The sequence below is a fragment of the Dendrobates tinctorius genome, unplaced genomic scaffold (genome assembly GCF_039654945.1).
Source record: "Dendrobates tinctorius isolate UK_male_01 unplaced genomic scaffold, ASM3965494v1 ptg000064l, whole genome shotgun sequence".
Lineage (NCBI taxonomy): Eukaryota > Metazoa > Chordata > Amphibia > Anura > Dendrobatidae > Dendrobates > Dendrobates tinctorius.
In genome coordinates, this window is record NW_027361732.1 from 9,275,040 (window position 1) to 9,563,397 (window position 288,358).

The 288,358-nt window shown below is 44.0% G+C and overlaps 1 long non-coding RNA gene across 3 annotated transcripts; it reads left to right on the forward strand.

Moving 5' to 3' along the window:
- Positions 1–22,547: 22,547 nt before the first annotated feature.
- On the forward strand, positions 22,548–220,824 carry LOC141094602 (uncharacterized). Of its 3 annotated transcripts, none has more exons than XR_012233116.1 (4): positions 22,548–22,798; positions 23,426–23,538; positions 39,303–39,534; positions 219,911–220,824. It is a non-coding gene; the product is annotated as an uncharacterized lncRNA (long non-coding RNA). The 3 variants fall into 3 exon arrangements; XR_012233117.1 differs by lacking the exon at positions 219,911–220,824 and adding an exon at positions 54,701–55,044; XR_012233118.1 differs by lacking the exon at positions 219,911–220,824 and adding an exon at positions 54,242–54,388.
- The last annotated feature ends 67,534 nt before the right edge of the window (positions 220,825–288,358 follow it).

A 288,358-nucleotide genomic window follows, 5' to 3' on the forward strand; every position in this document is an offset into this window, starting at 1 on the left:
TCAAAATTATTAAGAAATGACTCATTTCTTAACTGAATCTGACAACTTTTGAAAATATGTAGAACAAATCAATTGAATGGTGCTGAACTGCAGTACCTGACACCAACCATGTACAAAGGTAGTGCTATTTTTTTGCAATAAAAGCAACTCTTATTTTTGCTAATCTGGAACCTTTTTGAATATTTCTTCATTGTTAATTGTCTATAAAAAGCCACCTAATTATACATGTTTCCATAGCATCCAGAGGTGCACAGTTTTCTGCAACATGAGTCATGATTCATTTCAATAAACCATCTTGGCAATTCCGCCAGCTCATCCATCCCTTATGTACATAGATTATTTTGGGGGAAAAAAGCATTTTGTCAACAGACCATATAATCTTATATGAATGGCGATATGTACGCACAGAGAATGAGTGATGTAAATGCTGTGCGTAGTCAGAAGCAGAAATTTGTTTTCATACTAATTGCTTTTAGTACATGAATGTATGACATTTCCATTAAATTCTACACTTTCATATATCACTCTTGTCTATTGTTTTTCTTTTTTTTAGGTTTTTTTTTTATAAATCAAAGATGAAACCTTTCAATTCAATTTTAGACAATAAAATTCAGAATGTGAGGTTACGTTCCCACGGTGAGTAAATGGTGAGTTTTTGATGTTACAAATTTTTCTACATCATTTCTGCCCCTACATGGTAAATTAGGTTACTGGCAATTTTCAAAGCATTTTTAGGACATTTTTTATTGCATTTGTGACTTTTTTTTTCTCTTTTTAGTGTGTCATATTTTAGATAAAGCTGCTTTCTTTTTGATACTTCCTGGTATATGGCTTTGACAAAACTTTGCATCAATAAGATTTATTTGCCATAGGGATGCAAATTATAGGTGCCCATGTGCAAAAAAAATATAAGTGACAAAGTGGTTGTCACAGTTTGTGATGAGTTTGCCGTCATTAGGGCTTTTATGTTTGGGGATGATTTGGCATTTTCATTTACACCATTTTTTTCACATATGACTTTTTAATAACTTTTTATTCAATTTTTTGTTGTGTGTGTCAGATCGATGTGAAAGAGGCATTTTTGCTGTGTTTTTTAATTTCTTTTATGGCGTTTGCCACATGGAATAAACAACACGACAGTTTCATAGTCTGGGTTGCTCCAGATGTGGCGATACCAATTATGCGTACTTACTGTATTTTTGTTGTAACAGAAAAGCTGCATTTTTAGTGGTGAATCAGCTTTTCGTGATTTATGCATATTGTTTTATGTTGTTTTTTTTTTTACATTTTAACACATTGTGTTTCACTTACTTTTTTCACTTAGTCCCAACTGTGGAGATATTTTTTACTTTGATCTTTGGTCTCATGTAGTGCAGTACTCGAGAACATTAGTGGCTGAGACCTGTCAGTTCTTCACTGCTTGTAGCTGGGTCCAACAGGCAACGGAACCCTGAGGTCATCAGATTACCTTAGGATGATATGGCAACTATCCACAACTACGATTACGATCACGGGGGGGGGGGGGGGGGGGAGACGATGGTACTAAAGGGGATGTTTTAACTCTCTTTTAACCACTTAGATGACTCTGTCATGATTGATTTAAGGGGTTAATTGACTTTGTTTCCAAAACTGGTCAGGGCTGATGCCACAAGTTGTCTACAGCTGTTTCCCCTGGGATTTTTTCTTGCTGGGGAGCACTATACACTTATTCCTCAACGGCATTTTTTTTACACTTTTTGCTCCGATATGCTGCCAATATTATGATGTGCTGTTGACATAGACCATTCATCAGTCTATCTAGAAAGGCTAGTAAATGATTGCCCGTCATTTAATGATTATGATCGGCTGGTGTAAATGGGCCATTTCTCTTTGAATGCTCCCTATGTAATTATGCAGTAGTATTGGGTTGATTTTGCTTTAATTTCTGCACTGTTTCCTTGTCGTACATAAGGATTTGTACATGCAATGTCAAATTAGTGACAATTATGAGATTTGTATTCGTTGACCTGTTTTTTAAAATATGTTGCCCTCACTTACAGTCATGTCCGAAAGTGTTGATACTCTTGAAATTGTTCCAGAGAATGAAGTATTTCTCCCAGAAAATCATTGCAATTACACGTTTTTATATACATGTTTATTTCCTTTGTGTTTATTGGAATAGCACAAAAAAAAATGAGAAAAAAGGCAAATTGGACATAATTTCACAGAAAACTCCATAAATGGTTTGGATAAAATTGTTGGCACCCTCAACTTATTTGGTTGCACTCCCTTTGACATAAATAACTGTAATCTATTTCTTGATGTAACCATTACCAAGATTCTTACACCTCTCAACTGGAATTTTGGACCACTCTTCTTTTGCAAACCGTTCCAGGTCTCTCATATTTGAAGGGTGCCTTCAGCAATGTTAAGATCGCTCCACAGGTGTTCAATGGGATTTAGATTTGGACTCATTGCTGGCCAATGCAGAATTCCCCAGCGCTTTGTTTCTATCTATTTCTGTGTGCTTTTTGATGTATTTTTGGGGTCATTGTCTGGCTGGAAAACCCATGACCAAGGATGCAAACTCTGCTTTTTGACACTGGGAACTACATTGCGAACCAAAATTCTTTGGTAATATTCAGATTTCATGATGCCTTGCACACAGTCAAGTGTTATGATGAGTCACCGAAGGAGGAAAAAAACAAAATACCAGCTAAGGCTGGTTTCACATTAGCGCATTTTCAGCGCGCGCACGGCCGGGGGTAGCTCCGCCCCCGAGCCGGCTCTCTGCCCGGCGTGCCCGCCCCTTCCTTGTAGCGCCGCCTCCTAGTGGACAGCGGCGCCTGCGATCGGCGCACCCTATCTTTAGCATAGGGTGCGCCGATCGTGCGCAGGCCGTGCGCTAGTTGCGCTTTGACCTGCGCTGCGCACTTTTGACGGTGCGCCGTGCGCGCCAAAATCAAACTTTTCGGATTTTGGCGCGCACGGCGCACCGTCAAAAGTGCGCAGCGCAGGTCAAAGCGCAACTAGCGCACGGCCTGCGCACAATCGGCGCACCCTATGCTAAAGATAGGGTGCGCCGATCGCAGGCGCCGCTGTCCGCTAGGAGGCGGCGCTACAAGGAAGGGGCGGGCACGCCGGGCAGAGAGCCGGCTCGGGGGCGGAGCTACCCCCGGCCGTGCGTGCGCTGAAAATGCGCTAATGTGAAACCAGCCTAAGTCCAGAAAAACCAGAGAGGTTGGCAGCTATCGGATTGCAGACCCCTGAACCTATCCACAACAACTAGCAGTACTCGTGGGGGGTTCCTACGGTGCCCTAGACCCCTCGATCACAGCCGGAGAGCTACATAGCCTAAAGACAGAAAGGGGAAAAACTAAACTGCCCCAGAGCAGACCCCAAAGCAATAGGCAGCCCCAACATATAATGACGGTGAAGCAAGATGAAAACACTAACACAGATAGAAAGATAGGTTGAGCAAATGATGGGGCCCAAGCTAACTACATAGGACAGGATAGGAAAGCTGCTGTCTGCCATCCGCAAAAACCCTATCAAAATGAGCCAACCGACTGATAGGAAAAACAGGCCCTGAAGTCGCTAGGCTTCAAAAGACTATATCAGTATCAGCACTCAGGTATATTCTGAAGACAGAGCAAAAGATCAACAGATCAGAGACAAAAATGGAATTCAGCTCACCCCCGGCCGGGGATGGCAGAACTCCCAAAAAACAAGGCAAAACAAAAACAAAACTGAAGAGTACAAAGCAGAGCAGAAAAACTTAGCTTTGAGACGCAGGAATCAGACTGGTCTCCAAGAATCCAGCAGGAAAATCACCAGCCAGGAAGAAGGACGTCGGCAGCCTTATATCCAGTCCTCAATTCCAGCCACCCAGTTATCATCTAGCTGCCCAGGTGTTTGGTAATCAGTCTCACTACCTTCCTTCACCAGAGGAGGGAGTTCATCAGACCTCAATGGTGAAGGGAAAAATGAACTCACAACAGTCAAGGCACCCAGTACCAGAGGCAACAAAACAACCTCAAAGCATCTTTGAAACCTCCATCATATTTGACTGTAGATACTGTGTTCTTTTATTTGCAGGCCTCATTCTATTTTCAGTAAACAATAGAGTGATGTGCTATACCAAAAATCTCTATCTTGGTTTCATCTGTCCACAAGATGCTTTCCCAGAAGCATTTTGGTTTACTCACGTACATTTTGGCAAACTGCAGGATGGCTTTTTTATGTCTCTGTGTCAGCAGTGAGGTCCTCCTGGATCTCCTGCTATAGCATTTCATTTCTTTGGAGGTTGATTGGGACTGCTTATTCACCATCTAGACTTTCCTACATTGCAACCTTTCATTAATTTTTCTATGCTGTCCACGTCCAGGGAGATTAGCTACAGTGCCATGGGTTGTAAACTTGATTATGTTTTGCTAATGGACAAAGGAACGTCAAGATCTCTGGAGATGGACTGGCATTCTTGAGATTGCTGATATTTTTCAAAAAATTTTGATTGTCAAGTCCTCAGACAATTCTCTTCTCCTATTTCTCTTCTCCATGCTTATTGTGAAACACACAGACACACTATGCAAAGACTGAGCAAACTTATTTCCTTTTTATCTGGTTTCTGGTTTGATTTTCATATTGCACACACCTGTTACAGGGGAGATTGTACATACTTGAAACAAAGTTGTTCAGCCAAATTTTTGGAAAGGTGCCAAAAGTTTTGTCCTGCCTATTTGAGGGTTTTGTGTGAAATTATGTCCAATTTGCCTTTTTTTCTCAGTTTTTTTGTGTTGTTCCAATACACACAAAGGAATAAACTTGTTTATAAAAAAAACATGAGTACCGTATATACTCGTGTATAAACTAACAGAGTATAAGCCGAGTCACCTAATTTTGCCACGAAAAACTGGGAAAACTTATTGACTCGAGTATAAGCCGGGTTTGCATTTCCCCTCATCCCTATCCTGGTATGCATGGTTACTCATCCCCATCCTTGTCTGCATGGTTCTTTATTCCCATCCTTGTCTGCATAGCTCCTTATTCCCATCCTTGTCTGCATGGCTTCTTATTCCCATCCTTGTCTGCATGGCTTCTTATTCCCATCCTTGTCTGCATGGCTTTTTATTCCCATCCTTGTCTGCATGGCTTCTTATTCCCATCCTTGTCTGCATGGCTCCTCATCCCGATCCTTGCATGCATGGTTCCTCTTCCCTATCCTTGCATGCATGGTTCCTCATCCTCATCCTTGTATGCATGGCTTCTTACTCCCATCCTTGTCTGCATGGCTCCTTATTTCTATTCTTGCATGCATGGCTCCTCATACCTGTCCTGGTATGCATGATTCCTCATCCCTATCCTTGTATGCATGGCTCCCATGAGAAAAACATAAAAAAAGACTAACACATCCTACTTACTTTCCCTGAGCGGCCCTTTCAGCATCTTATTCCTGTGGCAGCAGCTCCTGCAGCCAGGCGATCACATGTTCCCGCTCAATAACCCCTTTCCGACATTGGACATACATTTACACCGATGTTGGACTCCCTCCCTTTGATGTGGGCCCCGGCGCTAAGCCCACATCTTTCCCGGGACATGGCAGTGATCGGGACCCCACGTCATGCCGCAAGGTTTCCGATCCAAAGGCAGAGGGGCTGTCAGCTATGCAGTGTTTCGGGGGTTAAAGTGCTGGGAGCGGTCTGTGACCGCTCCTGGCACTTGGTGCCGGGTGTCAGCTGTGAGAATCAGCTGACACCTAACCGCGATCAGCCACACTCGCCCGTGAGCATAGCTGATCGCCCATGACGTACTATCTCGTCCATGGGCAGCAAGTCCCTGGGCACATGGACGAGATATTACTTCCACTGTCAGAAAGGGGTTAAAATGCAATAATGGGCGATCAAAAGATTGTATCTGCACCAAAATGGTATCATTAAAAACGTCAACCCAGCACACAAGAAATAATCCCTCACCCAACCCGAGATCATGAAAAATGGAGACGCTACGGGTATGGGAAAATGGCACAATTTTTTTTTTTTGTTAGCAAACTTTGAAATTTTTTTCACAATAGATTAAAAAGAACCTAGACATGTTTGGTGTCTATGAACTCGTAATGACCTGGAGAATCATAATAGAAGGTCATTTTTAGCATTTAGTGAATCTAGTAAAAAAAGCCAAGCAAAAAACAAGTGTGGGATTGCACTTTTTTTTGCAGTTTCACCGCACTTGGAATTTTTTTCCCACTTTTTAGTACACAACATGGTAAAACCAACAGTGTAATTCAAAAGTACAATTCATCCCGCAAAAAATAAGCCCTCACATGGCCATATTAACGGAAAAATAAAAGTTATGGCTCTGGGAAGGAGGGGGGCGAAAAACCAAAACGCAAAACCCAAAAAAGCTCTAGGGGTTAAGGGAATGAATATTCACTCCATGCCAATGTGAGCGGAGAGAGGTGAATATTCATTGCCTTAATGAGCGGGCACCCATGTTAGCCCGGCAGCTGCTGGAAGCTGGCGGCTCCGGCTGTAAATGTGCGCGCTATAAGATAAATGAATATTCATTGCCAGTGCAGTGAATATTAATTTCTGTCTATCAGCAGACAGAATTACAGTTGCAGCCACTGGCTCCTGCCTCCTGTGACCCGCTGCTCTGCAGCACCCCCACCGTCTTCTGTCACAATGACTCCATGTATAAGCCGAGGGGGCGTTTTCAGCACACAAAAATGTGCTGAAAAACTAGGCTTATATTCGAGTGTATACAAGTAATTACACTAATTTTCTGAGAGAAATAATTCATTTTCTGGAACATTTTCAAGGGTGACAACACTTTCAACCAAGACTGTATGGTACAAAAGAACCACATATCTGTATTTCTCAGCTTACCCCTATGGGACTTGGTCTGTGTCTGCTAGCTGTAGCTGAGAATGCTGAACTTTCTTCACATTATCCCAAAGTCTATTTAATCCACCACATTCCCAAAGGTCAATTTCTAGCTTAGCAGGTCAACAGGCCAAAAGGAATATTGAGGAGGATATTGAGTTTGGTATATGACCTTTGCTAATGCTTGTGTATGAGCTGCATTGCATGAATTCCTCACTCAATATGTCAGTGAGGCTTCAACAGCCTCATTATATCTTAGAATAGATTCTTTAAATATAAAGATTATGGTTGGTATTCAGACACCCAAGAAGGTGCAAATGGTTTTATGTGGGAAAATGCAATTTGAGTAATATTGAATAATATTAAATACTATATGACTTCCTTACAATTTTGTGAAAATAAAAAAGAATGGACTGTCTCTATTAAGTAGTGGGAGGGAGAGGTAGTTGATAGGGATGAGGGATGAGCGAGTTCTAAAGTATATTAGTTACTTGAGCCAAGCAATTCTCAGTGCGCGAATGATTGTTTTGCGTAATGAGTATAATGGGAGTCAATGGGAAAACCAAGCATTTTTCTGGCAGACCAGATCGCTGCTGATAATAATGGTGTCACACTTCTACTCCACTTTAAGGACTGACAATGAAACATTCAAAATTGACGAGAAGTTGGAGTTTACAGGAAAAAAAAAAGTTAAGAAACCTTCTTTCCTGTATAATGACTTGTATATAAGGCAAAATTTAAAAAGAATTTAAAAAAAATAATGAAGTAAATGAAAATTGAAATTTTTATTAAAACATTGGAAATATCAGTATAATATATGAAGGAAGCAAGAACTGCCAACATTTTGATGGAAGACGGACTCTGATACACACTGTAATAGACATGAAAGAGGGCCTCATACACATTCTGTTCAAATTATCATGTAGTGGTACTCAGACTCATAAAGGCTATGCACTAAGTACAAAACCTGCCAAATATTACAAGCAGGGTCATCCATACACTCTTAAAGGCACCAACTGTAGTGCCTAATTTAAGTATTGTGAAAAAAGTGTATGTCACGTGCCCTGTCCTGAGTGACGCGGCCAGCAGGCCGGCAACTAATACAACAGGACGCGGCACATGTAAATGTCCTCTGTGACGTGGCCCGTAGGCCGGTAACTAGTACAACAAGACAGGGGAAAAGGGGAAACAGATACAATGGTGGGCCCTGTGATAGGGAATGGGGGCGACCTCCTGCATTCCCCTGAGTCAGTGTCCCTAACGTTCCCTATGCCGGTTCCGCACCGGCCGCCGACCAGGATACCTGTCGCCCTAGCACACCCTACACCAGGGTTTCCCAACTCCAGTCCTCAAGGCACACCAACAGATCATGTTTTCAGGATTTCCTTTGTATTGCACAAGTGAAGCAATTATCACCTGAGCAATACTAAGGAAATCCTGAAAACATGATCTGTTGGTGTGCCTTGAGGACTGGAGTTGGGAAACCCTGCCCTACACCTATCCCTTGCTAGGGAGCTGGGTGGCGCAGGCACTAGCCCCACCGCTGCACTAATACACACCAAGGAAAAACACAAACAGGGAACACAACTTAGCTTTACTCTGTTGCACTTGCTCCTGGCAACAGAGTCCACCATCATAATGTAGCTTTCCTCCTGAAGCTGCCACCAAGCTCTGTCAGAGTGACAAGGAAATCCCCTCTGACCGTGTCCAACACCTGGGTGCCACTTTAGCAACAGCGTCCAGCACTAGACTGCCACCTTGGAGCCACAGAGTCCGGCACCTGAGCGCAGCTTTCCAGCGACAGAGTCCAGCAAACTGAGTGCAGCTCTACACCATAGCTGCCACTCCACCAAGCTTTGCAGGCATTCTTCACTGGAACCATAACTGCCACTCCACCATGCCCTCCAAGAACTCCTTGCTGACACCATAGCTGCCACTCCAGGACTCTCCTCCAGCTCCTTCTTCAACCAGGCTGCTTGGAAAACACTAGCAATATCACCAACAGTGAGCACTACTGATCACACCTTTATTGAGGAAACACACCTGTTAGTGATTCCCGTGCAGTTACACTCACCACCACTGGGTGCAAACTAGAACCAAAAATACAGTGCAATGACCATAATGGCCAACGGGGCAAAAACTATCAAAAACACCAGTGCAATGACCATACTGGCCATCGGGGGCAAAAACTATCTCCAAGCACAGAGAAAAAAAAAGGTTATCAGTGTTTTAACTGGCATGATAGTGTAGTTGTGGTACTCCTACATTCATAAAATCTCTGCACACAGTTCAAAGACTGCCAAAAATTACAAGCAGGGTCATCCATACACCCTTGAAGGAACCAACTGTAGTGCTTCATTCCAATATTAATAAAGTGTAGTTGTGGCACTACTACATTCATAAAGGCTTTGCACACAGTGCAAAGCCAGTAAACAATTATAAGGAGGGTCATCAAGTCATCCATAGACCCTTGAAGGCAACAGGTAGCAGGCCTCATTAAATATTTTGAAAGTGTAGTTGATGTACCCCTACACTAATAAAGGCTTTGCACAAAGTGCAAAGCCATGAGAAAAATATAAGTGGAGTCATCCATAGACATTTGAAGGCAGCTAATGGACCACCCCATTCAAATATTTTGAAAGTGTACTTGATATACTCCTACACTCATAAAGGCTTTGTACAAAGTGCAAAGCTAGGAAACAATTATAAGGATGGTAATACAGTCATCCATAGACTTTTGAAGGCAATAACTTGCAGACCTCATTCAAATATTTTGTAGTTTATGTACTCCTACATTCATAAAATCTTTGCACAAAGTGCAAAGCCAGGAAAAAATATAAGATGGGTAATACAGTCATACATAGACCCTTGAAGGCAATAACTGGAGGGCATTTTCAAATATTTTTAAAGTGTAATTGATGAACTGCTACACTCATAAAGAATACAATTATAAGAGGGTTATCCATGGATCCTTGAAGGCAACAACTAGAGGGCATCATTAAAATATATTGAAAATGTCGTTGATGTACTCCTACATTTAAAAGGGTCTTAACACTGAGAGGGTGTCATAAAATTGGCCCAGACCTTTGAAAGTGTACCCCTGCCTCTGCTGTACCAGGTGTATGTCTCCCTTGCCTCTCCTCCTTGGTTGGGCAAAGAAGCTTTCCCCTTTCACTCAGCATTGTCTGATGGGAATTTTTTTCTACATATTTTCCACAATGGCCTTCTGGTATAGCACCATTTTATTAGACGTTTCTGCCTCAAGAAAGAGAGAGGCAAAGTTCTCCTTGTTTCGTGAGTCTCAGGAGCAGACATACAGTTGGTGCTGCTGCACTGGGGCCCAGAGGTGCAGGAGAATCCTTGCAGGGCAGCTAATAATAAGGGCAATTTGGCCTGTTTCTCTGAGCCCAAGGATTCGGGAAGCCCATTGCCAGATTGCCCTCATCACGTTTAGCTGGTAGTGAGCGATCCCTGGAGCTCCGCCGCCTGCAGGAGAAAATGGCAGCAGAAATCCATCCTTTGCTTCCTACTCTGCTCTGTCTAACACAGATGTGCAAGGCTTGATGAAGTCAGCATGCAGCGCTTGCCTGTGTTAGAGAGAAAGTTGTCAGCGATAACGATACTACGAGGGAGCGGATGGAGAGGTGAGTGTTGTTTTTTTTTACCAATACACAGGGGAGAACAATGATAGGGGTGGGGGAGAACAATGATGGACGTGGGAGAGTACAATGATGGAAGTGGGAGGAGAGAACAATGATAGAGGTGAGGGAGAACAATGATGGGGTGGGGGAGGGAACAATGATGGAAGTCGGGGTGAGGACAATGATGGAGTTTGGGGAAAAGACAATTATGGAGGTGGGGAGAACAATGATGGAGGTGGAAGAGAGGACAATGATGGAGGTGAGGGAGAGCAATGATAGAGGTGGGGGAGCAGAATGATGGAGGTGGGGAGAGAGCAATGGCGGAGGTGGGGAGAGAACAATGATAGGGGTGGGGAGCATAATGGTGCGGGTGGGTGAGAACAATGATGGGCTGGGGGAGAGGACAATGATGGAGGTGGTGGAGAACAATGATGGGGGAGAGAACAATGATGAAGGTGGGGAGAACAATGATGGAGGTGGAAAAGAACAATGATGTAGGTGGGGAGAACAATGATGGAGTTGGAGCGATCAATGATGGAGTTGGAGCGAACAATTATGGAGGTGGGAGAGGACAATGATGGAGGTGGGTGAGGAATGATGGATGTGGGGAAGAACAATGATGGAGGTGGAGAGAACAATGATGGAGGTGGGGGAGAGAACAATATTGAAGGTGGGGAGAACAACGATGGAGGTCAGGGAGGACAATTATGGAGGTGAGGAGAGCAATGAAGGAGGTGGGGGAGAACAATGATGGAGGTGGGGAGAACAATGACGAAAGTGGGAGAGAACAATGATGGAGGTTGGGGAAATGACAATGATGGAGGTGAGGAAGAGGAAAATGATGGAGTAGGGGAGAGCAATGATGGAGGTGTAGAACAACATTGATGGAGGTGGGGTCGAGGACAAAAATGGAGATGGGAGAACAATGATGGAGGTCAGGGAGGACAATGATAGAGGTGGGGATAAGCAATGATGGAGGTGGGGGAGAACAATGATGGAGATCAGAGAGAACAATGATGGAGGTTGGAGAGAGGACAATAATGGAGGTGGGGAGAACAATGATGGTGATCAGGGAGAACAATGATGAAGGTGGGTAGATCAATGGTGGAGGTGAACGAGAGGACAATAATGGAGGTGGGGGAGAGGACAAGGGCGGGGGTGGGGGAGAACAATGATGGATGTGGGGGAGGGGACAGTGATGGGGGTGAGGGAGAAGACAATGAGGTGGGAGGTGAGATGACAATGAGGGATGTAGGAGAGATGATAATGGGGTGGGGGAGATGACAATGAAAGATGTGGAGGTGAGGACAATGAGGGACATGGTGGATAGGACAATGAGGGGAGTAGGGGAGAGGACAATGAGAGGGGTGTATTGGGACAGAAGGAAGTGGAATTATAATGGACTTATGAACAGGGGAGGGAGAGGAGGACTTTAGATATGAGTATTAAATGAATTCTGTGGTGGAGAGGGTTCTAAGTCCCTGATAGTGTCCTACCACATCTCACAGTTCATTATGACACCATCAGGGACTTAAAATTTATTGGGGAGAAGAGGGGGTAAGGTGCATAGGACACTTTAAAATGAATTGAAAAGTGGGAGAAGACACTATCAGGGACTTGTAATGATTTGGGAGGAGGCAGAGGATGCTCAGTACAATGTCTTCTCTCGCCCTCAAATTTATTATGAAGCTGAAAGCATGTTGCGGTATGCAGTGACAGACAGAAGGCAGAGCAAGGATTAATCAATTTAACAATTTTAATTTTAACAGGGGGTTAACACCTCGCAGGAAGATGAAGGATTAAATGGGAGAATAGCAGTCGAATTATAAAGGATATTGTAAGGTAGCGCTGTTATTCAAGTAGGGGATACTCGCTTAGCAGCCACAAAACCAGATCCGGCACAGGTTTTCCATAAACAATCATAGTCCATGCGGTTTATTTAGCATCATAAACCCACAGCAGCAACATAAACTTCATAACATCAATATAGTGTCCATGACAGAGTTCAGCTCTGTAATCCCTGTGGTCACACAGGTTATGCATACACAGGCTCTTCAGCCTCAGTTATCTCACCCACGTCAGGGTTTCCTCATAGTTCCTTCATCACGTTGCAGACGTCCATTCCCTCCAGGGAATCATCAGGCACATGCAGCCATTCAACACAGCGTTCCTTGCTGTCAGGAAGACAGCCCCCATCTCTCCCAGACGGGGCCTTTCAAAACGGACCAACCAGGCCCCTGCATTCACTCCATGTGACCTACCCTGGCCACCTTATATGGTCTGTAGCCACGCCCACCGGGTCACATGGCTATGACCTCATCACAGGTCCTTGAACCATTCTCACACACTTTACAATAGCGTTCTTAACCACACCCCTGGGTGGATTTGTAGGTAACTGGTCCTGACCGACTCTCCAGCTACCTAGAGACTTCCTAACACATTGAAACAGCACCTCAGCAGTATCACTGCTGATCAACACACACATAAGTCTCCATCTCAAGGCCACCCACCTTGAGATACATAATGGTTACTCAGTATTCTGCCATTCATCCCTTCTCCTGGAACATCCATACAGCGCCCCCTAGCGGCCACAGTGGTCGCTACACCACATACCTCCCCCTCTGTTCAAATTTGTGGGGTTGAAAACACAACATTACACCAGGATCTCGAGACCGGACACTCACGACACCTTGCCCCACAGGTCGAGAGAACCGTCTCCATCTGTCATACAGCCTCATTCCTACGTTAGGCCTCCCCCACCCCCAGTGGTCAGAATATCAGCCCTGATCTTTGGCCCTCCAGTCACAGCATGTCTGCGTCATCAGACACTGTTTAGTCACCACATTCCTCTTCCTGTTGGTTCCGTTCCCCTACCAGCTCCCCCTGTCAGTACGGTCATAAGTCTTAGTTAAGCCTACTGTCTGGCCTGAGTCTGACTCAGTGTCTCACAGGAACAACGGTCTTTCAGCTTCGTCCTGCCAATTGAACTACCACTTGCTGACATTCTTCGGCCATCTGCCATGTCACTTATTGGAGGAACCCTTCGGTTCCTTACATCATGGGTTGAAGGCGGCTGCCACCTGGTGTTCCGTACCTCTTTATTGATCCGCCGACGGTCCAGCCTTTTAACTGCTCAATCTCTTGCAGGTACCCCACTCAATACTCCAAGAGCATCTGAAAGTTTCTCAAGCTTTCCACGGAGCCAACCACCAGGACGGGAATCCTACCCTCTTCACTGGATACCTGGTCTTCATCATCAGGAGGGATCCTCACCCTCACCACACCGGAGATATTTACAAGGTCTTGCAATACCTTCTCGAATCTTCCAATGATTCTCCCAATCAGACCTTTGGGAACCGGAACTACATCTTTCTGCAAACCCAGCCGATCCATAGCCTCCCGTGCTAACTCTAGGCGTCGAGCAGCTTTCATATTACTCCACTTAACCAGCTGTTTGTCGTGAAGACATTGCAGATGCATTTCTTTTAGGACAGCTACTCGGTTTGATGTATCTTCTCTGGCTGATATTATCACCAACTGCCGAGTCTCAGGTGCCCAGTGCACCTTACACGCTTTGACCGCCTCTTTGAAAGCCTCATGCAAACCTTCCTCAGCACAGGCTTCTTGCATGTCTTCAGGTACATCAATTACAAACTTGAAGGTTGTGGCCTTGCTCTCTTCCAGGCCAGGAGGCTCTGGCTTTACCACGGACACTTCCCTCACTACAGTTGACCCGACCGGGTGACTGTCTTCTTCAGCTCTTTGCTTCCGCCGAAAACCTCTTACAGTTTCTTTGAGCTCCAAGACTTCTTTCAAGAGCTCCTCGACCCTGTTTTCAGCCAGTTGTCTCACGACTCTTTCCTGTTTAACATGTTCTTCCATCTCTTCCCTAAGCGTTTTATTCACGCTTTGCCACGTTGCCAGGTGACCTCTGAGCTCAGAGACTTCCTTCTCTAGCCCTTCTATTCTGTGCTCCCTTTCTCTCTCAGAGCCACAGTCACCCCAATGTCTGAGACACCCCGGCCTGACGAGTAATCCTTCCAGTTAACCACAAACCGTGTGAATACTTCAGCCGTCTTATCAATCAGGTCACCATCAGTCCTGTTACGAAACGTCAGATCCGTCCATTGGGCTGACTTACTCCTTCATCCGGTCACATCTACCTCTGACCTGTCCACGTCAGGAGCCGTCACCATCTCAATATCTGTTAGCGCAACAGAAGAAACGTCCCCAACCTCCTGCCACACATCATCAAACACAATAAAGTCCCGGCCCATCTCCAAGGCATAGACTAAGTCAAGGGGGTATCCCGCCCCCTTGGCACTCACCACCTTTGGACCCCTCAAACATTACTCTGTCTACCGCATAGTTCAATGTGACCCCATGTTTACAGTGAACCTGGACCATTTTCTCGGTCAGACAGAAAGTGAGAGGAGGTCCTGTCAGAGTCACCTGACACTTTGAGTCCAGCCGACCCGAGACTTATTCTCGGTGCAGCATTACGGTACACACCTGTGGCCCATCATTATCTGGAAAGAATATTCCACATTCAGAAGACAACATACACGAACATTGCTGTTCCTCTTTTGACACACCAGCCCCTTTCTGGACCACCACCCCAATTTGGGTCACCGCCCCCCCTCTGGGACTCCACCCCCTTTTGGGCTACCACCCTGATTTGGGCCACCGCCCCCTTTCGGGATCTCCCCATGTCCGTTATACTGGTCTTCTCAGACCACAGTTCACACCACACAGTTTATGTCTTACGATACCACAGTCCCTGTTGGCACCACCACAGCTCCTGCTGTCACCGATCTTTGACACCACCCGCGGCCGTTCACACACAGCTGCTGGTGTCACCTTCGTAACCCCGCCGAGTTACCAGAAGCCGCTTGTCCCCTTCGTAACCCCGCCGAGTTACAGGAAGCCGCTTGTCACCTTCTTGACTCCCACTGAGCCACCGCAGGCTGAGTTGAGAAAAGAAAAAAAAAACACCACACAAAACTCACGTGTCCTGTCTGTGTGCTATTCAGGATGTTCTGTCTCCGCCTGAGACTGTACAAAAGACAGGGCGCACCGGGTGCTATTCAGGGAGCCGACCCTCCTCCCAGGGTCTCCCAACACTCCGGCCTCACCAGGTCCAGGGGCTCGGCAGGTGCTATTCAGGACATCCGTCTCCGCCTGAGACTATCCAACACTTATGCCTCACCAGGTCCAAGGTCATACCACGTGCTCCAGGGATCCGATTCTTCTCCCAGAACCTCCCAACACTGACCCTCCAGGACATTTCTCACTGAACCCTCCAGGTACACAGTCTCTCACTGACCCGGGGCAGTAAAACACGAACACCTGTCCGTTACCTGTGTCGGCCACACAGGTCCTCGGGTACCTCATATCCGCAGAGGCACCCTAGCAATCACCAGTCTCTTTCTCTGACCTCGGTCAGTACAACACGGCTTTCACGACCGTCACCTGCTGGCCGCGCAGGTTCTCGGACCCCTCTACTGCAGAGGTGTCCTATACGTCTCTTCCACTGACCTGCTGTCAGTATATCACACGGCTTTCACAGCTGTCAGCCCTCCTGGCCCAGCGTTGCCAGCACTGCACCATGTGCTTTTTGGAAACCGTTGACCTTAGCAACCGAATTTTGCTGTCCTCTTCCGTTGCTCCTAGCCACAAGGCTACAATATTGCCCATAGCATTCTCCACCAATTGTAAGGTAGTGCTGTTATTCAAGTAGGGGATACTCACTTAGCAGCCACAAAACCAGATCCGGCACAGGTTTTCCATAAACAATCATAATCCATGCGGTTTATTTAGCATCATAAACCCACAGCAGCAACATAAACTTCATAATGTCAGGATCCTCGCTGCCAGTGGATGCTGCCGGCGTGCAGCATCCACTGAGCAGGGACTCACCCGCACTGTAGGGGGGCCCGGGGTCAGGTACAGCCGGAAAGTACAGATACACAGGACCTGTGGATGCTGAAGCTTAGCAAGCAGTCACAGGACCTACGGTCATGTGACTGCAAGGGGGCGGGGCTTAGCATCCTGCTTTCACAGATGGCAGGATACTATACAGAAATACTCAGTCAGGCAAAACGGAGGTCATACACAGATATCAGTAAAGCACCAGGGATGAGACAGAACGGATAGTCAGGGCCAAGCAGAAGTCAAAACCAAACAGACATAGAAGGTACCAAGCAGAATCCAAAGCAATATCCAGGGAACAGACCGAGTCGCACACAGAGAATCAAGCAACCAGAACACAGCACAAACACACTCGGGTCACCACACAATGCCAAAGGCGAAAGTATAACTGACGGGGATGGGAGCATCCTGAGGCTATAAGAAGCCTCTCCCAGAACCAGGGAGAGGACGCAATCATAGCCCCAGGTGTGCAGGTAAGTCTGCACCGGGATCACAACCTTTAACCCCAGAAATGCCAGTCATCAGCACTAGTTCCAGACATTAACCCCACGTGTGCGAGTCAAACCCGCACTGAAATCATGACACATAACATCAGCATAGCGTCCATGACAGAGTTCAGCTCTGTAATCCCTGTGGTCACACAGGTTATGCATACACAGGTTCTTCAGCCTCAGTTATCTCACCTGTTATGAATGGGTCACCGAGGAGGAAAAAACCTAAAACAAGCTAAGCCCCAGAAAAACCAGAGAGGTTGGTAACTATGCAGATTGCAGATCCCTGATCCTAACCACACAACTAGCAGCAGCCGTGGAGTGTATCTACAATGAACCTAGACGCCTCGTCACGGCCAGAGGACTAAATAAGCCTAAAGCAAGAAATTGGGAAAACTAACTGCCCCAGAGCAGACCCCAAAGGAATAGACAGCCCCCACACATGTATTGACGGTGAAGCAAGATGAAAACATAAACACAGGCAGGAAAATAGGCTGAGCAAATGATGGGGCCCAAACTAACTAGAAAGGAGGGGAAAGGAAAGACACTGCAATCTGCCCAAAACCCTACAAAATAATGTCCAACACTTCTGATTACAAAATTAACCCTGAAATCACTAGACTTCTCCCACTATATCAGCACTCTGAAATATTCTGAGATAGAGCAAAAAGAGGCCAGTCTAATAAGGGACAAAAAGCAAATTGGCAAATACAGATAAATACGAGTGGAAATTCAGCACAGCCCCAAAAAACTGAATAGAACAACAAAATCAAGTGTGAACATTAGCAGAAAAACTTAGCTTGAGATGACTGGAACAGAGCTGAGAACCAAGACCTGACAAGAGAAGGAATCACCAGCACCAAAGTAGGGCGTCGGCTGTCTTAAATCCAATCTGAGATTCCTGAGGTCCAATCGTCATCCTCACTATCAGGTGGCAGATCTCTACTGATTAAATCAGCCTCACTACCTCTTGTTACCACCAGAGGGAGCATGGAAGGAGAACTCACAACTGGTAGACCAGAAAATGAACTCACAACACTCACCCACGTCAGGGTTTCTTCATAGGTCCTTCATCACGCTGCAGATGTCCATTCCCTCCAGGGAATCATCAGGCACGTGCAGCCATTCAACACAGCGTTCCTTGCTGTCAGGAAGACATCTCTCCCAGATGGGGCCTTCCAAAACGGACCAACCAGGTCCCTGCATTTACTCCATGTGACCTACCCTGGCCACCTTATATGGTCCGTAGCCACGCCCACCGGGTCACATGGCTATTACCTCATCACAGGTCCTTGAACCATTCTCACACACTTTACAATAGCATTCTTAACCACACCCCTGGGTGGATTTGTAGGTAACTGGTCACGCCCGACTCTCCAGCTACCTAGAGACTTCCCAACACATTGAAACAGCACCTCAGCAGTATCACCGCTGATCAACACACACATAAGTCTCCATCTCAATGCCACCCACCTTGAGATACATAACGGTTATTCAGTATTCTGCCATTCATCCCCTCTCCTGGGACATCCATACAGTGCCACCTAGCGGCCACAGTGGTCACCACACAACAATATGAAGAGTGAATAAACAAAGTGATAGCAACTCTTTGGTGCACTTATTGTGTCAGGAGTCCTTCAGACTGCAGGTACTACTTGGGGGTTGATAGAACCGGCAACGGCTGGTGCGGTGTTAGTCCAAGGAGATTCTGCTGGCAATGGCGGTCCATCTTCTGGCCTCAGAGGTCAATCTCAGGCACCTTCCGCTGAGCTCCTAGTCCATGAGTCGGAACAAACAAGGCTGCAGAAGTATCAGGGTCCACCGTGGGTGGGCAGGGATATGCCAGTAAAGTGGGCCGCAGACGTCTATCCAGCATCCGGTTCTGTCTCTGGCACGTGCGCTGATGTAACACCGATGCCCGTACCTCTGCGGGGTCCCCGTCGGGGTCTACGCTCTCTGCTACCCGCCGCCCTGCCTCTGGTCTCTCTCCTGCTCCCTGGCACGACCAGCAGATCCCGGGTATGATGCTGACGTCGCGCGCACGCGCGCTCCCGGTCTCTTAAAAAGACAGCACGCTTTTTCAAAATATGCTGTGTTAACCACTGGTGTCCTTGTGTGTGCTACTTCTGGCCCCTCTGCCATAGAGAGGGCACCGGGGCAATAAGTGTTTCCTGTTGCTAGTTTCCGGTTTAGTGTTCTGACGTGCCTGTGATCTGTTGTGCTTTTCCAGTGTCTTGCCAGTACCCAGCTAATCCTGTTTGCCTTCTCAGACTATCAGTGGCTTGCTACTCCATCCCTGGGATTATACCCATGCTGCCTGTGCAAGTTCTATCCTGCTCAGCCGTCCGTCACTCCGTTACCCACTACGACATCAGTACTGCCGGAGCGAACTCAGTCACGTCCAGCCGCTTCCCGCCTGTCAAGTTCTACACTACCTGTTATCCCTGTTTGTGCACCTGTTCTGCTGGCCAGCTTCCACATGTCCGGGGTCTAACTGGAGGTAGCACCTGTGTCCCTCGGACATTCCATTCTGATCCTGTTTGAGGGGTCTTACTACGGGTGACTGGGGTTCGCATACTTACGCCCCCTTCAGAGCCCCCCGGACCGTGGTCCCGTGGTTCCACAAAAATAGCAATAAACGAATGAGCACTTCAACATCTGTGCCTCCGCTTCCATTCGTTACAGCTGAACTCACGCTCGTGACACGCACGGCACCTCGCTCTCTGCCAGTTATCGGCACACTGTGCTTCTCCTTCTGTAATCCCTGCTGGTGTCTGCAAGAGTACCAGGATGCGGGCTAGAGCAGTCCTGTTGCTCAAGGAGTGGAGCACATTTCTCTCTGTGCTGCGCGCTGCCTGCTTCCGCCAATACTGCATGCTTCCGCGCTCGCTGTCCCTGTTCCCCCTTAGCCACGCCCCCTGCTTCTGAGTGCAAAGATCTGTCAGATCCCTTACTCCTTCTCCACGGACAACAGGGGAGACAGCCCCGATAATTCCGGACCCGGCACAGGACAGGTACCCACGGCCTGGTTCTCCTCCTTACAAAGCTATCAAGTTCTTGTAATGAATGGGGGAGGGGACACAGAACAGATACTAAGGCTATGAGTACACGCTCAGGATGTGCAGGAGAAAATTCTGCTGCATATCCTAATGTGTTGGCATTAAGAGTGCTGTGATACAACAAGAAAACACAGAATGACAGGTTTGCAAAAATACTCTGCAATAAAAAAATGGCAGTAATCAGCAAGTGCTGGATAACAAATACAGGGTATTTAGTCGATACGTTTTTTTGCGCTAAAAAATGTACACCAAGCTGCTCCACCACGTCAAGGTAACCCCTATCGAAGCAGTCCCTATCTAATGTATTGAAAACCTGAACATGTGAACAGTGTCTAATATGAACAGGATTCAGACAGGCCGCTCCCTAGTATGGGCTTGTGGTCTGAGACAGCTCTTATGTGCACATCACACCAGAGGGGTGGGGTCTTCCAAACCATGCTAACCAAGGAAAAAAACGGATTAAAAACACACATGTGACATGCACACATGTGAGCATTGTCTGATCGACGTGTTCACACCACCCACTAACTGAGATACAACAAGAAAACACAGAATGACAGATTTGCAAAAATACTCTGCAATAAAAAATGGCAGTAATCAGCAAGTGCTGGATAACAAATACAGGGTATTTAGTCGATACGTTTTTTTGCGCAAAAAAATGTACACCAAGCTGCTCCACCACGTCAAGGTGTGCATGTCACATGTGTGTTTTTAATCGGTTTTTTTCCTTGCTTAGCATGGTCTTGGAGACCCCACCCCTCTCTTGTGTGACGTGCACATAAGAGCTGTCTCAGACCACAAGCCCATACTAGGGAGCGGCCTGTCTGAATCCTGTTCATATTAGACACTGTTCACATGTTCAGGTTTTCAATACATTAGATAGGGACTGCTTCGATAGGGGTTACCTTGACGTGGTGGAACAGCCAGGTGTACATTTTTTTGCGCAAAAAAACGTATCGACTAAATACCCTGTATTTGTTATCCAGCACTTGCTGATTACTGCCATTTTTTATTGCAGAGTATTTTTGCAAATCTGTCATTCGGTGTTTTCTTGTTGTATCTCAGTTAGTGGGTGGTGTGAGCATTGTCTGATCGACGTGTTCACATGTGTGCATGTCACATGGGTGTTTTTTAATTAAGAGTGCTGTGTAAAATATATTTTTTGCCACATTTTGACATGCTTTTGCTGCATATTTTCCCCCACTCAGTAGTATGGGTGAAATACACTGCAAGAATTGACATTATGCAGATTTTAATGTACTGCAAATCTGCAGAGAAAAATAAATAACAAGAAAGGGGAGCTTAAACCCAAAGTGGCAAAAAATGTGATATTGTTATTGTGTAACTAGGAAGGCCAGGTGTGAGATCCAATATAACACACCACACCTAAATGGCAAAATGGCAAAAAAATGATGATGAAACAAAATGGACAATCGGAAACACAACATGTAAGCACCAAAGAAGAAAAACCGACTAAAAGTCCAATTTATATGAAATTGTAAACTTTATTATTAATATAAATATACCAAGTTAAAAAATGATTGTATGCAGTCACAATTCATAAGTATGAGGAGTACGATATGTAGGATTAATCTGTATATTACAGGGAAAAATGAGGCACTATTATCCAGGATATCTAGAATAAATGTGGGAGTATCAATATCTAGCACTGCTAAAAAGTTCATAAAGTGACAAAAAATTGTATACAACAAATATATAACATATATCGTGCATAGAAAAATTAAAAAATTACATTTAATATATAAAGTGCATACGGCAAAAGGATGTATAAAAAATCGTGCATGGAAAAATAAAGTGCTGACTAATGCACTGGCAGGATGCAGCAGAATCCCATTGATAAAGGTTGGGGCAGCACAGGTGCATTCCACTAATGAGGACAGCCAGTAACCAATTGTGGTCTGGCTGCCCAGTGGAAAAACTGCACACAGATGAGGCTTGCATAAGTCACACTGATAAATTATGATGCACAAGTGTCTGAGCAGCCTATTGATCACGCCCATAATATTAGCAGGCGGGCTGCTCTGCACTATATATACATGCATCCCACAAAGGACCAAGCCAACATAAAGGGTTCTAGCTGCATCCTGCTAAAAAGTGCAAAAAAAATATATAGATATGGGGTATTGGTTACTATTTTGGCCAAAGCAGATAAGCTCACAACCCAACGTCAAGGGTCCCCAGATATTCTGAGTCCCTAACACTAAATATAGACAAACACTAATAAGAAAAAAATCATTTGAAAGGTAACTCACCAAACCCTGACTAATGCACTGGCAGGATGCAGCAGAACCCCATTGATAAAGGTTGGGGCAGCATTCCACTAATGAGGACAGCCAGTAATTTTTTGGATTTTTTTCTTATTAGTGTTTGTCTATATTTAGTGTTAGGGACTCAGAATATCTGGGGACCCTTGACGTTGGGTTGTGAGCTTATCTGCTTTGGCCAAAATAGTAACCAATACCCCATATCTATATATTTTTTTACACTTTTTAGCAGGATGCAGCTAGACCCCTTTATGTTGGCTTGGTCCTTTGTGGGATGCATGTATATATAGTGCAGAGCAGCCCGCCTGCTAATATTATGGGCGTGATCAATAGGCTGCTCAGACACTTGTGCATCACATTTATCAGTGTGACTTATGCCTTATGCAAGCCTCATATGTGTGCAGTTTTTCCACTGGGCAGCCAGACCACAATTGGTTACTGGCTGTCCTCATTAGTGGAATGCACCTGTGCTGCCCCAACCTTTATCAATGGGGTTCTGCTGCATCCTGCCAGTGCATTAGTCAGGGTTTGGTGAGTTACCTTTCAAATGATTTTTTTCTTATTAGTGTTTGTCTGGAAAAATAAAGTGCAAATAGTGCAAAAAATACTAGCATGTGCTAAATGTGCCGAAGGTAAAGTTGTTAGCAAAATAGTAAAGTGCTATAACATGAAGGCACCACTAGATGTCGCTTTATCCACATATTGTAACTAATGACCAGGATAGACATACAGGATAGGAAGAAATTGTATGGTCACAATGAAATTAAGTAACTTACACTAACATTGTGTTCCTGGTCTCCTGGAAAGCGCCCACCCCAATGCACGTTTCGGCACGCTGCCTTCTTCAGGGGGTCAAAAATAAGAGATAAGTAAGCAACATGTGCCTGAGATGTCAGGGATCTCATTCACTTTGCTTCTACTCTAAAACTTTGAATATTTTCCCTGTACACATAGCCTTAAAGTTAATTGAGGAGAGTCACAGAGACTGAAAAATTTATATTATTGGACGGCGGAGATTATAGTTAATGGGGGCACAGTACTGCTTATCACCTTATATTTTGATTGGTGCGTGACTAATAGTATATTAATGGTGGGGTACATATCTGTATTCAGGAGCCACATGTATATATACAATATATATGTCCTTGTTTCTTTCAGGGCTGCGACAATCATAATGACAAGACGCGTCATGATTGGAAGATATCGACATGAAAATCTGTCCAGATGGAGAAGAAGCAGCAGAAAATGACTAATCAGATGAGACGGCAGCAGTAAGATCCTCGATGTATATATCATTCTGTATAAGCACTGTATGGCTTGGAGTGATAATGTGATCTGTAAAATCCCTTAGGCTACATTCTCACATTTGTGTGAAACGTCCGTGTGCTGCCAGATTTTGTTATCAGATGGCACACGGACTCATAGAGTTTTATAGCTCCATTCACACATCCATGAAAATCACGGTTCTGAGAATTAGATCCATGAGGGTCAAAGAATGTACTGTTCTGATCCGATTTTGAGGACATGCTCAATGCACCTGTAAAAGCGGCCAGCACTCCGAAACTGCATTCGGAAACAGGAATGTAGCCTTACTATTTATAGCAAAGTCCCTTAGTATATAGTACACTCACTTATGTATAGCACAGTCCCTTAGTATATAGTGTGGTTGCTTAATAAGAATAGTGCTGTCTTTAGTTACATACTGTATATATATGGTGCCGTCCCTTATTATATAGCTTCCTCTGCTGCTCTGTAAATTGCTGACCCTTACATAGTGCATTCTTGTTATTCACAGCACCTTCTTTAATTACATAGTCATCTCTTCTTAGATATAAAATGACTGCTGATGAAGCAGCATCTGACCAGAAGACCAGTTCATCAGCCTCCTCCATTAGAAAAGAAGCTTTCCCATTCTCCATCAGCTGTCATTGCAGTTTATATCTAACAAGAGAGGACGGTATGTAATAAAGGCAGAGGGCCATATAATCTGATATGTACGGTGCTGCAGATAACAAGAGCTAGCACTGTGTAATAAGGAACTGTAATATACATAATAAAGGAGACTGCCAATGACCTTGCCACAAAAAAAAAAATATATATATATATATATATATATATATATATATAATATATATATATATATATATATATATATAATATATATATATATTCTCCCCTCTTCACATGTAAAGCACCATGGAATAAATGGCGCTATATAAATGCATAATAATAATAATAATAAATAGATAGATACAGCTCTGGCAAAAATTAAGAAGCCACTGCAAAATTTTCAGTTTGTCTGATTTTTCTCTTTATAGGTATATTTCTTGAGTAAAATGTAAATTGCCCTTTTATTCTATAAACTACTGACAACATGTCTTTGTCTTCGAATTTCCAAGCACTATATTTTGTATTTATTTTCAGAAAATGAGAAATGGTCAAAATAACTAAAAAATGCAGTGCTTCCAGACTTCAAATAATGCTAAGAAAACAAGTTCATAATCATTTAGAAACAACAATACTAATGTTTTAACGCAGTAAAAGTTTAGAAATCAATATTTTGTGGAATAACCATGATTTTTAATCACAGCTTTCATGCGTCTTGACATGCTTGCCACCAGTCTTTCACACTGCTTTTAGATGACCTTATGCCACTCCTGGTACAAAAATTTAAGCAGTTCTTTGATGGATTGTGACTATCCATCTTCCTCTTGATTACATTCCAGAGGTTTTCAGTGGGGTTCTGGAGATTGGGCTGGCCATGACAGGGATTAGCTGTGTGGCATGGTGTTAGGCATCAGGTTTCTGCATCTGCTCTGCAGGAATCCAGAGCCTCACATTCTGCGGTCTCCTGCTGTCTATCTACCGCAGAGGAGATTACTTTGCAGCAGATCATCCCAGAGACTAAGTCCCTCTGTTCTTCTACTGGGCATGCTCACGAGACGATCTCCCATTGGAGATCATCAGTCATGTGCCCAGGTCCTGCTCCAGATCTCATTGGTCCATCTCGGAGATCTGGAAGCTTCCGGAAGGTCCCGGCTATAAAAAGCGCGCATGACCGTTCGGCCATGCGCTAGTATAGTCTCTAGTTGCTACTGTGTGAATGATGATGGATGTATGAACCTGCAAATGACTCATTAAGATCTCCTCCCTCTGATATTACGAATGTGTACAGGGACTTAGATTAGAGTCAGCGCCAGCGCGTGGCAAGCCTCAAGCCACTACAGCATCATCCACAGTGCTAGCATCCGACATTGCGCCAGCTTCCTTGCTTTGTCGACCAGCAGCAGTGTCCTACGCCGTGCTGCAGTTGCAGCCCTCTTTGGTGTCTGCAGTAGCGACGCCGCACGCACGGTACGTCTAGACGGACTCAGCTCCTCTGTCTTGGGTCCTGCTCCTGTGACCAGATACCGTGTGTGCATTTACCTGAGACCTGTGACACTAACAGGCTCAGCCTTTTGTGTTTACCTCTGCTGACATCTCTGTGAGCAAACAGAGATTGCTTAGCGCACTTGGGTGACGTTCAACCTGCGTGTGCATTTCTGCCATATTGCTCGTCTGTCACTACTTAGCAGCAGTGTTTACATCTACTGCACGCTGGACCCCGAGCGGCGAATGCACTTTATTATTTATTTTTATTTAGTGCGTTCCGCCGTTCCCAACATTATACTAGCGCCAGGGTCTGGCTAGTAATGGCAGATCAGCAGCAACTCCTATAGTACATTCGGCAGCTAGAGGGCTGGTTGGCTACTCTTAAGATTGCTATCTCAGCTGCGAAGTCTACTGAGCTGCTGTACAGGCAATCGCAGAGGCGGTTTCATGTATGTCCACGTCCTCCCCTGCGCCAACAGTTTCCCGCCTCCCGTTGCCCGATAAATTTTCTGGCGATGGTGCCTCCTCTTGGGGATTCGTGAGCCAGTGCTCCATCCAGCTGGAGTTACTGGCTGCGCGATTCCCTACGGAACGGGCTAGGGTGGGGTTTATTGTTTCCCTTCTGTCGGGCAGGGCGTTGGAGTGGGCTATGCCACTATGGGAGCGTGGCGACCCAGAGGTTCGGACCGCTGCTCAGTTCTTAACATCTATCAAGCAGGTCTTCCTGGGACCATGGGTCATGCACGATACCTCTCTTCAGCTACTTGCATTAACTCAGGGATTTCTCTCTGTCAGCCAGTATGCCATTCGTTTTCGGACACTGGCTTCCGAGCTGGAGTGGTCTGATAAAGCCCTCATCCCTGTGTTTTGGAGAGGTTTAGAGGAGCATGTTAAGGATGCTCTGTCTACCAGAGAGGTGCCTGTAAGTCTGGAGGAGCTGATTGCCATTGCCACCCGCATTGATCTCCGTTTTTTGGAGCGCAGGCTGGAGTGGGCTCGAACCAAACGGAAGGTTACTTTGGCTCCCAATCTTTTTGAACCTCCGGAATTACCCGAGCCAGAGTGTTCGCTCCCAGAGCCCATGGAGGTGTCGCGTGCCAGTCTCGAGGCGTGTCCGGCACTAAGCTCCACTCGTGGTTACCATTGTCAGCACTCTGTTCCCCAGGATAACGGGACCCCGCAATGGCCAAACTCTGTGCCGTCGGGCAAGACCTTTGTCCCCCTTCGCCTTCGGCCGAAGGTTCTCGCGTGGGCACACGCGTCCAGGGCAGGTGGTCACTGTGGCTACATGCAGACCACAAAACTCCTGACAGGGTCTTATTGGTGGCCGCACAGGGCTCAGGACACTAAAAAGTATATTTGGGCATGTGCCTCTTGTGCTCGAAATAGCTTCCTTAAACAGAGTGTGATGACGCCCGCCGACACACTGCGGCGTTCCACTTCAACTTCTGCTCCTGGCGATTTTTCCGCTCCCGTTGTCTCCCACGTGTCCCTTCTTAAACCTGGTGATCTTGCCGCCTCTGATACCTTCCACATGTCCCGGTTTTCCATGTCACCTGCCGGGACATCAGACTTGCCTTCGGACGAGTCTGAGGCCTATGCCTCTGATGGGCATAAGGTGGTGGATTGGAAGGCTCGGAGGGGAGGGGGCCCTAGGAGGGGGGGTAATGTTAGGCGTCAGGTTTCTGCATCTGCTCTGCAGGAATCCAGAGCCTCACATTCTGCGGTCTCCTGCTGTATGTACCGCAGAGGAGATTACTTTGCAGCAGATCGCCCCAGAGTCTAAGTCCCTCTGTTCTCCTACTGGGCATGCTCACGAGACGATCTCCCATTCGAGATCATGAGTCATGTGCCCAGGTCCTGCTCCAGATCTCATTGGTCCATCTCGGAGATCTGGAAGCTTCCGGAGGGTCCCGGCTATAAAAAGCGTGCATGACCGTTCGGCCATGCGCTAGTATAGTCTCTAGTTGCTACTGTGTGAAAGATGATGGATGTATGAACCTGCAAATGACTCATTAAGATCCCCTCCCTCTGATATTACGAATGTGTACAGGGACTTAGATTAGAGTCAGCGCCAGCGCGTGGCAAGCCTCAAGCCACTACAGCATCATCCACAGTGCTAGCGTCCGACATTGCGTGAGCTTCTTTGCTTTGTCGACCAGCGGCAGTGTCCTACGCCACGCTGCAGTTGCAGCCCTCTTTGGTGTCCGCAGTAGCGATGCCGCACGCACGGTACGTCTAGACAGATGCAGCTTCTCTGTCTTGGGTCCTGCTCCTGTGACCAGATACCGTGTGTGCATTTACCTGAGACCTGTGACACTAACAGGCTCAGCCTTTTGTGTTTACCTCTGCTGACATCTCTGTGAGCAAACAGAGATTACTTAGCACACTTGGGTGACGTTCAACCCGCGTGCACATTTCTGCCATATTGCTCGTCTGTCACTACTTAGCAGCAGTGTTTACATCTACTGCACAGTGGACCCCGAGCGGCGAACGTACTTTATTATTTATTTTTATTTAGTGCATTCCGCCGTTCCTAACCCATGGCGCATTGTCCTGCTGGAAAAACAGTCCTCAGAGTTGGGGAACATTGCCTGAGCAGAAGGAATCAACTGTTTTTCCAAGATAACCTTGTATGTGGGTTGATTCATACGTCATTCGCAAAGATTAACCTGTCCAATTCCAGCCTTGCTGAAGCATCCCCAGATCTTCACCAATCCTCCACCAAATTTCACAGTGTGTGCAAGGCACTGTAGCTTGTAAGCCTCTCAACGTCTCCGTCTAACTATTAGATGACCAGATGTTGGGCAATGCTGAAAATTAGACTCATCAGAGAAGATTACCTTACTCCAGTCCTCTATAGTCGAATCCTTATGGTCTTTGGCAAACTTCAGCCTGACTCTCCTTTGCTTCACATTGATGAAAAGCTTTTTTCTACCTTTACATGACTTGAACTCTGCCGTTGGGTCGCCCTCCCAGGGCTGTGGGGTACTCGGTACTGGGCCGGTGTCAGCGGGATGTGTCACAGCAGCGGTGACCCGGTCCGTGGCCCTGGGCGCCCAAGTAATAGGGGAGATTGAATGGTGGAATGTAGTTAATGGAATAGAATTGATGAATAGTTCGTGACGCCACCTGTGGTGTTTGGCAAGTGAGGTGTTAAGCCGACGCTGCGTGCAGATCCTCTGGGGCCGGTGGTGTGTTGCAGCCAAGATGGTGAAGCTTCCCACAGATGAAGCTGTAGCCCTAGGGCAGTGCAGATGTAGGGGTAGAAGAGAGGCACGAGCGGTGTAGTAGCTGGTACCCAGATGTAGCAGTGTGTAGGCGCAAGAATCAATGGAGGACACCAGGGCTTGTAGTTCCAACGCTTTACTTACGGTCTGTAGTACACACAGGTGCATGCCTCCGTACTGTGTCGTCCGGGTCAGAGGCTCAATCAGTCTCCAGGTCAGATGGAATGCTCCCTTCCAATGCTCCGCCAACATGTACCTTTCTGAATGTCTCCTCTTATAGCGACTTTAAGTGTGAAGTACTCCTAGTACTGAGTTACACTGGAGTGCCTCCTGACAGATGTTCCCAGGAACTCTACTTGTACGGCAGACAGCTGTAGTCTGCTTCGGGGACTCCTTACTCCTGAGCCCCGGCTCACTATCCAAGTTGCTGTTGTGCCCCCAAGTCTTAGATGGGAGTAGTGCATTTACAGCCCACTACTCCACCGGTGTCTGCTGCAGGACCATTAGCATCCATACAACCTCGGAGACCGGGCCCCGGCCTTGCGCTTAGAACTTCTAGGCAGGGTTCTCTCCTAACCCACGTCCTCTGTTCCCTTTTTCTCCTTCGTTCCGTACTAATCTCTCCTCCTTATGGAAGATCAGGTTTCAGTTCAATGTCTCTCTCCTTCTTTCCTTTCCCGTGCCAGCAGACCCAGGTCACTGAGGTCTGCTGCAGCACCTCCTTCCTCAATATCTCTCTCTCTCTCTCTCTCTCTCTCTCTCTCTCTCTCTCTCTCTCTCTCTCTCTCTCTCTCTCTCTCTCTCTCTCTCTCTCTCTCTCTCTCTCTCTCTCTCTCTCGGATCTCCTTTCCTCACTCCTCTCTGAGTGACTTCCTCTCACAGACTGACCTGTAATCCTACCCTTCCCGCTATTTTATGTATTCTAACTCCACCCGCCTCCCAGCACGTTTCGTGTTCCAAGCAGGAAGCCACCAAAGGTGCTCTGCTACACTCCAAGCAGGGAGCCACAATGCGGCTTTGCTGAACTACTGTGTTGTGTGGGATGCAGGTGTTGGAGCATGGTCAGGAGCCTCCAACTTACCTGGATGGTGGAGCACCACACCTCAGGAGGAGGTGCAGTACCTCTGTGGCGACTGAGCCTCAGGGGCGCCACACCTCTGTGAGCCTGCTATGAACTGTTCTTGCCGTGCACTTCACCCCAGTTGCCATTTGCCATTCCTTTTGTAGGTCGCTTGATGTCATCCTGCAGTTGCTGAGTGACATTCGAATAAGATGACAGTCATCCTGGTCAGTTGAGTGTCGTTTTTGCCCTCTGCCGGTCTGTAGATTTGTTGTCCCCAATGTCTGCTGCTTGATCTTGTTGTAATGGATGCCGTCTTAGAAATGTTAAGGATGGAGGCAACATGACGCTCACTGTATCAATCTGCTAGTAAAACCAGAATTGAGCCCTTCTTTTCCTCATTCAAGACTTTTCTTTTCAACTCATTTGGCAAGCTTAAAAGTTATTTTTTCATTCCTATCACTTTTGGGATATTATTAGCATTTGTTTTGCCATCCAGCTTGTCCTATTGCAAGAGGATTGTGAACACCACTGCAGGGTTTTTTATTCCTTCGTTAAATATGATGTGGTTCAGGTGATCACCTAATCAGAAGCACATTAAGTAGAATGAGGGGTACTCTGGTTGAAATTCAACTGACACTGGATTGGAATGGCTGTCAGACATGTAGAGAAACTGATTTTTATAAAACTGTGCAGTGGTCTCTTAATTTTTGCCAGAGCTGTACATTTCTGTTTTTTTTTTTCAGTCAAAATGGGTTGCAGAGTGTACATTAAGGAGAAAAAAAATGAACTTTTTTGATATTATCAAATGGCTGCAATGAAACAAAGAGTGAAAAATTTAAAGGGGTCTAAATACTTTCCATACCCACTCATTTGGTCTGACGTGCACTGTGAGCTGTGAGGTCTTATATAGGCGGGTGTGTGCCTTTACAAATCAAGTCCTATCAGTATAATTAACACAGCTGGACTCCAATGAAGGCGTAGAACCATCCCAAGGAGGATCACAAGGAAATGGACAGCATGTGACAAATGAGTGTCTGAGCAAAGGATCTGAATACTTATGACCATGTGATATTTCAGTTTTTCTTTTTTAATAAATTTGAAAAAATGTCTACATTTCTGTTTTTTCAGTCAAGATGGGGTTATAACTCTACTGTAGAATGCTTCATCGGATCCCGCTTATTTTAAGAATTTCTCATGACATATTGTACTTTATGATAGTTGTAAAATTTCTTTGATATGACTTGTGTTTATTTGTTAAATAAACGGAAATTTGGCAAAAATTTTGAAAATGTTGCAATTTTCAAAGTTTTAATTTTTATGCCCTTAAAACAGAGAGTCAAATTGCACAAAATAATTAATAAATAACATTTCCCACATGTCTACTTTACATCAGCACAATTTTGGAAACATAATTTTTTTGTTAGGAAGTTATAAGGGTTAAAAGTTGACCAGCAATTTCTCATTTTTACAACAAAATTTGCAAAACAATTTTTTAGGGACCACATCACATTTGAAGTGACTTTGAGGGGCCTATATGACAGAAAATACCCCAAAATGACACCATTCTAAAAACTGCACCCCTCATGGTACTCAAAACCACATTCCAGAAGTTTATTAACCCTTCAGGTGCTTCACAGGAATTTTTGGAATGTAGAAAGAAAAAATAAACATTTACTTTTCCTTCACAAAAATTTTCCTTTAGACCTAATTTTCTTTTTTACTTTTTCAACGGTAAAGCTGTGTGCACACGTCCAAAATTCCCATGGATTTTATTCGTTTTTGCACAAAATAAGCAAGCCATTATATTCAATGGCATTGCGCACATGCTGTGCTAATGCTGTGTATTTTTCCACGGCAAAATCGCATTGTAGAAAAATACACAGCATGTCCATTCTTTGTGCGGAATCGCGGGATTCCGCACACATTGGAAAGCATTGTTCCGCTTACTTTCCGCATGTGGCTATGGCCACCATGAGCAAATTAAGCGGAAAAAGTGCGGATGGTATCCAGAGTCTGGAGGAGAGGAGATTCTCATCCAGGCCCTGGGTACCATATCCCTGTAAAAAAAGAATTAAAATAAAGAAATGGTGATGTTCTCACCTTCCAGTGTCCCACGCAGCGTTCCGTTCCCAGTGATGCCTTGCAACAATGACCTTTGATGAAGTCGCGTCTCACGAAACCGTAGCGGTCTCGCGAGACCGCTACGTTATCAAAGGTCATTGTAGCAAGGCATCGCTGGGAACGGGATTTGCATCGCGAGGATTGGGGATGCTGCGCAGGATGCCGGAAGGTGAGAAAAACACGATTTTTTTATTTATTTTAAATTATTTTTAACTTTATATCTTTTTTGCTACTGAAGCCGCATAGGCAGCCTCAATAGTAAAAAGTTGGTCACACTTGTCAAACACTATGTTTGACGAGTGTGAACAACCTGTCAATCAGTTTTCCAAAACTGAAAAAGATAAATTTCAGCTCACCGCTTGTAAGTTCGTAAGAAATATTTAAAAGCTCTGAGCGCAAACACGTCTCTGCCAGGACGTATAATGACTCCAAGAAAAGGAAGAAAGGTCCAGCTCCAGAAATTTAAAATCCAGGATTTTTATTGTATCAAGTTTAAAATACATTCATGGCTGCTTGTGATCAAGTAACGGTAACAAAGTTCACCGCATGGGGATATTCTCCAGGTCTCTGTACGCGTTTCGAGCACAAATGCTCTTAGACTCAGAGTATAGAGACCTGGAGAATATCCCCATGCGGTGAACTTTGTTACCGTTACTTGATCACAAGCAGCCATGAATGTATTTTAAACTTGATACAATAAAAATCCTGGATTTTAAATTTCTGGAGCTGGACCTTTCTTCCTTTTCTTGGAATCAGTTTTCCAAGCAATGCTACAGATCACTTGGAAAACACTAGCATTCTGCAAGATAATTACGCTTGCAAAACGCTAGTTAAAACGTGGGAAATACGCGGGAATTACACATGCGAAATTTCTGCGGCAATTCCGCAACATGTGCACATAGCCTTACAGGAGAAAATGGACCATACATTTTGTTTTGCAATTTCTCCTGAGCATGCCGATACCGAATATGTGGGGGAAATCTACTGTTTGGGCACATGGCAGGGCTCGGAAGGGAAGGAGCACCACTTTGCTTTTTGAATGTAAAATTTTCTGGAATAATTAGCGGTTGCCATGTCACGTTTGGAGAGCCCCTGATTTGCCTAAACAGAGGAAACCCCCTACAAGTGACACCTGTAATGATCACGTGTGACTGGACACACCGCCTCCAGCAGGGCGAATTTATATGACACACGCGACCCTGGATACACCGCCTCCAGTAGGGCGAATTTAAATAATAAAAGGGAAACACCAGGGAAACAATTACAATGGTGGGCCCTGCGATAGGGAACGGGGACATGGAGACCTCCTGCACTCCCCTGAGCCAGTCTCTACACTCCTAACAGTCCCTATACAGGCTCCGCACCTGTTGCCGAGCTGGAACCTAAGAACCCTAGCTCGCCCTGCACCTATCCCTCACTAGTGAAATGGACAGTGCAGAAACTAATCCCACCACTGCAATGAAACACACAAAAGGAAAGTCACAAAACAGGGGTAACACCACTTAGCTTTGCTCTGTTGCTATTGCTCCAAGCAACAGAGTCCACCACCAGAATTCAGCTTCCACCTGAAGCTACTACACCAGAGCTCTGCCTGAGTTGCCAGGAACTCCTATCAGTTGTTCCTTCCTCCACCAGACTTGGTTGGAATGAGCAATACAACCAACAGTGATTGCACCACCTGACACTCTTTTATAGGTAAGAGTCAGCAATCACACCTGCTTTATAATCATGTGCAATAATGCTCATCACCACCTGGGGCAAACTAGAACAAAAGACAACACTGTGTAATAACCCTAATGGCCTCCGGGGGCAAAACCAAACTTCAGCACACAGTTTAAGGGAAAAAAAAAAGGTTATATGTGCTTTTAACTGTCATCATCCAACCTGGATCATGACAACACCATTTTCTAAACGAGACCCCTTCGGGAACTGATCTAGATGTATATTGAGCACCTTGAACCTCCAGGTGCTTCACAGAAGTTTATAACGTTAAACTGTGAAAAAAAATTGTATTTCTCCCAGATAAATCTTTTTTAGCTCTAAATTTTGCATTTTCATAAGGGTAACAAGAGAAATTGCTCCATACAATTTGTGCAATTTCTACTGAGTTTGTAGATACCCAATATGTGGGGAATACTACTATTTGGGTGCACAGCAGGGCTTGGAAGGGAAGGAGGGCCATTTGACTTTTTGAGTGTAAAATATGCTGGCATAATTATCGGCTGCCATTTTGTGTTTGGAGAGCTGCTAAGTACTGGAAACCCCCCACAAATGACACCATTTTCGAAACTAAACCCCTTAGGGAACTTGCCTAGATGTGTATTGAGCACCTCGAACCCACAGGTGCTTCACAGAAGTTTATAATGTAGAGCTGTGGAAATAAAATCACACTTTTCCAAAATAAATCTTTTTTAGCTCAATATTTTACATTTTCATAAGGGTAACAGGTGAAATTGCTCCATGCAGTTTGTTCTGCAATTTCTCCTGAGTACACCAATACCCCATATGTGGGGGAATACTACCATTTGGGCACATGGCAGAGCTTGGAAAGAAAGGAGCACTATTTGACTTTTTGAATGTAAAATTTACTGGAATAATTAGCGGATGCCATGTCGCATTCGAAGAGCCCCTGATGTGCCTAAATAGTGGAAAAACCCCTCAAGTGACCCCATTTTGGAAATTATAACCCCTTGGGAATTTATCTACAGATGTAGTGAAGATTTTGACTCCATTGGTGTTTTCCAGAAGCAGGCAACAGTTGCTGAGTGAAAATTGCGAACTGCCGTTGTAGTAACCAGTACGTTATTCCCAGCTCATGTTTCTGAAGATTATGCACCTGTAAATTAGGCAGGCTCTCATCACTACAGAAATGCCAAACATGTGGACACTAAATATTGTTTAGGCACAATGGGGCTCAGAAGGGAGGGGGCATTTGGATTTGGGAGCGGAGAATATGCTGAATTTATTTTGTCTGGTGAAGAACCATTTAGCTTTTCCAGAGCCTTTGTGCTTCCAGTAATGTGGAAGTCCCCTACATTTCCGTTAACAGATGACAGATCTGAGTGGGGACTTGCTTTTTTTGTGGATTGAGTTGAAGCTTTTATTGGGAACATTTTACATAACGTTTGATGATTTAGTGAATCCTGCTTTGAACAGGGGCTTGGACCAGATGACCCAGGAGGTCCCTTCCAACTCTACCATTCTATGATTTTATGACATTTATCTGGCGCTCTACGCTAACCACTTACTTTGGGGTTTCCATCTAAATCTCTGAGTGACGTGACAGATGAAACCTCCAAGTGATCCATTCACTATAATGAGGCAGCAAATTTACTCTGGACTCCGTCTGGCCTCTGTTCAGAGGTGTCCTTTTCAGAAGTGCACAAAACTGTGCAATCCTAAAAACACGGACTATGCCGATCACGGGTTATATGGTTTCCACAGGGACTCCATTTGCCTCATTATAGTGAATTTTCCACCAGGGTTTCTGTTTGAATAACATATTTCAGAGATTTACACGGAAACCCCGGTGTAAGCGCTCAGCACAGAGCGCAGGATAAATGTGCGCCAAGCCTTACTGCGATCTTTGGAAGGCAGAATGAAAAAATCAACAGCATGTAAAGAATTGGTTTTATTTACTTTTTATGTCGTTCCTCGTCCAGTATAAGTGATTAGGTGACTTTATTCTTCAGGTCGGTGCGATTACAGCGATACCAGATTTATACCGGGGTTTTTATGTTTGACAGCTGTTACACATTAAAAGACACTTTTTACAGCAAAAACTAGTGTCTGCATCACCGTATTTTGAGAGCTATAATTTTCTCATATTTCAGTCAACAGTCATTTGATGGCTTTTTTTTTCGCGGAACGAGCTCACGTTTTTATTGGTACCATTTTCGTGCACATGATCGCTTTATATTCCGATTTTCAAGGGACAGAATGATCAAAATCCAGCAATTCAGGAATTGCTTTTTTTTTTTTTAATTTATATACCATTCCGTATGTAGTAAAATTGGTAAGGCAGCTTTATTCTTCGAGTCAGTTCGATTACAGCGATAATTATTTTTGCATCGCTTTATTCTGAGAGCTATAACTTTTTTATTTTTCTGCTGATGGAGCTGTTTGGCAGCTTGTTTTTTGCAGGACAAGATAACGTTTTCAGTGGTACCATTTTTATTTACATCCGTCTTTTGATCGGTTTTTATTGCACTTTTTGTTCAGCGGTATGATGAAAAAGCATTGTTTTTTGCCACGTTTTTTATTTTTTATGGTGTTCACTGAAGGGGTTAATTAATAGGATAGCTTTATAGAGCAGGTCGTTATAGATGCAGCGATACCAAATATGTGTACTTTTATTGTTTTTTTATTTACATAAATAAAAGTATTTATTGGGAAAATATTTTTTTTCTTCATTTCGGAATTAAAAAAAATATATTTTTACACATTATAATTTTTTTATCTTTATTACATTGTCCCCGTATGGGACATCATTATATAATGTCAGATCGCTGATCTGACACTTTGCACTGCTTAGTATCAGATCAGATCAGCGATCTGACAGGCATTGATGGAGGCTTGCCGGCGCCTGCTCCCAGCAGGCACTCGCAAGCTACCTCACTGAAGAACCCGGAAGGATGGAGACCCATTGAGACCCTCAGGACAATTGCATCGCGTTGTTCTGATGGAAGCACACAGGGAGCCCCCTTCCTGCATGATGCTTCTCTATGCCGCTGTCTCACTACTGACAGTGGCATCAGAGGGGTTAAATGCCTGCAATCAGTGCTAGCATTGATCGTGGGCATTGCTTCGGGGTGTCAGCTGTCACATACGGCTGACACCCGCACGCGATCGGTCGCGCCTCAGCGTGAGGTCAACCATACTAGTACTGCTGTTTGCGTGAACGCACTTTCCGCAGAGCAGTACTAGTAGGGCGCATGTCGGGAAGGGGTTTAAAAGAGTCTGAGTACTTTCCGTACCCAATATATATATATATATATATATATATAAATAATATATTATACACACACAGCTCTGGCAAAAATTAAGAGACCACTGCACAGTTTTATAAAAATTAGCTTCTCTACATGTCTGACAGCCATTCCATTCCAGTGTTAGTTGAATTCCAGCCTCATTCTACTTAATGTGCTTCTGATTAGTTGATCACCTGAACTAAATCTTATTTAACGAAGGAAAGTATAAAAAAACCCCTGCTGTGGTGTTCACAATCCTCTTGCAATAGGACAAGCTGGATGGCAAAACAAGTACTAGTAATATCCCAAAAGTAGTAGGAATGAAAAAATAATTTGCTAATGGCTTTGAAAAGTCTTGAGTGAGGAAAAGAAAGGCTCAATTCTGGCTTTACTAGCAGAGGGATACAGTGAGCATCATGTTGCCTCCATCCTTAAGATTTCTAAGACGGTAGTCCATTACAACAAGGTCAAGCAGCAGACATTGGGGACAACAAAGCTACAGACCGGCAGAGGGCGAAAACGACTTAACACTGACCAGGATGACTGTCATCTTATTCGAATGTCACCTACAAAAGGAATGGCAAATGGCAGCTGGTGTGAAGTGCACGGCAAGAACAGTTCGTAACAGGCTCCTGGAGGCAGGGCTCAAGTCATGTAAAGCTAGAAGAAAGCCTTTCATCAATGAGAAGCAAAGGAGGGCCAGGCTGAAGACCATAAAGATTGGATCATAGAGGACTAGAGTAAGGTAATCTTTTCTGATGAGTCTAATTTTCAGCTTTGCCCAACCCCTGGTCATCTAATGGTTAGACTGAGACCTTGAGAGGCATACAAGCCACAGTGTCTTGCACCCACTGTGATATTTGGTGGAGGATCGGTGATGATCTGGGGATGCTCCAGCAAGGCTGGAATTGGGCAGGTTAATCTTTGGGAAGAATGTATGAATCAAACCTCATAAAAGGTTATCCTGAAAAACAGTTGATTCCTTCTGCTCAAGCAATGTTCCCCAACTCTGAGGACTGTTTTTTCCAGCAGGACAATGCGCCATGCCACACAGCTAGGTCAATCAATTTGTGGATTAAGGACCACCACATCAAATCCTTGTCATGGCCAGCCCAATCTCCAGACCTGAACCCCATTCAAAACCTCTGGAATGTAATCAAGAGAAAGATGGATAGTCACAATCCATCAAACAAAGAAGAACTGCTTAAAGTTTTGTACTAGGAGTGGCATGAGGTCATCCGAAAGCAGTGTGAAAGACTGGCGTAAAACATGCCAAGACTCATTAAAGCTGTGATTAAAAATCATGGTTATTCCACAAAATATTGACTTCTGAACTCTTCCTGAGTTAAAACATTAGTATTGTTGTTTCTAAATGATTATGAACTTGTTTTCTTTTGAGGTCTGCAAGCACTACATTTTTTTGTTATTTTGACCATTTCTCATTTTCTGAAAATAAATACAAAATTTAGTGCTTGGAAATTCTAAGACGTTGTCAGTAGTTTATAGAATAAAAGAGCAAAAATATAAAATACTCAAAAATATACCAATAAAGAGAAAAACTGACAAAATTTTTCAGTGGTCTCTTAATTTTTGCCAGAGCTTAATATACCGTGTGTGTATGTGTATGTATATGTGTGCGTGTGTGTATGTGTATATATATATATATATATATATATATATATATATATATATATATATATATATATATATAGTATATTGTAACAAAGTCATTGGCAATGTGCTGGAGGGGAGACATGTTTCACTGCGGTTAACGGTTTCAGTGATGCAAAACCCAGAAGTTGTTCTCCAGCATATTAGGGGGTTGGACCAGATGGCCCAGGAGGTCCCTTCCAACTCTACGATTCTATGATTCTATGTGCTGCGAGGGGTTAACAGACAGTTGTGTAAAGGGCTGGGTATTTTGTGGACAACCATAGAGCGGGTGGGAGGTTGTCCACCTTATCGCCACCCCAGGGTATGGTCTGGGGCTTAAATAGCTGGCCTCCAGAGGCAGTGGGTGTTCACTGTCTGGAGGGGAACACTCCATAGAAGTGTTTGTGTCTAATCTATGCTAAAACCTGAACTATGGGTCTTGCTAACCCTGAACGGGCTGATCCTCGCTATCACAAGGACTATGCTTTGTGCTACCATTTTGTTTTGTTCTCCTGGTTTGCTCTTAGGGCTGTTTTTGTTGTTACTTCACCTTGTTTTATGCTGCATCTAATAAACCAAGGACATTCTTAAAGAGACAGTGTTCTTGTGTTTACCTCCGTGTACAGCTGAGTGAGCCGAGCTACCACAGATGGTGTTAGAACTGCGGACAGCATTTCCAGCAAACACGTGACGGATACAAGAGGTACTGCATGTCCTGGGTGAAGGCGGCCACAAGCCAGCATATGACATCAGGCAAAATGGAGGACCTGCTCAAACATCTGGTACAAGCACAGCAGCAACAGTACCAACAGCGTCAGCAGCAGTTACAGGAGCAACAGATGGCACAGCAGGACACAAGTAAGCTGCTTAAACAGATGCAACAGTAGCACCAGCAGTAGATTGACTTGCTCGTGAAAGGTTGGTAGACCCTCCCACCAGTCCAGGTGACTACTGTACACATACCATATTTTTCGATTATAAGATGCACTTTTTTCCCTCAAATTTGGGGGAAAATTGGGGGTGCGTCTTTTAAAGCGGATATACCTTACCGGTCATGGTGGAGCAGGGTTCTGGGGTCGCTGTTGGAGGTGGCAAGAGTTTCTGCAGGCCTCAGGCTTGGATGAGGGAGTGTTCCGATGTGCGCCGCTGCAGGTGTTTGGTGGTGAGGGGGCTCCGCTGATATTTTGTGAAAGCCCAGAGCCCCAGCACTTACATGCATTGCTGTGTGGTGGACTCTGGGAAAATGGCTGCTGGGGAAGGTGCATGTGCAGATAGAGATCTCCTGAGATCTTGGTGCCGAGATTTCCATCTGCGCATGCCTTGCCCCGGCAGCCATTATTCTAGAGTCCACCGCACAGTAAACCATGTAAGTGCTGGGGCTCTGGGCTTTAACAAAATGTCGGCAGAGCCCCCTCACCACCAAACACCTGCAGTGGCACACATCGGAACACCCCTTCATCCCTGCCGGCAGCCTGCAGCAACGCTCCACACTTGCCTCCTCCAGCAGTGACCCTGGGACCCCACTTCACCGCAGCTACCACCCCCGGTAAGCAATAAGATGCATTGATTATAAGAAGCACCACCATTTTATTAAAAAACAGTTTTTTTTTCCTATTTTTCTCCTCAAAATTTGGGGTGCATCTTATAATCCGTTGCATCTTATAATCCGTAAAATATGGTCCATCTGGAAGGCTGTAAGACAAGCGATGCAAAAAATGACTTCGGGTGATGATGTGGAATCATTTTTGACTCTTTTTGAGTGGGTAGCAGAGCGTGAGAAACTACATGCCAGAGCAAAGGGCAGAGGTGCTGGCACCCTATCTAACTGGAGAGCCCCAAAAGGCTTATTATAGTTTGGAGTTACAGGATGCACAGGAGTATGCCAAATTAAAAACTGAAATTTTGGGACCCACTGGAGTGACTATGTCGGTGAGAGCACAAAAGGTTCATGTTATGGTGACAAACCTACTTAACCCCAAATGTTTGATTTACTGCATCTTGCACAAAAATGGTTGCAGCCGGAGTTCTCCACTCCAGCCCAGATGGTCCAGTGGGTTGTCATGGACAGATTTGTTCACTCTCTCCCTAGGCAGCTGCAGACCTGGGTTGCCCAGGGACATCCCCGGAATGCGGATGAACTGATAGGCCAAATGCAATGAGAGGTCCCAATGAAAGTCAGGAAGTGGTACATCTCCATACTAGGGTCCCAAAAGAAGGGCAGTAAAGCCACCACTAGACTTGCTCCGCCGGAGATGTTGCGGTCTGGGACATATACCCGCCCATTGTCCTTTGTCCTCCGAGGAGATGGACTGCAGCCTAGGGAGGCACTGCTTGTACTATGGACTATCATCCTGGCGAGGGGCCACAGGCATGTCCCGTGATAATAAATGGAGTGCTGGTGTCAGGACTCTTGGACTCAGGGAGTTTGGTGATCCTGATAAGGGCTACACTTCACCACCAGTTGATCCCAGGGAAACACGTGGGCATCCTCTGTATCCACAGGGATGTCAAAGACTACCTCGTCGCCAGATTGTTAATAAAAATGAGCCAGGGTACTATGTCCCATGAGGCCGAGGTAGTCAAATACTTGCTACACCCCGTGATAATTGGGTGGGACTTCAACCTTTTCAGGGACTTGTGGTGAAAGGCAGGGAAACCAAGTGATGCAGACAGAAGCCAGCTCAACCCTGATGAAACGCCATCACAGTCAAAGGTGGATGAGTTCCCCTTGTGTGTCCTGGTTGGTCAGGGCTGAGTCCGAGATTCCTGAACTGGGGATTTCTGGGGGAAATTTTGGGACTGTTCAAATAAGAGATCTTACCCTAAAAGTGTCATTTGAAAACGTGTCTGTGATAAATGAGGTTGCCCAAGATCCGAGGGCCAACACCAGGTTCCCCTACTTTGTAGTTAATGAGGAGTTGCTCTATCTGGTCACTAAACAGCGAGAATTAGAGCAGCTGTTAGTCGCAGGACGCTATTAATGTAGGGGACTAGACCTGGCCCATTCTCATATCTTGGGGGGCATCTAGGCATAGATAAAACACAAAAGTGAGTCCTTCTGAGGTTCTACTGGCCTGGGCGTCACAGGTACCATGCTAATTTTGGCCAATACTGCCCTACCTGTCAGCTAACTGCTCCAGTATTCCACTTCCGCAGTCTCCTAGTTCCATTACCCATTACAGTTGTGCTCAAAAGTTTACATACCCCAGCAAAATTTTTGCTTATTTGGCCTTTTTTCAGAGAATGTGAATGATAACACCAAAACTTGTTTTCCACTCATGGTTAGTGGTTGGGTGAAGCCATTTATTGTCAAACTACTGTGTTTTCTCTTTTTAATTCCCAATGATAACCCAAAACATCCAAATGACCCATATCAAAAGTTTACACACCCTGGTGATTTTGTCCTGATAACATGCACAGATGATGACAAAAATGAGTTTGAATGGCTACTAAAGGTAACATCCTCACCTGTGACACATGCCAGGAAATTTGTTCGGGATGCAAAGAAAAACCCACAAATAACATCAACTGAAATACTGGACTTTCTGAAAACTAGCAGTGTGGCTGTTTCAAGATGCATAATAAGGAAACACTTGAAGACAAATGGGCTGCAAAGGTTGACTGGCCAGAAGAAAACCAAATGACCCTCATCAAAACTTCACACACCCCATTTCTTAATACTGTGTATTGCTCCCTCTAACATCAATGACGGCTTGAAGTATTTTGTGGTAGTTGTGGATGAGGTTCTTTATTTTCTCAGATGGTAAAGCTGCCCACTCTTCTTGGCAAAAAGCCTCCAGTTACTGTAAACTCCTGAGCTGTCTAGCATGAACTGTGCCCTTGAGATCTCCCCAGAGTGGCGCAATAATTTTGAGGTCAGGAGACTGAGATGGCCACTCCAGAACTTTCACTTTGTTCTGCTGTAGCCAATGACAGGTCGACTTGGCCTTGTGTTTTGGATCGTTGTCATGTTGGAACATCCAAGTGCGTCCCATGCACAGCTTCCAGGCTGATGATTGCAAATTTGCCTCCAGTATTTGCTGATAATGTGCTGCATTCATCTTTCCTTCAACTTTGACCAAGTTTCCGGTGCCTTTGTAGCTCACACTTCCCCAAAACATCAGCAATTCACCTCCGTGCTTTACAGTAGGAATGGTGTTTATCATAGCCCTTGTTCACTCCTCTCCAAATGTAACGTTTATGGTTGTGGCCAAGAAGTTCAATTTTGGTCTCATCACTCTGAATTACCTTGTTCCAGAAGTTTTGAGGCCTATCTCTGTGCTGTTTTGTGTATTGTAGGCAAGATAATGGCTTTCTTCTGGCGACTCGACCATGCAGCCCATTTTTCTTCAAGTGCCTCCTTGTTGTGCATCTTAAAACAGCCACACCACTAGTTTTCAGAGTCCAGTATTTCAGCTGATGTTATTTGTGGGTTTATCTTTGCACCCCGAACAATTCTCCTGGCATTTGTCACAGGTGAGTATGTTACCTTTAGTAGCCATTCAAACCCATTTGTGTCAACGTCTGTGCATGCTATCCGGACAAAATCACCAGGGTATGTAAACTTTTGATCAGGGTCATTTGGATGTTTTGGGTTGTCATTACGATTTAAAAAGAGAAAACACAGTAGTTTGACATTAAATGGCTTCATCCAACCACTAACCATGAGAGGAGAAAAAGTTTTGGTGTTATCATTCATATTCTCTGAAAAAAGACAAAGCAAAAATTCTGCCGGAGTATGTAAACTTTTGAGAACAACTGTATAGAGGTCCCATTTGACCAGATTGCCATGGACCTTGTAGGACCCCTAGCTAAGGCTACTTTCACACATCAGGTTTTCGGCGTCAGGCGCGATCCGGCGTCGTGCCGGAATGCCGGATCCGGCAAATGTTTTGTAAAACCTGATGTGCCGGATCCGGTTTTCTGCCGGATCCGTCTTGTTCTTGACAGACAAAACCGGATCCGTCTCATCCGGTTCATCCGTTTTTCTATCAGTTTTTCGACGGATTACGCCGGATCCGGTTTTTAAAATTGACCCTTGTGGCCTTCCGAACGGGATTGGCTACTGGAAAACTATATATAGCATGTTCCTACAGCCCTTCTTTGACAGGTTGTAGAGAAGAAAGTGCAGGTTGGAGAGAAGAGCAAGTTACTGGCGAAGATGGATGTTGTCATTGGAAATATTACCACTAGAAGTTCTGTGACGGTTTCAGTAATGAGGGACAATTTTGCACTATACTTTATGTCACCTCAAGGCAGAGTACACTGGCAGGATGACAGAGTGTGAAAGATTTGTGCCCTAACCAAACTTGTGTACCTTCTGGACCAACAGTATATACCTTTGCCAACCAAAGTTGGCTATCTTGTCATGGTCTTACTATTTTTAGCTTTAGGCCACAGGTGTGTACCTGGTTGTGTTTTATGCAAAGTATTTCACCTTTTAACAAAAGTTGTGTACATTGTTAGGAAATCACCAACAATAAACACAACTTTTCAGGTGAAATACTTTGCTTCAAACACAACCAGGAACACAACTGTGGCAAAAAGCTAAAATTTACCCACAGTTATATACCTGGTTTTGAATACCTTTTTACCTTTTAAATACCCTGTATTTAACCTTTTTTTTAAACATATTTCGCCGCAGAAAGAAATGACAGACAACCAGTGTAAACAATAATTTAACTTTTATTTAAAATATTTTTTTTTGTGTAAACTGTTTTTAAAGTTAAAAAAACTTTTTTAATAAAGGTTTGAAACCAACCAAATGGGCATTTTTATTACAAAAAAAACATTATAACTCGGTGTAGTGTGGGGTGGAAATACTGCTGGAGGGGCTGCGGGACACTTCGACAATGGGAGTGTGGAGAGAGGACTGGGATCGTGGTGGGGAAGGAACAGTTAGAGGTGATGGTGTGGAGAAAGCTACAGAATGGGTGGACATGTGGGAGGCAGAAGAGGTGGTGGGTGGTGGAGTGGAGGGTTGGGCAGGGACTGTAGGAGCAGATGATGTTGATGGAAAGTTGTATGGGGAAGGAGTTTGGTACAGGGAAGGAGTTTGGTATGGGGAAGGAGTTTGGTACGGGGCAGGTTGCTGGAAGTGGGGAGATGTCTGGTACTGGGGAGGTTGCTGGTACTGGTGAGGTTGCTGGTATGTAATAGGAGGGGGAGGATGGAAAGTGGCTGGAGGGGGTGCAGATGTAATAGGAGGGGGAGGATGGAAAGTGGCTGGAGGGGGTGCAGATGTAATAGGAGGGGGAGGATGGAAAGTGGCTGGAGGGGGTGCAGGTGGAGGAACTACAGTGGTGGGAGGTGGAGGTTGGGAGGTAACCTGCTGTAGAGCACCGTGGCACGAATGCTTTACATGCATCTGCTGGGTAGGAGATAGTGTTGCCATGCGCTCCACAACAGACCTGAAAAAGGTGTGGTTTGGCGAAGATCTTGCTTCTGAATGCATGGTTTGCAGAAGTGTCTTCACCTCCAGAATGCTGGAGTTGATCTGCTGAAAGCCTGCGGAGATTTGCTCTGACAAGACTTTGAGACAGTTCTGGAAAGATGCATTCAGATGCAAGAACTCTGGCGCATAACTCTTTTCCTGACCCCTCTGCCGCTGTCGCCCAGTACCCGCAGGTGTACTAGAGGTGGCAGGAGCAGAAGGGTGGGGTAAAGGGAAAGCGATCTCCTCACCAGCAGCTTCATGTAATGTAGGCGGCCACGATGCTCCTGTGCTGGTGGATGGGACAGATGGGTCGAATGTGTGGGAAGGCTGGGAAGGTGCAGATGTACCGGGGCGGTCGAAGTGTCCCTCGGTGCCGGTCTCCTCAGGGATGCTCACCGTGCTGTGGAATAAAGAGAAAAAAAAACAATTAAAATACTGACATGGTATGGCCCTGGCTGAAAAAAAAAAGTTACATCTAACATTTTTTTTCACATGTGGTGTGTAATATTTACCTTCTAGTGACCATTGTTTCCCTGAGGAACGACAGGGCTTGTGCGTACTTGTACTTGCTCCTGCGTCCTCCAGATCCACTCGGGGCCCGCATCTCTTTATTGAACTCCTTCTTGAAACGATCCCTCACAGACCGCCACCGATTCACAATTCTGTTCCCTGAAACGAGAAAGGAGTGGTTAGTATACAACATCAGTGTTTCACAAACTCCAGTCCTCATGGTCCCCAGGGGTCATGTTTTCAGGATTTCCATAGTAAATAGAAATCCTGAACACATGATCCGTGGGGACCACGAGGACTGGAGTTCGGGAAACACTGGTTTACATCAAGCAACCGGTACTGTATATACTTACGCTCTTTAATCTGGGCCCGAACATCGAGGTCCTCCCAGCGGCCCACAAGGAGCGAACAGATTTCCTCCCAGAGTCGTCGGGTAACGATAAGGTCAGCGTGGCGGCGGTCAGCCATATTCCAGAGTGGCTCCCTTTCTCTGACGAGATCGATGAGGTGGTCCACATCAATCCCTCCATCCTCACCGTCAGAGTCGGGAGCACGCTGTGAAGGCTGTTAAAGAAAAAGACAAAAATAACATAATTAGCCTCCACAAAAGAAATGAAATAAAAAGTGCAAAAAAACAAAGCAAAAATATTTATACTTACACGCTGGTGACCGCCGCGTTGCTGTCGCCGACGACCCTGGGAGGCACTGCGAGGACCTCTTGGCCGAGCACCAGATTGGGAAGACTAGAGAAGAAAACAAAAAATGTTATGTCTTTGGATGTAGGCATTTGTTTGCTGTGTGTGGTCTGCAGAACATTGTTTTCTATGTCTTGTGTGTAGTGTGATGTTGTGTTTCTGCGTTTGATGCAAAAAACTTACCAATTGTGAGCCCACTCCAAGTGTCTGTCCACCCCTTCCTTCTTCTTCTGGGAGCTCCTCTTCATCTTGTGAATCCTGTTTTGAAATAAAAGGCAATGAATAGACATATATTACAGAGATGATGGATTTTGGAAATAAAAACTTACCGTCAAACGCTGACGATGCGAGGGAGGGCTCCCAGAAGATGATGTGCTGTCTTCCTGGTGGCCACACTCCATGCCTGTGGGTGGTGTTCCAGCTGCTGCCGTTGCTGCTGCTGCTGCATCTATTGGGCGGCTGTTGAATAAAGAGAAACGAAGGGCCAATGAATATCTTGATATTCAATAGCCCTAGTTTGGAGGAATGGGGGATTTGATAATTACCGTCTCTCATCTGCTGCTGGCCTCCCCTCCTCAGCATGTTCCATTTGCTGCTCCATTTGGGGTGGTGGTGGTGCTGATGGTGCTGCAGTGGTCTCCTGCCTTCTCCTGCTGCGCTTGGTTGCTTTCTTGGGTGGCATGTTGGGTGTGGCTGTGGGTCCCACTGTCTTGCTTTTATATATGTCTTGTGGGCAGAGCTACTGAGCATGCTCAGACCAAAAAAAACCGGATCAGGCGCATTGCGGCGCTCATAGGCTTTCATTGTGTGAAAAAGCCGGACGCGCCGGATCCGGCGTGTCCGGCTTTTTCGCCGGAGACAAAAAACGTTACAGTAGCCGTTTTTTCCAGACGCCGGATCGCGACACATTGCCGGATCCGGCGAAAACCGGATGAAACGCATGGCCATCCGGCGCGATCCGGCGCAAATGCAAGTCAATGGGGGGGAAACCGGATCCGGCATTGCATTTCGCCGGATCCGGTTTCTGTCAAAAGCGCCGGATCGCGCCTGACGGCGAAAACCTGATGTGTGAAAGAGGCCTTAGTCCCCAGAGACCACCACTACATCTTGGTGGTCTTGGACTTTGCAACACAGTGCCTGGAGGAACTCCTCAGCCAGGGGCGTAACCCGATAGCTAGTCCATATTACCTCACGGATCGGCCTGTCCAGGGAGATTCTGATGGACCAAGGAACACCATTCATGTCTAAGGTAAAGAGAAAGTTATGTAAAGCCCTCCAGATTACCCAACTCAGGACATCTGTGTACCATCTGCAGATGGACAAACTCATGTAAAGGTTCAACAAAATCTTGAAGTCTAGTCTATGCTGAAGAAGGTCATGACGAAGGATGGCCAGGACTGGGATTGACTGTTAATGTACCTACTGTTCTCCATTAGAGAAGTCCCACAGGCCTCTACAGGGTTCTCGTCGTTCAAGCTATTATATGGGTGGCACACTTGGAGACTTCTGGACATTGCAAAGGAGACCTGGGAAGCAGATGTAAGACCCCACTGAAGCTTTATCAAACATCTGGCGCAGATGCAGGACAAGATTGCGAGCATGATGCTTGTTGTGAGGGAAAGCCTTCTTCAAGCACATGATGTCCAGGCGAGGGTCTACAATCGGTCGGCAAGACTGAGACAGTTTAGCCCTGGAAACCGGGTGTTGGTGTTGATCCCCCACAATTGAAAATAAGTTCCTGGCCAAGTGGCAATACGAGGTGGTCGAAAAGTTGAGTGAAGTCAATTACAAGATCCACCAACCAGGGAGAATAAAGCAGTACCAGGTGTACCACATTAACCTGCTGAAACAGTGTGGAGACAGGGTTCCGGTAGAAGCAACGTGCCTAGGGGATAATCCTGAAGCCAGGCTTGTGGATGTCACAGTGGCAGAGTCTCTGGTCCACATACGACAGTGCAGTGAGCTGCTTCAGCAGAAACGGGACCTGTTTTACAGAGTTACCCCAGGATGTACGCAAGTTGTGGAACATAAAATCCTGACTGAACCGCCTGTGATTGTGAACCAAAAGCCATATCAGATTTCTGAAGCCCACAGCGAGGTGATCTCCAAGGAGGTGAGGAGAATACTGAGCCTGGGCATCATAGAGGAGTCAAAGAGCGGCTGGTCCAGCCCTTTTGTCCTGGTGACAAAGCAGGATGGAAAATGGCACTTCTGTAATGACTACAGGAAGCTAAATGAGGTGTCCAAGTTTGACGCATATCCAATACTCCAGGTCAGTGAGCTTATTGAGAGGCTAGGATCTGCCAGGTATATCACCACCCTGGACCTAACAAAAGCGTACTGGCAAATTTTCCAGTTCCCAAGTGCAAATGAGAAGACGGCCTTCTCTACACTTGATAGGTGCTTTCAGTATACCCTGATGCCGCTCAGACTACAAGGGGCCCCAGCTACCTTGCAAAGGACCATCGACCAAATTCTAGCCTTTCACAAAAAGTACGCCTCCGCTTATCTGGACGACATTGTGATCTTCATCCATGATTGGGGAAGTCACTTTCAGAAGGTCCAGGCGGTACTGGATGCACTGTGGAAGGGTTTACTATAAAACCAAAGAAGTAACCCTGGGGGGAGAAGAGGCAAAATACTTGGGTTACATTGTCGAGAGGGGTGAAAAGTGTGTTCAGTTTCATCTCAAGTGGGAATGAGCCCTATCTGCATTGGTAAGGGCACGGGTGTATCAGATGCGATATGCTAATAACACTCGGCTCCTACTCTGCTGCAAGCATCAGCCGAGTGTCAGTGCGCTGTGCTCCGATCAACTAGCATCAGAGAATTGGGGCACAGCTGCGGAGGGAACAGAGCAATTAATTTCTCCATCTCCTCTGTTGCCAGCGTCCAGAGAATCGCACTGCACTTGAGTGATATCCGAGTGCAGTGTGATGTTTCACATGCATCCATAGCCTTATATGGGTGCATGCGATACGAATTTTGCATGTACTCGCAGCATGTTGCATTATTTTTTTTTGGTCCGATCATGATCTGATCGAAGCAGTAAAAAGAAAACACCATTGAGAACACAAGCATAGGATTAAATTGTTACAAATGCAATCCGATTTTTAATCAGATTGCATTTATCCAATTTAATCGCAAGTGGTAGCGATCCCTTAGTATGATGGTTCAGCATCAGCACCAATATCAACAGTAGAGGACTCAGATTAGTTAAACTGTGCACACACAGTCCTGGAAAACTGCTCTCCCTCCAATCAGGACTATCATTGAGCTGTGCAATGGCATCATTGAGCCGAGCGTAGCGGCGCCTGTCCTTTTACAATTGATGATGAGGTAATGCGGCCAGCCAATCACAGTAATGCCACTACCAAGATGGCTATGGCCATACAGTGACTGGCAAGCAATACTCTCTTGTTTATTGGCTGTGTAATAGGCACAAAACATGTGGGATGGGGTTTTAAGCTTCAAATCCAAGTACCATCCAATGATCGTGCCAAACACATTTGAGCATCTAGATACTCGAGTGATATCTGAGTATCACAGATCACGTTCGCTCATTTCTAGTGGTTGACTCTGGAGACTAAACTTTCTTTTTATCTCCAGAAGGAGGGAGAGCCACCTTGACTTTTGAGAAGATTTTCCATTGAAAATATTTTTTAGCCTGAGCTATTTGTTTAATTCCTAACTTCCAGGGTGGTCTTATGAGATTATTTTAAGGAGCTATACTATCATGTTGAATGTATTCAATACTTTCTTCATATCCTTGTACACCATACATAATAAAATCAATATATAATAATAAATTTTATTTCTATAGCGCCGACATATTCCGCAGCACTTTACATTTCAGAGGGGACTTGTACAGACAATAGACATTACAGCATAACAATAATCACATAGATTATAACAAATACCAAGAGGAATGAGAGCCCTGCTCACAAGCTTACCATCTATGAGACTGTGTATATATACTGAACTCCCAAAGCATTACCGTTGCAACGTTGTAATTACTGTTATTCCTAGTGGGTTACCTCACATTGTCGAGTCACGTGACTTATGCCACCAATCAGCTGCCACTTATCTAAGTAGCCATTACTATTTTGTCAGAGCTTTGCTGACATCACTGATACAGCACCGCAGTGTATTGATTGTTTTTATTTCATATTGGCTCAGAAGTGGTTAAGCAGGATGTGTCCACTAGTGGGCAGCCTCTTAGGCCGGGGTCACACTGGACCAATGATTCTCTATGGGGTCACTCGCACCAGCCGTATATTTCACATCCATATTCTACGCTCCGTGCCAATCGCAGTATGCTGCGATTGTCAGCGTACTACGGCCACGCCAATGCAAGTCTATGGGTGCGCAAAAAATACGGATTACACACGGACCACACATGTGACTTGTGAGATATACGCACCCGGTGTCTTTTAGCAAAGCCGGAAATTCAGTGCGCTATACAGTAAACTCACACTGACAGGTTTAATAAAGAAACGAAAGAATAGATATATACACATAGAATACATATACAGTATATATATACCGTATATACTCGAATATAAGTCGAGATTTTCAGCCCAAAAAATTGGGCTGAAAGTCCCCCTCTCGTCTTATATTCGAGTCATATACACCGGGGGGTTGGAGGGGGGGCGGGGGTGTCAGGTCATACTTACCCGTCCTGACGCTGTGTCTTGAGCCCCCAGCTTCTCCCTGTGCTCTCTCTCCCTGCCTTCAGTGGTCACGTGGTGCCGCTCATTAAAACTCATGAATATGCGCATATTCATGAGTTTTAATGAGCGGCACCACGTGACCGCTGAAGGCAGGAAGAGAGAGCGCGGAGAAGCTGGGGGCTCAAGACACAGCGTCAGGACGGGTAAGTATAGCGATACTCACCTGTCCTGCGTCCATGGCTGCTTGCTGCTGTCTGTCATCGGTCAGTGACTTCAGACAGCAGAGGGCGCGGTGACGTGGATAGTGCGCGCCGCGCCCCCTGCAGTCTGAATGTCGCTGACTGATGACGTTGCAGATAGCGGGGAGCAGCCATGGATGCAGGACAGGTGAGAATCTGACACCCAGCGACGGAGAGGTGAGTATGTCATTTTTTTTTCATTTTTACATGCAGCAGCAGCAGCATGGGGGCAGCATATGGGGGCAGCATATGGGGGCAGCATATGGAGGGCATAATCTAAGGAGCTTCTTATGGGGGCAGCATATGGAGGGCATAATCTAAGGAGCTTCTTATGGGGGCAGCATATGGAGGGCATAATCTAAGGAGCTTCTTATGGGGGCAGCATATGGAGGGCATAATCTAAGGAGCTTCTTATGGGGGCAGCATATGGGGGGCATAATCTAAGGAGCTTCTTATGGGGGGCATAATCTAAGGAGCTTCTTATGGGGGCAGCATATGGGGGGCATAATCTAAGGAGCTTCTTATGGGGGCAGCATATGGGGGGCATAATCTAAGGAGCTTCTTATGGGGGCAGCATATGGGGGAATAATCTATGGAGCATTTCCCACCCTAGACTTATACTCGAGTCAATAAGTTCTCCCAGTTTTTTGTGGCAAAATTAGGGGGGTCGACTTATACTCGGATCGACTTATACTCGAGTATATACGGTACATATATACATTCTATGTGTCTATATCTATTCTTTGGTTTCTGTTAGAAACCCTGTCATAGGGCTCCATTATATGTCCATTTTGCAAGCCTGAGAGAAAATCTCGCCATACGGATGCCATACGTAGTACATGCGGATGCTTAAATGAGGTTTATTGTACTAACAGAAAATGTGCAATCTGCATTTAAACAAAATTTGACCGGTGCAAAAGTATGGGCACTTCAACATAAAAGTGACATTAATATTTTGTAGATCCTCCTTTTGCAAAAATAACAGCCTCTAGTCGCTTCCTGTAGCTATTAAGGAGTTCCTGGATCCTGGATGAAGGTATTTGTGACAATTCCTGTTTACAAATCAATTCCAGTTCAGTTTTGTTTGATGGTCGCCGAGCATGGACAGCCCGCTTCAAATCATCCCACAGATGTTCAATGATATTCAGGTCTGGGGACTGGGATAGCCATTCGAGAACATTGTAATTGTTCCTCTGCATGAATGCCTGAGTAGATTTGGAGCGGTGTTTTGGATCATTGTCTTGCTGAAATATCCATCCCCTGCGTAACTTCAACTTCGTCACTGATTCTTGCACATTATTGTCAAGAATCTGCTGATACTGAGTTGAATCCATGCGACCCTCAACTTTAACAAGATTCTCGGTGCTGGCATTGGCCACACAGCCCCAAAGCATGATGGAACCTCCACCAAATTTTATTGTGGGTAGTAAGTGTTTTTCTTGGAATGCTGTGTTTTTTAGCCTCCGTGCATAACGCCTTTTTGCATGACCAAACAACTCAATCTTTGTTTCATCAGTCCACAGGACCTTCTTCCAAAATGTAACTGGCTTGTCCAAATGTGCTTTTGCAGACCTCAGGCGACTCTGTTTGTGGGGTGCTTGCAGAAACGGCTTCTTTCGCATCACTCTCTCCCATACAGCTTCTCCTTGTGCAAGGTGCGCTGTATTGTTGACCGATGCACAGTGACACCATCTGCAGCAAGATGATGCTGCAGGTCTTTGGAGGTGGTCTGTGGATTGTCCTTGACTGTTCTCACCATTCTTCTTCTCTGCCTTTCTGATATTTTTCTTGGCCTGCTACTTCTGGGCTTAACAAGAACTGTACCTGTGTTCTTCCATTTCTTTACTATGTTCCTCACAGTGGAAACTGACAGGTTAAATCTCTGAGACAACTTTTTGTATCCTTCCCCTGAAAAGCTATGTTGAGTAATCTTTGTTTTCAGATCATTTGAGAGTTGTTTTGAGGAGCCCATGACATAGGAGAATCAAATAGGAGAACTACTTGCAAGTGGCCACCTTTAAATACCTTTTCTCATGATTTGATACACCTGGCTATGAAGTTCAAAGCTCAATGAGGTTACAAAACCAATTTAGTGCTTCAGGAAGTCAGTAAAAAGTAGTTAGGAGTGTTCAAATCAAGAAAATGATAAGGGTGCCCATACTTTTGCACCAGTCAAATTTTGTTTAAATGCAGATTGCACATTTTCTATTAGTACAATAAACCTCATTTGAATACAGAAATATAACTGAGTCCATCAGTTATTAGATATATGAAACTGAAATAGCTGTTGCAAAAACCAAAATTGTTATAAAGAAAAAAGGTTAACATTAATAGGGGTGCGCAAAATGTAACATATGACTGTAAGCCCCTGATGGTGGTGGCCGCATCTCATAGGTCAAAAAATAGGTGACAGATTCCCTTTACTAGATCTATTGCATAACTGATGAAAATGAAAGCAGATGGACCCTATTGCTTATTATTGGGTCTGTCTTGTTTCTGAAATGTGTCGGTTTTAAGAACAGAAGAAAAAGAGCATAATGTAGAACATAACGGAACCAAGATGTACCCCATAATAATCAGTACAGTCCCCTCCTATTCTGTTTGCATCAGTTATGCTACATTTTGGACATTAATTAGATTTATCTGTTCAACAAAACAAAACAGACAAACGGAATTGTCAGAAGCAGATGAGAACATAGCCGAACCAGAGTGATTGATAAAAAAGCTCCAGGGTTGCAAACTTGATTTTTTTATGTTCTTCTGGATAGCTTATCACAAAATCACACACAGACAAGAATTTTTATGGGCACATTGGAAAACTATAATAAATCAGTTTGATTATCAGTTATACTTATAGCTACATTCATTGTAAACTGTAAAACAATGAGAATTACAGTCAAAATTATTTGTATAAGTTTCCTCAACTTCAAAAAAATTCATGGACGCCTTAAATATATATATATATTTATATATATTTTACACACATGACAAAAATATGCCCTATTTTTATAGACTGTCTTTGAATTTCTGGATGTTTGGCACCCTGGCCCCAACCACTGGACGCAGCATGCAGTAACCTGGACAGACTGTGTGCATCGCTGGTAAATGTTGAACATTATCTGCATCCTGCATATCCCTAAAACATTTGTAAAATTACTGTAGTAAACTATGATTGCACGCATAGAGCCAGCTTGATTTACATAGAGGCCACGTGTAACAATACTAATAACCTGCACTTCTTACACAATACACTGTTCAGTCCTCTGGGATGTTTGTAGCGTATGTGATCATTATGCCATGTTTGACAGTACGGTAATATCATTTTAATTCCATTTCATTTTCAAAAGTATTAGCAATATGTGAAACAATAACTTCAATGTCAAAGGTCTCTGCAAGGTATTAAATAAATATACCTTTTTGCTGACCATAATGATGTCAAATTCATAATCGAAATATGTTTTTCATTACTAGTGAGAAGATTAAAATTCCAATTCAGACTCATAATGACTTTTCTGTGACTCACTGCTGAAGACAGATACTGCGAGCGCTGGTTTATAAAGATTAAGTGATTTAACGTCATCTGCCATTAATGTATCAGATAATGTTGAGTATTTATTTAACCTGGACCACTGAGCGGTCTTTCATTTTTAATCAGCATTTTGTTGTGAAAATATCTCACATCCATTATTAAAGTATTATAAATGCAAGATATACAAAAATATTGCATTCCCTTAAAACCTAGAAGAGTTTTCCTCTTACATTCTAACATGATCTCTTTATTCTCAATAGAAATGTGAAAATTGCATTCCATTACTTTAGGATCCACAGTACCAATGCATGAGTTGCATTTTAGAATGGAAAATTCTGAATTAGCAGGAGCATAACACAAAAAAATGAGAAAATCAGTAATTGGATCTAATCATGTTGGCATGTAGCAAAAGTTAGGCATACTGTAAGGAAAGGATTTTGGTTCTAAATAGTGTTCCAAATTGCTCACATCTACATTAGATGATCAGCTTGTAAAGCCGAAATCTTCCCACTATATTATAATGTGTATGCGGGCCTTAAAGGGAATCGGTCAGCAGGTGTTTGCTACAGGTGCATCTCACAAAATTAGAAAATCATCAAAAAGTTAATTTATTTCAATTCAAAAAGTGAAAATCATATATTAGATAGTCATTACATACAGAGTGATGTATTTCAAGTGTTTATTTATGTTAATGTTGATGATGATGGCTTATAGCCAAAGAAAACCCAAAAGTCATTATCTCAGTAAATTATATTAATTTATAACACTAGCTTGAAAAAATTATTTTGAAAACCGAAATGTTGGCCTACTGGAATGTATATACAGAATGCACTCAATACATGGTCGGGGCTCCATTGACATCAATTACTGCATCAATGCGGCGTGGCATGGAGGCAATCAGCATGTGGCACTGCTGAGGTGTTATGGAAGCCCAGGTTGCTTTGATAGCAGCCTTCAGCTCGTCTGCATTGTTGGGTCTGGTGTCTCTCATCTTTTTGACAATACTCCATAGATTCTCTATAGGGTTAAGGTCAGATGAGTTTGCTGGCCAATCAAGCACAGAAGTCAAAACCAATACCTCATGTAAGACTGTAACCATCAAGTTTGCTGTCTCAATGTGAGCAAAATTTTTGAACTGTCATCTGTGGGGACCCATCCTATATCCTGACTAATAACCACCAAATACCATACCAAATACCAGATATAAATAAAGGACCACACCCAAACTGAACCACCCTTTATAATATAATTGCCTTGGTTATCACCTCACAAAATGGAGGCATAACAAAGCAAACCTAGGAAAAGAGAATAAGAAAAGAATGAAGAAGATCCACTTTGTAAAAAAAAAAAAAAATTATGTACGAGCATCTGCTTTGGATCTGGGAATGAGTAACCATGCCAACTGTGTATGTAATTTGATAAGCATGCTTATAAGTAATTGTTAAACTATGTAGCAGCATTATATCCTATTTTATTTCAGCGGCATAACACTGACTGTTTTGCCTGGGTTAAAGCCAACCCAAGAGCTTAGTATATCTTCAGAATCCTACAGAGGATTAACATGGAATGTGAATTTATATTCAAATAAAAAAACATCACATTTCACATACCAAGCACATGTAGAGCTCTCTTCTCCAAATATTTCTGCTTCTCTAGAAGTTTCTCTACAGTGTCTGTGCCAATTGCAGTCTAATTAGAAATATCCGTGGTGTAGAATAGGTGAATAACCATGTTATAGGTAGCAAAACAGTTCTCTGAATAAATATACACTGCTCAAGAAAATAAAGGGAACACTTAAACAACAGAATATAACTCCAAGTAAATCAAACTTCTGTGAAATCAAACTGTCCACTTAGGAAGCAACACTGATTGACAATCAATTTCACTGTTGTGCAAATGGAATAGACAACACATGGAAATAATTGGCAATTATCAAGACACCCTCAATAAAAGGAGTGGTTCTGCAGGTGGGGACCACAGACCACATCTCAGTACCAATGCTTTCTGGCTGATGTTTTGGTCACTTTTGAATGTTGGTTGTGCTTTCACACTCGTGGTAGCATGAGACGGACTCTACAACCGACACATGGTTCAGGTAGTTCAGCTCATCCAGGCTGGCACATCAATGCGAGCTGTGGCAAGAAGGTTTGCTGTGTCGGTCAGCGTAGTGTCCAGAGGCTGAAGGCGCTACCAGGAGACAGGCCAGTACACCAGGAGACATGGAGGGGACCGTAGGAGGGCTGTGGGTTGTGCTCACAGCCCAACACCATGCAGGATGCTTGGCATTTGCCAGAGAACACCAGGATTGGCAAATTCACCACTGGTGCCCTCTGCTCTTCACAGATGAAAGCAGGTTCACACTGAGCACATGTGACAGACGTAACAGAGTCTGGAGATGCTGTGGAGAGCAATCTTCTGCCTGCAACATCCTTCAGCATAACTGGTTTGGCAGTGGGTCAGTAATGGTGTGGGGTGGCATTTCTTTGGAGGGTCGCATGGTGTTGGACTGTGAGCACAACCCCCATCTGTGGACGACGGGCACTCAGACCATCCTTATTGAGTCGGTTTCTAGCCGTTTGTGCAGACATGTGCACATTTGAGGCCTGCTGGAGGTCATTTTGCAGGGCTTTGGCAGTGCTCCTCCTGTTCCTCCTTGCACAAAGGCTGAGGTAGCAGTCCTTCTGCTGGGTTGTTGCCCTCCTATGGCCCCTCCATGTCTACTGGTGTTCTGGCTTGTCTCCTGGTAGCACCTCCAGCCTCTGGACACTACGCTGACCGACACAGCAAACCTTCTTGCCACAGCTTGCATTGATGTGCCATCCTGGATGAGCTGCACTACCTGAGCCACTTGTTTGGGTTGTAGAGTCCATCTCATGCTACCACAAGAGTGAAAGCACAACCAACAATCAAAAGTGACCAAAACATCAGCCAGAAAGCATTGGTACTGAGATGTGGTCTGTGGTTTCCACCTGCAGAACCACTCCTTTATTGAGGGTGTCTGGATAATTGCCAATAATTTCCATCTGTTGTCTATTCCATTTGTACAACAACATGTGAAATTGATTGTCAAACATTGTTGCTTCCTTAGCGGACAGTTTGATTTCGCAGAAGTTTGATTTACTTGGAGTTATATTCTGTTTAAGTGTTCCCTTTAATTTTTTGATCAGTGTATTTTTAGGAAAATCTGTTTAGTAATGCCAGCTGTAATGGGAAATGACATTGCTAGCACCCAGCTGATATTCTCCTCTGCCTCATCACAATCTCAACCCAGCTTTGATCTTAATAGGTAAAGGGAACCTGTCACCTCCTTTTTCAGCTGTAAGCTGCGGCCACTGCCTTTCAGGGCTTATCTACAGCATTCTATAATGCTGTAGATAAGCCCCCGATCTACCCTGAAAGATAAGAAAAGCAAGTTTTATTATACTTCCCTGGGGGCAGTCCGGTCCGATGGGCGTCGCACGTCCGGGTCCAGCGCTGCCATATTCATGCGATATCGTCATCTTCCTTGCTTTGTGTCGTGGCTCCTGCGCAGGCATACTAATCTGCCCTGTTGAGGGCAGAGCCAAGTACTGAAGTTCAGGGGTGCTGGGCCTCTCTGACCTTTCCAGGGGCTCTGCCAATGTGTCATGGCTGTTAGGGTCGGCGGAACGCACCAGATATAAATAATAGGAGGTGCGTTCGCCGCCCGGGGTCCACCGTGCGGTAGGTGACAAGACCGCTGCTGAGTAATGGCGGATGCACCGAAAGGTGAGGTACTGCGCTCGGGTTAACGTCACCCGAACGCTAAGTACGGCTCTGTTCACACACAGAGTCTCTAAAACAACAGAGTTGTATGAGGACGCTGGCCCTGTTTACTTCACAGGATACCCAGCGAATGACGCTGCAACCGCAGATGCCAAGAACGCTGCAACCGCAGCGCGGCAATAACTATCGCTGCTGAGCGACGGCGCCGGAACGACCGAGCACCGTCGGACGCTAGTGTGTCGTGCAGGAGGCACAGTGGCGTGTAGCTGGCCACAACCTGGAGCTGACTACCCAACAATCTGTCACCATTCGTAATAACCGAGGGAAGGGGTTTCAAATGAGTCAGTCACCAGTCCATGCATCCATCACCATACACACACAGCATAATATGCTACACTAGCGCATGGCCGAGCCGCCATGCGGGCTTTTTATAGCCATGCGCTTCCTGGACCTTCCAGTACTATAGGAAGGACCAATCAGATCCGACATAGGACCTGCACATGTGACCCCTGCTCTCCACTGAGAGGACAAGTTGTGGGCATGCCTAGTAGCACGGCATGAGGACTTAGCCACGGGAGCAGTTCCCTGCAAAGCAGGTTGCGTCACCATTGCTGCACCAGAGGTGGCAGCAACATCCAGGCTCACAGAACGAGTCAGAGGGAGATGCCTGGCCAGCCAAGATGGCTGAGCAGGAGTCCGAGCGGTCGGAGAGGAATGGGAGACCGCAGGATGTCTGGCTCTGGATTCCCGCTGTGCAGTGCCAGGAATCCGACGCCTAACATTACCCCCCCTCCTAGGGCCCCCTCCCCTCTGAGCCTCACTGCGCTCAAAAGCCGCGATCAGGAGCGGTCCGTGAATGTTTTCCACCGGCTCCCAGGTCCGAGCCTCGGGACCATGACCCTTCCAGTCCACCAAATAAAATTTTTTGCCACGGACAAACTTGCGCCCCACGATGGCATTAACCTCAAACTCGTCAGACGATAAGTCTGATGACCCGGCAGATGGCTCGGAAAACCGGGCCATGTGAACTGGTTTGAGGAGGGACACATGGAACACGTCCGAGATGGCCAAATGTGGGGGAAGAGCCAGACGGTAGACCACCGAGCTAAGTCACTCAAGGACCTTGAATGGGCCAATGTATCGTGGCGCGAACTTGGGCGACTCAACCCGCAGTTTAATGTTTCGGGTAGAGAGCCATACCATGTCGCCAGGGGAGAAGCTTGGAGCAGGACGCCGGTGTGCGTCAGCGGAGATCCTCATTCTCTCCTTGGAAGCTCGGATAGCATCATGGGTGCGATCCCAAATGTCACGTGCCTCCACCGCCCAGTCTGCCACCCTGGAGTCGGTGGAAGACACGGGCATGGGCACAGGAACGCGCGGATGCTGACCGTAATTTAGGAGGAATGGGGTTTGACCGGTAGAGTCGGCCACAGCATAGTTCAACGCGAACTCTGCCCACGGCAGCAAGGATGCCCAGTCGTCCTGCCTGGCTGAGACAAAATGTCGAAGATATGTTATCAAGGTCTGGTTGGCTCTCTCTACCAACCCATTCGTCTCGGGATGATAGGCCGAGGAGAGATTCAGCTCAATGCTGAGTAGAGAACAGAGCTCTCTCCAAAACCGGGACGCAAACTGAGGACCTCGGTCACTGACAATCTTGTCCGGCATGCCGTGCAGGCGGAAAACGTGCTTGATGAACAAGACTGCCAGGCCCCGCGCTGATGGTAACCGGGAGAGAGGTACCAGGTGCACCATCTTAGAGAAATGGTCGGTGACAACCCAAATGACCGTGCTGACGCTGGACTTGGGTAGCCCCACCACAAAGTCCATACCGACCATCTCCCAGGGCCTGTCTGCTATCGGCAGAGGGAAAAGAAGCCCAGCGGGCCGCTGCCGAGAGGACCTATTCCGGGCGCAAGAGACGCATGCCTCAATATAGACCTTGACGTCACGGGCCATATGTGGCCACCAGTACGTCCTCGCCAAAAGGTCGGAGGTCCGTTTTGTCCCAAAATGTCCACCCACTCTGGACGAGTGAGCCCAAGAGAGGACCTCCGGTCGCAGACGGGCAGGGACAAATGTCTTGCCCGGAGGCACAGCCTCAAGGGCAACCGGAGCCACAGTCCTCAGGCTTTCGGATGGGACGATCAGCCGAGGCTCCTCCTCCTCTTCCTCCGATGACACCACGGAGCGGGAGAGAGCATCGGCCCGGACGTTCTTCTCCCTGGAGAGAAAGTGGAGGGTGAAATGGAACCGGGAAAAGAACAAGGACCATCTAGCCTGGCGAGAGTTTAGCCGCTGGTCTGTTTGTAAATACACCAAGTTTTTGTGGTCGGTGAACACCTGGAAAGGGTGACGAGCCCCCTCCAGGAGGCGTCTCCACTCCGAGAAGGCCAACTTCATCGCTAGCAACTCCCTGTCCCCGATGGCATAATTCCTCTCCGCCGGTGTGAAGGTCTTGGAGAGAAAGAAGCATGGATGCTTCCGACCTGGCGTGTCCTTCTGGAACAGGACTGCTCCAGCACCGACGGAAGAGGCATCCACTTCCAGAATGAAGGGCTTGTCTACATCGGGGCAATGTAGACTGGGAGCGCTAGCGAAATGGGACTTAATGGTGGAGAAGGCCTTGGAGACCGGTTCCGACCACAACTTGGGATTTGCACCCTTCTTGGTGAGGGCTACCAAGGGTGCTACCAAAGTCGAGAAGTGGGGGATGAATTGGCGATAATAATTTATGAACCCCATAAAGCGCTGCACCGCTTTGAGAGAATGAGGTTCCTGCCAATCCATCACCGCCTGTAGCTTGGCAGGATCCATGGCCAATCCCTGGGCCGAGATGATATAGCCCAGGAAAGGCAAGGACTCCTGCTCAAACACACACTTCTCCAACTTGGCATAGAGGGAGTTCGTCCGCAGGCGATCGAAAACTTTGCAAACTTCTCTCCGGTGGGAGTCAATATCTGGAGAGTAGATGAGGATATCATCCAGATAGACTACAACCGAGGTGGTAAGCATATCCCGGAAGATATCGTTCACAAAGTCCTGGAAGACGGCCGGGGCATTATAGAGCCCGAAGGGCATCACCAGGTATTCATAGTGCCCGTCCCTGGTGTTAAATGCCGTCTTCCATTCATCCCCATCACGGATGCGAATCAGGTTGTAAGCCCCCCGCAGATCAAGTTTGGAAAACACCCTCACTCCCTGTAGCCTATCAAACAGTTCTGATATCAGGGGCAGTGGATATTTATTCTTAACGGTGATGGCGTTAAGACCCCTGTAATCAATGCAAGGACGTAGTTCCCCACTCTTCTTCTGGACGAAGAAGAATCCCGCCCCCGCTGGTGACACTGACTTCCTAATGAATCCTCTTGCCAGATTCTCCCTGATGTACTGAGACATGACCTCAGTCTCCGGGAGAGATAGGGGATAGACTCGACCCCGGGGAGGCTCAGCACCAGGCAAGAGGTCAATAGGACAGTCATAGGGGCGATGCGGTGGAAGGGTCTCCGCCGCCTTTTTGGAGAACACGTCTGCATACTGCCGATAGTGTTTGGGGAGCGAGGAGAGATCAGCGGGAACCTCGGTGGAGGCAACCTGAACGCACTCCCTCAGACATCTACCCTCACATGACTTACTCCACCCAATAATCCTCCCTGAGGACCACTCTATATGGGGGGAGTGATACCGCAGCCAGGGAACCCCTAGAAGTACCTGGTCAATACCCTCAGGCATGACGAGGAGGGATATCGTCTCCTGATGAGACGGAGCCACAGAGAGTACCAAGGGGACGGTTTGGTGAGTTATCTGCGAGGGTAGAGTGGTGCCGTTTACCACTCTGACGGTGACTGGTGTAGACATCATAACCAGAGGTATAGCGTGCCGTTGGGCGAAGGCTGACGACATAAAATTGCCCTCCGCCCCGGAATCCACGCAAACCTCCACCGCCAGAGTGGAAGAATTAAACCCAAGAGTCCCCTTAAAGGACAGCTTGGAGGAAAACGTCGCTGGCTTTAGTGCGCCGCCTCCTACGGCCACTAGGCGCGAGCGTTCTCCCTGCTGCTGTGGGCACCGGTTGGCGAGGTGACTGGCCTGCCTACAAATATGACAGCTCACAGGAGCTCGAGCGGACCGGAGTCTAGATCCCTCACGGGAAGCCCCCTGACGCTCGGACGCCCGATCGGGGGATTCCAGAGGTCTAGAAAAACAAGGTGCCAACCTAAACCTCTGCCTACACTGGTCCCGTTCCAACCCTCGCTCGATGAAGCGAAGATCGATTCGGGTGGAGACAGAGATAAGCTCCTCCAGTGTAGCGGGAATCTCCCTGGTGGCCAGAGCGTCCCTCACATGGCCAGCCAAACCTCTCCAGAACGCCGGAATGAGGACCTTATCTGGCCACTCTAATTCTGAGGCCAGCGTCCGGAACTGGATGGCGAAGTGACTGACCATGGATGAGCCCTGTGACAGTGCCAGCAGCCGGAGCGCGGTGTCATGGGTGACTCGTGGTCCCAGGAAGACCTGTTTCAGAGTGTCTAAGAACCGCGAAGCACCCTGCACCACATGATCACCACGCTCCCACAGTGGTGTGGCCCACTCCAAAGCCCTGCCCGACAGAAGGGAAATAATAAATCCCACTTTAGCCCGCTTGGAGGGGAATCGGGCGGCCAGCAGCTCCAGCTGTATAGAGCACTGGCTTACGAAACCCCTACAAGCTGCACTATCACCCGAGAACTTTTCGGGCAGCGGGAGGTGGGACAAAGTCGGGGCAGGGATGGCAGTGGTCACACGGGAAACAGCCTCTGTGGCTGCCTGAACAGCGACTGCAGTAACATCCGCAGCTGAGGCTGAACGCTGCAGCAGTCGCTGTTCATCCGCCATTACTAGCCAGACCCTGGCGCTAGTGTAATGTTAGGGTCGGCGGAACGCACCAGATATAAATAATAGGAGGTGCGTTCGCCGCCCGGGGTCCACTGTGCGGTAGGTGACAAGACCGCTGCTGAGTAATGGCGGATGCACCGAAAGGTGAGGTTCTGCGCTCGGGTTAACGTCACCCGAACGCTAAGTACGGCTCTGTTCACACACAGAGTCGCTAAAACAACAGAGTTGTATGAGGACGCTGGCCCTGTTTACTTCACAGGATACCCAGCGAATGACGCTGCAACCGCAGACGCCAAGAACGCTGCAACCGCAGCGCGGCAATAACTATCGCTGCTGAACGACGGCGCCGGAACGACCGAGCACCGTCGGACGCTAGTGTGTCGTGCAGGAGGCACAGTGGCGTGTAGCTGGCCACAACCTGGAGCTGACTACCCAACAATCTGTCACCATTCGTAATAACCGAGGGAAGGGGTTTCAAATGAGTCAGTCACCAGTCCATGCATCCATCACCATACACACACAGCATAATATGCTACACTAGCGCATGGCCAAGCCGCCATGCGGGCTTTTTATAGCCATGCGCTTCCTGGACCTTCCAGTACTATAGGAAGGACCAATCAGATCCGACATAGGACCTGCACATGTGACCCCTGCTCTCCACTGAGAGGACAAGTTGTGGGCATGCCTAGTAGCACGGCATGAGGACTTAGCCACGGGAGCAGTTCCCTGCAAAGCAGGTTGCGTCACCATTGCTGCACCAGAGGTGGCAGCAACATCCAGGCTCACAGAACGAGTCAGAGGGAGATGCCTGGCCAGCCGAGATTGCTGAGCAGGAGTCTGAGCGGTCGGAGAGGAATGGGAGACCGCAGGATGTTTGGCTCTGGATTCCCGCTGTGCAGTGCCAGGAAACCGACACATAACATTGGCACCCTCAAACTAGTCCAGCAAAATCTAAAATCCACTATGGCGCTGCTTCCCTTCTGACCTTTGCACTGTATGTAAAAAGTAGCTTTCGACCACATATGGGGTGTTGGTGTACTCAGGAGAAATTTCAAAACAAGTTTTACCGTGCATTTTGTCCTGTTACTCTTGTGAAAATAAAAAAAAATTGGGCTAAAATAACATTTTTGTGGGAAAAATTAGATTTTTTTTATTTTCACGACTCTAAACTTCTGTGAAGTACCTGGGGGTTCAAGGTGCTAGATAAGTTCCCTGAGCTGTCTAGTTTCCATAATGGTGTCACTTGTGGGCAGTTTCCACTGTTAAGGCCCCGTCTCACTAAGCGATCTTGGTAGCGAGATCGCTGCTGAGTCACAACTTTTGTGACGTAACAGCGATCTCACCAGCGAGATCGCTATGTGTGACAGCGATCAGCGAGCGGCCCCCCTGCCGGTATCGCTGATCGCTGGAAGAAACCTCTGGACATTTCTTTGGTCGCTGGTCTCCCGCTGGCCAGCATGCATCGCTGTGTGTGACAGGCGGGAGACCAGCGATCAGGTGTAAAAAATAATAAAAAAAATAAAAAATATAGTTATTCTCACCTTCCAACGTCCCGTTCAGCCATCCTGCCTCTCTCCACGCTCCGGTCCCAGTGATCCTTTGCACGAATGACCGCGAGACCGTGACATCTCGCGGTCATTCGTGCAAAGGATCACTGGGACCGGAGCGTGGAGAGAGGCAGGATGGCTGAACGGGACATTGGAAGGTGAGAATAACTATATTTTTTATTTTGATTCTATTTTTTACAGCGATGGCCAGCGATGCCGGGCGCTTACCATCGCTGTGCAGATCGCTGGTGAAGCTGTCTGTGTGACAGCTCACCAGCGATCACATAGCGACTTACCAGCGATCCTGATACATTGATATCGGTGTCGGGATCGCTGGTATGTCGCTTAGTGTGACGGGGCCTTTAGGCACATCAAAAGTTCTCCAAACTTGACACCTTGCATCTGTGTCTAATATATTCATTCTTTGTATACCACTGAGCTACAATATAATTATAGATGCAAATGACGATCCCAATAAGACCAGCACAATATATGTTGATATTTCTTATGCTTATGCTAGCAGGTCGATTTCCTATTGTGTCCCCCATATTATGAGGCACAAGCTTTAATTTTATAGTGTTACTAGCTGAAGAGCCCGGCGTTGCCTGGGCATAGTAACCAACTTTGGTTAGCTATAACAAATTATAATGATTATTTTGCACATAAAAACATTTCACATCATATATTCAGCACTACAGATTTGCAACACAAATTAACTAAACGATTACCCAAGTATTGATAGTATTTTATTTTCAACTCATTCAAGAGCCTTTTGATAAACAACATGTGTATCTGTGTATCTAACCCTATCCTGTGTGATAATGTCTGCTGAGCTGTGCATCTAATCCTCTCCTGTGTGATACTTTCTGCTGAGCTGTGTATCTAATCCTATCGTGTGTTACTGACTGCTCAGCCGTGTATCTAATCCTATCCTGTGTGATACTGACTGCTCAGCCGTGTATCTAATCCTATCCTGTGTGATACTGACTGCTCAGCCATGTATCTAATCCTATCCTGTGTGTTACTGACTGCTCAGCCGTGTATCTAATCCTATCCTGTGTGATACTGACTGCTCAGCCATGTATCTAATCCTATCCTGTGTGATACTGACCGCTGAGCAGTGTATCTAATCCTATCCTGTGTGATACTGACTGCTGAGCCGTGTATCTAATCCTATTCTGTGTGACACTGTCTGCTGAGCCGTGTATCTAATACTATTCTGTGTGATACTGTGTTCTGAGCTGTGTATCTAATCCTATCCTGTGTGATACTGTCTGCTGAGCCGTGTATCTATTCCTATCCTGTGTGATACTGTCTGCTGAGCTGTGTATCTAATCCTATCCTGTGTGTTAATGACTGCTGAGCTATGCATCTAATCCTATCCTGTGTGATACTGACTGCTGAGCAGTGTGTCTAATCCTCTCCTGTGTGATACTGACTGCTGAGCTGTGTATCTAATCCTATCCTGTGTGATACTGACTGCTGAGCCATGTATCTAATCCTATCCTGTGTGATACTGTCTGCAGAGCTGTGTATTTAACCCTATCCTGTGTGATACTGACTGCTGAGCCATGTACCTAATCCTATAATGTGTGTTACTGACTTCTCAGCCATGTATCTAATCCTTTCCTGTGTGATACTGACTGCTGAGCCATGTATCTAATCCTATTTTGTGTGATACTGTCTGCTGAGCCGTGTATCTAATACTATTCTCTGTGATACTGTGTGCTGAGCTGTGTATCTAATCCTATCCTGTGTGATACTGTCTGCTGAGCCATGTATCTATTCCTATCCTGTGTGATACTGACTGCTGAGCTGTGTATCTAATCCTATCCTGTGTGATACTGACTGCTGAGCTGTGTATCTAATCCTATCCTGTGTGATACTGACTGCTGAGCCATGTGTCTAATCCTCTCCTGTGTGATACTGACTGCTGAACGGTGTATCTAATCCTATCCTGTGTGATGCTGACTGCTGAGCCATGTGTCTAATCCTCTCCTGTGTGATACTGACTGCTGAGCTGTGCATCTAATCCTATCCTGTGTGATACTGACTCCTGAGCTGTGTATCTAATCCTATCCTGTGTGATACTGACTGCTGAGCAGTGTGTCTAATCCTCTCCTGTGTGATACTGATTGCTGAGCTGTGTATCTAATCCTATCCTGTGTGATACTGACTGCTGAGCCGTGTATCTAATCCTATCCTGTGTGATACTGACTGCTGAGCAGTGTATCTAATCCTATCCTGTGTGATACTGTCTGCTGAACTGTGTATCTAACCCTATCCTGTGTGATACTGACTGCTGAGCCGTGTACCTAATCCTATTTTGTGTGATACTGTCCGCTGAGCCGTGTATCTAATACTATTCTCTGTGATACTGTGTGCTGAGCTGTGTATCTAATCCTATCCTGTGTGATACTGTCTGCTGAGCCATGTATCTATTCCTATCCTGTGTGATACTGACTGCTGAGCCATGTGTCTAATCCTCTCCTGTGTGATACTGACTGCTGAGCTGTGTATCTAATCCTCTCCTGTGTGATACTGACTGCTGAGCCGTGTATCTAATCCTATCCTGTGTGATACTGGGCTCCCCCTGCAGTCTGTGTCAGAGGGTGGTCTGTGTTGGCACAGTAATAAATTGTGTTATTTCCAGCTTTACAGAAGGACGATAACACCATAGAAATGATAAGAATAATAGGCAAAATTGTTTGGTGAATTGGAACGCGCAGGGTTAAAATTTCGCCTCACAACATAGCCTATGACGCTCTCGGGGTCCAGACGTGTGACTGTGCAAAATTTTGTGGCTGTAGCTGCGACGGTGCAGATGCCAATCCCGGACATACATACATACATACACACACACACATACATTGAGCTTTATATATTAGATTTGTATGTTGTATTTTCAATAAAAAATTCTTACTTTGCCTGCTTGAACTATGTATTTGCCACTATAGGCAGTTTGATGTTGTAGTAATGTGGATCATAGAAGATTCAAAAAGGTCAACTTGGGTCTAAGATGCCCATCATCCCAGTGCTCATCTTTGAGTCTGTTTTATAGAAATGTAAGGAAATTGGAGTATACTATACTGGAGTATTACAGAACTCTTCGGGAATGTCTAATAGTATAATTTATTATGGTGGGTAAAATGTGAACATTATGTATCATCTAAAGTTTTATATTTTTATTACTATTTATGTAAATTTTGTGTCTTTATTCAGTGAGCAATACTAAAAAATAAAATCTTTCAATATCCTTCAGCACTGTAATTACGCTTGCCAAGCCCTTTCTCTATACAATTAAATTAGTAAGTGGGAAAAGCGCATTTCTCTTATTGCATTCCTGCTCTAAATAGGAAAGTCATAATGCTGAATGTCTGACTCATTTCCTCTGCTTGGCCCTGTGAGCAAGTCTAGCCTGAACGCTGCCACTTCCCTCCTCAGCGAGGGCCGCAGTCTGAATTCCAGATGATGTATGAACAGTCATGTTTGGAATGCAGCTGTTCTGGAGTCGCTTGTCCTGAAGTGAATTCTTGCAGGATTCTTGTAATACTATTTGACATGTCTTAATGGTATCAGCTTAGGTCTAATTTATTGTGAAGGATGTATGAGTTGGCCTTTCCTGCGCTTTCTGTTCCATCCTTCTGTAACCCGTGTGAAAATTGAAATGTATCCTGTTGCTCACTTAGTGTTCTTGACATTTTTGAATCTTACTCAGCAGTCAAACCTTTGTATAAACTGCTGACTGGATTTCACTGAACACATAGTTATCTTCATTCATGACCCTTCTTGACCTAGGCTTTGTAAACCTGAAACTATTTGGGCATTAAAATAGGCCTTCACATAGATATTCCTTGTCTCTATTTCCTGACAGTTAAAGGATGAGCACACAAAGGGCCCAATTAATCTAAACTGTAATGCCAGAATGGAAAAGACATAAAATTCAGGCATAACTCAAGACATTTTCTGTAAGCTGCACTGCCAATGATGTAGTGAAGTTTAGTGTAGTAGTAAGAGCAAATTTTTGTTAATGGACATATACTTAGTACTGAGATTGTACGGACATTACACTGGTCAAGACAAAAAAATCATCAGCAAAGGTAATATGTCCGTTTTGTGGAGATTGATGTGCTGATTTCAAAAATATGCTTCGTTTTGCTCTATCACATAAAGTTTCTGAGATAGAAGTATTTTTGTTATTATGTTTTTTTCAGCATTTTCAATGTATGTGGTTTTTCCTGTTATTCCCATTTCTTTGCTAGTCTTCAATTAGTAAAGGTTTTAGTAAGTTTTATGGGAAGGAGTATTGACAGTGCAGTCAACCAAAAGTGACTTGTTATGGGGAGGAGCTAACTGTCATGAGGCGGTAAGATTTGAGTCAGTCAGAAAAGGATGGTGATGGCAGCAAGAACTGGTATGTGAGACTCTGACAGGAGACCTGAACCCTGCCACAGGGAGATAGAAGGGAAGGCAGCGGACAGCCGCTGTTCTGCCCATTCTGTGCAGCAAGATATTTTTATGTGCTGTTCCAGCTATGGCCATTAGGTGTCATAGTTGCCCTTCTCTTTCTTATTCATGTGTTTGGAATCTTCTGTTTCCCTAAATGGTTAACTGTTCAGAACCACCCTTCTTCCTTCCCGGGTTTGCAGCATGTAACCATTTCTACCGGACTTCTGAGTAGCTCACATGTGCTCAGCTCTCTGCAAAACCACTGCTTATAACAAGCGGATTCCAGTAACGGTTTAATGCATATATGTAAATATGCTATGCATCTGTGTTAGCTGGCCATAATGCATGCCTCATGATGTTTGCAATGCATGTTCAGCTCCTGTAATGCTATTACACTGCATGATAGTTATATGCATCCTCTGGTCAGTGAGTGCAAAGCTGGCAGCCTTTAGTTGTTTTAGATATCTTTCTCTTTTACTGCTGTGTATGTTGTATTGCTCAGCTTCTATATAATGCCTGCTACCAATATAACAGCATCCTGTATCATTGCTACTGTTGTGATAATACCCTGTGATATTGTCTGCCAGTACTGACATGCTGAATTATCTGTTTCTTATCGTTTTTACCTGAATCATCCATAACTGTGTTCAACAACCTCTGATATCATCTACTACTGTGTTCTACCATACCATCTGTTATCATCTCCCATTGTTGTCCATATCATCTCAATAAATAATAGACTTAAGTGGATGAAAGGTTTAGCCGTATGTTAGAATCCACACAGTGTCATACGTGGAAGAAGGCAGAACAGCCGCCATTGTGAGAGGATTTTCACTGCACTTCTGGGAGGGCAAGTTGCTTCAGAGGGAAGAAAACAGCTCAGTCACTGAGGTGTTACTGAGTGATGGTCTCCACAGAGAGAGAACCTGAAAGTAGTCAATATCACACTGGGAAACTGCCTGTCTGCAAATGTTCATCTGTAAGGAATAGGCTGATCCGATTACCTCACACATGTGTATAGTTATCTACCAGATTACCTCCAGTAAAATCCGTTCTAAGTACAAGCTGTCTCTCTGGGGAAATATCTACGTACTAGATGGATGCCTGATGCTATCGCATCGGCAGAGCGGTAATGTCACGCTGGGGGGCAGGCTTTGCAGTGTTGAGAATCTCTCCCCCCCATGTGCTCACCCACCTATCCACTCTCTCTTTCCCCATGTGCTGACTTCTCCCGTCTGTGCTCTTTTCTTTGACCTGTCTACCCCATGTGCTATCCCCCTTGTCTGCGGTCTCTCTCCTTCTTGTGCTGTGTTCTCCCCTCATGTGCTGTCCCATTTGAGCTGTCTCCCCCCTGTGCTCTGTCTCTCTCACCCTTGTGTCTGACCGTGTACAGAACATGCCACAGATCCTGGGCAGGGGAGGAAGCAAAAGACAATACTGACATTACAGCAGGAAATCGCAGATGATACATTATGTGAGGTAAAATATTGTTTAAAAACAGTCAGTGAAATATTTTACCTCACAGAATGAATCCTCTGTGATCCCCTGCTGTAATGTCAGTATTGTCATTTGCTTTCTCCCCTGCCCAGGAGATATGGTATGCTCTGTACACAGTCAGATACAGACAATTTTTAAAATGAATTTTCGTTTGTGGGAAAACACCTTTAATGTGACCGGCTTCCTCTGCCTGTAGGTAGACAAGTCGCGCATCTGCCGCCGGGATCAGCCAAATGATTCACTGCGCCTGCGCGGAATTCGCGCAGGTGCAGTGCGACGGTGTTCCGCTTGGGATACTGCACAAGAGGCTGTGTGAGTGTGTGTGAAAATGTGTGAGAGTGTGTGAGAATGTGTGTGAGGTGTGTACGGCGTATAGAGTGTGTGTGTGTGTGTGGTGTGACGGTGTTCCGCTGATGGTACCACGCAATAGGTTAGTACCAGCAACAGTTTCCATATTGAGACACCCATCACTTGGGTGTCCCAATATAGTGGTCGGTGAACTTGTGCTCACCCACCTATCCACTCTCTCTTTCACCATGTGCTGATTTCTACCATCTGTGCTCTCTTCTTTGACCTGTCTACCCCATGTGCTATCCCCCTTGTCTACTGTCTCTTTCCTTCCTGTGCTGTGTTCTCCCCTCATGTGCTGTCCTAGTTGAGCTGTCTCCCCCCTGTGCTCTGTCTGTCTCACCCCTGTGCGCTTTCTCTGTCCCCCATCTGCTGTCTTCTCCTCTCATGTCATCTCTTTTTTGACCTGTGTACCATCACTAAACAGTCAGTGCACAGCATGTCAGGAGGAATTTCTATTTAAAGGGGTTTTCCCACAAACAAAAGTTCATTTTAAAAATTGTCTGTGTTTGAATGTGCACAGAACATATCACAGCTCCTGGGCAAGGGATGAAGCAAAAGACAATACTGGCATTACAGCAGGAGATTGCAGAGGATACATTTTGTGAGGTAAAATATTGTTTAAAAACAGTCAGTGAATTATTTTACCTCACAAAATGAATCCTCTGTGATCCCCTGCTGTATTGTCAGTATTGTCTTTTGCTTCCTCCCCTGCCCAGGACATGTGGTATGCTCCGTACACGGTTAGACACAGAAAATTTTTAAAATGAACTTTCGTACGTGGGAAAACCCCTTTAATGTGACCGGCTTCCTTTGCCTGTAGACATGTCGCGCATCTGCCGCCGGGATAAGCCGAATGATTCACTGCGCTTGCGTGGAATTCGCGCAGGCACAGTGTGACAGTGTTCCGCTGGTGGTACCGTTCAAGAGGCTACATGAGTGTCTGAGTGTTAGTGAGTGTGAGAGTGTGTGAGTGTGTGTGAGTGGTGCGTACGGTGTATAGAGTGTGTGGGTGTGTGGTGCGACGGTTTTCCGCTGGTGGTACCATGCAATAGGTTAGTACCAGCAGCAGTTTCCATATTGAGACACCCATCACTTGGGTGTCCCAATATGGCAGTTGGTGAACTTACTCCGCTTGGAATTCTGGGATACGGTGACATCTGGACAGAACAGGAAATGAAAACATTACAAGGCAATTATATAAATAGTCAGTAGGCTCATCGCATTTTTTTTTTAGTTTGTCACGACTATTGAACTGAACTTACTCTACTGTTTAATCTGATTTAAAGGAGAAAAATTTCCCAATAGTGTATCAATCATCCAGACAGATTCTGCTATGTGTGTGGTTCTTTTACACCAAAAGGCCAAGTACCAGACGTACTTTAAGTGTCCACTTGGTGATCAGGACAAAAGCTGGGCCCCTCATGTCATATGCTCAAGTTGTTCAACTGGTCTTTGTGACTGGTTGAATAAGAGGAAAGTGGCTATGCCATTTTCTGTTCCCATGATTTGGAGAGAACCCAAAAATCATAGTGATGACTGATACTTTTGTTTGGTCAAACTGAAGTGCTTTTCTACAAAGAACAAACATAAGATTAATTAGCCTGAACTTGAATCTGCGATTAGACTATTTCCACATGATGGTACCTTGCCAGTTTCTGTACCACTGTTGTCTGAATTGGATGAAAATGAAATAGAGTATGAAGACTATGGAGCTGAAGCTACTGGCAAAGACATGGAGACCTCAAGTCAAGATGAGTAGGTAGGTACCTGATGGAGCAACCAGAATGGTTTACTCAACATTTATTAAATGATCTCAGAGACCTTTCATTGTCAAAAGATAAAGCTGAACTTCTTGCATCTAGGTTGAAACAGAAGAATCTTCTTCATGATGATGTCAAAGTGTGTTATTACTGAAACAGAAGTAGCACAACACATTAACAGTTTTTCACAGTTGATGATCTGATGGTGTACAGTACAACGGTGTACTGTAACAATGTGAATATAACAAAAAGACACGTCACTCCGAAAATAGATGAGGGGTGCTCAGAACAGGATACCAGTCCCAATATACCATATAGGAAAAAAAATCCGGCACTCCCAAATGCAAAAAGTAGAAGTTCCTTTTTATTTTTCACAGCTTAATAATCCACATGATGTACATTCAATATATACGTAACGTTTCGGTCTCTATAATGGACCTTCTTCAGACATGTGGAGCTGTGAGGATCGCCACGTGCAGAAAACCATGCGCTGTCAGTTGTGTGCTGCCATGTTAAGAAGTAACAATGTGAATGGCCTCTTTAACCCCTTTACCCCCAAGGGTGGTTTGCACGTTCATGACGGGCCAATTTTTACCACTGTCCCTTTATGAGGTAATAACTCTGGAATGCTTCCATGGATCCCGGTGATTCTGTCACTGTTTTCTCATGACATATTGTACTTCATGTTAGTGGTAAAATTTCATTGATATAACTTGCGTTTATTTGTGAAAAAACGGAAAATTGGCGAAAATGTTGAACATTTCTCAATTTTCCAACTTTGAATTTTATGCCCTTAAATCACAGAGATATGGCACACAAAAAACTTAATAAATAACATTTCCCATATGTTTAATTTACATCAGCACAATTTTGTAACCAATTTTTTTTTGTTAGGAAGTCTTCCTGGAGCGTAACAAAATTGTATCTTACAGTTATTGTTAGGTTCTTTAGAAGGACGTAGATCTGGGGATTTATTCTGACAGAATTTTATAGGCTGAACTGGATGGACTAATGTCTTTTTTTCGGCCTTACTAACTATGTTACTAACTATGTTATAAGGGTTAAAATTTGACCAGTGATTTCTCATTTTTGCAACACCATTTTATTTTTAGGGACCACATCACATTTGAAGTCACTTTGAGGGGTCTATATGATAGAAAATACCCAAAAGTGACACCATTCTAAAAACTGCACCCCCTCAAGGTGCTCTAAACCACATTCAAGAAATTTATTAACCCTTCAGGTGCTTCACAGGAATTTTTTGAATGTTTAAAAAAAATGAACAAAAAAATTACTTCAGGTTCAATTTTTTTTTTTTACCAAGGGTAACAGGAGAAATTGGACTTCAAAAGTGATTGTGCAATTTGTCCTAAGTACGCTGATACACATGTGGGGGTAAACCACTATTTGGGCACATGGCAGAGCTCGGAAGGGAAGCAGCGCCATTTGACTTTTTTGGCTGGAATTGGGATCGGACGCCATGCCGCGTTTGGAAAGCCCCCGATGTGCCTAATCAGTGGAATCCCCCCACAAATGACACCATTTTGGAAACTAGACTCCCCAAGGAACTTATCTAGATGTGTGGTGAGCACTTTGAACCCCCACGGCCTTCACAGAAGTTTATAACGCCCGGGCATGAAAATAAAAAAAATCATATTTTTTTTCCACAAAAATGATGTTTTTGCCCCCAATTTTTTATTTTCCTAAGTGTAACAGGAGAAATTGAACCCCAAAAGTTGTTTTGCAATTTGTCCTGAGTAGGCTGATACCCCATATGTGGGGGTAAAACACTGTTTGGGCGCATGGCAGAGCTTGGAAGGGAAGGAGCACCGTTTGACTTTTTCAACGCAGAATTGGCTGGAATTGAGATCAGACGCCATATTGTGTTTGGAGAGCACCTTATGTGCCTAAACAGTGGAAACCCCCCAATTCTAACTCCAACCCTAACCCCAACACATCCCTAACCCTAATCTCAGCCCTAACCCGAGCCCTAGCCCTAACTCTAACCCTAGCCATAGCCCTAACCCTAGCCCTACCGCTAACCCTAGCCCTAGCCCTAATGGGAAAATGGAAATAAATACATTTTTTTAAAATTTTATTATTTTTCCCTATCTAAGGGGGTGATAAAGGGGGGTTTTATTTACTATTTATAGCGGATTTGTATGTTTGGCAACTGTCATACGCTAAAAGATGCTTTTTATTATAAAAATAGTTTTTGCATCACCACATTTTGAGAGCTATAATTTTTCCATATTTTGACTCACCATGTAATGTGAGGTCTTATTTTTCGTGGGAAGAGTTGACATTTTTATTGGTACCATTTTCGGGCACGTGACATTTTTTGATCGCTTTTTATTCCGTTTTTTGGGATGCAGAATGAACAAAAACCAGCATTTCATGAAATTCTTTTGGGGGGTGCGTTTACACCGTTCCATGTGAGGTAAAATTGATAAACCTGTTTTATTCTTCGGGTCAGTACGATTACAGCGATACCTCATTTTTGTCTTTTTTTATGTTTTGGCGCTTTTATGCAATGAAAACAATTTTATATAAAAAATAATTATTATTTGCATCGCTTTATTCTGCGAGCTATAACTTTATGTTTTCACTGATGACGATGTATGGCAGCTCGTTTTTTGCGGGACAAGATGACATTTTCAGCAGCACCATGGTTATTTATATCCGTCTTTTTGTTCGCTCGTTATTGCACTTTTTGTTCAGCGGTATAATGATAAAGCATTGTTTTTTGCTTTGTTTTTTATTTTTATTTTTTAAGGGGTTCACTAAAGGGATTAACTAATGGGACAATTTTATAGGGCGGGTCGTTACAGATGCGGCGATGCTAAATATGTGTACTTTTATTGTTTTTTTTTATTTCCAGAAAATGAATTTATTAGAGAATATTTTGTTTTTTTTTTATTTATTTAGCGATTTTTTATAAATTATGTTTACACTTTTTATTTTTTTTACTTTATTACATTGTCCCGGGGGGACATCACTGTCATGTGTCAGATCACTGATCTGACATTTCACACAGCGCTGTGTCAGATCAGCTGATGACACACAACTATATACGTCATTCCCCGACCTTAACCCTGCTGTACTACAGAACGCCAGTGACTGTCTCTCCGCAATCTCCAACATCATGTCCACTCTCTATCTGAAACTCAACCTCTCCAAAACTGAACTTCTTCTGCTCCCGCCACCTACTAACCTCCCTAAATCTGACATTTCCCTCTCCGTGGGTGGCACCACAATAACACCCCGGCAGCAGGCGCTCTGGGTGTTATGTTTGACACCAGTCTCTCCTTCACATCCCATATACAATCTCTTGCCACTTACACCTAAAGAACATCTCTAAAATCTGCGCTTTTCTCACCATGGAAACAACAAAAATCCTCACTGTAGCATTGATCCACTCCTGCCTGGATTACTGCAATGCTCTATTAATTGGCCTCCCCATTACTCGACTATCCCCTCTCCAGTCCATACTTAATGCAGCAGCCAGGGTCATCTCTGGCTAATCGGTACTCGGACACGTCCGCTCTTTGCCAGTCCTTACATTGGCTGCCCATTCATTATAGGATCCAATTCAAAGTACTTGTTCTCACCCACAAAGCTCTCCACAGTTCAGCACCCCCCTACATCTCCTCCCTCATTTCTGTCTATCAGCCTAGCCAACCGCTGCGCTCTACAAATGACTATCGACTAACCTCGGCACTAATCCGTACCTCCCACTCCCGACTCCAAGACTTCTCCCGCGCTGCGCCAACCCTCTGGAATGCTCTTCCCCAAGAAATTAGGACTATCCATAATTTGCACAGTTTCAGGCGCTCACTCAAAACACATTTGTTCAGAGCGGCCTATCACGTTCACTAATCCAAGTCATTCTATGTGTAAGTGTGCATGTGTAGCCCTTTCACTATCTCCATACATCCCTCACTCCCTCAAGATGGCTGGACCATCATTGTAAATACACCATTGTAAATACACACCTGCACTTTGTATCTCCCCCACCTCATTGTAGATTGTAAGCTCTCACAAGCAGGGTCGTCTTATTTTGCTTTAATTATTGTATTGTTAACATTGACTTGTGTTTAGAAACTGTTAAACTGTAAAGCAGTGCGGAATATGTTGGCGCTATATAAATAAAGATTATTATTATCATTATTATTGTTTATTGACTCATCACAGAGATCGTTGAAAGCAGTGTTGCTTCACAATGGAAATATGAAACCATCAATCCCTATTGCTCACTCATATTGTTATGGAAATATACTGTATGTGTATATGTATTTCATCTAGATCTCACTTGCCTGCTATAGGCTATATACTGCTATGTACTCTTATATACTCATATATACTGCACACAGATACATATTCACAGTTTGAACCTTATAACTAGTTGGTGGAAATTGACCTGCTACCCAGTCATCTCATGATAGCATTGTCTTGTGACTTGAGAAATATCTAGCAGACATAGGGAATGAGGAAGTAAGGCCAGATGGTCCAAGCCGATACTGGAGTCATGCTGACATTGGAATACAAGGGGCAGTGTATCATCTGATTCTTAAGTCACCTTAGGTCAGATGCCAATATATGTTCATGTATTTAAACTGACCAATTAGATAAGAAGTAAAGCCTTTATGTTAATGAATAACCACTCCTTTCTGTACGAAGTGATAAAAAACCATGAATGTGAATAAAGCTTCCAGAGTTCTGCTGGAATGAGTTGTTGCTAACCAAGTGTAGCTTCTTCTTTTCCTTTGAGCACTCAATAAGACTCTGTCTAATTAGGACAGGCCACAGCACACACAGAGATGTATATCTATATCAATCAAAAATCCATGACAATGTCATCTAAAGGAAAGTTATGAAAATCTGTCAGTTCTTTTGGATGCTATACAATATAAGCATCATCAATGGAATATTTGTGGAGATTTGAAAGTGATTGCTAATGGGAATGCAAGGAGATTTCACAAAATATTGTTGCTTCTTGTGTTTATGGGAAAGTAGAAATACAGTAGAGCGTTGTGTTCGCCATGATTGGAGACAGAGAAACAGCTATGGTCCAGGTAGAGACAATGTTCAGCATAATACTTTAGTTGCTCCAACAAAAATCTGTCTTTCTTCACTACATATAAAGTTGGGATTGATTAAAAAGTTTGTGAAAGCCATGGCAAAGACAAATTCACAAGGGTCTCAGTATATTTCACAGAAATTCTACAGCATTTCACCAGCAAAACTGGAGGAAGGGGTATTTGTTGGTCCTCAGATCAGAGAGCTTATGAGAGATGATGTGTTTGAAGGAACTCTAAATGATAAGGAATTGAGATCTTGGAAAAGCTTCAAGTGGATCTGTGAAAACTTCTTAGGGAAAAAAATCTCCAGAATATGTTGAAGGTGTTGAAGAACTGCTATGCATACCTGTGTCTTGGATATCGCATGTCTCTGAAAATGCACTTTTTGCGTTCACATTTGGATGTCTTCCCTCAAAATCTTGGGGATGTAAGCAATGAACAAGGTGAATGGTTTCACTAGGACATTAAAGTAATGGAACACCGCTACTAGAGTTTTTGGAATGACTCAATGATGGCAGTTTACTGATGGATGTTATATAGGGACAACCCTGAAAAATCGTACGACAGTCTAATATCAAGCACTTTTAATTTCTGCTCATATTTTGGTTTCTATTTTGCATGTGAAATTATTTTCGTTCAATAAAAACTTATGTAAGGTGATGCATTTTTTTCTGATATGTAGATTACTGTTTTCTTAATGTTGCCAGTATAATTCCTATACCTTATAATAATGATGCTGCTCCATGTAAACTATACATGCTACAGAAAAACTATATACATTTTTTAAATCAGGACAAAAAGATGATTCAGAACAGTCCAAAGTCACATGTGATGATTACAAAAAATATTTTTTGTAGACCTGTCATATTGAAAATGAGAGAAGTGAAAACTTAGCAAAACCGAAATTTGCCAAATCGCGCAGCCTTTTGCAGGAAATTTGATTTGTAGCAAAGTTATTATTCTTAACTTGAATGTCCCCTATTAAACTCTGAAGTTTCTCCAGAACATACAGTAAGTGTAAAATGATTATAAAAAAGTCTAATACCTTACCGCTCACCTCCCTGCTCAATTCTCATTATCCGGTCCTCAGGGCCTCTTCTTTCCACTTTTGCAAGCCACATCTCTGGTGTCATTCTCTAAAACGAGACATCCATTCACGACCAGGCTCAGAGGACCCAATGCATTGTAACATACTTGCACAGCCTTACAATGAGCAATGACCGCTGATGCCTGGTCGTGAGTTCACTGTATGCCAGAAATAAGAAACTGGACAGTGGACAGGGAGCAGTGAGATATTAGGTTTTTTTTCTACCATTTGTTGGCCTTTTTCAGCAAAATGGTGGCCAATCGGTTGCCATTTTGCTGAATTTGCACATAGTGAATTACAAAAAATCCATATCCTGGAGAATATGAATTTTTGTGAAATTCGAGTATTCAGTTTTGAGTTGTAGTAGGCACGTGGTTCCATGTAAATTATTATATGGGAAATCTTTAGATTATAATTTATGTCTTATGGGTCAAACACTACCATAAATCTTAACGACACAGAGATGATTTCTTGCCAAAACGCCCAACTGTATAGAATGTGTTCACCTTTACCTTTCTACAAATTTTACCAAGAACTCACTATATCTCACTATACAAAATCAATACAGGGTGAGCCATTTATATGGATACACCTAAATAAAATGGGAATGATTGGTGATATCAACTTCCTGTTTGTGGCACATTAGTAAATGGGAGGGGGGAAACTTTTCAAGATTGGTGGTGACAATAGTGGCCATTTTGAAGTTGGCCATTTTGGATCAAACTTTATTTTTTTCAATGGGAAGAGGGTCATTTGACACATCAAACTTATTGAGAATTTCACAAGAAATTCAGTGGTTTGCTTGGTTTTAACGTAACTTTATTCTTTCATGAGTTATTTACAAGTTTATGACCACTTATAAAATGTGTTAAAAGTGCTACCCATTGTGTTGGATTGTCAATGCAACCCTCTTCTCCCACTCTTGACACACTGATAGCAACACCACAGAAGAAATGCTAGTCTAAGGGGTTAGATTCCTTGTAGGAATGGTCGGACCTGACACCCATAATGTGGTGGTGCACCATCTTGCCACAAACAGGAAGTTGATATAACCAACCATTCCCATTTTATTTAGGTGTATCCATATAAATGTCCCACTCTGTACATTATTATTACTACATGGTAGCATATCTCTCAAAAGACTGTATCTTATCACAACCCTCCAGATGGACACAAATGGACACTTCCAGAATAAACATCTAATGCAGAGTATGTCAAAAGCAGGTTATTTTTTTTATAAACTTGTCAACTCACGCCTCTCATCTTGGAATTTGTCAAGCAAAAAGGAAAGGTAATGTAGTACAGGTGTCAAACTACAATATGATGCTTAGCCCATCCGCACATCTTGTGGCCAAGAGAAAACTATGTCACGGGTTAGATTAAAATGCACCTCCAAATGAATTTAAAACCTTATGGAACTTTTTTTATGGACTTCGTGCGCTGCTAAACAATAGACACAATTCCAGTCGAGATGAAAGATTACTGTTTTTATTCCCAACGCGTTTCGAAGTAATAATTACTTCTTCCTCAGGGGATGACATACCCTGAGGAAGAAGTAATTATTACTTCGAAACGCGTTGGGAATAAAAACAGTAATCTTTCATCTCGACTGGAATTGTGTCTATTGTTTAGCAGCGCACGAAGTCCATAAAAAAAGTTCCATAAGGTTTTATATATTGGCGGTCACTGGTTTGGCCCTTGGACGTGCAGCAGCTGAACGTTTATTCTACAGGCTTTATCACTCCTACAACGGGTGAGGGAATATTTTATATTTATATACCTTATCATCGGATAAGACCCTATTTGTGCTTCTTTCGTTCCTACAGTATAAATCATCTCCAAATGAATTTGTCATAATAAGAAACCCTTTTGTCTGTAAAGTTGAAGGTAGAAAACGTGCCATGGATGCATTTAAGAAGTGCCTTTTGAATATTACTCTTGGTGGAAGCCCTGAAAAGGTATTCACCCAATGGCTGCTCACTTTTTTATAATATCTACGTATTTTACAGACATGGTAAATTTAACAGTATTTCAGCACAAATTTTGGGTTCCGTATGATGAGATGAGTTTTAGTGGTTAGACTCGTGGTAAGGCCCACTGGCGGACACAGACAGAAAAGGTCTCCTGTGCAAGCACAATATGCAGTATGAGCCCTTTGCTATCCAATAGCTCATTCTAAGGTACAATTCCACCTACTTTGGAGGTGGAAATGTCCCCTTTAATTTTGGGACCTTGTGCTGCTGCACAGGTTGCACCACTGATATGTACGCCCCTGGTAAGGCCGATATCTGTAGCTTTAAATCAATCATAGAAAGGTACCCCGTTACTCTTTTGTGAAAATGACCATATGATGATAGATTCCTTTAATGTTCTGTATTAAAAAGACCTTTCTGAAGTCTCTGGAGAAGAAGGTTCTGGGACAGCTGTTATACATTATCTGTGTACAGCCGGTAGCGCTTGCAGGGAACGCATTTGTAGATTCTTTCATTTAATAGGGCATCTGACCTTGTTATGGTTGCCCTATTATTTACTTCAATCCATTTCAAATATTGATTAATGACATGTTTTTAAAAACTTAGAAAGCAATGCGAGATGTCAACTGCATGTTTCCAATTATCATCCCATATTCGAGATTACGGATTACGGACATTCAGCGGTCACAATGACCTCAAGAGAGGATATGAAATAGTTAAATATTTCCTTCGTCTGTACATTGTCTTGCCTCATGCATCCTCTCATAGTCTAGAATGTAACACTGTGTAATCTAACTGATGAATTAAAATATGATGTGAGAAATCCTTGCTGCATAATTGCTGAGTAACTACAGGGTAGTCTTAGCAACCAGATGAAATAAGAGCTTAACCCTCTCGTCGTGTTATAACCTCACAGGGCCTGGAATTAAGACTTAGGTTTTAGAAAAAAAAAAACTATTTTTATTTTAAACAAAGGCCAGGGTATTAAATATTTCACATAGGAAATGGGAATGGGAATACTCATTTTTTATATATATTAAATTAATATAAAAGATTTGTACAGTCATGTAATATCTATTAGAAAAAAGACGAATGGACGAATGAGTATGCATTTTATTTATTTATCTTTTGCATTAATTTATTATATTGTCATAGTACCTACAACTGGAACACATTCTGCTGCACCATGAATTCAGATAATACAAAGTACGTGCAAATTAAAGACTATGTAGGCAATTTATGTCCAGAAACAATGAGACAATGAGATGGAACAGAAGAAGAAAGGTCATTGCCAGCTAGGTCTTATAATTATAGAGGAAAAAAATAATTATACAGTACGTACAACAGCCATTTGTAAGTACTATGGTGGCAGGCAGAGATAGAGTACAGGTGCAGCACAGGAGAAGTCTTGAGTGAAAGGTTTTCCCTTTGAAATGATACCCATGGGAGAACAGATTAAATGTGTGTGCTGGCATACATAGGCATGGCAGAGATTGTAAAATTATAGAAATAGTAGAGATGCTGTAATATTGAGTAACACTTTTAACTTGCAGATGTAAGGTCAATCTGCAGGTTAATAGCGTTAGAAAGATGCTATGCTAAAACCACCGATACAGGTAGAATATGAACTTTATGCTTCCTGGGAGCTGCCGGCTTTCAGTCATACAGGCGGACCAGTGTAGCAAGAGTCTTCACTCACAGCAGAGAGTGACACTTTGACTGACAGCCAGCACTTTGACTGAAAACTGACACTGATGCACTGCACTGCCTGCTGCCAGTCAAAATGACAGGGTGTGCTACACGCGGCTACTAGCCACTCTGGCACACCTATATGACTAAAAGATGATGGCTCCTGAGAGGAAAAAAGTTAATTTTCTCACAGGAGCAGCACTTTCAGTCTGGCAGCAGGACACATTTCAGACAGAAGATGGATATATCAGATTAGACAGCTAACAGATACTTATGAGTATATTTTACGTAATAACCTAGGTGAAATGTGCAGTAGGGTATCAGAGCAATATGCCCAATGTAGTTTATTGGTGTAAGATGTTGCATATTGATGGAAGCAGATAGGTCCAAAAGGATCACTAGAAGATTGGGTCCCTTATATTTCACAGTTACTAGAATTGTGATATGTGGAGTGCAAGTCATGAATATAACATACATCCATTTAAAAGTTAGGGTACTTTTAGATGCACAAATAAACGTCCCACAAAGATTCTTGCCAATCAAGACTATAAGCAGTCAGTCGGTGGTTGTGGGGTATCCGGTACTTTATGGAAACACAAAAAATGTGCCTAACGCACTAACAGGCAGGTAATTGCAGCTTTCCTGCCTGTTATGCACAGTGCCTTTCTTCCCCGAAGCAGAGCAATCACAGACCGCTCTTGCTGGGGATTCAGCTGCGTCTGCTAACGTGATAGGGTGGGACTTCTGACGTAATTCTGATTGACATCCAGCTCTGCCAATTAGTCAGCGGGGATCCAGCTATCAATCAGAATGACATTGGAAGTCCCACCCCATTGACAGAGTTGAGCGGAAAAGAAGCCTCCACTCTATAGACGTGACATCAGCAGAGGCTTCCGAATCCGTGGCAGGAGCAGACTTTGGCTGCTCTCTGCTGGGGTAGAAAGGCACTGGTCACAACAAGGTGGTAGGTTGCAATTACCTGACTGTTAGTGCTTAGGTAAATTTTTTGTTTTTATAAAGTCCCAGATATACAGTTACTGAACTGAAAAGTAAAAAAATAAAATGAAAAGAACGAACATAGATTTCTTGTATCTCTTTGATGTTCTTTGTTGCTGTCTTCTGAGTAATGAATGGTGTTTGATCTACCCAAAGGAGTGGACGGAGGCAGAAATTTTACAACTGCTCTGAGCACATTTCTAGCATTTTTGTGACTTTTGTGGCCCACTTTTATTGAGCTGTACATAAGGGTAGTACTAGTTTCTACAAAGGTACTATCTATTGTAATACTCTCCTTTATGAGCAAGATTATGAGTTTGAATTTTCAGGCATAGATTTATCAATTAGCTTTAATGCTTGACGATATTAAAAACAATATGGTACACCCTATTTGTAATTGCTAATACAAACTATTGGCTTTCTCACTTCTATCATATTTTTCACAATTTTTGCTGGATTTATTGAAGGTCCTGCTCCTGATCTAACAAAATACAAAAGAACCCAATATTGGACATACCAGTATGTCCATTGTCGGGAAGGAGTTAAATGGAGTCTTTCAGCAAAAAATTGCAGTTCAAACCAAGCACAGCACTTTGTAGAGGACCTAGCAGTAATAAAAATAGTACCTATAGTGCCCAAACCTGTTGCTGCTGCCACTCTCCATGCCAGCCAGCTCACACTGAGCAAAACATGAGAACGCGGCTATGTATTACCGGCTGTGACATCAAGGTTAACGCCGGTCATAGGCAGAGCTTCTCATCCTCTTCTCAGTGTGTTCCGGCTTGCATGGGGAGTGGTGACATCACTGATGTGACCACTCTCCAAACCACCAAGATCTTCATGGGACATGGCCATTAATGGATTATTGGCAGAAAGGTTAGTATAATTTTGCTTTTTTATTTTAATTTTTGGTAAATAAATGAATAAAAACTGTTGTGCAGTTTTTATTTCAAATATAGGAGTCTAGGGGTTTATTTAAATTAAAGGCCTTTACATTGTCTCTGTCTTAATTACATTTTACTATAAAGTTAGTAATGGGGGTGTCTTATAGAAGCCACACTGTTATTAACCCATGGGCTTGTTGTCAGCAAACATAAAACAGCTGACATCAACTCCACAACTATTACCACTTGTGATCGCACCAGGGCATGTGGGAAGAGAGAGTCCAAGCATCAGAATTTGCCCTTCTTATGTATGCGCCATTTCTGTGGCGGCTGAGGGCTGATGTTCTTGGTCTGGGAGGGGACCAATATCCATGGTCCTTTCCTAGGCTATTAATATCAGCAGCAGCTGTCTTGGTTTGCCTTTGATGGTTAGTAATTATAGGGGTTGTTTTGCCTTTGCTGGTCATTAATTATATGGGCACCCCACATCATTTTTTTGTGGGGGTCTCCTCTATAATAACCAGTAAAGGCTAAGCAAACACAGCTGATATTAATAGACTGGAAACCTTTATGGCTATTGACCTTTTCGCAGAATATTAACATCAGCCCCCAGCTGTGGGCTTTCCCACAGCTGGTTATGAAAATTACGAGGAAATATGTGCGATGCACAGACGGAGGCCATGGACACTGACTACAACTATCATCAGACTTGCCTTGTCTCACTGATTGCAGGGAGACCAGGGGACAATGATGACAGTTGTAGTCAGCGCTAGATACAGATGGTGGCCGCTGACTCCAACTGTCATCAAACTCACCTGGTCTTGTTGATCACAAGTATAAGGAAAATTGAATTCAGCACCTAGTGTCTGGGAACAGGACAAACTGTACGTGTCACACTGATGACACACAGTTGTCATCACTGAGCAAGTGTGCAGCACGCATTTGGTCCATGGTACATTAACCCCTTACTGCCAGCTGACGGAATAGTATGTCACCTGGCAGTATCCCCCGCTTTGAGGTGGGCTCCGGTGGTAAGCCCAGCTCAAAGCCGTGACATGTCAGCTGTTTTAAACAGCTGACACGTGCCCACAATAGGCACAAGCAGAATCGCGATTCGCCCGGGCCTATTATCTAGTTAAATCCTGCTGTAAAACGCTGACATCGGGCATTTAACTAGAGCTTCCGGGGCACGGACGGAAATACGTGCATCACTGACCCCCGTCACGATCGAGGGTCAGCGATGCATTACCATAACAACCTGAGGTCTCCTCGAGACCTCTATGGTTGTTGATGGCAGATTGCTATTAGAGCTACCCTGTGGTTGACGTTCATAGCAATGCTGTAATTCAACTGCATAGAGGTGATCTATGCATAAAAATATGCCAAAAGTAAAAAAAAATGTGTTTAAAATAAAAAAAACCTAAAAAGTTTAAATCACACCCCTTTCGCCCCAATCAAAATAAAACAATAAAAAAATCAAGCCTACACATAATTGATATTTCCGCATTCAGAATCGCCCGATATATCAATAAAAAAAGGATTAACCTCATCGCTAAACGGCGTAGCGAGAAAAAAATCAAAATGCCAGAATTACATTTTTTGGTCACCACGTCATTGCTTTAAAATACAATAACGGGCGATCAAAAGAACATATCTGCACAAATGTGGTACCATTAAAAACATCAGCTCAGCACGCAAAAAATAAGCCCTCACCCGACCCGAGATCACGGCTATAGGTCTTTTAATTTCTGAAAGACTACTACATGCAACATGAGCCATAGCAAAACATTAAGCAATGTTTCCATCCTGTCACCAGGTCCATCCTTTCTGTTTCCTAACAGATCTATCTATTCACAGCTGTCCTTCCTAGTAACTTCTATTTGCAGCACTCTGGCTGCCGTGCCTATTTTAGTTCATGGATGGTTACAGGCAACAAAATATAAGTAAACAAAGATGTCCCATTGAGATAGAAATATATAGTAAGAAAAGATTGTTCTTTCCGAAGCAGCGTGCAGGCAATTTACCAAATGGGTGTTTAAAATTGTCTGAGTCTATAGAAGCACAGCAGGTTCCTTCTGCATTATATATTACTGGTGTTTTAGAACGATATGATTAGCTTGTTAGAAAGGCAATGTTGTACTGATTCAATTTACTCTACATAGGGTAATAGATGTCCGACGTCCATATGGCACTGAAAGCTGATGGAAACAGCAGAATTTAAGGCAGCATTACTTAGCTATGGAGGAAGGACATGTAATTCTTCAGTAGCAGCAGAAATGTATGCTTATTAATAAAGGTCACACAGCTATGACACACTTTACTGAAGATTTACTAGGAAGAATCATAAACAGCCTTGACAAGTAATAAAGGTCACAAGGGAAAATACAATAGAGTGAAAATGCTTCTGAGGGTGAGGCTAGAGGCCTATTTGGCATCACACTCTATGTAGGGCTATGGGCCATCATGTGTATAGGGGACTGCTGACATCATACTGTAGAAAAAGCACAAAAACTGAGCTTGACTTGAGTTGGTATACATGCAGCACATAAAAGCATGTTCACATTGGCCATAAAGCATACAAAACCTACAAGAGACAAAATGAGCATAAACCCTGCTGTAACTAAATAAGGAAAAATCAAAAGTGCATTTAACCCCTTAAGCCCCAACGGTGGTTTGCACGTTCATGACCGGGCCAATTTTTACAATTCTGACCACTGTCCCTTTATGAGGTAATAACTTTGAAACGCTTCCATGGATCCCAGTGATTCTGACATTGTTTTCTCGTGACATATTGTACTTCATGCTAGTGGTAAAATTTCATTCAAATAACTTGCGTTTATTTGTGAAAAAAGCAGAAATTTGGCGAAAATTTTGAAAATTTTGCAATTTTCCAACTTTGAATTTTTATGCCCTTAAATCACAGATACGGCACACAAAAAACTTGATAAGTAACATTTCCCACATGTTTACTTTACATCAGCACAATTTTGGAACTAAAATTTTTTTTTTCGTTAGGAAGTTATAAGGGTTAAAAATTGACCAGCGATTTCTCATTTTTGCAACACCATTTTATTTTTATGGACCACATCACATTTGAAGCCACTTTGAAGGGTCTGTATGATAGAAAATACCCAAAAGCGACACCATTCTAAAAACTGCACCCCTTAAGGTGCTCAAAACCACATTCAAGAAGTTTACTAACCCTTTAGGTGCGTCACAGGAATTTTTTTTTAAATATTTAAAAAAAAAAAAATGAACATTTAACTTTTTTTCACAAAAAAAATACTTCAGGTTCAATTTTTTTTATTTTACCAAGGGTAACAGGAGAAATTGGACTGCAAAAGTTATTATGTAATTTGTCCTGAGTACGCTGATACCTGATATGTGGGGGGAACCACTGTTTCGGCGCATGGCAGACCTCAGAAGGGAAGGAGCGCTGTTTGACTTTTTCAATGCAAAATTGGCTGGAATTCAGATCGGACGCCATGTCGTGTTTGGAGAGCCCCTGATGTACCTAAACAGTGGAAACCCCCCACAAGTGACCCCATTTTGGAAACTAGACCCCCCAAGGAACTTATCTAGATATTTGGTGAGAACTTTGAACCCACAAGGGCTTCACAGAAGTTTATAACATACAGCCGTACAATTAAAAAAATCATATTTTTTCCACACAAATGATCTTTTCACCCCCAATTTTTATTTTTCCAAGGGTAACAGGACCCTAAAAGTTATTGTGCAATTTGTCCTGAGTACGCTGATACCCCACATGTGGGGGTAAACCACTATTTGGGCGCATGGCAGAGCTCAGAAGGGAAGCAGCGCCATTTGACGTTTTTGGCTGGAATTGAGATCAGACGCCATGTCGCGATTGGAAAACTCCTGATGTGCCAAAACAGTGGAAACCCCACACAAATGACACCATTTTGGAAACTTGACCCCCCCAAGGAACTTATCTAGATGTGTGGTGAGAACTTTGAACCCCAAGGGCTTCACAGAAGTTTATAACATACAGCCGTACAATTAAAAAAATCATATTTTTTCCACAAAAATGATCTTTTCACCCTCAATTCTTATTTTTCCAAGGGTAACAGGACCCTAAAAGTTATTGTGCAATTTGTCCTGAGTACGCTGATACCCCACATGTGGGGGTAAACCACTATTTGGGCGCGTGGCAGAGCTCAGAAGGGAAGCAGCGCCATTTGACGTTTTTGGCTGGAATTGAGATTGGACACCATGTCGCGTTTGGAAAGCCCCTGATGTACCAAAACAGTTGATACCATCCACAAATGACACCATTTTGGAAACTAGACCCCCCAAGGAACTTATCTAGATGTCTGGTGAGAATTTTGAACCTTTGAACCCCCCAGTGCTTCACAGAAGTTTATAATGCCCGGGCATGAAAATAAAAAAATCGCATTTTTTCCACAAACATGATCAATTAGTCCCCAATTTTTTTTATTTTCCCAAGGGTAACAGTTCTCCATTTCTAATTGGACCCCAAAAGTTGTTTTGCAATTTGTCCTGAGTAGGCTGATACCCTATATGTGGGGGTAAAACACTGTTTGGGTGCATGGCAGAGCTTGGAAGGGAAGGAGCACCATTTGACTTTTTCAACGCAGAATTGGCTAGAATTGAGATCTGATGCCATGTTGCATTTGGAGAGCACCCGATGTGCCCAAACAGTGGAAACCCCCAATTCTAACTTCAACCCTAACCCCAACACACCCCTAACCTTAATCTCAGCCCTAACCCTAACCCTAGCCCTGGCCCTAACCCTAGCCCTAGCCCTAACCCTAATGGGAAAATGGAAATAAATACATTTTCTTTTAATTTTATTATTTTTCCCTAACTAAGGTGGTGATAATGAGGGGTTTGATTTACTATTTATAGCGGATTTTTATGCTTGGCAGCTGTCATAGGCTAAAAGATACTTTTTATTGTAAAAATAGTTTTTGCATCACCACATATTGAGAGCTATAACTTTTCCTTATTTTGACCCACCAAGTCATGTGAGGTCTTATTTTTTGTGGGACGAGTTGACGTTTTTATTGGTACCATTTTTGGGCACGTGACATTTTTTTATCGCATTTTATTCCGATTTTTGGGACGCAGAATGAACAAAAACCAGCGTTTCATGAATTTCTTTTTGGGGGGGTGCGTTTACACCGTTCCGCATGCGGTAAAATTGATGAAGCGGTTTTATTCTTGGGGTCAGTATGGTTACAGCGATACCTCACTTATGTTGTTTTTTTATGTTTTGGCGGTTTTATGCAATGAAAACAATTTTATATAAAAAATAATTATTTTTGCATCGCTTTATTCTGCGAGCTATAACTTTTTTATTTTTTCGCTGATTATGCTGTGTGGCAGCTCGTTTTTTCGGGACAAGATGATGTTTTCAGCGGTACCATGGATATTTATATGCATTTTTTTGATCGAGCGTTATTGCACTTTTTATTCGGTGGTATGATAATAAATCATTATTTTTTGCTTCGTTTTTTGTTTTAATTTTTTAAGGGGTTCGCTAAAGGGGTTAACTAATGGGACAGTTTTATAGGGCTTTACGGATGCGGCAATACCAAATATGTGTACTTCTATTGTTTTTTCTTTTTTTATTTCCAAAAAATGAATTTATTGGGGAATATTTTTTTTTTTTCTAATTTATTTAGCGATTTTTTTAAAATTTATTTTTACACTTTTTTTTTAAACTTTATTAGGTTGTCCCAGCGGAGACATCACTGTCCTGTGACAGATTGCTGATCTGTCACATCACAGATCACTGTGACAGATCAGTGATCTGTCACAGGCATAGACGCAGACTTCCTCATGCCTGCGCTTTGCAGACACTGAGGAAGTCATCTCCCTACAGGCCCCCGAAGGTCCCTATCGCCATCTTGGATCCGGGGACCTGTAGGGAAAGAGACCCCCGCATCAGCGCTGCACATTGCGCTGCTGTGGGGGGCACAGGGAAGCACGGAGGGAGCCCCCTCCCTGCCGATGCTTCCCTTTAACCAGTATACAAAAAAACATGGCACTCCAGAGAAAAACAGAGGAGAATTGGTGCTCAAGTAAGGTTTCCAACACATAGACATATACAAAATTACTTGGCACTCAAAATCGGAGAAGCAATTTTTTCTTTATTGTGCATCCAGACAAAAATAGACTCATATTTTTAAAAATAGACTCATTTTTTTTTTCGTATATGTACCTACCGTCAATGTAATGCCTTTATGCATCTGTACTTGTTCCTGCCTTGCTGCTGTAATGCTCTGAATTTCCCATGGTGGGACGATTAAAGGATTATCTTATCTTATCTTATATCATATGAACGTTTTCGGTCCAACAACGGACCTTCATCAGAAAGGTCTTTTTGTTTCTTTAGAGTAGACTGTAAGAGATACAGTAGGGTAAAAGATATCCTAAGGCAGGAATGAAATCCTGTTTATTTTGTAATGACTGGAGCTCGAGTCTATCAAAGGGGCTGGACACAATGTGACTGGATGAAGCAGGCCATAGGGAGAGAGAGCGCGCTGTCTGGAGCAGTATCTGCAAGGGGCAGCAGCGCCCTCACGGCAGCACCCTGGATTGTTTCAGCGGCCTCTTAGCGCTGCAGCCCCTTGCAGATACTGCTCCAGACAGCGCGCTCTCTCTCCCTCTAAGGGCAGACAAAAGGACCATGTCCCAACCAGTGCACACCAGTCAAGGGAAACCTTTAAATGCAATTTCCAACTCAGTAGAGGGAGGCCACACCCTGGCTTACACATAATGCAAAAATACAAAGAAAAAATACCAAAATTGAGCTTGGTTTGAGTTGGTATACATGCAGCACATAAAAGCACGTTCACATTGGCCATAAAGCAAACAAAACCTACAAGAGACAAAATAAGCAAAAACCCTGCTGTAATTAAATAAGTAAAAAGCAAACGTGCATTTAAATAATACAGAGTTCTTAGCAATACTGTTTTTGATCAAAAATAGCATAAAAGAAATTGTATTTAAAGGCTTCCCCAGACTGGTGTTCACTGGTTTGGACCCAGTCCTTTTGTCTGCCCTTATTGACACATTGAGGTCAACTTTGACATATGGTAAGTTTTTTAATGTTAGACAGTGTAGGACCGCCTCGATCAGAGTCACCTTGTCAACGGTGGGATGGCTTTTATGCTATGTTTAATCAAAAACAGTATTACTAAGAACTCTGTATTATTTAAATGCACTTTTGCTTTTTACTTATTTAGTTACAGCAGAGTTTTTGCTCATTTTGTCTTTTGTAGGTTTTGTGACATCATACTGTGTATAGGGGCTATGAGTCCTCATAAGGTGTTGAGGGGCTATGCACCATCATACTGTGTTTAGTGTATATAGGGGGCTATGGGCCATCATAATGTATATAGGGGACTGTGTTGAAATCATACTGTGTAAAGGTGACTATGAATAATCATACTGTGGATTGGGAGCTGTGCATCATCATACTTTATATGGGCTTTGGGGCATCCTACTGCATATATGAGGCTGCGTGCTATCATGCTATGTAAAGGGGTCTATGGGTCTTCATACTGTATGTAAGGGGGATATGGGGCATCATAATGTGTGTACAAAGGCTATGGCCACCATCATACTGTACTGTGTATAGTGGGCCATTAAGTTGTGTATAAGAGGCTAAAGTCACTATCATACTGTGTGTAGTGGGCTGGAGGCCCATTATACTGTGTATTGGCAGTGTGGAGAGCACCATACTGTGTAAGCGAAGCTATAGGTGCCATCATACTCTGAATGAGGGGCTGAAGGGCCAACATATTGTGTATAGCGGGCTATGGGACCTTCATACGATGGATGAGTCTGTGATACATCATTATAAGGAAGCACTATTGGAGGATCACTATAAATGCAGCAGAATACTGGAGAAGATGGATGTCTGCAGAGACGAGCTGTTGATGTCCAAAGTCATCATGGTATCGGTGCAAGAAGTAGACGAAAGGAATGACAACGACTCCAATCAGACAAGTTGTTACCTATAAAGTAAATGGACGTAAATGTTTATTTATAGTACTGCCTGTGTCTAATCAGTACCGTGGTTCCTGTATGGTTTGCAGTCTGATGATAACTGGTAACAACAATAGTAGGAACTGTAGGTTCATATAATACCAATATACTGTATATCGTGAGGGCTAACCTAATGTGGAAGTGCTGTGCTTCAGGCCCTCATTGATGTTATTTTGATGGTCTATTCTAAACATAAACCTTTGATTTTAAGGACCTGCATAACTGGTTTAAAAGGTCAGACATGACAAAAGGACAAATGTTTTTAACTGTAGAGATCTTTTTCTTTTGTTTGTGAAGGAAAATTATTTATGGGCAAGAGCTCTTCAATGTGAGAACTCTGTCAAACAATTTCCCAACAACTCGACTTCCGATTCTAATTTACTTAGAAGGAACTATAAATTTGGCAATATGCAATATTTATATTTTTGGCTGTATTCCTGACAAAACACAGAAAGTCTGCTATGGAGAAAACACAGGTCATGCTTGTTAAGGTTTTCACCTATACAATTTTATTTCTCTCCATAATAGTACTAATAATTTATTTTTATAGCGCCAATATATTCCGCAGCACTTTACATTATAGAGGGGACTTCAGTAGACATCACAGCATACCAATAAACACATAGATCAAAATAGATACCAAGAGGAGTGAGGGCCCTGCTCGCAAGCTTACAATCTATAAGGAAACTCACAAACAGCCACTGTTCTCCATAGAGGACATTCATAAATCATAATCTGTTCAATATATTTGAGCACTGCAGTTGTGGAACACTATAATTTTAGGTGGTTACCTCACCAAGGTGGTAACGTATATGGCCAGAAGACAAGATGAAGGAATCACGGAGCAGACCTGTTTTTTTAAAAAAAAAAAAAAAGAAAACCAGGGAGCAGTACACAAAGTCAGATTTACTATTGTGAACGTGCCACAACTTTAGTGAAAAATGCTGAAATTTTGGCACAAATTGTCACATATTGTTTTTAGACCATTTCTTATGTAACTAAAACATTGTTCGCACCTCTTTTTTTGGAAGGGACATAGGCTAGATTTTCCTAATGTGCCCCAAATTGCAACAAGGCACCAAAAAGTTGCACAAAGTAAACCAACAGAGAAATGGTGCAAAGTTGGACAATAAAGTAAATATATCATTTAACTTTTAATTTACAAAAGTCTCCCTTGAAACTAGATTATTTTCAGCCTACATTTGTGCTTTGCACCTTTTCTGAAAATCACAACCAATAGTGCTAAAAAATGCCATCTGCAACCAGAGTTTGCACATCCAATGTTAATGTATGTAGTGTTACTACTACAAATCACATCACACGCTGCTGCTGATGTCCTATCACATATTTTCAGTTTATACTTACAATACTAACAGTAAAATCTGCAGGGAACACGTTCTTATCAGAGCTACATAGATTCCTAAATATTGAAATTGCAAGAAGGAAAGTAGTGGAATTCTGAAAATCTCAGGATGAATAGACAAAGATATGTGGAAACTGCAGGAACTATGCCAAAATATGGTATCCATCCACAGACAGCTGTTTCGGGGTATTGCTTGTGTTTTGCATGTTTTTGCATATTTCCCATAAGGGATGGGGGCATTGCTCTAGAATCACTGCGTTGAGAAACATGTGATGGTGTCTCAGCAGTGTTGGATGTTGATCTCCATGAGTTCATTCATCCTCATTTTTCACAGTCTTTTACTAGGCATTGCTCCTACTAGCCAGTTTCCTACTCCACACTGATGAGGGGCAATACCCCGAAACAGCTGTCTGTGGATGGATACCATGTTTTGGCATAGGTGGTTTCCTTCATTGGAGACTGCCCTTCCCGTGGTTGTTCCTTCCCAGGGAAAGACCTGGCTAGTCATTGCTTGCGTTGAGAAACATGTGATGATGTCTCCGCGGCTTGTGTTTTGCATGTTTTTGCATATTTCCCATAAGGAATGGGGACATAGCTCTAGAATCACTGCGTTGAGAAACATGTGATGGTGTCTCCACAGTGTTGGATGTTGATCTCCATGAGTTCATTCATCCTCGTTTTTCACAGTCTTTTACTAGGCATTGTTCCTACTAGCCAGTTTCCTACTCCACACTGATGAGGTGCGGAGTTTCCTGAATACCTTGAGTGCTGTCTATTGGCCTTCCGGCATCGCCACTTCGGTGGCTTAAGCCGGTCGCTGCTTTTGGGAGATAGCCAGGAGATTTCGGGGAGGAGACCCTTGGAGTTGTGGACAATGGGAGTCCGACTTCAATTCTCTGGGACCGGTGATAGCCGGGTCAAAAATGGATTCAGGATTGACATCACTGAAGATAAGAAGTTGCATTTTTCCCTGGGATATTTGGTCAACATGGTGTTTTATGACATCCTGAAGATTCGGAAGTCCGATATAATATGCCTGCAGGAGTTTAGGAGAGAAGGCAGGTATGTACTGGTGCTATCTTCTATGGCGGCTTGCCAGAATTTGTTTACTGCCCTGAAAAATGGAGTGGCATATCCTTTGCTGGAAGGTCTTACCTTTACTGTGCTGTACTCTAAGGGAGATATCCCACTTGTAGTTTTCATGCACAACCCTTTTGTTTCCCTGGAGGAAATTGCTTTATTTTTGAAAAGACATTGCATTTATGTTCAGTACTCCCACAGAGTCCTGAATGGAGAAGGGCCCTGGACCGGGAAGTACAAATTTTTTGTAAGATTTGGGATGGATCCCCAAGGCCCGGGAGGCATCCATTACCCCCCTCTTAATTTTTCAATTGGAAAAATACTGTTTTTTTGTTCTTTCCAGATGCCCCGATGTATTGCAGGAGGTGTAAAAATTTGGGGCATACCCAGGATAGTTGCAAGGAGATGCCAACTTGCAGGAATTGCAATGCTTCTGGCCACATGGCAAAAGACTCCACAAATCCTGTTATGTGTAATGCTTGAGGTGAGGAGGGCCATAAGTATCGGGACTGTAAGGCCAGGATCAGTCCTAGGTTTTACGCTGAGGTCTCAGGTGGGGCAGCTGCACCCCCTGCTGCTGTTGTTGACATTCTACAGGTTTCAGACCCGGAACTTATTGAGGAACCTGAAATCATGGATGCACATGAGGAGGCTCTGCCCCAAAAGGAGTCTCCCAGCCCAGAGGTGGCAGTTTTGGAAGCTACTGATGTTGAATGTGAGCTCCCTCATCAGTCTGATGTCTGTGGGGAGGGGGAGTTGGAGAGTACTCTTGGCAATACCCCCAGTGTATCTTGGTTTGCTACTGGGGAGGAATTGGCCAGTTGTGGAGATCAAGGTGACTTCACTCTTGCAAGGTCCTCTGAGGATGAGGAGCCTGGAAATTCCTGTAAGAAGCCCAGATCGGATTGGGCAGACCCTGGTGAAGTTGGTTTAAGTCCGGTGAGTGAACGTAGTTACCCTCAGAATGTCTTCTCTCCTGACACCAATGCTTTTTTAGGCATTCCCGCAGACATTAGCAGATTCAAGGCGTTGCAGTTCCAGATGGAAGATGAAAACGGCTGAAGAGGAAGTGGAGTGTTTGTCGTCATGTAAATAGCACAGTCATGTTATGGCTCCCCAAGCTGGTTGGGGCATTGCGTCCCTGAATGTCAGGCAAATTAGATCCAAATTCAGGAGGGCAATCGTTCTAGATTATGTTAAACAGATGAAAGCTCACATCTTTTGTCTTCAGGAATGTAGGATTGTGGACGCTCCAAGCGATAAGGACTGGCCTTACGGACAGCATGTATGGTCTGGCTCATGTGTTAATAGAAATGATGGTGTAGGGATATTAATGGTAACAGGGAGATTAGTTTAGATAGCTACATGGTGGTAGAGGTGGGTAGATGTATAATTGCACATGTTAGCTATAGGGGGTGGCGGGCTAGAATTATTAATATGTACTGTCCATCAGGACACGACAGGAAAAAGGAGCATCTGGCACTTTTGGAAAAATTAAGTTTGTTTCTTCCGAGCAAAATGCCTACAGTTTTAGTTGGAGACTTTAATTGCACCACAGAAGGGAATTGTGACAAAACTGGTAAAAAGTTGTCCAATCTTATTTCTGATTTTTCCCTTCTAGATGCTGCTGCTCTGAAATTTGGCATCCCACCACCGCCAACGTACCATGCTGATAGGGGTGATATTGCATCCAGGATAGATAAAATGTTGTTTTCCAAAAATATGTTGTGTATGAATTTTGAACAAAATGCTGTACCTTTTTCTGATCATGAGTGTTTGAGAGGTGTGTTTAGTGCGATTGATTACCGTGTGTATGGGGGTGGGGTTTGGAAGCTGAATGTAAGATTGCTAGAAGATGAGGATGTGATGAATGAATTAAAAATAAAGTATAAAGAGTGGAGAGTATGTAAGAGGGATTTTGCGTGTGTACTGGAATGGTGGGACTGGGTTAAGGTGTGTTGCAAAAAATTCTTCAAAAAGTGGGGCTATAAAAAAGCTGCTATTTATCGGAGTAGATTTAATGATTTAAACAGGTGCTTAGACTGGTTAAGGAAGTGTGGAGAAAGTGGCATGGATGTGTCTGATCTGCTGGCTGAGACAAAGAGTGAATTAAAGAGTGTTATGGATGAAAAAGGGAAAGAAATCATCTATTGCACCAAAATAGAACATCTTGAGAAAGATGAAAAGTGCACGAGGTTCTTTTTTAAGAAAATGAATGGCAGAAAGGTTGATATGGATAAAATCCTGGATAGGAATGATTTGTGTGTCTCAGGGCAGAATGTGATAAAGGAGGTGTATAGGTTCTATAGCAAGTTATATGATAAAAAATGGATTGATTCTGGTCTTGTTTCAGAAGTGCTGAATGGGTTAGAGAACAAGTTGGATAGTGGAGAATGTGATATTTTGAATGAGGTCGTAATTATGGAAGAAGTAGAAAATGTGATGAAGAGTGCTAAAAAGAATAAGACACCAGGTAAAGACGGATTGCCGGTAGAATTCTATGTGAAGGCGTGGGATTTTCTGGGTGCTGATTTGACTGAGATATGTAAGTATATGTGGGAGAGTGGTAAGTTGTGTGAATCAATGAAAGAGGGGGTGGTTGTGCTTGTGCATAAGAAAGGTGAGAGAAAGTGTTTAGAGAATTAGAGACCTATAACATTGCTGAACGCAGATTACAAAATCTATAGCAAATTGTTGGCGAACCGTATGCGTGAGGTGATTGGTAGTATTGTGGATGAGGATCAAGTGTGTGCTGTGCCTGGAAGAAGTATGAGTGATAACTTATTGTTATTAAGGGATTTGATTGGAGACTGCATGGGAAGTAAACGGAAGTGTATGGTTCTGTCAATTGATTTTGAGAAAGCGTTTGATAGGGTCTCGCATGTGTTTTTGTTTAAAGTTCTGGATAGAATGGGATTTCCTCAAAAATTTGTGAATGGGATAATGTCTTTGTATGATTGTGTGTCAAGTGAGTTTCTTGTTAATGGGTGGTTGAGTGAGAAAGTGAATATCAAGTCTGGTGTAAGGCAGGGGTGTCCCATGTCCCCTGTCTTGTTTGTATGTGTGATTGAACCTCTGTTGTGCTTGGTGAGACATGATAAAATGATGCGAGGTTTGTTGGTACCTGGGAGTGGTGGAAAGCATGTGAAAGTTCTTGGATATATGGATGATGTTGTGGCTGTGAGTGAAAGTGTTGCGTCTATGAGTAGGGTTAAGTTGCTTCTGGAGTTTTTCTGTGGTGCATCTGGCTTTAGAGTTTATTGGAATAAATGTAGTTTTAAATGTTTTGGGGATGACAGGGTTAAAATGGAGGGGTAAAGTGTGAGGAGGGTGCTATCAAAGTGCTGTGAGTATTATTTAATAAGGACTTGGAAGGTAAGGAGAGCTGGGAGGAGTGTGGATTGCGCATAGAGCGTAAGTTAAATTTTTGGCAACTGAGAGACTTGACCTTGAGTGGTAAGATTTTGGTCATAAAAGCGGTGATTCTTCCGATTTTGCTTTTTATTGCAACAGTTTTTCCACCATCATGTAGGAAAATAAAAAGAGTGGAAAAGTTAGTTTTTTTTTCTGGAGCATTAAAATAGAGAAACTTAAGAGAGAGAGTCTTTTGAAGGCGTGTCACCATGGTGGCATGGCCTTTCCAAACATTAAGATTTTTCTGGGGCTTCAGTATATCAAAACTGTTGTTATTTTGCTGAATAAAGGAAATAAGGGAGCGTATATGGCAAGTTATTCTGCTGGTTGGATGTTATATGGCTTATGTTGGAGAAAGAGGGATGCTAGAGTACCTGTTGCTTTCAACTGTCCGGTCTGGTATGAGGTGATTGAGAAGTTTGTGAGGAAGCATGATTTGCTGAGTGTACCGATGAATGATTTTAGAATGGCTAAGAATGTGATGAAAATAATATGTAAGAATGATGTGGAATGTAATATTGTGGAGTTGAGAGGGAATGAAGTTTCGGTTGCATGGAAGAGTATGGGAATGCACGGGATGTCTAATAGACAAAGGGATATTGTATGGATGTCCTTGCACAATATTTTGCCTGTGCGACAGGTTCAGAAGAGACGAGGTCTGACCAGAACTGATGTGTGCCCAAGGGAAGGATGTGGTGGATGTGAGACTGTGTGGCATACTATGTGGGACTGTGATTACGCGTGCAGAGTGTGGAAGTGTGTAGGTGGGTTGTGTAAGGAGTTAGCAGGTGTGAGTTTTATTGACTGGCGTGTTGCGATGTTTGGAATTGGTGCATGTGGTCGTGTGAAAAATAGAATCCTATGGTTAATTATGACTTGTGTGATGCAGAGTTTGTGGGATGTGAGGAATTTAGGAATTTTCAAAGAGAAGCATGTATCTGTGAAAAAGTGTGTCGGGCTGATCCTTTCTAGATTATACTTGATTTATAAATTAGACAGTGAAGGCGGTGGTGGTTCTGATGCAGAGGGTGTCTGGAAATTTAAAAAATGGCAGCACCTGATCAAATATCAGTGAATTTTAGTGATGTTTATTGATGTTCAGGATGTCTTTTGTGTATACCCTTGGTTTGTTATACTAAAATAAATATGATCCATGATGATGAGAGTTGAAACAACGACGTTTAAGTTGATGAGCTTATATTGAGTTGTTTATAACTAACCTGAAAGCTGTTTTGTTTTTTTTAAAAAAAACAGTCTGTGGATGGATACCATGTTTTGGCATAGGTGGTTTCCTTCATAGGAGACTGCCCTTCCCGTGGTTGTTCCTTCCCGGGGAAAGACCTGGCTAGTCATTACTTGCGTTGAGAAACACGTGATGGTGTCTCCGTGGCTTGTGTTTTGCATGTTTTTGCATATTTCCCATAAGGGATGGGGGCATTGCTCTAGATCACTGCGTTGAGAAACATGTGATGGTGTCTCCGCAGTGTTGGATGTTTGATCTCCACGAGGTCACTCATCCTCATTTTCACAGTCTTTTACTAGGCATTGCTCCTACTAGCCAGTTTCCTACTCCACACTGATGAGGGGCAATACCCCGAAACAGCTGTCTGTGGATGGATACCATGTTTTGGCATAGGTGGTTTCCTTCATTGGAGACTGCCCTTCCCGTGGTTGTTCCTTCCCGGGGAAAGACCTGGCTAGTCATTGCTTGCGTTGAGAAACACATGATGGTGTCTCCGCGGCTTGTGTTTTGCATGTTTTTGCATATTTCTCATAAGGGATGGGGGCATTGCTCTAGATCACTGCGTTGAGAAACATGTGATGGTGTCTCCGCAGTGTTGGATGTTTGATCTCCACGAGGTCACTCATCCTCATTTTCACAGTCTTTTACTAGGCATTGCTCCTACTAGCCAGTTTCCTACTCCACACTGATGAGGGGCAATACCCCGAAACAGCTGTCTGTGGATGGATACCATGTTTTGGCATAGGTGGTTTCCTTCATTGGAGACTGCCCTTCCCGTGGTTGTTCCTTCCCGGGGAAAGACCTGGCTAGTCATTGCTTGCGTTGAGAAACACGTGATGGTGTCTCCGCGGCTTGTGTTTTGCATGTTTTTGCATATTTCCCATAAGGGATGGGGGCATTGCTCTAGATCACTGCGTTGAGAAACATGTGATGGTGTCTCCGCAGTGTTGGATGTTTGATCTCCACGAGGTCACTCATCCTCATTTTCACAGTCTTTTACTAGGCATTGCTCCTACTAGCCAGTTTCCTACTCCACACTGATGAGGGGCAATACCCCGAAACAGCTGTCTGTGGATGGATACCATGTTTTGGCATAGGTGGTTTCCTTCATTGGAGACTGCCCTTCCCGTGGTTGTTCTTTCCCGGGGAAAGACCTGGCTAGTCATTGCTTGCGTTGAGAAACACGTGATGGTGTCTCCGCGGCTTGTGTTTTGCATGTTTTTGCATATTTCCCATAAGGGATGGGGGCATTGCTCTAGATCACTGCGTTGAGAAACATGTGATGGTGTCTCCGCAGTGTTGGATGTTTGATCTCCACGAGGTCACTCATCCTCATTTTCACAGTCTTTTACTAGGCATTGCTCCTACTAGCCAGTTTCCTACTCCACACTGATGAGGGGCAATACCCCGAAACAGCTGTCTGTGGATGGATACCATGTTTTGGCATAGGTGGTTTCCTTCATTGGAGACTGCCCTTCCCGTGGTTGTTCCTTCCCGGGGAAAGACCTGGCTAGTCATTGCTTGCGTTGAGAAACACGTGATGGTGTCTCCGCGGCTTGTGTTTTGCATGTTTTTGCATATTTCCCATAAGGGATGGGGGCACTACTCTAGATCACTGCGTTGAGAAACATATGATGGTGTCTCCGCAGTGTTGGATGTTTGATCTCCACGAGGTCACTCATCCTCATTTTCACAGTCTTTTACTAGGCATTGCTCCTACTAGCCAGTTTCCTACTCCACACTGATGAGGGGCAATACCCCGAAACAGCTGTCTGTGGATGGATACCATGTTTTGGCATAGGTGGTTTCCTTCATTGGAGACTGCCCTTCCCGTGGTTGTTCCTTCCCGGGGAAAGACCTGGCTAGTCATTGCTTGCGTTGAGAAACACGTGATGGTGTCTCCGCGGCTTGTGTTTTGCATGTTTTTGCATATTTCCCATAAGGGATGGGGGCATTGCTCTAGATCACTGCGTTGAGAAACATGTGATGGTGTCTCCGCAGTGTTGGATGTTTGATCTCCACGAGGTCACTCATCCTCATTTTCACAGTCTTTTACTAGGCATTGCTCCTACTAGCCAGTTTCCTACTCCACACTGATGAGGGGCAATACCCCGAAACAGCTGTCTGTGGATGGATACCATGTTTTGGCATAGGTGGTTTCCTTCATTGGAGACTGCCCTTCCCGTGGTTGTTCCTTCCCGGGGAAAGACCTGGCTAGTCATTGCTTGCGTTGAGAAACACGTGATGGTGTCTCCGCGGCTTGTGTTTTGCATGTTTTTGCATATTTCCCATAAGGGATGGGGGCATTGCTCTAGATCACTGCGTTGGGAAACATGTGATGGTGTCTCCGCAGTGTTGGATGTTTGATCTCCACGAGGTCACTCATCCTCATTTTCACAGTCTTTTACTAGGCATTGCTCCTACTAGCCAGTTTCCTACTCCACACTGATGAGGGGCAATACCCCGAAACAGCTGTCTGTGGATGGATACCATGTTTTGGCATAGGTGGTTTCCTTCATTGGAGACTGCCCTTCCTGTGGTTGTTCCTTCCCGGGGAAAGACCTGGCTAGTCATTGCTTGCGTTGAGAAACACGTGATGGTGTCTCCGCGGCTTGTGTTTTGCATGTTTTTGCATATTTCCCATAAGGGATGGGGGCATTGCTCTAGATCACTGCGTTGAGAAACATGTGATGGTGTCTCCGCAGTGTTGGATGTTTGATCTCCACGAGGTCACTCATCCTCATTTTCACAGTCTTTTACTAGGCATTGCTCCTACTAGCCAGTTTCCTACTCCACACTGATGAGGGGCAATACCCCGAAACAGCTGTCTGTGGATGGATACCATGTTTTGGCATAGGTGGTTTCCTTCATTGGAGACTGCCCTTCCCGTGGTTGTTCCTTCCCGGGGAAAGACCTGGCTAGTCATTGCTTGCGTTGAGAAACACGTGATGGTGTCTCCGCGGCTTGTGTTTTGCATGTTTTTGCATATTTCCCATAAGGGATGGGGGCATTGCTCTAGATCACTGCGTTGAGAAACATGTGATGGTGTCTCCGCAGTGTTGGATGTTTGATTTCCATGAGGTCACTCATCCTCATTTTCACAGTCTTTTACTAGGCATTGCTCCTACTAGCCAGATCCTACTCCACACTGATGAGGGGCAATACCCCGAAACAGCTGTCTGTGGATGGATGCCATGTTTTGGCATAGGTGGTTTCCTTCATTGGAGACTGCCCTTCCCGTGGTTGTTCCTTCCCGGGGAAAGACCTGGCTAGTCATTGCTTGCGTTGAGAAACACGTGATGGTGTCTCCGCGGCTTGTGTTTTGCATGTTTTTGCATATTTCCCATAAGGGATGGGGGCATTGCTCTAGATCACTGCGTTGAGAAACATGTGATGGTGTCTCCGCAGTGTTGGATGTTTGATCTCCACGAGGTCACTCATCCTCATTTTCACTTGTCTGGGACAGAGTCAGTGCCCAGGCATGCCTGCCCAGGGCAGGTGCTCAGCTGAGGCTGGGAGTTTGCTGGACCCCTGGAGGGGAACAGAGACTGCTGTCCCGGACCCACGGGCAGTGAAGGTGGGCACAGGACTGCATGGTGCCCCGCCGAGGACTATAAGCATTCATAAGTTGGACTGGGGACTGTCACTGTGGACTGTGATATTGTTGCTGCCACCATTGCTGCCACTGATATGGTGGTGAAGATTAATAAGGAAAGAGCAGGAAGTTTTACCATACTTACGGCAACTACCTTTTCTACCTTTTTCTACCTCGTTCATCCTAAAAATAAATGGTTTCCCTGTTGGATTATAACTGTGTTCCTGGATCCTGATTGCCTGGACTGCAGTTACTGTGGAGAAGAGGTAAATAACCTGGGCCTGCAGCTTTCCTGTCTGTGCAAGGGGCCAGGGTGTTTGTGGACTGTTGTTTTAAGTATGTGAAAAATGAGGATGAATGAACTCATGGAGATCAACATCCAACACTGCGGAGACACCATCACATGTTTCTCATCGCAGTGATTCTAGAGCAATGCCCCCATCCCTATGGGAAATATGCAAAAACATGCAAAACACAAGCCGCGGAGATACCATCACATGTTTCTCAACGCAAGCAATGACTAGCCAGGTCTTTCCCCGGGAAGGAACAACCACGGGAAGGACAGTCTCCAATGAAGGAAACCACCAATGCCCTTATTTCCCATAAGGGATGGGGGCATTGTTCTAGAATCACTGCGTTGAGAAACATGTGATGGTGTCTCCGCAGTGTTGGATTTTGATCTCCATGAGTTCATTCATCCTCATTTTTCACAGTCTTTTACTAGGCATTGCTCCTACTAGCCAGTTTCCTACTCCACACTGATGAGGGGCAATACCCCAAAACAGCTGTCTGTGGATGGATACCATGTTTTGGCATAGGTGGTTTCCTTCATTGGAGACTGCCCTTCCCGTGGTTGTTCCTTCCCGGGGAAAGACCTGGCTAGTCATTGCTTGCGTTGAGAAACATGTGATGGTGTCTCCATGGCTTGTGTTTTGCATGTTGTTTTAAGTAGACTCGCCCGCGACTACCACCCCGTGCCACCTTGTTACGGGGGGTCTTCATGTGGTGCTATGATTAGCTGTTCATCTGTATGGCTTCTGACAGGTCACTGATGCCTTAGTGACCTGCCCCCCTAGTTTACATAATGAATATTATATATAGTGTTAAGTAAGTATGCTATATTATTTACATGTATATTATTATTTAATTATTCACTTACTATAAGGTATATGCTCATTTTTTTCTTCATTTTTTTTGTGAAATGGCAATAGTATGAAGGTACTTTTACACATTGCACATTTACCAACTTATGCTCCGGCTCAGCTTTTTGGTTTTGCTGAGCTGTTAGTGTACCTGGAATGAAAGCTACAATAGTCCGATTAAAGTACATTTTGGAACTCCACACCGTAATCATGGGAGTAGTACTAGAGTAACAGCACTTGAACATCAATAACATGGATATCAACCCTGTGATTTCCATAATTCCACAACTTTTCCTTCTTGTTGCTTTAACTTCAATGTCGAGGATTGCCTCTTTGCTAATTTAATTATTTATTATGCCCACTTACAGTGGCATGTAAATGTTTGAGCACCCCTGGTCAAAATGACTTGTAATTGTGAACAGTTAAGTGAGTTGAAGATGAAGTGATCTCTAAAAGGCCTAAAGTTAAAAATGACACATTTCCTACGTATTTTAGGCATCCGTTCTTCCTTGGTTAATTCTTCCAGATCTGTGAGATTCCTGGGCTGTCTTGCATGCACTTCTGCTTTGAGGTCTAGCCACAGATTTTCAACAATGTTCAGATCAGGGGACTATGAGGGCCATTGTAAAACCTTCAGCTAGTGCTTTTTGAGGTAATCTATTGTGGATTTTGACATGAGTTTAAGATCATTATCCTTTTGAAGAAGCCATCCTCTTTTCAGTTTCAACTTTTTTACAGATGGTGTTATGTTTCCATCAACAATTTGTTGAAATTTCATTGAATTCATTATTTTTACTACCCTTGACATGTTCTCTGTGCCATTAGCTGCAACACAACACCAAAGCATGATTGATCCACCCCATGTTTAATGGTTGATGAGATGTTTTTTTCCTGTAATTTTGTGCCTTTTTTCTCCACACATACCTTTGATTATTGAGGCCAAAGACTTCTATTTTAACCTTATCAGTCTTAATAGGGAACTGAACGCGTTTCGAGCACTCCTTGTATTTTTAAGCCCCCGTCACACACAGTGAGATCGCTAGCGAGATCGCTGCTGAGTCACAAGTTTTGTGACGCAACAGTGATCTCACCAGCGATATCGCTGTGTGTGACACTTATCAGCGACCGACCCCCCCTGCCGGGTATCCCTAATCATTCTGGAAAGCCCTGGACATTTTTTCAATCGCTGCGTGTGGCAGGCGGGAGACCAGCGATCAGCGAGCTGGAGTTGGTAGCCAAGGTAAACAGCGGGTTTCTAAGCGCCTCACGGCGCTTAGAAACCCGCTGTTTACCTTGGTTACCTGCTCCCTGCACCAGCGTGCTGGTATCTAACGCACACTGCGGGTTACTAAGCGACGTGCGTCGCTTGTTACCCGCGTCGTCGCTGTCCTGATCGCTGCTGAGATCTGCCTGTTTGGTAGCTCACCAGCGATCATGTAGCGACACACCAGCGATCCTGACAAGGTCATATCGTTGTCGGAATCGCTGGTGAGTTGCTATGTGTGACGGGGTCCTTAGACTCAGTTTTGAATCTAAGAACACACGGAGTGTTCAAAACGCGTTCAATTCCTTGTTCCTCTGGTACCCTTCTTTCTTTTTTTATACCGGTCATCACCATCATCTTTGTCACAACAGAAAATGTTTATTTTAATGGATCTAATAAAGACTGTTCGATCTTACTTGCTGATGCTGGATCTTTATTCACACGCAAGCATCGTGCCCAAACTTTTACATGCCACTGTATATAGTGCAATCATATGCCACAGCACTTTGCATATATTGTCACCGTTGTCACAATCTAAATTCTCTATCGGTATACTAATAACAATATTAAAATGAATATTATGGTTTCTGCAATGTATTATTCTTACAATATCAATTCCTGACAATTTACATTGTTTACTTCAGCTATGATAACTATACCTCAATATGTAATTCCCTTGTGTGTCCATCACATGTCAAGGACAGGTTTCTGGGGAATCACACTAAGCAGAGATCTTGAAATTCATAAGGAATTTGAACAATTGAAAAAATTGTGTAACTTATTATACAAGGAATAACCTTCAGTTGCTGAAATCTTTACGCTGATTGAACGCTGGTTTCTTTTCCAGTTGTTCCAAAAATAAACCGTTATCAAAAAGACGTTTTTCATCAGTCTAAGATTGAAATAACTGCAAATACTATTTACTAAATGCAATTAAAAGGGTTATCCCTTCAGAGAGAACCCTTTCAAAGTGCGTCAACTGCAGCAATCAGCTGATTACCGTAAGCCATCCTCTTGGCACCTGCCGAAAACAGCTGATTTTGCTTTAGGAAGCCATGGTGAGCCAGACGATGCCACTACCATGATCTATGCAAGAAAAATGTAGTATTACATGGCGGATATGAAGATGAATGGCAGCATGGTCTTTAAATGTCTTCCTAAAGTGACAGTCACTAAAGGGGTTGTCTGCTTATATCGGTGTGAAAGTGGCTTAAACACCAGAGCATATGCAAATAAAAGTGTTTCAGTGTGAAAATGTCAGCTAATGCGATACATATGTAACATACATTGTAATATGCTGCAATTTATTTAGTGACTAGATTATTGAAACATTTGTCCAATAAATAGCCTGCAAAGTTAAATTAGTTTGCTCTTCTCACAAATGTTTAATGACTATGTAGAACTAAAATAAAATGTCTTAGCTATTTCAGTTATTAAATTCCCCAGAATGCAAATGTTTATAATTCTAGAGCAGCATGGTAGCTCAGTGGTTAACACTGCAGCCTTTCAGCGCTGGGGTCCTGGGATCAAATCCTACAAAGGACAACATCTGCAAGGGGTTTGTATGTTCTCCTCGTGTTTGCATGGGTTTCCTCTGTTTTCCTCCAACACAGACATACTGATATGAAATCTAGATTGCGAGCCCCAATGATGATAATGTCTGTAAAGCGCTGTGGAATTAATGGCGCTTTGAAAGTGAGTAAAATAAATAAATTCTGAAAGTAGTATATGATTCTGGTTTTGTTTCATTAGATTGCAAAAAAGGAAGAAATTATTCAGACAATATTAATTAACAGAGCGCCTAAAGGTTAATTATGTATTAATATTGTTTTTATAAAGTTGTGGAAAATGTTAAATTACAATCTGTTGCTATATACACTTACGGTATATTAATCTATCTATTTATCTATCTATGTACAGTGGCTTACAAAAGTATTTAACCCTTATGGCATTTTTTGTGTTTTGCTACCTTACAACCTGGAATTCCACAGTTTTTTTTTTAGATTTTGCATCAGTTCATGTAAAGAACATGCCTACAACTGTGAACATTTGATTTTCTTTTTATAGTGAATCAAACAACAAATAGGACAAAATAACTGAAAACTTCAGTATGCGTTACTATTCACCCCCCTAAAGTCAGTACTTTGTAGAGCAGTGGTCCACAACCTTTCTGACCTTAAGGCCGAAGTCACACTAGCGAGAAAAGCAGACGAGTGCTATGCGATAAAAAATCGCATTGCACTCGTCACAATGTTAATGTATGGGCAGCTCCCATCATCTGATTTTTTCTCGCCCGTTCTAAACGGGCTGAGAAAATCGCAGCATGCTGCGATTGTCACCGATTATCGGATCGGACTCACCAATGCAAGTCTATGGGTGCGAGAAAAAAATCGGATTACAAACGGACCAGACGTGTGACTTGCGAGAAATACGCTCTGGTGTCCTTTAACAAAAGCCGGTTCATTTTGCGATACAGTAAAATCACACTGACATGTTTAATAAAGAATAGAAAGAATAGATATAGACACATAGAATACATATATAGATATATACACATGTCATTGAGACACACACACACATATATATATTTATATATATATATATATATATATATATACAGTATATTTATAGTTCTTAGAGTTCTACATAGCAGAATAGCCGCTAAATCAATTGTTTCTGTAAAATCATTCCAAAGCTCGACATGAAATAAGACAAGGTTTACATACTGTAAATCATTTCATTTCATTTAGATTTTTATATGTCTTTGACTAATAATTATATTAGGGTATGTGTGTAAAATTTGGGACATGTAGGTGTTAAATTAAGAGGTTAATTCTTTGAAAAAAATTGCATGGGCTCCCACGGTAATTTCTCTGCCAGAGAGGGAAAGCCAGTGAGTGAGGGCCTAGAGAGGGACCATTGTTTTTGGCCCCCCTGGCTAAAAAAAAATCTGCCCCCCAGCCACCCCAGAAAAGGTGCATCTATTAGATGCGCCTTTTCTGGCACTTAGCCTCTCTATTCCCATTGTCTTTAGTGGTGGCTAATGGGTTAATAATAATGAGTTAATGTGACATTAAACCGGATTAATAATGGAGAGGTGTCAATAAGACACCTCTCCATTATTAACCCTAGAATAGTAAAGGGTTATAAAAGACACACACATTAATTGAAAATTCTTTTAATGAAATAATCACACAAAGTTTTTGATCACATTTATTAATCTGCTAATCCAAAAAAGCCCTTGCTGTAAAAAAAATAAAATAAAAACAACAATATCCTTACCTCTCCGCTGTTCAATCAGGTCCCCCGCTGTAATCCATCACAAGGGGTTAACTAGTTTACAACGGGGATTGGTGCTAATGCTACCGGCCCTGCTGTAAACCACTGCAGAATGAATGAATTCATCTCTGCACAGCCTCCCCGGCTGCCCAGAGATTAACTAATAAGCGTGGGAAAGTTTCTGAACTTTTTCCCCGCTCATCAGTTCACCTCAGGTTAGCCAGGGATTCCACGTCAGTGAGGCTGCAGCACTTTCCTCCATAAATTTGGGGAGTTTCCTACATGTTTTTTGGCAAATTCAAAATGAGCCGTACAATTTTTGTGTGTAAGTAAAGGCTTTTTTCTGCCCACTCTTCTATAAAGAGCACCTCTATGGAGTGTACGGCTTTTTGTGGTCATATGGACAGATACTCCAGTCTCTTCTTGGGAATTCTGTAGCTCCTTCAGGGTTACCTTTGGTCTCTGTACTGCCTCCCTGATTAATGACCTCCTTGCCTACCCTGAGGGTTTTGGTGAGCGGCCCTCTCTTGGCCGGTTAGTTGTGGTACCATGTTATTTACATTTGGGGATCATCAGAGACTGGAATTTTTTTTTTATAACCCAACCATGTCTTGTACATCTCAACAACTTTGTCCCTGACTTGTTTGTAGAGCTCCTTGGTTTTCATGGTCTAGTTTTGTTAGTGGTGCCTCTTGCTTAATGGTAATGTAGCCTCAGTGACCTTTCAGAAAAGGTGTGTTTATACTGACAGACCATGCGACACTTAGATTGCACACAGGTGGACTTCCTTTCACTAAACAAGAAAGAAGACTATAGAAGGTAGTTGCTTGTGCCAGAATTTTTTTAGTGGCTTCATAGCAAAAAGGGTGAATACATAAGCACGTGACAATTTTTAGTTATTTGATCCCATAAATTAAATTTATGCGTATATTTTTCTCAGTTCACCAACTTAGTCTAAGGCTGGAGTCACACACAACGAATAAAAAATCTGTCCCATTTTAACGGTATGAAATCGCACAAAGAATTTTTGTCCAGGGATCCGTCTGTCATCCCATTTTCCGGCGATGAACCGATTTTATTCGCATCTAAGCATCAAATTGACATCCAATGTCAATGCCTGATGCTCTTTCCTGTTGACCTGGAGAAGTCTTGCGATTTAATAGCAAGTCACACGTGTGGTGCGTTTTCAATGCGTTTTTTAATCGCATCCATAGACTTGCATTGTCGAATCCGATCCGAAAATCGGTGACAATCGCAGCATGATGGGAGCAGCAACATAGAATAACATTGGGATGAATGCAATGCGATTTTTTATCGCATTGCATTCGTCCGATTTTATCGCTAGTGTGACTCCAGCCTAAAACAAAAACCGAATCGCAAAAATATTTAAACACACGTTGTAATGTAACAAAATAGGTAAAAAGTCAAGGGGGTGAATACTTTTGCAAGCCATTGTATCTATCTACTTCACTTCTTGAGAAAGGTTAGGATGGAAATATTGCTACATGGGCTAATCAAGTCCACAATTTTGCCTAAAAATAGAGTGATGTCTCTTTTTTTCTTTACATATTTGACAGATTGTGGGATTGTTAGTCCAGGAGGCTTGCACTGTCAGTTTTAAATTTTTTTTTGAATATTGTGGAGTTTCATTTTTTTGATTTGTGTCTCTCTCTCTATTTATCTACAGTATCTATCTATTTACGGTATCTATCTCTTTGTAACAAACTTATGTGATCTCAATCTAGTGCCCTTGGCCTTTACTGTCACGCTCCATCGCTCTAATTTCGCGAGTGGTGCTGACTATGTTTCTCTCTCTATCTACAGTATCTATCTATTTACGGTATCTATCAAACTTAAGCTCAAATAGGCTTTATTGGCAGGACCAAAATACAGTTAGTGTTGCCAAAGCAAGGAATATAGATGTGACAGGGGAGGGGATTGGGGGTTATGGGATTGGGGTGCTGGGGGCATGATTTGGGAAATAATAGTCAATTTGGGGGTTTTAAGTTCCTCTCAGCTTATGACATTTGGTGACATATTGGGCGGCGATCTCCACTGTTAATTCCTCTTCCCCCCAGTAGGATGCAGAGTTTCCTCTCTTCGTCCATGGATGGGAAGTCCGGGTTGTGAATAGAAAGTTGTGAATGGAAGTGGGAGGCCCTCACTGCTGAGTATTTGTTACAGTGATGCAGGAAGTGCGCCTCGTTTCCAGTGCCCCCTGCTGGCAGTGCTGGCACAGTCTGTTCTCCCGTGGCTTGTATGTCTGTTGGTGCCGCCCTGTTTCCACTTCTAGAGGGTCTGCCTATCTTTGGGGTGATGTAACCTCTCCAGACATGGGGCCAGAGTATAGTCCCTCCGCAGTGACCGGTAGATGGTGAGTTTCCGGGAGTTCTCTAATTCACTCTTCCAACCCTCTATATATTACATTTTGCAGCTCTCTGAGATCTTCCTTATTTCTGCTTTTGTCAGGGTGTGCTGCTGACTTTGGTGGGACTGGCTGCTGGGGTTCATGGCTTTCTCTGGGCTTTGGCTCAGTAGGGCTTTATGATGGTAGGAGCTGGGGTTGCTGCTCAGTATGTGCACCTGGTGTGAGAGCGCCCTCTTGTTTATAGGTAGCCATAAGGGGAATCGTCCCAACTCTGCCCGACAGTCTATGTTTGAGGTGTTGCAATGTACTTGGAGGAGATATTTGCAGAATTCCAGGTGGAAGACTTTGGATGGGCTGGAATGCCACTTTGTGTGGTCTGGGTAAGTGGTCTGGGCCCCAAACCTCGCTACCATACAGCAGTATAGTAGTGATGAAGCTATTGAATGTCTTAAGCCAAACTCTCACCGGTGGTTTGAGGTGGTACAGATGTCTTCTGATGGCATAGAAGGTTCTGCACGCTTTTCCTTTCAGGGCCTCTGCTGCTTGCTTGAGGCTCCCGTTTTGGCTTAGCTCCAGACCGAGACAGCTGTTGGTCTTCTCCAGTGTGGAATCATTTAATGTGAGGGAGTGAGTGGGGAGTTATATTCTGGTTCCTATTCGGAAACACCATGACTTTGGTCTTCTTTTGGTTGATGGGCAGCGCCCAGGTGGTGCTGAATGTTTCCAGCACTGCCAGGCTCTCTTGAAGGCCTCTCTTGGTTGGGGAGAGTAGCAGGAGGTCATCTGCGTACAGCAGGAACTTCACTCTTGGTCGTGCAGACTGAGGCCTGGGGTGGAGGAGGATTCCAGGGCTGCTGCCTGTCCATTCATGTAGATGTTGAATAGAGTTGGGCTCAGGCTGCAGCCCTGTCTGACCCCGTGGCCCTGCTGGAAGAAGACTGTCCTCTTCCTGTTCACCTTCATGCTGCAACGGTTCTCAGTTTATGAGCTCTTGATGACGTCGTAGGTTCTGCCACCTATTCCGCTTTCCAGGAGCTTCAGAAACAGGCCGGGGTGCCATAATGAGTCAAAGGCCTTCTTGAAGTCCACGAAGCATACAAATATTTTCCTCTGTTTTTTGCTGTGGGTCTTAATGAGGCTGTGCAGGGTGCAGATGTGATCGGTAGTGTGGTGGTTTGACATGAACCCAGCTTTGCTTCTGCTGAGGATGTCACTCTGGGTGAGAAAGGTGATGATCTTTTTATTAATGATGCTGTTAAACAGTTTTCCCAGAATGCTGTTGACACAGATCCCTCTGTAGTTTGCTGGATTGTATTGGTCTCCATTCTTGTAGATGGGCGTAATGAGACCTTGGTTCCAGCATTGCGGGAAGTAGCCGGGGCTTAGGACCTGGGTTAAGAGTTTTGCCATTGCTGCATGTATGTCTGGGGAACTGTATTTGATGGTAGGATGCCATCAATAACCCCTGCCCTCTTGCATTTCATAAGTCTGATTCTATCCTTTATTTACAGCACACTGATTCGTGTGTCCAGGGGGTTATGGAAGTCCTTGCTTGTTTCCTCCATGTCCCACAATTTATTGGTTAGATGTTGCTGTTCTGGTGGTTAGGTCTTCTTCTGGTATGTTCCTGTAGAGGCTCTCGAAGTAGTTGTGCCACATATTGCCATTCTGGATGTAGAGGGTGTTCTGTTTGGGCTTTGTGCCGATATGACTCCAGGTCTCCCAAAATGAGTTGTCCTGGAGGGAGTCTTCAAGCTGCCGTAGTTTCTGGGAAATGTGCCTCTGTTTTTTCTCCTTGAGGATGCACGGTGCAATGGGCCCCTCTTAAGTCCCTGTTGTTGGGGATCTGTGCTTTTATTTTGAGGCCTTTCTTAGGGAGTTGCGTAGTGCCTTGCATTCTTTGTCAAACCATTTTCGGCATTGTTTATTTGTAGGTCTCTTGGGGGTTGGTTTTTCTGAGGCCTGCTAGTTCAGCCTTGGTAAATAGGATCTTGTTAAAATCATTCACTGCCAGGTTGGCTCCTTGCTGGTTTGATGTGTAGCTACATGTGTTAAAATGTACAAGTAACTCTTGGATCTCGGTTCTGTTGCTCATTTTGATGTATTCAGTGCCTAACCGCTTAGGCCACTTGAAGGATGGTGGTAGGTTGAAGAGACTGGTCAGATGGGGCTTTTCTATGGGTGGTTCGTCCATGGATCTCATATACAGCAATACATGGTTGTGGTCTGACAAGTGAGTTTCGGGGGTGACTATGAAGGCATTTATGTTTGCTAGGTCCATGTCTTATGGCATAATCCACCACACTTCTGACCACGTGGGAGTTTATTGTAAGGCTCCCTAATGAGTCCCCCCTGATGCACCCATTCAGAATATACAGCCCTAGGCTCTGGTACAGGTTCAGCAGTGTTCTGTTGCTTTTGTTCACCACTCTGTCATAGCTGTTTCTTGCTTTCTGTACTGAATCGCTGTAGAAGAACTCATCTCCTAGCACATATGTGCTTCCGTCTGGTGACAGTCCTTTTCTGTACCCGTCCTGGCATTGAGGTCTCCACAGAGGAGAACCTTACCCTTGGACTGGAATTGGGCTGCCTCCCTCTGTAGGACCGCGAGGATGTCTGGCTTAAAGTATGGGGATTCTGATGTAGGGATGTAAGCTGCACAGAGGTAGATGTCCTGCTGAGAGGTGAGGATGGAGCTGCTTATCTTTATCCAGATATGGCTGTCTCCTCTTTTCATTGCTTTAATGTGCTCTTTGATCTCCTCCTTGTACCATATTAGTATACCCCTGAGCAGCGGTCCTGTTTGGTGTTCTTGTTTTTCTTGGTGGAGACACATAATTCCCTGTATCCCAGGGGTTCCAGGGATTCCTCCCATGTCTCCAGGAGGATCTGGCTGTTAATGTTCTTTAGCCTTTGTTTAAAGTCTGGGTTGTTTATCTTGGACCAAAAAAGCTGAAGCATTCAATTCTTGAATGTTCCAGCTGCTGATGACATCCTCAGTTATGTTTAGTCGATATACCTTATAATGGAGAAAGATTTTCACAGGACATAACAGTTCAAGTGGTGGATTTAGGTGGCATGTTTTAGGGGTGTCCCAAATGTTTGCTACACAATGTGTTGAGCAATGTCCTTATTTCTGCCATGTTGCTGCCCTCTGTTATTTTGTGTTGCCATTGTGGGGCTTGTGGCCTCCAGTACTTCTGCCCTCTCTGTGGGCTCTCACTGCAGATCACTGTGGGTTGCCATCTGGTGGGTGTCTTGCTTGTGGTCTCGGAGGTCTGTTTAAAATGATGTCCTTTAGCTCTCTGGCTAGATGGCTGACCGCTTGTATGTTAAGGTGCTTGTTGTCGTATAGGTGATGGAGCGTTATTTAAGAGTGTCTTGCCAGTTGTATGTTTGGTGTTAAGGCCATACCGGCGACCAGCTCTGAGTTAATTTGCGGGGTTACCTGTTGGTCTATGTCTTTCCTTGGAAGCAGGGCAGACAGGATTATTTTGCATCTGGGAAATTTTTGCTGGGCAGCTATTGCGAGTTTTGATAGGCCTTGGATGGCTGTCTCTTGGTGAATATCGTTTGGGCCGGTATGTAATATGAGATGTGTGGGCTCTGTGAAGTATGGGTTATTAATCACCTTCTTTGCTTGTGGGATTGTTGAACAGTGGATTTTTGTGACCCGTGCCCCCGGGAATGGTCTCTTAGTGTCCAGGTATTTCCCGTTTAAGTCTATTATTAGGACGATGTCAGGGCCCGATGTTTTATTTGGGCTGTTTGTTTTTGGTGTGTCCTTGGGTCTTTGGCTGTTGGTTGCCCTGGGTGTGTGGCGCCCTGCATCTTTATTGGCACAAAAGGGTTAAATATGTACTATTTTGCATGTGTTTTGTGAGCAATAGGAGTTATGCTTTCTCTGCTAGAGACCACAACACACACACACAATTCACCTCACTCCCTTACTGGTCTGAAGCTTAGAGCTTTGCAGACACACCCTAACTGGGAGGGGGAGGAGTTGAGAGTTGTTGTTTTTTCAGTGTGAAGAAGAAGGAGGAAGAACGCTCTTGGAAGCCATGATGACATGTGGTCCCTCCAGGAATAAAGCTAATAAGAAGCATCAGGGAATCAGCCCTTAGGCCATCCATGCTTTCAGAGCAGGGTGGTAAGCTGAGTGACTGTGTGGGATTATACAACCAACAGCATCATGTTTACCCTGGGAAAACTGCAGCAAACTAGGATCAGTGAAGGATTGTGCAAGAGGGAACTTGTGCTGCCTCACACAGGACCCAAGCTGCAAGATGCCAGAGAGGAAATACACAGTGAGTAGAAGCTATACTGGAAGTTTTAAACTCCGGGAAGCCTTGGTCCCTGAAGGGACTAGAATAGCAGGAAGCTTACACCAAGTCACAGCAGAGTGAAGGATAACTCCCATTTTGCAAAGCAGACTGTAACCTGGTGAGAGTTGTAATATCTCCTCTGAACTGCACCTGAACTAAAGTAAATGATAAAGTGACTTTCCTTGTCTCCTGCCTTATTACTCCGTGCCTTTTACTTCCATCACAATCTCTGGGGGTTAGCCCTGGTTGGAGAGGGTTAAACATCTGCACTGCCATTACCATCTACTCCCCCAGGGAACATCTGCAGTACCGGCTATACTACAGTCAAACACTCCAACTGGCATCACGAATCAATACATAAACTTTATCCCCATTCAATTCAACCCCTTTTACATGACTGCCTGAGGCCACGGACCAGGTCACTGCCACTGTGACATTTCCCATTGAAGTTAACGGGCCCGGCTCCGAGTATCCCACAGCCTCTGGGGCGCGTCAGTTGCTGTGAAGATGAGGCTGTGTATTCGCTGCTTGGATTTAGGGTAGGATTTTCCATTGCAGTGTGGTTCAGGGGTGTTGGTTGCCCTGATTTGCTGTGTGGATGGGGCTGTATTTTTATTGCTGGGGTTGTATGTAGTGTCCTTCTGGCTGGGGCTATCGCTGGTCTGTGATGTGTCAGGCACCGAGATGGTTGGCGCAGGCCTTGGTTTTAGGGGACTGCTTGTATTTTGAGGTGCCCTCTCTGGCTTTTGTTGCAGGTTTGACGATTTTAGCTGTGTTATTTCTTCTTTGAGGTATGAATTTTCTTCCTACAGTCTTTGAAGTGACCTTTGCATTTCACACTGGTCCCTTTTCAGCCTTGATAATTCCTCCTTCAGTTGGTCATTTGCATTTTTCTCACCATGGCTTCTTTGAAATTCCTCTTTGAATTGAATAAACTCACGTTCTAGTTGGGAAAGGCACTCTCTGAGTATATCTATGGGGGGTTGTGATGTAGATGGGGCTGGGGGATGGTAAGTTACTCTGTGTGCTGTGATCTGATCAGGAGTGGTTATGCAGAGTGGTTATGCTTTCTCCTTGCCTCTGGGTTTGAATTTCAACTTGGTTCTTAATGTGCTGGAATTGCTGTTGAAATTCCTCCATCTTGGGTTCTGTTCCTTGTACCATAATAGTTCAATTTTTAAAAATGATTATGGAAAGATTAAAGTCTCAGGGTTCTCCTCATCCTGTACTCTAATTTGTGTGCCATGCTTAATGCCCTGTGTTTTTCGTTCTTGTAATATTTTCTGAGAGTCTGGTCCCAAGCTTGGTGGTGCCCTGAGTAGAATAACACATTTGTTTTCTCCCCTTGTTTGTTGAAGTCTATCAATAGGGTCTCTGGGTGTTTCTTTATCTTGACCAGTTTTATGACTTTTCTCTCTCTCATAGATCTGGCATTCACAGGGAAGGTTATCACTAATGTGTCAGGCCCCCTGCTGGCTCCAGGTCACCATCCTTGCTAAAGGTACCGTCACACTTAGCGATGCACCAGCGATCACGATAACTATAGGACACGGTCAGGATCGCTGGCGCATCGCTAAGTGGTCGCTAGTGAGCTGCCAAACAGGCAGATCTCGCCAGTGAAATAGCAGCAGTCGGCGGTCGCTACTTACCTGTCAGACGAGGCGATGAAGACGTCCTCCCGCCTGCGTCCACGCGTCGCTCGTCTCCACAGCAGGAAGCCCAGCAGGAAGCGGCCGCCGAGAAACGGCCCAGGCCGTTCTCGCGCGATCAATCAGCGGGGGAGCCGGTCGGAGGTAAGTATCACACATAGCGATATCGCTGCTGCGTCACAAAACCAGTGACGTTATAGCGATATCGCTTAGTGTGACGGGGCCTTTACAGTGCAATCCCCATGTTGTTTTATTTTAAAGACTTTTTTTTCTTTTAGGCTACTTTCACACATCAGTTTTTTTCCAACAAGCAGGATCTGGCTATTTGTTAAAAAAACGGATCTGGCGAAAGCTGCTGCCGGATCCGATTTTCTCTCATTGAATTGTATTAGCGCCGGATCGTGACGCATGGCCTTCCGTTTCTTCCGGTTTTCGCTGGATCAGGCTAAATTTTTCATTCTGGCGTCTGAAAAAAAGTCTCTAGTAACATTTTTTGTCTGCTGCGAAAAACCGGACAGCGCCGACACTTCCGTTTGTTTGTTATAATGGAAGCCTATGAGCGCCGGAATGTTCCGGGTCCGGAAATAGACGGATCCGGTCACCGGATCCGGTTTTATAAGTCTGCGCATGCTCAGATCCAATTGGCCAGCTGCCAGTTAACAGATATAAACCGGCTAGACGGATCCAGCAGCAGAAAAACGGATCCGTTTCTTCAGTTCTCCAAAATTTACGCCAGATCCGTTTTTTTAACAAATAGCCAGATCCTTCCTGTCGGAAAAAACCTGATGTGTGAAAGTAGCCTTATATTTTCTATTGCATAATATACAGTTTATTGTTATCTTAGCAATGTATTGGCATGGAGCCCTTACCTTGGGGGTGCGTTGGGTTCTGTTTTTGTTTCATGTTGCCTTTTTGCTGGGTTTTCACTAGGTAATTTTGACCTGTTTTTGCTTCTTTATTTCTGTTTTTTCTTGTGAATCTTTCAATGTCCTTTATGACATTGGTCATACTATCCTGTCCATGTGCCCTGGGCCTTAATGACCATGGACGGGATAGCATGACATATGCCATCAGCCGTGCTCATGGGGGGAGCACGGCTGATCGCGGCTTCTCACAGCTGACACCCGGCACTAAGTGCCAGGAGCGGACACGGACTGCTCCCGTCACTTTAACCCCTCTAACACTGCGATCAAACATGATCGCAGCATTCCGGGAGCAAGTAGAGGGGCTGTCAGCTGTGACAGCCCCTCTGCCTTTTGATCGGAGACCCCGAGGCATGACACGGGGTCCCGAGCGCTCCCATAGTAACCCGATGTCGTCATGATGACATCCGGGTTACCATAGCTCAGAAACTTCGTGTCATGCGCAGTGCATGTCAGGAAGTCTCTGAAGTCAGTGTGCACAGAGTGCAGCACTAACAGCTTATATGGCATGCAGATATGCATGCCATATAAGTGATCAGCCTGCACAAAATGAGTGTCCCATAGTGGTTTAAAATAAGAAAGAAACAAAAAAAAAAAATAATTGCAAAAATATTTAAAAAATAATTATAAAAAATCTATATTTATTCTATCATTAAATCAATATTTGAATAAAAAATCTAAACAATAAAAATACACATATTTAGTATTGCCGCATCCATAATGACCCAATCTGTAAAACTGTCCCACTAGTTTACCCCTTTATTGAACACCATTAAAAAAACAAGGCAAAAAAATGCTTTATCATCATACCGCTGAACAAAAAAGTGGAATAACACATGAACAAAAGACAGTTATAAATAAACGTGGTACTGCTGAAATCGTCATCTTGTCCAGAAAAAAACAAGCCACAATATAGCTCCATCACCGAAAAAATAAAAAAGTTATAGCTCTCAGAATAAAGCAATGCAATAATAATTATTTTTTCTATAGAATAGTTTGTATTGCATAAAAGCGGCAAAACATAAAAAAATTATATAAATGAGGTATCGCTGTCATCATACTGACCCAAAGAATAAAACTGCTTTATCAATTTTACTACACGCGAAACAATATAAACGCCCCCCAAAAGAAATTCATGAATTGCTGTTTTTTGTTCATCCTGCCTCTCAAAAATCAGAATAAAAAGCGATCAAAAAATGACATGTGCCCGAAAATGGTACCAACAAAAATGTCATCTCGTCCTGCAAAAAACAAGACCTCACATGACTCTGTGGGTCAAAATATGGAAAAATTATAGCTCTCAAAATGTGGTGATGCAAAAACTATTTTTTGCAATAAAAAGCATCTTTTAGTGTGTGACAGCGGCCAAACATAAAAACTCGCTATAAAAACCCGCTATAAATAGTAAATCAAACCCCCTTTATCAACCACTTAGTTAGAGAAAAATAAAAAATAAAAAAATTATTTATTTCCATTTTCCCGTTAGGGTTAGTGCTAGGGTTAAGGTTAGGGTTAGTGTTGGGGCTATAGTTAGGGTTAGGTTTGGGGCTAAAGTTAGGGTTAGAGTTGGGGCTAAAGTTAGGATTAGGGTTAAGGTCGGGATTAGGGTTAGGTTTGTGGTTAGGGTTGGAGTTAGAATTGGGGGGTTTCCACTGTTTAGGCACATCAGGGGCTCTCCAAACGTGACATAATAATAATCTTTATTTTTATATAGCGCTAAGATATCCTGCAGCGCTTTACAGTTTGCACACATTTTTATCACTGTCCCCGATGGGGCTCACAATCTAAATTCCCTATCAGTATGTCTTTGGAATGTGGGAAGAAACCAGATTACCCGGAGGAGACCCACGCAAACACGGGGAGAACATACAAACTCCTTGCAGATGTTGTCCTAGGTGGGATCCGAAGCCAGGACTCCAGCGCTGCAAGGATGCAGTGCTATCCACTGAGCCACCGTGCTGCCCATGCGTCTGATTTCAATTCCAGCCAATTCTGCATTGAAAAAGTCCAACGGTGCTCCTTCCGTTCTGAGCTCTGCCATGCACCCAAACAAAAGATGGAGCCAAGAGCAACAAGTAAAATATGTAATTTTATTGTATATCCAAAACATTGATAAAATTCAGATTATGATAAATCAATCAAGAGTTAAAGTACAAAAGGGAATCAGCGACACTTAGTTTCCACACATGAGCAAGGACAGGTAAACAATTGGCAATGTAAACATAATTGCATATATAAATGAATAGACCTGGTATGATGCACAAAAATAATCAAAAAATATTGCCCACCAAAGGAATGGGACAGAAATGTGCAAAAAATGCAAAAGTGACTACCATGTATAGAGAAACACGAATATCTCTCTTTAATCATATAAAGTGCAATACTGCAAAATTACCAATGTATAGCAAAAAGTGCATATTCCTCTCAATGGTCAAAAAGTGCAAGAGTGCATAATTTAGTGATCCTGAATGAGGACCTACAAAGAAAATAAACCGAGAGAAAGAAACATATATATTTTGGTAACCTAATTTTGAATATGACTGCTGTCACAAGCCTGTAAAAAATGAGGCGATCCAGAATATAGATCTATAAAATAAACCTCAAGTGAACCTCAAGTAAGGAGCCTTAATCTGATGTTAGATATGGCTGCTGCCAGTGATAGAACAAAGAGATAAACACATGCAATATGTACAATCATAAAGTAGAGCCAAGAACCAACCTTGCTGTAGTGTGGAGAACGCGACCCCAACGCGCGTTTTGCTACTTAGCTTCTTCGGAGGGCATGTTGTCTGGACATAACTAGCGGGCTTTTATATGTTGAGGGGTGGAAATCCCTCTGAGCGGTGAGAGAACGGTGAAAAGTCGGCGCTTCCGGTCATGTGAGCAGAGTCAGAAGCCGAGAGTTCAGCGTCTGATGTCACAGACACACCCCCACCAGCAGGGAGTCACTGCAGGGCAGGGGCTTAGACCGTGATGCTGTAAGACGCATAGTCACAGCAACAAGTCAACACTGACAACAGGTGTTAACCCCTTGCCCTCCAACATCTTGATGTGGATCAGATACATCGACGATGTTTTTGCTATCTGGCAGGGCACTGAAAGTGATCTCCTTAAATATGTTGAATTGCTCAACTCCAACGATCATAACATTAAACTCACTTTTCATTACAGCCAAGTGAATATCGACTTCCTGGATTTACGTATTTTCAAAGGAAAAGATGGCCTCTTGCAGACTGATTTATTCTGACAGGAGACTTCAGTCAACAGTGTACTCCATACGTTCTCTGCACATCCTGGCCATCTGAAAAGGAATATAGCCTATGGTCAATTTCTAAGGGCAAAATGCATATGTTCAGAAGAAAATACTTACCATACATAGGCGGACGCTCTTCAGAGGCGTTTTGAGGAAAGAGGATATTCGGGACGTATCATCAGAGGTTGCAGGAACAGAGCTTCGAATGTTAAGAGAGAGGATCTATTGAAAAGCAGGAAGAAGTTAGAATCCAAACAAGAGGTGAGATTCATCTCTACTTTTTCCAATAATTCCATTTCAGTAAGAAAAGCTCTGGAGAAGTATTGGCCTGTGATTAGACAAGACCGGATTTTATCTGAAGGTAACAGTTTGCTACCCTCTATGACCTTTCGGAGAAGTATAAATCTTTAGGACCTCTTGAGTCACAGTTACTACAAAGGGCAAGAACGTGAATGTTTATTTGGGTCACGAGGTTCCAAATGGGTTTTTTTCCATGCATGAATTGTGCAGCTTGTAAAAATTTGGAACGCTCAACTTCATTTAAATCTAATGTTAGTTGTAAGGAATTCCTCATTACACATCACATAACTTGCTCCACGGAGAACGTGATTTACTATGCAATGTGTCCATGTGGTCTTATTTATGTCGGCCTCACTTCACGGCAACTTCGTGTAAGAGTGAGAGAACACGTGAGAGATATTCAAAATGCTGCAAAATGTCAATCGCTTGAACGACTTAAACCAATACCCCGACATTTCAAGCAGGCACGTGGCTGCAATAGTAGCTTGTTACGTGTTCGAGGAATTGATCATGTTATTCATGACAAACGTGGAGGTGACACAAAGAAAAAGTTAGCTCAGCTTGAGACACAATGGATTGTTAAAGTTGATTGAGTTCGCCCCAAGGGACTCAATGAGGTTCTTAGTTTTGTTTCATTTCTGTGAATTCTGTTTGTCTTTGTATTGAATTTTAATTCTAACTTCTTTTATTTTAGTAATCCGTTTTTTTCTGATGGCCCCTAACCAAAAGGACTTTCGGCACTTCAAGATTTACCCATCGGTGGATTTTGTTCTATATTATCACATCATTTACTTTATTTATACATCTATATATGAAAGTATCAAATAATTATATATATATATATATATATATATATATATATATATATATATATATTTTTTTTTTTATTTTTCATTATATTTGGATTTTGGATTTCATTGTGCACCTGGAATATATCTATTTTTTTGATCTTGTATAGAGTAATCCTATTTATGTATCCTTCATATGCTTATTTTGCTCACATGTGCACATTTGTGTACATTCTCATGTATATGTGACACCTCTTCGTGCATTTGTTTTTGCACATATAATTATTTTGACATCTTTATTATTCATTGTGTGTGCATGTGTGTGTGTGTGTGGTCGTGTGTGCGCATTAGGGTAACCGCAAAAAATCGATGTCGGAATTTTGTCCGTCTGGACCCCACAAAACGATTCCCCTTTCCAGATATTGAGAGAGCCAAAATTTGAGCTCGATCAAACGACGTTAACCCGTGCCGCTCGTCGCTCAAAGTTTGAAAAAATCCAAATTGAGGTATTTTAAGATTTAGGTATTTTGCATAGTCTGTTAGACTATAAAGAATGTGACAACAACATTGCAGAAATAGCCCTGACCAAATTTTCGAACCATTTGTGGTATTTGAATGCAGAGTTGGTGGGATTATCGTTTTTTGATCCCACCATTACAGACAATGAAAAGTTGTTAATGGCTAATAAATTGCTCAGTAGCACAGATGAACCATCAGAGCACGCTAACCTACATGAGTTGATAATTTTACATAGTTATCTACATTTTTTCACCCCCATATGAGATCCGGTCACACTAGTGCACATGCATATGCATATTCGTGTGTGTGTGTGTGTACATGCGGCCGCACATTTGCGCACTTACGTGTGTACAGTGCAAATTATTTATTTTTTTTATTTGTACATAATTTCTTTTCACATTTCATATGCACTTTCTTCATATTATTGTCCTTTTTGTTATTTATCTGGCCCGTTTTCATCTTTATGGGTATGGATTTTTCTGTATTAGGAGATACAGTATATTCTTAACTTTTAAGAATTTTTTATTATTTTTACTCTCACTCTGTGTGGTGAGTATTCTCTCTTTCTATTTTGATATGATGATTGCTATTACGAATAGGTGTGAATTAATTCTTCCGACATGCAGGTTCACCCCTTATAAGTCTCCCCTTTCTATTTGTTAATTATATCACATGTGTATCGCTAGGATAGCTACATGTATTTCACATTTTAATTCGGCATTTGCCAGTATATAGATCCTAGATTGGTCACATGATGTGGGGAGCTGTTATGAATGGGTCACCGAGGAGAAAAAAAGCAAACAAGCTAAGCCAAAGAAAACCAGAGTGGTTGGTAACTATGCAGATTGCAGATCCCTGATCTTACCACACAACTAGCAGTAGCCGTGGAGTGTGCCTACGATGAACCTAGACGCCTCCTCACGGCTGGAGGACTACATAAGCCTAAAGCAAGAAAAGGAAAAACTAACTGGCCCAGAGCAGACCCCAAAGGAATAGAGAGCCCCCACACATGTATTGACGGTGAAACAAGATGAAGGCACAAACACAGGCAGGAAAATAGGCTGAGCAAATGATGGGGCCCAAACTAACTAGACAGGAAAGGAAAGGGAAGACACTGTCTGCAACCTGCAAAAAACCCTACAAAAATAATGTCCAACACTTCTGATAGCAAAATTAACCCTGAAGTCACTAGACTTCTCCCACTATATCAGCACTCTGAAATACTCTGAGACAGAGCAAAAGGAGACCGAACTAGTAAGGGACAAAAAGCCAATTGGCAAAATACTGATAAATAAGAGTGAAAATTCAGCTCAGGCCCCAGCTGGGGCTGGCAGACCACACAAAAAACTGAATAGACCAACAAAATCAAGTGTGAACATTAGCAGAAAAACTTAGCTTTAGATGACTGGAACAGAGCTGAAAACCAAGAGCTGACAAGCCAGAAGGAATCACCAGCAACTGAATAGGGCGTCGGCTGTCTTAAATCCAATCTGAGAATCCTGAGATCCAATCGTCATCCTCATTCTCAGGTGGCAGATCTCCACCGATCAAACCAGCCGCACCACCTCCCGTCACCACCAGAGGGAGTCCAGAAGGGGAACTCACAACTGGTGAACCAGAGAATGAACTCACAACAGGGAGATCTTCCTGTTGTCGGTGTTGACTCGTTGCTGTGACTACGCATCTCACAGCGTCACGGTCTTAGCCCCCGCCCTGCAGTGATTTCCTGCTGGTGGGGGGTGTGTCTGTGACATCAGACGCTGAACTCTTGGCTTCTGACTCTGCTCACATGACCGGAAGCGCCGACTTCTCACCGCTCAGAGGGATTTCCGCCCCATAACATATAAAAGCCTGCTAGTTATGTCCAGACAACATGCCCTCCGAAGATGCTAAGTAGCGAAACGCGCGTTGGGGTTCCCGTTCTCCACACTACAGCAAGGTTGGTTCTTGGCTCTACTTTATAATTGTCCATATTGCATGTGTTTATCTCTTTGTTCTATCACTGGCAGCAGCCATATCTAACATCAGATTAAGGCTCCTTACTTGATGTTCACTTGAGGTTTATTTTATAGATCTATATTCTGGATCGCCTCATTTTTTTACAGGCTTGTGATAGCAGTCATATTCAAAATTAGGTTACCAAAATATATATATTTCTTTCTTTTGGTTTATTTTCTTTGTAGGTCCTCATTCAGGATCACTAAATTATGCACTCTTGCACTTTTTGACCATTGAGAGGAATATGCACTTTTTGCTATACATTGGTAATTTTGCAGTATTGCACTTTATATGATTAAAGAGAGATATTCGTGTTTCTCTTCATGGTAGTCACTTTTGCTTTTTTTTGCACATTTTTGTCCCATTCCTTTGGTGGGCAATATTTTTTGATTATTTTTGTGCATCATACCAGGTCTATTCATTTATATATGCAATTATGTTTACATTGCCAATTGTTTACCTTTCCTTGCTCATGTGTGGAAACAAAGTATCGCTGATTCCCTTTTGTATTTTAACTCTTGATTGATTTATCATAATCTGAATTTTATCAATTTTTTAGATACACAATAAAATTACATATTTTTCTTGTTGTTCTTGGCTCCATCTTTTGTTTGGGTTCATGTTTTGCTATGGTGGATGAGCTTTTATTACATTGGCCTCTTTTTTGGTTTTATGCGCTCAAACAGTGTTTTACTCCCCCACATATGGGGTATCAGCATACTCGGGACAAATTGCACAAGAACTTTTGGGTCCATTTTCTCCTGTTACCCTTGGGAATATAAAAAATTGGGGGCGAAAAGAACATTTTTGTGAAAAAAATAAGATTTTTTATTTTTAGGGCTCTACGTTATAAACTTCTGTGAAGCACTTTTGGGCTCAAAGTGCTCATCACACATCTAGATAAGTTCATTAGGGGGTCTACTTTCCAAAATAGTGTCACTTGTGGGGGGTTTTCACTGTTTAGGCACATCAGAGGCTCTCCAAAAGGGACATGGTGTCCGATCTCAATTCCAGCCAATTTTGCATTGAAAAGTCAAACGACGCTCCTTCCCTTCCAAGCTCTGCTGTGCGCCCAAACAGTGGTTTACGTGCATATATGGGGTACTCAGGACAAATTGTACAACAGCACACTCAGCAAGGCAGCCTTTCTGGTGACTACTTATCCTAGGTGTATAGCCAATATGTCAGGAATCCTATTTTGTGATCCCATTTATATGTGAGGAATTTACTTGTATATCCCACTTCCCAGTTCCGGTTAGGAACTTGCAGATCTCTGGCACCCCCCTTGCCATCAGGTCAGTTAGGGAACTACACCAAGGGTAAGTAGTCGCTAGAAAGGCTGCTTTGTCATGTACTGGCTATTGGGCACTCTGCAGTGAGGGCGGCATGTATAACCCCAGTCTCATGCTAGACATACACGCATATGCCTCCGTTCAGTCACTGCCAGGGTCTCCCAAATCCCCCAGAACACTTTGCTGCCACCAGTTCCTTGTTTGACATGAAACACCAATATCGTGTCAGGAGCCCACCCACAGGGTAGTGTAATTTAGCGCAGAGGTTGTGGTGGTTCATTTATAGAGCAAGGAAAACGAAACAAGTAAATTTTATAGATTTACGCCAGAATATATAAGCACTGTTTACAAAAAGATGTTACAAAAGAGACAAAATACAGTATATACAGATAGTTAGAAATAAAAGGGATTAAAATAAGAACTTACACATCTCAGTCAGGGGTATGCTGTGAAGATGTTGGGGAGGGGAATCTTCCCAGAACAAAGGGTACAAATGCACAGCTGGCTGCAGCTGACTCCCCAGGCAAAATACAGCTTCCTAATCGAGCATCCTAGCTTTATACCTTTCCCTGGCTGACCTCACTGGGTGGGCAGAGCTAAGGAATATACTCTCCTTTTGAAAGTTACTAAAAAAACGTCTGCAGGCCATATCTTGGGCTGCAAGGCTCCCAGAGTAATGACAGGAGTATAATCTTTCTTCTTACAAAATTATATTTCATTTAAGACCAAACATCATATATCAAGGTATTATTGGGAGGCAGAGACCCGTTTCTCGGTGTTGGGCGCACAATCTCCAAAACAGTGCTCTGAATAGCTTTAATTATGCAGATTCCAAAAATGTTTTCTGCCGCTATGATTATTCTGTGTTTTTATATTTGAGTTTGAATAGACAATGGAACTTTCAAATCCATGTGCTACAGACAAACCGGATTTACCTGGTCAAAAGCCACATTACTGAGGGAGGGGCAAAGAGTGAGATAGAATTACACACAGGCAGGGGGAACTGCATCTATGTGAGGGGGATGTTGGTGAGCTCTGCCTGCACTGCACAAACGTAAACATATCTTTGTAACAAACTTATGTGATCTCAATCTAACGCCCTTTGCCTTTACTGTCATGCTCCATCGCTCTAATTTCGTGAGTAGTGCTGACTATATTAGGAGCCATGTATCAGTGTGCATCACTCATCGTCTTCTTTTTGTTGCATTTTTTGTTGATGGGCTGCTCATATTTTGTCCACTTAAGCGACACCTCTTCATGCAGGGTAGTATGATTGTTTACCAGTTTTCTGACTTTTGAAATATATGTACACTAGGTCTTGTTTACTTATTACTTGCTTAATGCTGGTCCAGTAACACTGCGCAACAAATTTCAAAGAAGTTCTTGTCCCCTGAGAAAATTTTATTGTATCGTATAGCTTTTGATATGCTGAACAGGAATATGTGCTCCAATAGTTTGTATCACGTAAGGTTTTTAACCCCTTCATGACCGGAGCTTTTTTCGATTTTTCATTTTCGTTTTTCGCTCCGCTTCTTTCCGGAGCCATAACTTTTTAAATTTTTCATCAATCTGGCCATGTGAGGGCTTCTTTTTTGTGGGAAGAGTTGTACTTTTGAAAAACACCATTGGTTTCACCATGCCGTGTACTCGAAAATGGGAAAAAGATTCCAAGTGCAGTGAAATTGCAAAAATAAGTGCAATCCCACACTTGTTTTTTGTTTGGCTTTTTTTAAAGTGCTCATTAAATGCTAAAACTGACCTGTCATTATGATTCTTCAGGTCATTACGAGTTCATAGACACCAAACATGTCTAGGCTCTCTTTTATCTAAGTAGTGAAAAAAAATTCCAAAGTTTGCTAAAAAAAAAAAAAATAGCGCAGTTTTCCGAAACCGTCTCCATTTTTCGTAATCTTGGGTTGGGTGCAGGCTTATTTTTTGCATGCCAAGCTGACGTTTTTAATGCTACCACTTTTGTGCAGATACGTTCTTTTGATTGCCCGCTATTGCATTTTTATGCAATGTCGCGGCGACCAAAAAACGTAATTCTGGAGTTCTGATTTTTTTATTGCTAAGCCGTTTAGCGATCAGGTTAAGTCTTTTTTTTATTGATAGATCGGGCGATTCTGAAAGCGGCGATACCAAATATGTGTAGGTTTGATTTTTTTTATTGTTTTATTTTGATTGGGGCGAAAGGGGAATGATTTGAACTTTTGTTTTTTTATTTTTTTATATTTTTAAACACTTTTTTTAAACTTTTGGCATGCTTCAATAGCCTCCATAGGAAGCTAGACGCTGCCATAGCGCTATCGCCTCTGCTACATAGAGGTGATGCATAGATCACCTCTATGCAGCAGAATTACCGGCTTGCTATGAGCCCCGACCACAGGGTGGCGCTCATAGCAATCTGCCATCAAGAACCATAGAGATTTCAAGGAGACCTCTGGTTGTGATGGCAATGCAGCGATGACCCCCGATCACGTGACGGGGGGGTTGTTGCTGCTTGTATTTCCTGACTGTCATCCAGAAGTGCATTTAAATGCCCGCTGTCAGAGCTTGACAGCGGGCATTTAACTACTAAATAGGCATGGGCGGATCGTGATTCTGCTCGCGTCTATTGCGGGCACATGTCAGCTGTTAAAAACAGCTGACATGTTGCGGCTTTGAGGTGGGCTCACCGCCGTTGCCCACCTCAAAGCAGGGGATACTGCCAGCTGACATACTATTCCGTCCGCTGGCAGTTAGGGGTTAAGAAACAGTTTATAGTCTACATTATGACATCCGAGACACTACATACATGTGCATCGATGTCAGTAGCAAAAGCAATTGTTCAAAAGTGTTTTGCAGACAACTTTCATTTATAATCCGTGTCAGATGCTTCTCGAATAAGATTCCAGCAGTAGTCAGCCAGCATTGACGTACTCCACATTCCCTGGTGTCTTTTCTCCATCAGCGCAATATCTTGGTGAAATCTTTCACCATGTTCATCACTAATGGCACCAATATTGGCTGGAAAAAAGTCCAAGTTAGAATGTAGAAAATGCATTTTTAGTGACATATTGCATTTCATCAAATGATATGCTGTGAGCATGTTGTCCATGAGTTGTTCAAAGTTCGGTGCCCTGCTGTTGCCAAGGAAGTTGATGGTCACATCTTTAAAGGCTCTCCATGCCACTTGTTCAGCACCTTGCAAAAGACCATCAAAGCTACTGTCATTCATTATATCTCTGATCTCTGGGTCAAAAAAAATTCCTTCTTTAATCTTTACATCACTTATTCATGGGAATTTCTGTCGCAAGTAAGAAAAGGCTTCCGATTCTTTGTTCATTGCTTTGACAAAATTCTTCATAAGCCCAAGTTTAGTATACAAAGGAGGGAGAAATATCTTTGCTGGATCAATGAGAGGATTATGTTTAACATTCTTCTGTCCAGAAACCAGGTTTTCACAGAGTGGGCAGTCCTGAAATAGTGCATTTCTCGTGCACGACTGTCCCACTCACAAATAAAACAATACTTGGTATATCCAAGCTGCAGTCCAAGAAGCAGCACAAGAACCTTTAGATCACCACGTATGTTCCAGTTATAATTTCTATAATGTGGGTTGACAGTAACTCCATATTCTCATACATTTCTTTCATGTGTACGGCATGTCCAATAGGTATAGAAAGATAGATATTTCCATTGTGTAGTAAAACAGCCTTCAGTCTTAAAACTGATGAGCCAATGAACAGTCGCCATTCCTTCGGGTCATGTTCGCATCCAAGAGCACCAAACAACCTCAAGACGCCGCTGCAAAAGGTTAAACTGTCGACATGGTTGAAAAATTGATTAAGGTCTTCTTGACGACTGCGAAAAACAAAAATTCTTATTCCTGGAAATAAGAGATTCCATTCTTGTAGCCTTGATCCCAATAATTCTGCATGCCTCATTGACAATTTCAAATCTCTGACCAAGTCACTCAGATCAGCTTGACTGAACAGATGTGAATTAGATGTCGAAGGCTCAAAGTCTTGGTCTGCAGCAGTTTCATTTTCCACTGACATTGTTTGCTCATCTTCGTCGTCCTCCATTGTCCATACTTTGGGTGGCTTTGGAACATGAAGACTTTCATCGTGTGGCACTGGTCTTATGGCTGAAGGAAGATTAGGATATTCTTTTGATTTCTTGTTTTTTGCTGAATATCCTGTTACATTTGTAAGGCAGAAGTAGCAAACTGTTACATGATCTCTCTGCTCTCTCCATATCATAGGGACAGCGAACGGCATTGTGTGACGTCCGTCCGCAGATCTGGACTACAGTAGGGACAGCACCCTGAGAAGCCCCGAGACCCTTAACCCCTATACAGGGATCTGGAATTGTAGCAAGGCCCAGGGGGTGGCTGTCTGGAGGAGCATTGCGCCAGAGCAGGATGGTCACCAATAGGGATGAAGGCAGGGAACCAATAATGTAGTCAGAAACTGGGAGAGCAGCGGAGGTACAGAAACGGCAGGCAGTGGCAGAGTCAAGAGTCCAGGCCAAGGACAGAAAACGGGAGGGCGGCAAAGGTACAAAAACGGCAGGCAGTAGCAGAGTCGAATATCCAGGCCAAGGTCACAAACCGGGAAAATAGCAGAGGTACAAAATCGTCAGGCAGTAGAGGGGTCAGAAATCCAGGCTGAGGTCGGAGTCAAACAATAGCAAATCACACAGTAGCACATATGGGAACCAAAAATATATCCGGCGGCTTGCAAGACCAGTCCCAAGTTATTTGAGGGATCAGGTCATCCCTCACAGGTTCCCGGACTGATGATGTCATCAGGACCGCCCCCAGGACCAGGTCAGATGGTGATGCACCAACCTGTTATGATTGAGTCACCGTAGGAGGCAAAAATAGAAATGCTAGCTAAGTCCAGAAAACCAGAGAAGTTGGCAGCTATCGGATTGCAGACCCCTGAACCTATCAACACAACTAGCAGTAGCCGTGGGGGCTCCTACGATGCCCTAGGCCCCTCGATCACAGCCGGAGGACTACATAGCCTAAAGACAGAAAGGGAAATCTAAACTGCCCCAGAGCAGACCCCAAAGCAAAAGGCAGCCCCCCACATATAATGACGGTGAAGCAAGAAGAAAGAACAAAACACAGACAGAAAGATAGACTGAGCAAAGATGGGGCCCACGCTAGCTTAGATAGGAAAGGACAGGAAGGCTGCTGTCTGCAATCCGTGAAAAACCCTATGAAAATAAGAGCCAACAAACTGACAGTAAAAAAGGCCCTGAAGACGCTAGGCTTCAAAAAAGCTATGTCAGTACTCAGGAATATTCTGAAGACAGAGCAACAGGCAAAAGGAGATTCAGCTCACCCCAGCAGGGAATGGCAGAATCCAGAAAAGCAAGGAAAACAAAACACTAATGCAAAAAGGCAAAGCAGAAATCTTAGCTTTAGATGAGCAGGAATCAGACTGGTTTCCTAGAAGTCCACAGAGAAATCACCCGCAGGCCAGAAGGGCGTCGGCAGCCTTATATCCAGTCATTAACTCCACTCAGCCAGTCATCATCATCAGCCCCAGGTGTTTGACAATCAGGCTCACTACCTTTCTTCACCAGAAGAGGGAGTTCCTCGGGCCTCAGTAGTGAAGGGGAAAATGAACTCACAACACCAACCCCTTCATGACTGACAGAGGAGCGGAGCCTGTGTCCATCAGATGCCTGCGCAGGAGCCCCTTCTCTGTCGCCGCCATCACTCGGGGGTGAACCTCAGCGCCTCCCAGTGGCCGAGGCAGGAACAGCAGGCCCTGAGTCTGACGGCGATGTGACAGTCTGGTGCATCCTAGTGGCCGAGGCCGGGACAGCAGGCTCCGAGTCTGACGACACATTGAAGGTCGTGATCCATTCAGCCATGCTTTAAGTATGTCAGTATTGTCTTTTGATTCCTCCCCTGCCCACGAGATGTTGTATGCTCCCTACACAGTCAGCCGAATGATTCACTGCGCCTGCGTTGAATTCGCATGATAAGTGCTTGCATATATGTAGATCAGCTATTTATGCTATTTCAGTGGAAAATTCAGAATATACTGTTTCAGAAAAAGTTCATATATGAGTTTTTAGCATTATAACAGAATATTATAATGTTTCGTATCATTTCTCAAAAACCTTACGTGATAGGAAAAATCTGAAATCAGCATGAAAAAATCTATCAGGAACACTCAAAATTGTCAGAGGGACAAAACCTTGATAACACAGTGTAATCAGACCAGCTGCTGACTAAGTGGCTGATGAATGGACACAAATGTTATTGCATTCATATTGCTCCCAGTGTGAATATTACCATTTTGCTTATGTATTACCCTTGGAATGGGTTCAGGCAAGCAAATTTCAGTCCTTGTGTGTACCGCAATGCTTAAAGTGGGTCTCCTAACCTGAAATAACAGCCTCAATAAATGCCTATGAAATACATCTAACAGGCTATTTTACTGCCCACGTCTCTGGTATGACCTAGCTGGTTTACTGCCCCTGCTAATTCACTCCACTGGACAGCAGCCACTCCATGGAAGCAACCCAGAGCCTTTATAGCACTTGTACAGGGTGAATGGGTGGACACACTGAAAAATTCTCTGGGGGCTACTAAATGGCATAAGTATTTTAAAAACTTTCATTGGATGCCCTCTTTCCAGTTGCCAGATTTCCATGACAGTCGTTAACTACCACTATATCTATCAATATTTAGAGAGTGATAAGATATGCGTATAAATAATAGAAAGAAAAGTGAATGGCAACAACTATAGTAGATTAGTATTCAACAGATGTTGGCTAAGCTTGCATAAACAGTTACACTGGATTTCTGCAGAACCTTTTTAATTGCACTATGCGATTCAACAATATTAGAGTGATCACCAAGAATCAATAGTGCCAAAGCCTAATAAGACCACTGTTCTCAAGAAATATTCTACAGAAGAGCTGTATACCCAAGAAAATAAAGTAATATATGTCAAATGCATCTCAACTATTGAAAAACTACAGAAAATTTATTTTTTAAATTTCTTGTATTTCTAAAGACCTTATCAGCTCCTTTTTATGTAATAATACCAAAGTGATAGTTTAGATGGTGAATAAATCCAGTCAATAATTTTTTGTCATTAATATCAGTTGGATTTCAGTACAAATATTATGCATAAACTCAGACTATCAAATTCTTCATATGTATCTACTGTCATGAATGTTTTACATTTTTTACAGTTATGGGTTCAGTTTTTAAAATACATTTTCAGCGTTTAGTGCTAGGTACCTATTTTATGCAATATAAAATAATTTGTATTTCTTAACCACATATTTACACATTTGCAAAGTCATTCTTTATCTAAACATATTATATAAAACATTATGTTTAATAAATCTTTAACTTTTACAATTTCTTTCTCCAATGTCCATTACTAGTCATTGTACTGTATCTAAGTACAAGTGATTGCCATACAGCTCTGAAGTGTGGTGTCCCCGCATGACACTTAGCAAAGAGATACATTCAACAACAACCCTTGATTAGATTCACAAGGGGATCTTTATTATTCTGCATTGATCAGCCTACTTTAGATGAGTTCTTAAATGATTAATGGCTGTACTGTATCGTTTTCCTGTTTAAATAATAGGTAGAACAAACTCGGCATCCTAACTTTAGCATTTTAACCGCATCCAGTTGCTATCCATTTTTTTTTAGCCAAAAGAAACAAGTTGTTCACACTTTTATTCAGGCTAAAGAAATAGTTTACTGCAAAATTTTAGTAAAACGTAAAACATTTGGTGATTTTTCCTTTCCTATTCAAAGGAATGCTTCCAGGACTGGATGATTTTATTTCTGTTTTTGTATTCTCAAAACAGATATATAAAAGAAATAACCACTGGACATATGAACTCAGCCTTAAAGGGGTTGTCCGGTCTAAAATAATAACTTGTATAGAGCGACACCTCGACCACTAATCAGGTTCTGGCTGGGAGTATGTCCTGGTGCTCGAGCCAGGACAGGTAAATGACAGAACCAAGCAACTAAACCTTCACTTTCTTGGTCCACCAGGGACTGTAACATTACTCCCTTTCAATGCATTGACTTTACAAACTCTTCACTATTTTGACATTATATGATGTTATTATTTAGAAATTGAAAGGCAGTTTTATTTAGGAATTGTATAGCAGAATTGTGTGTGAGATACATGGTAGCGTTATGCTGCGGGTATAAACTGACAAGTTTATGAGAAATATATGGCACTGTTGTAAGAACACTAGAGATGAGCAAGCATTAACCCCTTCACTACCAAGGGTGGTTTGCACGTTAACTACCGGGCCAATTTTTACAATTCTGACCACTGTCCCTTTATGAGGTCATAACTCTGGAACGCTTCCATGGATCCCGGTGATTCTGACATTGTTTTCTCGTGACATATTGTACTTCATGTTAGTGGTAAAATTGCATTCAAATAACTTGCGTTTATTTGTGAAAAAAACGGAAATTTGGCGAAAATTTTGAAAATTTCGCAATTTTCCAACTTTGAATTTTTATGCCCTTAAATCACAGCGATACGGCACACAAAAAACTTAATACATAACATTTCCCACATGTTTACTTTACATGAGCACAATTTTGGAACCAAAATTTTTTTTTGTTGGGAAGTTATAAGGGTTAAAAATTGACCAGCGATTTCTCATTTTTGCAACACCATTTTATTTTTAGGGACCACTTCACATTTGAAGCCACTTTGAGGGGTCTATATGATAGAAAATAACCAAAAGTGACACCATTCTAAAAAATGCACCCCTTAAGGTGCTTAAAACCACATTCAAGAAGTTTATTAACCCTTTAGGTGCGTCACAGGAATTTTTTGAATATTAAAAAAAAAAATGAACATTTAACTTTTTTCACAAAAAAAATACTTCAGGTTCAATTTTCTTTATTTTACCAAGGGTAACAGGAGAAATTGGACTGCAAAAGTTATTGTGCAATTTGTCCTGAGTACGCTGATACCTGATATGTGGGGGGGAACCACTGTTTCGGCGCATGGCAGACCTCAGTAGGGAAGGAGCGCCGTTTGACTTTTTCAATGCAAAATTGGCTGGAATTCAGATCGGACGCCATGCCGCGTTTGGAGAGCCCCTGATGTACCTAAACAGTGGAAACCCCCCAAGTGACCCCATTTTGGAAACTAGACCCCCCAAGGAACTTATCTAGATATGTGGTGAGAACTTTGAACCCACAAGGGCTTCACAGAAGTTTATAACGTACAGCGGTACAATTAAAAAATCATATTTTTTCCACAAAAATGATCTTTTCACCCCCAATTTTTATTTTTCCAAGGGTAACAGGACCTTAAAAGTTATTGTGCAATTTGTCCTGAGTACGCTGATACCCCATATGTGGGTGTAAATGACTATTTGGGCGCATAGCAGAGCTCGGAAGGGAAGCAGCGCCATTTGACGTTTTTGGCTGGAATTGAGATCGGACACCATGTCGCGTTAGGAAAGCCCCTGATGTACCAAAACAGTAGAAACCCCCCACAAATGACACCATTTTGGAAACTATACCCCCCAAGGAACTTATCTAGATGTGTGGTGAGCACTTTGAACCCCCCAGTGCTTCACTGAAGTTTATAACGTCCGGGCGTGAAAATAAAAAAATTGTATTTTTTCCACAAACATCATCTTTTAGTCCCCATTTTTTTATTTTCCCAAGGGTAACAGGAGAAATTGGACCCCAAAAGTTGTTGTCCAATTTGTCCTGAGTACGCTGACACCCTATATGTGGGAGAAAACTACTGTATGGACACACGTCAGGGCTCGGAAGGGAAGTAGTGACGTTTTGGAATGCAGACTTTGATGGAATGGTCTGTGGGTGTCATGTTGCCTTTGGAGAGCCCCTAATGTACCTAAACAGTGAAAACCCCCCACAAATGATCCCATTTTGGAAACTAGACCCCCTGAGGAACTTATCTAGATGTGTGGTGAGCACTTTGAACCCCCAAGGGCTTCACAGAAGTTTATAATGCCCAGGCATGAAAATAAAAAAATCGTATTTTTTCCACAAACATGATCAATTAGTCCCCAATTTTTTTATTTTCCCAAGGGTAACAGGAGAAATTGGACACCAAAAGTTGTTGTCCAATTTGTCCTGAGTACGCTGATACCTCATATGTGGGAGAAAACTACTGTATGGGCACACATCAGGGCTCGGAAGGGAAGTAGTGACGTTTTGGAATGCAGACTTTGATGGCATGGTCTGCGGGTGTCATGTTGCTTTTGGAGAGCCCCTGATGTACCTAAACAGTGGAAACTCCCCACAAGTGACCCCATTTTGGAAACTAGACCCCCTAATGAACTTATCTAGATGTGTGGTGAGCACTTTGAACCCCAAGTGCTTCTCAGAAGTTTATAACGACCGGGCGTGAAAATAAAAATATCGTATTTTTTCAACAAACATCATCATTTAGTCCCCAATTTTTTTTATTTTCCCAAGGGTAACAGGAGAAATTGGACCCCAAAAGTTGTTGTCCAATTTGTCCTGAGTACGCTGATACCTCATATGTGGGAGAAAACTACTGTATGGGCACACGTCGGGGCTCGGAAGGGAAGTAGTGACGTTTTGGAATGCAGACTTTGATGGATTGGTCTGCGGGTGTCATGTGCGTTTGGAGAGCCCCTGATGTACCTAAACTATTGAAACTCCCCACAAGTGACCCCATTTTGGAAACTAGACCCCCCACGGAGCTTATCTAGATGTGTGGAGAGCACTTTGAACCCCCAAGTGCTTCACAGAAGTTTATAACGCCTGGGCGTGAAAATAAAAAAAACATTTTTTTCCGCAAAATTATATTTTTGCCCCCAATTTTTTATTTTCCTAAGGGTAACAGGAGAAATTGGACCCCAAAAGTTGTTTTGTAATTTGTCCTGAGTAGGCTGATACCCTACATGTGGGGGTAAAACACTGTTTGGGCGCATGGCAGAGCTTGGAAGGGAAGGAGCACCATTTGACTTTTTCAACGCAGAATTGGCTGGAACTGAGATCAGACGCCATGTTGCCTTTGGAGAGCACCTGATGTGCCCATACAGTGGAAACCCCCCAATTATAACTCCAACCCTAACCTCAACACACCCCTAACCCTAATCTGAGCCCTAACCCTAGCCCTAACCCTAACCCTAACCCTAGCCCTAACCCTAACCCTACCCTAACCCTAACCCTAGCGGGAAAATGGAAATAAATACATTTTCTTTTAGTTTTATTATTTTTCCCTAACTAAGGGGGTGATAACGGGGGGTTTGATTTACTATTTATGGCGGTTTTTATGTTTGGCAGCTGTCGCACGCTAAAAGACGCTTTTTACTGTAAAAGTAGTTTTTGCATCACCACATATTGAGAGCTATAATTTTTCCATATTTTGACCCACCGAGTCATGTGAGGTCTTATTTTTTGTGGGACGAGTTGACGTTTTTATTGGTACCATTTTCGGGCACGTGACATTTTTTGATCGCTTTTTATTCCGATTTTTGGGACGCAGAATGAACAAAAACCAGCATTTCATGAATTTCTTTTGGGGGGGTGCGTTTACACCGTTCCGCGTGCGGTAAAATTGATAAAGCGGTTTTATTCTTCGGGTCAGTACGGTTACAGCGATACCTCATTTAGGTCGTTTTTTTATGTTTTGTCGGTTTTTTGCAATGAAAACAATTTTATATAAAAAATAATTATTTTTGTATCGCTTTATTCTGCGAGCTATAACTTTTTTATTTTTTTGCGGATGACGCTGTATGGTGGCTCGTTTTTTGCGGGACAAGATGACGTTTTCAGCGGTACATGGATATTTATATGTGTCTTTTTGATCGCGCGTTATTGCACTTTTTGTTCGGTGGTATGATAATAAATCATTATTTTTTGCTTCGTTTTTTATTTTTATTTTTTAAGGGGTTCGCTAAAGGGGTTAACTAATGGGACAGTTTTATAGGGCAGGTCATTACGGATGCGGCGATACCAAATATGTGTACTTTTATTGTTTTTGTTTTTTTTTATTTTGAAAAAATGGATTTATTTTTGGAATATTTTATTTTTTTTTTACTAATTTATTTAGCGATTTTTTTTTAATTATTTTTAACACTTTTTTTTTTTTTTTTTTACTTTATTATCTTGTCCCAGGTGGGACATCACTGTCCTGTGACAGATCGCTGATCTGTCACATCACAGATCACTGTGACAGATCAGCGATCTGTCACAGGCACTGCTGCAGACTTCCTCATGCCTGCGCTTTGCAGGCACTGAGGAAGCCAGCTTCCTCAGGCCCCCGAAGGCCCCCGTCGCCATCTTGGATTTGGGGGCCTGGAGGAAAGGAGCCCCCCGCAGCAGCGCTGCACATTGCGCTGCTGTGGGGGGCTCAGGGAAGCACGGAGGGAGCCCCCTCCCTGCCGATGCTTCCCTTTAACCCCCGGTACACCGCGATCGCGTTTGATCGCGGTGTGCAAGGGGTTAACGTGTCGGGGGCGGTCCGTGACCACCCCTGACACATTGTGCCGGGTGTCAGCTATGATAATTAGCTGACACCCGGCCGCGATCAGCGGCGCTCACCACGTGGGCGCCGCTGATCATGGTGACGTAATATTCCGTCCATGGTAATTAGGTCCATGGTCACATGGACGGAATATTACGTCAATTGTAGGTAAGGGGTTAAAATGCTCAGATACTTGTTGCTCAAATCGAGCAATTCCTAATGCACAGATGCTCGTTTCGAGTAACGAGTATAATGGGAGTCAGTGAGAAATCTAAGCATTTTTCCGGCAGATGCTAAAAGGAGGTCTTGGGGGCAGTGAAAATGTTAACAAGGTTGCAAAAGTGGTGAAATGGAAGGAGAATGGCATAGAGAAGACCCCTGGAAGCATCTCTGACTCCCAGATCGCTGTTGAGAACAATGGTATCACACTTTTACTCTACTTTAAGGACTGAAAATAAAAAAATTCAAAATCAATGAGAAATTGGAGTTTACAGGAAAAATAATGTTAAGAAACATTCTTTCTTATATAATGATTTGAATATAAGGCAAAATTTAAAAAGTATTTAAAAAATAATAATTTAACTAAAGTTTTACCAAACTTTTATTTTTTATTAAACAATTGGAAATTTCAGTGAAGAAAGCAAGAACTGCCAAAAACGTGAAGGAAGAAAGACTCAAATACACCCTGTGTTAGACATAAAGGAGGGATTCATTCACATTCTGTTCAAATTGTCATGTAGTGTTACTCCTAGACTCATAAAAGCTGTGCACTAAAGGGCATGTCACACTAAGCGATATCGCTAGCAATATCGATATAACTTGTGACGTTATAGCGATATTGCTAGCGATAGCGCTATGTCTGATAATTACCTACGACCGGCTCCCCCGCTGGTTATCGCTGATCGCGCGAGAACGTCCTGGACTGTTTCTCATCGTCTGCTTCCTGCGGCACTTCCTGCTGTGACGGCGAGCGACGCGTGGAGCCGGGCGGGAGGACGCAGGATCGCCTGGTGTGACAGGTAAGTAGCGATCCCCGTCTCCAGCGATGCCGCTGGTAAGATCTGCCTGTGTGGCAGCTCACTAGCGACCACTTAGCGATGTACCAGCGATCCTGACCGCGTCATATCGCTGCTCGGGATCGCTGGTACATCGCTAAGTGTGACAGTACCTTTAGTGCAAAGCCTGCCAAACATTACCAGCAGGGTCATCCATAAGTCTTGAAGACACCAACTAAAGTACCTCGTTCAAATATTTTGTACAAAATATAGTTGTGGTACTCCTACACTCATGAAAGTTCTGCAGAGCACAAAGCCTGCCAAAAATTACAAGTAGAGTTATCCATACACCCTTGAAGGCAACAACTGTAGAACCTCAATCAAATATTAGAAAAAGTGTAGTTGTGGTACTCCTACACTCATAAAGGTTCTGCACAAGTGAGGAAAAATTATAAGCAGGCTCATCCATAGACCCATGAAAGCTAGAAATGGAGGGCCTCATTAAAATATTAAGAAAGTGTAATTGATGTGCTCCTACAATCATAAAGGCTTTGAGCAAAGTGCAAAGCCATGAAAAAATGTTAAGGGGCAGCACAATCGCTCAGTGGTTAGCACTGCAACCTTCAAAAAATAAAAAAACACATACCATTAGGATACAGCCTTCCCAAAACCTGTCTGATGACAAATGCACTTCTAGCAGGATGCAGCAGGCCCTCCACTAATAAAGGCAGGGGAAGCACAGGTGCAAACTACTGATAAAAACAGCCACCCACACACCTACCAGATTATGGAGGGGTTGGCTGCCTAGTAGAAGGCTGTATCGTTATGGTATGTGTATTTTTGCATTTTTCTATGATAGCCTTTTTTTAAATTATTGGTAGAACTCGCAAGCACGAGGGCCCTTGACGTTGGGTTGCGAGCTTATCTATTTTGGCCAAAATATTAACCTCATTTAATGTAATTATCATATGCATTAATTTTTTTGCAGTTTTTATCATTTTTTGCAGGATGAAGCTTGGCCTCTTTTTGTTGGCTTGGTGTATTAATACGTCTGTCCCTATGGGGTGCATATATAGTGGGCGTCATCAATAAGCTGTAAGCCTGACACTTTGCATCGCACATACCTGTGTGACTGGCGTTCTACGCAAGCCCTATTGGAGTGCAATTTTTTCTACTAGGCAGCCAACCCCTCCATAATCTGGTAGGTGTGTGGGTAATAATCTTTATAATAATCTTTATAATGTATAGCGCTAACATATTCCGCAGCGCTTTCCAGTGTGCACACATTATCATCACTGTCTCCGATGGGGCTCACAATCTAAATTCCCTATCAGTATGTCTTTGGAATGTGGGAGGAAACCCACGCAAACACGGGGAGAAGATACAAACTCCTTGCAGATGTTGTCCTTTGTAGAATTTGATCCCAGGACCCCAGCGCTGAAAGGCTACAGTGTTAACCACTGAGCTACCATGCTGCTCTAGAATTATAAATATTTGCATTCTGAGGAATTTAATAACTGAAATAACTAAGACATTTTATTTTAGTTCTACATAGTCATTAGTGTTGAGCGATACCGTTCGATACCCAAAAATATCGTATCGGATGATATCGCCGATTCCGATACCGGAAGTCCCATTCAAGTCAATGGGACTTCCGGTATCGGAATTTAAAAAAGCCCTTTATTTCCTTGTTGGCTAATTCTACATAATTGAAAACAAATAAGAATCATGTAGAATGTATTGTGGGAGGTGGAGGAGACATTAAAGGCATAGTGGTTTATTCAAATCACATGGCATAGCATTAATTCCAATTTTTTTTTTCAAGACGTTCGGAGTTAAAAAGATATTGACTATGTTAACTTTTTTATATTTTGTCAGATATGTCTGTTTCACAACTTCCAGGCTCTTCACCTTCTTTTGTACTTCTCCCACACTTTCTCCTTCATGATCCGCAGCAGTAGCATTTTTTTCATCAACTTTTTCTTCACCTTATTCATCTTCTTCTTCTTCACCTTCTTCCCATTAATTTTTTTTTCCATTCTTCATATTCTTCTTATTCAGCTATTATTAATTTTCATATGCTATTTCTTCATCTTCTTCCTATTCTTCTTTTTCTTCATTTTCTCATGGTGACAGGCATTCCTGTAGTACTTATCTATAAAAGTTATAAGATTACACCTTATGTTCTGCCTGTCACAAAAGATTTACAACAGGATTTGTCCGCGTTCAGTTTGGCCTGCAGCAGCATGCATTTTCCAGGGGCACCACGAGGAGGAACGGACTCACCCCCATTTACTGCTTAGTCTTCTTCTGCTTATAATTTTGATTTCTTCTATGATGATTTCTAGTCTTATGCTTAATGTTCTTCTGCTTTCTGTTCTTCTGCTTTTGCTTCTTCTGCTTCTTGTTCTTCTGTCTTTTGTTCTGTATCTTGGTGGTTGTCTTCATGTTCTTTGTCCTCTTGGTCATATTATTTAGAGTCATATTTCTGGTCTTCTTTGGTGTGGTCTTCAGGGTCGTCATCGTCATCAGGGTCGTCGTCATGGAGATCAATAAGGATTACCAAAGACAATTTCAAAAAGCTTGATCTTGAAAATGTAGCAGAAGGTACAAGAAGGCTGAGAAACTGGTGAGAACCAGCTGACAGTACTGGAACCCCTAGTGGCAGCAGAAGGAACAATAGCCAATGGCACTACTGAGGAACAGCTGACGGTGCTGGACTCCGGTTACTATGCAGGAGGTACCTGTGCTAGAAACCACTACCAAGGACTAGCTGACGTTGCTGAACCTCGGATACCGAGATGGAGGCACCTAGGCCAAAGGCTCTGGCGAGAACCAGCTGACAGTGCTGGAACCCGGATGGGTAGCAGAAGGAACAAGAGCCAATGGCACTACCGAGGACTAACTGACGGTGCTGGACCACGGTTACTAAGCAGAAGGTACCTGTGCTAAAAAGCACTACCAAGGACCAGCTGACGGTGCTGGACTTTGGATACCGAGATGGAGGCACCTAGGCCAAAGGCTTTGGCGAGAACCAGCTGACAGTGCTGGCACCCGGATGGGTAGCAGAAGGAACAAGAGCCAATGGCACTACCGAGGACCAACTGACGGTGCTGGACCACGGTTACTAAGCAGAAGGCACCTGTGCTAAAAATCACTACCAAGGACCAGCTGACGGTGCTGGACCTCAGATACCGAGATGGAGGCACCTAGGCCAAAGGCTCTGGCGAGAACCAGCTGACAGTGCTGGAACCCGGGTGGGTACCAGAAGGTACCCATCCAAAGCAAAGTAGCCAGGCCGCAAGCCGGCCGCAGTTACCGAAACCCACAATCCTACAGGGGGTCCATGTCCGATTGGCACTACGGATCCAGCCTTCAGAGCCAGTTCCCGCAGCCCACATAGGAGTCACCTAAACTGCAGGCACCGTAGAGTCAGCTAAGCCGGCCGCAAGACGACAGGACAACGGATTGTTGGCATAGTGACCTTGACACTACCCGGAAACAGCTGGCGTGCTGGAACCAGGCTGGGCAACAGGGAGTACCCGTGCCAAAGACATTGCCGAGAACCAGCTGACAGTGCTGGAACCCAGATGGGTAGCAAAAGCTACAAGAGCCAATGGCACTACCGAGGAACAGCTGACGGTGCTGGACGATGGTTACTAGGCAGGAGGTACCTGTGCTAGAAAGCACTACCAAGGACCAGCTGACGGTGCTGGACCTCAGATACCGAGATGGAGGCACCTAGGCCAAAGGCTCTGGCGAGAACCAGCTGACAGTGCTGGAACCCGGGTGAATAGCAGAAGGTACCCATCCAAAGCAAAGTAGCCAGGCGGCAAGCCGGCCGCAGTTACCGAAACCCACAGTCCTACAGGGGGTCCATGTCCGATTGGCGCTACGGATCCAGCCTTCAGTGCCAGTTCCCGCAGCCCACATAGGAGTCACCTAAACTGCAGGCACCGTAGAGTCGGCTAACCCGGCCGCAAGACGACAGGACAACGAATTGTTGGCATAGTGACCTTGACACTACCTGGAAACAGCTGGCGTGCTGGAACCAGGCTGGGCAACAGGGAGTACCCGTGCCAAAGACACTGCCGAGCACCAACTGGCGTTGTTGGAGCCCAGGGACAATCATGGTGTAGGCCGAGGCCTACTTGGTGGTAGTTTTAGATTGTTTGTAGGCTACAACAGACTGTCAACGTTCTCCAATTAGGCATCTGTCTCCACTCTGTTTCCAGGATTTGACGTGACCACCAACAACCGCCAATTTATGCGTACAGTAGCCGTCTGCCAAATCCACACGTGTTCCTGTGTTACTGGGGTTCTGTAATGTCAGCAGATCCCCTGATGTGTGTCTGCCAATGTCTCCTGCTCTGTCCACATTCCCACCACTTGCAGTGGGAAGGTGGACAGCGCAGGAGACAGTGCCGGACACACATTGGGGGATCAACTCACGTTACAGAACACCAGGAACACAGGAACAAGTGTGGAATGCGTGGACGGCAACTGTGAGCAGGAACTGGCGGTGTTGGAGGTCAGGGGAAATACTAGAGACAGAGTGGAGACAGAGGCCAAATCAGAGAATGTTTAAATCTGAAGTAGTTACAATTTGGAGGCAGCAGCAGTTTGCCCTCCACACAGCAGGGGATCAGCTGACGCTACTGACCCCCACTTTCACATGAATGAGTGTTTTTTTCTGTGTGGACAGCACTTCCAAGCAACAACTGACGATGTTGGAGCCCAGGGATAGTCATTTTGTAGGCTGAGGCCTACTTGGAGGTAGTTTAAGATAAGACGTTGTTTGAATTTGGAGGCAGCAGGAGAGTTTGCCCTCCACACAGCAGGGGATCAGCAGACGTTACCGAATCCCACTTTCACATGAACAAGTGTTTTTTTCTGTGTGGACAGCACTTCCGAGCACCAACTGGCATTGTTGGAGCCCAGGAACAATCATGGTGTAGGCCGAGGCCTACTTGGTGGCAGTTTTAACTTGTTTGTAGGCTACAACAGACTGTCAACATGCTCCAATTAGGCATCTGTCTCCACTCTGTTTCCAGGATTTCACGTGACCACCAACACCGCCAGTTTATGCGTACAGTAGCCGTCTGCCCAATCCACACGTGTTCCTGTGTTACTGGGGTTCTGTAATGTCAGCAGATCCCCTGATGTGTGTCTGCCACTGTCTCCTGCTCTGTCCACATTCCCACCACTTGTAGTGGGAAGGTGGACAGCGCAGGAGTCAGTGCCGGACACACATTGGGGGATCTGCTCACGTAACAGAACACCAGGAACACAGGAACAAGTGTGGAATGCGTGGACGGCAACTGTGAGCAGGAACTGGCGGTGTTGGAGGTCAGGGGAAATACTAAAGACAGAGTGGAGACAGAGGCCAAATCAGAGAATGTTTAAATCAGAAGTAGTTACAATTTGGAGGCAGCAGCAGTTTGCCCTCCACACAGCAGGGGATCAGCTGACGTTACTGACCCCCACTTTCACATGAACGAGTGTTTTTTTCTGTGCAGACAGCACTTCCGAGCACCAACTGGCGTTGTTGGAGCCCAGGGACAATCATGGTGTAGGCTGAGGCCTACTAGGAGCCAGGTGTAAATCGGAGGTATTTTGACTTTGGAGGGAGCAGGACACTTTGCCCTCCACACAGCAGGGGATCAGCTGATGTTACCGAACCCCACTTTCACATGAACAAGTGCTTTTTTCTGTGTGGACAGCACTTCCGAACACCAACTGGCGTTGTTGGAGCCCAGGGACAATCATGGTGTAGGCCGAGGCCTACTTGGTGGCAGTTTTAGATTGTTTGTAGGCTACAACAGACTGTCAACGTGCTCCAATTAGGCATCTGTCTCCACTCTGTTTCCAGGATTTCACGTGACCACCAACACCGCCAGTTTATGCGTACAGTAGCCATCTGCCCAATCCACACGTGTTCCTGTGTTACTGGGGTTCTGTAATGTCAGCAGATGCCCTGATGTGTGTCTGCCAATGTCTCCTGCACTGTCCACATTCCAACCACTTGCAGTGGGAAGGTGGACAGCGCAGGAGACAGTGCCGGACACACATTGGGGGATCAGCTCACGTTACAGAACACCAGGAACACAGGAACAAGTGTGGAATGCGTGGACGGCAACTGTGAGCAGGAACTGGCGGTGTTGGAGGTCAGGGGAAATACTAGAGACAGAGTGGAGACAGAGGCCAAATCAGAGAATGTTTAAATCTGAAGTAGTTACAATTTGGAGGCAGCAGCAGTTTGCCCTCCACACAGCAGGGGATCAGCTGACGTTACCGACCCCCACTTTCACATGAACGAGTGTTTTTTTCTGTGCGGACAGCACTTCTGAGCACCAACTGGCGTTGTCGGAGCCCAGGGAAAATCAGGTAGTAGGCCGAGGCCTACTTGGAGCCAGGTGTAAATCTGAGGTACTTTGAGTTTGGAGGGAGCAGGACACTTTGCCATACACACAGCAGGGGATCAGCAGACGTTACCGAACCCCACTTACACATGAACAAGTGTTTTGTCTGTGCGTACAGCACTTCTGAGCACCAACTGGCGGTGTCGGAGCCCAGGGAAAATCAGGTAGTAGGCCGAGGCCTACTTGGAGCCAGGTGTAAATCTGAGGTACTTTGAGTTTGGAGGGAGCAGGACACTTTGCCATACACACAGCAGGGGATCAGCAGACGTTACCGAACCCCACTTACACATGAACAAGTGTTTTGTCTGTGCGTACAGCACTTCTGAGCACCAACTGGCGGTGTCGGAGCCCAGGGAAAATCAGGTAGTAGGCTGAGGCCTACTTGGTGGCAGTTTTCGATTGTTTCTACACTACTACTAACTGTCAACGTACTCCAATTAGGCCTCTGGCTTCACTCTGTTTCGAGTATTTCCTCTGGCTTCCAACCACGCCAGTTGCTGCTCTGAAATGCCGTCTGCACAACCAACACTTGTTCCTGTGTTACTGGGGTTCTGTAACACCAGCTTCTCCCTAGAGGTGAGTCAGGCAATGTCTCCTGCTCTGTCCACTTTTCCACTACAAGTAGTGGGAATGTAGACAAAGCAGGAGACATTGCCGGACTCACCTCTGGAGATGAGCAGATGTTACAGGACCCAGGTAACACAGGAACAAGTGTTGATTGTGCAGACAGCACTTGAGAGCAGAAACAGGCGGTGTTGTAGGCCGGAGGAAATACTTAAAACAGAGTAGAGACAGAGGGCAAATCAGAGAACATATTAAATCAGAGGTAGTCAGAAGTTGTAGGCAGCAGGAGAGTTTGCCGTACACACAGCAGGGGATCAGCTGACGTTACGAACCCCACTTACACATGAGCGAGTGTTTTGTCTGTGCGTACAGCACTTCTGAGCACCAACTGGCGGTGTCGGAGCCCAGGGAAAATCAGGTAGTAGGCCGAGGCCTACTTGGAGCCAGGTGTAAATCTGAGGTACTTTGAGTTTGGAGGGAGCAGGACACTTTGCCATACACACAGCAGGGGATCAGCTGACGTTACCAAACCCCACTTTCACATGAGCGAGTGTTTTGTCTGTGTGGACAGCACTTCTGAGCAACAACGGGCGTTGCTGTAGCCCAGGAAATAAAGTTCAGGTCATAGAAACATGAACACAACAGGAGACCTGGATCCTGTTGCCAGCCAATTATTTATTCTGGAAAAGGACTGGCAAATTCAGGTGAGATCCAGGCCTTGTTCATTTTCACAAAAGTAAGCCGGTCAACATTATCGGCGGATAGTCGCGTGCGACGGTCTGTTACCACACCACCTGCAGCACTAATGACATGTTCTGATAATACACTGGCAGCAGGGCAAGCCAGCACCTCCAATGCATACTGGCTAAGCTCTGGCCATGTATGCAGCTTAGAGACCCAATACTTGAACGGGGAAGAGCCGTCTGGGAGTACACTAACAGGGCAAGACAAGTAGTCTGTCACCATCTGATGGAAACGTTGCCTCCTGCTGACTGGAGCCGTCTGTGATGGTGTAGCCGTTTGTGGCGGTCCCACAAAACTTTTCCACATTTGGGCCATACTGGCCTTGCCTTGTCCTGCGGCACTGCCTCTGCTACCTCTTTGTGCAGAGCTTCCTCCACTGCCTCTACCCACATGGCTGCTTTGAAAAGCACTACCAGCAACACTTGCGGGGGGAATGGAGAACATGATGGCCTGCACAAGTGTTTCTTGGTACTCCCCGCATTTTACGCTCCCGGTTCAACTGTGGTATGAGGCTTTGTAAGTTGTCCCGGTAGCGAGGATCTAAGAGGGTGTACACCCAATAATCAGCCGTGTGGAGAATGTTGGCGATGCGGCGGTCATTTAACAAGCACTGCAGCATGAAATCAACCATGTGCTGCAGACTGCCAACTGGACCGGAAACGCTGTCCCCAGCTTGAGGCAGCATCTCACCCTGCTCAGCATCACCCCACCCTTGCTGTACACACTGACTACTAGAGCCTTGTGTACCTCCCTCCTCTGGAGAGATGTGTTCCTCCTCCTCCATTGACTCCTCGTCATCCTCCTCACTAAGTGTCCCCTGCCTGGGCCTTTGTGTGGAAGCACGTTGCGCAGACTTGCCAGAAGCAGATGGCATTTCTGACTCCTCATCCTCGACCTCTTCAAAAACCTCCTCACTTAGTGCTTGTAAGGTTTTTTGAAGCAGACAGATAAGGGGGACAGTCATGCTGACTAGTGCATCATCTGCACTGGCCATCCGCGTGGAGTCATCGAAGGCAAGCAAAACTTGGCAGATGTCCCTCATAGTGGCCCACTCAGTGGTGGTGAAGTGTGTCCGGTGCACAGTGCGACTTGTTTGCGCCTGATGCAGCTGGTACTCCATTACTGCTGCCTGCTGCTCACACAACCGCTCCAACATATGTAACGTTGAATTCCACCTGGTGGGGAGGTGACATATGATGCGATGTTCTGGCAGGCGGAATCGGCGTTGCAGAGATGCAATGTGCGATCTTGCCATGCTGGAACGCCGCAAGTGAGCACACTCTAGGCGAACCTTGTGCAGCAGTGCATTAAGATCCGGATAGTCCCTCAGAAAGCTCTGCACGACCAAATTGAGCACGTGTGCCAGACATGGTATGTGAGTGAGGTTGCCTAGGCCCAGAGCTGCCACTAGATTTCGGCCATTGTCACTCACTACCAAACCTGGCTGGAGATTCGCTGGCACAAACCACACATCGCTCTCCTGCTTGATGGCATTCCAGAGCTCCTGTGCTGTGTGGCTCCGATTCCCCAAAGAAATTAATTTAAGGACGGCCTGTTGACGTTTGGCCACACCTGTGCTCATATCTGGCCTAACAGGCTCATGCAGTGCTGATTCCGAGGAACTAGAGTAGGGGGAGGACTCAATATGTACAGACTGCATTCCTGCAATCCTTGGAGTTGGCAGAATACGTACAGAGCCACTCTCCAGATCTGTACCCGGCTCCACAGCATTGACACAATGGGCAGTGAGGGAAAGGTATCGTCTCTGTCCATGGCTACTGGTCCACGCATCGGTGGTCAGGTGGACCTTGCTACTGATGGCATTTAGTAGCGCATTTTTAATTTTTCCCTCCACATGTTTTTGCAGGGCAGGGACGGCTTGCCTGCTGAAATAAAAGCGGCTGGGCACATTGTATTGTGGAACTGCCAATGACATCAAGTTCCGGAAGGTGTCAGTCTCCACCAGCCTGAATGACAGCATCTCAAGGGCCAGTAGTTTGGCAATGCCGGCATTCAGAGCCAGTGCTCGGGGATGGTTTGCCGAGTATGGCCGCTTTTTCTCCCATGCCTGTGCTACCGATTGCTGGTGAGTGGCCTGGGAGTGTGCTGATGACTGAGAACGTGGTTCAGTGGGTGGAATTTCACTGGGTCTCTGGACAACAGTGGCAAAGGTTCTTCCATGGCGTTCCAGTGAGGAAGCCGAACCAGCTGTGTGTGAACTGGAGGAAGAGGCCCCAACACGAGCTGAAGAGGTGGTAGGTGCTGCTGAAGGTTGGCCTACATCTTCAGTGTGTCTGTGTAACTCCACCTCGTGCTTGGTACGCACATGTTTCCACATATTTGTGGTATTGAGGTTGCTCACATTTTTCCCTCATTTAACTTTCTGATGACACAGCTTGCATTTGACAAAGCAAATGTCATCTGCAACTGTGTCAAAAAAAGACCACGCACTGCAAGTCCTGGGAGCGCCCGTTTTCTGTTTTGGAAGAGGATTGCTCCTCACGGGTGCCAAAGTGGAAGCTACAGGCAACCAAGTCTGCCCCTGCCCTCTCCCTCCTCTTTTGGCCGTTCGGGGAATCTCTTCCTCAGAGCTGCACCCACCACCTTCCTGTGGCTGACGCCATGATGGGTCAATGACCTCATCATCTCCACTCCCCTCTTCAAGCACCGGCTGGTCCTGGGTTGTCTCGCCAGAACCGTACGCACCAGAAATTGGCAACTGAGTCTCATCATCATCAGATGAGTACTGAGGTATGCTGACAATAGGCACTGGCCCACCCGCCTCTTCAGATTCAGAGGGACAAAGCAGTTGCGCATCACTGCATACTCCCTCTTCTTCACGCTCTAGAATGCTGCTTGGCTGGCCACCTCTTTCCAAGCCAACAGATTCTGAGAACAGAAGTAAAGATTGAGATGGCTCCTGTCCAGGGCTCTCAGACTGCCTGGGCAATTTGGCAGGTGGTGAAGAGACAGATGGTTGCTCTTCAGTGCTCTGGCCCTGGGAGGATGCGGAAGTCATTGAAGTAGATGCGTTAGCTGCCATCCATCCAACAACGGCTTCAATTTGTTCGTCACGCAGCAGTGGGGTACGGCGAGGTCCTACAAAGCTGCGCATGAAAGACTGTTGCCTGGTAAAAGTGGGGGATGCCGGGTCACTGGTGGCCGCAGCAGACACCGAATCCCCACGTCCTCTCCCTGCTGAATCCCCCCGTCCTCTCCCTGCTGAAACTCCACGACCACGACCACGTGCCTTACTCCCTGCCTTCTTCATCTTGGTAGACTGATAAAGATAGGCAGAAAAGTAAAAAAGGGGGGGCTTAGTGTTCTTATTCCTGAACACCTGCTAACCAGTATAAGAAACACTAATTTTGCTAAGAGTGTGTGTACTACACTTTAATATGATCTAATGTGGCCTACACAACTCTAAAGTGGAGTGTTTGGTGAACTTTATTTCCTTTTTTTTTTTTGGGGGAAAAATAAAAGGATGTGACCAAAGTTTGAAAGCTATAGTATCACAAACTTTTTGGAGCGATTACAATGCAGGAAGCTAACCTACAATGTAATTGATGAGGCTCCAAAAAATAGGGTGATACTAGTCTGGCTGGCCCTGAAGGGCACAAGCCAGCAAAAAGGCTCCTCTATCTAATCCTATATAGTGTTTGCAACCAACCAATGACAATGGATGCGGATGGAAGGACACTAATATAGGAGCAAAAATCTGGACAAATTAGCTGCAAAAAAAGGACTATGTATGAGGCAGTGACGCACTCTGAGCGGACTACAACCAGCGGTGGCTGTAGAACACACTGCAACGTGAGCTGCAGTCACACACAGAGAGACCTATCAGACAGCCAAAAACAGTGCAGAGAAATGGGCTATAGCACTGAAAGGCTGCTGAAAGGCTCCGCTGTCCACTCCTTTAGTGTTTGCAACCAACGTATATGGATACGAATGGAAGCACACTATACAGGAGAAAAAAAAAGCAGCAATAAAAGAAAAATGTGTATGAGGCAGAGACACATGCTGGGCAGCCTACAAGCAGACGTGCCTGCAGGACACACTACACAGCGTGAGTCTGCACTCACACAGCCCTTGCAGACAGCTATTAAAACAGCGCTGCTGGGCTAAAAAAATGCTACAGTGGTGGATTATATAGCCTGGGTAGAGCAATAGATATGTTTGATGATCGCTATTTCTAACTGTCCCTCACAGTCTTCAACAGCAGCCTGTCCCTAACTGAATTCACAGCAGAGTGAACCCGAAATGGCGGCTGCTGCGGTTTTTATAGTGCATCATGACATCATTTCAGCAGCCAATCACAGCCATGCCAGTAGTTAACATGCCTACATGCCTAACAGGATGTGCCCACACTTCTGAGGATCCCCATTGGCTGAATCAAATTGAGCAGGCTCCTAGCATTATGGGAACTTCCGATTCCGGTATTCGATATGAAAAAAGTATCGGAACTAAGTATCGGAATTCCGATACAGCGAATATCGGCCGATACCCGATACTTGCGGTATCGGAATGCTCAACACTAATAGTCATTAAACATTTGTGAGAAGAGCAAACTAATTTAAATTTGCAGGCTATTTATTGGACAAATGTTTCAATAATCTAGACACTAAATACCGTATTTTCCGCTTTGTAAGACGCACTTTTTTCCCCCCAAAATTAAGGAGAAAAAGGGGGTGCGTCTTACAAAGAGGATATACTTTTGCGCTGCCGCTGAGGGTACTTGCCGCAGCACTCTGTGCCCTGATGCTGCCGCTGCGCTGTCTGCCGGTTCTTACCGCCACCGCCGCGCTCCTGTCCCCCGGTGGTTTCTGCCGCCGCCGCGCTCTGTCCCGTTCAGCGTGGGGGGTCTCTGCCGCTCCATGCCTGCTTTCCTGTGTCTTTCTTCCTGGAAAATAGCCGCCGCGCATGCGCAGATGGACATCTCGGCACTGAAATCTCGGGAGATGAGATGTCCATCTGCGCATGTGCGGCGGCCATTTTCCAGGAAGAAAGACACAGGAAAGCAGGCATGGAGCGGCAGAGACCCCCCACGCTGAACGGGACAGAGCGCGGCGGCGGCAGAAACCACCGGGGGACAGGAGCGCGGCGGTGGCGGTAAGAACCGGCAGACAGCGCAGCGGCAGCATCAGGGCACAGAGTGCCGCGGCAAGTACCCTCAGAACGGGACAGAGCGCGAGGATGGCGGCAAACACTGGGGTACAGGAGCGCGGTGGTGGCGGTAAGAACCGGGGGACAGAGCGCGGCGATGGCGGTAAGAACCGGGTTAGAGCGTGGTGGTGGCGGTAAGAACTGGGGGACAGAGCGCGGCAGTGGTGGCAAGCACTGGGGGACAGAGTGCGGCGGTGGTGCAAGCAAGCACTGGGGGACAGAGTGCGGCGGTGGTGGCAAGCAGGCACCGGGGGACAGAGCGTGGAGGTGGTGGCAAGCATCAGGGGACAGAGGGTGGCGGCAGTATCAGACACCGGCAGCAGCACGCTGCACATCAAAACACCCCCTCATCCCAGCAGCAATGTTCCACTCCGGCCTCCTCCATCACCACCCCTGGTAAGCAATAAGACGCCTGGATTATAAGATGCACCACCATTTTATTAAAAAAAATGTTTTTTTCCTATTTTTCTCCTCAAAATTTGGGGTGCGTCTTATAATCCGGAGCGTCTTATAAAGCGAAAAATACGGTAAATTGCAGCATATTACAATGTATGTTACATATGTATTGCATTGGCTGACATTCTCAAGGCTGCAGTTCTATCCACTGAGCCACCGTGCTGCCCATGGGTGGCTGTTTTTATCAGTACTTTGCACCTGTGCTGCCCCTGACTTTATTAGTGGGGGCCTGCTGCATCTTGCTAGAAGTGCATTTGTCATCAGACAGGTTTTGGGAAGGCTGTATCCTTATGATCTGTGTTTTTTTAGCACTACAACCTTGCAATGCTGGGTTCCTGGGTTCAAATCCCACCAAGGAAAACATCTGAAAGGAGTTTGTATGTTCTCCCCGTGTTTGTGTAGGTCATCCATAGATCCTAGAAGGCAACAACTGGTGGGCCGCATTCAAATATTGAAGGGTAAAAACACTTTATGGGCTATTGTCATCTGGTGGTGTGGAAAAGTTTAGGCTAACTCAAGCTTTGTACTTTTTTATCAGAGTGAGCCTGTCAGCACTTTCTGTTGACAGGCGCTCTTGTCTGTTTTAATCCCCCTGGCGGCCCTAAAAATCATCTCATACAAAGTGCTAGTAGCAGGGCAGCACAACACCTCCAAGACATAGAGAGACAGCTCATGCCAGGTGTCCTGCCTTGAGATCCAAAGCTTTGAGTTCCAATAGCTGAAGGTCACAGAGGAATTAGGGAGTATGCTGGTTTTGCCGGTCAGGCATTGCTTTACCATCGTTAAAAACCTTTCCTTCCTTGTCAAAAATACACGGTCATCAGGGCCTGGATGTGGGGAGGGTGTCATGAAATTGACCCAGTCCTTTGGCAGTGTAACCCTGACTCTACTGTGCAGGGTGTGTGTCTCCCTCACCTCTCCTCCTTGGTAGGAAGCTTTCCCCCTGCCTCTTGAGTTGTCTGATGGGAATTTTTCTAACATATTTTCAACAATGGTCTTCTGCTATAGCATCATTTTAGTAGACCTCTCCACCTTAGGAAGTAGATATGCATGGTTCTCCTTGTAGCGTGGGTCCAGCAGGGTGAACCATCAGTACTCTTTTTTGGCCAACATGAATGTAACGTGAGGATCACGGGAAAGGCAGCGGTACATAAAGTCTGCCATATGTGCCAAGGTCCCTAAACTTCCCTGTCTCCATGATGACTAGTTTCCATTTCCTCCTCATCCATCTCTTCCTTTTCATTCCCCTGCTCTGCCCATCCATGTAAGAGAGACGGGACGAAGCTTGTGCGGTTACTAGTCTATGTAGATCCTGTTCCTTCTCCCCAGCATCCACGTCCTTGTTGTTACGCAATCCACGCTGAGCAGATGAGATAAAGCTGGGCTGGGTTAGTTTCTCCCTGTCTCATGTCTTTTTCCATTTCCACCTGGTCCACATGCAAAACTTCTTGTATAATTGTCAGCAGCAAATGTTTAAGTAGGCATATAATAGAGATTGTTGTGCTGATGATGGCCTCATCACCACTCACCATCTTTATGGAGTCCTCAAAGTCTTTTAAAACTGCACAAATGTCAGACATCCTTGCCTACTCTTCATTTGTTTTGTGTGGAGGCTGACCAGAAAACTGAGGGGAATGCTGGAGCTGGTATTCCACAACTGGACTATGCTGCTCTCAAAGCTTTGCCAGCATGTACAGTGGGGAGTTCCAGTGCATGGTGACATTGCACATCAATTAGTGAGCTGACACTTGCATGCGCTGCTGCGGCACTGACAGGGAGGCGACAGCTGTAGCTGATTTGCGGAAATGGGCGCTGACAGAGTGGCGTACCTTGACCCGAAGCTCTGGCAAATCTGAGTAGGTTTTCAGAAACAACTGAACTACCAAGTTGAGCATGTGGGCCAATCATGATACGTGTGTGAGCTTGCCACGCTCCACAGCCACCACCAGGATACGGCAATTATCACACACGGCCATGCCTGGTTGTAGGTTCAGCAACGAGAACCACGTATCTTTTTGGTCTATTATTCCTTTCAATAACTCTACTGCATTGTGCGTTTTTTTGTGTTAAACAACTTAGCTTCAGCAGAGCCTGTTGCCACTTCGCTAGGGCAGTGCTGCACAGCTTCCAGCTGATGTGGACGACCTGCTCTGAGATAGCACGTCGAAGATAGAGGATGAGAATTAGCAGGAGGGGGTACAGGAACTGGTGTAGGAAGTGGAGGAAACCCTGATAGAAGTAGAGCCATCAATCCTCGGCATCGGTAGCACATGTGCTGTGCCAGGTGTGGTGTAGTGACCACTGTGTCCGCTAGGGGGCGCTGTGTGGGTGTCCTAGGACGAACGGATAGCCTTGTCCAGAGTGGTAACAGGAGCAGGGTGCTAAAGGATTGTTATGTATCTCGAGGTGGGTGGCCTTGGGATGGAGGCTTGCTTATGTGCTGATCAGCAGAGCTGATCTTTCGTTCCAATGTGTCAGGGAGAAGTCTCCAGGTAGCTGGAGAGATGGGCGGTACCAGGTACCTACAAACCCACCCAGGTGTGTGTTTAAGAACACTATTATAAAGTGTGTATGAGTGGTTGAAGGATCTGTGATGAGGTCATAGCCATGTGACCCGGTGTGCGTGGCTACAGACCATATAAGGTGGCCAGGGTAGGTCACATGGTGTGAATGCTGGGACCTGGTTGGTCTGTTTTGGAAGGTCCCATCTGAGAGAGATGGGGCTGTCTTCCTGACAGCAAGTGAACGCTGTGTTTAATGGCTGCACGTGCCTGAGAGTTTCCTGGAGGGAATGGACGTCTGCAGTGAGCTGAAGCAGCCATGAGGGAACCCTGGCGGGTGAGATAACTGTGAGGCTGAAGAGCCTGCGTATGGAACATTGCATAACCTGTGTGACAACAGGCTGGACAGAGTGAAGCTCTGTCATGGACGCTATGCTGTTTTCTATTGCTTTGATGGTTTATGATGCATGAATAAACCTCATGGACTGAGATTGTTTTATGGAAAACCCGTGCCGGATCTGATTATTTGGCTGCCAAGCGAGTGTCCCCTATCTGAATGACAGCGCTACCTTACACAGGGTTGAACTCACCCCCGGCCTCCACAATGTTCACCCAGTGTGCCATCAATGAAATGTAGCATCCCTGGCCACAATCGCTTGTCCACAAGTCGGTCGTTATATGGACAATCTCAGTAACTGCACTGGTAAGGACACTGGTGATGTTTCTGTACACGTGCTGGTACAAGGCAGGGATGTGTAGTTGAATCCTGAAAAATATTTCAAAGCTTTTTGGAGTGTTATGTACAACCAACATGTACCACAAAGCATGTAATACTCTAGGGATAAGTAATTCAATCCAGAAAAAAATTTCAACTCTCTTTTGGAGTGTAATATACCACTAAAATGTAGCACAAAGCATGTAATACTCTATGGATGAGGAATTGAAACATGAAAAAATATTTCAATGCTTTTATAAAGTGTTATATACCACCAACATGTAACACAGAGCAAGTAATACTCTATGGATGAGTAATTGAATGAAGAAACATTTTTCAATGCTTTTTTGAAGTGTTATATAACACGGAAATATACCACAAACCATGTGATACTGTATGGATGAGTAATTGAATCCAGAAACATTTTTCAACTCTTTTTTGGAGTGTTATATACCAAAGAAATGTACCACAAAACATGTAATACTCTATGGGCGAGTAATTCAATACAGAAAAAAAATTCAATGCTTTTTTGGAGTGTTATATACCACCAAAATGTACCACAAAGCACGTAATACTGTATTGGATGAGTAATTGAATCCATAATAATGTTTCAATGCTTATTTGGGGTGTTATATGCCACAAAAATGTACCACAAAGCATGTAATACTCTATGGATGACAATATAGTCAATTTTTTCACTTCAAAAAAAATAATGTGCTCACGTGTGTTAGGCGCCGAGATTCTCCTGCTGCACGGGATGGATCTCAAGCCTTGTCTGGTGCTGTGGTCTCCCAGTCAGGTTCGGCCACTGGGATGACTGCTAAGCACAGACTTTGGTCCCAGCGGCTTGCCCAGGTTTGTGCTGCAGGTGTAGCTACTGCTGGCCCTCCAGCTAAGCCTATGGTGACTACTAGTTTACATGTGCAGCACTGTGCTCTGGAGCATATGTCCATATTTCATCCTACTGAGCATGTCCATGATATGGTGCCTTCCCATTGGTGCTCGGACGTCAGGTTATCTGGTGATGTGGCAGTTCTAGATTGACCCGCAGGTCCTGTCTGTCTGGACTTGAGCAAGGTATAAAAAGCTCTCAGTGGTGCATGCCTGTGTGCTAGTATCTTGTGTGCTGGTGCTACTTTACCACCCTGTGTGCATGTGTGCTGCTATTGCACTGCGAGTGTTGGTCTAGACAGGCAGTGTAGGGTGTGAACTCCTGCTTGAACTTAGTATCTGCACCCGGCATCCTCAGGTGCGAGCGCTAAAGCACACATGTGTCAGAGCAGGGTCAACCACCAGCTTAGTCTTCCCTGGAGGGGTTAAGTTATAGGGACCCCAATTAGTATTTTTCTATACGTGTCATGATCCATGCTGGATCATGACAGATAAAAAGCACTTGTAACCTTTTTTTTCCTTAAGCTGTGTGCTTAATGATTGTTTTGCCCCCGGTGGCCATTAGGGTCATTGCACTGTGGTGTTTTCAGTTCTAGTTTTGCCCCCGGTGACCGTTAGGGTCTTTGCACTTGATGTTTTCTTTGCTTTGCCTTTTGCCCCGGTGGTCAGTGGGGTTATAGCAGCTTTTTGCCCCTGATCATTTGACCATCCCCTTTTCCTATATAGGGTCACATGGTCTATGAGCAGGTGTTGGTGATATTGCTCTTTTCCAACCAAGTCTGGTGGAAAAAGGAACTACAGAGAAGAGTTCCTGACAGCTCAAGGGAGCTCTGGTGTATAGCTTCTGGTGGAAGCTGAACTCAGGTGTCGAGCTTCAGGGAAAGCTGCATTCTGGTGGTGAACTCTGTTGCTGGGAGCAATAGCAACAGAGCAAAGCTAAGTGGTGTTTCCCTGTTCGTATTTTTCCCTTGTGTGTATTAGTACAGCGGTGGGGCCAGTGCCTGCACCACCCAGCTCTCTAGCAAGGGATAGTGTGAGGTACACCTGGGGTGGACCCGCTAGACCGTGGCAACGAACCTCCCGGGGGCGAGCTGACCAGGTGGACCACCCCCTATACAGGGAGCGTTTGGGGCAAGCCCGCGGGTAACTATTACCACGGTAGCTGGTACCCTGGGAAGTAACGACAGACAGACAGCTAGAGCCGAGTTGGGAATAGAGGACTGACGGTACCGGCTGGGAACCACAGGACAGACGGGCACGGCTTAGGGACACAAGACAGGTGGGCACGGCCTGGAGACACAGGACAGGCGGGCACGGCTGGGAGACACAGGACAGGCGGGCACGGCTGGGAGACACAGGACAGGCGGGCACGGCTAGGAGACACAGGACAGGCAGGCACGGCTAGGAGACACAGGGCAGGCGGGCACGGCTTGGAGACACAGGACCTAGGAGAGAGGAAAATGGAGAGGTGAACGAGCAACGGATGGACAGGACGCGATAGCGTGCATAGAGGGCGGCCAGAATCACTAGGGAAAAGCAGTGATACTCAGGCACCGCTGGCAGGAAGAGGCGGCCAGATATAGGGGCTAGTAGGAGGACTTCCGGGTCGTGACCTAAAGTGGAGGAGGAGCAGGCGCGCGTCCTCAGGAGGAGGAGGAGGAGGCGCGCGCGTGCCCTGGCACAGTATGTGCGCGCGCCCGCCGAGCAGGAGGGGCGGGAGCGTGCACCCGGCGCGGTCCGGAAGACCGGACGGAGGAGACCGCCGGACGGAGAAGAGGAGCCGGGGAGGACCGCGGAGAAGACCGCGGCCGCCGGCGCAGAGGGGAGCAGGACACCGGAGGATGGGTAAGTTGCGGCCGGGAGGAGGCAAAGAGAGGAGTGCGCGGCAGCCGCCGCGTGACAGATAGGTGTAGGGTGTGCTAGGGTGACAGGAATCCTGATCGGTGCCTGGTGCGGAACCGGCCTAGGGAATGTTAGGAGTGTGAGGGACACTGACTCAGGGAAGTGCAGGAGGTCTCCACGTCTCCGTTCCCTATCGCAGGGCCCACCGTTGTAACTGTTTCCCTTCCCCTTGTCTTGTTGTTTTAGTTACCGGCCTGCGGGTCGTGTCACACAGGACGGGTCCACGTGACAATACGCCTGTGCAGTCTAACAGGGTATAGTTTTTTGCTTTGCTTCATACTACCGTTCTGTGCTATAACATTTAACTCAGTGTGCTTTAAGTGTTTTCTCGCAGCCTTTCTCCGCCATTGTGTTAGCTGCGGTTTCTCCATCACTGCACGGTGGACCCGGGTTGCGAACGCACCTTATTATAATTTTTTATTTGATGCGTTCCGCCAACCCTAACAATGTGAAGCAGATATATATGAGGTATTCAGTAACGGACTGCAATGCCATAAGCCCTACCTAGAGACTGTGTTCTACAAATCTCTCTGCTTCTGCAACTGTCCATCCCTAGGCTAAATTCAGAATGTATCTTATACAAACAGCAAAGCACAGATTTAGCCCTTAGAAGAGCTGTTAGTACGATGGTTCAGAATCAGCAGCAGTATCAATGCTAGTGGACTCTGATTTGTTTGACTGTGCACACACAGCTCTGTACAAACACTCCCTCTCTCCAATAAGAACTGCCCCTGAGCTGTGTGATGGCGCTAGTCTGCAGAGCATGACGATGCCTATCCTTTTATAGCCCCTGATGATTAAATATGGCCAGCCAATCACAGTAATGCCACTACCAAGATGGCTACGGCAATACAGTGACTCACGGGCAATCCCAACATGCTGGTGTCATGGTCCAGTCCGGAGTTTATCTTCTGCTGTCTTTACTCCGGACTGGTCATGCAGGGGTTAATCTCCTCAGCCTCATTCTGGAGCTAGCTGGGCTATTTCAGTCTCTCACAGCCTGCTGACCAATGTTAGTGATAGCTCAAGCTTCCAGTTTAGAGCCTCTGACCCTTGTACCTTGGTGATCCTCCTGCCTTTGACTGATATTCACGTGTATGACCCGGACTGATCTCTGACCCCGTCTCTTGGTATTCGTTTCTGCTGCTACCTTCCCTCTCTGGCATCTGACCCCCCGGCTTGTACCCCGACCACGTATTTCGTCTCACGTTTTGGACCCCGTGCTCATGTTTTGGCATTCTGACTCTCGGCTTGGTATTTTGACTACGTGTATTGCTGCTCCTTCTGGTACGTCTGCTCCTGCTAGTTTCTGACTCGGTTCGTCTGACTATTCTCTCTCGTTACCTGTGGCACCTGTGCTGTTGCTCAGGGTTGCTGCTCTTAGTGTGTAACCTCTATTCCCTCACCAGCTCCCCCTGGTGGAGGTTTCACTACATTATCATTAACCTATACATTTAAACGGGATTTTGCACTATATTGCAATATATGAGGGAGGCAATATCGGGCCATTTACACTTTGCAGGCTCATGGTCATGACAAGTGAATGTGGAGCGACTGGGTTCCTCTAATCGGGTGAGATCAGGCAAAATAAAGCCGTGAGGGCATGAGAGCATACGGCATGATTAATGTATATAAAAATTGGTCATTTGGAACGCTCACTTAATTAGTGAGGTAGCAGGGTTCTGTTTTTGTGACTATATATAGAGTGATCTCACGATTTTGCCTACCCTATTTTGCTGCTAAGATTTGGTTGATTCTATCAAAGGTCTCTACGGATGGTAATTGTTAGATGCACAATTGTTATATATAGAATGCAAATTCGTGTGTCAGTCATGAATGATTATTTATTCAGTGCAATATTAAGTATTTCCCCAATGAAGGGTAAAAGGATGCACTAAGCACTTTATTGAGACCCAGAAAAGGGCTACTGTGTGCATACATTAGTCTTGGTGGCCGCTACTTTGCTATGTGGCAATAATTATACCTTGCTCCATTGATAGTTTTAAATGGGCAAGGTACCCAAGTGATGTATATTATACCTGACTATATATATGCCATACCGCTTTGTTAAAAGAGGCCTCTTTACCCAATACTGCACAGGTCATCTGTGGGTATTTTTTTATCTTTCACAAAACTCAAGATAAAAAGCGGACGGCACCGCTGTTACTGTGTGACTTCAAATGATGTGCGGCATACAGAAGCCCAGCAGCTGGGAATCTCGGGTGCCAGACCTGGAAACAGTCAATCCTGGGAATCCATGCAAAGAGAAAAGGTCGCACTCATCGAGATGGAAGTTTCACTGATTTATTGACATATCATGAACATGTCAAGTCGGGGGAGTGACATAAGGAGTGCAAGAAAGGCTGACTTTCTTGCACTCCTTATGTCACTCCCCCGACTTGACATGTTCATGATATGTCAATAAATCAGTGAAACTTCCATCTCGATGAGTGCAACCTTTTCTCTTTGCATGGATTTTTTTTATCTTTGTCTACGTTTTTTGTGGTCTGTGGTTGATTCTGTCACAAGGGTGATGTTTGTTTGTGGATTTTTTTAGTCCTTCGAATAAAAGTTATATTTTATACATTTGCTTTATTGGTCCTATATTGGTGGATAGAAAGTCCTGCTATCTATATAACCCTGATGTTTTGCTTCCATCTGAACCTATGGAGGTGGGAGCCCCCAACCCCCAGGAGAGGAAACGGCGACGTGATGGAAAGTTGTGTTTTTACTGCGGAGATCCCGGACATTGGAAAAAAGACTGCCCCTCCTGTCCTCCGACTAACAAGCGGCTGAGTCTGGGTGATAATCATGGAGGTCACCCAGACTCTCAGGTACCTTTTTCTTCATTTTCAAAGATACTGCTAAAGGTGGAACTTGGTGTTGAGAACGGCTTTTTCCATACGTCGGCTTTTGTAGACTGTGGGTCATCCCTGAACCTGATTGACTATAAGCTGGTGGCTCGCTGTAGATTAGGGACAGTTAGGTTGGGGACTCCCTTAAAAATTGTGGCTATTGATTCTACATCTCTCACTAAGGATAGTCTCCATTTCATTTCTAGAGAATTCACCCTCAGGGTGGGGGCCCTACACCAGGAGTGCATGTCATGCTTTGTTTTGGATAACCTCCCTGCTGGCCTAGTGTTAGGGTTTCCCTGGTTGCAACGGCATAACCCGGTTATTGACTGGGGGTCCCGGGATATTGTTAAATGGGGACCTAGTTGTTCTGAAAATTGTCTTGCTACTGTGTCTGTCATCCGTCAGTCTGGAGGGTATTCCGGAGTACCTGAAGGATTTTGATGATGTGTTCTCCGAAAAGGAGGCTGAGGTTCTACCACAACACCGCCCATTCGATTGTGCCGTGGATCTTGTTCCCGGTGCCAAATTGCCCAAAGCCCGGCTGTACAATCTCTCCTGCCCTGAGCGGACTTCTATGAAGGAGTATATCTCTGAGAGCCTCCGTAAAGGGCAAACACGGCCATCTGTCTCTCCCGTGGCAGCGGGGTTCTTTTTTGTAAAAAAAAAAGGATGGTGGTTTACACCCATGCCTCGATTTTTGAGAACTGAATAAAATAACCATAAGAAACACTTATCCTCTCCCACTGATGCCTGATTTGTACAATCAATTGTCGGGGGCCCGGTGGTTCTCTAAGTTGGACCTCAGGGGAGCGTACAATCTCATCCGTGTGTGGGAGGGTGGGAGGGGGATGAATGGAAAACTACGTTTCTCACCTCTGAGGGTCTGTTTGAAAATTTGGTTATGCACTTTGGTTTGACTAACGCACCAGCGGTATTCCAGAATTTCAGTAACCATGTTTTTTCTGATTTTACTGGACGCTTTGTAGTTGTTTATCTTGATGACATACTCATATATTCTTCTGATAGACAAAGTCATATGGGTCATCTTCATGCAGTTCTCCAGAGGCTCAGGGAGAACTCACTCTTTGCCAAATTGGAGTAATGTTCATTTTTTACTCAAGAATTGTCCTTTCTAGGGGTCATCCTGTCCGCTGAGGGGTTTTGTATGGACCCTAGGAAGGTACAGGCCATTGTGGATTGGGTGCAACCCAGAGTTCTCAAGGGTCTCCGGCGATTTCTGGGTTTCACCAATTATTATAGAAAATTCATCAAGGGGTTCTCTCAAGTGGTCAAACCCCTCACTGATCTCACCCAAAAGGGGGCGGATCTCAAAAACTGGTCAGCTCCAGCTGTGGCGGCATTTTCTTTGTTGAAAGAACATTTCATGACTGCTCCAGTACTGGTTCAACCTGACATGTCTAAACCATTCATCATAGAAGTGGATGCCTCTGAGGTGGGAGTGGGGGCTGTGTTGTCCCAGGGGCCCACCACATTAACTAACTTAAGACCCTGTGCCTTCTTTTCTAAAAAAATTTCCTCTGCTGAAAGAAATTATGATGTGGGTGACCCAGAGTTGTTGGCCATTAAATTGGCTTTTGAAGAATGGAGGCATTTTTTGGAGGGGGCTGTCCATCGTATCACTGTCATTACAGATCACAAGAACATGTCTTACATCGAATCTGCCAAACGTCTGACTCCGAGACAGGCAAGGTAGTCACTTTTTTTTTCCTGATTTCAGTTTTCCATCACTTTCAGACCAGGTTCCAAGAATGTGAAGGCGGATGCCTTGTCTCCCAGCCTAGATCAGGTATCGCCTCCTGAGCCTCCTTCCTCCATTCTTCAGCGTGGGGTGGTGTTGGCTGTGGTGTCCCCGAGATTGGAGCAGGAGATTCGTGAGGCCCAATCTCTTGCTCCTACCTCCATACCTGAAGATAAGCTCTTTGTGCCTGTCCAGTATCGGTTAAGGGTGCTTCGGGAGTTCCACGACTCAGCTCTGGATGGGCATCCTGGAATCTCGGCCACTCCTAAAGCCATCACTAAGCTGTTCTGGTGGCCCTCGTTGACTTCTGACGTCACTGGTTTTGTGTCCTCCTGTGAAATTTGTGCCCGCGCTAAAGCCTCCCACAACCGGCCGGCTGGGGAATTGGTGCCACTGCCTATTCCGGATAGACCGTCGACTCATCTGTCCATGGATTTCATCACTGATCTCCCACCCTCTAATGGCAAAATCGTGATCTGGGTAGTTGTGGATAGGTTCAGTAAACAAGCACACTTTGTACCCTTAACGGGCCTTCCTAATGCTGAGACTCTATCTAAGCTATTCATTGAGCATGTGATTCGGTTGCATGGTGTGCCTGTTATTGTAGTGTCTGATAGAGGGGTGCAATTTGTGGCAAAATTCTGGAGAGCTTTTTGTAAAAGGCTGGGCATCAGTCTGAGTTTTTCATCGGCCTACCATCCCGAGACCAATGGTCAGACTGAAAGGACCAATCAGTCTTTGGAGCAGATCCTGCGGTGTCTTGTCACATCCAGACAGGATGAATGGTGCTCTGTGATACCTATAGTGGAATTTGCCTTCAATAATTGTGTCAATCAGTCTACTGGTACTTCTCCTTTCTTCTGCAACTATGGGTTTCACCCTCATTTTGGTGAATTCTACAGACTAGATTCGGAGTGCTAGGGGCTGATTCGGCCTTTTTGCGGTTGGAGGAGGTTTGGAGGGAGGTTCAGAGAAACATTGGGGAGGCTCAGGGCAAATATAAATTTTTGCGGATAAACGACACTTGATGGGGCCAACTTATCAGGTGGGGGATAAGGTATGGTTATCCACCAAAAACATAAGGCTGAGAATTCCCTCTGCTAAGTTGGGTCCCAAGTTTATTGGTCCGTATGAGATTTTAGAGGTGATTAATCCCTTGGCCTTTCACCTGCGTTTGCCTCCGTCATTATGGATTCCTAATGTGTTCCATAAGGCGCTTCTGAAGCCGTCGGTGTCTTCCTCTGATGAGTCTCCCTCGCACCCGCTGCCTGTTATGGTAGATGTATGCAAAACACAAGCCACGGAGACACCATCACATGTTTCTCAACGCAAGCAATGACTAGCCAGATCTTTCCCCAGGAAGGAACAACCACGGGAAGGGCAGTCTCCAATGAAGGAAACCATCTATGCCAAAACATGGTATCCATCCACAGACAGCTGTTTCGGGGTATTGCCCCTCATCAGTGTGGAGTACATATTTCCCATAAGGGATGGGGGCATTGCTCTAGAATCACTGTGCTGAGAAACTTGTGATGGTGTCTTCGCAGTGTTGGATGTCGATCTCCATGAGTTCATTCATCCTCATTTTTTACAGTCTTCTACTAGGCATTGCTCCTACTGGCCAGTTTCCTACTCCACACTGATGAGGGTCAAAACCCCGAAACAGCTGTCTGTGGATGGATACCATGTTTTGGCATAGGTGGTTTCCTTCATTGGAGACTGCCCTTCCCGTGGTTGTTCCTTCCCGGGGAAAGACCTGGCTAGTCATTGCTTGCATTGAGAAACATGTGATGGTGTCTCCGCGGCTTGTGTTTTGCATATTTTTACATATTTCCCATAAGGGATGGGGGCATTGCTCTAGAATCACTGCGCTGAGAAACATGTGATGGTGTCTCCGCAGTGTTGGATGTTGATCTCCATGAGTTCATTCATCCTCATTTTTCACAGTCTTCTACTAGGCATTGCTCCTACTGGCCAGTTTCCTACTCCACACTGATGAGGTGCGGAGTTTCCTGAATACCTTGAGTGCTGTCTCTTGGCCTTCCGGCATCGCCACTTCGGTGGCTTAAGCCGGTCGCTGCTTTGGGGAGATAACCAGGAGGTTTCGGGAGTCCGACTTCAATTCTCTGGGACCGGTGATAGCCGGGTCAAAAATGGATTCAGGATTGACATCGCTGAAGATAAGAAGTTGCATTTTTCCCTGGGATATTTGGTCAATATGGTGTTTTATGACATCCTGAAGATTCGGAAGTCCGATATAATATGCCTGCAGGAGTTTAGGAGAGAAGGCAGGTATGTACTGGTGCTATCTTCTATGGCGGCTTGCCAGAATTTGTTTACTGCCCTGAAAATTGGATTGGTAAATCCTTTGCTGGAAGGTCTTACCTTTACTGTGCTGTACTCTAAGGGAGATATCCCACTTGTAGTTTTCATGCACAACCCTTTTGTTTCCCTGGAGGATATGGCTTTATTTTTGAAAAGACATTGCATTTATGTTCAGTACTCCCACAGGGTCCTGAATGGAGAAGGGCTCTAGACTGGGAAGTACAAATTTTTTGTGAGATTTGGGATGGATCCCCAAGGCCCGGGAGGCATCCATTACCCCCTTCTTAATTTTTCAATTGGGAAAAATACAGTTTTTTTGTTCTTTCCAGATGCCCCGATGTATTGCAGGAGGTGTAAAAATTTCGGGCATACCCAGGATAGTTGCAAGGAGATGCCAACTTGCAGGAATTGCAATGCTTCTGGCCATATGACAAAAGACTGCACAAATTCTGTTATGTGTAATGCTTGTGGTGAGGAGGGCCATAAGTATCGGGACTGTAAAGCCAGGATCAGTGCTAGGTCTTACGCTGACGTCTCAGGTGGGGCAGCTGCACCCCCTGCAGCTGTTGTTGACATTCCACAGGTTTCAGACCCGGAACTTATTGAGGAACCTGAAATCATGGATGCACATGAGGAGGCCCTGCCCCAAACGGAGTCTCCCAGCCCAGAGGTGGCAGTTTTGGAAGCTACTGATGTTGAATGTGAGCTCCCTCTTCAGTCTGATGTCTGTGGGGAGGGGGAGTTGGAGAGTACTCTTGGCAATACCCCCAGTGTATCTTGGTTTGCTACTGAGGAGGAGTTGGCCAGTTGTGGAGATCAAGGTGACTTCACTCTTGCGAGGTCCTCTGAGGATGAGGAGCCTGGAAATTCCTGTAAGAAGCCCAGAACGGATTGGGCAGACCCCGGTGAAGTTGGTTTAAGTCCGGTGAGTGAACGTAGTTACCTTCAGAATGTCTTCTCTCCTGACACCAATGCTTTTTTAGGCATTCCCGCAGACGTAAACAGATTCAAGGAGTCGCAGTTCCTGATGGAAGGCGAAAACGGCTGAAGAGGAAGTGGCGTGTTTGTTGTTATGTAAATAACACAGTCATGTTATGGCTCCCCAAGCTGGTTGGGGCATTGCGTCCCTGAATGTCAGGCAAATTAGATCCAAATTCAGGAGGGCAATCGTTCTAGATTATATTAAACAGATGAATGCTTACATCTTTTGTCTTCAGGAATGTGGGATTGTGGACGCTCCAAGCGATAAGGACTGGCCTTACGGACAGCATATATGGTCTGGCTCATGTGTTAATAGGAATGATGGTGTAGGGATATTAATGGGTAACAGGGAGATTAGTTTAGATAGCTACATGGTGGTAGAGGTGGGTAGATGTATAATTGCACATGTTAGCTATAGGGGGTGGCGGGCTAGAATTATTAATGTGTACTGTCCATCAGGACACGACAGGAAAAAGGAGCGTCTGGCTCTTTTGGAAAAATTAAGTTTGTTTCTTCCGGGCAAAATGCCTACAGTTTTAGTTGGAGACTTTAATTGCACCACAGAAGGGAATTGTGACATAACTGGTAAAAAGTTATCCAATCTTATTTCTGATTTTTCCCTTCTAGATGCTGCTGCTCTGAAATTTGGCATCCCACCACCGCCAATGTACCATGCTGATAGGGGTGGTATTGCATCCAGGATAGATAAAATGTTGCTTTCCAAAAATATGTTGTGTATGAATTTTGAACAAAATGCTGTACCTTTTTCTGATCATGAGTGTTTGAGAGGTGTGTTTAGTGCGATTGATGACCATGTGTATGGGGGTGGGGTTTGGAAGCTGAATGTAAGATTGTTAGAAGATGAGGATGTGATGAATGAATTAAAAATAAAGTATAAAGAGTGGAGAGTATGTAAGAGGGATTTTGCGTGTGTACTGGTGGGACTGGGTTAAGGTGTGTTGCAAAAAATTCTTCAAAAAGTGGGGCTATAAAAAAGCTGCTATTTATCGGAGTAGATTTAATGAATTAAACAGGCGCTTAGACTGGTTAAGGAAGTGTGGAGAAAGTGACATGGATGTGTCTGATCTGCTGGCTCAGACAAAGAGTGAATTAAAGAGTGTTATGGATGAAAAAGGAAAATAAATCATCTATCGCACCAAAATAGAACATCTTGAGAAGGATGAAAAGTGCACGAGGTTCTTTTTTAAGAAAATGAATGGGAGAAAGGCTGATATGGATAAAATCCTGGATAGGAATGTTTTGTGTGTGTCAGGTGACAATGTGATAAAGGAGGTGAATAGGTTCTATAGCAAGTTATATGATAAAAAATGGATTGATTCTGGTCTTGTTTCAGAAGTGCTGAATGGGTTGTAGAACAAGTTGGATAGTGGAGAATGTGATATTTTGAATGAGGACGTAATTATGGAAGAATTAGAAAATGTGATGAAGAGTGCTAAAAAGAATGAGACTCCAGGTAAAGACAGATTGCCGGTAGAATTCTATGTGAAGGCTTGGGATTTTCTGGGTGCTGATTTGACTGAGATATGTAAGTATATGTGGGAGAGTGGTAAGTTGTGTGAATCAATGAAAGAGGGGGTGGTTGTGCTTGTGCATAAGAAAGGTGAGAGAAAGTGTTTAGAGAATTGAAGACCTATAACATTGCTGAACGCAGATTACAAAATCTATAGCAAATTGTTGGCGAATCGTATGCGTGAGGTGATTGGTAGTGTTGTGGATGAGGATCAAGTGTGTGCTGTGCCTGGAAGAAGTATGAGTGATAACTTATTGTTTTTAAGGGATTTGATTGGAGACTGCATGGGAAGGAAACGGAAGTGTATGGTTCTGTCAATTGATTTTGAGAAAGCGTTTGATAGGGTCTCGCATGTGTTTTTGTTTAAAGTTCTGGATAGAATGGGATTTCCTCAAAAATTTGTGAATGGGATAATGTCTTTGTATGATTGTGTGTCAAGTGAGTTTCTTGTTAATGGGTGGTTGAGTGAGAAAGTGAATATTAAGTCTGGTGTAAGGCAGGGGTGTCCCATGTCCCCTGTCTTGTTTGTATGTGTGATTGAACCTTTGTTGTGCTTGGTGAGACGTGATAAAATGATGCGAGGTTTGTTGGTACCTGGAAGTGGTGGGAAGCATGTGAAAGTTCTTGGATATATGGATGATGTTGTGGCTGTGAGTGAAAGTGTTGCGTCTATGAGTAGGGTTAAGTTGCTTCTGGAGTTTTTCTGTGGTGCATCTGGCTTTAGAGTGAATTGGAATAAATGTAGTTTTAAATGTTTTGGGGATGACAGGGTTAAAATTGAGGGGGTAAAGTGTGAGGAGGGTGCTATCAAAGTGCTGGGAGTATTATTTAATAAGGACTTGGAAGATAAGGAGAGCTGGGAGGAGTGTGGATTGCGCATAGAGCGTAAGTTAAATTTTTGGCGACTGAGAGACTTGACCTTGAGTGGTAAGATTTTGGTCATAAAAGCGGTGATTCTTCCGATTTTGCTTTTTATTGCAACAGTTTTTCCACCATCATGTAGGAAAATAAAAAGAGTGGAAAAGTTAGTTTTTACTTTTTTCTGGAGCAGTAAAATAGAGAAACTTAAGAGAGACAGTCTTTTCAAGGCGTGTCACCATGGTGGCATAGCCTTTCCAAACATTGAGATTTTTCTGGGGTTTCAGTATATCAAAACTGTTGTTATTTTGCTGAATAAAAGAAATAAGGGAGCGTATATGGCAAGTTATTCTGCTGGTTGGATGTTATATGGCTTATGTTGGCGAAAGAGGGATGCTAGAGTGCCTGTTGCTTTCAAGTGTCCGGTCTGGTATGAGGTGATTGAGAAGTTTGTGAGGAAGCATGATTTGCTGAGTGTGCCGATGAATGATTTTAGAATGGCTAAGAATGTGATGAAAATAATACGTAAGAATGATGTGGAATGTAATATTGTGGGGTTGAGAGGGAATGAAGTTTCGGTTGCATGGAAGAGTTTGGAAACGCACGGGATGTCTAATAGACAAAGGGATATTGTATGGATGTCCTTGCACAATATTTTGCCTGTGCGACAGGTTCAGAAGAGACGAGGTGTGACCAGAACTGATGTGTGCCCGAGAGAAGGATGTGGTGGATGTGAGACTGTGTGGCATACTACGAGGGGCGATCCAAAAGTAATGATAATCGGTTATTTCTATTGCACACAGAAATTAAAATAAAATGTTTTCTTCTCTCTTGGGTACCCACTAGTCCAGGGAAAATAAATCACTTAAATAGGCCACGATTCCCGGGAGCTACATTCATTTGAATATGAACTGCCAAGGAGTGAACATCAAAATGGAAAAAACGAGCTCAGAGCTGTCATCAAATACCTCTGCTTGAAAAAAATGTCTACCAAAGACATACACAGCGACTTGGTGGAAACATTGGGGGACTCTTCTTCTCCATATTCCACAGTTGCACGCTGGGCCAAGGAATTTGAGCTGGGAAGAACATCGACGGAAGATGAACATCGCGAAGGACGCCCATCCACGTCCCTCAATGAAGAAAACGTGAAAGAAGTTGAAGAAGTTGTGTTGGCAAATCGAAGAGTGACTATCAGGCATATAGCTGAGGTCACAGGGATCTCATATGGCAGTATTCAAAGAATCCTTGCAAAAGAATTGCATATGAGAAAGGACTCCGCGCGTTGGGTGCCAAAAATGTTAATCGACGAGCAAAAGAAGAAACGAGTTGACCTTTCAATAGCAAATCTCGAAAAGTTCCAAGCAGACAAGGAGAATTTTTTGTCACGTTTTTTGACCATGGATGAGACCTGGATCCACCACTTTGATCCCAAAACTAAACAACAATCGATGACATGGAAACGAGCCGACAAACCGACGCCGAAGAAATTCAAAGTGTCAAGCTCAGCAGTGAAGGTTATGGCGTCCGTTTTTTGGGACGCCGAAGGAATTATTATGGTGGCCTATTTGGAGAAGGGAGCCACTATTACGGGCTCCTACTACGCAGAACAAATAAGAAGATTGCGGGAGGCTATCAAGGAGAAAAGGCACGGCAAACTGAGGGCTGGAGTGCTGTTTCACCAAGATAACGCACCGGCTCACAAAGCTGCAGTTGCCATGGCTACCATTCAAGAAGCGGGCTTTGAACAGGTGGAATACCCCCCCATTCGACAGATCTAGCCCCCAGTGACTTCTTTCTCTTTCCTCGGCTCAAGGAACACCTCTGGGGCAAGAAATTTGACGACAATAGCGACGTGATAACCGCTGTTGGGGAGTTTTTTGAAGGTCAAGATCAAGAATTTTTTCGAAGGGAATTCTAAGTTTAGAAAAGAGATGGACTAAATGTATAGACTTGTTAGGAGACTATGTAGAAAAATAGAAAATTTTTTTGACTACATTCATTGTGTTTATTATTGATTATCATTACTTTTGGATCACCCCTCGTATGTGGGACTGTGATTACGCGTGCAGTGTGTGGAAGTGTGTAGGTGGGTTGTGTAAGAAGTTAGCAGGTGTGAGTTTTATTGACTGGCGCGTTGCGATGTTTGGAATTGGTGCATGTGGTCGTGTGAAAAATAGAATCCTATGGTTAATTATGACTTGTGTGATGCAGAGTTTGTGGGATGTGAGGAATTTAGGAATTTTCAAAGAGAAGCATGTATCTGTGAATAAGTGTGTCGGGCTGATCCTTTCTAGATTATACTTGATTTATAAATTAGACAGCGAAGGCAGTGGTGGTTCTGATGCAGAGGGTGTCTGGAAATTTAAAAAATGGCAGCACCTGATCAAATATCAGTGAATTTTAGTGATGTTTATTGATGTTCAGGATGTCTTTTGTGTATACCCTTGGTTTGTTATACTAAAATAAATATGAACCATGATGATGAGAGTTGAAACAACGACGTTTAAGTTGATGAGCTTATATTGAGTTGTTTATAACTAACCTGAATGGTTTTAAATAAAAAAAAAAAAAGAAACAGCTGTCTGTGGATGGATACCATATTTTGGCATAGGTGGTTTCCTTCATTGGAGACTGCCCTTCCCGTGGTTATTCCTTCCCAGGGAAAGACCTGGCTAGTCATTGCTTGCGTTGAGAAACATGTGATGGTGTCTCCGCGGCTTGTGTTTTGCATATTTTTACATATTTCCCATAAGGGATGGGGGCATTGTTATGGTAGATGGTCAGACCGAGTACGAGGTGGAACAGGTGGTGGATTCTCGCATGCTCCGTCGTTCACCTCAGTACTTGGTCCATTGGAAAGGATACGGTCCTGAGGATCGGTCATGGGTGCCGGCGCGTTCGGTCCATGCGGATCGGTTGGCCCAGGCCTTTCACGCTCGTCATCCAGGGAAGCCTGGGGGTCCAGTGGCCCCCCATTGACAGGGGGGTACTGTCAAGGTCCAGTCCGGAGTTTATCTTCTGCTGTCTTCACTCCGGACTGGTCATGCAGGGGTTAATCTTCTCAGCCTCGTTCTGGAGCTAGCTGGGCTATTTCAGTCTCTCACAGTCTGCTGACCAGTGTTAGTGATAGCTCAAGCTTCCAGTTTAGAGCCTCTGACCCTTGTACCTTGGTGATCCTCCTGCCTTTGACTGATATTCACGTGTATGACCCGGACTGATCTCTGACCCCATCTCTTGGTATTCGTCTCTGCTGTTACGTTCCCTCTCTGGCATCTGACCCCCCGGCTTGTACCCCAACCACGTATTTCGTCTCACATTTTGGACCCTGTGCTCATGCTTTGGCTTTCTGACTCTCGGATTGGTATTTTGACTACGTGTATTGCTGCTCCTTCTGGTACGTCTGCTCCTACTAGTTTCTGACTCGGTTCGTCTGACTATTCTCTCTCGTTACCTGTGGCACCTGTGCTGTTGCTCAGGGTTGCTGCTCTTAGTGTGTAACCTCTCTTCCCTTACCAGCTCCCCCTGGTGGAGGTTTCACTACAGCTTGCACCCAGATACTCAAGTGATTTCTGATTATCACTGAAGATGTTCTCTCATCCCTAAAATTTGGATATTGTATGGAGGCATTATTTAAATATTGAAATATGCTATTATTTAGATGCTATATGGCAATATTGAGTGGACATTGTGAGGAAGTATAATCTGATATTGTATGACTATGTTTTGGGTAGAAAGTGCTTTTGTACCTGTGTTTATGAAAATGACAGTCTTATCGCAGATTCAGACATCTGTGTATCATGGTCTGAGTATGGACTGCAATGCATGGAACGGCTACAAGTCTCCTGACTTGAATTTGACTGCCACATACCTCTGAGGCTTTTGAGGTCAGGCAGGGATACCCGTGGCCAGTCAATAAAACATGAACTGTGATACACGGATGTGTGAATGCAGGGTAAAACTATGAGCACCATGTGACCTGGCCTGTATAAATGCTGGATCACAGGTGCCGCAACCATTGTGCTCTGATTAGTGTAGGGACAGGATGCAGCTGAAGTGAGGGACAGTATTAGACTTTGTGTGTGCACTCTGCAAAAAGGATCTGTGTATTAACTCTGTACCCATCTCAGTGAGCGTACTGTGTCAAAAAGCCTCTGTGTGTACTCTGCACCTCCACCTGTGGGAGTACTGTGCCTTTAAACCTCTGAGTGTACTCTGCACCTCTGCCTGTGGGAGTACTGTGCCTTAATGCCTCTGTGTGCTGTGCACCCCCTGCCTGTGGGAGTACGGTGCCAAAAAGCCTTTGTGTACCCTCCAGCCCTGTCTGTATATGAGTAGTGGGACTAAAAAATAATTATACTCCACTGCTGTGTCTGTATGAGCTCTGGCTTAGCCTAAAAAAATAATTATGCAATACTGCTGTTTCTGTACGAGTTGTGGTCAAGTCTAAAAAAATAATTTTACTCTACTGCTGTGTCTGTACTAGTTATGGCTGGGCATAAAAATTAATTTTACTTTACCGCTGTACAAGTTGTCACAGGGCATAAAAAATGATTTTACTCTGCTGCTGTGTGTGCGTGAGGAATGTGGCAAAAAAAAACTTAAGCAAATGAGTAGACTATCAATGAGGGGACAAGGATGTTGGTGATGTGGTGCTGGTGTAGATGCTGTTGGTGGTGGTGGTCCTGCTGCAGGGAGAGGATGTGGTCATTCTGTTCCTGCTATATAGCCAAATACAAAACCTTCCTATGGTGCACGCAGGCGACAGGGCATTGTGTGTCATTTCATAAGTCTGAATACTGGTACACGTATGGTGAGGCAAGAACATGTTGAAGCAGAGTTAGATTGGATTGCTGAGAGTGCTTATAGTTCATTTGCATTATCTTCCTCCCAGTCCACTGCATTAAGTGCAGACTTGGCACCTGCGGACCATGGTAATCAGGATTCCACTTCACCCTCTTGCAAATCAAGCAAGAAGTTTGAACCCCAAGTCATGCAGCAGTCACTTCTGCTTTTTGATGACTCCACTTGTTGTGGTTTGTGGACCATCCACCTGACACTGGATGGTGCACTAATGCCCAACCACATGTTCAGTTGGAGGAAGAGCACATGGGATGGTGAGTGCATACGGTCAGTGGAACACCGCAACACATCTCTGATGATGACAAAAAACAGGTGCAGCGTCTTTTTGCAGTTTGCAGACCGGCAAGGAGGGCAGGGGTGAGCACTGAATTCCAGATAATGTGGGGGATGTTGACGTCCTCGACCCCCACATGGAGATAAGGCCATCCTAGTGACATGAACAGTTCTGAGGAAAATAGGTGGTCACATTGCCCCAGCAGCACAGTAAATGAGTGAGCAGGGTACAAAAGCATATAGGGTGGCCCGTATCCAGGAGATCTGCTGCTACTTGCCACCGCGCCGAGGAAAGGAGAACAACAAAGCAAGCTCAAATGAGCTCCCTGGTGTGGTATTTGTTCAGCCAATGTACTAATGACAAGACATGGGTGGTTTGCACACTGTGCCGTCAGAGCCTGAAGCAAGGCATAAATCTTCTAAACCTGAGCACCATCTGCATGATGATGCATCTGAATTCCAAGGACAAAGTGCAATGGAGTCAGCATCAGACTGGAGCACCTTGGGCCCACCAGAGAAAATCATTCTTTTCATAGAAATAAATACAAGACCACCAATTGTGCAGTAAAATACACTAATATCAGGGTATAATATATGGTAGTACACGTCTTAATTATTTACCCCGGTTTGGGGTAGCCCCCTTATAGAATATAAATTATAAAGTAGCCCCCCTCATAGAATATAATGTAGCCTCCTTCATGGAGTATAATGCAGCCCCCTCATAGCATATAATGCACCCCCTCACAGGGTATAATCCAGCACCCCACAAAATATAACGCAACCCCCTCATAAGTTATAATGCCACCCCCATAGAATATAATGTAGCACCCTTATATGGCATAATGCAGCCCACCTCATATAGTATAATGCAACCCCCATACAGAATATAATGTAGCCCCCCTCATAGGGTATAATGCAGCCCCCCTCAAAGGGTATAATGCAGCACCCTTCCACCATTGTTCTCATCACCAAATCCATCATTGCCTCCTCCCCCACTACCATTGTCCTTTTCACCACTACCATCATTGTCCTTTACACCACAACCATCATTGCTTTCTCCCCCAACACCCCTATCATTGCCCATTCCAACACCTCCATCATTGCCTCCCCCACCACCATCATCATTGCCTCCTCACCATAATCACTGCCTCCCCCCACCATCATCGCCTACTCACTACCATTGTCATTGCCTCCTCACCACCATCATCATTGCCTCCTCACCATCATTACTGCTTCCCCCACCACCATCATCGCCTCTCCCCCACCATCATCATTGCCTCCTCACCATCATCACTGCCTCCCCCCATCACCATCAGCATCGCCTCCTCACCATCATTGCCTCCCCCCACCACCATCATCGCCTCCTCACCACCATCATCATTGCCTTCTCACCATCATCACTGCCTCCCCCCACCACCATCATCGCCTCCTCATCACCATTATCATTGCCTCCTCACCACCATCATCATTGCCTCCTCACCATCATTACTGCTTCCCCCACCACCATCATCGCCTCTCCCCCACCATCATCGTTGCCTCCTCACCATCATCACTGCCTCCCCCATCACCATCATCATCGCCTCCTCACCATCATTGCCTCCCCCACCACCATCATCGCTTCCTCATCACCATTATCATTGCCTCCTCACCATCATCACTGCCTCCCCCCACCACCATCATCGCCTCCTCATCACCATTATCATTGCCTCCTCACCATCATCACTGCCTCCCCCCACCACCATCATCATTGCCTTCTCACCACCATCATCATTGCCTCCTCACCATCATCATTGCCTCCCCCACACCACACCATCACACATACAGCACCTCACAGACAGCACGGCACCAAAATTTCTGCTTGACTTGCAAAATACGAGTCCAAGGTGCAGTTTTTCCGGATTCTTTAAAATTGGTCTTGCGGAATGTTTTCAAGCCATTTGGTGTAATGACCTCTGTTTTTGTGCAAATAGCATTATCAGAAATGAAAATTGTTAAATCAAGAAAATAGATACATTCATTATTGATATTGGGAGTGAGGGAAAGACCCCAATCATTAGAGTTAATGTCTTGTATAAAAGATTCTATATCCTTACTGGAACTGTCCTAAATGATGAAGGGGTCATCAATAAACCTTTTGAATAGGGTAACGCTTTCTTTATATAGATCCTTGTATATAAATATTTCCTCAAAAATCCCCATGAATAAATTGGCGTAGGTTGGTGCGACTTTCTAACCCATCGCAGTACCCCATACTTGATGGTAATTGCCCATAAATGTGAAGTAATTGTTGTTCAATATAGAGAGACCTGTGTCATGAACTCATTTTCTGCTCCACCAGTTGAGAGTTCCCATTCCGTTCTCCCTCTGGTGGTGACAGGAGGTGGTGCTGTTTGTTTAAGTGGTAGTGATCTGCCACCTGATGAGGAAGATAACAATTGGATCTCTGGAGTATCAGCCTGGATATAAGTCAGCCGACACCCTATCCGGATGCTGGTGATTCAGTCTGCTTCTCAGGTCCTGGACTTCAGCTCTCTTCCAGTCTTCTCAAGTTAAGTTTATTTTTTGCTAATGTTCACACTTGCGCTTGTTGGTTAATTCAGTTTTTTGTGTAATCAGCTTGCCCCTGCTGGGGCTATGCTGAATTTCCACTCCTATTAATCAGTATTTGCCATTCTGCTTTTTGTTCCTTATTAGATTGGCCTCTTTTTTGCTCTGTCTCAGAATATTTCAGAGTGCTGATATAGGTTTAGAAGTCTAGTGACGTCAGGGTTAATTTTGCTATCAGAAGTGTTGGACAATATTTTTGTAGGTTTTTTTTGGCAGATTGCAGACAGTGTCTTTCCTTTCCTGTCCTTTTTAGCTAGCCAGGCGCCATCGTTTGCTCAGCCTATTTTCCTGCCTTTGTTTGTAATTTCATCTTGCTTCACCATCAATACATGTGGGGGGCTGTCTTTCCTTTGGGGTCTGCTCTGGGGCAGTTAGTTTTCCTCTTTTCCTGCTTTAGGCTTATGTAGCTCTCCGGTTGTGACGAGGCGTCTAGGACCATCGTAGGAACGCTCCACGACTGCTGCTAGCTGTGCGGTTAAGTTCAGAGATCTGCAATCTGCATAGTTACCAACTTCTCTGGTTTTCTGAGACTTAGCTTGTTGTTTATTTTTTCCTCCTCGGGGACCCATTCATAACAGACCTGAGTGAATACATGCCTTATGGTTTGTAGATAATCTCTCATCTGCTTTTAAGAATTTATTAAAGCATAAAAGCCCTATGTCATGAGAGATATAGTAGCAGAAAGAAGTGACATCTAACGTAAGAAAAACAAAGGACAAATTCCACTTGATGGCCTGTAGAAGACCAATCGACTAAGTGGAATCTCTGAGATGACTGAATGCGCTAAAAACATGAAGCTGCATTATTTTGTCAATGTATTCAGATAATTTACTGGTTAGTGAGCCTATCACTAATATGATAGGTCTGCCAGAAGGGTTATATAAAATTTTGTGATTTTTTGGGAGATGGTGAGACAACAAACAATAAGAAACTTTTTTCTCGTGCATTTAATAAATTGTTGTCAACTACGTATTTGATAAGAAAGTTATACCAAGGGATTGTATCAGGAATGGTATCAAACTGTATCAGCTTATAGTAAGTGGAATCTGACAAGATTCTAATGGCTTAATTACAGTAATCAATGTAGCTCTGTATCATGATGCCACCTCCCTTATCCGCTGATCTGAAGGCAATATTTATATTTTAGGTAGTTAAGTGCTTTTTTCTCGTTACATGTGAGATTCTGTGGGGTTCTGGTGGGATTTTGAGTCATATCTGTGATGGATCTGAATCTATTGACGATTAAATCATTAAAGATATTTGATTTGAGATTCCTTACTTTCCAGGGGATTTGGTTTTCAGATAGATCTGGAGGCTGTTACCAATTTATGGTGAATAATTGAACTTTTTTTTTTTCTTCATTGGTAATGAAATGTCTCTCCAGGGTCATCCTCCTGATGAAAACTATCATACAACCCATAAAAATTTTTTATTATAAAAACGAAGAAAATCCCTGAGTTTCATTAAGACCAATGAGGGTCATCGTATTCAGTGTGGTAATCCACTTACATTCTCTTTGTGCGAGGAGGCGTTGAATATCACCTCCTCTAATGCCACACTGAACATGATCGATCCCCCTCACTGAGAGGAACTTAGGATCACATTTGTGAAACTGCAAAAAATGGCGGGGTAAAGTTTTCAATTGGGTTACATCAGTAGCATTCACTGCTGCCATTATATCACGCGCATGTTCGCGCGCACGTGTACCCAAACGTCTGGATGTCATTCCAATATACACTTTTGGACAACTGCACCTTGCATAATATATAACCTGAGTTGTTCCACAGGTAATATGAGATTTTATAGAAAAAGTCCTTTTACCATCCGTAGATGTAAATTCGGTAGTATGACAAATATTACTGCAAGCAATGCAGTTGCCACATGGAAAGTATCCCTTGGGTGGACCACATGTGCCAAAAACATTCTGTTTGGATGTTGGAATATAATGGCTAGATACAAGCAAATCTTTGAGATTTCCGCTTCGTCTAGATGTCATAGCAGAATGCTTAGTCAGATATTTTGATAATGTTGGGTCCATTAGAAGAATGTCCCAATGTTTTTGTAGACAATTCCTCATTGAGGCCCATTCAACATTATATGTAGATATGAAACGATTTGTGTCACTATCGTCGTGGACGTAACAGATCCTCTCGTGACTGATATTTCGCTTTTTCATAGCCTCTCCTAATACATCTATTACTATATCCCCTTGCTTTAAATCTAGACTGCAAATCTCTTGCCTGTAATTCAAAGCTGGTAGCCGAAGAGCAAATACGCTTCATCCTCAAATGCTAACCAGCCGGGATGGCATTTATTGTGGAATATGGATGGCTTGAATCCGCATGCAACAGAGAATTCACAGCAGTGGGCTTCCTGAACACATCCGTCTGCAAATAACGGTTTTCATCCACCTCAATCTTAATGTCCAGGAAGTCCACTATTTTTTTACTCACTTGATAGGTCAATTTAATATTGAACCTATTGATGTTCAATTGATGCATAAATTGATGTAATGCATCTTCAGGTCCTTGCCATATGATGAATAAATCATCTATATAGCGTAACCAGCACTGCACATGGTCCGCGACCTGCGCGCCCCCCTCACCAAAGAGCTCTCTCTCCCGAAACCCAGAAAGAGATTGGTGAAAGAAGACGCACATGCCGCCCCCATGGCAGTGCCCCGTTGCTGCAGATAAAAGACATCCTTAAAAATAAAAAAATTTTGTAAGTGGATTACCACACTGAATACGATGACCCTCATGGGTCTTAATGAAACTCAGGGATTTTCTTCGCTTTTATAATAACATTTTTTTATGGGTTGTATGATATTGTCTCTATTCAATACCATTGGTGTTTTCTTAATCTTCGTCTTGGTTAATTGTTGTTTTATTATATTTGTTGCTAGTGTGCGATGGACATGTGTATCATCAGCTTTAGCCATGGTTAAGGATATTCTACACTGCTTGAGAGCATTGAATATGGGAAGAAAAAGAAAAGAAGAGAGTATAAAGGGAGAAAAAGAGAGAAAATAAGAGAAAAAGAAATGAATACAAAGTGAAAAAGAGAAAAAAGAGGGAAAAAAAGAACTAAGAAACAAAGATAAAACACATGACTGTGTTCATCACTTGATTGACTAGGGATATTTTGATTATAATATCATATGTGATTTGTTATATTGCTATATTGTGTGAATTCTCCCATACTAGTTGCTTCCTTGGCATGTGATTTGCTATATTACTATATTGTGTGAATGCTCCCATACTATTTGTTTCCTTGGCAATTTTGCTATTGCTATTTCTCCTGAGCATATACACTCACTGGCCACTTTATTAGGTACACCATGCTAGTAAGGGGTTGGACCCCCTTTTGCCTTCAGAACTGCCTCAATTCTTCGTGGCAGAGATTCAACAAGGTGCTGGAAGCATTCCTCAGAGATTTTGGACCATATTGACATGATGGCATCACACAGTTGGCGCAGATTTGTCGGCTGCACATCCCTGATGCGAATCTCCCGTTCCACCACATCCCAAAGATGCTCTATTGGATTGAGATCTGGTGACTGAGGAGGCCATTTGAGTACAGTAAACTCATTGTCATGTTCAAGAAACCAATCTGAGATGATTCGAGCTTTATGACATGGCGCATTATCCTGCTGAAAGTAGCCATCAGATGTTGGGTACATTGTGGTCATAAAGGGATGGACATGGTCAGCAACAATACTCAGGTAGGCTGTGGCGTTGCAACGATGCTCAATTGGTACCAAGGGGCCCAAAGAGTGCCCAGAAAAAATTCCCCACACCATGACACCACCACCACCAGCCTGAACCGTTGATACAAGGCAGGATGGATCCATGCTTTCATGTTGTTTACGCCAAATTCTGACCCTACCATCCGAATGTCGCAGCAGAAATCGAGACTCATCAGACCGGCAATGTTTTTCCAATCTTCTACTGTCCAATTTCGATGAGCTTGTGAAAATTGTAGCCTCAGTTTCCTGTTCTTAGCTGAGAGGAGTGGTACCCAGTGTGGTCTTCTGCTGCTGTAGCCCATCTGCCTCAAAGTTCGACGCACTGTGCGTTCAGAGATGCTCTTCTGCCTACCTTGGTTGTAACGGGTGGCAATTTGAGTCACTGTTGCCTTTCTATCAGCTCGAACCAGTCTGCCCATTCTCCTCTGACCTCTGGCATCAACATGGCATTTCCGGCCACAGAACTGCCGCTCACTGGATTTTTTTTCTTTTTCGGACCATTCTCTGTAAACCCTAGAGATGGTTGTGCGTGAAAATCCCAGTAGATCAGCAGTTTCTGAAATTCTCAGACCAGCCCTTCTGGCACCAACAATCATGCCACGTTCAAAGGCACTCAAATCACCTTTCTTCCCCATACTGATGCTCGGTTTGAACTGCAGGAGATTGTCTTGACCATGTCTACATGCCTAAATGCACTGAGTTGCCGTCATGTGATTGGCTGATTAGAAATTAAGTCTTAACACACAGTTGGACAGGTGTACCTAATAAAGTGGCCAGTGAGTGTATATACGCATATTTTTAATATCAAAATGGTTGATGAAATGCTATTATATACATGTCCCATCTTTGTGAAAAATATATATCATGTTTTTATATCACGTTTTCACATGTCACGTTATCATATAATATATTTAATTCATGCAATTTTTGATTTTTAATGTAAATTAGCACTATGTTGGTCACTTAATATACTTTGTTGCGGATCTGTGGCCCCATTGCTCTCATTCCCGGTATGACGCACCTGTGTGACGTGATTCTGCCTGGTACCGGCTCTATCGCATGACCGGATATTGCGTGCTGAGACTGAGGCTTGGAAGCAGTGGGTAGCGCACTTCCGCGTTTCACGCTTGCGCACTATTCACCTCATGTAGCGGTCACATGATCGGAAAAAGTTACTATAAAATACCCGACTTAGACCGGGATTAGGCCACGCCCCCCGAGGAAGCGACATCCTGTGTACGCGATACGCGCGTCGGGGTATATGACCTGGGTCTGGACACGGTGGCACCCTGGATTCCTCCTGTAGGCACTAAGCGCTGTATCTGTTTGCAGAGCCTGCACCCCTAGCGCTGTTAACCCATTCCTGTAGCCCTGCTTTATCCAGTCACATTTATCCAACTCCAACCAGACAGACTCGTGCTCCAGCCTCTATATAATACCAGCATAGACTTTGCTACTACCTAAGGATATATATTACCCTATCTGTATCTTTTGCAGTTTTCTACCAAAAGAAACTAAAAAAACCCTTTCTGATGAAGGTCCGTTGTTGGACCGAAAATGTTCAATACAATATGAGTCTATTTTTGTCTGGATGCTAAATAAAGAATATACTGCTTCTTCATTTTTGAGTGCCAAGTATTTTTGTACATACTTGTCTTTCAAAGTCTCCATATCTAAAAATGCTTGAGCATCTGTGGGATATGTTGGAAAAAGAAGTCCTATCCATGGGGTCAACACCTTACAACTTACATGATGTCCATAATCAGCTGGCCTTTGTATCGATGGACATCTGCAAAGGACTTGTGGAGTCCATACTTCATGGGTCAGAACTACTGTATAAGGGGGGGGGGGCTATACAGTGTTAGACAGGTAGTTTTAAAGATGTGGCTGATCAGTGTTGTTTTAATATGTATGAGCCTATTGCTTTTGTAAAACTCTCTGGTTATTGGAATCATGAATTTCGGTCACTCAAGCACTCTAGTGTCCTTTATTAAGTTGAAGGGGATTTTAAAGGCTGTATTATTGTTCTAGAATACAATGACCATTACTGTTTTTGTTACTAAGTACTACTGTGATCTAAAGCTGCTGACAACACCAGACACTAACAATGAAATCATCTCTCTTTCTTCTCTGTGCCGTTCAGGCAGACATTCATTTGTATGTGAGGGTTCAGCTTGTCTGCTGTGTCTGGCCAAAGAGACAGATACTAATGGAATATGTTAATTACAATCCAACAACTTCCTTTCATTTGGCTGTTTATTAGCATTCTCAATTCTGCCCCATAGAACCAGCTGGCTCCAAATGCTAAAACTGCCAGAGGTCACATGTTATTTTTCAATCTGAGTTCATGATGTGCAACAGAATACCCTTGTCAGGCCGCCAACAAACCCAGCATCACATCTGATAACCTTTAACAAGGAAGCCAGTTGAAAAGTTCCATGACCAGCTCCAGTAACTGGATGATGTTATCAATCCAAACAATTATAATGCATGCCAACAGTTTTAATGTGCCAACCAAAATATCAACATGGTAAGCTGATAATCTGAAATAAAAAAAACCTGGCAAATTGGTAATAAATAAATATTTTACCACAATATTTATATAAACTAATAATTAAGTAATCTTTTTGATACTTGGTTCTTTACCCCTTAACGACTGCCGATATGCATAAAAGGCCGGCGTCACACACAACAATAAAAAAATCGATCCGATTTTTACGGACCAAAATCGGACAAATGTTTCATGAACAGTGATCCGTCTGTCATCAAAATTTCCTGCGATGATCCGATTTTATGTGCATCTAAGCATCTTTTTGACATCCGTCTGGCGATATTTTCTCGGAGGCTTGCAAAATGGACATATAATGGATCCCTATGGCAGGTTAAAACCCAAAACGAAAGAATAGGTATAGACACATAGAATACATATATATATATTTTCATACATGTCATTGAGACACATATATATATATATATTTATAATTCATATAGTTCTACATAGCAGAATAGCCACTGAAACATTTGCCGGCTTTTGTAATATCATTCCCCAACCCGACATGAACTGACACATGGTATACAGTAAACCATTTCATTTCATGTATTTTTTTATATGTCTTTCACTAGTAATTAGATGAGGGTTTGTGTGTAAAATTTGGGAGGTGTAGGTGTTAATTTAAGGGGTTAATTAGTTGTAAAAAATTGCGTGGGCTCCCGCGGTAATTTGTCAACCAGAGAGGTAAAGCAGGTGAGTGAGGGCAGATTTTAATAGCCATGAGAGGGACCATTGTTTTTGCCCCCCCGGCTACAAAAATCTGCCCCCAGACACCCCAGAAATGGCAAAAATAAAACCAAATTAAAACCATGACCTGCAAAAAAACCCATAAAAAAATCACCAATATCCTTACCTCTCCGCCGTTCAGTCATGTCCCACGCTGCAATCCATCAGAAGGGGTTAAATAGTTAACAATGAGGAATGGTGCTAATGCGACCAGCCCCACTGTAAACTACTACAGAATGAATTAATTCAGCTCTGCACAGCCTCCCTGACTGCCTGTAGATGAACTAATTACAGTGGGAAAGTTTCTGCCTTTTTTCCCATGCTCATTAGTTCTCTTCAGGTCAGCCTGGGTATCCCGCTGACGTCACTGAGGCTGAGGGGAGTCCCCTGGCTGACCTGAAGTGAACTAATGAGCTTGGGAAAAAAGGTAGAAACTTTCCCACTGTAATTAGTTCATCTACAGGCAGCGCTGGCCCGAACGTATAGGCAAGCTAGGCGGCCGCCTAGGGCATCGACCCAAAGGGGGCGCCAGAGAACAAATAGAAAAAATTATAAAAAATCTTTTCAAAAGGCAAAAAGTTTTAGGGATGGAAAGAAAAGTGTACATAAATTTTTTTACCATAAATTTAAAAGAAAAACCGTTGAGCTTCAATTTACGCACGGAAAGGAGGCGCTAAACTACGGACGTGAGTCGTTTACATGGTCTGCTGATAGGTGTTTGATCCCGCGCGTTTATTTTGTTCCTAAGTTTTCAAATGTTGGCAAAGCAAACAACCAAAAATGCACACTTAGCACACACTACACTAAGGGGGCACCCGAGAGAATATGACGCAAGAGAGGTTGGTTGGGTTGGCAACAATTTCGATAGAATCTGAAGTTGCTAAACAAATTAATCTCGGTGACTTAATGTCATCCTTTTCAAAAAAAAAGGCAAGGAAACAAAAATTTTAATTACCTATGGTCGTTTTTGTTTTGTGTTATTGATTACTTTGTATATATTTGTCCTATACAACTTCTCAGAAGATTAAAGAGTTAGGAGAGAGTTAATTAATCATTGTTGTTGTGGTTTATTTTGCTCCTAAATTTATATCCCGAGTTTTCATCTACTGCCAAGAATAGTAGGGGCGAAACAAAATAGTTTCGCCTAGGGCGGCGTAATCTCTCGGGCCGGCCCTGTCTACAGGCAGCCAGGGAGGCTGCGCAGAGCTGAATTAATTCATTCTGTAGTAGTTTACTTACATTGGGGCTAGTTGCATTAGCACCGGTCCCATTGTAAACTATTTAACCCCTTCTGATGGATTGCAGTGTGGGACATGACTGAACGGCGGAGAGGTAAGGATATCGGTGATTTTTTAAGTTTTTTTTTTTTTGCAGGTCATGGTTTTATTTTGGATTACCAGAGTAATAAAAATTTATTAAAAACTTGATGTCTTTATTTCATTAAAAGACTTTTTAATTAATGTCTGTGTGTGGTTTTTAACCCTTTCATAGTATAGGGTTAATAATGGATCGGTGTCTTATTGACACCTCTCCATTATTAATCGGCTTAATGTCACCTTACAATCGAATGGCGACATTAACCCTGTGTTATATTAACCCATTAGCCACCGCTAGAGGGCAATGGGAATAGAGAGGATAAGTGCCAGAAATGGCACATCTTATAGATGTGCCATTTCTGGGGTGTCTGGGAACAGATTTTTGTAGCCGGGGGGGGGGCAAAAACAATGGTCTCTCTCGTGGCTATTAAAATCTGCCCTCACTCACCTGCTTTACCTCTCTGGTTGACAAATTACCGCTGGAGCCCACACAATTTTTTGCAACTAATTAACCCCTTAAATTAACACCTACACCTCCCAAATTTTACACACAATCCCTCAGCTAATTACTAGTGAAAGACATATATAAAAAAATACATGAAATAAAATGGTTTACTGTATGTAAACTATGTGTCATTTCATGTCGGGTTTGGGAATGATTTTACAGAAGTCGGCAAATCTTTCATCGGCTAGTCGGCTATAAAGAACTGTATGAATTACATATATATATACATATATATGTGTCTCAATGACATGTGTATATATATATATGTATTTTATGTGTCTATGTCTATTCTTTCGTTTCTTTACTAAACCTGTCAGTGTGATTTTACTGTATTGCAAAATGATTTGCCGGCTTTTGGTAAAGGACACCGGGTGCAATTTTATCGCAAGTCACACTTGTGGTCCGTTTGGAATCTGATTTTTAATCGCAACTATAGACTTGTATTGGCGAGTCCGATCCGAAAATCGTTGACAATCGCAGCATGCTGCGATTGTCTCGTTCCGAGGAAAAGATCCAAAAAAAAAATCCGATGATGGGAGCTACACCACAGAATAACATTGGGACGATTGCAATGCGATTTTTTATTGCATTGCATTCATCTGATTTTTTCACTAGTGTGACGCCGGCCAAAAACGTCAGTCGTTAAGGGTACTTATTCCTTCACTGCTGTTTTAACATGGCTATGGGGAATAAGAGAATAGTGGCGGCAATTTCCATTTCTGTCAGCTGTACATGACAGCTGACACCCTGCAGTATCAAACCCAGCTGATTCTGCGATCGATCGGGGCCAATTAAGGCTGGTTTCACATTTGCGTCTGTTTGCGCAGCATTTCATCCGCAGCAATCCATATGCATAATGTTTCACTATCAGGCGGCACGGTGGCTCAGTGGTTCTCTGGTTCACGGTTCTCAGTGGGTCCTGGGTTCGAATCCCACCAAGGACAACATCTGCAAGGAGTTTGTATGTTCTCCCCGTGTTTGCATGGGTTTCCTCCGGGTACTCCGGTTTCCTCCCACATTCTAAAGACATACTAATAGGGAATTTAGATTGTGAGCCCCATCGGGGACAGTGATGATAATGTGTGCAAACTGTAAAGCGCTGCGGAATATGTTAGCGCTATATAAAAATAAAGATTATTATTATCTTTAACATGGTGTTCACAGAGGCATGCGTTTGCATCAGTTTGCATGTGTCAGCGCACGCATGCGTTGTTTTTCGCTGTGCGACGGGGTCCGGCGAACGCAACATGTTGGATTTTTGGAAGCGGCAAATATCCATCAAATATGCGCATTCATGTGCATGCAGATGAGTGCGTCAAATAAACGCATTACTGTCTATGTGTTTTTCAATGAGTTGGTCCAGGAAGTGATTCAACCACCTGCTAATTGAGAGCTCTATAAAAGGAAGTGTGGATACAGCAAGGCCATAACTCTCTGGACTCTGGACGATACCACAACACTGGCAATGTAAGTATAGAACCTTAGAAAATGTCATCCTCCCTCACTGCTGTTTGTACTTTGTACTAAAAAATTTTTCTGTTTACTTTTAGACGTTTCCTATGGCCTGGTACAGTGGTTGGCTCCTGGTTGGCTCCTGGTGAGGACAACACTGTCTATGTAAGTATAGAAACTTTGGAAATGTCTGTCTCTCTGAATGCTTTTTCACTTCCTTGTAGACTTGCCGATTCTCTCTGGTGCAGTGGGTGTCTCCTGGTGTAGCGGTTTTCTACTGGTCGTCTCCTGGTGTTGTGGTTGTCTCCTGACCTGTGCTGACCGCTGTGGTGTTTGACTACTGCCTGTAATGTAAGTATTGTTGCCCTTTTTTTTCTGGTCTACATTGTTTTTGGATCTTTACAAGTTTAATTTTTCTTCTGTTCTTTTCTGTAGTGTTTCACTTGACTTCTGCTTGCTCTTCAAAATGTCCTCAAGTGAAGAACAGACTTCTTCCCAGGGTGGACCCGACAAAGATTATGTAATCACATTTGCTATATTGATTGATATGTATTGACTGCCAATACTCCACATGTGTTAAATCATTTAATTCCTTTACAGGTACCTTGCAGTGATGAAGAGCAGGAGCAGTCCAGTGGAGAGGATTCTTCCCAGGGTCGTCGGGCTCATGTGTCTTAGGAGGAAAGACAGGGTGTAAGTATTCTTTTCATCAGAGTTGTAATACAATTTTTTTTCAGTTTTACTTAAAATTCTTTTTTTCTATTTTATCTATAGGTTTCACAATGGGAAGAAGTCACACTGGACATAGACAACGAACAACTAATCCATCCTGTGTAAGAACGAGTACCGTTGTGGGACACCCGTGACCGTCAGCACTCCGACAATGTGGTGATTCAATGGCTCTGGGAAGAAGTGGCAACATCTCTGCTGCCTGGTTGGGACCATGCCACGACACGAGCCAGAACTGATTTTCGTAAGTATTGCAATGTGGTCTGGATCGGCAGTGAACCTGTGAATGGATGTGCAAATACAAGTACCACCGGGACCTTGCCTTTCTGAGGCCTGCGCTTGCTCAGCGAATGTAAGTATATAATTTTTTTTTTCATTTTTACTAATGTTTCATTTTTTTCCACACACAGAACCAGGAGCAGCACGACACAACCTTGATTTTTGCACTAATGTTTTTCTCTTTTCCACACAGAACCTGGTGCAGCACCACACAATCCAGATCATCCTCGGTTGAAGTGGCCCCTCATCTACCAGCCACTGAACAGACGCAATCTCAGTCATCCACCAGCGATGGAGCAACCTTGCAGGCTTCACAGGCTGGGGAAGAGGCAGCCGGTCCATCCGGTTTTCCCCTCTCCCAGCCCTCTGCCTCTGCTTTTCCTGGGTCTTCCTGTCAGTGGCAGAGGGCCTGGGAGAGGTCAGGCATGCCCGCGTTTCTGCAATTAAGCTCAGTCTTCCAGAATGGGATTAGGTTGATTGCTGACAGAGTGAAGAGTGATACCAAGTTAAAATTTAAAGGGTGGTGACACCTTAGTGCCACGTCCAAAGAGGAAGGTGCATAAGTCTATATAAATGTCTAGTCAAAGGATGAAATATAAAATATTTAATTAAAGTAAGGAAATTATGCAATTATGCATTTGAAGGGGATTGAAGGAAAATACCCTTTATTGTCACCCCTTTAAGGAGTCCTATGTAAATATGTTAATACTAGACGAGTATGTGTATTACCGCCTGTCTTATTGGTACTGTAACATTATATATGTGTTACCATGTTGTAGATATTGCAATATATTATGTTGTACAATGTTTTGCATATTTTTGTACAGATTAGGGTAAGTTAGTGCTTCCTTTAGGGACATTATAGGGGGTCACTTTTAGTATATATTTTCATAGATATGGGTAAGCGTAGTTCTGTTGTGGGCCACTAGACGGGGGCATACTAGTGGGCCTTGTGAGCATGTCTTATAGGAAGCTCATAGAGGGTTAATTATAGGAGGAGCTGCTATGGGATAAAAGAGTGTAGGATAGAGGGACAGGTTAAAAGGGCAAGCATGCCCGAAGTGTCCACAAGGGCTCTAGGCCCCAGACGCCATAGCAGCGACGCAACGTTCTTTAGAAGAAAAGTACACGGGCACAGTCAGATGGGTGCTGGATGAGACCAAAGTACCCCGGGAATTACGGTGTCTCACAGCAGCAAGAGAAGGAGAGAATTGCTTGGTCCAAGAGTCGTGCAGAGTGCAGAACATTCACAATGTGGCAGATCTTAAATAGGGCTGAAGCTTGTAAGTCCGGGGCAAAACGGGTGAATGGGATCCCCTATGTCTTGAGGGCCTACAGAAGTGATGCTGCGGTCCCGCCTAGGGCGCTACTACCCCGTGATATGTGTGAGGACAAAGAAAGCAGGAAAGGGAAAGTGCAGGAGGAATGCTGTGTAGACTGTAATGTTACTGATGTGTCCAGGACTATTGATGAGAAAAGTAAATTCGTTTGGCATCGGAACCAGTATTTGTGTACGTTCTTACCACCCTATGCACCAAAACTGGGTGTGCAGGAGCAGTGCCGCACCGCAGTGGAATCCCTGACGGTGAACCAGGACCCCAAACAGGTACGCGGGCAGAAGCTGACAATTTTTCTGTGGGAGGAGGCCAGGACACCAACACCCTGGTGTCCTCGGCCACAACTACCGTCCTGGCCTAATCCTACACATTGATCAATAAAATTGCAATCAATCCTGTTGGTAAACCTTTTAACTGTACCAGATCATATAAGGTGCACAGTGTAATGAATATACGTGGTCATCAGACATACAGATAATATCAAAACCTTTATGGTACAGATACAAGGATATTTATCAATACTTCCATTCATAAAGTGCAATTACAGAACCATATATCAATCCATACTGAATGACAAAGGAACCCAACATGAGGAAGCAGGGGGGCTAAATAGACATGAGGAGACACAGATGGAGACCAACCTGTATATGGACGTGGGAGAGGGACCCCTCTCATTAAATGCAATAATGGGTGATCAAAAGATCGTATCTGCACCAAAATGGTATCATTAAAAACATCAGCTCAGCACACAAAAAATAAGCCCTCACGCAACAGAGATCACGAAAAATAGAAACGCTACGGGTATCAGGAAAACAAAAAAACAAGTGTGGGATTGCACTTTTTTTGCAATTTCACCGCACTTTGAACTTGTTTCCCGGTTTCCAGTACACAATATGTTAAAACTAATGGTATCGTTCAATAGTACCACTCGTCCAGCAAAAAAACAAGCCCTCATATTGCAAGGTCGAAAAATAAAAAAGTTATGGCTCTGAGAAAAAGGGGAGCAAAAAACAAAGAAGAAAAAAAAATGAAAAAAGCTGAGGTCATGAAGGGGTTAAGAAAGAGGAAATTTGCTTTTGCGATCCCTAAGCTCAGTGCCCGGGGACCTGCTTGCAGTGCACGCACCCCGGGTAGAACAGACCTGGAAGGAGCAGGACGGGGGCCACGGAGGTGAGTACCCTGGCGTCTCTGCATGGGGAGGAGAGGGACTGCAGGCAGAGATGCCAGTGCTACACCCCCTTGCACAGTAATATGTGCTCAAACTGCCCCATGCATAGTATTATAGCCCTCTTGCACATTATTATGACCTCAAAACCTCCCTTTCCCAGTTTTATGTCCCCACACAGCCACGTTGCACTGTATTATATGTCCCTACACAGACCCCATGTACAGTATTATGTCTAGACACATAGCCCCCTTTAACAGTATTGTGTCCCCCCGCAGTCGCCTTGTATATTATTACATCTCCATTCATCTCCCTTGCACAGTATTGTCCTTACGCAGTCCCCTTGCACAGTATTACTTCCCCACAAAGTTCCCTTGCACAATATTATCTCCCCACACAGCCCTCTTGCACAGTATTATGTTCCCACACAGCCCCCTTGCATAGTTTGTCCCCACACAGGCCCCTTGCACAGTATTATATGTCCCAATACAGCCATCTTGCATAAATTATAATATCTTCTGAAATCTCTTTTCTGCTGCAAAAAATATTTTCTGGCTTCTCACTTAGCACTGTCTAGACTTATTGACAATTTTTCTTCTTGATGTCAGGGCCCAAAGCATTGTAAAAGCTATCTGCTATTTTAGACATCTGGTACTTCTATTTTCAGAGTTTTGTTGACCTTAATATTAAACTTCTACTTAAAAATGTTTTATAACACCCAAGAAGAGGTTTACAAGAAATGGCAAATAAGTTGATTACAAATTATAATTTTATTTTACACACAATAAAAAAAAATAGATATTTAAAAGGTAGTAAAGTAACAACCACAAGTACAAAATATTTGGGTACACCCGGGAAACTGTATACTGTAGTAGGTAATACAAATCCATGTCCGTATGGAAGGTAGGTAAAGAATCAATCCTAGATACTATTGTGCACTTATATTATTTAACAAGATCAATAAATAGTGTACATATAGCAAACAACAAGCACCCACAAAGGTTTATACGGAGCCCAAACAAATAGTGAATGCAAGGTAAAAAATCTCCTTTAGGTAATAATAGCAATGTTGCAATCCAATGTTGCAATCCAATAGGTTGTGGTAGTTACTTTGCTACCTTTTAAATATATATTTTTTTATATTGTGTGTAAAATAAAATTATAATTTTTAATCAACTTATTTGGCATTTCTTGTAAAGCTCTTCTTGGGTGTTATACTATTTTTTTGCTTTATGGCCTGAATATTCAGGATATTTAGTAGTGTATTTAAAAATGTTTTAGACAAAGTCAAGACTTGTATTTACCTTCCTTTATCCAGGGCAGATAATATATATATTTAAGAACAATTATCTTCCCACAACTTTTGTTCATTGTCAATAATTCTCTTCTCCTCTAGCTGGATAAAAACAAATCTTTATGTGGGACAATATTATTTTTTCTTGACTTGATCTAGAGAAGGAAGACACCAAGAATACCCTATCATCCTTATGATCATTGGGGTTTGACATCTGACACCCCCACTAATCAACTTGTATCTTTAGGATCTTTCATTACAGAATTTTATTTCAAGTATAGCAGCCTGTGTGTTAAATAGAGTTGAGCGAAACGGGTCGAAAAATTTCAAAAGTCGCCGACTTTTGGCAAAGTCGGGTTTCATTAAACGAAACCCGACCCTAGGATGAGGTCGGCCACAAGGTCGGCGACTTACGCGCCAAAGTCGCGTTTCAAAAGTTTGTTTTGCGCTCTTTTTCAGCCAATCAGGATCCACGGACACTGTGGGCAACGTGATGACATAGGCAGGGGTCACCACCATCTTTCAGAAGGGCATGCAAGTGATTGGCTTGCTTTGGTGGGCGTCACAGGGGGTATAAAAGGGCGTGCACGCCGACTGCCATCTTACTTTTGCCGATCTCAGTATAGGGAGAGGTTGCTGCTGATTCTGTAGGGAGAGCGTTAGGCAGGGAAGAAGACAAAAAAACTGCTTCTGCTGCTAGCGATTTGGCCTGCACAACACACCAGTCACTGTGTGTGCAGTGCAAGGGGAGGCTATATAGTGGTATATCAGTGGTGTTGGTTGTTGGGCTGCCTTCTAAGGCTTCCTGACATTCCTGCATTGCTGTTTACCCACTGCTCTGCAAACTGCTTTTTTAAAAGCAATCCCAATTTTTTTTTGTCCTGCTGAGAAGAAAAAAAAACTGCTTCTGCTGCTAGCAATTTGGCCTGCACAACACACCAGTCACTGTGTGTGCAGTGCAAGGGGAGGCTATATTGTGGTGTATCAGTGGTGTTGGTTGTTGGGCTGCCTTTTAAGGCTTCCTGACAGGCTGGCATTGCTGTTGACCCACTGCTCTGCAAACTGCTTTTTTAAAAGCAATCCAATCTCCCTTATCCTCTAGTCACTTTTGTCACAGCTGTGCCATCGAGCCTGTGACATAGCGCTCAGATATCAGTGGGCCTCACACAATCCAAAAGTGTCCAGTGTCCACAAGTGTCTGCAGAAATTCAAAATCTCCCTTATCCTCTAGTCACTTTGGTCACAGCTGTGCCATCGAGCCTGTCACATAGCGCTCAGATATTCATTGGGCCTCACACAATCCAAAAGTGTCCAGTGTCCAAAAGTGTGTGCAGAGATTCAAAATCTCCCTTATCCTCTAGTCACTTTGGTCACAGCTGTGCCATCGAGCCTGTCACATAGCGCTCAGATATTCATTGGGCCTCACACTATCCAAAAGTGTCCAGTGTCCAAAAGTGTGTGCAGAGATTCAAAATCTCCCTTATCCTCTAGTCACTTTGGTCACAGCTGTGCCATCGAGCCTGTCACATAGCGCTCAGATATTCATTGGGCCTCACACAATCCAAAAGTGTCCAGTGTCCAAAAGTGTGTGCAGAGATTCAAAATCTCCCTTATCCTCTAGTCACTTTGGTCACAGCTGTGCCATCGAGCCTGTCACATAGCGCTCAGATATTCATTGGGCCTCACACAATCCAAAAGTGTCCAGTGTCCAAAAGTGTGTGCAGAGATTCAAAATCTCCCTTATCCTCTAGTCACTTTGGTCACAGCAGCTGTGCCATCGAGCCTGTCACATAGCGCTCAGATATTCATTGGGCCTCACACAATCCAAAAGTGTCCAGTGTCCAAAAGTGTGTGCAGAGATTCAAAATCTCCCTTATCCTCTAGTCACTTTGGTCACAGCAGCTGTGCCATCGAGCCTGTCACATAGCGCTCAGATATTCATTGGGCCTCACACAATCCAAAAGTGTCCAGTGTCCAAAAGTGTGTGCAGAGATTCAAAATCTCCCTTATCCTCTAGTCACTTTGGTCACAGCTGTGCCATCGAGCGTGTCACATAGCGCTCAGATATTCATTGGGCCTCACACAATCCAAAAGTGTCCAGTGTCCAAAAGTGTGTGCAGAGATTCAAAATCTCCCTTATCCTCTAGTCACTTTGGTCACAGCTGTGCCATCGAGCCTGTCACATAGCGCTCAGATATTCATTGGGCCTCACACAATCCAAAAGTGTCCAGTGTCCAAAAGTGTGTGCAGAGATTCAAAATCTCCCTTATCCTCTAGTCACTTTGGTCACAGCTGTGCCATCGAGCCTGTCACATAGCGCTCAGATATTCATTGGGCCTCACACAATCCAAAAGTGTCCAGTGTCCAAAAGTGTGTGCAGAGATTCAAAATCTCCCTTATCCTCTAGTCACTTTGGTCACAGCTGTGCCATCGAGCCTGTCACATAGCGCTCAGATATTCATTGGGCCTCACACAATCCAAAAGTGTCCAGTGTCCAAGAGTGTGTGCAGAGATTCAAAATCTCCCTTATCCTCTAGTCACTTTGGTCACAGCTGTGCCATCGAGCCTGTCACATAGCGCTCAGATATTCATTGGGCCTCACACAATCCAAAAGTGTCCAGTGTCCAAAAGTGTGTGCAGAGATTCAAAATCTCCCTTATCCTCTAGTCACTTTGGTCACAGCTGTGCCATCGAGCCTGTCACATAGCGCTCAGATATTCATTGGGCCTCACACAATCCAAAAGTGTCCAGTGTCCAAAAGTGTGTGCAGAGATTCAAAATCTCCCTTATCCTCTAGTCACTTTGGTCACAGCTGTGCCATCGAGCCTGTCACATAGCGCTCAGATATCAGTGGGCCTCACACAATCCAAAAGTGTCCAGTGTCCACAAGTGTCTGCAGAAATTCAAAATCTCCCCTGTCCTATAGACACCTTGTACCTTGTTTTACATTACTATATAGTTTGTTGGATTTTATCTACATTTCTACCAAAAATGAGGAAGGCTGGTGGAAGAGGCCGTGGAATTGGGCGGGGGTTGGCAGCTGGTAATGATGGTGTTGGTGGTGGATCTGATGGTAGTGGCAAGAGCAAAATAGGACCGAATGCAGGAGGTGCTGAGCCTGCGTCATCGTCTGGCTACATAAGGCCTCGAACGCTTAGTTTTCTAGGAGTTGGCAAACCGCTTTTAAAGCCAGAGCATCAGGAAAAAGTTTTGTCTTACATTGCTGACTCAGCCTCCAGCTCTATCGCCTCCTCTTCTTCAGTTGTAAAAAGTAAAAGCACTGAGTCGTCATTGGAGGCTCATGTTCATGAACCACACCTTTCCTTGTGTCCTTCACCCCAACCAAGATTGAAGGATGACGCAGGCCATACTAAAGATTACTCCATGGAGCTGTTTTCACATACCATGCCTGGATTATCAAGTGAAATGGTGAAATACCCAGGCCAAGATGAATCTGACATGGAGTGCACTGATGCACAGCCGCTGATGGATGATTCTGCTGGTACATTCACTCAGAGCACTACATTGTCCTCGCAGTGTACAGAGCCAGATTCTGACCCTGATGAGACTCAGGTGCCCCTTCCCGCACACTATACCACCATACACGGTGACACAGAGGAAGGTGCACATGACATAGAAGAGGAGGTGATGGATGACCCAGTTTTTGACCCAGATTGGCATCCATTGGGGGAAGAGGGTGCTGCTTCCAATAGCTCAGATGAGGAGCATCCACAGCAGACATCGACATCGCAACAGCTGTTATCTGGCAGGCCCGGAGCACTCCAAAGACAGGTTCCAAACATCAAAAGAGTTGCTGGACAGCTTGTCCAGAGGGTCAAAAGATCACAGCGTGCTAGGCCGCAAAATGTCTGCCAAAGTAGGAAGAGTGCAGTGTGGCACTTTTTTGAACAAAATCCTCATGATCAGGCCAAGGTTATCTGTAAGAAGTGCGCAAAGACCTTTAGCCGAGGGAAAAATCTGAAAAATTTGAATACCAGTTGCATGCTTAGACATTTAACCAGCATGCACTTGCAAGCGTGGACACAACACCAAACCTCAAGTGCCACATGTGCAACTGATCACAACGAAGGTAGTCAGCAACGCTACATTGTTTCCCCCACTGTAAGCCCACCGGTTAGCACAGCAGCAAATGTTGAGGTGTCGTTGCAAGGCCACAGCAGTCAGGGAATCCCACTGTTATATCAACGAAAGATTGATTCTAGGCCATCAGAAAGAACACCAACTCCATCACCATCATCAACCCTCTCTCAGTCCGCCCTGTCCACCGCTACTTCCACCATATGCAGCTCTCAAGTCCAGCTCACCCTCCCAGACACTATGAGTTGGTCAAGAAAGTACTCAGTCTCTCATCCGCGTACACTGGGTTTGAACGCCCACATTGCCAAACTAATCTCGTTTGAGATGATGCCCTTTCGGTTGGTGGAAAGCACAGCTTTCCGCGAACTCATGGCCTATGCAGTACCATGCTATGACCTACCCAGTCACCACTTCTTCTCTCGCAAAGCCATCCCAGCCCTCCACCATCATGTGAAAGACCGCATTGTCCATGCACTCAAGCAGTCAGTGAGCGGAAAGGTGCACCTCACAACTGATGCATTGTCCAGTCGGCATGGCCAGGGCCGTTACGTGTCCATCACTGCGCACTGGGTTAATGTGGTGGATGCAGGGTCCACAGGGGACAGCGGTGGTGGGACAGTGCTGCCTAGCCCACGGTATAGGAAACAGTTGGCGGTAGGCGTTCGACCCTCCTCCTCCTCCAGAAGCGAAAGCTCGTCCACAGAGCGCAGTCGTACGAGCACTCCATCTGCAGCTGCCACTGTTGCACACGATGTGTCCCCCTATCGAGCAGCTAGTGGAAAGCGTCAGCAGGCTGTGTTGCAGATGATGTGTTTGGGCAACAGACACACCGCCGAGGTGCTGGCCGAGTACTTGAAGCGACAAACTGAGTCATGGCTGGGCAGTGTACATCTTGAGGCAGGCAAGGTAGTTAGTGATAACGGCCGTAATTTTGTGGCAGCCATAGCCCTTTCAAAACTCAGCCATATACCTTGCTTGGCTCACACCTTGAACCTGGTGGTGCAGTGCTTCCTCAAAAATTATCCGGAGTTAACAGCCCTGCTCCAGAAGGTGCGAAGACTGTGCACGCACATCCGCCGGTCGCCTGTACACTCCGTTCGTATGCAGAAGCTGCAGCGATTGCTCCACCTTCCCAACCACCGCCTCATTATCGACATTGCAACAAGGTGGAACTCCACCCTGCACATGGTGGAGCGGCTGTGCGAGCAGAGGCAGGCCATAATGCATTTGTGGGAGGATACACGGCCAGGCACTTTGAGAGCAGACATGGAGTTGACAGGTGTGCAGTGGTCGAAGCTGAAAGACCTCTGTAAAGTCCTTCAGTGTTTTGAGGAATGCACACGGCTGGTAAGCGCAGACGACGCCATCCTAAGCATGAGCATCCCACTTATGCGTCTGCTCATGCAAACTTTGACGCACCTTAAGGAGCAGGCGTCTGCAGCCAATGTTGATGAGGAGGAAGAGGAGGAGGGAATCCTTGATGACATTCAGCCATTGTCTGCTCAGGGACCTCTCCTGGACGAGGTGGAGGAAGAAGAGGAGGAGGAGGAGGATGATGGGGATGATTACTTAGGGGAGGAGGATGCATCTCGTGGGGCAAGTGAAAATGTTGGCGTGGCAAGGTCTGGTACAGGGTTTGTGCGTGACTGGAGGGATGTGGATTTGCCAGAAAGTGCTCCTCCAACCAGCACTTGCAGTGCATCATTGACACCGGGAACATTGGCCCACATGTCAGATTATGCCTTGCAGATCCTAAAAAGGGACCCACGCATTGCCAAAATGATGAACGATGACGACTACTGGTTGGCCAGCATCCTGGATCCACGCTATAAAGGCAAATTACAAAACATCATGCCACAGCAGAACCTTGACCTAATATTGGCTAATAAACAAGCAACTCTGGTAAATCGGTTGCTTGAGGCATTCCCAGCACACAGCAGCGGTGATGGTTCTCACACGAGCCGTACGGGCCGGGGGCAGCTTGGCAGAGGTGTTCGTGGTGCACACAGCAGAAGTGGCGTTGGAGACAGGGGTTTCATGACAATGTTGTGGACTGATTTTTCAAGTACCGCTCACACAACTGGTAATACTGCATCGATGGAAAGTGACAGGAGACAGCAGTTGTCAACTATGGTTACAAACTACTTTTCCTCCCATATCGATGTTCTCCCACACAGGTCATTCCGCTTTGACTATTGGGCCGCTAAACTGGACACCTGGCCTGAATTGGCACAATATGCCTTACAGGAGCTCGCTTGCCCAGCTGCAAGTGTGCTATTGGAAAGAGTCTTCAGTGCAGCTGGATCAATCCTGACAGAAAAAAGGACCCATCTGTCAACCCAAAATGTGGATGATCTAACCTTCATTAAAATGAACCACGCATGGGTTTCCAAGGATTTTGTCCCACCTTCCTTTGATGACACATAGGGTGACAGAAAAATGGCTTGCTTTGGTCCACCTCTTCCTGGGACTTGACCTATTTCACCTTTTGCATTAGCTGAATGTCCAACATCAACATATGCCACTTTCTAAAACTCCCTAACTGTGCTGCCTCCCCCCCCCATGGCCGGGGTCACCACCTAGCGCATGACACCGTGCGAGTGCCGTTGCCCTGGACAGGTGGGTAGGCCGACTCTTGGGCGCGGGCACTGGTACAGGGTCCTTCATAGTGCAATCAAGTGTCTCTGACGGTGGTGGTGCACACCCGCCGTCAGACACACCGCCGTACTATGAGGGGCCCAGTGCCAGTACCGACGCCCACGAGTGGGCGCCCCTTGCTTGGGCAGGGCCCCAGCATTTGCAATCTTTACCTATCCCTGCTCCTCCGCTGTGTAGTCTGGGCCGTCAAATCCATACTGTGCCTGACACCGTCTGAGCCTGCCTCCTGATGTATAGACATATATTTTGAATGTGTATGCTATCCATACATGTTATCCGGGGAAACGGTACCCTTTCTAACCTTTGTGCAATCACGTGCTATCCATACTGGGCCTAACACCGTCTGAGCCTGCCTCCTGAGACATATATTTTGAATGTGTACGCTATCCATACATGTTATCCGGGGAAACGGTACCCTTTCTAACCTTTGTGCAATCACGTGCAATCCATACTGGGCCTAACACCGTCTGAGCCTGCCTCCTGAGACATATATTTTGAATGTGTACGCTATCCATACATGTTATCCGGGGAAACGGTACCCTTTCTAACCTTTGTGCAATCCATACTGGGCCTAACACTGTCTGAGCCTGCCTCCTGAGACATATATTTTGAATGTGTACGCTATCCATACATGTTATCCGGGGAAACGGTACACTTTCTAACCTTTGTGCAATCACGTGCAATCCATACTGGGCCTAACACCGTCTGAGCATGCCTCCTGAGACATATATTTTGAATGTGTACGCTATCCATACATGTTATCCGGGGATACGGCACCCTTTCTAACCTTTGTGCAATCACGTGCAATCCATACTGGGCCTAACACCGTCTGAGCCTGCCTCCTGAGACATATATTTTGAATGTGTACGCTATCCATACATGTTATCCGGGGAAACGGTACCCTTTCTAACCTTTGTGCAATCACGTGCAATCCATACTGGGCCTAACACCGTCTGAGCCTGCCTCCTGAGACATATATTTTGAATGTGTACGCTATCCATACATGTTATCCGGGGATACGGTACCCTTTCTAACCTTTGTGCAATCACGTGCAATCCATACTGGGCCTAACACCGTCTGAGCCTGCCTCCTGAGACATATATTTTGAATGTGTATGCTATCCATACATGTTATCCGGGGAAACGGTACCCTTTCTAACCTTTGTGCAATCACGTGCAATCCATACTGGGCCTAACACCGTCTGAGCCTGCCTCCTGAGACATATATTTTGAATGTGTACGCTATCCATACATGTTATCCGGGGATACGGTACCCTTTCTAACCTTTGTGCAATCACGTGCAATCCATACTGGGCCTAACACCGTCTGAGCCTGCCTCCTGAGACATATATTTTGAATGTGTATGCTATCCATACATGTTATCCGGGGAAACGGTACCCTTTCTAACCTTTGTGCAATCACGTGCAATCCATACTGGGCCTAACACCGTCTGAGCCTGCCTCCTGAGACATATATTTTGAATGTGTACGCTATCCATACATGTTATCCGGGGAAACGGTACCCTTTCTAACCTTTGTGCAATCACGTGCAATCCATACTGGGCCTAACACTGTCTGAGCCTGCCTCCTGAGACATATATTTTGAATGTGTACGCTATCCATACATGTTATCCGGGGATACGGTACCCTTTCTAACCTTTGTGCAATCCATACTGGGCCTAACACCGTCTGAGCCTGCCTCCTGAGACATATATTTTGAATGTGTACGCTATCCATACATGTTATCCGGGGAAACGGTACACTTTCTAACCTTTGTGCAATCACGTGCAATCCATACTGGGCCTAACACCGTCTGAGCCTGCCTCCTGAGACATATATTTTGAATGTGTACGCTATCCATACATGTTATCCGGGGATACGGTACCCTTTCTAACCTTTGTGCAATCACGTGCAATCCATACTGGGCCTAACACCGTCTGAGCCTGCCTCCTGAGACATATATTTTGAATGTGTACGCTATCCATACATGTTATCCGGGGAAACTGTACCCTTTCTAACCTTTGTGCAGTCACGTGCAATCCATACTGGGCCTAACACCGTCTGAGCCTGCCTCCTGATGTATAGACATATATTTTGAATGTGTACGCTATCCATACATGTTATCTGGGGATACGGTACCCTTTCTCACCTTTGTGCAATCACGTGCAATCCATACTGGGCCTAACACCGTCTGAGCCTGCCTCCTGATGTATAGACATATATTTTGAATGTGTACGCTATCCATACATGTTATCTGGGGATATGGTACCCTTTCTCACCTTTGTGCAATCACGTGTAATCCATACTGGGCGTGAGAACGGCTGGCGAGCTGTTAAGCAAGCTACAGCACCTGTGGTTTGCACACGTAAGTTTTTCATTTTTTCAGGAATGACGGTTAGGCCTAATTCCGGAACTGCGGTTGACCTGCACTTACTGGGAAATCATTGTTCGCGGGTAATAATTGTAATCAGTGATCCCCATCACTAACGTTGTTCAGCGGGTTATCTGCACCTGTAAGCGACAAACGCTGGCCTTTTCAGTGTAGCGCACATGCAGCCACGGACATGTAAGGGCATTACACACCAGTTATTGGCCAATCTCATGTGTCAGAGCCTCACGTGTCCCTCTAGTAAGCCGGACTCGGACCGCGGGGCATGACGGAGTCTCGTTCGTTAACGGAATTAAGCTTGCAATGTGTGCATCTGTTCTGTAGCTGGCATGGCTGAGGTTTCCCAGGTGGAGTCGAATTTAACCGTAGGCTCCACTCCTGGTGGTGCCCTTCTGGATATTCCTTTAAGGTTCAGCTTTGCAACCATACTGCCCACGTAAAACAAACACTTTGCCTTCATGAATGCTGTTTGGAGGGTCATGACTCGTGGGAATAACGCCGCCCAATCAGTTAACCTGCTAGAGAGATCCTTCGTTGACATCACACTCCCTAGGAAGAAGGTAATGCCACTGTGGCGACCGTACTCCTGGGGGCGACACAAGTGCACTGATGCCCAGCCACTGCTCGATGAATCTGCTGGTACATTGACCCAGACCACTACATTCCCCTCGCACGCTACACGACCTGAATCTGACCCTGATGAAACTCAGGTTACCCTTCCCATATACAGTTCCATCTTACACGGTGACAAAGAGGAAGCTGCAGATGAAAGTGCAGGTTCGGCCCACCCGCCATCAGACACACCACCGTACTATCAGGGGCCCTGTGCCAGTGCCGTCGCCAACGAGTGGGCCCCCCCTGCTTGCTCAGGATCACAGCACTTGCAAAGTTGAAATACTGTGCAGTGAGATGGAAGATGGGGACGACGAGGAATCCAGACAAGTACAGGGATTCCCTAGCGAGGAGACTTATTTGATTGTTTTCAATGTTGGGACAGCAATTTTTGGGGAGCACTATACTCTGGAGAATGATAGATGGGGCCCACCATACACTGGAACATTCCAAAGGTGGACATCAGACACTGGAGCAGCATTTACAGGGCCCATTATACACTAGAGCATTAGAAATGGGGCCCATTATGTTTGGAGCATTATTTGGGCCCATAAGACAGTGGAGCTTCATCCATGGGGACCAACATATACTGTAGCATTATGTGGAGCTCATCATATACTGTTTCAAACATTATATGGGACCAATGATTCTGTATGGAGAAATAGATGGGCCTCGTCATGAGATGTAAAAAGTGAGGTATTTTTCATTGTACTATAACACTATTTCTCTGCCGTATTGGAGCATGATGAGTTGTGGTATGTGTTAAAGGGGCGCTCTTTCGCCCAGGGCACATGAAAACCTGCAGCCAGCCCTCCCCCCCCACAACTTTAGCCAAATAACCCCCATTTTTCAGTGCGTAACTTGTATTATGAAGTTAATTAAGGTTGACAAGCTTAAGTAAGAAGAATTGATGCTTTTGGCATTCAAATGGGCACTGTAGGTGTGTTTCCTGTCCTCCTCTCACTGCCGACTTTTATTCCCCATTGACTTACATTGGGTTTCGTGTTTCGGGACGACCCCGACTTTTCCCTATAATCGGACGATCTTGCTCGACCCGACTTTTGGAAAAGTCGGGTTTCACGAAACGAAACGCGACCCTAAAAAACCAAAAGTCGCTCAACTCTAGTGTTAAACAGTGCAAATGAAAGAATGATTGTTTTTTCTTGTTTCATAAAATATAGGAAGAAATGAATCATTTATCTATTTTCCCCTCTGGAATAACATTGCTCTTCTTAACTTAAATGGATACGAAAGCTCAAAATTTGAGGAAAAAAGGTTCTATTTTTTTTCCCACCAAATTCAGGTGTTTCTCACAAAATTAGAATACCATCAAAAAGTTAATTTATTTCAGTTCTTCAATACAAAAATGAAACTCATATATAGAATCATTACAAACAGAGTGATCTATTTCAAGTGTTTATTTCTGCTAATGTTGCTAATTATGGCTTACAGCCAATGAGAACCCAATTATCATTATCTCAGTAAATTAGAATACTTTATAACACCAGCTTGAAAAATGATTTTTAAAATCCAAAATGTTGGCCTACTGAAATGTATGTTCAGAAAATGCACTCAGTACTTGGTCGGGGCTCCTTTTACATCAATTACTACATCAATGCGGCATGGCATGAAGGCGATCAGCCTGTGGCACTGCTGAGGTGTTATGGAAGCCCAAGTTGCTTTGATAGCAGCCCTCAGCTCATCTGCATTGTTGGGTCTGGTGTCTCTCATCTTCCTCTTGACAATACCCCATAGATTCTCTATGGGTTTAAGGTCAGGCAAGTTTGCTGGCCAATAAAGGACAGTGATACTGTTGTTTTTAAACCAGGTATTGGTACTTTTGGCAGCGTTGACAGGTGCCAAATTCTGCTGGAAAATGAAATTTTCATCTCCAAAAAGCTTTTCGGCAGACGGAAGCATGAAGCGCTGGCTTTTCTGTCTTGATAAAACAGAGTGGACCTACACCCGCAGATGACATGGCTCCCCAAACCATCACTGATTATGGAAACTTCACACTAGACCTCAAGCAGCTTGGATTGTGTACCTCTCCACTTTTCCTCCAGACTCTGGGACCGTGATTTCCAAATAAAATGCAAAATTTACTTTCATCTGAAAACAACACCTTGAACCACTGAGCAACAGTCCAGTTCTTTTTCTCCTTGGACCAGGTAAGACACTTCTGGCGTTGTCTATTGGTCATGAGTGGTTTGACACAAGGAATGCGACACTTACAGCCCATGTCCTGGGTATGTCTGTGTGTAGTGGCTCTTGAAGCAGTCCACTCCTTGTTAATCTCCCCCAAATTTTTGAACGGACTTTTCTTAACAATCATTTCAATGCTGCGGTTTTTTGTGCACCTTTTTCTACCACACTTTTTCCTTCCACTCAACTTTCCATTAATATGCTTTGATACAGCACTCTGTGAACGGCCAGCTTCTTTAGCAATGACCTTTTGTGGCTTACCCTCATTGTGGAGTGTGTCAATGACTGCCTTCTGGACATCAGTCAAGTCAGCAGTCTTCCCCATGATTGTGGAGCATGCTGAAACAGACTAAAGGACCTTTTTAAACACTTAGGAAGCCTTTGCAGGTGTTTTTTGTTAACTATTCTAATTTACTGAGATAATGACTTTTGGGTTTTCATTCGCTGTGTAAAGGTCGGCCAGGGCAGTAGTCGTGGCTGAGCTTAACAGGCTTTGCGTGCCCTGGCTTCCCTTTACATAAAAATCACATTTCACTTTCAGCTTACTTGCCTCTCTGTTCTCTGTGCCGTCAGGGTTCTTCCTTTGATGTCTAAGGTCACCTTTGGCCGTTTGTGGAGTAACAGAGACACAGTCCAGTTGTAACTCAAAATGCAAAACTTTACTCTCACATTCTCGCAGCACATCCAGGTTCAATACAGCATCTACAGCAGGTTCCACATTACACATCACTACAGCTTTCCCTTCACTTCTCTCCCTGTCACACAGCTCGAGGTTGGGTCGTACCGTCTTGTACATTTTCTCGGTGTCCTCCCTGTCCAGACTCACTGCCGTTGGGTGTTCCCTCAACCATTTCGCAATAGGATCTGAGGGCATCTGCCCATGCCATGACTTGTCACATGATGAGTTACCCAGCCGCCTGTCCTGCCGTGTCGTCTGCTGTAGCTTACGCACTTGTAGCTCCTGCAGCTGTACTGTGCTGTCCCGCTTGCCCTGGATGTCTGGGCTCTTGCATGGACATAACGTTACACGGTATCTAAGTTGCCCTGGCTGTTAGCCCACCTGAGCTCTATGGGCGTCCTCCCCTGTTATGAATGGGTCACCGAGGAGGATAGCAGGCCCAGGCTAAGCCACAGAAAACCATAGAGGTTGGTGACTAAGTGGATGCAGACCCCTGATCCTGTCCACACAACTAGCAGTAGCTGTGGAGCGTACCTATGATGATCCTAGATGCCTCGGCACATCCGGAGAGCTAACTAAGCCTAAAGCAAGAAAGGGGAAATCTAAACTGCCTTGGAGCAGACCCCAAAGGAATAGATAGCCCCCAAACATATATTGTCGGTGAGACAAGATGAAAACACAAACGCAGGCAGAAAACTAGACTGAGCAAATGATGGGGCCCACACTGACTAGACAGGACAGGAAAGGAAAGACACTGTCTGCAATCACACAAAAAACCCTGCAAAAAGTCCAACACGTCTGATGCACAAAAACACTGAAGTTGCACGACTTTGCCCCCACTATATCAGCACTCTGGTATATTCTGAAAGCAAAGCAAAAAGAGACCAATATAAAAGGGGACAAAACAAACTGGCACATGCAGTAACATATGGGCGGTGATTCAGCACAGCCCCAGCCAGAGCTAGCTGACCCGCACAAAGCAGAGATAAACAAAACCAGATCAAATGCAAACAGAATAGCAAATTAACCACTTAGCTGAACATGCAGGGAAAGAGCAGGAGACATCAGACCTCAGGAGGCACAGGAAGAAAATCACCAGCAGGGATAGAGGGAGTCAGCTGTCTTAAATCCCAATCAGAAACCCCAGATCTCAAATCATCTTCCTCATTATCAGGTGGCAAGCCTCTGTCAATCAGATCAGCTCCACTACCTCCAGTAACCACCAGAGGGAGCCCAGAAAGAGAACTTTCAATCTGACCAAATTTTATTGAAGAAACCTCCCAATAATAACAGTATAATCTCCAAAATGAATAAAAGCTCAAATTGCACTGTTCCAAATTATTAGGCACAGTAGAATTTCTAAACATTTGATATGTTTTAAAGAACTGAAAATGCTCATTTGTGGAATTTGCAGCATTAGGAGGTCACATTCACTTAACAAAAAGGATATTTTGGAGTTAAATAGCTTAACAGGCCAAGTTACATGTTAACATAGGAACCCTTCTTTGATATCACCTTCACAATTCTTGCATCCATTGAAATTGTGAGTTTTTGGAGAGTTTCTTCTTGTATTTCTTTGCATGAAGTCAGAATAGCCTCCCAGAGCTGCTGTTTGGATGTGAACTGCCTCCCACCCTCATAGATTTATTGCTTGATGATACTCCAAAGGTTCTCTATAGGGTTGAGGTCAGGGGAAGATGGTGGCCACACCATGAGTTTATCTCCTTTTATGCCCATAGCAGTCAATGACTCAGAGGTATTCTTTGCAGCATGAGATGGTGCATTGTCATGCATGAAGATGATTTTGCTCCTGAAGGCACGTTTCTGCTTTTTATACCATGGAAGAAAGCTGTCAGTCAGAAACTCTATATACTTTGCAGAGGTCATTTTCACACCTTCAGGAACCTTAAAGAGCCCTACCAGCTGTTTCCCCATGATTCCGGCCCAAAACATGACTCCACCTCCTTGCTGACGTCGCAGCCTTGTTGGGACATAGTGGCCATCCACCAACCATCCACTACTCCATCCATCTGGATCATCCAGGGTTGCTCGACACTCATCAGTAAACAAGACTGTTTGAAAATTAGTCTTCATGTATGTCTGGGCCCACTGCAACCGTTTCTGCTTGTGAGCACTGTTTAGGGGTGGCCGAATAGTAGATTTATGCACCACAGCAAGCCTTTGAAGAATCCTACAACTTGAGGTTCGAGGGACTCCAGAGGCACCAGCAGCTTTAAATATCTGTTTGCTGGTTTGTAATGGCTTTTTAGCAGCCACTCTCTTAATCCAATGAACTTGCCTGGCAGAAACCTTCCTCATTCTGCCTTTATCAGCACAAACATGTCTGTGCTCAGAATCAACCACAAATCTCTTAACAGTACAATGATCACGTTTAAATTTTTGGGAAATATCTAATATTTTCATCTCTTGACCAAGGCATTGCACTATTTGATGCTTTTCAGCAGCAGAGAGATCCTTTTTATTTTCTAAATTCCTTGAAACCTGTGCCCTGCTTAATAATGTGGAACATCATTCTTAAGTAGTTTTCTTTTAATTGAGCTCACCTGGTAAACTAATTATCACAGGCATTTGAGATTGATTTCAGTGATCCAAAGAGCCCTGATTCACAATACCATCTATGAGTTTATTTGAAAAACAAAAAATAACATCTTTATGACACTTAAATCCAATTTGCATAATAATTTGGAACACAGTGTATGATCCTGGAGGATCTAAACTGGAAGTCCTCCCCTGGTCCTGACCCGGAAGTGCAGATGCTAATGCCCTATATCAGACCGCCCCTTTCTATGGTCGGGGCCTGAGTATCGTGTTGCTTCCCTGCATGGCTGCTTGGTCTGCTCGATCGCTCTCTGTATTCTGTGCCCCTGCACTCTGCCCTGTAGTGCTTCTCGGCACATGCTCTGTGCTTGTACTCTGCCTCTTGTCCCGTGCCTTATCTTGTGTTGTCTCTCGTGCTGTTTGTCCTTGTTATTCTTAGACTTGTAGTCCTTCCTCTGTTCTCTGCCTTAGCCTGTTTTGCTATGTCTCGCCTTAGCTATTCTTTGACTTGTAGTCCTTCCTCTGTTCTCTGCCTTGCCTGTTTCGCCATGTCTGGCCTTTGCTATTCTGAGCATTGTAGTACTCCACGTTCTCTGTCTCCGCCTGGTTTTCCTTACTCTGCCCTCTGGTGCTCGCTAGCACATTCCATGTCTAGTCTCAAGGTTCTCCCTTGACCTGGCTATGGGCTTTGGCCTACGCTCCGCTGCTAGACTCTGTCCTATGATGCTCTCTAGCACATTTCCTAGCTAGTCTCAAGGTTCTCCCTTGACCCGGCTCTGGGCTTCGGCCAACGCTCCGCTGCTAGCCCTTTACTCTCTCTGACCCCACTCTGTGCTTCTGCCTATGTTCCGCTCCTTGTTATGTACTTTGCCTAGCCTTGCCTTGCCTTGTTTCTTCGTGTGCCCTTTGCATGCTCCTGGCCTTCCCTAGCCTCCTGTTTGTGCCTCAGCCGTGCCCGCCCTAGCCGTGCCCGCCTGTTTGTGCCTCAGCCGTGCTCGTCGGCCAGTGACAGCTGTGTTGCCTGTTATGTCTCAGCCGGGTTCGCCTCAGTCTTGCCCGTCTGTGTGTGCTTCAGCCCGACCAGCTAGCCAGTGCCCCAGCTGTGCTCTCTGGGCTTCCTTGCACCCACGCTGCCTCTGCACTGTGCTTTGCATGCCCTCTTAGCACGCATAGGCCATAGCCTGCTTCTTGGCATACCTCCCCATGCTTCTGTAAAAGTACGCGCAGGTCTTGCCCTGTACCCTGTTGTGCCCTTTTGCATGCACAGGCCTTAGCCTGAACCCTGGCATGCCTCCTAGCATGCACAGGCCCCTGACTTGAACCTGACTCTGGCGTGCCCCTCTGCACGCGCAGGACTATGCCTTGTACCCTGACCCTGGCGTGTCCCTTGGCATGCGCAGGACCTTGCCTTGGATCTTGAACCCTGGCATGTCCCTACACACGCACCATGTCTTGTCTTTTAAACTTTGAACCATGGCGTGTCCCCTACACACGCACCGTGTTTTGTACTTTGAATCTGGCGTGTCCCCTACACACGCACCTTGCCTTGCACCTTGCCCTGGACCCTGGTGTCTGCCTAGCGCGCACCCTACCTGGAACCTTGCCTTGGACCTTGGCGTGTTCCCTAACACGCACCATGTCTGGAGATCTGTCGTGCCTCCTTGCCTGAACCCTGGTTTGCCTGCTGGATGCCCGGAACCTGCCGATTGCTGCCAGAGATCGTAAGCCTGACGACAGCGGCCTGATGTCCGGAGCTGATGTCCGCAGCCTGATACCCTGATCCTGTCGATCGTTGCCAGCTGTCCGGAGTCCGATGCCATCGAGCCTTGCTTGTACCTAGGAGTGCCATCTAGCACGTACCATGCCATGGACCTTGGCGTGCCACGCATGCACCTTGCTATGTTTTCCTGTTATCACGTCCTGCACCCGATGTTACCCTGAGTTTGCCTTAATGAAGATACCTTGAATTCACGTCTTGTCTTGTTTCCTGCATGTCCTTTGTCGTCAGACACTCGTACTTAGTGTCTACCTGAGCCGGCCGTCTGGTTCCAGCAGTCGTGGTGGCTCACCCCCTTGGTCTTGCCCCTGACACTCCCTGTATAGGGGGTGGTTCCTCACAAGGTCAGCTCACCCTAGGTGGGTCGGTGCCACGACCCAGAGGGTCCACTCTAATGAAAACGACTCAGCATAAGCTGACTCCGTCACAGAATCCCAAAAATGAAATCCTCTGTACACCAAAGAGGCACTTCGATCCCTTAACATACAGAGAATTTTCCCTCAAAATCTGGAACACAGTCCGGACATGTTACACATGAGAATCCCAACCACTGGAAAAGATCAAAATATCATCCAGATAAATGATCAAAAACGTTTCCACAAAGTCCCAGAAAATATCGTTAATAAAAGACTGGAAGACAGAAGGGGCATTAGTGAGCCCAAAAGGCATCACCAGGTACTCAAAATGTCCCTCCGGAGTATTAAACACCGTCTTCCGTTCATCCCCATGCTTGATGCGAATAAGATTATACACCCCCCTGAGGTCAAGCTTGGTAAACCAGCAGGCACTTTTAACTCTGGAAAATAAATCAGAAATCAGGGGTAACGGGTACTGATATTTAACAGTGATTTTGTTAAGAGAATGATAGTCAATGCATGGCCTTAATGAACCATCTATCTTGGCCACAAACAAAACCCAGCACCTAAAGGTGAAGAGGATGGTCTAATATGACCCTTCTCCAACGACTCCTTGATATAAGATCGCATAACATCATGTTCGGGTACCGATAAGTTGAAAAGCTGACCCTTGGGAAATTTACACCTGGGCATTAACTCAATTGCACAGTCATAACTCCTATGAGAAGGCAAAGACGCAGACTTACTCTCACTGAATACATCAGAAAAATCAGTCAAATAGTCAGGAATATCATGAGACTGTGGAGAGGTGGAGAAAACAAGAGTGTCACTAAGAACCCATTGACATCCCCAACTCACCACAGACACAGATTTCCAATCTAAAACAGGATTATGAGTTTGCAACTAAGGGAAACCCAGAACAATAGTATTATGCAGATTGTGCAACACCAAAAATTTACAATTTTCTTGGTGGTTCGGGGCAACCTGCATTATCACCTGGGTCCAAAACTGGGGTTTATTCTCCGCCAAGGGAGTAGCATCAATACCCCTCAAAGGGATAGGAGTCCGCACGGGTATCATGGGAAAACCACAACGTTTAGTAAAGTCCAAATCCATCAGATTCAAAGCTGCTCCTGAATCCACAAAAGCCTTAGCGGAAAATGTAGACAAGGAGCAGATCAGGGTAATCGCCAAACGGAACTTAGGCTATACACTGCCCACCGCAAATGTGTGAGCAAAATGCTTTTCTCGTTTAGGGCAGACAGCAATAGTATGAGAGGCGTCCCCGCAGAAAAAACACAACTTATTATGCCTTCTAAACTCCTGACGTTGCACCTTAGACAAAACCCTATCACATTGCATGGGTTCAGAAGTTCGTTCAAAAGGCGGCAACGCCTCTCGTGTAGTTTTACGTTCATGTAAACGCCGATCAGTTTGAATGGCCAATGACATAGAGTCGTCAAGATAAGAGGGAACAGGAAATCCCACCATAACATATTTTACGATTTCTGCCAAACCCTTCTGAAAGAGAGCTGCTAGGGCATCGTCACTCCATTTAGTAAGGACCGCCCACTTTCGAAATTTTTGACAATATATCTCTGCAGAATCCTGACCCTGGTTCAATGCCAATAAAGTTTTATTAGCTTGATTAATAGCATTAAGTTCATCATACAACAACCCCAAGGCTTGAAAAAACGCATCCACATTAGCCAGAATAGGATCTCCGGGTGTCAAAGAAAAGGCCCAATCCTGTGGATCGCCGCATAGCAGGGAGATGACAATTTTAACCTGCTGCACAGAGCTCCCCGATGAGTTAGGTTTCAAAGCAAAAAATAATTTACAATTATTCCTAAAATTCAAAAATTTAGACTGATCCCCAGAAAACACATTCGGAGTAGGGATCTTTGGTTCAACAGCAGATGACTGAGTGAGATAGGCAGAAATTCCCCACACTTCAGCAGCGAGCTGCTCAACACGATCAGACAATTGCTTAGTCTCCATTTAGAAAAAAAATATCCTCCTACAGCCCCAGAAAAAAAAGAGGAAAAAATATATGAAAAAAAAATTCTGACCCTTTTTTTTTAAAATTCTTTCCTTCTTTAGAGTACCCTAGAGTCTATAGTTAGGCTGGTGATTCTATTATGAATGGGTCACCGAGGAGGATAACAGGCCCAGACTAAGCCACAGAAATCCAGAGAGGTTGGTAGCTAAGCGGATGCATATCCCTGATCCTGTCGACACAGCTAGCAGTAGCCGTGGAGTGTACCTACGATGATCCTAGACGCCTCGGCACAGCCGGAGAGCTAACTAAGAATAAAGCAAGAAAGGGGAAATCTAAACTGCCCCGGAGCAGACCCCAAAGGAATAGATAGCCCCCAAACATATATTGTCGGTGAGACAAGATGAAAACAACGCAGGCAGAAAAATAGACTGATCAAACGATCGGGCCCACATTGGCTAGACAGGACAGGAAAGGAAATACACTGTCTGCAATCACACAAAAAGCCATGCAAAAAGTCCAACACGTCTGATGCACAAAAACATTGAAGTTGCACGCCTTTGCCCCACTATATCAGCACTCTGGTATATTCTAAAAGCAAAAAGAGATCAATATAAAAGGGGACAAAACAAACTGGCACATGCAGTAACATATGGGTGGTGATTCAGCACAGCCCCAGCCAGAGCTAGCTGACCCGCACAAAGCAGAGATAAACAAAACCAGATCAATTGCAATCAGAATAGCAAATTAACCACTTAGCTGAACATGCAGGGAAAGAGCAGGAGACATCAGACCTCAGGAGGCACAGGAAGAAAATCACCAGCAGGGATAGAGGGAGTCAGCTGTCTTATATCCCAATCAGAAACCCCAGATCTCCAATCGTCTTCCTCATCATCAGGTGGCAAGCCTCTGTCAATCAGATCAGCTCCACTACCTCCAGTAACCACCAGAGGGAGCCCAGAAAGAGAACTCTCAATCTGACCAGCTCCACTATCTTCAGTAATCACCAGAGGGAAGCCAGAGAGAGAATTCACAACACTCCCCCTTCTCCCTACAATCAGGAAGGTCCCTTCCTCTAACCCAGTGACCCCTCCTACAGCTAACTATTCACACTGAGAAACTATTCAGCTCTCTTGTCCATACTAAATCCCCCATCTAGTGGCCTAAGAAGAATACTTCACTTAGCCTGGTCAACAAGCTAGCTGAATATTCACGCATGAACATAATATACATCTGTACAATATCTTAAGGATCTATAAACACAGTAGTATAAAATACACGGCTTATAGTGTTACGAGGAAACAAAATATATATATATATATGCATTATATACAGTTGTGGCCAAAAGTATTGACACCCCTGCAATTTTGTCAGATAATACTCAGTTTCTTCCTGAAAGTGATTGCAAACACAAATTCTTTGGTATTATTATCTTCATTTAATTTGTCTTAAATGAAAAAACACAAAAAGAATTGTCCTAAAGCCAAATTGGAAATAATTCCACACCAAACATAAAAAAGAGGGTGGACAAAAGTATTGGCACTGTTCGAAAAATCATGTGATGCTTCTCTAATTTGTGTAATTAACAGCACCTGTAACTTACCTGTGGCACCTAACAGGTGTTGGCAATAACTAAATCACACTTGCAGCCAGTTGACATGGATTAAAGTTGACTCAACCTCTGTCCTGTGTCCTTGTGTGTACCACATTGAGCATGGAGAAAAGAAAGGAGACCAAAGAACTGTCTGAGGACTTGAGAAACCAAATTGTGAGGAAGCATGAGCAATCTCAAGGCTACAAGTCCATCTCCAAAGACCAGAATGTTCCTGTGTCTACCGTGCGCAGTGTCATCAAGAAGTTTAAAACCCATGGCACTGTGGCTAACCTCCCTAGATGTGGACGGAAAAGAAAAATTGACAAGAGATTTCAACGCAAGATTGTGCGGATGTTGGATAAAGAACCTCGACTAACATCCAAACAAGTTCAAGCTGCCCTGCAGTCCGAGGGTACAACAGTGTCAACCCGTACTATCCGTCGGCGTCTGAATGAAAAGGGACTGTATTGTAGGAGACCCAGGAAGACCCCACTTTTTACCCCGAGACATAAAAAAGCCAGGCTGGAGTTTGCCAAAACTTACCTGAAAAAGCCTAAAACGTTTTGGAAGAATGTTCTCTGGTCAGATGAGACAAAAGTAGAGCTTTTTGGGCAAAGGCATCAACATAGAGTTTACAGGAGAAAAAAAGAGGCATTCAAAGAAAAGAACACGGTCCCTACAGTCAAACATGGCGGAGGTTCCCTGATGTTTTGGGGTTGCTTTGCTGCGTCTGGCACTGGACTGCTTGACCGTGTGCATGGCATTATGAAGTCTGAAGACTACCAACAAATTTTGCAGCATAATGTAGGGCCCAGTGTGAGAAAGCTGGGTCTCCCTCAGAGGTCATGGGTCTTCCAGCAGGACAATGACCCAAAACACACTTCAAAAAGTACTAGAAAATGGTTTGAGAGAAAGCACTGGAGACTTCTAAGGTGGCCAGCAATGAGTCCAGACCTGAATCCCATAGAACACCTGTGGAGAGATCTAAAAATGGCAGTTTGGAGAAGGCACCCTTCAAATATCTGGGACCTGGAGCAGTTTGCCAAAGAAGAATGGTCTAAAATTCCAGCAGAGCATTGTAAGAAACTCATTGATGGTTACCGGAAGCAGTTGGTCGCAGTTATTTTGGCTAAAGGTTGTGCAACCAAGTATTAGGCTGAGGGTGCCAATACTTTTGTCTGGCCCATTTTTGGAGGTTTGTGTGAAATGATCAATGTTTTGCTTTTTGCTTCATTCTCTTTTGTGTTTTTCATTTAAGACAAATTAAATGAAGATAATAATACCAAAGAATTTGTGTTTGCAATCATTTTCAGGAAGAAACTGAGTATTATCTGACAGAATTGCAGGGGTGTCAATACTTTTGGCCACAACTGTACACTCTACTCTGGGACATGCTTAGGGGTCCAGGATGGCTACTGTGACCCCCTTACAGCTGTAAACCATAATCATCAACATTAACAGAAATAAACATTTGAAATAGATCACTTTGTTTGTAATGACTCTATATAATATATGAGTTTCACTTTTTGTATTGAAGAACTGAAATAAATTAACTTTTTGAGAAGCACCTGTTTGTAGGGTGCTGCATTTTTTGTCCTGATTTCAATAAAGAAAAACTGGTAAAAATTCAAAATGTATTGCATTTATCACTTTCACGTTTGCTTAGTGATTTGTAATAAAAGGGAGCCTGACAGGTGATACATACTGCCCAAATCATAGGCAGCATGTGTCAGCCACTGGCTGTTCGATCACAGCCAGGTATGATTATCTCTGAAACGCTGCGGCATTTCATACACATATAGACCTGGCTGTGATCATACAGCCAAAGGGTGATACATGCGGTCAGGATCACTTTAAACACACTAATAGTTTTCCAGTCTGTTTTATCCATAATAGCTAAAGTTGCATTACAGCAATATTCTCGATACAGAAAGTATCTAATACTCTAGTGATAAGGGATCACCAAAAATGTGAGCAGAGCCAACGCCTGATATCACAACAAATCTTAACTAAGCTTTACACAATTTCATTTCAATGAGCGTGTAGATCTCAGTTGTCATATTCCCAGACTCAGCAGCTTGTAGGAGTGTAGGAAACACAATAATCTTTCATTGCTAATCTATCTATAAAACTAATCTAGTGTGTGTGAGCGCTTTTGAAATCTCATCCTTGCAGTCTGTATAATGGACTCGCTAAAATTATCCCCTAACAAGTTTGAAAGAAGGGGCTAAATAAGTTAACTAATTTCTTTGAAAAATTATATAAATTATAGGTTGATGATTGGTGAAACTTTCTAAAGTTATTTTTATACAATGTAAATTTAAGACCATCTAAAAAATCCTTTTCATGTGCTAGATTCTGAAAGGAATTAACAATTTGGAATTTGCAAATTTCTCTTTGAATTAATCACATGCCTTCTTAAAAAAAGTTAATTGAGTTCTAAATAATGCTATTCATTTCCAAAAACAAGTTGGCAGCGCAGCGTCTTGATAGGAGGTAAATGGGCACAGGAATTATTTGTGAAGCTCTATTTTAATCTATACTATCCAATATAATGATGTGATTTTTTCCCACAGTAGAACATATCTCTTAGTTTATTGAGGGGCATATGTGACTTCCTTTTTGAATAAAGAAAGAAATATAAACATCAAATAAAGGAGTATTTTGTCCCTTTAGTATGTTCATAGTCAGTTCCCTTAATACAACATTATCAAGGAAATTAGATTAGCTTTGAAGTCATTCAATGTAAATTGAATGTTCCTTATTATGCTTAAAGAGCATAATAAACTTGGATCACGATTCATCAAAACAATTTTGCCACAATTCTGGAGTAAATTGCTTTGAAAAGCCGCAACATTTTTTAAAATAAATTTAGCAACTTTTGGCGCTTTCTCTACACCTTCTACCAGCTCTGCCAAAATGGGTGGAGCTGGTGAGGGAGGCCGGACAGCGGTGGAGTGTGGCCAAAGCTTGTCTAATTTGTTACAATCCGTGTTGTTCCTTATGCCACAAATCTTACTCCAGTCCCTGAATAAATTAACATTAGTGGCAAGGAGCACGCCATTAGACTGACGCTCCTAATTCATTAACTACCTTAATGACTCCATCATTCACCCCTCATCAATACCTGTGTAAAAATCACCAATCTTTATGAATGGGACCAGAGAGTGCAATAACAAAAAATCACTCATGCCATGGCTTCCATCGCCAACTAGTCACTGCACAGGAATGAAACAAATAGCTGACAGTCTGAGTCTCTTAGAAAAAAGCTGGTACAACGAACGTAAAGAAGTAGGAAATTATCTGTATTTCTGAAGTGACAATCCTAGTTAAAATGCAGGCAGCTCCTTTTTGAAGCAAGAGATCCTGTCAGTATCATCGAGGATATCTATTGTGCATAGACAAAGGTATATAGACAGGACAGGTAGTCAAGGCAAGAAAGGTCTTTTCAGAGGGCTGAATAACAAAGTTACATGTGTTTACACATAGATAGAGAAGTGACAGAGCCTCTTTTGTCTCCAGGAAATACTTTGATGTACACTGACCCCAGAGTTATGTCTCTGAAAGAAAATTAAGAATATTGGAGTTAGTATAGATCCGATAGGGATGGGACATACATTTTTACCTTCAGCATGAATCGATAAAGAAGATACATGCTTTTTCATAGCTGCATCCCATGCCCATAAGCCACAAATCAATATTGGACAGTTAACTGAAAACAGCCATGTCATGTTTGGTCTCTGGGTAATGGTAAAATCCCGAAAAAAAATAGGGCGGTGATCTCAAACTTCTGTGATCATCAGGAGTGAAGTTATAGCATAAGTTGGGAATTTCATAAAATCCTGAAGGGCAGAGGACATCCCACAACCTGGCCCACATCATCAGTGGGGGAGTGTGGGTGTAACTCAGGTGCTGATGAAAGATCAAGCAAATTATGATCTGTATTCAAAGCTGAGGATATTACATACCAGTGTAAGCTTCATACCGTTAACCAGGCATTTTCAATCGGATTGCTTCCATTCACTAAGCTGAATCATCTCTGTGATTGGCATAGTAGGTATTTTGTTAATTCCTTTTATTTTCTATAATTGTATATGCTGTATTGTTTTGTCCCCTTTGTAAAATCATTTGTACATTTTTTAAAAACATTGCCTATTGTTTTGGATTAAATATAAAATTTAATGGATCTGTTCCTTTTGTTCTGTAACCCGCACCCCAAAGCCATACACTACCAGAACCAGAACCAGGATTTGGATCCACCTGTATAAAACATGACTGGTGGTGGCAGCGAGTAGTCTAGAGTTATCGTGTAGTTTTCAGTGACTGTATCAAGGGTATATACATATATTCCAAGCGTTGGAATTGGCAGTGTATACTTCATACGCTGACTGTTAGTTTCCCAATAACTGGCCCATTAGTGGAAACAGTCTGCGGTCTCCTCCATTAATTGTCAATCAATCGCATAATTGTCTGTATGATAGGTGGCAGCAGAGAGGTGTTAGCTCTGAGGATAGAAACAGGTGGATCTGTGTGACCTCCCAGGCTGCAATCTTTAACACTTACTTAAAAAAAATCAATTACCTCCCCAAGTACTAAGTAATAAAATGTCCAGCTGCTACTCCTTATAACAATTGGAGACTACACACTGATCAAATGGCCTCTGGATATACAAACACCTCTTTTGGGGAATATCACTATTTAATGTCAGTGCACACTATATCATTTTACCACGTTTATTTTATTAGCACGTATACCAGCTTAAAGTCTGGCAAAGGTTTTTGCATTTGCTGTCAATTGTGGCACTCAGTACAAACACGGGGCCCCCTTTTTGAGCTAACTATTCCATCTGAATAGGTTTGCATGGATGGGTATCTTATTCATGGATCTATCCTGATCTTCCCTTATTAACATAGACGTCATATGACACACAGTAAGGTTTTATTACTAGAAAGGTTAGGACCATCCTGTGGGTACACCGTGATGTGGGGGGATGGCTTTTATGCTTTTTTCATCAAAATAGAATTAACTACTGTAAGTTCCCTATGTTATTTACATGTACCATTACTATTTACTTGTTGTAGGGTCTATACTCATTTTGTTGTTTTGTTTTTTTATTAGGTTTATTTATTTTATGTGGTCAGAGGGCAGAGCGTCTCGATTGGGACAATATTCTTCCAGAACACTCTTCTAAAATACAGCTTGCCTTCAGTTTCAGGTTTTTTGGGAATTATGTTACACTTGTATTTTGACTTTCTAGGGGAAAAGATCTGACACATGTCTTACTAGTTTCTGTTACTGTACAGATGAAATCAACATTATTAAGTTTATTAGCAAAATTTACAACATTTTTGCTGTTTGCAATAAAACAATAGAACAAGAACAATTTAAGTAGCTCAACACATCTAATATAACACGTAGTTTCTCCAAAATCAACACAAAATGCCACTGTTAATGATTACTGCTGTCTCAGAATTGTTCAACCACTTCATGACAATCATCTTCAGCACCAAGTAGACCCATTGGCTGATATGATCTGCTTCAATTATGATACATAGCCAGACACCAGCTTTTCGCAACCTAGCTGAGTAAACTTAGCCCATTCCTCATGGGCAATGGCCTCCAGTTCACTAATATTCTTAAGTTATCAATAGAGTGGTTTAAATATGTAAGAGAAAAGTTCATAGCATTGGACACACAAGGAAAATATGCAAAAAGATAGAAAAGTCTTTGGATGTTCTAAGAGATATAATTGGAAACATAGTCCCTAAGTTCAAAGTTAAAGGAGCACCTGGAGATTTCAGAAAAAGGAAGAATCACTGTCTGCCACCAGATTCTTGCTAAACAACGTGTCTCCCTTTGAGCTGTTGAATAAATGTGCATGTCCTGTCTAGCAAAGCATGCCTGTTTATGGGATCGTGGCATAGACTAACTTTTAGTCAAAAGAGGCAACAAGGACTATTTTATTTCAAACAATGCTACTAACCAATGGTAGTAAGAATAGAGATCACAAAGTAATTCCCAAATATATTGTTCTGAATCACTGCTTGCTGCACTGAAGGTACCATCAGAAGAATGGAGAAACCAGAGGAGATGCCTCATTGTGTTGACTGTACTGTGGTGAACCACTCTGCAGTAAGGCATGAATACTGGCTACGGTAAAATAAAGTCTATAGACTAAGCAGCAATTTTTACATGTCTAATCTATTTCCCAGTTAATTCCAATGCACATTTCTATCCATAAAAACTGGAATATAGACATTATTATTTTTAAAGTACGGTAATAACTTTTTCTAATAGGTTTAAAGCAGATTTGTAAAGGAAAATTAATTTTGTTGGAATAATAACGTAAGCAAATACCAGCTAATTATGTGTGGAAGTGATGTTATTATGCTAACTGGCTTAAAAGCAGCCTAGACGTTTCTGTGTTCTCAAATGCTAATTAATCTCTATTATGCTTTACAGCCTTTGATACATTTCTGACAGCCGTGGATTTCCTATAGCTGCAACTCTCCAAAAGGACTTTGATGTTGATGCTCTTCAGCCAAGATTTATGAAAGGAATATCCACCCGAGCTGGGAACAATCCATTCATCTTGTCATGTAATACTTATGCCTAAAATGATGTGGAAGCCAGACCATGATGTTTGTGCCTGGTCATTTATATTGATGGGATATGTTCATATTCACATTTATTGTCCACTATTGTAAAATTAGTTTAAGGCAAACCAGGTGTACTACAAAACAGGTTATATACACATTATCCTTCATGGACAAATAGCTCTTAATGGTACAAAGGGATTTATTTTGTTGCAAAATGTTTGCAGAAATATTGTGAAAAACATGTCCTTATCTTTTTTAGTAATATATCTATTCTGAAACATTCACACTTATTTATACCCTTTTACATTTGCTTCACATACAAATTCCACCGCCTGAACAAGAATATTATTATACTGCTAGTATGAAGTCTGGTGCTTCGACTTTTTGCCTGTTGCCTTCATTTCTGGCACATATAACAAGTTATATCCTACAGAGGCAAATAGCTTTAAATTGAACAAATGAGTTTATTTTGTAAAAAGACGTTTGCTTAAATTTTGTGAAAAACATGTGTTACACTCAAATATTGTTTTTCAGATTTATGCAAACATCTTGTTACAAAATAAATCCTTTTTTTTTTAACTATTGAGAGCTTTTCGCCTGAGTAAGATAATATAGCTGTTAGCTTTTATTTGCCTATTGGAAAAAAAAATCTGTTTCCTAAGTGATAAATTACCGTACTGTTTTTCTTAGTATTCTAATATTGTATAGCCTTCTTCAAATCTGATTTTTTATACTTTATTTCTACATTTTTGAGAAAACAGGGGCAAAAAGGCTACATATTGCTGCACATTTTTAAATGTATTCTGGAAATGATAAACCAAAGCTACAGGTTAGACCAGTCATTTTATTGCATGTATTGAAGTCTGTAGGTATTGTGTGAAATTTTTGAAAAATTTGAAGCAATAGTTTTATGTTATGTTAATATTTATTCCTGGTATGACTTACTAGGGTTGTTGTATTTTTAAAATAGTTATTTTAAAGAAATAATCCAAAACAATGTTTGAACTTTTGACTTTTAGCCTCCATATCTCCCCATCCACTACTGCTTCTAAGATGAGACTACCATAATTTTATAGACAATCATCTTGGATATCCCATACATAAATTTAACTTGCAATTATTTAGCATATGACTAGTTATGCAGATTCTTGTCACTGTTTTGTTCCTGGTGGTGGGAATTTTTTTTCTTCTTCTGCACTACAAACTACTATCTGGTCTCACATTCCCTATTAGCTCAGTGTGTTATTAGGTTGATTCCCAAGAGAAAGGTCACTGGTTCAAATCAAGGAGCAGCCATGAAGATTTCCCAAGAAAAGCAAAGCAGAATCATCCAAGTCATCTATAGCTGTTTCTCGGCCAAGAAAATTGCCAAACTGCATCATGTGAGTGTCATGCTATTTAGAAAAATATGAAATAAAGACCGTCCATCCATTGAAAAGCCAAGAGGGGGACATCAAGGTAAAATGTCGAAGTCAGCAAGTCGGCTCATCATAAGGTCTATCAGTTCTGGTGCGACAAACATGGCAGACATCCATGCACGCACCGCGCAATGTTTGTTACACATTAACATCAAAAGAAACAAATGTTATAATACTGCTGTCAGAGACACCGCACTGGACTTGCTCACTGAGCCAGTGCGCGTGTCCTGAGTAAAGCGAACTGTGCTCAAAGATACCTGTGGAGCGGGCAGCAACCGAATAGATGCATACTTCAGAGCTGCAGGTCCTGAAGCACGTGACTGCTAGAGGCGTGGCCTAAACTCCACAGAGCTAGGAGCTGCAAGACAATTCCTAGCAGAGTAACTGCGAGACAAAGTTACCAAGGGGCATAGACAGTGAGAATAGTCAGGACGTAGCCAATGAGTCACACACAGAGATAGCTGTAGGGTACCAAAAGGGGCGAGCAGAGAGTAGTCAGGTCACATGCAATGAGTCATACACAGATAGTTGCAAGGTACAAGAGGGGCGAGCAGAGAGTAGTCAGGTCACATGCAATGAGTCATACACAGATAATAACGCAGTACAAAATCAACAGGCAAACTCATAACGGGAAACAGAATCGGGTCAGAACCATATAAACAAGCTATAGCAACAAACAGGCACACGGGGGTCAGCACACTAGGCCAATGGCAAAAGTATAACTGGCAGGGATTGAAGCTGCCCAGGGGTTTATGAAGCTCTCCCAGAACCAGAAAGAGGCCACAATCATTAACCCCAAGTGTGCAGGTCAAAACCTGCACAGAGCTCCAGACATTAACCCCCGGTGTGCAGCTCAAAAACCCGCACTGGGATCATGACAACTGCCACACAAGGCAACAGCAATACTCAGAATCAATATACCAAGCCAAAAAGAAAAAGAGTACACAAGGCTGTTTACATAATACTAGAGAAATAATTTTATTATCATTGCATAAAAATGTATAAAATACACATAAAATTATTTAATAGACAATAGTTAGTTCAATATTGCAAAGGACATGAACAGTGATACAATAAGTGGTACATAGTATCAATTTAAAAGACCAGGTAAGTCAACCCCAATATAACAAATATAAACTCCTAAAGTGTCATAACATGTGCAACAACTCAATATGAGCAGTTTAAATAATTTTAATAGTAAAGGAGTGGAAAAATATAAGACAAATATCTATAATCAGCTCACAAGAGTCTGAACCACACCACGAAACCAAAAAATAAAAAGTGTTCAAGTGCAATGAAAGATGGGGAAATTCTTACCAAAATAGGTCCTAATATACCACGTGTATAGCAGCCCCAACGTGCGTTTCGCGTGGGCTTCCTCAGGGGGCTGTGCTCATTCTGTGTGTTTGTCCATATATTTATATATACCCCTACACAAGTCTGGAATGGTGGTCCAAAAAAAGGTGAAGAAGGCTCAAAAGCATCATAATAAATGTCGGCTTGAGCTTTGAAAAAAGTTTGAAAAGTTTGCAGTAAAAGATTGGAAATTAATAATTTGGAGTGATGGCATGAAATTCAATACACTAGGCTTTGATGGGTGCAAATGGGTGTGGAAGAAACAAGGGTTAATGTATTGTGAAATTGAAGGAACTGTCAAGTTCGGTGGAGGAAGCCTGAAGATATAAGGTTGTTTCGCAGAAAAAGGCATTGGATACGTGACCAGAATCAATGGTGGTCTCAATGCTGAGATATATGTGAGTATACATGTTAGGCTACGGGTTGAACTAGATGGACTTAATGTCTCCCTTCAACCTTTCAACCTTAAACACTATGTTACTATGTTACTATACTAATAATTATAATAATCTTTATTTTTATATAGCGCTAACATATTCCGCAGAACTTTACAGTTTGCACACATTATTATCACTGTCCCCGATGGGGCTCACAATCTAAATCCCCTATCAGTATGTCTTTGGAATGTGGGAGGAAACTGGAGTACCAGGAGGAAACCCACGCAAACATGTGGAGAACATACAAACTCCTACAACCCAAGAAACTTTGTACACTTTAGTGTTATGGGTATGAAAAGGTCAACATTGTGTTCCAGAACAACAACCCAAAGCATATGTTGTTCAATGACAATGAAGTAGATGAGCTGGACTAGACCCAGACCTCAACCCAATCGAACATTTGTGGGTTAAATAAAAGTTGAATAAAAAAACTGTAGACATACCCAAGTGAGTCGACCAGTATGCACCAACTTTGGGAACATGTAGAACAGACCGAGAATCAGTTTTCAGTAGGGATATATTTGAATCTGATTGAGAGCATGCCCAGAAGGATTCAGGCAGTGTTGAAAGCCAAAGGGAGATTTACAAAATACTAACAAAATAATGAAAATTAAACTTAGGCTTTCAGGAGCAAAACAATAACCATGCAGTGACATCACAAGAATCTGCAGAACTAATCAAATTCTAAATAGTTGGAAGCCAGATTTATGTATGAGATAGCCAAGATGGTTGTCTATAAAATGGTGGTAGTCTCACGATGGAAGTAGTAGTGGATGGTGAGATATGGAACCTGAAATTCAAAAGATCAAAACCCTTTTGCTCGTCACTAGTGTTGAGCATTCCGATACCGCAAGTATCGGGTATCGGCCGATACTTGCTGTATCGGAATTCCGATACCGACTTCCGATATTTTTTCAATATCGGAATTCGGCATCGGAATCGGAAGTTCAGTTGATTGACGGCCTGACGTCATCATGATGCGCGGTGTGTGCGCATCATGATGCGCCGTCATTTCGGGCCTTCCGGGGGTCTCTGCCGGCCTGCCGGGGGGCTGTGCCGGCCTGCCGGGGGGCTGTGTGGACTGCCCGGGGTCTGTACCGGCCTGCCGGGGGGCTGTGCCGGCCTGCCGGTGGTCTGTGCACCCTGTGGGGGTCTGTACCGGCCTGCCGGGGGGCTGTGCCGGCCTGCCGGGGGGCTGTGCTGATGTCCGGGGGTCTGTGCAAGCATCGTCCGATGGGACTACAAGTCCCATCGGGCGATGCCTGCTACCATGACAGTGATTGACACATTAGCCAATGATGGGACAGTAGTAGTCCCATCATCCGGCTAATGTGTTAAATGTTAAAAAAAAAAAAAAAAAAAATACTACATACATACTACATGCATGCTACATACATGCTACATGCATGCTACATACATACTACATACATACTACATACATGCTACATTCATACTACATACATGCTACATATATACTACATACATACTACATACATGCTACATACATACTGCATGCTACATACATACTACATACATACTACATGCATGCTACATACATACTACATATATACTACATGCATGCTACATACATACTGCATGCTACATACATACCACATATATACTACATATATACTACATGCATGCTACATGCATGCTACATGCTACATACATAACACATATATACTACATACATACTACATGCATGCTACATACATACTACATACATACTACATACATACTGCATGCTACATACATACTACATACATACTACATACATACTACATGCATGCTACATACATACTACATATATACTACATGCATGCTACATACATACTACATGCTACATACATACTACATATATACTACATACATACTACATACATGCTACATACATACTACATGCATGCTACATACATACTACATGCATGCTACATACATACTACATATATACTACATGCATGCTACATACATACTACATGCTACATACATACTACATATATACTACATACATACTACATACATGCTACATACATACTGCATGCTACATACATACTACATATATACTACATACATACTACATACATGCTACATACATACTGCATGCTACATACATACTACATACATACTACATACATACTACATGCATGCTACATGCATGCTACATGCATGCTACATACATACTACATGCATGCTACATGCATGCTACATACATACTACATGCTACATACATACCACATATATACTACATACATACAATACATTTATACAATACATACATAGACATACAGTACATATAACATAGAGTAACATACTTACCAATACTTGTCACATTGTTCCCCGAAGCCATTGTCTTTTCCGGGATAAATATTAACATAACAAACCACAAAAATACTCACCCATGATCCGAAGCAGTCCACGAGTGTGTCCCACGACGATCTTGGGTAGAGAACTGCAGCATCAGATGATGCTGCCGTTCTCTACGGGCTGCAGGAATCCAATGACGGAAGGTAGGTATCCTTCCGCACTGTATTCCTCCGCCACTTAAAAAAAAAAAAGTCCCTAGTCTCACTTTATGCCATTGCTGTGTGGGAATTTCCCACACAGCAATGGCATAAAGTGAGACTAGGGACTTTTTTTTTTTTAAGTGGCGGAGGAATACAGTGCGGAAGGATACCTACCTTCCGTCATTGGATTCCTGCAGCCCGTAGAGAAAGGCAGCATCATCTGATGCTGCAGTTCTCTACCCAAGATCGTCGTGGGACACACTCGTGGACTGCTTCGGATCGTGGGTGAGTATTTTTGTGGTTTGTTATGTTAATATTTATCCCGGAAAAGACAATGGCTTCGGGGAACAATGTGACAAGTATTGGTAAGTATGTTACTCTATGTTATATGTACTGTATGTCTATGTATGTATTGTATGAATGTATTGTATGTATGTAGTATATATGTGGTATGTATGTAGCATGTAGTATGTATGTAGCATGCATGTAGCATGCATGTAGCATGCATGTAGCATGCATGTAGTATGTATGTAGTATGTATGTAGTATGTATGTAGCATGCAGTATGTATGTAGCATGTATGTAGTATGTATGTAGTATATATGTAGTATGTATGTAGCATGTAGTATGTATGTAGCATGCATGTAGTATATATGTAGTATGTATGTAGCATGCATGTAGTATGTATGTAGCATGCATGTAGTATGTATGTAGCATGTATGTAGTATGTATGTAGTATATATGTAGTATGTATGTAGCATGTAGTATGTATGTAGCATGCATGTAGTATATATGTAGTATGTATGTAGCATGCATGTAGTATGTATGTAGTATGTATGTAGTATGTATGTAGCATGCAGTATGTATGTAGTATGTATGTAGTATGTATGTAGCATGCATGTAGTATGTATGTAGTATATATGTGTTATGTATGTAGCATGTAGCATGCATGTAGCATGCATGTAGTATATATGTAGTATATATGTGGTATGTATGTAGCATGCAGTATGTATGTAGCATGCATGTAGTATATATGTAGTATGTATGTTGCATGTAGTATTTATGTAGTATGAATGTAGCATGTATGTAGTATGTAGTATGAATGTAGCATGTATGTAGTATGCATGTTGTATGTATGTAGCATGTAATTTTTTTTTTTTTTTTTTTTTTTTTTTTTACATTTAACACATTAGCCGGATGATGGGACTACTACTGTCCCATCATTGGCTAATGTGTCAATCACTGTCATGGTAGCAGGCATCGCCCGATGGGACTTGTAGTCCCATCGGACGATGCCTGCACAGACCCCCGGAGCCTGCACAGCCCCCCGGCAGGCCGGCACAGCCCCCCGGCAGGCCGGCACAGCCCCCCGGCAGGCCGGCACAGCCCCCCGGAGCCTGCACAGCCCCCCGGCAGGCCGGCACAGCCCCCCGGAGCCTGCACAGACCACCGGCAGGCCGGCACAGACCACCGGAGCCTGCACAGACCCCCTGGCAGGCCGGCACAGCCCCCCGAAAGGCCCGTACAGACCCCAGAGAGGCTGTACAAGGGCAGGAAAGGGTTTTTCTTATTCCGATACCGGAAGTCCCATAGACTTGAATGGGACTTCCGGTATCGGAATCGGCGATACCGATACTTTTTTTAAAGATCGGCCGATACCATCCGATACGATACTTTGAAGTATCGGACGGTATCGCTCAACTCTACTCGTCACTGTATACAATGATACCACATGTGTGTACTTTTTGTGATGTGTGATATTGCTACACTGACAAGAATAAGCCTTACACTTCAGGTGTAATTCAGACATCCATTTTTAACATGCGTGATCTCTTTGTGTTTTTCATGGATAGAACATCTACCCATTATAGTCTATGGTTCTGTTTACATGTCCATGTTCTTTTGCGCACATGTCTGTAATAAAAAATCTCAGAGTAGTGTCAGTCTTCGATCCTAGTAACAGATCAAAGTCATCCATACAACTCTATGAGTCTATTAAAATTGCATGATACCATTCGTGTGCAATCTTTATGTTGTCTATTTTTAAAACTGTAATGGATAGGGTAGATAGGATGGATATGTTTTGCAATTTTTTTTATACAAGAAAATCACTGATGAAGCACTGATGGTAAAAATTGACATGGGGACCAAACACTGATGAAAACCTGATCCAAAACACTCATAACCTAAAGTAAAAAAAAAATGAATAGATACCCTGTAGTAAGTAAATAAGTAAATAGGAATAGTACATGTAAATAAATAGGGTACTGACTTGACTCTATGTTGACTATTTTGATTAAAAAAGTGTAAGAGGTACTTCACACTAAGCAAGATCTCTAGCGAGATCGCTGATGAGTCACCGATTTTGTGACGCAACAGCGATCTCACCAGCGATCTCGCTGTGTGTGACACGTATCAGCGACCGCCCCCCCGCCGGGTATCGCTGATCGTGCAGGAATGTCCTGGGCAATTTTTTGACCGTTGGTCTCCCGCTGGCCAGCACGCATCGCTGCATGTGGCAGAGGGAGACCAATGATCAGCGAGCTCCCAGCGCTGTAAGCAGACGCTGGGAGCTGGTGTCCAAGGTAAACAGCGGGTAACTAAGCGTGTGCGTCCCTTAGTTACCCGCTGTGTACCCTGGATACCAGCGTGCTCGCGCTGGGAGCTGGTATCCAAGGTAAACAGCAGGTAACTAAGCGCCGCACGTGCTTAGTTACCTGCTGTTTACCTTGGATACCAGCTCCCAGCGCGAGCACTCTGGTATTCAGGATACACAGCGGGTAACTAAGCAACGCGTGCGCTTAGTTACCCGCGTCCTCGCTGGTCCTGATCTCTGGTGAATTTGCCTGTTTAACAGCGATCATGTAGCGACACACCAGCGTTCCTGACCAGGTCATATCATTGTCGGGATCGCTGGTGCGTCGCTTAGTGTAACGGGACCCTAAAAGCCATCCCACAGAGATAATGTGTACCAAATCAGCATGGTCTTATCGCTAAAGTAAACCCTCTCTATGTGCCAGCAGGCCTTAATAGATGCAGGCAGTGATGGCTGTGCATAGAAGTTTTACCTAAGAGATACTGTAAGAGCATCCTGAGTGGGTACACCTTGTCATAGTGGGATTGCTTACAGGCTTTTTTTATCGAAAGTGTCAAATATGTACCCTATTTTATTTAAATGTACTATTTATTTACTTATTTACTTACTGCAGGGTATTTATTTATTTTGTTTTTATTCGTTATTCATTAAGGCTGCTCGCTTGCATTCAAAACTAGTTATTTTTTCTACTATTTTTTTCAGTTGGATTATGACGTTTTAATTAAATTATTATTACTAGCTGAAGACCTTGGTGTTGCACGGGCATAGTAGCTAACTGTAGTTAGTTATAACAAATTATAATGATTATCCTCCATTCCATAGTCCCGTGCTCATATACCCATCATACATATCCTTCATCCCATAGTCCCGTGCACATATACCCATCAAACATATCCTCCATCCCATAGTCCAGTTCCCATATACCAGTCACACATCCTCCATCCCATAGTCCCGTGCCCATATACTCATCATACATATCCACCATCCCATAGTCCCATGCCCATAAACCCATCACACATCATCCATCCCATAGTTCCGTGCCCATATACCCATTATGAAATCATCTTCGCCATTGCAGCCATTCTGACATCATCGTCACCATGGCAACCATTATGAAATAACCGTCACCATTGCAACCTATTATGACACCATCGTCGCCATGGCAACCATTATGACATCATATTCGACATGGCAATCTTTATGACATCATCGTTGCCATGGCAACCATTATGACATCATCGTCGATACACACATACATACACACACATACACTTGTTTTTATATGTATATACTTTATTATTATTCATTTTTATAGCGACATTTATTCCATGGCGCTTTACATGTGAAAAAAGGGGCATATGTAGACAAGTGCAATAAACATGAGCAATACAAGGCACACACAAATACAGAAGGAGAGAGGACCCTGCCCACGAAGGCTTAGTCTACAGGGGATGGGTGAGGATACGCTAGAAGAGGGTAGAGCTGGTTGTGCCGCGGTTCAGACTGAGGATCACTGTAGGTTGTAGGCTTGTTGGAAGAGGTAGGTCTTCAGGTTAATTTTGAAGGTTTCCGTTGTAGGCAAAAGTCTGATGTGTTGGGGTAGAGAATTCCAGAGTATGGGGCAAGCACGGGAGAAGTCTTGTATGCTGTTGTAGGAAGAAGAGATAAGAGGGGAGTAGAGAACGAGATCTTGAGAGCATCAAAGGTTGCATATCATAGTTTGGGTTTTAAACTGGAGCCTCTGAACAATAGGAAACAAGTGAAAGGCCTGGCAGAGAGGAGAGGCTGGAGAATAATGGGGAGACAGGTGGACTAGTCGGGCAGCAGAGTTTAGGATAGATTGGAGTGGTGCAAGAGTGCTAGAGGGGAGGCCAGAGAGTAGGAGGTTGCAATAGTCAAGGTGGGAGATGATGAGGGCATGCACAAGCGTTTTTGCAGTTTCTTGGTCAATGAATGTGTGGATCCGGGAAATGTTTTTGAGTTGGAGTCGGCAGGAGGAGGCAGGAGCTTTGATATGTAGCTTGAAAGAGAGGGCAGAGTCGAGGATCACCCCGAGGTACCGAGTATGCGGGACTGGGGAAAGTGAGCATCCATTGACATTGATTGATAGATCTAGTGGAGGGTTATATCAATAAAAAGCAATTATTTTAACCCTTTGGAGATGGAACAATCTTAATGGATAAATAGAGAACAAACTAAGACAAACAATATTAATTCAGACCTCATAGCTAATTCAAACTTGAGACAAGACCAGTCTGCAGCATATATTTAAGGCTTTTTGCTCCAGACCTCTCTTCACTTCCAGCTCTGTACCAACAACTGCATGCACATATTCTCACAGGAATTAAACTAGTGAATCAGCAGCAGGAACACAAAGGATTATGAACCTAGGGGCTATAAAAATCCCAATGTCTATGTACTGGATTTGATTTGCATGAAATAAATCAATTCCAATAGATATCACCCTCGTATCTGCCATGGCATTTCTGTTTGTAAGGGTAAAGAAGTTGTGGTAGGCGGTGACTCCAGGAGGCAAACTTTTTTTTCCACTGACTTATGTCCAGGGGCTTGCTTTTTGTGGGATAAGTTGATGGTTGTATTTGTACAATTTTGAGGCCATAAGACTTTTTGATCACTTTTTATTCTACTTCTGAGTAGGGATGAGTGAACCCGTACATGAAAATTAGTGGCCGGTACCGAACCCCAAACACAGACATTTTATTGTACATCCCGTTTCCTGTTCAGGTTCGCCAGTCTAATAAAGCTTATTTAAAGGCTGCAAGATCAGCCAAGCAACAGACTTTTAGACTGTTGGCACTCCTGAAGCCATCACAGCCATGCCAGTATTTGGCATGGCTGTGATTGGCCAGTGCACCACGTGACGCAGCCTGTATAAAGCTTAGATCATGAGTGCCACCTCCACATTCTTCTCTTATTAGTGTTAGGATAGGTCACAGCTGGAGTGAGGGACAGATTCTGACTGTGCAAAACAAACTCTGTGTGTACTCTGCAACTCATATCTGAGGTAGTACTGTACTAGGAACTGCTGTGTGTACTTTGCAATCTTACCTGTGAAAGTACTGTGCTAAAAGCCGATGTGTGTACTATGCACCCACCACCTGTGGGAGTACTGTTGATTTAAGCCACTGCGTGATCTCTATACCCCCTCGCCTGTAGTAGTCTGAGAAATAAATAATTGGCATCGGCCGACTCATTGCCATTAGTAGGCCAAAGAAATAATTTTTCAGGATCGCTGTGTGTTTTATAGCAGTCCGGGAAATAAATAATTGGAAACAGACATGTAGTTGCCATTTCTAGGCCAACAAAATATTTTTTTTCAGGACTGCTGTCTTTTCTAGAAGTGTGGCAAATAAATAATTTGCATAAGTTATCTTGTTGCCATTAGTAGGACAAATAATTATTTTTTCAGGACTGCTGTATATTTTTGAGTAGTCTGGGAAATAAATAATTGGCATCAGTCATCTAGTTGCCATTTCTCGGCCAAAGAAATCATTTCTCAGGATCGCTGTGTGTTTTTAGGTAGTCTGGGAAATAAATAATTGGCACCCGACATCCAGTGGCCATTTCTAGGCCAAACAAATAATTATTCTGTACCACTGTGTCTTTCCTACTAGTGTGACAAATAAATAAAACTCAGCACCAGACGTCTCGGTGTCAATTGTAAGCCAAAGAAATAATTTTACTGTAACTCTGTGACTATACGAGTAGTGCTTGTGAAAACTTTGTATACTCTACAGCCATGTTTTTGGGAGTAGTTTGTCTAAAATAAAAAAATTCTAGTCTGCAACTGTCTTTTTCCCATTTGTGGGCTGAAAGCTCTTTTATCCTACCGCTGTGTCTATGAGTAGTGTGTTTAAAAAATTATTCTACTATTCAGCTGTTCTTTTTTGTGAGTAGTGTGTCTAAAAAGCAATTCTACTATGCAGCTGTCTATTTCACATTTGTGTGCTGAAAATTTTCTTTTATTCTTCTGCTGTGTCTATGCGAGTAGTGTGTCTTAAAATAGTTCTACTATGCAGCAGTTTCTTTCCCGTTAGTGGGCCGAAAAAATTATTTTATTCGACCGCTGTGTCTATATGAGTAGTGTGTCTAAAAAACAATTCTACGATGCAGCCATCTCTTTTAGAGATGGGTGAACCTGAACGGTAAAGTTCAGGTCCGTACTGAACACATACTCTTCAGACATGGACCCCGAACTCGGACTTCACCAGCAAGTCCGTGTTACTCTTCAGGTTCAGCACCCCAAACACCGGGTGTTTCTCGCACTGTCATCAGAAATTCTCAAGGTGAAATTCGGTGAACTGACTGAGCTCAGCTTTGCATCGTGAGACTTATTCTCACTGTGCTAGTGGTAATCTCACTGAGGTCATAGAATCATAGAATCATAGAATCATAGAATCGTAGAGTTGGAAGGGACCTCCTGGGCCATCTGGTCCAACCCCCTGCTCAAAGCAGGATTCGCTAAATCATCCCAGTCAGATGTCTGTCCAGCCTCTGTTTGAAGACTTCCATTGAAGGAGAATTCACCACTTCTCGTGGCAGCCTGTTCCACTCATTGATCATTCTAACTGTCAAAAAGTTTTTTCTAATATCTAATCTGTGTCTCCTCCCATTCAGTTTCATCCCATTGCTTCTAGTCTTTCCTTGTGCAAATGAGAATAAAGTTGATCCTTCTACAATGTGACAGCCCTTTAGATATTTGTAGACAGCTATTAAGTCTCCTCTCAGTCTTCTCTTTTGCAAACTAAACATTCCCAAATCCTGCAACCTTTCCTCATAAGACAGGGTTTGCAGACCGGTCACCATTCTGGTCGCTCTTTTCTGAACTTGCTCCAGTTTGTTGATGTCTTTTTTAAAATGTGGTGCCCAAAACTGGACACAATATTCCAGATGAGGTCTGACCAAAGAGGAGTAGAGGGAAATAATGACTTCACGTGATCTAGACTGTATGCTTCTGTTAATACATCCTAGAATTGCATTTGCCTTTTTTGCTGCTGCATCACACTGTTGACTCATATTCAGTCTGTGATCTATTAGTATACCCAAGTCTTTTTCACATGTGCTGGGCCATTCACTGCTATCCCCGCAGTTCAATGGCCCAGCTGGAACGCAGTCTCAGTGACCTGCCGTAAACTCGATGATGTCACCGCTACTCTGGACGTCACTGAGGCTGCGCTCGCAGTGGTGTTTAGCCTGGACGGTTACATCTTGGCAAACTATTTATTGAAGAGATGGATTAAGGCATGGGACAGAACATCTTCCATTACTAAGCCATGGGTTTGATGTCACCTGACAATACAAAGGTGAACTAAACCCCACAATTATTAATCCCACTTGCCACCACCACAGGGCAAGTGGGAAGAGCTATAGGGGGGACCCTATGCTGTTTTTTTAAATTATTTATTTCAATAATTGGAAAAAACAGCATGGGAACCCTCTATTCTCGATAACCAGCCTTGCCTAGCTGGCTATCAAAAATACAGGGGATCCCAAGTCATTTTTTTATAGTGCAGGTGCTGCGCTATCATTGCAGGTGCTGCGCTATCATTTGCATGGAGCCGCAGCGCTCTGAGATGGTAATGATCTTACCACAGAAGCAAGGCAGTGTTTGGCTCGCTGTCAAGCACATGACAGCATGGCAAATGCTAGATGTTTGGGCCCCCCATCATGTTAAAGGGGTCTGGGTTTAGGTACTGTTCTGACTGTTATGGCTGGGTGAAGCTGGTATACTTCTTTATTCAGCCAAAGGTACAGACTAGTCCTGTAGGATCCATGCCTGGTTCATTTTAACAAATGTGAGCTTACTCACGTTGGCTGTGGAAAGGAGCATGCGTCTGTCTGTGATAACAACCTCCTGCCATGCTAAACACAAGTTCCAAAAGTACACTTTCTGCAGGGCAGGCCTGCACCTCCAAGACGTAAGGGACGAGCTCAAGCACTGTGTTCAATTTGGAGACCCAGAAATTAAATGAGCAAGATCCATCAATCAGTATGTGGAGTTGTGTGAGGACACATACTCTTTCACCATGTTGTTGAAACTCATGGATCATGGATTTGATCCCTTAAGCTTATGCTTTGTGGTCAGCTTCTCTTTCTGCCGAGCCACAGAAAACACACATATTCTCTGGGTGTTTGGGTTCTGTTTTCTGGCTGCAGTCTGTCTAGCTTAAGACAAATATTTTTCTTTGTCCACCTATCACCTTTTGGGTGCAGCTTTATATTCTGTTCCCCAGTGGGTGTTTCCTGCTGGTGATAGATTTACTTAGATGTTCTGACATTGTATTGATGTTCAAATCCAACATAAGTATTTTCACCTTGTTGTTTATTTGATATACTTTGCACCTCTCTTGTGATGGCCCGCTCCCCCTGTTTTTAATTGAGGAGTTGGAAGTTTCGCCCCCAGCAGTTCGCCGAACTGCTGCGGGCGAACTGCTGGGGGCGAAACTTCCTAAAACCTTTTAATTGTATATCATTGTTTTTTTATCATGTCTTGTCTTTTTCAATTTTAACTTTGTCTTGATTGGTGTCTCTAATAAAACTTTGTCATACTGATACACACTACTTATATTTATATTTTTTTGCTTACTGAAATTTTAGTGCTCAAGTAGTTTCTTTATTTACATCTATTGTTCAATTACCCTGTATCCCTGTCATCCAAGATAACAGCACAATATGCTACAACAAACATCAACTCAAAGGTCAACGTGAAAGGCTCATACAACAAAAGCATGTTTCTTGACCAACCAAAGAAAAACAACATATAAACTCAAAAGCCAACACACAGATAATAGAGTATGTATCCTGACCTACTGAAATTACATCTGGATAATTAAGATTAAATGCTGTGTCATCACACCTACTAATCCACTTCGTGTTTGCTACTCCTCTGCTTCTCCTCTCAGCAAATGCCTTCATTGTCTCCCAATTCCACAACATATCCACTTCAAGCTACTAAAATGGACCTAAAAAAGTCTATAATTTGTCACCCCATATCTTCCATCCTATAGAATTCTGTGGCCCGACACATCCAGTTATCTTCTACATTCAGAACTTTCAAGCATAACTTGAAAACCCATGTCTTCAGAACAGCTTACAGCCCGAAATGACCACGCTGCCACCTCACCAACACCAGAGTTGCTGCCACCCCTGAACCTAATGTCTCCTTCCCCATTATCCTGTAGAATGTAAGGCCACAAGGGTAGGGTCCTCTCCCCTCTGCACCTGTCTGTCACTATTAGTTTGTTAACTGTAATTTCTATTTGTGTTTTGTATGCTTGTATGTAACCCCTCCTCATGTACAGCACCATGGAATCAATGGTGCTATAAAAATAAATAATAATAATCCACCACATAATGTTCCACCCAGTCTCCACCTCTGCCCTCCTTGCTGGTGTACACACAGCAGTAAACTGCAACAGTTGACACCTGTGTTTCCTTATTTGCATCATCAGAGATATGCTGCGGTGGTCCGCTGACAGTTTGCACCAACCCTCCCACGTACTCATCCTCCAACAGAACAAGTGGTTGGGCATCAGTGCACTCAATCTCTTCAAATTGTGGGGCAGGGCCAGGTGGATGGCCCACAGAACCACAGCCAGTAGAGTCATCAAAAAGCAGAAGTGACTGCTGCATGACTAGGGGTTAAGACTGCTTGCCTGATTTGCAAGGGAGTGAGGTGAAAGACAGATGCCCATGGGCCACAGGTGCAAAATCTGTGCTCTCAGCAGGGGACTGGGTGGAAGACAAAGCAAAGGGACCAGGGCCGGACTGAGACCAAAAAGAAGCCCTGGCACAAAAAAATTCACCAGCCCACGTACAATAATAATAATAATAATAATAATAATAATCTTTATTTATATAGCGCCAACATATTCCGCAGCGCTTTACAGTTTAACAGTTTCAAAACACAAGTCATAAGTAACAACGTTAACAATACAATAATTGAAGCAAAATAAGACGAAATGAGATGACCCTGCTCGTGAGAGCTTACAATCTACAATGAGGTGAGGGAGATACAAAGTACAGGTGTGTATTTACAATTGTGTATTTACAATGAAGGTCCAGCCATCTTGAGGGAGTGAAGGATGGATGGAGATAGTGAATGGGCTACACAAGCACACTTACACAGAGAATTACTTTGATCAGTGAACGTGATAGGCCGCTCTGAACAAGTGTGTTTTGAGGGAGCGCCTAAAACTATGCATATTGTGGATAGTCCTGATTTCTTGAGGTAGAGCATTCCAGAGGATAGGAGCAGCACGGGAGAAGTCTTGGAGTCGGGAGTGGGAGGTACGGATTAGTGTAGAGGTTAGTCGAAAGTCGTTTGCAGAGCGCAGCGATCGGCTAGGCCGATAGACAGAAATGAGGGAAGAAATGTAAGGGGGTGCTGCACTGTGGAGAGCTTTGTGGGTGAGAACAAGTACTTTGAATTGGATCCTATAATGAATGGGCAGCCAATGTAAGGACTGGCGAAGAGTGGATGCGTCCGAGTACCGATTAGCCAGATGGACGATCCTGGCCTCTGCATTAAGTATGGACTGGAGGGGGGATAGTCGAGTGACGGGGAGGCCAATTAATAGAGCATTGCAGTAATCCAGGCGGGAGTGGATCAATGCAACAGTGAGGGTTTTTGTTGTTTCCATAGTGAGAAAAGGGCGGATTCTAGAGATGTTCTTTAGGTGTAAGCGGCAAGAGCGGGCAAGAGATTGTATATGGGATGTGAAGGAGAGATTGGTGTCAAACAAAACACCCAGACAGCGTGCCTGCTGCCGGGGTGTTATTGTGGTACCATCCACGGAGAGGGAAATGTCAGATTTAGGGAGGTTAGTAGACGGCGGGAGCAGAAGAAGTTCAGTTTTAGAGAGGTTGAGTTTCAGATAGAGAGTGGACATGATATTGGAGACTGCGGACAGACAGTCACTGGCATTCTGTAGTACAGCGGGGGTGAGGTCGGGGGAAGATGTGTATAGTTGTGTGTCATCAGCATAAAGATGGTACTGAAAGCCAAATCTGCTGATGGTCTGTCCAATTGGGGCTGTGTAGAGAGAGAAAAGAAGGGGACCAAGGACTGAGCCCTGAGGTACCCCAACAGCAAGAGGAAGAGGAGATGACGTGGAGCCAGAGAACAAAACACTGAAGGAGCGGTCAGAGAGATAGGAAGAGAACCAGGAGAGAGCAGTGTCCTTAATGCATAGTGATTGGAGCCTAGAGAGTAGGAGATGGTGGTCAACAGTATCGAAAGCTGCAGATAGGTCAAGAAGAATGAGCAGAGAGTGGTCACCGTTACGTTTTGCTGTCAGAAGGTCATTGGTCACTTTGATGAGTGCAGTTTCAGTCGAATGTAAGGGGCGGAAGCCAGACTGTGAAGGGTCTAGAAGGGAGTGAGTGGAGAGGTAACGGGTAAGGCGGGAGTAAACTAGGCGTTCCAAAAGTTTAGAGATGAAGGGGAGATTGGAGACTGGTCTGTAGTTGTTTGTGCAGGATGGGTCGAGAGCAGGTTTCTTTAGTAATGGAGTAACAATGGCGTGTTTGAAGGAGGATGGGAAAATGCCCGAGGAGAGGGAGAGATTAAAGATTGTAGTTAGGTGGGCTGTGACGACTGGAGAGACTGGAGGAGATGTGAGGGCATGGGGTCGGTAGTGCATGTAGTCGGATGAGAAGAAGAGGAGTCTGGAGACTTCTTCTTCTGTGATGGGATCAAATGTGGAAAGTGAGCCAGGGGAGATGCAGGAAGGGATGGGAGTCACAGCACTAGGTGGTTGGGAGCAGATTTCTTGACGGATATTATCTATTTTTTCTGTAAAGTGGGAGGCCAGGTCATCAGCACAAATGTCTGTGATAGGGGCTTGTCCTTTAGGCCTGAGGAGGGAGTGAAAAGTGTCAAAAAGTTTCTTGGGGTTGTTGGCTAGTGAGGAGATCAGGGTGGTGAAGTAGGTCTGTTTGGCGAGGTGAAGGGCAGCGTTATAGGTTCATAACATAAATTTGAAGTGGATGAAGTCTTCTGGTGTGCGGGTTTTTCTCCATAGGCGTTCAGCACTCCTGGAGCATCGCTGGAGAAGTTGAGTTTGCGATGTGAGCCAGGGCTGTTTTACTCTGTGTTTGGAGGTTCTGAGGGTGAGGGGAGCTACTTGGTCAAGGGTGCTTCTAAGAGTGTCATTGTAGTGATGAACAGCCAGATTAGGACAATGAATGTCCTCACTAGAGATGAGCGACTTTGCCTCCGGGAGGGTTGAGTCGGGTTTCGGACCACCAGAATACCAAAAGTTGAGTCGAACGAAATCAGCCGACTATCGGCAAAAGTCGGAGTTCCGACCGAAACCCGACCCCAATGCAAGTCAATGGGGAATAAAAGTTGGCAGTGAGTGGAGGACCATAAACACACCTATAGTGTCCATTTCAATGGCAACGACATCAATTCTTATTACTTAAGCTTGTCAACCTTAATTTACTTTATAATAATAGTAATGCATTGAAAACTGGGGGTTATTTGGCTAAAGTTGTGGGTGGGGGGTACAGCCCAGTTAGGGAGGTGGAAAAACGGGCATATGTTGAGGTGTAGGCTGGATGTTCAGCAGCTGCAGATGGAGGAATTGGAGAAGTCAGATTAAGAGAAGGAAAAAGCGAGCCATTTTGCTGGCAACCTATGTGTCATCAGGGGAAGGTGATACAAAATCCTTTGAAACCCAGGCATGGTTCATTTTAATGAAGGTGAGATCACCTACATTTTGGGTCGACAGCTGGGTCCTTCTTTCTGTCAGGACTGATCCAGCAGCACTGAAGACTCTTTCTGATAGCACACTACCAGCAGGCCAAGCGAGCTCCTGTAAGGCATATTGTGCCAATTCAGGCCAGGTGTCCAGTTTACAGGCCCAGTAGTCACAGGGGAATGAACTGTGAGGGAGAAAATCGATAGGGGAGGAGAGGTAATTTTGAACCATAGTTGACAACTGCTGTCTCCTGTCTGTTGCAATCGATTCAGTATTACCAGTCGTGTGAGCGGTACTCGAGAAATCAATCCACAACATGGTCATGAAACCCCTGTCTCCAACGCCACTTCGGCTGTGTGCACCACAAACACCTCTTCCATGTTGCCCAGTACAGCTCGTTGTAGAACATGCACCGCTGCTGTGTGCTGGGAATGCCTCTAACAAACGGTTTACCAGAATTGCTTGTTTGTTTGCAAATATTAGCTCTAGTTTCTCCTGTGTTATGATGTTCTGTAATTTGCCTTTATAGCGTGGATCAAGGATGCTGGCCAACCAGTAGTCATCATCCTTCATAATTTTGGTAATGCGGGGGTCCCTTTTTAGGATCCGCAAGAGATAATCACACATGTGGGCCAATGTTCCAGGTGTCAATGATGCACTGCCAGTGGTGGGTGGAGGAGCACTTTCTGCCAAATCCACATCCCTCCAGTCACGCACAAACACTGTACCTGACCTTGGCAAGCCAACATTTTCTCTTGCCCCCTGAGAAGCATCCTCCTCTCCAAAATAATCATCCCCCTCATCCTACTCCTCCTCTTCTTCCTCCACCTCGTCCAGGACAGTTCCCTGAGCAGACAATGCCTGACTGTCATTAAGGCTTCCCTTCTCCTCCACTGCAGACGCCTGATCCTTAATGTGCGTCAAAGTTTGCATGAGCAGACGCATAAGTGGGATGCTCATGCTTATGATGGTGTCGTCTGCGCTTACCAGCCGTGTGCATTCCTCAAAACACTGAAGGACTTTACAGAGGTCTTTCAGCTTTGACCACTGCACACCCGAGAACTTGATGTCTGTCCTCAAACTGCCTGCCCGTGTATCCTCCCACAAATGCATTACAGCCTGCCTCTGTTCGCACAGCCTCTCAACCATGTGCATGGTGGAGTTCCACCTTGTTGCAACGTCTATGATTAGGCGGTGCTTGGGGAGGTGGAGCGATCGCTGCAGCCTCTGCATACGACTGGAGTTTACGGGCGAGCGACGGATGTGCGAGCACAGTCTTCGCACCTTATGGAGCAGGGCTGGTAACTACGGATAATTATTTATGAAGCACTGCACCACCAGGTTCAAGATGTGAGCCAGGCAAGGTATGTGTCTGAGTTTTGCCAGGGCTATGGCTGCCACAAAATTACGTCAGTTATCACTGACTACCTTGCCTGGTTCAAGATGTAGACTGCCCAGCCATGACTCAGTTTCTCGCTGCAAGTAGTCGGCCAGTACCTCCGCGGTGTGTCTGTTGTCGCCCAAAGACATCATCTTTAAAACAGCCTGCTGACGCTTACCACTAGCTGTTCGACAGTGGGACACCTCATCTGCAACACTGGCAGCTGCGGATGGAGTGCTTGTGCGACTGCGCTCTGTCGATGAACTTTCGCTTCTGGAGGAGGAGCAGGCGGAGGGTCGAACGCCTACAGCCAACGGTTGCCTATACCGTGGGCTAGGCAGCACTGTCCCACCGCCACTGTTCCCTGTGGACCTTGCATCCACCACATTCACCCAGTGCACAGTGATGGACACGTAACGGCCCTGGCCATGCCTACTGGCCCATGCATCTGTTGTGAGGTGCACCTTTCCACTCACTGATTGTTTGAGTGCATGGACAATGCGGTCTTTCACATGCAGGTGGAGGGCAGGGATGGCTCTTCTAGAAAAGAAGTGCTGACTGGGTATGTCATAGTGTGGGACAGCATAGGCCATGAGCTCTTGGAACGCTGCGCTTTCAACCAAACGGAAGGGCATCATCTCTAATGAGATCATTTTGGCAATGTAGGCGTTCAAAGTCAGTGTACGTTAATGAGAAGATGAGTACTTTCTTGTCCTACTCAAAGTCTCTGCTAGGGTGAGCTGGACTTGAGAGCTGCATATGGTGGAACTAGCGGTGGACATGGAGGACTGAGGGGGGTTGGTTATGGTGGTGGTGGTGGTGATGGCCTAGATGCAGTCTTTTGTTGGAAAAACATTGTGATTCCCTGACTGCTTTGGCCTTGCGACGACACCTCAACATTTCATGCTGGTGGTGTGCTAACCGGTGGGCTTACAGTGGGGGAAGCGATGTAGCGTTGCTGGCTACCTTCAGTTGCAGCAGGTGCACGTGTGCTACCTGAGGTTTTGTAGTCCTTCCACGCTTGCAAGTGCACGGTGTTTACATGTCTAAGCATGCAACTGGTATTCAAATTTCAGAGATTTTTCCCTCGGCTAAAGGTCCTTCCGCACTTCTTACAGATAACCTTTGCCTCATCAATAGGATTTTGGTCAAAAAGTGCCACACTGCACTCTTCCTACTATGGGAAAAATTTTCAGGGCTTGCACGCTGTGCTAATTTGACCTTCTGGCCAAGCTGTCCTGCAACTGTTTTTGTTTTTTTAACACGTTTTTGGACTGCTATGGGCCTGCCAGATAACCGCAGCTGCGATGTCGATGCCTGCTGCGGATCCTCCTCCTCTTCTGAGCTATTGCCAGCGGCACCCTCTTCCTACAATGGATGCCAATCCAGGTCAACAACTGAGTCATCCATCACCTCCTCTTCAATTTCATCTGCACCTTCCTCTGTGTCACCGTGTAAGGTGGTATAGTATGCAGGAAGGGGCACCTGAGTTTCATCAGGGTCAGAATCTGGCTCAGTAGACTGCGAGGGCAATGCAGTGCTCTGGGTGAATGTACCAACAGAATCACATAGCACTGGCTGTGCATCAGTGCACTCCATGTCATATTCATCTTGGACTGGGGAATTCAGGAGTTCACTTGATAACTTAGGCATGGTATGTGAAAAGAGCTCCAGGGAGTAATCTGAAGTGTGGCCTGCCGCATCCTTCACTTTTGGTGGGGGTGAAGGACACAAGGAAAGGTGTTGTTCCTGACCAGTGCTTGCAGTTTTTGAAACTTCAGAAGAGGAGGCGATAGAGCTGGAGGCTGTTTCGGCAATGTAAGCCAAAACCTGTTCGTGATGCTCCGGCTTTAAAAGCGGTTTACCTACTCCCAGAAAAGGGAGCCTTCCAGGCCTTCTGGAGCCAGATGATAACGCAGGCTCAACACCTCCTGCCTTAGGTGCTATTGTGCTTTTGGCACTACCAGCAGATGCACCACCACCACCATCAGTACCAGCTGACCCCCCTCGTCCACGTCCGCGGCCACTTCTACCATACTTCCTCATGTGTGGGAAAATGTACCAAAAATAGCAGCAGATATATGGTACTGTATGAGGAGCATACAGCTGTATACGGTGTAGGGGAAAATTTAAATCTCCATATTTATTTCCAGAGTAACACACAGATGCTCACTCAGTATGGATTTGACAGTAGTGCAAACAGCAGATATACGGTACTGTATGAGGAGCGTACAGCTCTATACGGTGTAGGGGAAAATTTAAATCTCTGTATTTATTTCTGGAGTCCCACACAGACGCTCTCAGTATGGATTTCACCATAATACAAACAGCAGATATACGGTACTGTATCAGAAGCATACAGCTGTACACGGTGTAGGGAAAAATTTAAATCTCCGTATATATTTCCGGAGTCACACACAGACGCTCACTCAGTATGTATTTGACGGTTATACAAACAGCAGATATACTGCACTGTATGAGGAGCGTACAGCTGTATACGGTGCAGGGAAAAATTGAAATCTCTGTATATATTTCCGGAGTCACACAAAGACGCTCACTCAGTATGTATTTGACCGTAATACAAACAGCAGATATACGGTACTCTATGAGTAGCGTACAGCTGTATACGGTATAAGGGAAAATTTAAATCTCCGTATTTATTTCTGGAGTCACACACAAATAGTCAGTATGTATTTGTCCGTGATACCAGCTGGTACACGGTAGTGTGTGAGGAGCGTACAACTCTATACGGTGTGGGAAAAAATGAACGGTCGGTAACTGTGCAGAAAAAAAGAATAAAAGTGTTAGTGCTGTGTAAAAAGCAGTCTGCAGAGCAGTGCACACACAGCAATACAGCTGTCAGGCAGCCTAATAACCAGTGCTGCTACACACAAGAAAATCCTCCCCTGTCACTGCACACTAACTCTACAGCACAATTGCTATCAGCACAAGCACATAAGAACTTCTTATACCTTTACAGCCCTAAATCTCTGCCTACTGACAAACAGCAACTAGAGATGAGCGACTTTGCCTTTTTTTGGGTCGAGTCGGGTTTTATGAAACCCGACCTTCGCAAAAGTCGGGTCGAACGAAATCGGCCGACTATAGGGAAAAGTCGGAGGCCGACTGAAACACGAAACCCAATGCAAGTCAATGGGGAAGCAAAGTCGTCAGGGAGTGGAGGACAGTAAACACACCTACAGTGCCCATTTCAATGCCAAAAACATCAATTCTTATAACTAAAGCTTGTCAACCTTAATTTACTTCCTAATAATAGTTATGCATTGAAAACTGGGGGTTATTTGGCTAAAGTTGTGGGGGGGTTGGGCTGGCCCCAGGTTTTCGTGTGCCCTGGGCCAAAGAGTGTCAGTGCGCCCCTTTAACACATACCACAACTCATGATGCTCTGATACGGCACAGAAATATAGGTATAGTACAATGACAAATACTTCACTGCTTACATGACATGACTGATCTATTTTAAATTGTACAAAAGCTCAAAAAAAGGACAGTATATTACTCCATACAGTATTATGGCCACCACATTGTGCGCCATACAGAATAATGAGCCCCATATATTTCTCCATACCAAGTAATTAGTCACATATAATATTCCATACAGTATCTGATGAGCTCCACATAATGCTCCATATATAATGGGCCCCATTTGTAATGCTCCACTGTATAATGTGCCTCTTAGATGCTGCTCCAATGTCTGATCTGCCCCATTTACATTGCTCTAGTACATGATGGGCCTCATGGATTCATGGATGATGCTCCAGTGTATGATGGGCTCTAATAATGCGCCATATATAATGGGCCACATTTGTTATGCTCCAGTGTATAATGTGCCCCTTAGATGCTGCTCCAGTGTGTGATCTGCCCCATTTACATTGCTCCAGTACATGATGGGCTTCATGGATGATGCTCCAGTGTATGATGGGCTCTAATAATGCTCCATATATAATGGGCCACATTTGTAATGCTCCAGTGTATAATGTGCCCCTTAGATGCTGCTCCAGTGTCTGATCTGCCCCATTTACATTGCTCCAGTACATCATGAGCCTCATGAATGATGCTCCAGTGTATGATGGGCTCTAATAATGCTCCATATATAATGGGCCCCATTTGTAAAGCTCCAGTGTATAATGTGCCCCTTAGATGCTGCTCCAGTGTGTGATCTGCCCCATTTACATTGCTCCAGTACATGATGGGCCTCATGGATGATGCTCTAGTGTATGATGGGCTCTAATAATGCTCCATATATAATGGGCCACATTTTTTATGCTCCAGTGTATAATGTGCCCGTTAGATGCTGCTCCAGTGTGTGATCTGCCCCATTTACATTGCTCCAGTACATGATGAGCCCTATTTTTAACTAACCCAGGCATGATATGTGAAAAGCGCTCCATGGAGTAATATGAGGTGTGTTCTTCCACATCCTTCACTTTTGGTGTGGGTGAAGGACACAAGGAAAGGGGTTGCTCCTGACCAGAAGCCTGCAGTTACGACTCAGTGCTTGCATTTTTTACAACTTCAGAATAGGAGGCGATAGAGCTGGAGGCTGTTTCAGCCACAAACAGTTCCTGATACTCCGGCTTTAAAAGCAGTCTACCTACTCCCAGAAAAGGGAGCCTTACAGGCCTTCCAGTGCTACACCATGACGCTGGCTCAACACCTCCTGCCTTAGCTGCTATTGTGCTTTTGGCACTACCAGCAGATGCACCACCACCACCATCAGTACCAGGTGGCCCTCCATGCCCACATCCGCGTCCTCTTCCACCACACTTCCCCATGTTTTTGAAAATGGACCCAAAATACCAGCAGATATATGGTACTGTATCAGAAGTGTACAGCTCTATACAGTCTATGGATAACAGTAAATCTCCGTATATATTTCATGAGGCATACCCAGTAGCTCAGTATGGATTACCCAATAAAATAACAAGTTGAAAAAGGGTAGAGTATCACCAGATAAAAGGTATATACAGTATAGTATAGTGCAAACATTCTGATTCTCCGTATACATTTCAGGAGGCAGACACAAATGCTCTCAGGCCCAGTATGGATTACACAAGAATATGAAAAGCTGTAAATGGGTTATGTAACACAAGCGTACAGCTGTATACAGTGTTGGGGTAATCTTAAAGTTCCAAATATATTGCCGGAGTAACAGACAGACGTTTACAGGCTCATTATGGATTACACCAGAATCTAAATAGCTAAAAAGGTTACTGTATCAGAAGTGTTCTGCTGTACACAGTGTTGGCCAAATTGAAAATATCGGTATATATTTCCATAGTCACCCTCAGATGCTCACTCAGTTTGGTTTTAACCATAATAAAAAATGTTGTAAAAAAGTTCCTGGATAACAAGATAGCAAGTATATATTTTTTAGGGGACAATTGAAATCTCCGTATAAATAGTCCTGTAGTCACTCTCAGACGCTTACACAGTATGGATTTGACTGTAATGCTAAATGTCGAACAAAGGTACTGTATAACAAGACACAAGCTGTATTGAATATAGTGTAAAAATTTGTTTCTCCGATTTACCGTATATATAGAAGACGTAACCCACACACGCTCACTCACTATGGATAATGTAGGGAAGGTGGACTGACAGACAAACCAGCCTGTAGTGAGAAGCAGAGGTGTAGCGCAGTGTAGGTGTGAAACTGCTAAGATAAAGAGAAAGGGTGCAGTGTTTTAGCTTGCCTATTGGAGGGCAATGGAGACTGTAGGAGTGGGACTGAATAACTGGCATTGGTCAGAGAAACTGTTAGGTGATGGTGGGCGGAGTTACCAGAGCTGGAAGTATAAAAGGCTGAGGGAAGGTTCTGGAAGAGTCAGTCAGCGAAGGGAGCACAGTAAAGAGGAAGTTCTGCTGAGGAAATAGAGACAGTGGAAAGGTTCCAGAGAGGACTGACAGTTGGGGCGGTCACGGGGGGATGGGCCAGAGGACGGTAGACGCAGACGCAGACGTCCTGGGGCTATCATACGGACGGTGTGCTCAGACTGGTGCAGCACTGTGGTGGTTGGGCCTACGCCAGCCACAGTGGAAGAGCCACAGGGGACGCCATGATTATAGTTACAAAGGAAGTGATGGTACCGGGGCCTGTGTACAGAGAAATGTGAAATGGCTGTGGTGAATTGCTGTTGTCGACAGAAGGATGGGCACTAAAAACGGACCTGTTCAATACAAACTCTGTCTCAGTCTCGTGTTTGTCTGCGGCAAGAAGAGGTTCCCCCCACAGTTGGTTATCCTACAGATGATACCTTAATACAAATTTTTGAAACAAGGTACTGTATCAGCACATACCAGGTGTGTCCAGTCTAGGATTAAATTTCCGTCTATACTTCCGGAGTCAGACACAGCCACTCACAGGCTCACTATGTATTACACCAGAATTAAAAAAGTAGAAAAAGGAAAGGTATTCATAGCGTACACCAGTATACAGTGTTGTGGTACTTTTAAATCTTAGTATATATTTCAATCTCAGTAAGCCAGTCAAGAATCTCCGCAACTGGAAACTACATGGATACAAGTATAGACGCAAAGTCGAGTGTTAGCAGAAATTTTGGAATTACTCATCGTGGGAAAACCTCCCGGTATATATTGCAGAGGCGATGCAGACCCTCAATTACTGTGTCTGTGGAGAAAGCGAATAAGGTTCTTTGTGAAGAAAGGATTGCTTTATCGCAGTAGCGTGGATCACATCACCGTTACTCGTCTCCATCAAATTGTGATCACAGGGAGAGATGTATCCATGGTCCTCACTGCCTATCATGATGTGTCTGGTCATTTTGGAGTGCAAAAGACAGAAGCCACAGGCCGTAGGCGATTCTATTGGATTGGCATGAGAGGAGACATTGAAAAATGGTGGCAGGAATGTCACACGTCTGTGACTATCACAACTGTGAAAGGTGATCATAAACCACCACTGCATCCGCTTGTAAGTTGACATCCATTTCAAATGGTAGCCACTGATCATCTGAAGGTAGAGACCAGCAGGACAGGCCACAGCTACATCTTAACCATCATTGATGAATACACCAAATTTCTAGTGGCCATCCCTGTGAAGGATTGAACCGCCCAGACTACACAGCGGTGGGGCCGGGAGAGGTAAGTATTACAATTTTCAAGTGCTGTGGCCATGACCAAGCAGGGGGGGCACAATCGTGGTCGACGGTACTGGCACAGGGCCCCTTATAGTACGCTGGTGTGTCTGACGGCGAGTGGGCCCTCCCACTGTCTGAGACACTGTATTGTACTATGAGGGGCCCTGTGCCATTGCCGTCGGCCATCAGTGGGCCCATTCACCTTTTCAGAGCAACGGCACTTGCCCGGGTGCGCCAGGTGTTGATCCCAGCCGTTGGGGGGGGGGTGGGCAGCCCAGTTATGGAGGTTTAAAAATTGGCATAAGTAGATGTGTTGGCTGGACATTCAGCTGCTGCAAAGGGCGTAATTGGGCAACTCCAAGGAAGATGAATAAAAAACCGAGGCACTTTTCTGGTAACCTATGTGTCATCAGGGGAAGGTGGGACAAAATCCTTTGAAACCCATGCATGGTTCATTTTAATGAAGGTTAGATCATCAACATTTTGGGTCGACAGACGGGTCCTTTTTTCTGTCAGGATTGAAGACTCTTTCAGATAACACACTAGCAGCAGGGCAAGCGAGATCCTGTAAGGCATATTGTGTCAACTCAGGCCAGGCGTCCAGTTTAGAGGCCCAATAGTCAAAGGGGAATGACCTGTGAGGGAGAACATCGATATGGGAGGAAAAGTAGTTTGTAAAAATAGTTGACAACTGCTGCCTCCTCTCACTTTTAATTGATGCTGTATTAGCAGTCGTGTGAGCGGTACTTGAGAAATCATTCCACAACATGGTCATTAAACCCCTGTCTCCAACACCACTTCTGCTGTGTGCACCACAAACACCTCTTCCATTGTGCCCACTATGGCTCGTGGGAGAACCAGCACCGCTGCTGTGTGCTGGGAAAGCCTCAAACAAAAGGTTTACCAGAGTTGCTTGTTTGTTTGCCAATATTATCTCTAGGTTCTCCTGTGGCATCATGTTGTGTAATTTGCCTTTGTAGAGTGGATCGAGGATGCTGGCCAGCCAGTAGTCGTCACCCCTCATCATTTTGGCAATGCGGGGGTCCCTTTTTAGGATCCGCAAGGCATAATCGCACATGTGGGCCAATGTTCCAGGTGTCAATGATGCACTGCCCGTTGTGGGTTGAGGAGCAGTTTCTGGCAAATCCACATCCCTACAGTCATGCACAAACACTGTCCCTGACCTTCGAACGCCAACATTTTCTCTTGCCCCCTGAGAAACATCCTCCTGCCCAAAATAATCATCCCCCTCATCCTCATCCTCTTCCTATTCTTCTCCCACTTCGTCCAGTACAGTTCCCTGACCAGACAATGGCTGACTGTCATCAAGGCTTCCCTCCTCCTCCTCCTCCGCTGCAGATGCCTGATCCTTAATGTGCGTCAAACTTTGCATGAGCAGACGCATAAGTGGGATGCTCATGCTTATGATGGCATCGTCTGCGCTTACCAGCCATGTGCATTCCTCAAAACACTGAAGGACAGTCTACCTCTGTTCGCACAGTCTCTCAACAATGTGCAGGGTGCAGTTCCACCTTGTTGCAACGTCTATGATTAGGCGGTGCTTGGGGAGGTGGAGCAATCGCTGCAGCTTCTGCATACGACTGGAGTGTACGGCCGAGCGACGGATGTGCGAGCACAGTCTTTGCACCTTATGGAGCAGGGATGTTAACTCCGGATAATTATTAAGGAAGCACTGCACCACCAGGTTCAAAGTGTGAGCCAGGCAAGGTATGTGTCTGAGTTTTGCACTGGCTATGGCTGCCACAAAATTATGGCCGTTATCACTGACTACCTTGCCTGCCTCAAGATGTAGACTGCCTAGCCATGACTCTGTTTGTCGCTGCAAGTAGTCGGCCAGTACCTCCGCGGTGTGTAAGTTGTCGCCCAAAGACATCATCTTTAGCACAGCCTGCTGATGCTTACCACTAGCTGTTCGATAGTGGGACACCTCGTGTGCAATACTGGTAGCTGCAGATGTAGTGCTCATGCGACTGCGCTCTGTGGACGAGCTTTCGCTGATAGACGAGGAGGAGGGAAAGCCTACAGCCTACTGTTTCCTATACCGTGGGCTAGGCAGCACTGTTCCACCGCCGCTGTCCCCAGTGGAGCCTGCATCCACCACATTAACCCAGTGCGCAGTGATGGACATGTAATGGCTCTGGCCATGCCTACTGGTCCATGCATCCGTTGTGAGGTGCACCTTTCCACTCACTGACTGTTTTAGTGCATGGACAATGCGGTCTTTCACATGCCGGTGGAGGGCAGGGATGGCTTTTCGAGAAAAGAAGTGGCGACTGGATAGGTCATAGCGTGGGACAGTGTAGGCCATGAGATCGCGGAAAGCTTCGCTTTCAACCAAACGGTAGGGCATCATCTCTAATGAGATTAGTTTGGCAATGTAGGTTTCAAACACAGTGTACGCGGATGAGAGGATGAGTACTTTCTTGTCCTACTCAGAGTGTATGGTAGTGTGAGCTGGACTGGAGAGCTGCATATGGGGGAAGTAGCGGTGGACCGGATGGAGTGAGAGGGGGTTGGTGATGGTATTGGTGGTGATGGCCTAGATTTTGTGTTGTGTTGCAAAACCATTGTGATTCCCTGAGTGCTTTGGCCTTGCGACGATACCTCCACATTTAGTGCTGGTGGTGTGCTTAATGGTGGCGGTGGTCTTACAGTGGGGGTAGCGATAGAGCGTTGTTGGCTACCTTCAGTCGGAGCAGGTGCACATGTGCTACCTGAGGTTTTGTAGTCCGTCCACGCTTGCAAGTGCATTTTGATTTAATGTCTAAGCATGCAACTGGTATTCAAATTTCTGAGTTGTTTACCTCGGCTAAAGGTCCTTCCGCACTTCTTACAGGTAACCTTTGCTTCATCTGTAGGATTTTGGACAAAGAAGTGCCACACTGCACTCTTCCTACTATGGTAAACATTTTCTGGCCTTGCACGCTGTGCTAAGTTGACCGTCTGGTCAAGCTGTCTTGCAACTCTTTTAGTTTTTGTTCCATGTTTTAGGACAGCTACAGGCCTGCTAGATAACCGCTGCTGCGATGTCAATGCCTGCTGCGGATCCTTCTCCTTATCTGAACTATTGCCAGCGCCACCCTCCTCCCCCAATGGATGCCAATCCGGGTCCAGAACTGGGTCATCCATCACCTCCTCTTCAAAGTCATCTTCACCTTCGACTTTCCCTTCCTCTGTGTCACCGTGTAAGGTGGTATGGTATGCGGGAAGGGGCACCTGGGTTTCATCAGTGTCAGATTCTGGCTCAATAGACTGCGAGGGCAATGTAGTGCTGTGATTCAATGTACCAGCAGAATCATCTAGCAGTGGCTGTGTAAGATTCATCTTGGACTGGGGAATTCAGGATTTGACTGGATAACACAGGCATGGTATGTGAAAATAGCTCCATAGAGTAATCTGAAGTGTGGGCTGCCGCATCCTTAACTTTTGGTGGGGGCGAAGGACACAAGGAAAGGGGTTTTTATGACCAGAACCCTGCACTGACAACTCCGTGCTTGCAGTTTTCGACCGTTCAGAAGAGGAGGCAATAGAGCTGGTGGCTGTTTCGGGAATGTACGCCAAAACCTGTTCCTGATGCTCCGGCTTTAAAAGCGGTTTTCCGACTCCAAGAAAAGGCAACCTTACAGGCCTTCTTGGCTCAGAGGATGACACAGGCTTAACACCTCCTGCCTTAGCTGCTATTGTGCTTTTGCCAGAACCAGCCGATGCACCACCACCATCAGTACCAGCTGCGCCCCCCTGCCCACGTCCGCATAATCTTCCACCATACTTCCTCATGTTTGGGAAAATGTACCAAAAATACCAGCAGAGAAATGGTACTGTATGAGGAGCGTCCAGCTGTGTAAGGTGTATTAAACAAATTAAATCAACGTATATATTATGTTAGTCACAGACGCTCTTACAGTATGTATTGGACCGTAATCCAACAAGCAGATATATGGAACTGTTTGAAAAATGGACACGACTCTAAGGTGTAGGTCTGGAAAAACTCCTCATTTTTTTTTTCCAGAGTCACACACAGGTAGCTTCTATTTATCCGTGCTAGAAGGCGGTACACGGTAGTGTGTGAGGAGCGTACACCGCTGTACGGTGTGTGTATGTAAAATTGTCAAGCTCCGTGTATTTGTATACGGACTGACACATGCTGTCTCTGTCTAGTTTTGACTGTAATTAAACAGCAGATATACAAAACTGTTTGAAAACGGGCACGACTCTAAGGTGTAGGTCTGGAAAAACAGACAAACTCCTCGTTTTTTTTTTTCCAGAGTCACACACAGGTAGCTTCTATTTGTCCGTGATACCAGCTGGATTACATGGTAGTGTGTGAGGAGCGTACACCGCTTTGCGGTGTGTGTATGTAAAATTGTCAAGCTCCGTGTATTTGTATATGGACTGACACACGCGGTCTCTGTCTAATTTTGACTGTAATCAAACAGCAGATATACGAAACTGTTTGAAAAATGGACACGACTCTAAAGTGTAGGTCTGGAAAAACGGACAAACGCCTCGTTTTTTTTTTCCAGAGTCACACACAGGTAGCTTCTATTTGTCCGTGCTAGAAGGCGGTACACGGTAGTGTGTGAGAAGCGTACACCACTGTACGGTGTGTGTATGTAAAATTGTCAAGCTCCGTGTATTTGTGTACGGACTGACACACGCTGTCTCTGTCTAGTTTTGACTGTAATCAAACAGCAGATATACGAAACTGTTTGAAAAACGGACATGACTCTAAGGTGTAGGTCTGGAAAAACGGACAAACTCCTCGGTTTTGTTTTCCAGTCACACACAGGTAGCTTCTATTTGTCCGTGATACCAGCCGGAATACACGGTAGTGTGTGAGGAGTGTACACCGCTAGACTGTGTCTGTATGGAAAATTGTCAAGTTCCGTGTATTTGTATACGGACTTACATACGCTGTCTCTGTCTAGTTTTGACGGTAATCAAACAGCAGATATACGAAACTGTTTGAAAAACGGACACAACTCTAAGGTGTAGGTCTGGAAAAATGGACAAACTCCTCGGCTTTTTCTTCCAGAGTCACACCCAGATAGCTTCTATTTGTCCGTGATACCAGCCGGAATACACTGTAGTGTGTGAGGAGTGTACACCGCTAGACGGTGTCTGTATGGAAAATTGTCAAGCTCCGTGTATTTGTATACGGACTTACACACGCTGTCTCTGTCTAGTTTTGACTGTAATCAAACAGAAGATATACGAAACTGTTTGAAAAACGGTCACAACTCTAAGGCTACTTTCACACATCAGTTTTTTGCCGTCAGGCAGGATCCGGCTATTTTTTAGAAAAAACGGATCCAGCATAAATTTTGGAGAACTGTAGAAACGGATCCTTTTTTTGCTGGATCCGTCTAGCAGGTTATATCTGTTTCCTGGGGGCTGGCCAATTGGATCTGAGCATGCGCAGACTTAAAAAAACGGATCCGGTGGCTGGATCCGTCTTTTTCTGGATCCGGCGCATTCCGGCGCCCATAGACTTTCATTGTAGCAAAAAGCTGGAAGCGCCGGATCCGGCGCTTCCAGCTTTTTTGCCGGAGACAAAAACGTTACAGTAGCCGTTTTTTCCAGACGCCGGAATGAGACAAGTAGCCGGATCCGGCAAAAAACGGATGAAACGCAATGCTATCCGGCGCGATCCGGCGCTAATGCAAGTCAATGGGGAAAAACTGGATCCGGCATTGCATTTTGCCGGATCCAGTTTTACAAAAAAAAGCCGGATCGCGCCTGACGGCAAAAATCTGATGTGTGAAAGAGGCCTTAGGTGTACGTCTGTAAAAACGGACAAACTCCTTGGATTTTTCTTCCAGAGTCACACCCAGATAGCTTAACCTCTACTGTGGGTAAAATCCTGGAGGGTTTTCTAAGAGATGGTATACTGGAGTGTCTGAAGAAGAATAACCTCATGACCCAATATCAACATGGGTTTACGAGGGACCGTTCCTGTCAGACTAATCTGATGAGTTTCTATGATGAAGTAAGTTCCAGACTGGACCAAGGAAATGCAGTGGACGTGGTGTATATGGACTTTTCAAAAGCTTTTGATACGGTGCCACACAAAAGGTTGATACATAAAATGAGAACAATGGGGATAGGGGAAAATATGTTTAAGTGGGTTAAGAGCTTGCTTAGGGATAGGAAACAAAGGGTGGTTATTAATGGAGCACACTTGGACTGGGTCACGGTTAGCAGTTTGGCACCGCAGAGGTCGGTGTTGGGCCCTCTTCTTTTTAACATATTTATTAATGACCTTATAGGGGGCATACAGATTAGAATGTCAATATTTGCAGATGACACTAAACTCTGCAGGGCAATCAATACAGAGGAGGACAATTTAATATTACAGGAAGATTTATGTAAACTAGAAGCTTGGGCAGATAAATGGCAAATGAGATTTAATGGGGACAAATACAGTCATGGCCAAAAGTATTGACACCCCTGCAATTCTGTCAGATAATATTCAGTTTCTTCCTGAAAATGATTGCAAACACAAATTCTTTGGTATTATTATCTTCAATTAATTTGTCTTAAATGAAAAAACACAAAAGAGAATGAAGCAAAAAGCAAAACATTGATCATTTCACACAAAACTCCAAAAATGGGCCGGACAAAAGTATTGACACCCTCAGCCTAATACTTGGTTGCACAACCTTTAGCCAAAATAACTGTGACCAACCGCTTCCAGTAACCATCAATGAGTTTCTTACAATGCTCTGCTGGAATTTTAGACCATTCTTCTTTGGCAAACTACTCCAGGTCCCTGATATTTGAAGGGTGCCTTCTCCAAACTGCCATTTTTAGATCTCTCCACAGGTATTCTATGGGATTCAGGTCTGGACTCATTGCTGGCCACCTTAGAAGTCTCCAGTGCTTTCTCTCAAACCATTTTCTAGTGCTTTTTGAAGTGTGTTTTGGGTTATTCTCCTGCTGGAAGACCCATGACCTCTGAGGTAGACCCAGCTTTCTCACACTGGGCCCTAAATTATGCTGCAAAATTTGTTGGTAGTCTTCTGACTTCATAATGCCATGCACACGGTCAAGCAGTCCAGTGCCAGACGCAGCAAAGCAACCCCAAAACATCAGGGAACCTCCGCCATGTTTGACTGTAGGGACCGTGTACTTTTCTTTGAATGCCTCTTTTTTCTCCTGTAAACTCTATGTTGATGCTTTTGTCCTAAAAGCTCTACTTTTGTCTCATCTGACCAGAGAACATTCTTCCAAAATGTTTTAGGCTTTTTCAGGTAAGTTTTGGCAAACTCCAGCCTGGCTTTTTTATGTCTCGGGGTAAGAAGTGAAGTCTTCCTGGGTCTCCTACCATACAGTCCCTTTTCATTCAGATGCCGACGGATAGTACGGGTTGACACCGTTGTACTCTCGGACTGCAGGGCAGCTTGAACTTGTTTGGATGTTAGTGGAGGTTCTTTATCCAACATCCGCACAATCTTGCGTTGAAATCTCTTGTCAATTTTTCTTTTCCGTCCACATCTAGGGAGGTTAGCCACAGTGCCATGGGCTTTAAACTTCTTGATGACACTGCGCACGGTAGACACAGGAACATTCTGGTCTTTGGAGATGGACTTGTAGCCTTGAGATTGCTCATGCTTCCTCACAATTTGGTTTCTCAAGTCCTCAGACAGTTCTTTGGTCTTCTTTCTTTTCTCCATGCTCAATGTGGTACACACAAGGACACAGGACAGAGGTTGAGTCAACTTTAATCCATGTCAACTGGCTGCAAGTGTGATTTAGTTATTGCCAACACCTGTTAGGTGCCACAGATAAGTTATAGGTGCTGTTAATTACACAAATTAGAGAAGCATCACATGATTTTTCGAACAGTGCCAATACTTTTGTCCACCCTCTTTGTTATGTTTGGAGTATTATCTGACAGAATTGCAGGGGTGTCAATACTTTTGGCCATGACTGTATAAGGTCATGCACTTTGGCAGTAAAAATAAGATGTATAATTATGTGCTTAATTGTAAAACACTGGTGAAAACTGTCACTGAAAAAGACCTGAGTATATGGGTGGATGTCAAACTCACATTTAGTGGTCAGTGTCAGGCAGCTGCTGCAAAGGCAAATAAAATAATGGGATGCATTAAAAGAGGCATAGATGCTCATTAGGAGAACATAATTTTAACTCTATATAAGTCACTAGTGCAACCACACTTAGAATACTGTGTTGAATTGTGGTCTCTGATGTATAAGAAAGACATAGCTGAACTAGAGCGGGTGCAGAGAAGAGTGACCAAGGTTATTAGAGCACTGGGGGGTCTGCAATGCCAAGACATGTTATTACACTTACAGTCATGGCCAATAGTATTGACACCCCTGCAATTCTGTCAGATAATACTCAGTTTCTTCCTGAAAATGATTGCAAACACAAATTCTTTGGTATTATTATCTTCATTTAATTTGTCTTAAATGAAAAAACACAAAAAGAATTGTCCTAAAGCCAAATTGGAAATAATTCCACACCAAACATAACAAAGAGGGTGGACAAAAGTATTGGCACTGTTCGAAAAATCATGTGATGCTTCTCTAATTTGTGTAATTAACAGCACCTATAACTTATCTGTGGCACCTAACAGGTGTTGGCAATAACTAAATCACACTTGCAGCCAGTTGACATGGATTAAAGTTGACTCAACCTCTGTCCTGTGTCCTTGTGCGTACCACATTGAGCATGGAGAAAAGAAAGAAGATCAAAGAACTGTCTGAGGACTTGAGAAACCAAATTGTGAGGAAGCATGAGCAATCTCAAGGCTACAAGTCCATCTCCAAAGACCAGAATGTTCCTGTGTCTACCGTGCGCAGTGTCATCAAGAAGTTTAAAGCCCATGGCACTGTGGCTAACCTCCCTAGATGTGGACGGAAAAGAAAAATTGACAAGAGATTTCAACGCAAGATTGTGCGGATGTTGGATAAAGAACCTCCACTAACATCCAAACAAGTTCAAGCTGCCCTGCAGTCCGAGAGTACAACGGTGTCAACCCGTACTATCCGTCGGCATCTGAATGAAAAGGGACTGTATGGTAGGAGACCCAGGAAGACTTCACTTCTTACCCCGAGACATAAAAAAGCCAGGCTGGAGTTTGCCAAAACTTACCTGAAAAAGCCTAAAACATTTTGGAAGAATGTTCTCTGGTCAGATGAGACAAAAGTAGAGCTTTTAGGGCAAAAGCATCAACATAGAGTTTACAGGAGAAAAAAGAGGCATTCAAAGAAAAGTACACGGTCCCTACAGTCAAACATGGCGGAGGTTCCCTGATGTTTTGGGGTTGCTTTGCTGCGTCTGGCACTGGAATGCTTGACCGTGTGCATGGCATTATGAAGTCAGAAGACTAACAACAATTTTTGCAGCATAATTTAGGGCCCAGTGTGAGAAAGCTGGGTCTACCTCAGAGGTCATGGGTCTTCCAGCAGGACAATGACCCAAAACACACTTCAAAAAGCACTAGAAAATGGTTTGAGAGAAAGCACTGGAGACTTCTAAGGTGGCCAGCAATGAGTCCAGACCTGAATCCCATAGAACACCTGTGGAGAGATCTAAAAATGGCAGTTTGGAGAAGGCACCCTTCAAATATCAGGGACCTGGAGTAGTTTGCCAAAGAAGAATGGTCTAAAATTCCAGCAGAGCATTGTAAGAAACTCATTGATGGTTACCGGAAGCGGTTGGTCGCAGTTATTTTGGCTAAAGGTTGTGCAACCAAGTATTAGGCTGAGGGTGCCAATACTTTTGTCCGGCCCATTTTTGGAGTTTTGTGTGAAATGATCAATGTTTTGCTTTTTGCTTCATTCTCTTTTGTGTTTTTTCATTTAAGACAAATTAATTGAAGATAATAATACCAAAGAATTTGTGTTTGCAATCATTTTCAGGAAGAAACTGAATATTATCTGACAGAATTGCAGGGGTGTCAATACTTTTGGCCATGACTGTAGGGTTATTTAGTTTGGAAAAATGAAGGCTCCGGGGTGATCTTATTACAATGTATAAATATATGAGGGGACAGTACAAAGACCTTTCTAATGATCTTTTCACTCTTAGACCTGTGACGGGGACAAGAGGGCATCCTCTACGTCTGGAGGAAAGAAGGTTTAATCATAATCACAGACGCAGACTCTTTACCGTAAGAGCAGTGAGACTATGGAACTCTCTGCCGTATGATGTTGTAATGAGTGATTCACTACTAAAATTTAAGAAGGGACTGGATGCCTTTCTTGAAAAGTATAATGTTACACAGTATATATACTAGATTCCTTGATAGGGTGTTGATCCAGGGAACTAGCCTGATTGCTGTATGTGGAGTCGGGTAGGAATTTGTTTCCCCAATGTGAAGCTTAGTGTTTGCCCCATTGCCCCATGGGATTTTTTTTGCCTTCCTCTGGATCAACATGTTAGGCTATGGGTTGAACTAGATGGACTTAAAGTCTCCCTTCAACCTTAAATAATATGTTACTATGTAACTCTGTTACTATAAGTGTCTCCCAACCTCCATTCGGAGGATTTAACCAAAGTGACCTTGGTGTCTTACCAGATCTTAGAAAAGCTATTGATTGCAGTTAAGCGAATTTGATTGGGTCCCTGTTTATTTGGTAAGCTATAGTGCTTATGGAATAAGCTGCAGAGGGAACCCAGATACATGGAGCGCACCGGTTGATCAGCTGTTCAGCTCTGCAACTGCATGTGTCGCGGTTGTGTCACAGTCACAGCACATGCATGGAGAGTCTGTGTGTTGGGTTCTCCATGCATGTGCTGTGACAGTGACACAGCCGTGACATATGCAGCTGTGGCGCTGGACAGCTGATGAGTCAGCGTGCTCCGTGTATCCAGGTTCCGTCTGCAGCTTATTTGGTAAGCGCTATAGCTTGCCAAATAAGCAAGGAACTGATCAAATTTGCTCAACTCTACTCTTGATGAGAGTTTCAGCAGCAGGAATGTCAGTAATGTCAGTGGTAGTAGTATAGAAGACCGGGCACACTCTATTTACATGCAGTGAAAAGTTTTAATGTGCAGTACATACAGTAGTCTCAAACGTTTCGGTCTGTCAAGACCTTCATCAGTGTACTATTGAATATAGTGCTGGGATGTGTGATACACACATGGAGGATCTATAAAAGTGTGGGGCCATGTATCTCAGGACACAGTATCCACCTAACAGACCAGCGGTGGATACCGCGTCCTCAGTACACGGCCCCACACTTTTATAGATCATCCATTCGAGGATATTGGCGTGCCATGCCACAACTATACCTTCTATAAGGCTACCCATCATTGAATATGTGTGTATCACACATCCCAGCACAATATTCATTAGCACACTGATGATGGTCTTGACAGACCGAAACGTTTGTGACTACTGTATGTACTGCAAATTAAAACTTTTCACTGCATATAATTGAGTGTTCCCGGTACTACGTTTCATGGTTTGGGAACCTACTGGAGGCATCTCCACCAATGGCTGTGCTTGCAGTTTTCTCTTTTTATAGTGGCAGTAGACACAGGGAACAGAATATTGCGGTGTTGACAGTAGACCACCAAAAATGGGGATTTAGCAGGTGATTAACTCACATGGTTGTTGTATGAGAACTCAGCCCAAGGCAGGAGTTCAGCCCAATCACTGTGATGAACATTGATTATGTGTTGCAAAAAGTTGGTCAGAATCTGGTTGATCCGCTCTACCTTGCCGCTGGATTGCACATGTTAGGCTGAAGAGAAATCCAAGGCGATATTTAGCAGTTTGTAAGTAGCCCTCCTGGATCGAGATGTAATCTGAACTAATCTAACAAAGACTAAATGGAGAGGTAAGCCATAGCAGCGGAAAATATGCAGGATGAACTTTTTGGCAAGCACAGAAGCAGATGGGAGACTGGATAGTGGAGTAAAATGGACATCTTAAAGAAACGATCCACAACTACCCAAACAGTAGAACATCTGGCTGAAACTGTAAGACCGCTAATGAAGTTCTCTGCGATGTCCTGCTCAATTTTCAATATATTTGCATATAGACAGCCATCCACAATGCTGTGAGATGAGAAGAGCCATTTTTTTCTGTCTGGCGTGACCAGTCAATTTAGAGTGACTCCAGTGAAGAACTCGCTTCTTGTCCAGTTCAGCAACGAAGGTCTTTCCGGATGAGACCCAAGACACGTCCAGCACAGCGACAGTAACTATTTTGGAGGACAAAATAATGTGTTTAGGCTCATCCTCCTGACAGGAAGACAGAAAGAATCTTGAAAGTATATCTGTCTTGATGTTCTTGTCCACTGGCCAGAAATGTAGAATAAAACTGATACAGGTGAAGAACAGAGACCACCTGGCTTGATGTGGATTTAACCGTTGTGCGGATTGCAAACAGGCTACTTTCTTCTGACCTCCGGATAAATCCCCTGGCTAGATTCTCTTTGATATACTTGGACATGGCTCGGGTCTCATCCTGGGAAAAGGGGTAGATACTATCTCGTGGAGGAGAAGCGCCAGCAAGGAGGTCTATAGGACAATCATGCAGCCTATAATGTGGTAGCATCTCCACCAATAAGCAAAAGACAAGCCAGGTAAATTTGATAGAGTGGCTGGAAGTTGAGGAGCACGGATGGGAACTAGACATCTTTCGTGACACTCCTGACCCCAACATAGTACTTCGTGTTTTCGCAGCCATGGTAGATATATGAGCAGAGGATGAGACAAACCAGCTAAAGAGAGCTTCTCCAAATGCACCATTCCTATCCGAAGTTACACTGGCTTGGAAGCAAAAAGCTAAATCTCAGATAGAGATCTCCTATCCATGGACAATATCACCAAGGGATTCTCCAGACATTGGATGGAGATCTGATACTGCTTCAAAATGATCTGTTGAAAGAAATTTCCTGCGGAGCAGGAGTCCAGATAGGCAGATTCAATTAAATGGATGTTGTCACAGGAAATGAATACTGACAGAGTCAAGGGAGAAGAATAGTAGTCCTCACCCAGGGTAGCCTCTCCAACAGAGCATAGGGTTTGGAGTTTTCCTTTTTTCAGGACAGGACTGGATTAAATTATTGGGACTGCTGCAATAGAAACACCTTCCCATGGAACAATGGAACTCCTGGCTGTGCTTGGCCTGCTTCATCCAGTCGATCTGCATTGATTCAGAGGAGGGTGTCAAAACAGGTCTGCGGTACGATCGGCCTTTGAAAGGTAGGAGCCAAGGGTATAGATATTCTCTCATAGGTCACCTCCTTGGAGCACTCCTGAAATCTTGATTTCAAACCGGTTACCCAGGGACACCAGGTCATCCAACGAGGTGGGAATATCATGGCCAGCCAACTAGTCCTTAATTTTTATGGAAAGTCCCTCCCAGAAGGAGGCCATCAATTCCCTGTTGCTCTAGGTGAGTTCGGCTGACAGGGTCCAGAAACGGACAGCGTACTGACCCACTGTAAGGTTACTCTGGCGTAACCTGAGAAGAGAAGATGCTGCAGAGGAAACATGGCCAGGCTCATCAAAGACCTTGCAGACAGCATCTAAGAAGGTCTGGAGGTTGGAGACAAGAATATCCCCTCTCCCATAGGGAATTGAGCCATGCCAAAGCTTCGCCAGTGAGATGGGACATTATGAAAGTGACTTTGGCTCTGGGGAACTGGTGTGCCAAGCGTTCAAAATGCAGCATGCATTGGTTGATGAACCCTCGACATAGAGCAGGATCACCGTCATATTGTGGTAGAGCCGACAGACAGAGTCTAGAAACAGGGACATAGCAAGCAGGCAGTAAGATCATGACCAAGGTTGCTGCAGCTTGGGGAGGTGCAGATGTAGCCACAGATGTCAATGTTTAGGTACAGGTCAGAGATAAAGCATGATTGAGAGCCATCAGTTTCCATGGCCTGAGGAAACTGTAACAACTGGGTGATAGAACCACGGTGCCATGGACAGAGGAGAGCCTGAAGGGGCGTGACTAAGCTAATGTTAGGAGTGGCGGAAGGCACTAAAAAAAAAAAAAAATAATTAAAGTGCCTTCGCCACTCGGGGTCCACCGTGCGGTGGATGGTAAAACCGCTGCTGAGAGAGGCAGAGCACAAATATGCACAGGGTTCTAACACACCCAGAAGCAATAAGGCAAACTCTGTTAAGGGACACAGAGCTGCAGGGAAAATGATACCAAAATAGTATCGCAAGCGCGATGAAGGACGCTAAGCTGTTGGAAAGATGGATCTTGTGCGCACTGGCACTAGCGCAGGTGCTGACTGAAAACCACTCACACACAGACGTATTATCAGAGGGAAGGGGTTTCTTAAAGAGTCAGTCACCAATCCAAGCATCCGTCACCATACACACAGCAGCAGTATGAAAATACTAGCACATGGCATAACAGCCATGCACAGTTTTTATAGCGTACGGGGCCTGCCGGAAATCTCCAGAGCCCTGAGCTAAACCAATGGAATCAGGAGCAGGACCTGAGCACCTGACTCCTGAACTCCAATGGGAGCTCGTCCCGTGGGCAAGCTCAGAAGCTGTAAAAAAGGACTTAGCCTCTGGAGACAAATGTGACAATCTGGATTCCCGCATATGCATCACAGAACCCAGATTCCTAATAGCTAACACCCGACTCTTTGCAAGAGCCCTTGATGGTGGGGTTAGACTTGACTCCGGATGGATGTCAGGTGCTACTCCAGGATGATCTTCAGATGCACGGTAGCTGACCCCCAAAGGGCAGGAAGCTGTAATGGCCAGAGCAGACAAGTATGGTAGGTACTAGCAGACATGGCTGGTATACAGGCAGACAGGTTCTGGTAGGCATGGCTGATATACAGCCAGGACGGTACAGGCGGGCACAGCTGATGTACAAACAGGCAAGTGTTGGCAGACATGGCTGATATACAGGCAGGCAGGTGCTGACGGGCACAACCACCCTCCGGTCTTCTGCTCCCGCTTCCCGTTCTATCGGCTCCATGGCAGCACATAGCCATGGATTTCATTACTGATCTGCCTTGTTCTTCCGGTTGTACTGTGGTCATGGTGGTTGTAGACCGATTTTCAAAGATGGCCCACTTCATTCCTCTTCCCGGACTACCCTCTGCTCCTGACTTGGCGAAGATCTTCATTTCCCATATCTTCAGGATTCACGGCTTCCCCCAGCACATCGTGTCAGACAGAGGGGTCCAATTCACCTCCCGGTTCTGGAGAGCTCTATGCGGACTCATGAAAGTGTCATTGGATTTCTCTTCCGCCTATCACCCCCAAACCAATGGGCAGGTGGAACGTACCAACCAGATCCTTACATCCTACCTCCGGCATTTTTCTAATGCTCATCAGAATGACTGGGTCGGTCTACTTCCTTGGGCTGAGTTCGTATACAATAATCACTCCAGTGAATCATCTACCAAGTCTCCTTTCTTCATCGTCTTTGGACAGCATCCCAATGTGCCTCTACCGGTACTTCCTGTCTCGGGGGTACCTGCTGCCGATTCTCTGTCTGTGGAGTTCTCCAGGGTATGGCAGGAGACCAAAACCGCTCTCGAGAAAGCACGGGACAGAATGAAATTACACACTGACAAGAGGCGCCTGGACGTTCCTCCATTTCTCCCTGGTGACAAGGTGTGACTCTCCACCAAATACGTCCGCCTTAAGGTACCATCTTACAAACTGGGTCCCCGTTACATTGGTCCTTTTGAGGTCCTCAGGCGGATTAATGATGTTGCTTACAAATTGAAGCTGCCTCCTTCACTCCGTATTCCCAATTCCTTCCATGTGTCTCTCCTTAAACCTGTGGTTCTTAACCAATTTCATCCTTCTCCAGGCCACACACCCCAGCCTGTTGGCTTGGGGGATGAGTTTGAGGTGAATGACATTTTGGCCATGAAGAAGGTAAGAGGGAGAACCATGTTCTTGGTCGATTGGAAGGGTTTTGGCCCCGAGGAGAGGTCATGGGAACCCAGGGAGAATATCCACGCACCCCAGATTTTGTCTAAGTTCCTCTCCAGTTTTAGAAAGAGGGGGCGTAAAGGGGGGGTACTGTCACGCCGCGCTCACCTGGGGGCGGGACCTCGGTCCCGACGTCATCTCTTCTGGAGCCGCGGTCACTCCGGGGGTCCCGCCGGGTGTGCACGCGCACCTCTCGTACCTAGGTCCCTGTCTCCTCCATGTTATGTCTGCGCTTGCACGCTTTTCTCAGTTCGGTCTCCAGGTTAGTCCTCTCTATGGTACTGGAGGACTTGAAGCAGGAAGCTCTCGTGATCATGTGCTATATCAGGCTACCTCTTCCTAGGGGAGGTGCCTGATTATTGTTGTGCTTCCTGGCTTGGTCTGCTGTGTCCCTGCCTGGCTGTGTGCTGTATTCAGGTCCCCTGCCTTGCACTCTGTTGTGCCTCTTGGCACACGCTCTGAACCTGCACTCTGCCTTGTACTTGGTTGTGCCTCCTGGCACACGCTCTGACCCTGTACTCTGTATCATACTCAGTTGTGCCTCCTGGCACACGCTCTGACCCTGTACTCTGTCTTATACTCAGTTGTGCCTCCTGGCACACACTCTGATTCCATGCTCTGTCATATACTCAGTTGTACCTCCTGGCACACACTCGGACCCTGTGCTTTGTCTCATACTCAGTTATGCCTCCTGGCACATGCTCTGATCCTGTACTCAGTCTCTTACTCTGTTGTGCCTCCTGGCACACGTACCAATCCTGCGCTCTGTCTTATGCTCAGTTGTGCCCTCTGGCACACACCCTGCTCCTGTACTCTGTTACACCTCCTGGCACACCTGCTGCCTGACTCAGTGCTCTGACGTGCTCCTTGCATGCATCCTGCTTCACTCACACCCGGACGTACGAAGTCTCTGTATACCACGTGTTCCCTTGTCCACGCTTTACACATTCCTGCAGACACACTCACCCACTCGTGTCTCCTGTGAGCCGGCCACCTGGTGCCAGCAGTCGTGGTGCCTCACCCCCTGGGGCTTGCCCCTGACCTCCTTCACTAGGTCAGCTCGCCCTGGGAGGGTTGGTGTCACGACCCAGAGGGTCCACTCCAGGAGTCGTCACAGCATGCAGGTGCTGGTGTGCACGGTTGATATGCAGGCAAGAGAGGACTGGCACAGCTGATGTACTGACAGGCAAGTTCTGGCAAAAGATGTGCAGGCAGGTCCTGGTGAGCATGGCCGATATGCAGACAGGCAGGTGCTGGTGGGCACGGCTGATGTAGAGGCAAGCAGATACTGGCGGACATGGCTGGAATGCAAGAGAATATGGCAAGTATGGGCAAACAGGTACAGTACAGGTAAACCTTTTAACAAGCAAGTGTGCAGACTACTGACATAACAAGTTGCTCAGGCACCTCCCAACAGGTGCAGGTGCCTTTAATAAGTGTCTCCTAGCCATTGGCTCAGGACACTATTAGGACAGTGCACGCTGTCCTTTTAGGAGACCGGGAGTGTGTACATGCCCTAAGCACAGTGTCTGGGCATCTGCGAGCAGTGCACGGAACCCTGGGTAGCAAAGAAAGGAGGAGAAGGTGCGGGACAGGTGACGCGGCAGTGAGTGAGTCAGCGTTCCTGCCGGGAGAGGGTGGAAGAGTGCAGGGATGCCGACACAATATAAAGCTGCACCCAAAAGGTGATATGCACACAAATGAAAACACCTGTGTTAAGCTAAGCAGACTGCAGCCAGAAATGCAGAACCCAAACACCCAGAGAAAAGGTGTGTCTCCTGTGACTCGTTAGAAAGCGAAGCTGGCCACAGAACATAAACCCAAGGGATTGAATCCGGAGCATGACAGTACCCTCCCTTTTACAAAAGGCCACTTGCCCCTCAGAGATTCCCACCACTGACAGAACTCCCTCACTAGGCGTACTGTTATGAATGAGTCACCGGAGGAGAAAACAAAAATACAAGCTAAGTCCAGAAAACCGGAGAGGTTGGTAGCTATCGGATTGCAGACCCCTGATCCTATTCACCACAACTAACAGTAGCTGTGGGGGGTTCCTACGGTGCCCTAGACCCCGCGTCACAGCCGGAGAACTACATAAGCCTAAAGAAAGGAGAAATCTAAACTGCCCCAGAGCAGACCCCAAAGCAATAGACAGCCCCCAACAAGTATTGTCGGTGAAAAACAGATGAAAGCACAAACACAGACAGAAAGACAGGCTGAGCAAATGATGGGGCCCAACTAACTAGATAGGACAGGACAGAAAAGATGCTGGCTGCAATCCGCAAAAAAACCTACAAAAATGTCCCAACCGTCTGATAGGAAAAAAAGCCCTGAAGTCGCTAGACTTCAAAATCACTATATCAGCACTCAGGTATATTGTGAAAACAGAGCAAAGAGATCAACTGATCAGAGACAAAAATGGAATTCAGCCAGTCCCAACCAGGACTGGCTGAATACAAACACTAAGGAAACCAGACAAAATCTCAAGGAATAATAGCAGGGCAAAAACTTAGCTTTTAGTAGACAGGAACTAAAACTGGATGCCAGAGCTCAGAGCAGAAAGGATCACCAGCAAACCCTGCAGGGCGTCGGCTGCCTTATATCCACTCAGAAATTCCAGATGTCCAATCACACTCCTCCTGTTCAAATGACAGGTTCTTCTTATCCCAATCAATTTCACTACCTCTCTTCACCAGCAGAGGGAGTTCATCAGACATCAAAGGTGAAGGGGAAAATGAACTCACAACAGCGTACATACAGCGCACACTGTTCTTGTATTAGATACATTCTGTACAGTAAAAATAGTGCTTACACATTAGACACTTTGAGCACACACTGACCACTTTTCAAACACATGCAGCACACTTCTTAGGCAATGTTTATAATTACATTTTGGAGTTCTGTTTGTCTGTTCTGTTTTTGGAAAATACAAACTGAATTAATGCCCAAACGAATCCATTTTAAAACTGAAACAACGGGCCTCATGGGGTATTAGGGGGGTTGTCTGATTTATGATTTGTGTCAGTTTATAGAATGGATAAAAAATAAATAACAGAATCCACACAGACCTTATAACGATGAAAGGGAGCTACTCTGCTTCCATCTCCTTTATAAAACGGATCCATTTTGTACATGAACTCTGTTGTTCAGTTCCTAAAAATGGAGCAGACAAATGGAAATTCCAAGCATAAATGTGAATATAGCCTTACACATGAAGAGAATATAGCATAGAAATATCACTTACAATTCAGATACTTGCAGCACAGCACATGTCATATTTTGCATATCAGCTGAATAGATCAAAAACATCGCTTAATGCAATTGTAGTACATTACCTGCATAGATTTTCAGTTCTAGGGCAGCATGCCAGCGACACGGCTTAGTCCTACATATGTTTCGACTAAATCCCACCCTATCCCATCACTACACCAGCAAGCTCTGTCTCCACTACAGTGCTAAGACACATTCATCAAATTTGCAACCAATACTGTTCTGATGGGGGACCCTTGTAAAGACAAAAGTTTTTAGCCAATACAATTATCAGAATTTATACAGGATTATTAAAGATTTGTCTTTGTGTGTAGGTAATGAACAAGAGAGAGATCATAATGTAAGTGATATGACATGAGGATAGAAATGGATGCAACAGACCAAAAGTTGAAGCAGCAGATGTCACGACTCTGTTGTCGGGTGTCCCAGGACCAGGGGATTCTTCCCTGTCTCTAACACTGGGGGACGCCATAGCCCGCTATGTTCCCTGTTCCCCGGGTTACTTCTAATGGTGAAGATGCCGGGGCCATGTACGTTGTCTTAGCTCCTGAATCCACCCTCAGTATGTACCCTTCCCCCACCCAGAGAAGATGGGAACATTAGTGTACTGTAATACAGCTGTTGTGGCCAAAAGTATTGACACCCCTGCAATTCTGTCAGATAATACTCAGTTTCTTCCTGAAAATGATTGCAAACACAAATTCTTTGGTATTATTATCTTCATTTAATTTGTCTTAAATGAAAAAACACAAAAGAGAATGAAGAAAAAAGCAAAACATTGATCATTTCACACAAAACTCCAAAAATGGGCAAGACAAAAGTATTGGCACCCTCAGCCTAATACTTGGTTGCACAACCATTAGCCAAAATAACTGCGACCAACCGCTTCAATGAGTTTCTTACAATGCTCTGCTGGAATTTTAGACCATTCTTCTTTGGCAAACTGCTCCAGGTCCCTGATATTTGAAGGGTGCCTTCTCCAAACTGCCATTTTTAGATCTCTCCACAGGTGTTCTATGGGATTCAGGTCTGGACTCATTGCTGGCCACCTTAGAAGTCTCCAGTGCTTTCTCTCAAACCATTTTCTAGTGCTTTTTGAAGTGTGTTTTGGGTCATTGTCCTGCTGGAAAACCCATGACCTCTGAGGGAGACCCAGCTTTCTCACACTGGGCCCTACATTATGCTGCAAAATTTGTTGGTAGTCTTCAAACTTCATAATGCCATGCACACGGTCAAGCAGTCCAGTGCCAGAGGCAGCAAAGCAACCCCAAAACATCAGGGAACCTCCGCCATGTTTGACTGTAGGGACCGTGTTCTTTTCTTTGAATGCCACTTTTTTTCACCTGTAAACTCTATGTTGATGCCTTTGCCCAAAAAGCTCTACTTTTGTCTCATCTGACCAGAGAACATTCTTCCAAAACGTTTTAGGCTTTTTCAGGTAAGTTTTGACAAACTCCAGCCTGGCTTTTTTATGTCTCGGGGTAAGAAGTGGGGTCTTCCTGGGTCTCCTACCATACAGTCCCTTTTCATTCAGACGCCGACGGATAGTATGGGTTGACACTGTTGTACCCTCAGACTGCAGGGCAGCTTGAACTTGTTTGGATGTTAGTCGAGGTTCTTTATCCAACATCCGCACAATCTTGTGTTGAAATCTCTTGTCAATTTTTTTTTTCCGTCCACATCTAGGGAGGTTAGCCACAGTGCCATGGGCTTTAAACTTCTTGATGACACTGCGCACGGTAGACACAGGAACATTCTGGTCTTTGTAGATGGACTTGTAGCCTTGAGATTGCTCATGCTTCCTCACAATTTGGTTTCTCAAGTCCTCAGACAGTTCTTTGATCTTCTTTCTTTTCTCCATGCTCAATGTGGTACACACAAGGACATAGGACATAGGTTGAGTCAACTTTAATCCATGTCAACTGGCTGCAAGTGTGATTTAGTTATTGCCAACACCTGTTAGGTGCCACAGGTAAGTTACAGGTGCTGTTAATTACACAAATTAGAGAAGCATCACATGATTTTTCGAACAGTGCCAATACTTTTGTCCACCCTCTTTTTTATGTTTGATGTGGAATTATATCCAATTTGGCTTTAGGACAATTCTTTTTGTGTTTTTTCATTTAAGACAAATTAAATGAAGATAATAATACCAAAGAATTTGTGTTTGCAATTATATTCAGGAAGAAACTGAGTATTATCTGACAGAATTGCAGGGGTGTCAATACTTTTGGCCACAACTGTACATCTACTAGACTAACAAGGTAGCACAAACAGGGGTAACAAAAAATACCAAACATGAAAATATACACACATAAACAACAGAGATATTTACTGGGGAGTGGAGGATGGGGTAAAACCAAAGTAGGAGAAAAAGGGAATAATCACACACTCAAAACCTAGCAACAGTCACTGATAAATCCACCAAACACCTTTCTCCAACAACCACAAGCAACAACCTCCAGCAAAAGCTAGGACTCGGTTTATATAGGAGGTAGGAGTGGACAACAGTGCACAGCTGAGAGCCTTAATTCCGTGAGTTATCAACAGAGCAGATTAACCCCTGCACTGCCCAAAGACATTTATACCATTTAATATGAAGGTGAAGTGCTTCTAATCTGTGCAGGAGTAGGAGCAATCAGATGCTGCGGACTTCTAGCTCCTCTCTGTCACAGTAAACCTTTGACAGCAGACCTCTCAAGTAGCAGTGTTATGACGTTCTTACAAATCCTGTTCAGGTGGTAGTAGGTTGTATTTGTACATAAATCAAAGGTAACACATCCAGTAACACATCCAAAGGATATAAATGCTGAAGTGTGGATGTTTCAAAATAAATATATTGCTGTATTCCTCGACATAACACTCATAACATAAGGACATGTTTTTCATAATATTTATGCAAATAAACATCTATTTCAAGCACATTTCCATCTCATATCAAAATGTACAAAAAAGCTAAAGCTTCAACAAATAGAAACATAAAGCAATTACTCATCAACGAAAACCAAAAGATACAGATATTCAGCTTCTAAAGCAATGCACAAAACAAGATCACAAATATATTTCAATTTATTATGAATTTGAATGGAGGACACAATAAACCTTGATTATGTTCCGTAGACCTTTTTTTTTATTATTACTCTTTATTACACATAGTAGACACTTGTAATTCATTCTCATTATGTGAATAATTCTATAGCGTTTTGTTAACAAACCATTCTGTAAACATTTCATTATGATTCACAATGTTACAATCACTTATCCAGAAATTAGTAATCAACGAAACAGAAATATATGGGCCTAATGTAATTGTTTATAACAGCTGTTAATAAAAGTGTTGTAAAGTAGGAATCAAAACCATTCACCCCCCATTGCAAATTAGATTTATTGGCAAATTTTACAAACGTTCTGCTTTTTCATTAAAGCAAAGAATAATGCAAATAGCCTAATACAAGTTATATAACAAGTGGTTTCTTCAAATTCAACACAAAATGCATCTTTTAATGACTACTGTAGTGTCAGAATTATTCAACCTCTTCATGACAAATGTCTTTAGTGCTTATTAGTAGAGCACCTTTCATTATAATGACCTGCTATATACAGTACTTGATGTACAGCTAGATGCCATCTTCTGTTAGCATTCCTGATGAATCTTAGCCAATTCCACAATGACCTCGAATTCACTAATATTCTTGGGTTTGCATGCTACAAACATATTCTTCAAATCCCACCAAAGATTTTCCATAGACTTCAAGACAGAGTTTCCATAGAGTTCAAGTTGACTGTGACGTACATACATATGTAGAAGGAATAAATGGATTCAATTACTCTTACCAAAAGTAGATAAAAAATTGTGTATAAAATCACAATACTTTATTATTGAATACAAAATTAAAAAATAACAGGAATAGTATACCATGAGGTCAATTAAAAAAAGAAATACAAGAAAAAAAAAAGCACTGCAGCAGCATGAACTCCACATGGATTTGTGAAAATCACAAATGCAAACAGTGAACATCCAATGCCAACATAGATAGTATGATTCAGTCAATTTGTATCTCAAGTCTGTATGTAGAGTAAAAACATTATCATAAGGCATACAATTCAGCCAATGTAAAAATGTACACAAAATCCTAAATATGTAAAGTGACGAATGCAGTAGGATTATGCAACCAATAAATATTGTAAGGCAGGTTGATGAAACACCCATAAGTTTGGTATTCACAATTCCAAAAGAGGTAACATAGCAAGTGCAAATTTGGAATGAGTAAATGAGAGGTAAACTCAGAACACCAATATACACACATTATTCCCAGAGAGGACCTACAGGGTTCACATGTAAAGCATCTTCAAAGATGTAGACAGCTTTGCTTACCCATGTAGATAAGAGAAGGGGGGATCACCTGCCTGTGCCATGATGCACGTTTTGGCTGCTGCTCTTATGAGGGGTACTGTAAATGAGACATCAGAGCTCCCTTTCTCTTGCCCAGTTAGTGTGGCGCCCTTCTGCTTGGTGCATGAGGAGAACGCCACTTCCCCAATACAAGAATGTCACTTCCAGTGTTCCCATGAGGTGACCTCGCTGAGGGAAAAAGTATTCCCCCGACGTCATAGGTGCAATAACGTAACAGGCTCTCAGAGGCGTTCTGGGAGAGGGTGAATAGTGCATGAGCATGACAGCAGCCATTTTAGTGGAGAACACATACTGGGGACAGATAGAATTTCTAAAACTAATTCAGAATATGGGATGGAGGAAAAAATAAAATACCATGTAATAAAGGCAATATGTGTAAAAGCAAGTATGTGTAATTGTATAGAAAAAAATGAGTGTAAATAACAAGTGACTTGTGAAAAATGAGTACGTGAGATTGAATGTTTGTGATTAAAAGTGAAATAAGACATGAAGAAAAAATAACAATAAAATAATGACAAAAAATAAAGCATAAAAAGGGAATAACAAAAAGGGGGGTTGATAATAAAATGATCCAATGTATTGCATATATTATTATAAGCATGCAGACAATTAGGGCTCATTCTCATCTGTGAGAAAAACGGATGAGTGCATTCCGATAAAAAAAATCGGTTTGCACTCTGACCAATGTTAATCTTTGAGTCCCTGCTCATCTGCAATTTTTTTCTCAGCTCAGATCGGACTGGGAAAAAATTGTAGCATGCTACGTTTGTCCTTGTGTCTCGGATGAGAGTCTCCAATGCAAGTCAATGGATGTGATGAAAAAAATCGCACAGCACTCGGACCATATGAGTGCTGTCCAATTTTTACACACTCATGTCCTTGAAAACCTGACATTTCATCTACTGAGTACAGTAGATTAAATAGATAGAATAGATATATGTACTGTACATAGAATAGAATTTAGATGTCAGTGGCATATATAATTATTACAGTGTGTGTTTAGCTTACTGTGCATGTTTTTAATTAATAAATTAATAATTTTCATAAATTTGAAATGGTGTGGGATCCCCGAAATTTTATTAACCAGCAGAGGAAAGCGGACAGCTGGGGGGGTGTTTATAGCATGGGAAGGGGTTAATGCCCATGTAACTTCCCAGTTTATTAATATCAGCTCACAGCTGTACACTTACTCTTTACTTGTTATTAAAATGGGGGTCCCCCAAAAAACTAACCAGCAAAGGCTAAGCAGACAGCTGTGAGCAGATATGAATAGGCTAGGAAGGGGCCATGGATATTGACCCCCTCCCTCACTCTTCCCACTTGCCATGTGGTGGTGGTAAGTGGAGTGTGTTGGGGGTGATGTCACCTTTGTATTATCAGGTGCCATCAAGCCCAGGAGTTAGTAATGGAGTGGCATCTATAAGACACCCCCATTATTAACCCAATAATCAAATTGTTAAAAAAATAGTATAAAGTTCATTGGGCGCAAAGCTGATTATAGTTTTGTTTTATTTTTAATTTAATTATTTTATATAAAGGACTTTATTCAGGGTTTTTTTATTTACAATATGACTATGGTGTTAGTAATGGGGGCTTTCTTATAGACACCTCTCCATTATTAACCCTTGGGCTTGGTGTCACGTGACAACACAAAAGTGCCATCAATCCCAACCCTATCACCCTACTTGTCAGTGAGAGGCTGGCAAGAGCGAGGCTAAGTGCCAGATTTGGCACATCTTTTGGATGCACTATTTCTGTGGCAGCTGAAAGCTGTTGTTTTGAGTCTGGGAGGAGGCCAATATCCATGGTCCCTTTTTAGCCTATTAATATCATCCCGCAGCTGTCTGTCTAACCTTTTCTGGTTATTAATTATAGGGGGGGCCCCATGTAATTTTTTTTTCTGGGTCCCCCATTGTAATAACCAGTAAAGCAAAGTATACAGCTGTGAGATGATATTAATAGCCTGGGAAGCTACATGGGTATTACCCCCTTTCCTGGCTATAAACTTCTGCCCCCAGCTTTATGCTTTCCCTCTGCTGGTTATTAAAATTTGGGGGGAATCTCATGCCATTTTTTTCAAGAATTTAACTATTCATTACTAAATTACATGTACAGTAAGCTACACACGCAAAGCACTGATTATATATCTCACTCACATATGTCTATCTATTTATATGTATTTGTGTTTCATGTCAAATAATTGTTCTCATTTTATTTTGTTTCTACACAGGATTTCAGATCATGTCACGATCATCAAATGAATGAGGTTCCCTCTTATGTGTAACCATTCAATGCTATTTACTCCTTTAGGGTGTATCTCTTTACCAGATTTGTACTGATTGGTTGCTGATATTCCATGTAATATACACACATGGTCAACATTTTTGGTACTCCTCGTGTATTGACAGGAAAACCCACAAGGGTCACAGAAATAACTTGAATCTGACAAAAGTAATAATAAATAAAAAATCTATGAAAATGAACAAATGAAAGTCAGACATTCCTTTTCAACTATGCTTCCACAGAATTTAAAAAAAAATAAAACTCATGAAATAGGCCTGGACAGAAATGATGGTTCCCCCAGAATATAATGTGACAAAAGGGACATGTTAAAGCAAGGTGTGTTCACTAATTAGCATCACAGGTGTCTACAATCTTGAAATCAGTGGGTAGGCTCACTCACTGATAGAGGGCTACAGATACTCACTGTGCTGTTTGGTGACATGGTGTGTATCACACTCAACATGGACCAGAGGAAGCGAAGCAAAGAGTTGTCTCAGGAGATTAGAAAGAAAATTATAGATAAATATATTAAAGGTAAAAGTTATAAGACCATCTCCAAGCAGCTTAATGTTCCTGTGACTACAGTTGCACATATTATTCAGAAATTTAAGCTCCATGGGACTGTAGCCAACCTCTTTGGACATGACCGCAGGAGGAAAAATGATGACAAATCAAAGAGACGGATAATACGAATGGTAACAAAAGAGCCCAGAAAAACTTCTAAACAGATTAAAGGTAAACTTCAAGCTCAAGGAACATCAGTGTCAGATCGTACCATCCATCGTTGTATGAACTTTTTGGCAAGGCACATCATCTCTATGTTCACAGACGGAAAAATGAAGCATATTAAGAAAAGAACACTGTCCCATCTGTGAAACATGGATGAGGCTTTATTATGTGCTGGTGCTGCTTTGCTGCATCTGGCACAGAATGTCTAGAATCTGTGCAGGGTAAAATGAAATCTCAAGACTATCAAGGGATTCTAGAAAGAAATGTGCTGCCCAGTGTCAGAAATCTTGGTCTCAGTCACAGGTCATGGGTCTTGCAACAGGATAATGACCCAAAACACACAGCTAAAAATACCCAAGAATGGCTGAGAGGAAAACATTGGACTATTCTGAAGTGGCTTTCTATGAGCCCTGACCTAAATCCTATTGAGCTTCTTTGGAAAGAGCTGAAACATGTCATCTGGAAAAGGCAACCTTCAAACCCGAGACAACTGGAGCAGTTTGCTCTTGATGAGTGGGCCAAAATACTTGTTGAGAGGGGCAGAAGTCTCATTGACAGTTACAGGAATTGTTTGATGGCAGTGATTGCCTCAAAAGGTTGTGCAACAAAATATTAAGTTAAGGGTACCATCATTTCTATCCAGGCCTATTTCATGAGTTTTATTTTTTTTTAATTTCTGTGGAAGCATGGTTGAAAAGCAATGTCTGACTTTCATTTATTAATTTTCATCGATTTTTTATTTATTATACTGGTCAGATTCAAGTTATTTCTGTGACTATTGTGGGTTTTTCTGTCATTAAACGATGGGTATCAACAATTTTGACCACTTGTGTATGTTTCTATGTATATATATGTACCATTGTGCATAATTTATAACCATGATTAAGGCTTCTTAAGTTGAAACGCATTAGTTAGTGTGCCACTGGTGGTTTTACAATCACATCATTTTTAATTTTTGGACTAATAAAATTTTCATGGTTTTTTACTATATTTGTCTCCATGGACTACCACTCCTCTTTTCAAATAAGGAATCTGGTGGCAATCAGTGATTGCTCCTTTTTCTGCAAAGTCCAGAGAGTGTAGCCAGTGTTCCTTTGACTTTGAACTTGTGAAGTATACTTCCAACTGTATGGTTAGAAACATTCAGGTCCTTTATAATCTTTTTGTATCATATTCAATTAACATTTTGGATCATTGTCTTGGCAACCTGCGAATATTAGTGAACTGAAGGCCATCACCCATGATTAATGAACTAAGATTTCTCAGGAACTTTGTTAGAAGCTGGTGTCTGACTATGCATCACATTTGCAGCAAGTCGTAACAGCCAAAGGCTGTTTTTAGAAAAAGGAATAAAAACGTGTGTCATGACAGGACAGCAGTAGTCATTAAAACAGTCATTTTGTGTTGGATTTGGAAAACCAACTGTAAACAGCAGAAAGTTTGTAAATGTTGCTAATAAGCCTAACTTGCAATTCAGGTTGAATAATTTTGATTGCAACTGTATTTACAATATCTACAGAATGTTTTGGGAAAACATAACACAGGCATGCAAAATTTTGGTTTATGAAAATTGTTTCAAATCCAATGACTGATTCTTATGTTTTCTTATGTCCTTATTTCAAAAAACTTTTATTGTAAATTAATTCTTGGGTCTTTTCCTTTTCTCTTCAAAGCTTTTATTGTAAATTAACTCTTGGGTCTTTTCCTTTTCTCTTCAAAGCTTTTCTTGATACCTTTTCTGTGAAGCATCTAGCAGTAATCCCCCATCTACCTTGGTATCGTTGTTTCGTCTCCTTGACATCTTGATGAAATCGTTCTCCTTGCTCTTCACTAATAGCACCAACGTTTTCAGGAAAGTAGTCCAAATGGGAATGTAAAAAATATAACTTAAAATTCATCAGACAACCCAAGGCTCTGAAACATTTCAGCATGTTCTCCACAATGGACTTAACTTTGGGATCTTTGTTGCTACCTAGAAATTTTTTCACGACTTCTTTAAAAGAATCCCAAAACCTTTCTTCAACATAGCACTTTTTTATTTTGAACACGTCATCGTTCATGAGTTTCCGAATATCTGGACCCATAAAAATGCCTTCCTTCAGTTTTGGTTCCGACAGTCCCTGAAACTAGATACACAGGTTCTTAAAAGTCTCTCCTTCCTTCAGTATAGCTTTCACAAACTGCTTCATCCGTCCAAGCTTAAAGTGGAGTGGTGGCTGGAGAACTTTAGTGAGATCAGCTAAACTTTCCGCAACTATGTTCTTGAGTCCAGGTTGCAAAGATGTTTTCGTTAGCCAATCTTTTTGGCTCCAGTGATGAGTCCTATCCCAGCTGTCCTATTCACATAAAAATCATGGGTACTTCATTTGTCCTCCTTGCTGCCCCTTCAAACAAATTGAAAACTTTCAGATCACCACATATTGACCATCCTTGACCCTCGTAGTTAAGTTTAAGAATAAAGTTTAAATTCTCATAGCATTCTTTCAAGTGCACAGAATTCCCTACAGGGACTGAAGCACACTTGCTGCAATTGTGCAGTAGTATAGCTTTCAGACTTTTTTGGATGAATCAATAAAGAGTCTCCACTCGCTCACATTGCACTCAATGTTAAATTTTTCCATCAGGCCAGAATCATCATTGCAATACACTAGAGCACCTTCTTGAGAAAAGTATGGAAGGAATTCCTTTTCTCAGCTTCTGTACCATGAAAAACACGTATCACGAGCTGGCAGTTTTTTTTTTTCCTATAGTTTAAAGTCTAAAAGTTCTGCACAATGTTTAAGAAGGGCCAAAGTCACTTACTAAATTTTTTAATTTGAGCTGCGAAAAAAGATGTGGCTCTTTGGAACTAGCATGAAAGTCTTCATCAGAATCCTGCTCTCCATGTTCTGAATCTTCTGAATCAGTTGTATCATAAGATTCTCCAGAGGTGAAGGGACAGGTATTCCTGGTTTGTTAGGCACAGGGCGAATCGCTGATGGGAGGTTGTGGTATATAATTTCCTTCTTATTTTTAAGAATTGAATCCCTCAGTGTTGCACATACAAAAGAAGCCATCATCACAATGATTTTGGAGATCATAGGCACACCAAAACAAAAGCTCTCTTCTCTTTATACCACGGTTGTAGTTCTTCTACACTGAGAGAATACACTATGTATGGTACTCATGACTTGTCCTGATCACCTAATTTTACACCAAATTACACATAATACACTTTTCAAACGAAGCCGGTAATGAATGTTTTTTGGTTGTTTCTTCATTACAAACAAGTACAAATGTAGCAAAAGATATAGGGTAAATTACGTCACCCCCTTGTAGCCATTTTGATTGCGCTGTTAGAAACAGAAGTTTAATCTACCACAACCACTAAATATTGAAAGAAATTGTGGTATGCACACCACCACATTCTTATGAACTCTGTCTAAATGAAAATCTGTCTTTACCTCCCATAACAACCAATCACAGCGCGGCTTTCATTTCTTAAACTGCTGAGGTAAAATGAAAGATATGCTAAGATTGGATGCTATGGACACTACCACACTCTTTTGAAGCTGCGCTAAGAAAATGTTCTTTTCCCACAGCAGTCAATCGTATGACCCATTACGCATTAATTTCTAATCAATCTAATGACACCAAAATCATCAACTAATGGTCACGCAAAGGGGTCAAAGTATGGCGCAAGAAAAAGCTTATGAAGTAAGTGTTTGTTAAAAACTGTACGTGATGGAATACTTTTCTATATTTTTACTGAATTCAGCAATCGAAATTGTATAAAAATCACCTCTGACTTTTTAAACAAAATTACCTTTGCAGACCAGTGAATCATCTGATCATTGGTGCAACTGGTTATCACTGCTAGTGGCCATACTTGTGTTCTCTGACTATGTAGTATATATGTATATTTTCTGGTTCAAAGAGGGGATTCCAAATCTAGCACATTGCTCTATGTCTCCTGTATGTCATTATTAATGTAAGCATTATACATTTTTTTTGATCTGCTTATAATTAAGATATTTATTGTAAGATTATAAGTAAACTTACCATATTTCTCCTCTTTATGTGTATGTAAGGAGTTTTGTCTTTTACAAAGGCCACTGTGCAGAAAGGCCAAGTGTGTGACAGAATGACAACATTCATTTATGCATAGGCCTTTGACAGGTGTGAGAACCTTCAAGAAACCTCCAGTCAAAGCAATGACTAAGTCTTTGTGGCTTGAAACATTAAAGCTAATTATGATAAACTGCATTTGGTTTCAATGCTAGAGCTTATTAAATTAGAAGATTTGTATTCATTACCTTGAGCTTTGAAATGGTTTTAAAATCTTCAGCAGTGAAAAATCAGTTCATACACAAAACCTATCTTTTAGAATGCACAAACAGGGTCCTAAAAGGTATCTTGAAAAAGTATTCATACTCCGTGAACTTTTCCACATTTTTTCATGTTAGACCCACAAACTTAAATGTATTTTATGTGATATACCAACACAAAGTAGCAAGTATTTGTAATGTGGAAATTAAATTATACAAGGGTTTTCTAAATATTTGAAAAATAATAATCTGAAAAATGTGATGTGCATTTGTATTCAGCCCCCCTAGTCAATAATTAGAACCACCTTTCGCTGCAATTACTGCTGCAAGTCTTTTGGTCTATGTCTCTACCAGCTTACGACATCTAGAAGCTGACATTTTTGCCCATTCTTCTTTGCAAGCTATCTCTAGCTTAGTCAGATTGGCTGGAGAGTATCTGTATACAGCAATTTTCAGGACTTGCCACAGATTCTCAGTGGGATTTAGATTTGGAATCTGATTGGGCCGTTCAAACACATGAATATACTGTGATCAAAATCATCCCTTTGCAGCTCTGGCATTATGTTTAGGGTTACTGTCCTGCTAGAAAGTGAACCCATGCCCTAGTCTCAAGTCTTCTGCAACAGGTTTTCCTTCAGGATTGTCCTTTATTTATCTCCATCTTCCCATTAACTCTGACCAGCTTCCTTGTCTCTGCTGAAGAAAAGCATCCTCACAGCATGATTCTGCCACACCCATGGGTGACAGCTGGGATGATGTTTTCAGGGTGATGTAAAGTATTTTTTTTCCACAACACATAAGATTGTCACACTGGTGGGTGTGGTCCCTCTGCGCCACGGGCCGGGTTTACCCTGGAGAGGCATAACTAAGTGGCCAACTCATCTTCTCTAGAGCCCCTGATGGTGAGGTTAAGCACTGCAGAAATTATACTGATGGTGGATCAGAGTGGATGGATTCTGCGGGTTCAGGAACACAGGTACTGGTTCAGACAGGACAGCTGGTTTAGACAGGATGGGTTCAGGATCACAGGTACTGGTTCAGACAGGATGGCTGGTTTAGACAGGATGGGTTCAGGATCACAGGTACTGGTTCAGACAGGTGGTGGACCAGACAAGACTAGAGACTAGAAGGTATGAAGACAAATTAGAAACTAAGAAACTAGAGTTGCTCAGGAAGCTTCCTACAGGGGAAGGTGCCTTAAATACATGATGCCTTACAGCAAAAGGCTGGGGAGACTTCTGGAGTGCGCGCTGTCCCTGTAAGAAGTGGAGAGTAGACACGACCTAAGTACGTTTCCAGGAGACATGTACAGCATGCGCAGATTCTGGAGCCTGGGAGCTGTGGCAGGAGCAGGGGGATCAGCAGATCAGTGGTATGGATATCAGTGTCCCTGCTGGGGGAGGTGGGGGAAGAACCATGCACGGACACCCCCTCAAAGTGTTTTGCATTTAGCTCAAAAAGTTATTGTTTGGTCTGACAAGAGTACCTTCTTCCACATGCTAGTTATGTCCCCTACATGGCTTTGTGCAAACTTCAAACGGGTCATCTTATGGGTCGCTTTCAAAAATAGCTTTCTTCTTGCCACTCTTCCATAAAGGCTAGTTTTGTGGAGCATGCGACTAATAGTTGTCCTGTAAACAGATTCTCCCACCTGAGTTGTGGATCTCTGCTCCTCCAGAGTTACCATGGGCCTCTTGGCAGCTTCTCTACGTGCTCTCCTTGCATGGGATGTCAGTTTAGGTGGACAGCCATATATTGGAAGGTTTGCAGTTTGTCGTACTCCTTTCATTTTTGGGTAATGGATTGAACAGTGCTCCATGGGGTGTGAGAGCTTGAGCTTTTTTTTATAGTCTATCCTTGCTTTGCTGTTCTCCACAAATTTATCCCTGACCTGTCTGGTGTGTTCCTTGGTTTTCATGATGCTGTTAAATCCATAATGTTCTCAAACAAACCTCTGAGACCTTCACAGAACAACTGTAGTTATACTGACAGTAAATTACGCACAGGTGGGCTCAATATACTAATTATTAGACTTCTGGAGGCAATTGGTCACCCAGGATTTTATTTCAGGGTATCAGACTACAGAGAACTGAATACAAATGCATGGTAACATTTTGCGATTTATATTTTTAAAGTAATTAAACCATATGTAATTTCCTTCGCAAATGCTTGTTACTTTCTGTTGGTATATCAACAATACATTATGTTTGTAGGTGTAACATGAAAAAATGTGAAAAAGTTCATGGGGTATGAATACTTGTTCAAGGCACTGTATATAAATATTTTGGATCTGGAGCCATTCTGTGCCCTGTTGCATGGTGCCTGGAGGATTTGTCATTTTCTGAGGACCTCCATAATGTGCATTGTGATCATGTTTGCCAGGACCTTTGTGGAATCATCTCCTTAAACTTCCATACAAAATCAGAGAAATACAGAGGTACTGTATGTAGCTAAAGCAAGTAATCCATAATGTAAAGTTTGAGTGACAGCTCACTATTAAGTAAGCAGCCACACTTAAAGAAGTATTCTAATCTTCTGTGTTAAGGATTGTATCACTATCCTCCTTCTGAAAATGGACTTGTAAATCATTAATAGCTGCTGAGTAAAAAAACTTATCGCATAAGGATTGCATACGGAGTGTGGAGTGCCCCCAGGGCCGTGGGATACTTGGTACCGGGTCGGTACTTAAAGGGGAAGTGTCACAGTAGCTGGAACCTGGTCCGTGGCCCTAATGTCCAGTGAAATAGGGTTTTATGAGGAATAAAGTTTAGGTGGGGATAAGTTTGTGATGCCACCTGTGGTGTTCGGCAATTTAGGTGTAGGCCGACGCTGCAGTTCAGACCACTGGGGATGATGGCAATGCAGCAAAGTTGGTTCATCTCCCCACAGGTGGAGCTAGTCCCCAGGGCAGTTGGTAGATCAAGGATGGGGATAATGGAGGTGCAGGACTGTGTATATGGTCAATAACTGCAGACACACGGATTGCTGTTTCATTTACCTTTACTGAAGGCTTGTGGTGCAGACCGGAGCACTGGTATAGATGGAATTGGAGTTCCGGCAGCCTGAAAGCAGATCAGAGTCCCATGAGCCAAGTGGTTTTGGAGGCCTCCTTCCTGTGCTAGTTTCTGAGGTCTCTGCAGCTTGAAGCTATGCTCAGTCCACTGTTCTCTACAGTCCTTAGTACTTGCCCGTATGGCAGGTGGCTTGAGCCATTTACAGGTGTCAGTGCTCTGTGGTAACTCCAGGCTCTCGTATGCTACTGTGCCTTCAGGGTTCTTGTGGGACCAGGAGGCCTGCAGTCTCCTGCTCTCCGGATTCAGCTACTGGGACTGTCGTTCCCAGACAGCCACGGACTCCGTTGTCCAGTATCAAGCGCTCAGACCTGGGGTGAGCTTCCTTACAGCTCTACTGCCCAGGCTTTCCTTCACTTTTCTTCTCCCTTGTTCTCTGCACTAGTCTGGGGAGCAGCTACTCCTGTTTCCTGCTTCTCTCACTCTCCAACTCCGACTCCCTAACTCCTCCTCTAGCCCAGAACCTTCAGGGAAGCTCCCCCAAAAACAGCGTTTAGAGCTCCCCCTTCTGGTCTGGAGTAGGGAAAGTGTTGTGTGTTGTAGCTACCTGACCAGGGAACTCAACTCTGCTTCCAGGCATGTCATCACCCCCTGGGAGGGAGGCAATGTCACTGTGGCAACCGGACTCCTGGGGTGCCACAAATGCACATGAATGACTAGTGAGAAAAAAAAATCATCCCACTTTTCTGGATGAAAATAGGACAGATATTTATACTGTTGTGTGACCCTAGCCTTAGAGGGGTGTTCCTTTAATGAAAGTATATTAGAACATAGATTAGTGTAACAATTATGTAGGTACTATGGAATCTGATAGCGTGGGATAAATGGATCTGAGACCAAAGTTGAGACAAATAAACTGTATTTTAGCAAAGTAAGGAATACAACAAAAACTAACAGAGGCTTTTCTGCAAATACGGCAAAATTCACAGCACAAACAGAAAACGTAATAGCGATGCGCATCCGCTAAAGCAAACAAGTCCGGCAGTAATATAACGCGAAAGTGTGAACTGCACTGATACATGGAAGTCAAGCAGTAGTGCAAACAGCACTTATATTTGGAAGTCCAGCAATAATAAGAAGCAGTAAAGAGATGGCACTTATACGTGGAACTCCAGCAGTAATTAGAGGCAAGAGTGCGACCGGCATTTTATACGAGGAAGTCCAGAACTATGCAGACAGAGGACACGACACCTTTCATGGAAGTCCAGAAAAACATGGGTGGAGGATAACAAGGAGAATATCCTTAAAAGTACCTTTTTGGGCTGAAAAGTCTTGCTCAAGTCCTGCACAGCAGCCAGCACAGACACAGTCTTAGAAGTAGAACAGTAGGTAACCCCAGCAGGATCCAGAAGAAGCTCAGAGGACTGAAGACAAATGGTAGTAGAGAGGCAGAGCACCGAGTAACGAGCAGCAGCAGGGACTCCATAGGGAAGCCAAGAGGGAGCTCAGAAGCAGACAGCAACAAAATACTCAGGCAAGGAGGATCTCCTGATGCGGAGTTAATTAGCAGGTCAGACAGGAAGTTCCAGGACAGAGTGAAGTACCAGAGTCCATCTTTGACAAGGGCAAAACAGGCTCCATGGAACATCCAGAATCCTTACATTTAGATTATGACACTAAATAGATAGGGATTTACAATGAAATTTACTTTGACTTTGACCACCCCTTTATAGAAAGTGTCAGTTGAACTGGTTGTACACATAAATATTAAAATCTTTGAATCCATGTATGCTGTCAGCTTGTAACACTCATGCCACCCCTACTCTGACCTGACATGTATTGTATGTGTCAATAAATGAGTTATACTTTATCCTGCTGAGTGCGATCTTTCCTCTACATGGATTCAAAGATTTGATTGCTGCGAGGTCAAGCATCCGGGAGTCCAGGATGACAGCTTGCTGCCAGACACACACCATCAGTTGATATATGGTAATAGCGGTGCCGTCCGCCTTTTCTACTTTGTCACGATAAATATTAAAATTGCGACACCAAGAAGGAAAAGTCATGGGATTCTCAAAATTGCAAGTTTGATAGGTATGTCAATGATATGCAAATGAGGAGGAAATGTAAACAAAATCTTTGAACCACACCAATTTATTCAGGTAATTCAGTTTCGAGTGTGAGCACCATGTACAGATATATACGCACTTACACTCCGTGGCTGCTATCAGTGAGGTTATGAATAGTTGTCTGAACAATGCTCTGCCATGTAGAATGCACTTAGGCAGACAAATCATCAAAACTCACTGCTGGCAGCTCCCTTTGCAACTGCCAACCAATGACGTCACAGATGTGCTTGATTTAAGACAAGATGTTTGACACTGAATACATCAAGAAATTTTGGTAATTTTGTTTCCATTTTTTTCATTATTTGCATATAATTAACATGACTATTGATTCTCTTATTTCCATTATTCCAGTACTTTTTCCTTCTTGGTGCTGCAGTTTCAAAGCTGAGAAGTTTATTTCAGTTAGTACTCACAGGTTTAGTTTACTAGATTAATATTTATATCAGTATTGGCTGCTTTGGGCCTTTTAGCTTTTCATTAGTGCTGAGACCCGTTCAAGTGCAGTCAGAGTGAAAAGGCAGTCGTCCACAATAGGTTTTCGCTCCTCTCCCACTGTACCCGTTTTATGGATTAAATAAAGGACTGTTAATTGAATGGTGAGTGCCATTTCTTTTCTTTTTTTGGACAATATTGGATTTATCTTTTTGGTGCGCACCCATATTTCTACAGTTGTTTGGTGTTCAGCTAACACACAGGGAGATTTTCAATCACAGCTGTGATAATCACAGAAGTAAGTGCCGGCAGTACACTCCTTACCACAAACAAATTATTTGATTAACTGACCTACAATTATGCACTTTTATCTTATGTAATAGTGCAAAGATCAATGAAAACTCAAAAAAAAATAGATTTTTTTTTTTTTTACCTCTAAAGCTTGTAAATATTAACAATGGGGCTGACTTTAACACATAGGGGATTTTGTCTTCTTGCAATGTCTTGTAAGTTGTGTATGGGGATGTGTTCCTCCAGACAGTAGAAAGCATTCAAAGCATTATACAGACATTCCACTGGGAGGCTGAAACCCTTGTGCTGTACAGCATGGCACCCAAACAATTTTTACCTACTATACTTTCTAAAAATCTACTTACTGGTGGGCCTAAGACACAAAAACAGAACACAGTATGACAAACGTGCATAAATACTCTGCTGTAAAACATATGTAACTGTAAGTAGCAAGTGCTAGTAAAAGATGTTAACAAAACCAGGGTATTTTGTTGATACTTTTTTTGCAAAAAAATGTACGCTAAGCCACTCCGCCGCGTCAAGGCATACCCTTCTCGGAGCAGTCCTATCTAATATATTTAAAAACCTGAACATGTGAATAATACCTTCATGAGCAGGGTTCCGAAAGGTGCTGCCCGGTATGGGCTCGCTGGGCAAAATGGCTTTTTATGCATGTCCCAAAGGAGAGAGGCGGGGATCTCCCAAAGCTTGCATAAGCAAGAAATCAATGGATTCAGAACACATGACACATGCACAAAAACTGAACGGGTCATAAGACCCTGTTCACACCACCCAAGAACTAAGACACAAAAACAGAACACAGTATGACAAACGTGCATAAATACTCTGCTGTAAAACATATGTAACTGTAAGTAGCAAGTGCTAGTAAAAGATGTTAACAAAACCAGGGTATTTTGTTGATACGTTTTTTTGCAAAAAAATGTACGCTAAGCCACTCCGCCGCGTCAAGGCATACCCTTCTCGGAGCAGTCCTATCTAATATATTTAAAAACCTGAACATGTGAATAATACCTTCATGAGCAGGGTTCAGAAAGGTGCTGCCCGGTATGGGCTCGCTGGGCAAAATGGCTTTTTATGCATGTCCCAAAGGAGAGAGGCGGGAATCTCCCAAAGCTTGCATAAGCAAGAAATCAATGGATTCAGAACACATGACACATGCACAAAAACTGAACGGGTCATAAGACCCTGTTCACACCACCCAAGAACTAAGACACAAAAACAGAACACAGTATGACAAACGTGCATAAATACTCTGCTGTAAAACATATGTAACTGTAAGTAGCAAGTGCTAGTAAAATATGTTAACAAAACCAGGGTATTTTGTTGATACGTTTTTTGCAAAAAAATGTACGCTAAGCCACTCCGCCGCGTCAAGGCATACCCTTCTCGGAGCAGTCCTATCTAATATATTTAAAAACCTGAACATGTGAATAATACCTTCATGAGCAGGGTTCAGAAAGGTGCTGCCCGGTATGGGCTCGCTGGGCAAAATGGCTTTTTATGCATGTCCCAAAGGAGAGAGGCGGGGATCTCCCAAAGCTTGCATAAGCAAGAAATCAATGGATTCAGAACACATGACACATGCACAAAAACTGAACGGGTCATAAGACCCTGTTCACACCACCCAAGAACTAAGACACAAAAACAGAACACAGTATGACAAACGTGCATAAATACTCTGCTGTAAAACATATGTAACTGTAAGTAGCAAGTGCTAGTAAAAGATGTTAACAAAACCAGGGTATTTTGTTGATACGTTTTTTTGCAAAAAAATGTACGCTAAGCCATTCCGCCGCGTCAAGGCATACCCTTCTCGGAGCAGTCCTATCTAATATATTTAAAAACCTGAACATGTGAATAATACCTTCATGAGCAGGGTTCAGAAAGGTGCTGCCCGGTATGGGCTCGCTGGGCAAAATGGCTTTTTATGCATGTCCCAAAGGAGAGAGGCGGGGATCTCCCAAAGCTTGCATAAGCAAGAAATCAATGGATTCAGAACACATGACACATGCACAAAAACTGAACGGGTCATAAGACCCTGTTCACACCACCCAAGAACTAAGACACAAAAACAGAACACAGTATGACAAACGTGCATAAATACTCTGCTGTAAAACATATGTAACTGTAAGTAGCAAGTGCTAGTAAAAGATGTTAACAAAACCAGGGTATTTTGTTGATACGTTTTTTTGCAAAAAAATGTACGCTAAGCCACTCCGCCGCGTCAAGGCATACCCTTCTCGGAGCAGTCCTATATAATATATTTAAAAACCTGAACATGTGAATATCAACAAAATACCCTGGTTTTGTTAACATCTTTTACTAGCACTTGCTACTTACAGTTACATATGTTTTACAGCAGAGTATTTATGCACGTTTGTCATACTGTGTTCTGTTTTTGTGTCTTAGTTCTTGGGTGGTGTGAACAGGGTCTTATGACCCGTTCAGTTTTTGTGCATGTGTCATGTGTTCTGAATCCATTGATTTCTTGCTTATGCAAGCTTTGGGAGATCCCCGCCTCTCTCCTTTGGGACATGCATAAAAAGCCATTTTGCCCAGCGAGCCCATACCGGGCAGCACCTTTCTGAACCCTGCTCATGAAGGTATTATTCACATGTTCAGGTTTTTAAATATATTAGATAGGACTGCTCCGAGAAGGGTATGCCTTGACGCGGCGGAGTGGCTTAGCGTACATTTTTTTGCAAAAAAACGTATCAACAAAATACCCTGGTTTTGTTAACATCTTTTACTAACACTTGCTACTTACAGTTACATATGTTTTACAGCAGAGTATTTATGCACGTTTGTCATACTGTGTTCTGTTTTTGTGTCTTAGTTCTTGGGTGGTGTGAACAGGGTCTTATGACCCGTTCAGTTTTTGTGCATGTGTCATGTGTTCTGAATCCATTGATTTCTTGCTTATGCAAGCTTTGGGAGATCCCCGCCTCTCTCCTTTGGGACATGCATAAAAAGCCATTTTGCCCAGCGAGCCCATACCGGGCAGCACCTTTCTGAACCCTGCTCATGAAGGTATTATTCACATGTTCAGGTTTTTAAATATATTAGATAGGACTGCTCCGAGAAGGGTATGCCTTGACGCGGCGGAGTGGCTTAGCGTACATTTTTTTGCAAAAAAATGTATCAACAAAATACCCTGGTTTTGTTAACATCTTTTACTAGCACTTGCTACTTACAGTTACACATGTTTTACAGCAGAGTATTTATGCACGTTTGTCATACTGTGTTCTGTTTTTGTGTCTTAGTTCTTGGGTGGTGTGAACAGGGTCTTATGACCCGTTCAGTTTTTGTGCATGTGTCATGTGTTCTGAATTTACTGGTGGGCCTGTCTAAACCAGCCGCCTGTTACCTTTAAACACCCTTAGAACTGGAACAATTATATGAGCGTAAAGAACTGGCTCGCTTGCGATACAGCACACCAGGTTACAATCTTACAATATATTACCGCTATTCCTCAAGCCAATATCCCTCTCCCATCCCGATGTGGCTTCAATTTACTCACAGGCACAGTCCATCTTCATCTACACCAAGAATACCCTAACAATTAACCAACTACAATGGCTAATGAGCCGGAAGCAAAGTGTAACGAAGCTGAGCAATTATCATGTGCTATAATGTTCCTCAGAACTGGTTCTTTTCCTGAAACAAAAAGATGTTCGTTTGGATTGTAGTCAGTTGTGGGCTGCTTTGGCACCTAGGCATGAATTAGAATTCTTAATTATGAAACAAATAGAAAACATAGCAGCGCATCTGGAAGTTCCAGATGCTGATTTTGGCAATAATCTTGGCCTGAATCAGTCAACATGCCTGTCCAGCTAACTTCAGGCCCTATCTCAGTCTTGAGTGTTTTGCCGCCAGAATGTGGTGAGGTGGTACCTCCTTCAGACAAACAATCAGTGGATACAGACTGATACAGGGTCCTTCCAGCAGGTG